Here is a 267,468-nt window from a genome sequence, read left to right on the forward strand (position 1 = left end):
ATCAGAATACTCATTGCTGGAGACCCGCAGTAACTTTTGACCACACAATACCTGTCATACCTTTCCTTAAACTCATTCATTGTCAGGGCAGTTACAACTAATTCTAGCAATCCATTCCACTCAATCACTGCTCTCCAAGCAAAAAAATCTAGTTTGCACCCACCCACCCTTACTACTCATTATTACCATATCTAATTTTAAAAATCTAAAATAACTCTCAATTATTATATTATTTTATCACTTTAGTTATCAAAACGCTATTTTGTTCTGAAAACTGTTATTATTATGTGACCCTCCAGGGAGTTCAAGTGCTCATCGTGGGAGAGCACATTACTCCACTACACACAACTCACCATATCCCCCTACTTAATCCTCTAACTACAACACTACTACTATCAACATGACAACATATATCACTCATCACTAACAACAGTATTTTTTGGCTGTTACAGCCAAAAAATACTGTTGCAAAAAATACACATGCAATACCAATATTGCATGTGTTCTCATGGCCAATTTGCCTGTATGCAAGATGATAAACCCGAGTTTCCAGGAGAGGGAAAACCTTACTTCCTCTGTATGAGACTGGCTAACTCACTTCAATTTCTTTGCCGACATAAAGATCCCTTTCACCACGATGAGAATTAAATCCAATTCTCTCCCAATCAAAGGACACAATGTAACATTTTTCTTCCAATTGCACTACAGAGGAGCTTATATGAAATAGCAAATTGTAAAAGAGATTAGAGCTTTTCTGATAAGATGTTTGAAGATTTATGAATCTGTACATAAATGTTAATTTCTTTTATTTTTAAGCATCCATTCATTTATTTTTTTATTCTCTCATTTGCTATTGTCACATTGCCACCACTCATATCCTAAAAAAATCTTGATAGGTAGATGTACCAAATGTACTGAAAAAAAAAGTGGTTTTCTTCATTTTCAAAAGGCTGTCTTTCTATCAAAAAAAAAAACATCAAGTACTTTCTAGGCCTGTGTTGCTCAGTGGAAGTGCTGCTTGCATCCTCTGTGCTAGGCTGCCTGAAGATAGACTTATAGTTCAAGTCTAGTCACTGACTAGAGAAACTTTTTCTATGCCTTTCTTCGACCGGTTCCCAATTTAGTCGATCTCTGACAAGGGCAGGTGAGTTTTTCTCCCAGAAACTCAACTCGGGTTTTTCGTCCCGTAAACTCAAGAAAATCAACTGTTGAACCAAGATTATTTCAGACATTAACACATTGTGTTAGGGTTGGGTACCAAGAGAGGGCAGCACTTGTTTGCCAGCCTCTTCATCGGTGGCCGCCTATAATTAGTGACAGGCATGGGCCAGCCATCTCTGATTGGCTACCAGTGGAGATTGGATTACCCACTCAGTCTCCAAAAGCTAGATAGGGTTAAAAGATCTTGCCCACTCCTTATAAGGGAATAATAGGCATTAGCTTATTATTATTATTATTAAGTAGGTTTTTTTTTTTTTTTACATGTAGATCTGATAAAGAGTGGAATGTAATGCTGGAGTGTGTGTCATGAACGTTAAGAGTTTGAGTGAGTTTAAGGATCAATGTGAGAGATACACTGTCAGTTGAGTGAGACCTCAAACAATGGCTTCGTGAACTCTATGGAGGTTTGTTCACCATAATTGTTTTTTGTAGGTTTGCAATTTATTTAAGTCTCAAGGAGAAAGAATTCCTCTACTTCTTCAGTATGCATTTTCAGTGAGACTACAGGCACAAATAAGTCACTTTTTCCAATTTCTCCTTGTCACTCAACTTGAAAATTTCTTTTCGCTCAAAAGTTTATCGTTTCATTAGTATTATAGCTACTCCTTTTATTAATCACTGTCTGAATAAATCATCTTATACTTCCTATTTAGAATTATTTCACCTGCTTTAGTAGATGTTTTATAACATCATTTGTGTCTACAGCAGAATTACACATGCTAATTCCATCTGTGACGTGTGGCTGGTGGTTGATTTAGCTGTATAAAGTTGTTTACGCGTTTTAGTGAAATATTTTTGTTGAGGAGTATTTCTTTTAAAATTATGATGTTTAGGTTGAGCACATTGCATATAGGTTTGTGTAAATTGTCTATTGGTTTTTAGTGAGTATACTTTATGAAACTGTAGTGGTAGAGAATGTGCAAGCAACTAAGCCTAATTTGAGTAGAAGCTTATTATAGTACTTTGTTGTATGCAATTGCTTAAGAATTTCTGTCACTAGTACTATACTATGCTGCTCAATTTAGTTAAGGAATCCTAATATAAGGGGAGGGTTAGCAAGGGCCAACCACCCCTCCTGTAAAAACCCTATTGGTTACGAAACAAACACCACAGAAGCCTCGGAATTTCGGACGCCTTTGCGACTATGATTATTAATCGTTTTGGGACCTGGAATATACGTAGTTTGGTGAAAGAAGGAGCTCTTTTTAATGTAACAAATGTCTTACGACAGTATAAAATTGGACTTTGTGCTGTATAAGAAGCGCATTGGCCAAGACAAGGCTTGACCTGCAATCAGGGGTACATGCTATACTATAGTGGTGATGACAGAGGACGAAGAGTCCTCGAAACTGCGTTTTTAGTTAGTGATAACTTTTTGTGTAATATTTTAAACCTGTGAACAATCGGCTGTGTACTATTAGAGTTAAGGGACGTTTTCAAAATGTGTCTATTGTGAACTGTTATGCGCCTACTGAAGAGAGCTCGGAGGAAGCTAAAGATTGTTTCTACGAAGTGCTTGAGCATACTTGTAATGATCTACCGTCCTATGATGTCAAGCTAGTGGTGGGAGATTTCAACGTAAAGCTGGGGAGTGAGCGTGTGTGGCACCCCTTTCGTGGGTAGTGAGAGCCTACATGAGGAGTGTAATGATAACGGGATCCGACTTGCGAGTTTTGCCGCCGCTACGGGATGCTTTGTAAAGAGCACTATGTTTGTGCATAAAGACATCCACAAACAAACCTGGAGATCGCCAGATGGTAGAACAGCTAACCAAATAGACCATGTACTAGTGTATCGACGTCACCACAGTTCCATCTAGGATGTGAGAAGTTTCAGAGGAGCAGATGGAGATAGTGACCACTATCAGGTAGCCTAAGATTTCAGGCATAGAATTGCAGTTCCGAAGCCTGCGTGTCCTACCATACGATCGGCATGGGACCTGGACAAGTTTAAAACAGCGGAGGGCAAGCGGGCTTTCCAGTTAGAGTTGCAGAATCGTTTTGGGGAGTTACAGGAGGAAGAGGATGATCCGGATGGGATGTGGGACACCATCAAAAATACGAGGAGAAAAGCATGGTTTAATAGACAGTGTGAAAAAGCTGTAGCGAAATGAAGGGAAGCACTATTGAACTACCTAGCGGATAGCAGGAAGAAAGCTGCATATGAGAGGGTGAGAAGAGTAGTGAATACATGTCTACGCAGGGAAAAGCGGAAATATCTTAATGAGAAAGTGGCTTGTATAGAGAGAAATAGGGTGACGAATAATGGACGGGAGATGTACCGGACGATCAAAGCCATTCGAGGTGCCCAGACACAAGCGGCAACCATAAGAGATGAGAGTGGAAATCTATTAACAAACTCAAAAGATGCTCTCGCTCGGTGGCATAGATATTTTGCGAACTTGCAAGAGTGGAAATCTATTAACAAACTCAAAAGATGCTCTCGCTCGGTGGCATAGATATTTTGCGAACTTGCTGAATGTCAATGCTGGAACGTCAATATCGGAGGATTATACTCCTTATGAAACTGTTGAACCATGTATTGAAGAGCCGACATTTAGTGAGATTACTCGTGCTATCCGCATGCTGAAAAATAATAAGGCTCCAGGAGTGGACTGCATACCGGTGGAGCTCCTGTAGAATGGTGGGGACGTCCTGCTGGAGCAGCTTCACCGGCTCATCTTGATGATCTGGCGAGAAGAACGGCTGCCAGATGAGTGGAAGGAGTCGCTGATCACCCCAGTATATAAGAAAGGAGATAAGACTCAATGCGGCAACAGGGGCATCTCACTGCTGTTGACTGGCTACAAGGTGCTGTCTAACATCATGCTAATGCGCCTCACACCATATGCAGAAGACTGCCTTAGTGACTACCAGACGGGCTTCAGGAGGAACCGTTCTACAATAGACCAACTCTTCACGCTACACCAAGTTTTTGAAAAGTGCTGGGAATATAACCGGGAAGTTCACAATATTTTCATAGACTTTTCTAAAGCCTATGACTTGATGATATGCCCAAAAATATGGCAGGTGTTAGAAGAGCTGGGAATTCCTCGAAAACTCCAAGAAATGGCGCAGGTGTGCGTAGCTGGTTCAAGAGCAAGAGTGAAAGTAGAAGATGACCTTTCGGACCCGTTTCAAGTACAGACTGGTGTGAAGCAGGGTGATGGGCTTTCTCCGATTCTCTTCAATCTAGTGTTGGAAAAAGTAATTAGAAACACACAGCAAGTGGCAGGTGGAGTCGACATGGGGGTGCAAGTTAGGATTCTTGGCTACGCTGATGACCTGAACGTTATGGCGCATCAACAGGACGATGTGGTGGCATTGGTTACTGCTATTGAAGAAGCTGCAGAAGAAGTTGGCCTGAAAATAAATGCCGAGAAGACAAAATACCTTTTTATGAGTCGCCATGCTGCTCAAGATCTAGAGGGAGCTGCACAGTTTGAGAGGGTGAAGGTATTTAGGTACTTGGGTTCTTGAGTGACTGAACACAACAAAGTTGAGGCTGATGTCCAGAGTCGGGTAAATGCTGCGAATGTGGCCTATTATCAGATGCATCCCCTTTTCGCCTTGTGCTTGCTGCCTTGGACTACAAAGGTGGGACTATACAAGACTTTGATCAGGCCTGTTCTCCTCTATGGTGCTGAAGCGTGGACTCTCATGGCAAGACAAGCCGATCACCTGAGAGTATTCGAGAACAAGATGCTACGACGTATCTATGGAGGGGTCATGGCAGACGGAGTCTGGAGGAGGTGGTCCAATGCTGCCATACACGCTTTATACAACTCGGCAGACGTCTTGATGGAGGTGCGAGCCCGGTGTCTTCAGTGGCTGGGGCACCTATACCGTATGGGCCCCGAAAGGACTGTGAGACAAGCGTGGGAGGCCCAACCCCGATCAGGGAGGCCACCAGGGAGACCGAGAAAGAGATGGGCAGATCAGGAGACCAGAACGTGGCGGACAGTCACAGAGGACTGTGCATAGTGGCGACATGTGTTGCTTGATGCCTGGCTAATGTAATGCAATATAATTCCATCTCATTTCCATTTTGCTTTCCATGATTAGGTTGTTGGGTTGCTTAGTAATTATAGCTGAAGCAACTAAAGTTGTGGGGCTAGTATATATTATGTCTGTTAATTGCAGCTCTTTATAAGCTTACCTTCTTTTTTTTTTTTTTTTTAACCCAGCCAGCATGGCATTTAATTACATATATTATACCTTTATAAGAGATGAATTGTGCCCTCTCAGGTTTGAGAATCAGAGGGGAAATGACACTAATGGCTTTGAGAATATATTTGTGTGAGGTAGAAGTGGACAGGACAAGATATTTAGTGGAATGTTTCCATAGGCCAGGGAATTGTTTAAGCAAATGATCATTATGAAGTCTGGGGCCTTAACTATACAGGGGAAGAAGCGGATAGAGTAATAAGCGAACTAAATTTTTGACTTCTTGACGGACAGCTGCCTTAGGCAGCATGTGGTGAAAGGAACATGAGAATTAAGAATTTTTATATAAGAGATCTTATATCTACTCTATATATATAAAAAGTTAAGCCGAAATTTGAAACGTTTTTATGTCACGTTTTTTGTCTTACCAGCCCGGAACTCGGGGGGGGGGACCATAGGTGGTCCCCCCTCTAGTATATATATATATATACATCATAAGCATATAAGAGTTCTATTATATTATATTACACATTCATAAGTATATAAGAGTTCTTATATAACATCAGAAGATCTGACAGTGATTGAGATGTCATTCTTGTCAACAGTGACCATGCAGAATGAAAAGGCATGCAGAAGTATTATCAAGATGGAAGGAAAAGAATTTGTGTGGAATTATAATGCAGGCAACTGTAATAGACTCAGAAACTATCTTAGAGCAGTACAATGGATTAAAGAATTTGAAAGAGGAGAGAGGTAAGTAATGATCATTAGCAAGTAGAAGATAGTTAAGAAAAAATTATTAACAGCAATAGCAAATTACATATCTGGAAGGAAGAGAATAAAGCAATATGAAGAGAAATGAATGACTAAGGAAATGAAACAGGAATTGCAGATGAAAAATGGACCTGCTGCATGGGAAATATAAGGTTCAGGCTAGGAATGTGACTGGTATAATAAGGAGAGCGAGATTGAAATATGAGCAGAGACTAGCACTACAATCCAAGGAGCTTTTCTATTAAGTGGTCAATATGAGATAAATAATTGTGGATGGATGGAGATGGTAATCGAGTGATCAAGACAGATGACATAGTTGAGCTATTTAATGATCTCTTTATTAGGGTGTTTCATCCTGGTTACGATATAATTGGCCCTGATCATCACACTTCAATTCTTCGTATTATGTGGATAAATACATTCATCACTCAGTTCATCTGCTTATCAATATATAATTAAACAAAATGGACACTAAACTTTTTGGCACTTCACTACCATATACCATCTGGAATGCCTCTCAAGCTAGTAAATCTACCACTCACTTCACCAACTACCTATCCACTGCCTCAGACTAAGAGTGAGCTCATTGGAGTACCTTAACCAAATGCCCTGAAAAATTCAAATGGACCATACTTTAACCATTTCATGAAAATAGATATATAAATATTAAGCTAAAACAATAGATTTAAACATTGAATCAGAAGCAGATGGCATAATCATAAAATAACGGAATTACACTTACATTAAGAAAAAATTATTTTATATTTGTAGAATTTTCAGCTAGGTTTCCTAGCCATTGTCAATAGAACTGAAAAGAGATGAACACAATAGGAACAATACTTAGATTGCAAATGCATGACAATAAATGCTATCAATCGAAGGAGGACAACTCCATCTAACAGCTGTAGATGGAGTTGTCCATGTTAAGACACCAACGCAACCCAACAAGAAATGACAAATAACAAATGACATCACACAATTCCATGCACGCACATGCGCCGGCCTGCAAAATTCAACTGTCGAATTGCGAAGCACCACTGTATATTGATTTAAAAATGTATCTATATAAATCTTCTTCTTCTTCTTCTCTCCCATAGTCCTAAATGGACCGTTGGGTCATTCATGGCTGGTAGATGATGTTCTTTGTTATCCTCCTCCAATCATCTCGGTCTCTTGTTCTTGATGTCAGTTGAGAAAGGGAGGAATTTGTACATTTTTTGATGTTGTCAGTCCATTTTAATTGAGGTCGGCCCCTAACCCTTGATCCCAGAATGATTCCTTCCAGTGTTTATTTGAAATGCCATTAGCCCTCTCCACATGTCTGAACCATTTCATCTGTCTTTCAGAATATTTTCCCTTTTTTCCCCCGTCTATTCAATTAATCAGTTTCCGAACATTTTCATTGGTTTCGTGAGCAGTATAGGGAATTCTCAAGAGTCTTCCGTAAGTTTTCATTTCAAAAGACAGGAGTCTCTTCTCATCTTCCCTCAATAAAGTCCAGGGTTGCCTTAGCAATTCAGTATTTAATGTCGCTTTTGGAGCGACCATCTTGACTCAACGTGCTTCCTAGATAAGTGAACTTGTCTAGGAAGTACATTACATTCTCATTTTGTATCTTTAAGGATTCAATGCCTGATTTTGAGGTTATCATTGTTTTTGTTTTTTGCAGGTTTATGTATAATCCATATTTTTTTAATGTTCCAAAAATGCGGTTGGTTATCTCTTGTAATTCTTCACTTTCTGCCAGAAGATCGATATCTGCAAAATGTAAGTTGTTTATTCTTAGTCTGCCAACTACTATTCCAGTGTCATATTACAGTAATTTTTTAATATATTTTAGTTGCTAGCCACAAGTAGTACAATCCTTCTCCTTTCTCATTTGGGCTTGGGATTGGCAATAGTGGAGAGCTGGTGTAAAAATAACTTAGTGATACCAAAACACAATCTTGTCTTATTTCATGTAAGAAAGCCCATAATTTACTCTCTCTCACTTCTGATAACTTTCCACTCACCAACCAAGATTAATTTTCTATTATTTCACTAGATGTGAAAGTTCTGACTTTCACATCTAGCCTATCCTGGCATAAACACATCACATCTATTGGTGCTTCAGATCCAAAAAAAGCTTGGTATTCTTTTCTGTTCTAAACATTACTTCTCTTCTTCTCAATTCCTGTAATATTTTATAAATTCCAAATCTGACAAGAATTTGAATACTGTTCTCACATATGGGATGGGCACACCAAAAACTTCCCTCAGAATGCTTGACCAGAAGAGAGCAATTTCCTTAATATATAACTACTCTGTTAGTGACTTACTCCAACTGCTTTCTCTAAAGCTCTGTTTCTACATTAAGTCTTTAATATAGGTATTCTCATGGATGCTGTTCTATGAACTAACTACTTTCCTCTATTCATGTATTCAACTGCTGGTCAACATCTATATATATCATTCAGCCTCCAAACTTATCAAATTAACTTCTCATCCTCCTCCTTCAATTTGTAGTATTGGATTGTTAATTCATGTGCACTATGAAAAACTGTCTAACCTTCAAAGATGCTGACCAGTAATCTAGTCAAATACTAACAGCCAAATATATGAATATCTTATTTACTTTGTTCTTTTGGTATTGTGATTATTACCACTAAACTTCCAACTAAAGACCATATCAGGTTCGAGGATATTTTGGGGAGAAAGTCGTTGATATGTAACACTACAGAAAGATAAGAAATTTTTTTAAAATTTTTGCTAATAATACTGAGTGAATTTATTGTTTTATAAGTGTGCGAGACAGACTGAGTTATTGAGGCATAAGTAAAATGTTATTCCTTAAATCTACTCTATAATATAAAATGATAACCCTTTTTTTGTAACGTTTTTGTGTCATGTTTTTTGTCAAGTTATTTGAAACATTTTGAAACTCAAGGCTAACCTGAGTGTCGAGTCTTCAAAATTCGAGACATCAGAATTCAAGGAGAACAGGCCTACCAGTCTGGACCTCAGGGGGTTGGGCAGGCACCATATGCACCAGTTTTCAGTCTTCAAAATTCGAGTCATATGAATTCAAAGAGAACCGGCCTACCATTCGGGAACTCGGGGGGGGACCCTTTTGAGTCTTCAGAATTCAAGGAGAACTGGCCTACCGGTCTTTGTAGGCGCCAGAGGAGCGGAATCCCACTCCCCTTTTGAGTTTTCAAAATTTGAGTCATCAGAATTCGAGGAGAACCGGCCTACCAGTCCGGAACTGGGGGGGGACACCCCCTCTCGAGTCTTCAAAATTCAAGGAGAACCTATCTACCCGTCCGGAACTCAAGGGGAGCCATAGGCGTCAGGGGGGGCAGAGACCCCCTAGTTAGATATATTGTTGGTATGGCACCTATGCATGGTGGAACAATAGTGGCTAAGATGTCTTCGTTGTGCAAGCTAAATTTGCTTGATTTTTCTGCAGTGTAAAATTTGTGAGATGTACTCGTGAAAGTAGAAAGATTTGTGGAAGGAGAGCAAAAGTGATGAAAGTGTGTGTGTGTAATAAATGCTTTGAAAACAGAGAGAACAAATGATGTAATAGTAGAGTAGAGAGAATTCATACATGACTGGAAAATATAAATATCGGTGATGAAAGTGCAGTGCCAGAAGTTCAGGAGAATGTAGAAGACCTGAATAAAGAAATTAAGCACTTGCTTGTTCTTCACAGGGCAAAGCACAAGATTGAAAATCTGCAGAAATGGCAAGAAATCAGCCAAACTGAAAACAGAAAAAAACAAGAGGTCCAAAGCCAAAAAGAAAATTATAAAAAGATGTTTTATTAACTTGCTTATATTTCACTGAATTTTGAATCAGCATCATCAGAGCACAACACAGCATGTATGTGTGACAGTGAGTAAGTGAAGCAATACAATTGTAATGGACAAAAGATCTAAAGTCCTATTTTGGGACCCTCTAATATTGTTAAAAAAAATAATAATTACAGCTATGTGGGAGTTGCTCTAAGATAAGTCTCCCAAATCTTTGGCAAATTAATGCAACCATATTTGTTCATTAATCTGTTTGTAGATTTTTCCTCCCTATGTAAAATAACTTGCATACATAGTGAATTAGAATAATTCAAATATTTCGGGGGGGGTATTAGATTTGATCAAATCAAGAGTGTCTATTAGTGGTACATTGATAAATAAAGAGGTTACATTAAAACTAATCATTATGTCTGAATAGTACTTACCACAGCTACATACAAGCCCCTAGTGTGGTTACGCTATGTTGATGATGTGTTTTCCATTTGGTCCCATGGACAAGACATTTTGGATGTGTTTGTCCCCTACCGAAACAGTCAACACTCCAAATCCACTTCCCAGTAGAAAAAAAATCTAATAACTGTTTACCTTCCTTGACACGTTAGTCGCCCACCTTTCAGATGGATTACTATTTTTTTCCATTTATAGAAAGACAACACACAAAGGAAGATATTTACATAAACAATCACATCTTCATCCAGTCCAACAGTATGATATTTTAAAAACACTTACACACAGAGCCAGAGCCATTTGTTCTAATGACACAGTTCTGACCACAAAACTCAAATATCTATGCCATACTTTCTTGGTGAATGGCTGCAATTCCTACAAAATGGATAAAATACTACATAGCCGCATTACTTCTCCTTCCTCTAATACACAGCAACATAACATTACCATTTCTATTCCCTATGTCAGAGGTACATCATAAAAGATAGCAAATGTTCCATCACCTCATTCATAAAGGAGGTGATAGAACTCAAGCATCAAATTATAGGCCTATTTGTGTGTCAGGTGTTGTAGTTAAGTTGTTGGAGAAGCTTGTGAGAACTAGGATCCAGAATTGGGTTGACAACAATGGTATTATCTTTGATGGACAGCATGGATTTGCTAAAGGGAGGTCATGTTTTAGTAATCTACTTACTTATTACAATAAGGTGACTGCTTCCATGGACAGAGGAGAAGGATACAAGTAATACTTAGATATATAAAAGCAAAGGCTTTTGATAGATTACTGCATGATAAGTTGATAGTCAAACTAGAGTGGATCGGGTTGGATATTAGATTGGATTGGAGACTGGCTATCTGATAGGTATCAACAAGTTGTGTATGGGGGAGCAATATCCAGGAAAAGTAAAGTTACTAGTGGTGTGCCTCAGGGATCTGTTTTAGGGCCATTGCTATTTAACTTGTATATGAATGATATCAGTGAAGATTTGGATGGAGATATTCAGTTGTTTGCAGATGATGCAAAGTTGGATGAACCATGAAGAGTACAGATGATGTTGTGGCCGTACAAGAAGACTTGAATAAATTGAGTGATTGGGCACAGGAATGGGGATGCAAATTCAATGCTGCAAAATGTAAGGGCTTAAAATTTGGGAAACAAAAATAGGATGCAGAATTTATGCTTGGTGAGGATATATTGTCGGAGGTAAAGGAAATAAGAGATCTGGGGGTGATAGTGGATAAGGATCTGAAATGTCGGGGACACGTAGCCAAAATTGTGAAGACAACACAAAGACTTCTGGGAATGATGCGGAGGACATTGACTTGTAGAAGTAGGGAGATTCTTGTTCCATTGTATAAGGCTTTGATTAGGCCACACATGGACTATTGTGCCCAGATTTGGTCATCTGGTTTTCAGAAGGATGAAGAGATGTTGGAAAGGGCCCAGAGGCGACTGACTAAGGTAGTTTCTAACCTCTGGAATGTCGAGTATGAGGAAAGATTGAGAAGATGCAACTTGCAGAGTCTGGTGGACAGGAGGAGGAAGGGAGATATGATAGAGACCTACAAGTTATTAAGGGGTTGTTATAGGATCAATGCTGGCGAGGTTCTACAGAAAATAGTGAGAGATCAGGGGAGAACCAGAGGTCATCCCTGAAAGCTGTATAAAGAGGGTGTGAGAAGCAGGTTTTTTCATGCAGAGTTGTGAATGATTGGAATGCCTTACCTGAGAGTGTGGTGTCTGCAGAGAATTTGAGTGTGTTTAAAGCATGGTATGATTTGACTCCCCATGGAGTCAAAGATATCTATCTTTGACTCCATGGGGGTCTTGGATAATAATAATAAAAGTACTAATGAAACATGGCCTTTTCACGACATTCAAATCTCATGTTAAATTAGCAACTCTGATCTGCTTGCCTAAAGATAAACTTCACCCTGGAGTGCATGAAGTTCCTTGTGACTTAACCTACTATGGGCAGACAGGAAGATCTGTTAACATCCACCTGGAAAAACAAAGAAAATACATTCGCTACCATTATTATGGCAAGTCAGAACTGGCAAACCACACAGATCCGAAAGATTATTTTTTGAGTCAGTCATGGCTATGAAGAATTCTCAGAACCTGAACAAATACGGTTGCATTAATTTGATAAAAATTTGGGAGACTGTTATCTTAAGAGCAACTCCTACATAGCTGTAAATTTTTTTTTTGCAACATTAGAGGCTGCCAAAATAGGATGTCTTTTGTCGGTTACAACTGATCATTTCACTTACTGTCGTATATATATGCTGTGTTGTACTCGGATGATGCAGATTTGAAATTCACCAAAATATAAGCAAGTTAAAAAAACATCTTTTTATAAAATATGTTTATTTGGTGTTTTTGATACCGTTAAAAATAAGTCGTGAATAACCACCAACACCTAAGCTTATCTGTTAGATAAAATTGTAAGAATAATCAAGAAAATGAGCATAAGTAAATAATTATTTACAGCAATTCTATAAGGGGAGTGCTTCAGGAAAGTGCTACAAAATTACCTGGTGCAAAATTTACTAATATCAGTAATGCTGTCAGAATGAAGAAAGGAAATGCGAAAGAATTAATTGTTTTGGCTAGAACCAATGATCTGAGAGGTGAGAAATATTGTATAAGGATGTCAAAGAGTTGTTGGAAGAAGCAAAAAAGAAGAACAACAAGGTGAACTGAAAAGGAGAGCAATGATAGATAATAAATCAATACATAGGTTGTGCAGAAAGAATGGCATAGAGTCTGTGGACCTATGGCCTGAGTTTGTTGGATGGAAAGCTAGTTGTAAAATGCTGATGGACTGCACTTAAATGGATTGGAGCTAGATGTCTGGAGAGAGCTTTATTCACTGAGAGCACAAAGTCAGGAAAACTAAAGTAATTAGAGCAGATGCAGATGAAGGTGTGTGTGTGTGAGAGAGAGAACAAAAAATGTGGAATGTAGTCTCTCAGGCAACAATATCAAATGGGGTAGTCAATACTAATGCTAGAAGTATCAAGAATAGGTTTTTGGCATTGGTTAGTGCAACCTCACCAAAAGCCATAGCCATTGGTGAGACTTGGCTAACAGCAGAGAATTATTATTATTATTACACAGGCATCTCCATGGAGTCAGTAGACTCATCGCAGGAGCCCCAAACTATCCACACAATATCTCTAGAATCACTAACACATGAAGTACTCACAACTGAGTCAGGCAATGCATTCCATTCATTCACCACTCTCCAAGCAAAAAATCTAGTCCTCACACCCTTGTTAACAACACTCTTACTTAATTTCCAAGGATGACCTCTTGTTCTTCCACCACTATTCCACTGCTAAAATATTCTCCCAGCATCAATCTTATAAAAACATTTTAGGAACTTAAATGTCTTCTTCCTTTTTCCCTCTTTTACCTTGCGGTATCGAGGGTTTTTCTATTCATTTAACTACAACCAAACACAAGGATAAGGTGATTAGCCCTATGAATCCTGGTGTATCCTATGTCTGTCAAGCGTTGAGTTCTGAAGGCTGGTTTGTCTGCTTGCGGGATGAAAAACCCCAGATAAACTGGAGAGAAAAACCTTGCAGTCCACACCCAAGACTGGCTAACTTGGCTATGTCTGAGAAAGATCCTAAGCTCCTCATGTCAGTGATGGGAATCGAACCCAGGGCACTCCTTTCCCTGGCATATGGTTGCGAAGCGCATAGTCACTCAGCTAACCGCACAGATTAACTTAAATGTTTCTATCACATATCATCTTTTCCGCCTATCAACCAACTTCTGTAATCCATAAACTGTTAATCTATCAATGTAGGAGCAGTCATTACATCACTCATCAACTTGGTAACTTGCCTCTGAATCTTTTCTACCACTTCATCTCCAAGGAATCCAGGTGACCAGACCTGAGCACAGTAATTTGGATGTGTATGTATAAACACCTTATAAAGAGGAATAATAACTTCTTTATCTCTACATGTTAGTCTGTTCTTCAGTAACCAAGTAATCTTATGAATCCCTAGCCTCATCAATCTCTTGGAGTACAGTTCCATCAATGTGTTACACAGCTTGTAATCTTTTAATCCCAAAATGCATAACTTTACACTTTTCTGCATTAGACTGATATCCATTATCTTTTGCCCATATTTAAACCAGCTTATTTAAATCATCCTGCAAGCTCTTTACATCAGCTTGATTAATTATTGCACTACCCAATTTTGCATCATCAGCAAACAACTGAATATCTTCCTTCAAGTCATTTCCTATGTCATTAATGTACAAATTAAACAATAATGGTCCAAACACAGAGCCTTGCTGCACACCACCGGTCACCTGCTTCATCATGAACTCTGCTCCTCCACACACACTATCTGTCCATGAGCCATTCTTATATCCATATTACCAGTTTAATATATATTCCCATTTGTTCTAATTAGTGTAACAGCATTCCACAGAGTATTATTTGTTATTATTTGACACCTACAGGGAGTCCAAAGACTCATTGAGGGAGGGTACATACTCTACAACTCTGTCTCCACCACTCATTCCACCAACTACAACTAACTGCAACAACAACAACACCATCTACTGCCCACCACCACTAGTATTTCCACAATCACAAACATACATGCCCACGGCAGGATTCAAATCCGCAGCCTTTTGGCTGGAGAGCAAATACGCTAACCACTCGGCCAGCCAGGATATCAGTATCCTGTCAAAAGCCTTAGCAAAATCCAAATATCACTGTGTAGCCATTTTCCCTTGTCCAAATGAGCTATCACTCTACTATAAAAAGTTAATAAATTACTAAGGCAAGACCACCCTTTAACAAAACTATGTTGCCCCCCCCCCCCATTGATTGATATTCTTATCCATCGATTTCTGGATTCTGTGTTTAACCAACTTTTCCAATACTTTTACCACCACTCCTGAGATAGTGACTGGTCTGTAATTTTTTACAGTCTTAAAGTCCCTATTTTACATTCCTTCTACTCTCTAGGGACCTTACCAGAGCTCAGACTTAAGTTAATGAGCCAAGTAAGAAGCCCTGGCAATTCCTTTGCACATTCATGTAATACCCGAGCTGATATCCCATCCAAACCTACAGCAGTATTTGCATTTAAATTCTGCAATATCCTAAATATCTGTTTCATTAACTTTAATTCTCATATCAGTTATTGCTACAAATACATCAGAAATATCTTCACTCAAGTGATAGACTTTTGAAATGTGGTCACTCAGTAACTCTAGTATTACATCTGACTCAGTGATCTCGCTACCGTCAGTGCCCACTAAATTATCCTTGAAAGTCATTTGTCCTTTTACTTGTCAAATAGTGAAAGAATTCTTTGGAATTTCCTTTGACCTGCTTGGCTAAGGTCTTCTCAAAATCTGATTTAGCCTTCCTTACTATAAGGGTAACCTTCCTAGCCTGAGCTTTGTACTACTTGTAAGTGTGCTGATCACCTTTCTCCTTGTAAATCCTCCATAACATTTTCTTTTTTTGCAGATTATGGCTAATGCTGCTACTCATGCTTCTAACATCTACCTTATTTATCATCCTGACCATTGGAATACATTCCAATATTGCTTCCTTATATTCCATGAACTGCTAACATCTTTCCACCTGCAATTTCTTATGCCATGGGATGGCTGCCTCCAAAGCTTGTTATAATTAACTAACCTGTAGTTCCATATATATATATATATACCCATTCTTAAGAGAAATCCAAAAATCCAAGTTCAATATTACATGATCACTCTCACCAATTGGAGGTAACATGATGACATAGTTACAGGGACAGCATGTGATGGATTTAGTATTTTCAAGGAGGGCAGAGTACTGCTGATGATAGATGTATTGCAGCCAACAAGATTAGGAGTTAGTCAATCAAATGGCATTTCTTTTGAGTCAATCTTGTGTGAGATCAAGGCTAACAGTACAAAATATAAAACTGTTGCTGCTATAAGCATCAGCAGATTAGTACAATGAGTGCAAACTGAGTAATTATTATAGAGAACTTCAACTTCAGAGACATAGATTGGAAAGAGGAAAAATCACATGGCAGAAAGGAAATGGAATTTATACACTTACTGAGAGATAACTACTTCAAGCAGAATGTGACAGAGGAGACTCAGAGTATGAGTGTTGGATCTTGTTATAGGGTCAGAAGACCTGTCTATTACTAAGGTGACTACCCTGCCTCCAATTGGGGGAAAGTGATCATGTGGACTTGGGAGGTAGCAAAACATGAGGAAACTCTAGTTATGAAGGGATATATATTGAACTATAAGGCAGGTGATTATGATACACTTAGGAGGTAGCTTGAAAAAGTACCATGGTATAAAGATCTGCAAGGGAAGGATGTTCACAATGCATGGGGGATAGTCAAGGGTATCTGGAGGAAGCAATATCATTGTCAGCAAGGTAAATTGGGTAGGAGTTAGATGGATGAGTAGTATCATTAAGCATGAGTTGCAAAAAAAGAAAATGTTGTGGAGGGTATATAAGGAGAAACATAACCAGCTAACTCATGAACAGTACAGGGATCAGGCAAGAAAGGTGATCAGCATGATAAGGAAGGCAAAATCAGATTGTGAAAAGAAATTAGCCGAAGAGGTGAAAGGAAATCCCAGAGTTTTCTTTTCATTATGTGGCAAGTAGGAAGAAGAATAACTATGGAAAGATAACTTCAATGAGTGCAGATAGCAGAGATTTAACAGAGGCACAAGAAACTGTTGAGCTATTGAGTGACCATTTTGCAAGGATATGTCATCCAAGTGAAGATACTATTATGGTAAAGGTGAAAGGGACTGATGTGAGAACAGAGTCTGATGAATTAGAAGTACTTAGGATATTGCAGAGTGGCCAATAAATGGAATGGGTTGCATGAGTCAGTTGCAAGTGTTCACAATCAAAAAAGTGTTCAGTCAGAGGCTGTCATCTGTTAATAGTTTCAAGGAAAGGTATGATAGATGATGTGCTGATACTTTGGGTCTCTCACAATAAGTCTTAGGACTCCATGGAGGTGCCCAAGCAATAATAATAATAATTGTCAACACCTTGTAGCAGACCACTATAAGTTCAATTGTAGTTGTCAATTAGAGGAACTTTTTTAAGCCCTTTCTTTGACCATTTCCCAAGTGGATCGATTTTGGCATGCACAAGGTATGGTTTTTCCTCCTGGAAACTTAGGGTTTTAATCCCACAACTCAAGAATATTGACCATAGATGTCACAGTATTTCAGACAATAATATACAGGGTTAGGATAGAGACCACAAGATGACAGCAGTTGTCTGCCATATTCTCCTCCCCATATGCCTATTAAAATCTTGGGTCAACCTTTTCATTTGGCCTATCAGCTAGTTTCCTTGTAATACAAGTTACTCTTCTTGCTTGTGCCTTATACTTATAGGTTTGCTGATCACCTTTCTCTTTACATACCTTCCACATCTTTTCTTTTTGTACAAATCCTGCTGTTCATTCATCTAACTCCTACTCTGGATATAGGCTGATACTGTTTTCTTTAAACATCCCTTGCTCATTTCCCATGTAATGTTAACATCTTTCACTTCCAAATTCTTATGCCATGGCATTGCTCTAAGCTGACTTCCCTAATCACAAAACTGCTCTCTGCAGTCAGAGGCAGTGTGGCTAACTCGGTTATAGCCAAGAAATATGCAAGTAGCTAATCTATAATAAGAATTTAAAATGCTAGAAAACTACGGTCATTGTATGCTTCTTCTATTAAAAAGATCCTGGTAAAAATTTTAGCATAATAACTTACTAACAGTGTTTTACTAAACATGGAAATTTTTCATTCGGAATCCAATAACGTGAATACATACTTACTCTAATTTGTTCCCGATTACTATAAGATGCATTGCGAAGAATTTTATTTTATTTTTCTTAAATCTAACAGATGTATGGCAACTAGCAGCCATCTGACAAACAATGTTTAACATGGGAATCTTATTATTAATATTAACTTATAAAGTAATGTATCTCTTCATACATACAACCCTTCACTTATATTCAATTATGTTCTTTTCATATGCATTTCAGGAAAATCATATCATCATCCTGTCCAGTAGTTAGGCCTAGTGATCTCTTATGGTCTCAAACCATCCAAGGGATGGTTTGAAACCATAATGTAGTCTGGCAGTCTACTTCCTCTAGGGATGTATTAAAGAACCTGTTCAGGTATCCTGATCTTTTTTATTAGTTTACATGATATAACCATTTTTGTTTATATTTCTCTATAGACAAAAATAGTTATATAGATATTTTTGTCTATCTGTACTGTATCATATTTAGTTTATTGATTATAGTTTTGTTTTTCATCTGGTCCAATAAAGCAAAGGTTAGTTGATTGGTAGAGCCTCTGCTACTAATGGCTCATGCAAAAAGTTAAGCAAGTTTGAGCGTGGTTAGTAGTTGGAAGGAATCAATTGTTCAATGCTGTTGGCACACTCTCCCTCGATGAGTCTTTGGACTCCTTGGAGGTGTCACATAATAATAATAATATATTATTATTATTATCCGTGACACCTCCGAGGAGACTCATCGCGGGAGGACACCCACTATACAACACTCCACCTTCACCACTAGACTGAACCGCCACTACCCATCACCCACATCAACTGCCCACAACCCCTACTACCACAGCTAGTTTTTTTTGTCTGTAAACTGCATGTGTTCTGAAGGGCCAATTAGTCTGTATGCAAGATGAAAAACCCCGAATTTCCGGGAGAAAAAAACCCTGCTACCTCCATATGAGATCGGCTAACTCACCTTCGATTGAAAAAGTCCATATAAAGATTCCTCCCATCATGAAGAGAATCGAACTTAGGCTTTTTCTAATCGAAGGGCGCAATGTACCGTCGTTCTTCCAATTGTGCTATGGAGGTGCTTATTAATATCCTGCAATTATTCTCATAAATTTCATTTCACCTGATGTAAGTTGTTGTTCATCTTGTTTTCTGATGGCCCAGGCTTCACTCCCATTGGTATTGGTCTTGCTAACATCTTGTATGCTTTGATTCTCATATGCATCTGTACTTTTAATGGATTAAAAAACTTGATTATTCTAGGCATTTAGCTGTGCTTTTGAATTTGATTATTAATGTCAATTTATTCTTTGTAAGTCAGATTACAGCCAAGATAGTTAAAGAAGCTTAACTATCCACAGTAATTATAATCTTCAGAAATGTATAGTTAATAGCAAACCTTTTCCCCCAGCCATTTATGACACCTGAGTACCACAGATTCAATAATAATTTGTTTTTAGATTATCATATTCTTCATAGGCTTAGGGCCTAGGATGTGAAAAAATACGAATCTGAATGAATGAACTTCTTAACATTTTCCCTTCTACCTTTGTCAAACTGACTGGTCTGAGATGGTGATTGCACAATTACCTGAGAAATAAAAGTAACAACTTAGTGATTTTTGGAATATACTTAGCACTAAGAGATCGTAAGTACTGGTCATCTGTATGCTAAACAATCTTATTCTATCGGGAGGATTATTTAGACAACATTATGAAAATTCGAATACACCAAATATAATAACTATCCGTTTGTTTAGAGTACTATGAATAGTAAAAGCACCGCTTTTTCGATTCCCGAATAACAGTATTGAGATATTCAGGAAATTTGCGCTAACGAAATAACTACAATTGAATCGCATGTCGATTTAATATTATTATTTTTAGATTTTGCATTAAAAAAATATCAATGAAGCAACCATTTGAATATCACGAATTTTTAAATGAAAATAACGACACCAAAAATCTCAAGATATGTGTTCACTTGAGCCCTCTGAAGGAACAAACACGTCTCTTAAAAGCTACGTTGAATGAAAGACACTTATGTCTGTTCATCCACTTAAAAACTACGTTGTAGGCATTCCTTCACAGAGATAATCGCGAACTTTCATCTAGTCAGTTCTTTTATAATGCCCGTATCGTTAAAGTTTCGTATTAATACTTTATCAAAAAAAGTTAATATCCCGTTTACCAGTTTCGAATCAGACCTACTCTTTAAAAACAGAATAGACATTTAACTTTGTTATACTGAAGTTTCTCATACACATTGTTAACTTCACGACGTCATAAATTCTTTAACATAAAAAATACTGTTTTCAGCTGCATATGCTGGTTACTTCAAGGTGATAAAAAAATGACTTTTTTTTTGTAAGCGTGTCATGGTTGAGTAATTCGCAACTACGTTTTCAGCCAATAAAACGCTAGGTGTTGCAACTAAATCCAAACGAAAGCTTGAAGACACCTTTTCAGAACGGAATAATTTTCCTTTTCACTCATCATCGTTTGTAACTATGGCTCCCTCTAGTAGCTTTTATGTAACTTAATAACTGGTTTGAGAGTACTGAACAGGAACTATGGGAAAGAGAGCCATATTTTTCCAACTCAAAAGTGAGACATTGTAGCAAGTTTTGTTGTGATGTAAGATTATATGGATTTGTTTATTTGTGATTTCGTAGTGCCAGATGGTTACGTTGGTTATTGTCCTATTAAAATAGCATCACATTCCTTCAACTATTTTATTTTAAGCAATGAAGTTTTACATTAAACGGCGTAAACTGATTGACCTTCCTCGTCTGAGGGTCACAGGTGTGATAGAGTCATTGGTTGGTTGAGTTATCCACCAACTACCCAAAGCCTTAGGTTATGGTTGTGGACAGCAGCGAAGCCATGGATATTCATGTTTATGTCCACCAACGAAGGATATTTCATCGTCATGTTTGCCTCTTGTAAGTAACATCTCTCGTATGCAGTGTACAGTGTTTGATGTTAAATATACACGATATATACACTACATATTGTAATATTTTATTTTTTATATTAAAATATAAATAAATTGAAGGTTGAGATGTCTATATAAATGCGTGTATATATAAATGTATGTATATGTAATTATGTATACATGCATGTTTAGATGGTACAGAAAAAGTAATCATTCGTGGCGGCTCATTTATGAACCATTTGGAATTTATTCTCAGAAATTGCATAGTATTTGCTTCTTTTATGGAGATATCAAAGATAAAACGTCAATCATATTTTAATATTTTTTTTAAAAAAAACTTTTTTTGAATATATTTTTCCCACTTAACTAGGAAATATCCAAAATGACTTATTTTGTAAACAAGAAATTTGCTTTTGAAATGCTAACATGATCTTTCAAAAGTAAGCTACGCTTGTTATGGATTATTACTTATTATTATTATGGACATTTTTATGATTAAAAATAAACTCACCTAGCAAAATACATTTCTTCGGTTGACTCGTATCCAACTTTGATTTTTTCGTATCCAACTTAGTGCTGATTATCAGTCTGTGCTCCGTGAAAAAGTTATCAGTGACCTTTAAAATTCAAAGTTTAAAACATGCATGGTTTATTATCAGAATCCAGAAAGGATGATATTTCAACAGAGCATGAGAAGGAAAATATTTCAGCAAGGATTTTTTTCCATACGGTATTAGAACTTGAGGTAGTCTGATAAATAGAATGAAATACAGCTATTTATAGCTTACCGAAACACATCGCGATTGGATATATAAATGTACAAGTTAGCAAAAACGGTTTGTTTCTTCATATAAATGTATAGTGAGAAGTTTGAAGTAATGGTTCTCTACTGAGCGTTTATTTATTTATTTTCTCTCTCTCTCCCCCAAGTTAGTTTCTTCAAGAACAGAAAACGAAACGAATTCAAATTTACTCAGTGAAATTTGAGAAATCCCCCTCCCTTTCTGTATGTCAGAATAAACAGGCAGTATAGGGTATGTTTAATTTAAAGCAGCATCTTTACTGATTCCTAAGAAAATGAGAAATAAAGGCGAACAATAGAACAACTACTGGTTTATAACACGTTTAGCAAACAACGCGTGAGAACAATTATATTTTGAATTTCTCACGTTTTAGTTTGACAGATGCACTATCATCCTGTTGAGATGATTATGTAGAGGAGCAGTGTTAAAGATGTTTAATTTTGTAACTGTACCCATGATGGTTATTTTTGTAATCCTCTACGATTATCATTTTTGTATATACTGTTTATTTGGCAAAATTCATATTTACAGTACTCTCATATAAAATGACATTAACTTAAATATATTATTTATGATTAAATGTATTTTTGATTTAGAAATATTCATGGTCATTCACTATGTGAATAAAAATTATTCAGTGTATCAATTGAAACTCATATAGTAAGTTTCAATTATAATTATAATTGAAATTGTAAATAATATTTATGAATTGTAATTATAATTACAATTCATAATATTCTTGATTTTATGAATTGTAATTATATTGCATGCTCGCATAAATAAGAAAATAATCACCAAGCATATGCAGTGTGTATTTTAGTAAATTAAACTATTATTCTCCTTGTTTTAATTAGGATGGATGCCAACTGATGATGAAACAAAATCAGATCTCAAATTTACGTTTGTGCAGTCAGCATGCCACAAATTAATGGTAGAAGAACCTCTAGCATATCACTGCCATGTGTATAAGGTGCAGGTGAGCATTGAAAGGGATTGATGTTTTCTTGAAGAGTTAGGAACAACCTTCAAGAGTTTTATTGAGTAAGGCTACAGATGTAGTTGGAATAAATGAGGAAAACAGGTTCAGTCTGTTTGCATTTGTACTGAACAGGGATTGGGTGTTGCTTTGCATGTTTTAACAGTCCCAACAGAAAGTGAAGGAATGATGGCTGCCAATTCCCCGAATCAGTGATTATTTAAAGTAGAAGACAGCTGTGTACATGAGATAGGGTTGAAGTGAGTGCAAGAGGGAAGGATCATCTATGAACTGAATTGCTCTCCTCTATACAACATCAAGACATTTTAGGTGCACTATTCCAGATGTGTGAACAGTATTCTAAGACTGGGCAAATTTGGAATTGGTAAAGTGGATGGGTGAAAAATAGATGTGTTTCATCCAGAATAGGCTGAAGATAACTGTCAGTCCACAAAGAGAGAGAGAAAGAGCTGATCCTGTATGATGGTTTGTGTATTGCAGACAGTAAGGGGAATGTAAGCTTTATCCCATGGTATTATTACACCAGATCATAGAGGTCAAATTCGTGTATTTTATACAGCACCCTTTCTGGGTTGTTATAAAGTTCACATTTAGAAATATTCATACAGTTTAGTAAATGCATTGGCGATGATTCCTAGATGTTATGAATTTTTCAGATGGGGAAGACTTTTATGCCATTGCTGAACTTGATCGGTCTTGAGACGAGAGATCATGGTAGTGGCACAGTTGTTAAACTTGGAGTTAATGGTAGCTTCTGGTTTTTCTGCTGAATACCAGTGGTGAGACATGTCCTGGAGAATCATTCTTTTTATGCTTTCTTTTTGAGTAGTTTTAAAAAGATCAAAATCTATGGTATCACTTGTTGGTGCAGCCATTTTTGCTACCCCTCTTGGTGCCCTCTGGATAATCTAACGACAGCAGCATTTCTTTTTTCCCCATCATGGAGACAAATCCTTGCACCATTGAAGGATGGTATAGGGATCACCGTTAAAAGTACTGGTTGTAGATGGTCTTGAAGCTTGGGGATGTTTGAGCATACATGGTTTGTTGAAAGAGTAGGATGAATAGAGGTGCACTTCATCAGCAAAGCTGTGGATGGGATAAGTGGCAGTTGAGAGTAGTTGTTTATATAGGGGAAAGAGTGCAGGCAATATAAGCCCTGAAACAGTCCTGCATTGGTGATGAAGCTTGAAAGATCCACCATGGCATGCAATGAATGACCAAAGAGAAAGCTGACTATCCAGTTACATAGGGTGGCAGGTAGACTAAATTGCCTAAAGGAATGTAATTTGTTTAGCATACTTCAGTGCCAAACACATTCAAAAGCCCTGGAAAGGTCAAAAGTGAATAGGATGTTTCTCTAAACCTTTTCAGGACATGTCCAATGGTGGATGATGTTGACTAAGAGGTCAGTCATGGATCCGGATTGGCAGAACCCATATTGGTGAACCTCTAGGTAGTGGAAAAGGTGATTTTCTCTGTTATTTTGGAGAGGATTGAAATGATATGATTGGTTATTAGTTGGATAGCTGACTTTTATTTCCCTTTTTTGGAAGAGGTTGGACATGTGCATGTTTCCATGTGTTGGGATAAGTGCTAGCTGAGTATAGATTTGTAAAAATGATAGAAGACAAGTGTTAGTCCTGGAGCACAACATTTGAGTAAAATTGGAAAGATGCCATTTGAACAGAAGACTTTAGTACCCAAGTTGTTTAGTAAGTTGTAATTGTTGTATTTATAATATATATGTAATAGAATAAATACAGTGAGCTGCACAATTGCTAAAGATAGTATGTTAAATGGTGGAATATATTTGGTAGTATAAGTATGTAAGGTGCATACCAAAGTAATATTCCAGCCTTCATTGCTTAAGAGGTTTTCAATGTGAATCCAAGTATAGCCTTTACGTAGTAGGGGATTTTCGTTGCTAGTAAAATGCTAGTGCTTATAGTCACTTGAAAAAAAAATGATATTTGGTTTCTAGAGTGGTGTTCCTGACTTTGCTGACAGTATTATTTGTTTATTATGCTTAAGGTTTTCCATTCATTTGTAGAGATGGGATGGCCATATTACAAGTAAGAATAAATAATGTACTTCAGAGAAAGCATTTCAGACTTCTTTCTGACTATTCTGAAATTTATTATAGTTATCAAATTTTAATATGTTTATGTATTTACTTTATATATTTTGACACTACAAGACTTTTCATTAGTTTTGTAAATGAGTGATGAACCATTTGATAATATTCTGAGGGATTCAGTAATCGATACAGTATCCGTATAATTAAGAAAATGATATTTCCATCAGCAACTGCTATTAAAAAATATAATACCAACAAGTTAGGCAGCTTGCACATAAAGAACAAAATCATATTTGGCAGTGGGGGGGGGGTTGCATGTGAGTACTGATCTTTTATCTAGCATATGTGAAACTGATTTCTATAATGATCTTAGATCCTTTGTTTAGTAAAATATTTCTGAATTTTAAATGAAATTTACATATTAATTTTCAAAAAATATTGATAATAATGCATCGTATTGCTTAGCCATACTTCTCCACTTTGTTCATCAGGGTGATGAACAAAGTGGAGAAGGTAAGAATATAAAGCATTGATGTGGGCTTCAGCAATCAACTTCAATTTTGTATTTTGAATGTAAATTTATTTTATTGAAATACATGAAGTATACACCGTACTGACATGTGGGCTATGTTTTGGCCCTGATCACATGTTCTGCACTTCTAGGCATGATATTTCTACGAGTAAGTCAAATATTTAGGATCATTCTTCCTTAGTATGACCACCAGTCCATTTACCATTGTAGAATACATTAAGTCTAGGTTGACATCCAAATCTCAATCTAAATACAACACATCCAAAATGTATCCTATAGGTTTTGTATTTAGGTTGAGATTGGAATTTTTTGCAGGTTAGTCAGATCTTTTTTTATTTTCCTCAAACTCTTGCTCACCTGCATTATGACATGGTGCATTAGCAAACCATGTTGGAAGAAACCCAGATCTTTTCTATAAATCTGTCTGCTTATCTGCCAGTGTTTATTATTATTTTTATATTGATCCATACACAAGACGAAGAATAAGCAAGTCATGTTAGTACCACGCGTGGAGTGCATGTGAGGAACACTCCAGGAAGAAGGCTGTTCTAGAGGATAGAGATAGATGGATAAAAGAGGGAGAAAAGTAGGTTCAATTTGTTTGCACTTAGACTGAAAAGGAATGTCAGATCCAAAATAGAAAGTGAAGGAACAGTGATTGCCAGTTCACTGGAGCAGTTATCTTGAAAGTACCTACAGAAATTACACAACTGAAACAGTTCATTCTGTGAGGTGGTAGTTCAAGTGGGTTGCTGATGGTAGGATCATCTATCAGCTGAATTGTTCTCCTGTGAACAATATCAAGAATTTTTAGAGATGTCCTAGGTGCACCAACCCCTCCAAACTGTGATATACTTCTAAGGATGGATGGATGGATGGATTTGGTTGAGAGATGCAGAGTTGGAGCAGAACCTCTAGAATGTCTAGTTTTTATAGACTCTGGAAGCTATTGATGGGTAAGCTGAGATCTCTTTTTTTTGGGGGGGGGGGGAAGCAAGATCTCATTTTGCTAGCCTTTAAATGTGACCAGGTGTTATCCTTATCCCCCAACATTTTTCTCCAAGTCAAATGCACAAATCATCTTACGAGCAGCAGTTGGATGGCCTGAGGTCAGTGATTTTTGGAAAAAAGTGTGTAATATACTTTTTTCTCCACGTGGAATTATATACATCATAATTCCACTTTCAAGTAATTTATTTAGCTACAATAACTTAAAAACTTCCTATGGATTTAAGTTTTTAATGTCATTATGATTGTCTTGCATTTGCACTGATCTTTGTAGCATAATGAAACTTAAACCTTTTAAAAAATCACACATTACTGATCTACTGCTGTGTTAATACTTTGTATTTGACATTTGAGAGACTGAGTATTGTGTGTGGCTGTGCATGTGTTACAGGGAAACATTGCTCATCTCATTGAAGTATGGTATGAAGATTAGCGTTTTTAAAATGCTGGTTGCAGACAGTCTTGCTTGGAATGTGAGCACTATGTGGTTTTTAGAATGAGTAGGATGAATGAAATTTATTATTAGCAAAGCTCTGAGGAAAGGATTATTGGCAATTGAGGGGTAGGTCATTTATGTATTGATGAGAGAAAGGGTAGTAAGCAAAGTCCTGAGGCACTCATGCATTGGCAGAGAAGATTGAAGATAGAGAGAGAGAGTGGGGTGAACAACTGGGGAGATATTTGGCTGTTCATCTACAGAGGGCAGAAAGTGAGTTGAAGGATGCCAATGTAATGAGTGGGCCTTCATGCCAGATATGAACTCATGGTCTGGAAATGTCAAGAGCAGCAGCAGCACATTTTTCCAAATCTCTGTGCACCATGTATTTGTTGGTGGGTGATATGGGATAAAAGATCAGCTGCAGGTCCACAGTGACAGTCTATACTGGTGGTCATTGACTGGAGGATGCCAATTTGCTGAGATTATTGTAGATTAACTAGTAGGCTTATAGGTAGTTGAAGAATTAACTTGATGACTTTCTCCACTATTTTAGAGATGCTTGATGTGATGGTGTTCAGTCAGTAGTTTGATAGCTGACTTATCCTCTTATTTTCTGTAATTGGTTGAATATATAATAGTTTACTTCTTTCTTCTTAATCACTTGTCTACACATGGCGCTATTACATTGTAGGTTGTGACCATTCATGTTCGGAGTTATTATTTTAAAAATGCTTGCTCGCATGCATTGGGTTACATGCCAGCTGAGTTTAAAACATTATACATATATCAGACAGGTGGTCATTCTGGAATACAGTCCATTTGGAGAGATGTGAGATGCCACTGGGACTGAAAGACTTTAGTGTCAAAGTTATTTAGTAATTCTCTGATGTCCACAGGAGGCATATGGTTCTCTATTTCTAGTATGGTTATTTACCTTGGTCATCTATGCAGTAGTTAGAATGAGGTTAGCTTTATCTTTAAGTGCTGTAACAGTAGTGCCCTCTGGATGAGAGAGAGAGGGGAGCACAAGCAAGTACACATTGCTTCTGATGGCCTTTTGCAAGCCAGAAGGCATGAATTTCATATGACAGGAAGTGAGTTTTTTTTTTTTTTTAGGTCTTTACAAAGTTGGATTTGCTGATTGGTGGCTTTTCATTTATTGCATTCTTCAGTGTAGTCTGAGTATGCAATTGGGGTTCTTGCATATGCTGAATAATTTTCGAGCCTTTCCATGGCTTGTAAAGTGGGTATTAATTTTTGGTAGAATGGTGAATGAAGGCCTTCATGCCAGTGAGGATAATTTATGTGACTCACCACCCAAAGTAAGTGTTTGGATCAGAAGAGTAGGAGCAGCAAGTAGCCTGAGAATGGAAAGTAAAAGTACAGGTTCTAGAGGTCATCCCACTTCATACCTTTTTGGTATCAAAGGACATGAGGTTGGGAGTGGTTAGGAGGAGGATGTTCTGTGAGAGGGGAAACTTGCACATGATTATGGTCTGAGTTGCTGAGAGGAGAGTTGGCTTCTGGTATATCTGGAAGGAGAACTGGATAGGAAAAGATCAAGGACACTGGGAGAGGGTTATTCTTCCATTCATTACAAGAGCCATATTCCATTCCAAGAAAAATAACTCTAATCCATTATTCATTTACACACACACACACAATCGTTCTAATGCATGAGAGGTTTGAGAATCTGTAGTATGTTGGTCCTGTTTATGGATAAGAGTTAAGGGAGAAGAAACCTACTGATTTTTTTCTTGAAAAGCTAGAGGTTGTAGTTGGGAACATTTTGAGGAAGGCTGCTCCAGAGAATAGAAGCAAATGAAAACAAGGAGGTTCAGTGGGGTTGAAGTTGGATTGTAAAAGGATGAATGGTTGTTGCTTGTTTTTAACAGGTTAAATCAAAAATGAAGGAAAGAAGAAATGATGGATGCCAGTTCAGTAGAGCAGTACACGTGGATATAAGGCCCTCCTCTGCATAGCATCAAGAATTTTTAGGAAGGTTCTGTTCACTGTCTAATTAAGAACAGTATCGTGGTTGGTGGATTTTGAGATTTGGATGAGTGAAATGTAGCATTTTGAGCAGAACATGTCAAGCTTTTTAGAGGCAATGTGATGTGTTGCAGGAAAGGTTCTGGCAGGTCTTCCATATTTGTACTTGCTCATCTAATTGGAAAAAGGTGTAGTGATAGTCATCATTCCATATAATGGGTTTCAAATGTTCAGTGCTCCAAAGTGCAAGTGTCCTTTACTTGTGTACAGAACACTTGCATTTCTTTATACCAGTAAAGAACATCACTGGTGCAGTTCATTGTACTTGTCAAGTTGATATTTGGCTTATGCTGCTGTCCTATAGAAACCGAGACTGTGTAGCTCTTCATGTAGTGTCCTCATACTGACTTGAATCCCTGTAGAGGGTCATTTCCTCTGTAATGTCAAAATTTTCATACTGTCCTTCTAAACACTATTCGATCCCTTGGTTAGTTTCCTGGTTCTTCTTGTGCATTTCTTCTGACAGTAATGACATTCCTACTTTCACATTTCCATTGGTAGATAATGTTGCCTACTTTTTGGATAACATAATCTTTTCCATTGTTAAACAGATAGGTTTCTAATATGGTATTCTATGATAATGCATACTATGAAAGTTAAAGTTCTCCATGTCACTCACAGTATTACAGGTTTACAGTTGGCTGAGGGTAGATATGTTGGCTTTATAGCTGTAGGTCACATTATGACAGGAATACATATCATTTCATTTTAAAATAAGTATCCTAATATTTAAAATCAGCAGTATCATTAATGGTACATTTATATATATATATATCTAAAACATCAGGGACATGATATATAATGATTTTCACTTTAATTAGACTAAATCCTAAAAGATTTTTGCCAACATGAAGTTTCACATTAACTGGCAGTTTAGTTACTTCTGCAGTGCAATCAGAAGGATGATGCAACATATACATTTTTACTTAGAAAAGGCATGGATTCCAATTTTGTCTTCAATCCATCCATTCCTTTAGCATTTTTTTCCTTTGGAAAGGTGGGCAGACTATTCTAAGAATACACATAAGTTATAAAAATCTGTTCAAGAAAAAGGAATGGAGCAGATATGAAGTCGTTTTGAATGAAGCTTAAGAATGGTTTTCCCCAAGCTTGTTATAGAAAGTCTAAGAATGACTTTCACAGTGAAACTTGAGACTTCTTGGAGATGTCAAATGATAATTTTTTTTTTAACTACTTTTAGTAATAGTTCTCGATGTACTCTTTTTTTTTTTTTTTTAGCACGGAGATAGTTGCAGTCTGACCTTCTAATATTGTATAGATCTAAATTAATTAGTTTTCTGCATCACTTAAAAATGAAAAGAACAGAACTTAGAAAACATTTTAATTTTTTCAATTCTGCTTCATTGATGCTAATTTTAAACACTTATTAAAATATTCAATTTTTAACATTTTGAGGTTGCTGCATATGCAAATAGCTTAGATCAAAAGAATTTTTATACAAAATGTTAAAGAACTGGAATCGTTAAATACAAACATCTATGTTGACATAGTGATAGTTTAATTTAAAAAAAAAATTACATGAGAGAAAAATATACAGATTAAATGGTGCAGGTTTTGCTACATGTTTTACACCATAAAACATGTAGCAAATATAATTATCATAAAATGTGTTGTTGGAGTATAGTTCTCTCTACCTTAATAAATTCATAAAGTTGTAATCTTTATAATGAAAAATCATTGACACAATAACATGCTATGCATGAATTTGATAGTCATTTTTGGCAGATTTCGTATTAAATTTTTTTAATTAGTTGATATCATCCTTGGACACGAATCCAAGCGGCTGAAATGAGGTTCCTTCAAGGGATTGCAGGGCTGACAAGACTCACCAGAGTCAGAAGCTCTGCAATTCGGGAAACCCTCAATACTCAACCGCTGCTTCTCCATGTTGAGAGATCACAGTTACGCTGGTACGGGCATCTGGTCAGAATGCCACGAGAGGCTTCCTCAGCAGGCCCTCTTTGCCAAGCCAGAGGGTGGAAGGCCAAGGACTTGCTGGATAGATTATATCCAAAACCTTGGGTGGACACATTTGGGAATCCCACCAGAACACCTGAGTTTGGTGGCAGAGGATCATGACCATTGGAAGTTCCTCTTGCAGCTGTTGCCCCCACAACCAAATTAGGAAAGGTGGGCCTTGAAGATGTATGTATGTATGATATCATCCTGATAACTAATAGCATGAAAAATTAATTGAATTTTTTAAGTTGACTTTTCTTGTGTGTTGTTCATTAACAATGTGCTTATCAGTTAATATCAACTAAGTTCAATGCAATGAAATATACCAAAAAGGTTAATAAATTGGTGCACATCTTTCATTTTGGTGTAGTCATCTTTCAACATATGGGTATAGACCCTTTAAGAAAGATAAGGTTTCAGATTCCATTGAATACATCACTGATAAATACTTGGAAGATTTGTCTTTTTGATAAGTAATTAAATTTATGCAGTTAGGACTTGAATATATTTTTAGACTGTGCCACTTAATATCATATACAGATAACTCATGTATATTCATTGTTGAGTCATGGTTTTCACTTCTGCTTTTTCAATTTGAAAGTCATACTGAAGATCCTGTAGACACTAGTTTGAAAATTCGATAATAAATAAAGTCTCATGTAAGTAATAAGTCTGTATTTAGTTATTTATTTTATTATGTCAACTTATGTACCAGTTCATCATGGTATATAATGAACTGGTACATAAGTTGACATATGTACCAGTTCATCACGTTATTGATCAGCAATTCTTCCTACACAGGTTAAGGGCTAGGATTACTAAATGTGATATACTGCTTACTTTTACCATAATTTAAAAAAACGGCATAAAGGTTTGGCAAGACCTCTGATCATAATTTTTCATGTTATGATAGATGTATTCCTTAAACAATAAGATCTAGACCTACCAAATATAGAATGCACTCTCTCTCTCTTAGTATAACTAAAACATTAACCTGATACATTTTGGTAGGGCTTTGTTTACATTCTGGAACCCCACTTGGCAGAGTTTCACATTGTTACGTATACTTTTAAACATAATACTTTTGTTGATAACATGGATGAAATAAGCTGCTGTTATTGAACTTGTTGCACTGATTTTGAAAATATTAGCCAGAATTTGAAATTTTCAGAGTTTAGTTATCTATATTTTATTTTTATTCAAAATGGATAAACTTGTATTACCTTGAAAGATGGATATAATTTAAATACGATCGTATTAAAGCATAAGCAGACATTATGGTCAGGAGACAGCTTGCAGGTATAACATGGAATGAGGAGTTAGCTGGAAAAGCGATAGAGATCAGTGCAGCTTGGGAAAGTAGAAGCAATGTCTAAATGTATTCCAAGGGTCAGAAGGTTAAATGAGGTAGGTGTGAAATGAATGAAGAGATTAAGTATGTGATACAGAGGGGGGGGGAAAGGCATTACGGAGGCAGCACAAGAGAAGTGGTAATAACCAATTCCATGAGGATTAGATTACAAAGACCAGGCATCATGTTGGAGGCTTAATGGATTTTTTACAACACTCAAAAAGAATTAAAATAGAATTTAATATTTCCTATATTTCGTCCTAGTCACTAGGACATCTACAGGTATTACAAAATCAGTTAATGTAACATACACACAAATAATAAACAATACTGAGCCCAACCACGTGGGTGACACTAAAGTCCTATCTAGCTGGAGTGCCCTCTAAGGGCAGTAGTAGGTGGCCTGGAATGTAAGGTGGAATCTCTGGTGATGAGTGTTTCCCAAATCTTCGGAAGCTTAATACAACCGTATTTATTCAGATTTGGTTGGTTTTTGAGAGCTGCTGCTTCCAAGAAAAGTCTCTCTTTCTTGAATTTGCTGTGGTGGAGCATGGTGGTTTTCTTCTAAGATACCCTGTGGGTGGTATCCAAAACAACTATGGCCATTCAGGCTTGGCTGACCATGTTTTGGATACCACCCACAGGGTATCTTGGAAGAAAACCACCATGCTCCACCACAGCAAATTCAAGAAAGAGAGACTTTTCTTGGAAGCAGCAGCAGCTCTCAAAAACCAACCAAATCTGAATAAATACGGTTGTATTAAGCTTCCGAAGATTTGGGAAACACTCATCACCAGAGATTCCACCTTACATTCCAGGCCACCTACTACTGCCCTTAGAGGGCACTCCAACTAGATAGGACTTTAGTGTCACCCACGTGGTTGGGCTCAGTATTGTTTATTATTTGTATGTTACATTAACTGTTTTTGTAATCCCCGTAGATGTCCTAGTGACTAGGACGAAATATAGGAAGTATTAAGTTCTATTTTAATTCTTTTTGAGTGTTGTCAAAAATCCATTAAGCCTCCATCATGATGTCCTCACAGCACTTAAGCCTCTACACACGAAAGACCAGGCACGGAGGGCAACTTGGTTGATAAGGGTAGCAAAAGTGAAGTATAAGCAGCAATTAGCTAATGAATGAAGATAATCATAATGAAGCCAAAAAGAATCATAGGGAATTCTTTCGATATGTAGCCGGCAAAAAAAAAAAAAAAAATGATTATGAAAAGATGACATTGATTGGAGAAAATGGTATAAGGACAACTACTGTGGAAGATATAGTGCAGATACTTAATGAGCATTTCATAAAGGTTTTTCATTCTTGTGAATGTGACATCATGGAGAGATTGAGAGCAATTGATGATGAGGAGGAGAGACTGACTGTAAGTGAGCAAGAGGTGTATGGGGAATTGAGCAAACTTGATGCTAATAAGGCTGTGGGACTTGATAATATATCACCACATATTTTGAAAGAATGTGCCAGGAAGTTGACATCTGCCTTGATATATTTTTTTAACACGAGTCTTGCACTGGGTTCAGTTACAAAGGAGTGGAAGGAGGACAAGATTGTGCCGCTTCATAAGGGAGGTGTTAGAACACAGGCATCAAATTATAGGCCGATCTGTGTGTGTCAGGTGTTGTGGTTAAGTTTTTGGAGAAGCTGGTGAGAACTAGGATCCAGAAGTGGGTTGACAACAATGGTATTATCTTTGATGGACAACATGGATTTGCTAAAGGGAGGTCATGTTTTAGTAATCTACTTATTACAATAAGGTGACGGCTTCCTTGGACAGAGGAGAGGGATGCACAGTAGCATATTTAGATTTTGCAAAGGCTTTTGATAGATTACCGCATGATAAGTTGATAGTCAAACTGGAGTGGATGGGGTTGGATATTAGATTAGTGCATTGGATTGGAGACTGGCTATCTGATAGGTATCAGTAGGTTGTGTATGGGAGAGCAACATCCAGGAAGAGGAAAGTCACTAGTGGTGTGCCTCAGGGGTCTATTTTTGTATCTCAGGGGATATTCAGTTGTTTGCAGATGATGCAAAGTTTGGATGAACTATGAAGAATAGAGAAGATGTGGTCTTACAAGAAGACTTGAATAAATTGGAGTGATTGGGCACAGGAATGGGGATGCAAATTCAATGCTGCAAAATGTAAGGGTTTAAAATTTGGGAAACAAAGATGGGATGTAGAAGTTATGCTTGGTGGGGATATATTGTTGGAGGTGGAGAAAATAAGAGATTTTGGGGTGATAGTGGATTTAGGGGACACATTGCCAAAATTGTGAAGACAATACAAAGACTTCTGGGAATGATGTGGAGAATACTAACTTGTAGAAGTAGGGAGATTCTTGTTCTGTTGTATAAGGCTTTGGTTAGGCTACACGTGGACTATTGTGCCCAGATTTGGTCACCTGGTTTTCAGAAGGATGAAGAGATGTTGGAAAGTGTCCAGAGGCGACTGACTAAGGTAGTTTCTGATGATATATCTATAACCTCTGGAATGTTGAATATGAGGAAAGATTGAGAAGATGCAATTTACAGAGTCTAGTGCATAAGAGGAAGAGGGTAGACATGATAAAGACCTACAAGTTATTAAGGGGTTGTTATAGGATTGATGTTGGAGAGATTTTACAGCAAATGGTGGGAGAACCAGAGAACATCCCTGAAAGCTGTATAAGGAGGGGGGAGAGCAGGAGAATGAGAAGCAGGTTTTTTGCATGCAGAATTGTGAATGATTCAAATGCCTTGCCTGAGAGTGTGGTGTCTGCAGAGAATTTGGGTGTGTTTAAGGTGTGGTATGTGTGTATGACAAAAGGACCACCTAGATGAGTCTTTGACTCCATGGGGTCTTGGGATAATAAGCAAGCCATTTTGACTTGAATTCTTTATTGTATTATTCCTCCCCATCCTTTATAATACATAATGTTATGTTCCTTTGCATAAGATGGCTGTAATTGCCACCTATCATTGAAGAATCGTGTTCTTTCCTAATAGCAAAAAAAAAAAAAAAGCAAATTCCTGTCATCAAACTGTCACCCTATATTACCACCCCTCCTCCTCATGCATATCAGTTACCTCAAACCATATCAAAAATATTTTTTGATGATAGCACTCTTCATTTTTCCTACTCAACAAATCTTGTGGTGCTCAAACATCCCGGACATCAACATCTATAACCAGTGCCTTGAACGCTGATCACCATACATTCTTCAGTGGGGTGATGCTTCCAAAAAAAAAAAAAAAAATTTTTTTTTTTTTTTTTTTGCCTTCACTCTCAAAAAGACCGTAATTCTTCTCCTTTTACCCTTGATAATGTTCAGCTTAACAGTCCAGACCAGATTTCTTTTCTTGAATTGACACTTACCTCTAACCCTTACTGGTGGAAACATCACTTTTATTACATCCCCGTTTGTTCATTTGCTTTCACCTGTCCCACTATTAAGTCTCTGCAAATCCCATTGGAATTTGCAGAAATCATTTGCATTGGAAATCAAATTGGAATACTCCTCACATTTTGGGTGGTTCACCAAGGGTCTCTCTAAAAATTTGTGATGCCATCCAAACAGAGCATTTTGGCTAATTAATGACCCCTTTCTCATATTGTATCCAGCTGCTGTCTTAAAGATGATCTGTTTCCATAATGTCTTTTCTATAGATACTTCCTTAGGTGCTATTCATCAGAACTGATGTCTGTTATTGCTCCCATTTCTGCTAAACATACAGTAACACAAGCAACAGTTGCCATTATCTTTACATTTAACAACTAAACCCATCGAACTACTCCTATCTTTCATTCCATCTGTCTGTTCTTGAACAGTTTTCTCTATGAAGTATTCTGTGGAGTACTTCATAGATGTTCAGCTGTTCAAAATGTATGTGAACAGATGTTCTCTTAACAGCATGACGTAGAATGGCTATGATGATAAAAGTAAATGTTTTATATTCTGATATCCACATGTTGGGCATCCAGCCATGTAAATATGAAACATTTTCATTATTGCTTCCACATTGAAAAACTACTGACCTTCAATAAATCTGTATGAAATTATCATACAATCTTGGAGACTCATAACTAGATTATGAGCCCAATATCCAATGGCATGGATGATACCTTCTTCATTGGCACATGATTACTGAATGGCTTCCTTTAGAACTAGAAACTGTTGCTTTCTGCCTCTCACCCTTTATTAGTAAGGGAAAAAAAAAAAACACAGATATATAGATATTGGAGGTAATTATTATATCATATTTTGTCATCACCATCCTAAAAAGACTTATGGATAGAAGGAAGATGACAAGGAACATTTGAGTCTTATAGATAGTGGGAATCTAGAAGTCCCAGAAGTCATTTGGCTATAGTGTGAAGTGCAGTGTTTTTTCTGTATGTGTTTTCACATATTTACTGCATCTTGAATTTTAAAAGTATCTACTGTAATAGCATGGATGTGATGGAGAACATAAATTTATATTAATTAGGCAGATGCAATTTGGCTTGAGAACTATGAATTGATATCTTACAAATAACATTGATACAAAACTTCTTTGACATCAGCCTCCTGCTTTAATTAATAATATTGCTTGAGATGTAAACTGTTTATATTTGCTTTTTTTTGTAGGTGCGTGTGATTAAGGGTTTTCATCTTGATGGCTGTCTCAAACTGTTGATTCTCATTTGAGATTAGGCAGGTACTGAATTTGATGTATAAATTAAAGTTTCAAGAGGCCTAAAAAGCATCTTTTGCTGGAAGTTTCTGTTTTTGTATTGACTACTTACAAAATGATTATAGTTTCGAAGGCAAATAATATTTGTCATTGTCTAAAATAATGAATAGCTGTTATCCACTCCTCCTCCTATCCTCATTCGTCTAGGACGAGTTGAGTCCCCTCCTAATGAGGGGTTTGCTGGCGTATTAATGCAGCCGGTTCGTCACTCCTCTGCTGCATCCCCTAGGGCGATATATATTTCTGACTGTATCCGTGTGTGGTCACGGGGCCAGTTTGCCTGCTTGCAGGATGAAAAACCCCAGATAAACTAGGGGAAAAAACCCTACTGTCCACGCCCAAGACTGGCTAACTTGGCTATGGCTGAGGAAAAATGTCCTAGGTTCGATTCCCGTCGGAGACGGGAATCGAACCTAGGACACTCCTTCCCCAGGCATATGGTTACAAAGCACATAACCACTAGGCTAACTGCGCGGATGTTATCCACTTTTTTAATCAAGTTTACTAGCAAAGTTCAAAGCCTTTTAGAATATTTCTTTTTGAACACTTCCATTAATTTGAAGACTGTACACAGATGTATGTTTTTTTTTCCTGTTAGTGTATGTTAGTGCATTATCGATAATAAATCATAATCTTTTTTTGAGTAATAAACTTCTAAAAAAGTGTAAACATGTATACAACACTGAATGATTATGATTGCATTTTATTCCACTTATGACTATTAAATTATTTAAGGAATTTACAAGGTATTCTGGAATATTAATTAAAAGAAACTTTAATAAATACCTCCTATATTTCGGCAATGTTACATTGCCATCTTCATGGGAACATACAACTATGACACGTGCATGCAGGCATGCACGTGTCAATGGGTGCCCCCTAGTGGGCTATATTGGGTTGTCTTGGCTGTTGGGCTGATGTTCTCATGATGCAAGCTTCCCAAATTTGTTGAGGTTTGGAAAGTTTTTTAGCGCCGAGGCTGATTCTATGAACAATCTTTCATATTTAAACTTGTTGCTGTGTATTATCGTGGCTTTCTTCCAACGTATTCTGTGGTGGGTATCCAGATCATGGTCTACAAGCCCAGAGTGGTTGTACCGGTGAAAATATTTAAAATTTATTCCACTTAAAAATAAAAACAGCCATACTCTCATTTTCAGAATCATATCTCCTAAGCTTGGTCAGAAAATAAATTATACTTTGCAAGAAATTGCTGCAACAATCTAACTTCATATCAGATTGCTGTAGTATTCCATGATGCACAGTACATTTCCTTTTGGATGTGTGTTATTATGCATTATGGGAAGCAACATGAGTGACCCAAAAAAGAGCATTCTGATATTTTTATACCTGGATCACTTTAGGATCTGGGTCTCTGGTTTAGCTATACCAGACTACATCATACTAAGCACCATATAGCTGCAGGTGAAAATCCACCACCAAATCCCTGCTCTATTGCAGCAACAGGAAAAAACCCATGACTGTTGAACCAAGCCCCTATTCACTGCCAGGCCAAGCTATCAATGTTGCAGGAGCTAAGTCTACCCAGCTCTTTGCATTTTGGGTAAGTGCTTGTAGAATGACCTTAAACTGTTGCATTATGAGAGCTACACACCATGAAATTGAGAAGTAAATCAGTTGATGCTTCATTTCTGTATACAAATATGAAAATGGGACAACACCTTGTTATCAGAATAGTAAGTTTTTACTTGGTTACAGATAAAATTATTTGGATTCTGAAACAAAGATTGGAAGCAGCACAGATGAAGTTTCTAAGACCTCTCCTGGGACTCACTAGATTAGATAAAAAGAAAAACAGAAATAAGAGAATGATTAGATACAAAAAACATCATACAAGAAAGAAGATTATCAGCAAAATTGGCTACACCACATAGAAAGGATGAATAATAATAGGATTCCTAAATTAGCACTAGAGTATAAACCTACAAGAAAAAGAGACCATGGATGTCCAAGATTAGGATGGAAAGATCAACTTCATCTGCAGAGCAGGAACAGGACATAAAAAGCTTCTACCTGAATTGCTCAGACGACAACAACAGATAAAATTAAACTTGATAAGAAATTACATTATTCGTATCCTCTTTCCAAGTATGAGAAAACAAATATGGAAATCCTTCTGCTATTGACCTCAAAGGATGAAACTGATCTGGTTAGTGATCCCTCCCATAATGCATAGCAATATACAAATCTCAAAATAAAAGTGCTATGCATTATAGGATACTAGGACAAGCTGATGTAAAATCATCTGTGTCTATATGCCAATAACTTACTTCACGTGTAAACTTTTGCATATGCTGCTTGCATAAAGGATAACATGAATATAATATAATTTAAAGAAATTCAGTTTTGGTTACAGTGGAACCTCGGTTGTTGAACACCTCTGTTCTCTAACAATTTGGTTCCCGAAAACGGGCAAATGGCAACTACGTGCTGAGCTGTAAGGTGGGAAGCGTCAGTTGCGCGCCAGCCTTCATTCAGTGCAGGCATGTGCTCGAATTTGCAGTGAGTTTTCTTGATTTTTCTTTTTTTTTTTTTTTTTCATAAATTATTATTAATTAAGCCACAGAAGAATGGTGATAGCAGCAAAGCAAAAAGAAAAGTTGTTAGAACCACGATACAGATGAAAAAAGAAATCATATCCAAACATGAAAATGGCGTTCGTGTCTCGGATCTTGCTATACAGTGCGGTATGGCAAAATCAACGATCTGTACAATACTCAAAAATAAAGAGGCGATCAATTTTCATCTGTATTTTATCTATTTATTGTGTTTATTCTTTTTATGTAAGATTTTATGCATTTTCATTATGTTTGTATACGATCTTATGCATGAAGTACTGTTGTAAAGGTTTAAATAAACAATCGTCTGGGGTTAGGGAATGGATTAATCCATTTTACGTTAATTATTATGGGAAAATGGTTTCAGTTTTCGAACAATTCGGTGAACAGCCATCGGGAACGAATTAAGTTCGACAACCGAGGTTCCACTGTATTTGATATTTGAAAGTGGGATTAAAAAAAGCATAGTTTCTTATCTTTGATGCTTATGTTTTACAATTACTGAAATACACAGCCTGTAAAAATGTGCAGCTGGTGTTCTTCTGGAACAGTCTTTGTTGTATTATTTTCTCCACAGACCACTACCTTCAGATAATCAAGAAACACATCAATTGGTTTCTGCTTTATCACTTGCTCTCATAATACTGATGTGCTATGAGTTTTGCAACCTCTTTTGTTGCGAGGTTAATATAAAATGTTACTGTGATATATGCCTAAGCTCTGAAATATGATTGGATGTTGTAGGAGAAATTGATGTTTGGTAGAAAGCCACTTTTCATATGAATGCAGCAGAAAAATTCCTCAGAAACCATCCTGATGCAGGGAAAAATCACACCATAGCTGACTTGTTGACTGAGTGGATAGTGTATCCATTTCTCCAAATGAATAGGCTGTAGATTCAATTCCACTAGATGTCTGTGAATTTTGGTAGGTGGGATGAATTTCATGATCCCAGTGTGACACTGTCACTCCTCTGCTTATTAGAGACCTAGTGTGTCTTGAAGTTCCATGTTTGGTCTCACAGAAAGAAGAGCAGGGAAAGAAAAATCCAGAAAGAGCATGGTTTATGAATTCTTCTTAGTCTGTCACTGTACTAATAAGGTATATCAGTATACAGAATACAATGGTGTTATTATTAAGCTAAGATTTTAAATACACCCAATTCTCCATTTGTACGGTAGATTGGTTCCAGAAAAAAACTGTGTAAATGAAAACCATGTAAAAAGAATACAGTACATATGAAAAAATAGAAGAATTGTTCCAGATGTGAAAACCCAATATGAACAATAAATTATTTTCAAACAAACCATGAAAATAATTGAATGAAACTATTTAATTTTAATGGAATATTTTTTATTTTGAATGCTTATTTAAAATATATACATATGTATCTTTCTTAAAGAAAATAATGTGTTACTAATAAAATAAATCCAAAAAGACCCAAATACATCCACGCATATGGTTATTAGTTAAATTTTATTCACCGTCACTTTCTGACAGTAGCCGTATTCTTTTGTGTGAGACCAGAATTAAATCACTTGAAACCCTTTGGCCGTCCTGTTCATCTGCAATGCCGAAACGTTTTCTTCAGTAAAATGAGCACTAATTCTAAAGGTTGATTTTTTTTAATACCACGAACTCTGTAATTAATCATTGAGATCCTGTTTTGACTAGATCCTTGTATAATTCTTCATATCACACCATACATGACTTCAGTTCACATTTAAACTGTTCATCTTGTTCAGTATTTAGATCATGTGTAAGAAAATGTCTTTGCAATTTACTAGCCATTTGAAGCCCTTCTTTAATTAATCCTTCAGTGAGTGGAATCTCTTCATCATCATCACCTTTTTTGCTTTTTCATCGAGATTTTCAAGGACAGCTTCTATTATTTCGTCATCGCTAACAGACTTGTCAACCATCAATTCTTCAATATCTGCAGACAAAAAAAAATCATCAAATCCTTCTCTGCCAACTGCATGTGCTAATCTGATGATATTGGGATATTCAGTTGTATGCAAAGATACAGGGTTTTTCTTTTTCACACATTCTGGCCAAGTAGCTTTCCAGCATGCATTTAAAGTTGACGGTTTCAATTCTGCTAATGCCAACTTAACAAATTTGATGCAATACAAAATAGAAAATTTTTTCTACACATCAATAACCATCAGTAAATTATCCTTATCTAGTTTATCCAAAATGTATTGGAATATACTTATCTACTAAGTTTTGATGGTAGCAATCACACCCTGGCCTAGTGGTTGTATTAAGGATGTTGTATTAGGTGACAGAAAACAAAATTCTACATTCAGGTGTTCTAAACCAGGATGGCCAGGCACATTGTTTATAATCAATAAAACTTTAAAGTCCAGAATTTTTTCCTCATCAGATAGCATTTAAACTTATAGAACAAAACATTGATTAAAAATTTCTTTTGTAACCCAACCTTTTTTGTTTTCCTTCCAGTGCACTGGTAACTTGTTAAAATCCACACCTTTCATTGCCCGTGGTCTTAGGGATCGATTAATGAGTAATGGTTTTAATATACAATCTCCTGAAGCATTGCTGCAAAATAATAGTCATATGATCCTTAGCTGCTTTAAAGCCACCAACACTGTTTTGTGATTTCGCTATATAAGTTCTACTTGGCATTTATTTCCAAAAAAAAAAAAAAAAAGGCCAGTCTCATCTGTGTTCCAAACTTGATCAGGAGTGTAGCCATCATTTTCAATAATTTTGGACAGTTTTGAAAGAAATTCCCTATCTGCCAGTTCATCTGCAGATGCAACTTCTCCTTTTATTTTTATATTATGAAGCATGTATCAAAAAAATTTAGTTTAAATAGTTTGAAGCATGTATCATTTGAGAAATTATGTAAGTCAACCTGTGCCTGCAGAAAATCACAATTGTTGTTTGATGTTGTTGTTGGCTCCTTTTTCCTGAATCTGTTTGTACAACTGTAATGCTTTCTGCTTCCAGGAACCAACGGCAAGTGAATATAATGGATCATCTGTTGGCTTAACTTCGGGAACCGTAATTACAAAAATTGATTTTTCTGTTGTCGCTACAATTGTCTACATTCTGTAGTGTAGAGTAATCCCTGATATTTAAAACATTCGGGTGGGGAGGTCACCAAATTTCAAGTTTAAGTATGTGCATATGTACTGTTCTAGGAAATGATAATTATAATGTAAATACCCTTTTTAACTGAACTGAATCCAAACAAATTTTAAAAATAAGCTCATAAATCAAAATATGCTGTATAAAAATAGAATTGCTTTTGTTTTCTAAACTGTGTTATTTCGAAATTGTGTGAAAAAAAAAGCTGTGTAAAAAGAGAATTAGCTGTAGTTTCCTATTTGACAATTTTTTTCCAAATTCTGTTAACTTCAACAGGCAGCATCCTAGAATCCTCACTATAAAAAAGAAGGCAATAATAGCCTGCCTTTTCTAGACACATCACATTTTCCCACTGGAAAATATTCTTTCTCAGTTTACAGAAAATCTACCTGCACAGCTAGATAAGTGTTTTAATAATAATTAAAACACTTGTCAACAGGGTATCCAACCAGATTTTCCTCATTGATGAACTCTCCTTTATTTGCTATACTCTTCTATCCAGGAGTTATAAATGCCAAAATAGTTGTTTTTCACATTCCTCTCAATATACAGATTACATCAATGTTATCACTATTCCCTATATTATTATTGCATAACACCTCCAGGGAGTCCAAAGACTCATCGAGAGAGGGCATCTACTCTACAACTCTCAGTCTCCACCAACTGCAACCACGTTCCATCATCTACACCAATGCCATCTACTGCCGACCACCACTAGTATTTTCACAGACGATCACAAACATCCATGCCACGGCGGGATTCGAACCCGTAGCCTTTTGACTGGAGAGCGGATACGCTAACCACCTGGCCAAACCAGGCTGGCAATATCTGTGGCACCTCAGAAAAAAAGTAACTAGAACTTTTAAGAAATATAATATTTACACTGTTTTAAACCATTTGAAGCTCTGTTTCAGGTGTTTAAAGAATTTCTTATTCTTGCAACTTATATTATGGCCAAATTGGGGAGATCTATAACATCCATCTTGAACACTTGAAATACTCATTATAGGGTTTAATGGAATAAATACAACATATAAATAATTAAACAATACATGTAATTACTGCTATATTTCATCTCAGTCACTGAGACCTCATCAGGGAAAGAATATTAAAATTGCAAAAACATACAAATTTGCACAGACACTCAGTGGAAAAGATTAGACTGAAAGCCTAAAGTCCTCTGCAGGGAGCATGCCCTCTGACTAGTCTTAGCTTTGTTGGGAGGCCTAAGAATTAGTTTTCTAAAACTTGGGAAGTTTAATACAACCATATCTATTAAGATTGGGTCAGTTTTTTAATTCTGTTTCCAATTCATAAAAAAAAGTCTTTCATATTGGTATTTTTTGTGGTGAAGCTTAGTAGTTTTTTTTTTATTTGATTCTGTGTAAATTATCCAAGGCATGGTCAGCAAGCCCTGACTAACCATACTTATGGTGATAGATGTATTTTTTATGTTCTTCTAGGCAGATCTCTCAATTTGACCATAATAATATATGTTGCAGGAACAAGGAACTTTGCAGTTGTTGGAAGTTTTTCCATTTGGTTATACTATAAATTAAAGATACCAAGAAATTACATTCTTGGTTTAATCCTTTATCCAAGTGTAATTACACCTGAACTATTTTCAAGACTGGGGCAACTCATATATAGAAGCTAATGACTTCACGTCACCTTCCTTAGTATCCCATAATGGGATCACATTATACATATCCTTACAGACATGTATAATGCTATGCATTAGAAGGGTCACTACCCATACCGGTTTCAACCTTTATTGAGGTCTCATCAGTGAGAGCCAGACCCAGAACACCTCTGGGTCTGGTTCCCACCAATGATACTACTCATCCATCCAATACCTACCCAGTTTACCCTCCCCACCTTGGGTATACATTGTGATATTGTTTTCTTCAAATATCCATTGACTATGCCCATGCACTGTGAACATCCTTCCCTTGCAGAACTTATCAAGATGCCTCCTAAATTAATCACCTGCCTTATAGTTCCACTTACACCTTTAACTGTAATTTCCACATGCTTTGCTACCTCTCAAGTCAAAACCACATGATTACATTCTCTAATTGGAGGCAATGTTGCCATTGTATTTATGAACTGGTATTCTGACCCTATAACAAGATTCAACACTCTCATACTCGGAGTCCACTCCATCACATTCTGCTTGAAGTAATTATATCTTAGTGAGTGTATAAATTCCATTTCTTTCCTACCATATAGTCTTTCCTTCTTCCAATTAATGTCTCCAAAATTGAAGTCCCTCATAATAATTACTCGACTTCCACTTACTGTACTAATATGTCATCATTCAGGAACAGAATGACAATATAAAACTTATACACACACACACACACTCATTCACTCTCTCTCACAGCACAAAGGAAGTGGAATTGGTCAGAGTTAACCTTTGGAAACATTTAAGGCCTCTGTCAAATAACCACGGCTACCTGAAATCTGATTAGGACTTTAGGTTCTGTCTGACTAGTTTTGCATTTTTTTTTTTTTTTTGTCTGCATGCCCATTAACCTTTATTACTAAATCATTAAACAGTTTAATTCCATTTCTTAGTGCTGTGTATTAATTCCACTGAATCTTGAGGATGAAACATAATATCACGGCAGCATGCAATCATTAAATATGGCCTAGCCAAACTGAGTCTACAACTTGAACTTTAATAGCATAGTTAGCCATCCTTGATAACATATTAGTCCATGTAGTTTAAATTAGAAGTGATCATGCATCTGCAGATTCTTATAGAAGCTTATCTGGTTTAAACTTAGATATATGATTGCTTTAGTCTTCAAGATTATCATGCTCAGTTCAGTCAGTTTATACATGTTACAGAAAAATGGGATTCGTGTTTGTTAATTCTGATAGATGCTTTTTTTTCCCCCCCCCCCAGTTTTTCTAAGTACAGACTATTACAACTGCAAGAGAACTAGTACACTCTATTTCTCAGTCAGTGATTGTTTTGATTTCAAGTTGCTGAAATGTTTAAGATGGGTATGAGAAATAGCCCTATGAGATTTAGTCTGCATATGTTCTTTGGCAATGCATTAACTTTAGTAGAAGGCAAAGCAGTTGGACCATTATAAGTAATCTTTGGATGAGACTTCTGAAGGAACCTGGAAATAGAAGGAACAAATTTGATTAGCACTGGACTCAGAGCTAACGAGATTTGTATTACATCCTGACTATAGACAATTTCTGTGCATGAAATGATGAAAATCGAAATGCAAGCACTCAGTATGAACAGTAGGTCTCCACTCTATTGTTTTTCTAGTCCATCTCCCATCACTGCATCTGGCAATATGGCTAGCCCATCTCCACTTAGCCTGTTTAATGTATTTGAACAGTATATACTCACTTCATATAATTTATGGAGTGAGTATGTAGAAAATTGGAGGCAGCAGTAAGTCCTTTTTTAATAGAAGTGCTTAGATTTCAGAGGGGAATCTGTTTAGATAAAGAAAAAAAAAAACATTTTACGATTTTTAAAAGATACCTGTGGTTCAGACAATCATAGTTTTTTAAAAAAATTCAAAACTTAAAAATATCTTCTTCATCCTAACATGGATTTTAAGCCAAGTGGCCTGTTCCGGCCATATGCCATCTCTTTCTTGGTCTTCCATTTCTTCTTTTTCCACTTATTTTGTATCTGTATAATATTTTTGGTAGTCTGCTGTTATCCATTTGATTTAAATGTTCTAGCCATTTTTGTTTATAATGTCTTATGTAGTAATTAATTGGTTTCATTCTTAGGGATTGTAAGATATCTCCAGCTGTTTTTCTGAGGAACTTCATTTCTGCTGTTTGAATTCATTTTTCATCTTTCCTTTTTATGGTCCATGATTCGCTTTCGTATAGTAGAGTTGATTTTGACAAGACATTATATAGTCTGATTCTAGTGTATTTTTGTACTAGGGATATATTATTTATTATGCCATTTACTTTAACAAAGTTTGATATTTTAGTGTCTGTCTTTTTCTTCTTTGTATGATATATCACATCCCAAGTATCTGAAAGTATTTATTTGTTCTAATATTTTATTATCTATCACTATTTTACTTCTTATTGGGTTTTCCTCTTTGAATGCCATTATTTTTATTTTTTCTTTAGATATTGTCATATTATATTGTTTTGAGATAGCATTCAATGATCTTTGTAAATCATCTTCTGATGTAGCTAATACTATTTGATCATCTGCAAATAGTAGTGTATCTATCTTCATTTGTGGGGTTATTTGTATACCAAATAGGTTATACTGTTTCCAGATTGTTATAATAATCTTTAGAGGTACCTGTGGCATAGTATATTTAATAATAAAACATGTAAAAACTACAGTAATAACTTTTAATTAATAAAGGTATACAGATATTTCATACTGAAATTAATAGTACATCTTCAGTGTCATACAAACAGTTAAAAGAATGGAATACAAAGTAAAGAACGGTCAGTGGATCACCAATTAACATAATTGCCGTGTGCTACGAGATTAATTACTAAATATTATTAAATAATCCTTTAAGGATAATTAATTTTTATTGATGGTTGCATAAAATAAAAGTCTCCCAGATTTTTGAGGGAGTGAGACAGTCATTTTGATTTAGATTTGGCCAATGTAAAATAGCTTCACAACTTTCTTTAAAAATACGTTCATATTTGAACCTGCATCTATGAAGGAGAAGAGCTTTATTCCACTGGATATTATGAGTAGTGTCAATGCTGTGTTGTGCTAGACCAGACTTATGAGGTTTCATGTATTCAGTATTATATTGATAATATTATATTGATATTATTATTATATCAATATATTGATATATATATTGAATATATGAATATTGATAATATTATATTGAATACATGAAACCTCATAAGTCTGGTCTAGCACAACACAGCATTGACACTGCTCATAATATCCAGTGGGATAAAGCTCTTCTTCTCCATAGATGAAGGTTCAAATATGAATGCCTTTTTAAAGAAAGTTGTGAAGCTATTTTACATCGGCCGAATCTAAATCGAAATGACTGTCTCACTCTCTCAAAAATCTGGGCGACTTTTATTTTATGCAACCATCAATAAAAATTAATTATCTTTAAAGGATTATTAATAATATTTAGTAATTAATCTCGTAGCACGCGGCAATTATGTTAATTGGTGATCCACCGACTGTTCTTTACTTTGTATTCCATTCTTTTAACTGTTTGTATGACACTGAAGATGTACTGTTAATTTCGGTATGAAATATTTGTACCTTTTATTAATTAAAAGTTATTACTGTGGTTTTTATGTGTTTCATTATTAGATTGTTATAATTTTATCTCTCTCTCTCTCTATATATATATATATTGAAAAGCAGAGGTGAGAGGGTACATCCTTGTCGTACTCCTCTTGATATATCTTTCCATTCTGAGATGTGTTCTAATTTAACTGCTATTTTATTTTCTGTATATATTTCTTGTATGGGCTGTAAAGTTGGTTTGGTATGTTTTAATAGGTTAATATTTTAAACAATTTTTGTCTACTAATTTTGTCAAAGGCTTTTTCATAATCAATAAATGCCACGTGTGTTTCTTTTTGAAATTCTCTTCTCTTTTCTATTAATAATTTTAAAGTAAAAATTGGATCTGTGCAGGATCGGCTTTTTCGGAAACTTAAATATATCAGAATGAATAACTCATCCTATTCTCAGTTATACAAAACCTTGACTAGCTAGTTTGAAACATAGTAACAATGTACAGTTGGCTAAATGTTTAGAGCAAGTGCTGCATACCAGAGATGATTTTAGTCTGCTTCAAATAGTAGACTGTCAGACTTATGACAGTCTGACAGTCTACTGTCAGACTAATGGCTTTTAAAACCACTAATCTGTTCAAGTTAGTGATGTAATAGGACTTCAGAACAAGATCAAAAGCAATTCAGTGTTTGGAGTCCAGTTTATCTATCCTTGGAAAACTATTTTTCAGAACATCTTGAAGACCAACTATTTTCAACTTCACAATTTCAGCCATTACTTTGGGTCTGCTATGTTATGTTGTTATCTGCCACATACAAATAAGGTTCTCTGCTGTGTAAGTAACCTCTCTTATTTTGGCTCAAGTGGCTGTCCCATTGAAAAAAGAATTAGTGAACACAAAGACTACAACTTGTGATCTTAGAGAATTGTAGGAAAGTAAAGCACTGTGTAAAATTAGCTAAACAAAAGTCATGGGAAGACTGGTAAGAACATAGAAAATAAATATCAGGAAGGTGGCAAAATATTCTGGTGGCTGTTTGAAGAAGCTTGGAAATGAAGGAAAAAATAGTTTAAAATAAATCAGATGACGATGAAACTAAAGATAGATATTCTAGATGTCTGGAGTAATTTATTTGAAAGATTGTTAAATGAAACAAGCAGTGACAGCACAGTGGTAGAAACCATTCAAGTGAATGTTGTTGTTGTCATGTTTGATTCTCCCAATTTTTCTCCTCCATCCCTTAGAACTGGCTCAGCCCTCCAACAAGGATTTTAAGTATGTATTTTTTTACTGTAGATCTGTATGTGTGTATGGGCCGGTTTCCTGTTCTGAGGGATGAAAAACCCTATTTTCCAGGTGACAAAACCCCTCTACCTCTGTTTCATACACTCTGTGTGTGTATCGGCCGGTTTCCTGTTCTGAGGGATGAAAAACTCTTTTCCGGGTGACAAAACCCCTTCTACCTCTGTTTCGACTAAAGGTGAGTTAGCCGGTTTTATACCGGCTAACTCACCTTTAGTCGAAAGAGACCAGAAAAAGGTTCCCTACGTCACGGATGGGAATCAAACCCGGGTTTTTCCGACCAAAGGGCTTCGTTTACACCGACTGAGTTACAGAGGCATATTCAGGTGGAATGGAATCAGGAATATATATCAGTACTTGAAGTAATGGTATACAAGACAGTGTTCAAACCAATTTTAACTTATGGATCTGAGAGCTGGGTTAGAAGTAAATCATTTGACCATTCTGGATGATTAGAGTAGATCTCTGGTAGTACCTATCTATAAAAAGGGAAATAAAATAATGTGAGAATTACAGTTGAATTTCTCTGCTGATTGTTCCTGGTCAAGTTTATGCAAGTATACTTGAGTAATCGTTAAGAAAAATTATAGAAGGAAAGTTTGGTGAAGAACAAGCTGGATTCGGTCCAAATGGAGGTTGTCAGGATCAGATTTTTCACTTTAAGAGAAATAGTTTTGTCATGTTGTACCATCATTTTGTAGATCAGATCTTCACTTTACGAGAAATAGTGGAGAAATCATGAGAATATAACAAAGATCTGTATTTAAGTTTTGTCGATCTGGAAAAGGCATATGACAAGGTGCCAAGAGAGAAGCTATTCAATACGCTACAGTTATATGGTGTCAATGGAGCATTATATCAAGCAATACTTAGTCTTTATTTGAGTTGTAAGTCAGCAGTTAGAATTGAAGGAAGTACAGGAAGATGGTTTAATGTTAAATCTGGTGTGAGACAAGGATGTACATTATCCCCTCTGTTATTCATTATCTATATGGATCACATTATGAAGGAAAGTGGTATTAAACATGATATCAAAATTGGAGATGTTAATGTCAGCTCTTTGCTTTATGCGGACGATGTTATGCTTCTAAATAAATCCACTACAAGTCTGCAAGATTCCCTGACTAAATTGAATGACTGTTGTAATAGATATGGTATTGAAGGTCAGCAATAAAAAGACAAAGACAATGAAAATAGGCAGAATCATTGAAAATATCAACTGCGTTGTGAACGGAGAACCTGTGGAACAAGTAAAACATTTCAGCTACTTGGGCATGATTTTTAGTGAAGATGGTAAATTAAATATGGAAATTGACAGCAAAATCAACAAAGCTGGTATGGTAGGAAGTCAATTGAATAAATTCATATGGAATAAGAGAGAAATTAGTCGGAACACTAAATTAGTTGTATACAAGACAGTGTTCAAACCAATTTTAACTTATGGATCTGAGAGCTGGGTTAGAAGTAAATCATTTGACCAAAAAGACTAGAGACCACAGATGTGAGAGTCCTGAGAAAGATTAGAGGCGTAAGCAGATGGCATCACTGGCAATATTATATAAAAACGAGGATATTAGGTAAGAACTTGACATTGTCAGCATCTAGGAATGCATTAGCAGAGCTAATCTCAGGTGGTATGGTCACTTAAACAGAATGGGTGAGGAAAGATTAGCAAAACAAGTGTTCTAGTGTTCTCTACCAGGTTGGCAGGAAAGTTGCCCAGAGGAAGACCAAGATATAAGTGGATTGATACGGTACAATGTGCCTTAGATGATAGAAATATAAGATCTGATAATGTCGAAGTCTTGACAAGTAACAGACTGATTTGGGGGAAAATTGTAGATAGGAAGTTGGTAATGATGTAAATTTTTCATGTAGTACTATCATATCCTGTACACCCCCTTGAAGGGTACAGGGCAGGAATTTGATGATGATGAGAAATAGTTGAGAAATCTTGGTGATATATCAAGGATTTATATTTGTTTTGTGGATCTGGAAAAGGCATATGACAAGGTGCCAAGAGAAAATATGAATTGAAGGAGGTACAGGAAGATGGTTTGATGTTAAATCAGGTGTGAGACAAAGATGTATATTATCTCGCTGTTATTCATCATCTTTATGGATCACATTATAAAGGGAAGTGGCATTAAACCTGATATCAAAATTGTAGTTGTTAATCTCAGCTGTTTACTTTATGTAGATGTGTTGTACTTCTGAATAAAACCAGTACAAGTATGCAGGATTTTCTGCCTTAATTCAATAACTGCTATGATAAATTTGGCATGAAAATCAGCAATACAAAGACAATGAAAATAGACATCAACTGCATTCTAAATGGAGAACCTTATAGAACAAGTAAAAACATTTTGGCTATTTAGAACAATTTTTAGTGAAGATGGCAAATTAAATATGGAAATAGACAACAAAATTAGCAAAAGCTGGTATGAGGAAGTCAACTTAATAAATTTATATGGAATAAGAAAGAAATTAGTCAAATCAGAAAACTAGCTGTTTTCTATACAAGACTGTTCAAACCAGTTTTAACTTATGGATATGAGAGTTGCGTTAGAAATAAAATACTTGATCAAAGACTAGTGACCACTGATATGAGAGTTCTGAGAAAGATTTGAGGAGTGTGACATTAATGAGAGTATCATATTAAAAATGAGGGCAGTAAGAAAGAACCTAAGATTGTTACTGTACATCCACAGATGCGAGGACCATTCGACACTTGTGCGCATGTCAGAAGGAGAATCCATCCCGGTAATAGGATAATCAATTTGTCTTGTGGGATGAGTTGTTTATTATTATATGTCGGAAAATTAACTTTTCTTTTATGAACATTGTGGTTTTTAAAGTGGTAACTATTTGCTTGTATAACAGTCAGAAAATTTTATGTGTAAAGCACGTCATTTTGCGTGTTGGTGGCCAATTCGTACAGCACTTATTTCTTTCTCCCCTTCAGCATGAATTGACTATTCTTGGCAATCTGCCAGACTGGGTTCTATGAAGTGTGGGCATACAATAGGAATATGTTAGCAGAGCTAATCTCAGGTGGTATGGACACTTAAACAGAATGGGAGAGACTTTAACGTTAGTAAAAACAAGTGTTCTTTTGCCAGGATGTCAGGAAAAATACCTAGAGGAAGACCAAGATGTAGGTGGATCGATACAGTAAAAATTGCCATAGAAGAGAGAGATATAAGATCTGATAATATTGGAATCTTGACAGATAACAAATTAATTTGGAGGAAAATTGTCAATAACAAGTTAGTAATAATGTATCTTTTTCATGTAGTGGTATGATATCCTCTACACCAGGGGTTCCCAACCCTATGTCCGCAGGCACCATGGCACCCGTCGACCAATTTGTGTGTGCCCGCCGCTGTTCAACCGTGTGCTGTATAGTTTGAAATAACCACGCAACAATTCATGGCATGCTATATGACGCATGCGTTAATGACACATGACGAGTATTAAGCGCATACAATGTAGTTCATTCTAGTTCAATATAGTTCATTCAAAGTTGTTCATTCTAGTTTAAAAACTGGAATATCATCAAATTCTCCTAATTATGAAGCACTGGCCAATGAAATGAAATGCCAAAGATCACACTAACTTACTTATATATATATTTAAATTTTTATATAATGTAAACTTTTAAGTAATAAAACATTTGATTATAATGTAAACTTTGTATGTATTCATTTAACAAAAGAATTCAAAAAAATTGCTTGAAAAAATAGATGGTGCTCATCGCCCTATCGGTATTTTAGAATGTGCTCTAGGAAACAAAAAGGTTGGGAACCCCTGCTCTACACTATGTGGGTACATTCAGGAATTTGATGATGATGTTACTTGTTCCTTATATCACACAAAAACGTATGAGTGCAAATTTTAAGAGGCCCGTGAAATTCTGATCAACCACCCTAATTTCAACAGTAATGATGGTCTAAAAATCTCAGAAGCATGGCATATTCAATCCACATAACTTTGTGTATTCTGATAGGTCATAATTGAGATTGTAAGAACTTTAGGATATTAGTCATAATTTGTTAATAACGAACCTTAGTCTGGTTTTAATTACTAATCAGACTTTCACTAATGCTGCATCATTAAAGGCTAATAAGAATTTGATTTCTAGCTATGTTAAACAAGACTGATGCTTTGATGTAGTATTTTCTTTTACCAGAAGTCAAGCCAGTAGAGTAGCAGTTGAATAAATACTGACATTTTGGCATAGTGTTTGAATTGTAATATAACTTGTTTCTCTGTATATGTGTGTGGGTGTGATGCTCTTGATATGAAGATGTGCCAAGAAATGATTAACATGGTGGTAGCTGTAGTCTCCATAATTTTATCAAAATGCATGCTTATCATTTCCACCATGTAACATTAAAAGAAGCAATTCTTACAATCCCCCCCCCCCCCTTGATAAAAACTTGTTAGAAAGGATGAGTATGCTGTTTTTGTTTAACTAAGATATTATTAAATGTCACGCATTTATAAAATTTGTCTGGCTTAAAATTGATCAGCACGTATTATGATACGCAACATAAAAATAATCACATTCTCATATGAATTTATTTTTTAATTCTATGATAATATGAAATAGCATTCACTAACTACTGGGATTGCTGATTTCGTGTAGTTTGAATCATTTGATTACTGAACTTGAAAAAAATTAGTTCATCTAAGTAGCCTAATCCAGTTAATCGCAGTAACATAAGAGCTTTAATTTATGTAATGGTATCTTGGAAAAAATATAAGAATATTCTAACCCATTACAATCTTAGGATTACTTTTGCAAAATTTCAGCCATCATGATGTCCAAGTATTTTGATGTTGATTGGTTGGCTTGGCATTGGTCAGTTCAACTTGGCCAAAAATTATAAGCATTAGTGAAATCTAGTTGATGGAGAAGGATGTAACTATGATGATAAAATGTATGGTTTGCTGGCCTAGTTGGCCAAGTGGTTTTGTACCTGTTTTCCAACCACTAGGTTGCATTTTCAAATCCCACCATGGGCATTGATGTTTGGGATTGTCCTTGGATGATAATGAATTTCATTGCCTGTTGTGAGATGACCATCCTGCTTACTTTGGAGGCCTGAAGTGTGCTTGAAAAAGGTCCATTTTTGTTTTTTGAGCTGGATTTCTGGATCAGGTGAAAAAAAAAAAAATTATGAAGAAATAGAAAAAATACTTAGCTCATTTATTGTACTAGTGTACTATAGTTCACAACTTTTTCTTGGGTTAGTCACAGAAAAATGTTACTATTAAAGAAAGCAGAGTAACTGGAATGATCATACAAAATCCATGCTTGGTTGGTTACAATTTGGTTGCTAATTTCTCAGAAAAATAGTTAACAGGATCATGGGTGGCAGTGCATTTGCAGCTATCCTGTATAAGAAACCAATAGTCATTTGCTGCTATTGGCCTCAAGACTCAGTGGAAGATATCAATTGGAAGACATTCATTAGATCTGGCCTTGAGGTATACTTGTCAAGCTCTTATCTTATGATTTGTCTGCCTTTCCTCTTTTCAACTGAGTTACCAATTTCCTGTCTGGTAGTCTACATGTTGTCATGGATTATTATTATTATTACATGACATCTCCGAAGAGTCCAAGGACACATCATGGGAGGGTGCTCTACACATCTTCCCTACTTAATCCTCCAGCCACTACCAAATACATATACATATACATATACACAACACCATCCACTGCCTACTGCCATCATGAACAGTATTTTTTTGTCTGTAAAGTGCTCATAGCCAATTTGCCTGTATACAGGATGAAAAACCCAAATTTCTGGGAGAAAATGCCCTTCTGCCTCTGTATGAGATCAGCTAATTCATCTTCAATTGAAAAAGCCCATAGTAAATGTTGATCTAATCTTGACGAGAATTGAACTTGGTTATTTTCTAGTTGATGGGCACAATGTCCCGACAGTCTTCTATTTGTGCTATGGAGGCACTAATGTTTGTTTCTTATAATGGGTGTTTTCTCTCTTCATATTTCCCTCCTTCATATAGAGATGATAGGGATTTTCCTCTAGAAATACAGTTTTTTTTTTTTTTTTTCATTCTGCAAAGAAATGTAAATGGGCCACAATTAATAGATAATAAATAATTCAGCATGATTCGAAACTAACAATCATTTCTCCACTATTGCTGGAGTACTCCAAGGCTCTGGTCTTTCATGGTATGCTCTTTCTTCTATACATTCATTAATATATAGGAGAAATAGCATATCTTAAATCTAACCTCAAATTTTGTCATAGTTTTCTAGATGACAATGCACTCCATTTTTCATTTGACAAACCTTACACTGCAGAAATGAAAAATCTCCAAAATAATAACAAATATCTTAAACACGAATCTCTTTGCCAGTGGTGTGAGATTACTCAGATCTCACACCAATCTCCTCAACTTCAAACCTCTATTCCATTTAAGACACTACTTGGGTGGTTTACCTATTTATAACTACAAATTTCAACCATCTCAGAATACTGTTCTCACTTTTGGAGAAGGTGGGGAATGCATCCAAAATCATCATCATCAGATTTCTCTGGGTCTTAGGGTGTACAGGATATCCTTTTTCTTGTCATTCTGGCAACATTCCTAACAATGTAGTTCTTTCCTGATATTCTTGTTTTCAGTATGATTCTGCCATTAATGCCATCTACTCACTCCTTTAATCTTTCTTAGAACTCTCATCTGTGGTTTTTGGTCTTTGATCAGGTGCCTTTTTATTTCTAACCCAGATGTCATCTTAAAATTGTTTGAACACTTCTATATGGCTAGTGTAGTGTTTGGACTAATTTCTTAGTCCACATAAATTTATTGAACTAGCTCCCAACCATACCATCTTAGCTTATTCTATTGTCCGTTTCCCTATTTAACTTGCTGTCCTCATTAAAAATCGGCCCTAAATACCCGAAATATTTCCCTTGTTTTATAAGTTCTTCATTTAGGATGCATTACGGCAGTTGTTCAGTTTAGTGAGGGATCCTGCAGACTTGTATTGGATTTATTTAGAAATATAACAATCTGCATAAAGTAAAGAGAATCACATCTACAACTTTGATATCAGGTTTAATGTCACTTTCATAATGTGATTAATGTATATGATAAATTATAGTTGAGATATGTGCACCCTTGTCTCACACAACTAATTTACCATCACACCATCTTTCTGTGTACTACTTTCATTTGTAACTGCTGACTTAAATCTCAAATATAGACTATGTATTGCTCTATTTGCCTCATTTGTACATCATATAATTGTAATGTTTTGAAAAGCTTTTTTTGCACCTTGTCGTATGCCTTTTTCAGATCTACAAAACTTAAATACAGATCCTTGTTATATTCCCATGATTTCTCGACTATATATTGTCATAATTTCACAAACAGTGCTCTCTGTATTCCCTGGCCTGTAACAACATCCTATTAGATATACTGTTCTGCTGATCTCAATTTCACACATACAATTATTTTCTATTTCCATTCTCTAAGGACACAATTCCTTTGCTTTCATTAACTGTAGTTCCCATTCTCTTCACCTTCTTGTCCTTTTAGAAAATTCTGTATCCTACCATAACTAGTCCTGACAGTATATCATCCTCAGTGAACCAAGTTTCACTTATATCAATTATCTTTGGGCATACTGACTCGATCAATGCTACAAACTCAGCCCCTTTATTTCTAATGCTTGTTACATTAGTATACAAACATAACAATTCCCCACTCTTTGAGGCCATCCCACCAACCATCACTCTGCACTCCCTCTGCTATAGTGCATCTCTCTCTCTCTCTCTGATCTGACCATGCTGGTTTTCCTGATCCTGACTCTGATTTTCATTCATATTCTTATCATTCCCACCTTTTTGCACTGTATCACTCTGCCCTGTTGTAATCACTTCCTCACCTTTGTATCTATCATCTTCCACAATCTGCTTCTCAACCCTGTCTCACTTCCCCCCCCAACCCTGTGCTATGCTAATTTCATAGGAACCATCTGTACTGTTAGCAAACAGCAGTTGCTGCAAATGTCCGACACCAATCCCATTCCAATACAATCTTTCAAAGTAATTACTTTATACATGTAGGAGGGAATAGTGATAAGCCCATGGCTGTGCCCTTTTTTATAAAAAAAAAAAATAATTTTATCACATGAAGTAATAACCATGCCCCTTTTTGCCCAGAAGCAATGTGGCAAAGAGGGCTTTTTTTTCCTTCTTTTTTTTTTTATGTCGCACCCATACACGAGAGGTTGGTTGATCAACCTATAGCACATTAGTACTGTATATGGGTAATGGGTTGGGAAAGGAATAACTTGTTTACATTTGATTTGAAAGACTGTATATTGTATTCTTTGAGAAACAATATACAGTTCCAACGAGCTAATGAGCTTAGTACTAGGTGGGAGAATCGATGTTATTTCAGATGAACATTTCCCATGGAAATATTTCTAGAATATACATATTGCAGAAACCAAACATCTGTGTGAAAGTGGGGGGGGGGGGGGACTTAAATGAGGTTGTGGTCTGAGTTACCAGGAGGAGAACCGAAAACCACAATATACCTGGAAAGGGAGCTTGTTAGGAAGAGGTCAAGTGTGTTGGCAAATTGGAGTGGGTTGTCAGGTATTCTGGTAGGAAGACTGATGATCTGAGATAGGTCATTGTTGATGGCTAGCAACATCCCTGCCTGCTTGATCAGTGAAACTGGAGAAAGGGAGCCAATATATGTTGTGGACATTGAAGTCACCAAGAAAGGTGACCTCACTATTTGGGATATTTTGATTGCAGATAGTCGAGCTTTAGAGAACGAGAGATAGTTGAAGAGGTCATAGTGGTTGACGGAGTTTAGAGATAATAGAGGAAGCATATAAAAAGAACAGGCTGATTTGGTAGAAAAATTTTGAGCCAAAGCAGATCAAACAGTGGTGTTCCAAGGGTTTGTGGTCTCTAGCATGGTGTGTCAGTTCTGGTGAATGCATAAGTACTGCCCTTTTGGCAGAAAGAGCTGTAATGTGTAGTTTGGGCTGTTGAGGCAGTTGGGGTTCTGGTAGGAATAGCAGTTCTGGTTTAGATAACTGCAGGTGGTGGTACACATAGTTTATATTGCTGTTTAGGCCATGGATGTGGCCTAAACAGCAATATTAGTGTTGGTGGGTTGTTTGGTTGGAATTTTGATGTTTTTATGGGTTTTTTTTAAATTATTTTTGTGAGAGAATTTTTGAGATCTACAGTAAAATCACATTTCTTTGGGTTGTGGTTCATTGTGTTTGGTGAGGAAGAGATAAAGAGGAAGCGAGGCTTGCAAGCATACCAGCCATACAGGGAACTCGGTCTCCTGTTGATTTGTGGCCTTGACAGTTCCACCTGCAGCCGCTATATTTCTTCTCCCTCCAGTCACTGGCAAAATATGTGGTTGCAGGATTTGATGCTAGCTGATCGGGAATCTTCAGATTCATTATTAACTGGTTCATTCCCATGTACTAACCAGTGGTCGGCCTGCAGAACCATTTTACTTCTGTACGATCACATTGGGCAGGCTTCGGGACCCCTACAATGAGGTTGGTATGGTATACATACATAATTCTTATACAAGTAAAATTGTTAAAAAAAATTTTTAATTGTTATTAACATCAAAGATGGAACGAATTATTCATTCTGAAACATCTCTTACAGTTGGTAATGAGCTAATTATTTTTTGTTTTATGTACACTCCTATACTGTTACTGTATGTAAGAGGAAGAAGGAAGCATAGAGGGACAGAAGTTGTTCCGATGGACAAATTACTGAAAGACATACTGCTGTTTGAACTAGGGGTAGTTATCTGTGTTTGCCCTTTCAATGTCAGATTTGGATTCATTAGTATTATGGGCTGATGAAGCTTTTTTGAATGCTGAAATTAATGCTTGAATGCACACTTGTTTGAAAGTCAAGACATGGATAGTGGAATGGGGATTAGAGAGGAATATGGGACTGTGAAAGCATGCATTTCTGTCAGAATTTCATTGATTTGGTTAGGACATACATGAAGTACCAGTGATTTTCATTTTTATTCATCAACCAAAAATTTTGATCAACTAAACTTTGTAAACTGAAGGAACTCGTGTTGTGAGAGTGTTGGACCTGGTCATTGGTTCAGAGGACATATGCATAAGTAAGGTGTCCTTGTTACCTCCAATTGGTGAGAGCAATCATGTAGTATTTATTGACTTGGGAGGTTGCAAAATTTGTGGATTTCTTTCTCTTTTTTTTTTTTTCTCTCTCTCGCTCTTAAGAAGAGGTATATACAGAACTATAGTTTAAGTCAGTGTTTCCCAACCTTTTTGATGTCGTGGTCCACCTGTAGCAAATGCTAATTTACTACGGCCCTCATAAAATCCAAAATGGAAATTTTTTATATTTTACATATCATAAAGATGAAGTAATAAATTACAATTTTACAACACTAAATGTGTCATTTATGACAATGCAATACTGTTATAAATGGAAATATTCAGAAGAATATGAACATATCAATTAGGCCAGGTGTGAGCAACATAATAAGATAAAGTTTAATGAAAATAAACTATCCTGTGGATCCCCTTTGAATTACTTGCTGACCCCCGGGGGTCTGCGGACCACAGTTTAGGAAACACTGGGTTAGGTAATTATAACAAGCTTCGGAGTGAGCTTACAGCCATCCCATGGCAGAACATATTTCAGGGGAAAGATGTTAGCAGTGCATGGGATAAAATCAGCGGGTATCTGAGGAAGCAATATCAGAATGTATTCCCATGGTCAGGAAGACAAACAAGGTAGGCATTAGATGGATGAGTAGTAGTGTTAAATTGTGAAGGAAATTATTTTGTATGTTTTAATTCTTCATTCACATTTAACATAATCCACCATGTTATAAGCAAGACTTGTAAATATCATTTGTTGTTAGTCTCTTACTTGTAAATTATTATTCATATAATTACTTTGAGTCTGTTTATTATTGTTTAATTAATTAATCTAAAATATGTATTGGTACTGATAGGACTCTATATTAAAATATCATTCAGTTTATTTTATTAATTCCTGTGTAAATGTTGTAAGAAACTGTGTGTAAGTAAATTTAAATGTATATTATATGAACTGTGATATTTTTTTTTTATTAACATTACTGAAAGAGAAAGTAATTTTATGTAATTCTTCTGAATGCATTTGATTGGCTGTTGTTGAGGAAATGGAGTTAATTTTAGATAGCACGTGCGTGGAGCGTGAGCTACGGTATTCGAAGGGAGAAGGAGTTGATATGAGCTGAACTGGCTAGAACCGGATTTTGGCAGGAAGAATGAAGGTATTTAATTGGAAAACGAAAGTAAACAAAGGGAGAAGCATTCAGGACAGCAAGGAGTAAAGTAACGGGTGGCAGCAAAGGGATTTGGATATGCTGTAAATAGATTAGGAAGGAACCAGGAAATTAATAGGAAATTAGGAATATTTATACGGAATTCTAAAATTACGACGAATTCCAATTGTTTTGAGGAAGAATAGTGCAAGGCTGAATTTATTGCATAGAAGAAAACAAGGAATAAGTAGATTACCTAAAATGATTGCGTCAAGACTTGTGAAGCTCTATGTTTAATATTTCAGTTATATAGTGAAGATTCCCTTTGAATAGTGTTACTTCAAAGTGATAGTTAACTTCAGTTTCAAGTGTGCCTATAGTGAATCCGATGTGCAAAGGATGTAACCCAGTAAGGGCAGTCCATTTTTTTTATATTTCAGCGTGAAGAAATAGGAGTTAGCTCTGCCTGATATATATTAACTGTGGCATTCTACCAAAATTAGCCGAAGTATGGAGCTTTAAAGTGTCCCCCCCCCCCCTTGAAGTGATAACTGCCTCATAATTGAATTAAGTGTTTGTTGACTAAGAGAGAATTAGAGAGTTCTACTATAAGAGTATTTACTGTAAGATTCTGTAACATTGAACAGTGTGAACCATTTTAATTATTTGGAAGAATGTAGAATTGACAGCTGGATGTCTGATGCCTAATGTTTTATGTTTGTTATGAATACCTGAACTAAGTTGATTTGCATTATCTTGTTTTCAAAGTTATACTTAATGTACATGTTATATAACCCTGCATTAAATGTTTTGTTTTATTGATTCTCTTTCATTGCACCGCTCATAAAGTTTATCGGACCTTGCAGAAGCCTCAAATGATAATATTAAACTCGGCCTGTAGAAAAGTGAGATTGCTGACGTTAGTTGATGATTGATTCCACTATATTATATAGACTAAACTGAATATAGAGTGACGCAGGATAATATAAATTTTCTCTATATTTGGATTAGTAATCAACCAACAATTAAGAAAAAAAACATAATTTAAATAAGAATAACGTTCCAACAAGATGGGGGATTCAAAGCCAGGATGTACGATCCAACAAAATGGCGCAGCTGATAGGATTCAAACCTATGTGGGGAAACCCCCAACATTTTGTTGGATCGTACATCCTGGCTTTGAATCCGCCATAAATATTCCTAATTGCCTATTAATTTCCCTGTTCCTTCCTAATCTATTTACAGCATATCCAAATCCCTTTGCTGCCACCCGTTACTTTACTCCCTGCTGTCCTGAATGCTTCTCCCTTTGTTTACTTTCGTTTTCCAATTAAATACCTTCATTCTTCCTGCCAAAATCCGGTTCTAGCCAGTTCAGCTCATATCAACTCCTTCTCCCTTCGAATACCGTAGCTCACACTCCATGCATGTGCTATCTAATATTAACTCCGTTTCCTCGACAACAGCCAATCAAATGCATTCAGAAGAATTACATAAAATTACTTTCTCTTTCAATAATGTTAATAAAAAAAAAAATATCACAGTTCATATAATATACATTTAAATTTACTTACACACAGTTTCTTACAACATTTACACAGGAATTAATAAAATAAACTAAATGATATTTTAATACAGAGTCCTATCAGTACCAATGCATATTTTAGATTAATTAATTAAACGATAATAAACAGACTCCAAGTAATTATATGAATAATAATTTACAAGTAAGAGACTTACAACAAATGATATTTACAAGTCTTGCTTATAACATGGTGGATTATATTAAATGTGAATTAAGAATGAAAACATATAAAATAATTTCATTCACAATTTAACAGTAGTATCAGGCTTGCTCTGCAAAAAAGAAAATATTATGGAGAATTTACAAGGAGAAATATGATCAGTACACCCATGAGCAGTACAAGGCTCAAGCTAGGAAGATTACCAGCATAGTAAGAAAAGCTAAATCAGATTATGAGAAGACCTTAGCCAAGGAGATCAAGGGTAATCCCAAAGAGTTCTTCCGCTATGTGGCAAGTAAAAGGAAGAATGACTTTGGAAGGATAACCTTAGTGGGTGCTGATGGTGTTGAGGTGACCAATTCAGATGTAATAGTAGAGTTACTGAGTGATCACTTTTCAAAAGTCTATCACCCAAGTGAGGATATCTCTTTACCTGTAGCAATAACTAATGTGAGAATTGAAGTTAATAAATCAGAGGTAATTATTATATTGCAGAATTTAAATGCAAACACTGCCATAGGTTTAGATGGAATATCAGCTTGGGTGTTACGTGAATGTGCAAAGGAATTGTCACTGCCTCTTACTTGGTTATTTAACTTAAGTTTGAACTCTGGTGTGGTCTCTAGGGAGTGGAAGGAAGACAAAGTAGTTCCTTTGCATAAAGGTGGCTCTAAGACTGCAGTACTTAATTACAGTCCAATCACCTTCTCAGGAGTGGTGGTAAAAGTATTGGAAAAGACAGAATTCAAAAATGGGTGGATCAGAATATGATACTCTATAGGGGCCAACATGGTTTTGTTAAAGGTCGATCCTGCCTTAGCATTTTATTAACTTTTTATAATAGAATGACACCTGAGTTGGGCAAAGGAAATGATTACACAGTTGTACTTCTGGATTTTGCTAAGGCTTTTGACAGGATACCCCATGGAATACTGTTGCACAAATTGGAGCAGATGGGGATTGATACTAAACTGGTGATATGGATAAGAGAATGGCTCAGGGAGAGATACCAGAAAGTGGTGTATGGAGGAACAGAGTCCAGGATGAAGCAGGTGTGCCTCAGGGTTGAGTGCTTGGGCCATTGTTTAATTTGTACATAATTGATATAGGAGATGGCTTGAAGGGAGATATTCAAGTGTTTGCTGATGATGCAAAGTTGGGTAGCACAATAAAAAATCAAGCTGATGTTGAGAGTTTGCAGGATGATTTAAATAAGCTGGCAAAATGGGCTAAAGGTAATGGATGTCAGTTCACTGTGAAAAAGTGGAAAGTTATGCGTTTTGGGATTAAAAGATTACCAGCTGTGTACTACATTGATGGAACGGTACTCCAAGAGATTGATGAGACTAGGGATTTGGGGGTGTTGGTGGATAGGGAGATGAAGTTCAGAGTACATTGCTAAGGTGTGCAAGATTGCACATAGGATTACTTGGGTTATTGAAGAACACACTAACATCCAGAGATAGAGATTATTATTCCCCTTTATAAGGCATTGATACTTCCACATTTGGATTACTGTGCTCAAGTCTGGTTACCTGGATTTCTTGGAGATGAGGAGGTTGTGGAGAGGGTTCAGAGAAGAGTGATTAAGTTGGCGAGTGATGTAAAAAATGCTCCCTTCATTGATAGATTGAGAGCTTGTGGATTGCAGAGGTTGCTTGATAGGTGGAGAAGAGGGGATATGATATAAACATTTAAATTACTAAAAGATTCTTATAAGATTGATTCAGGAGAAATATTTCAGCTGTGTGATAGTGATGGAAGAACAAGAGGTCATCCCTGGAAATTAAGGAAAAGTGTGGTTAACAAGCGTGTGAGAACTAGATTTTTTGCCTGGAGGGTGGTGAATGAGTGGAATGCATTGCCTGACTCAGTTGTGAGTTCTTCATCTGTAAATGAATTTAAGAAGAGATATGGTAGATATTGTTTTGATAGTTTGGGTCTACTGACTCCATGGAGATACACGTAATAATAATAATAAAACTTGGAACTAAAATTTCATTTTAGTTCATCAAATGAAAATTACAAAATACCTAAAAATGGGGAAATAAACTTAAACGTTTATAGTGATAGACTAGATTAAAAGATTACAATACACTGGTTAAATGCTTTATTTATTTATTCTTATGGTTCCCCCCCCCCCGTTCCTTAGGACTGGTTAAGCCCTCCTAGTGAGGGGTTAATAATTGGAATTGAACCTGAAAAGACTTGGGTTCAATTCCTGTCCATGATGTGAGGAACCTTTATTTTGTCTCTTTCGACTAAACATGAGACCAGATAAAGGTTCCTCACTTTATGGATGGGAATCGAACCCAGGTCTTTCGACCATTTTTTTTTTTCAATGGAATTGCAATCTAGATAATAAAAAATATACTAATAACACAGAAATGAAATTTTAAAAAAATGGCAAAATATATTTAATCATAAAAGAAATGAAGAAATAATGAAAGAATTAATTTAAGAACCAGTAGTAGTAGAGAAAATAAAGAAATATAAACAGATGTTACGTGCTAAAAGCATGCTAATAGAAAGATTGTCGATAACAAGTATTTCAGTATAAATAATTTAAGACCAGGTGAGAAAAGCCATAATAATACTAATATGCATGATAATGATTATACCACATATACCGAACTGAATTTGAACTTCTGGACACTGAACAAATGAAGATGGGCTGGCAATTTGGAACTTAGCCAACCAAATTGTACTCTCTATTGGGCTTAAACCACAAATGCATGTGATAGTATGACATGAGATTTTTATGCTGGCTGGGGCATTGCCTGGTTAAGCAAGGTCTTGCTATTTTTCAGGGATCCAGGACAAACAATGAAAAGTTAGCTACTGGAACAATCTCCAACTCAACATCTAGAAGAAGAAGAATAAAACCAACATCAGAAGAACTGAAGATAGGAACCATCAGTATAAGGAGTATTAATTGAAGTTTCATTTCTTTTATGTACAATTTGGACATAATTGGAATTGCCCACCTCCCATTTGTTTTTACCAGGGACTGGGGCAAATAGTTAAAATAAGCTATGGGAATAACCTCCAACTCAGCATCTAGAAGATGAATAAAACCAACATCACAAGAACCATTAATATAAGTAGTATTAATGGAAAGGAAATTTGACTTTTCAAAAGAACTGGAAAAATACCATGTGGACATAATTGACATTACTGAGATTAAGAAGACAAAAAATAGGTGAGATCTTACTAAATCATAAGTATAGGATGTTGTATTCAGGCAATAGCAAACAAGGAAAGGAAGGAATAGCGATCATTCAATACAAAATAAGGTAGTGTCTAGTAGAGTTATGTGGACCAACTTGAAAATGGACAATGAAACTTATTTTTGCTATGGTCCTACAGGAGGTTCTCCTTAAGAAGTGGAAGAATTTTTCTAGTCATTAGTGCAGGTGGCTGATCTAAAGAAAATGAGAAAAAGTGGTCCTTGTTGGAGATCTAAACAGCAGAGTAGGAAATGAATCCCACCAGTCGTATAGGAACATTTTGGGAAACTTTGAAGAAAAAGGCAAAGCTAATAAACCGTAGTGTCTGCTGGATTTCTGCTCTGGATATGGCCTGATCATCACTAACACCACATCCCAACATAAGATATGCACAAGTTCGTGGAGAAAAAATGCGAGAAATAAAAGCCTTGTTGACTATGTCATTGTTGATAGCAATATCTTCATGCTGGTTCAGGATACAAGAGTGTACAGATGATCTGAAATTGTAGGTGACCATCACTTAGTGCAAAGTAGGATAAAAACGAATATCACATTGAAAAGAACAACATGTAAGAAAGTTTTTAAAAGAATTAAAGTTAACCAGCTTTTACAGTTAAACTGTAGACTCAACTATGCAAACATTATCAAAGAAAATTTGAAGCAGTTTGAAAACGAAGAAACCTTGAAGTCTCAGTGGCAAACTCTGAAGAAGACATTGATTCAACTAGGAAGGTATGTAGTGAACTTGTCTGTAAGAAAAGAAAAATAAGAACCCCCATCATGGACACAGGAGGTTAAAGCAGTAGTTCTGGAAAAGAAGAAACCATATTAAAAGTTTGTAGCAAATAAGTCAGATACCCTAAAAGAATATAGAGAAAAATGTAAGAGCTAAAAAAAAATCATAGGAAGACTTGATAAGAATATAGAAAATAAATTTCAGGAAGGTAGCAGAATGTTCTGGAGGCTATTGAAAAAGCTTAGAAATGGAGGAAAGAGTACTGTAAAAGGAATCAGAAATGATAAAGGTGACATGAAAACTGAACATAAAGATATCATAGATGTCTGGAGTAATTACTTTGAAAAACTGTTAAACGACAGAACCATACCAGAAACTTTTCATGAGGAATGCAGAGAGGAGTACATTTCAATACTTGAGGTATAAAAAGCCATCAAAAACTTGAAATATGGAAAGGCATCTGGAGTAGATGATATTCTATCAGAAATGTTTAAGTATGGAGGCAGTGCCGACCGGTGAAAATTTTAAGTGAGGGTGCTGCCTATACAAAATAAAAAAATAAAATAAAATAAAAAAATCTTTTTTTCTAATCAGTAACCAATTTATTAATAAATAAATTTACATATTAAAAAATTGCTTTATTAAAAATATTTCATCCTCACCATGAACAAACACCAATAATAGAAGTTTCGTATCTCACAGAAATAACGCGTGCATGCAAACAATTTATCTGTAAGCGACACTGCCCAAACGAGCAGTGTCAGAATCACTTGTAACATGCAATGACAAGCGTAAACGAATATCGGCGAGTCTAGCTGCAATTGGAACGATAATTCTGACACTGCGTTAGATCGCAGGGCATTTGTTTCATGTAATGATAATTGAAAAAATATAATTTTTTTTTTCATATATTCAACAGTGACACTCGTCATAATTCAGCCTTGTATCTGTAATAAGTAAATAATTATGTTATTTTAACAAAATAAAATGAGATTTACAAAAAATAGTTCACCCTCACCACGAACACGCACCAATAATAAAAGTTTCATATCTCATAGAAATAACGCGCACAAGCATATGATACACTGCCCAAACGAGCAGTGTCAGAATCACTTGTAATGTGCAATGAGAAGCACAAACGAATATCGGCAAGATTAGCTGCCATTGGCTGAATGTGATAATTCCGACACTGCGTTAGATCGCAGTGCATTCGTGTCGTAATTTAAAGCGTTAATCGAACAATTCCAATTATTAACTATTCAATCAATGTCAAAACATAAGCTGTAACCTTTAACTTGTTGTATTGCATTTATATAATGTTGTAAGCATTGTTATTTATAAACACAATTTCATTTTTTAAATTTTTTCCTTGAGGGTGCTGCAGTGTCGCACTGCTTATGTACAGGCCGCCACTTTTATACCTCCATACATTGTGTAATTCAGAGGGCGAGAAGGTTGAATTCAAGATGATTGGAGTAGGGCTCTCATAATTCCCATCTACACAATCTTGACTTAAATACAGTTACAACTTCCACACACCTCACTCTGCCCACAGAACTGCATGAGCCTGGTTCCATTAGAGGCACTGTGTGTGCATGTGCAATCAGTATTAGTGTTTATCAGTAGAGAGAATTGTCTAGCAGTGGGGAGATAATAACCATATAGTTATAACACTTCACAAAGTTGGAATGCAGCCACCTGTTATTTCAACATGCTAAAAATACTCAAGATCAGTATGATGTTTGAGTATTGGACTATTAACTGCTATAAAAATACAGAATACTTATCTGACTGCCAAAGAACAAGGTCAACCATGCTGCATTAGGACGCAACAGTCTTCGAGGGCTGTGAAGGCTTGTCTCTGCTGTAATCCTGTGAGAATGCAGGAAGTGATGTCGTGAGAGATGAATGTTTCTCAGAGGATGATGTAATATGTACTAACTGATGACCTGGGGTGAGAGCCTATCATTGTTCTACTGGCCACTTCTTAACTCCACAACTTATGTGACAGAGGTGTGATAAAATCGAAGGCACTTCTCCAGCATAACATTTCTGCTCTGTTAAATACTCATTCTTCTGAGACTAAACTGCCCAAGAAAGAAAAAAAAGAAATGAACTGTAGTGACATGAAATTTTTTTTAATAAGCCAGGATCCGACAGGCAAATAATAGATAAGTTAAAAATGTATAAAATAGACATTTGCATGCATACAAGAGATCAAAAGGATTTTGAACTCTTGTTAATATCAAGGGAGTCACAATATTTTATATAGTTTTATATACAATTGGATCACAAATATTAGAAGCCATATAATGAGATTTGAACCTATAAATGAAAGACTGTGTACTTTTATTTGTACACACGCATCAAGAAGAAATGGAGGATGAAGGTAAAGATTTTGTTCTGAATATTATTATTATTTGTTATTCGTGACACCTCCGAGGAGCCCAAAGACTCATTGTGTGAGGACACTTACTGTACAACCCTCCGTCTCCAACACTACACGGACCGCTATTACCAATCATCTACATCAATGCCATCTATTGCCTACCATCACCACAACTAGTATTTTTTGTCTGTAAATTGCGTGTGTTTGTATGCAGAATGAAAAATCCAAGTTTCTAGCAGGAAAAATCCCTGCTATCTCCACATGAGATCGGCTAACTCACCTTCAATTGAAAAGTCCATATAAAGATTTCTCCTGTCGCGACGAGAATTGAATAGCTAGAATATGGAAATAACAAACAACTGCAATATATTGAAATTGTTTTAAGGGATTAGGAATGCAAAAGCAGATAGTGAAGTCATATTTACATCCACCATAGGGAAAATGACTCTTTATTAAAGCAGTAAAAATAGGGAACTTGATAATAGCCTCAAATCATCCCCAGAACAAACTAAATGATATATTATCCCAAAACCCCTCCCGCCCCATGGAGTCAGACTCATAGTGGGAAATCCCTTTATCATACATGCAACTCATCATACCATGCCTTAAATACATTCCAATTCTCTTTCCAATCATTCACAACTCTCCATGCAAAAAACCTACTTCTCATTCCCATGCTCACACCCTCCTTATAGAGCTTCCTGGGATTACTTCTTGTTTTCTCTCTCCCATCCCCCCACCATTTTATGAAAAGCTTCAACATTAATCCTATAACAACCCCTTACCAACTTGTATGTCTCTATCACATCCACCAGACTGAAGTTTGCATCTTGTCAACCTTTCTTCATACTCCGCATTACAGAGACAGGAAATTACCTTAGTCAATTGTCCCTGGACCCTTTCCGACATATCTTCATCCTTTTGAAAACCAGGTAACCAAATTTGTGCATGTAATTCATATGTGGTCTAATCAAGGCCTTGTACAAAGAAACCAGAATCTCCTTACTTCTACAAGTCAGTGTCCTCGGCATCATTTCCAGAATTTGTTGTGTTGTTCTCACAAGTTTGGCAATGTGTCCTCTAAAGTTTAGATCCCTATCCACCATCACCCCAACATCTGTGATTTCCTCCATCTCCAACAATATATCCCCACCAAGAGTAAATTCCACATCCCGTCTTTGTTTTCCTAATTTTATAACCTTACATTTCTCAACGTTGAACTAGCATCCTCACTCCCTTGTCCATTCACTCAGTCTATGTAAGGCCATGCCATCTGCTCTACTGCTCATAGTTTTCTCAACTTTGCATTATCTGCAAACAACTGAGTGAATATCCACATTCAAATCTTCCCCAATATTAACATACAGGTTAAACAGCAATGACCCTAAAACAGACTCCTGAGGCACACAACTAGTGACTTTTCTCTTCTGGGATATTGCTCTCCCATACACAACTTGCTGATACATATCAAATAGCCAATCCAATGCACTAGTCTAATATCCAACTCCATCTGTGTTCTAGTTGACTATTAACTTATCATATGGTTAATCTATCAAAAGCCTTTGCAATATCTAAGTATACCGCTGTGTATATTCATCTCCCTTGTCCAATGCAGCTGTCACTGTAATAAGTAGATTACTAAAACATGATCTCCCTTTAGCAAATCCGTGCTGTCCATCAAAAATAATACCACTGTTGTCAACCCAGTTCTAGATCCTGGTTCTTACTAGCTTCACATTTTAATTACAACACCTGACACAAAGATTGACCTATAATTTCATGCTTGGATGTTGTCACCTCCTTTATGAAGTGGTACACTCTTGTCTTTCTTCCATTGGAACTTGGTCCAATGTAAGACTCAATAAACAAATATGTTAAGGCAGATTTCTTCAAAATACACAGTAATATATCATTGCAATCGTATTGTTGCTGAGTGGGAAGAATATTGAGGGAAGCATGGAATCATTTAAAAATACTTACATGGTGCAGTATCAGAATATGGCCTGAGAGTTAGAAGAATAAATAGGGTAAGAATCAAATGGATGTGTAATCTTATCGAGCAAGAGATTCATAAGAAAAGAATGATGTCCTTTATGAAAATTATAAGCAGCAGGCCAGAAGAGTTGCAGGTGTTCTACAGAAAGCTGTCTGAATATGAAATAAAACTGGCTTTGCAAGCTAAACAATCTCAATCCTTTCTTTTAGTGTTACACAGTGATCAGCATTCATTTCAGAAATTATGAACTTTACAACCGTGTTATAAATAACTCTTTTAATATCCCGATGTTTCGATCTTCATATTAAGATCATCATCTGGAGCATATACAAATATACAGGACAAGCTAACCTACATTATGTACAGTAAGCTAGAGAAACAATGAATTTATCACAAGTTATTCTACTGGCATGACCTCTAGTGAAAAAAAAAATATAATAAAATAAATATCTATAAACTACATCAAGCTAAATTCTATTTTTGATAACAAGAATAAACATTCTTTCTTACAGATAATTTTCTTTCAGTAACAATGATGTCCTGCTTTAAGCATTACAATTGTTATTTTTGATTTAGGATCTTTGGATTTTCTACAGTCCTGTTTACAGTTGCTCTTAGAGAGGACGGTTCCGTGGGTTGAATATGCTTCCATATGTTTGAGATTTTAGACCATCATTATTGTTCAGATTGGGGTGGTTGGTAATAATCTCACAGGCTTCCTTTAATTTGCATTCATACCATGTTTTGGTGTGATGTAGACAACTAGTGCTTTTCCAGTCAATTCATAGAATTGACTGGAAATAGGGCATGATCCGAAAGGCCAGCTTAACCAATAATTATTATATTTGATATGTCGTTTATGTTCTTTTTGTCTGATAGGAATTATGCGTCCTGTTTCTCCTATATATATGGTATGTTACAAGTGCAATAAATACGGTATACTCCAGGGTGGGCCAGCAGAGGGAGTTGGGTCTTTGGATGAGTTGAGTAAGCTTTTTAATTTTGCAGGAGGTTTAAAGGTGGCTTTGAGGTTGTATTTTTGTAGTACTCTGTTTATTTTATCTGATGTTCCTTTAATATAAGGAATGGTTATAGTTTTATTGTAGTCTGGTTTGTCTTTGTTGTTTATTGAGGTCTTGTAGAGAATTTTGTTAATAGTGTTTTGGCTGTATCCATTTTTTTGAAAAGTATTGCTGATAACTTTAAATTCGTCTTTCAGTGCCTGTTCACTGGAGCAGATCTTCAGAGCCTTGTTTTTTAGGGTATTAATGACACCTAGTTTTTGTGTTGTGGTGGTAGGAGTTTATGTGTATATATTGGCCAGTATGTGTCAGTTTACGGTAAACAGTGAAGGAAAGATTGCCAGAAGGAAGACGTGTGACAAATGTATCTAGAAACGGAAGTGTCTTCTGATTTTCAATCTCAATTATGAACTGTATTTGTTTGTGTTGTTTGTTTAGGTGGCTAAGGAATGTGTCTAGTGTCTGGCGGCCATGGGACCAGATCACTAAAACATTGTCAACGTATCTAAGCCAGACTTTGGGTTTTAAAGGAGAGGAACCTAAAGCAAGTTGCTCAAAATGTTCCATATAAAAGTTAGCAATAGGAGTGATAATTGCAAGTCCATGGCTGTGCTTTCTTTTTGTAGGTAGAAAGTGATTTGCCATACAAAATAACCCAACCGCAATACATGTGCAAAGGGTGCCGTGATATCTGGAGGGAATTTGTTCTGTAAAAGGAGGATTGTGTCATTGATTGAGACATTCGTAAAGAGGGCAGAGATCAAAACAGACTAATGAATCATCTTTTTCTAATGTAATGTCTTGGATGAAGTTTATGAAGTGTTGTGTGTTTTTGATATAGGCGGGGGAATGACCTTCCAACTCATTGAGTGTTGCTGCTAATTTTTTGGCTAAGTGATGATTCTGGCTATTGATCTGACACAAACGCATACAGTTCACAACTGAGATTGAAAAACAGAACACACTTCCGTTTCTAGATTTCAAGTGTCTTCTAGAAGGAAGACACTTGTCACACGTCTTCCTTCTGGCAATCTTTCCTTTCCTGTTTACAGGAAACCAAAACATACTGGCCAATATATACACATAAACTCCTACCACCACGAACACAAAATCTAGGTGGCATTAATACCCTAAAACACAGGGCTCTGAAGATCTGCTCCAGTGAACAGGCACTGAAAGACGAATTTAAAGTTATCAGCAATACTTTTCAAAAAAATGGATACAGCCAAAGCACTATTAACAAAATTCTCTACAAGACCTCAATAAAAAAACAAAGACAAACCAGACTACAATAAAACTATAACCATTCCTTACATTAAAGGAACATCAGATAAAATAAACAGAATACTACAAAAATACAACCTCGAAGCCACCTTTAGACCTCCTGCAAAATTAAAAAGCTTACTCAACTCACCCAAAGACCCACTCCCTCTGCTGGCCCACCCTGGAGTATACCATATTTATTGCACTTGTAACATACCATATATAGGAGAAACAGGATGCACAATTCCTATCAGACAAAAAGAACATAAACGACACATCAAATATAATAATTATGATGAAGCTGGCCTTTCGGATCATGCCCTTGAACACCTTACATAGAATTGACTGAACAAGCACTAGTTGTCTACATCACACCATGGTATGAACGCAGATTCGAGGAAGCCTGTGAGATTATTACCAACCACCCCCAATCTGAACAATAATGATGGTCTAAAATCCCAAACATATGGAAGGCATATATTCAACCCACGGAACCTTCCTCTCTAAGAGCAACTGTAAACAAGACTGTAGAAAATCCAAGATCCCAAATCATAAATAATAACTGTAATGCTAAAAGCAGGACATCATTGTTACTGAAAGAAAATTATCTGTAAGAAAGAATGTTTATTCTTGTTATGAATTGATCACAAGAATAACTTGTGATCAATTCATTGTTTCTCTAGCTTACTGTATGTAATGTAACTTGGCTTGTCCTGTATATTTGTATATGCTCCAGATGATGATCTTAATATGAAGATCGAAACGTCGGGATATTAAAAGAATTATTTATAACACGGTTGTAAAGTCCATAATTTCTAAAATGTAAACAATCTCAAAGTGTTCTATAGATATGCTGCATGTAAAAGAAATAATGAAAGAGGTATCCCATAATGCAATGCACATATCCTTACTGATATGTATAATTTATAGTATAACCAAGTGAAAAACCTCTCAACATCTCTCTCTAATCCAGAGTATTTCAGTAATAAGGTGTGACACTTTTGAGTACTTGTATATGGAAATATGACTTCTGCATTACTTAAACCTTGATATCATTTCTGGGTCTGGCTCCCACTGATGAGACCTCATTAGAGGTTGAAACTGGTCTGGGTAGTGGCCCTTCAATGCAATGCATAATTCAAAGCAATTGATATGAAGTCATTAGCCTCTATATACAAGTTGTCCAGTCTTGAAATTACTTCAGGCATAAACTTTGCTTACACTTGGATAAAGGATTAAAGCAAGAATATAATTTCTTGGCATCTTTAATTTATAGTATAACCAAGTGAAAAAAACTTTCAACATGTATTCACATTGATATTTTTCAATACTGAGCACCTTCTGTTCATCTATCTCAATGCTCACATCAGTCTCTGTCATCTCAGTAACTGCAAAGCCTGGATTGTCTTTCCATGATCATTCTTTCTCTTACTTGCTATATAGCAAAAATCTGATTTAGCCTTCCTTACCATACTAGTCACCCTTCTTTGATTTTTGTGGTTATATATATCCTTGATTGGATTGTTTGCATTCTTTATGAATTAAACATCTGAACTAAGCACATCACTGGAGGAGGGTTTAGAAAACATTCATGCCTTATTCCACTTTATATTGTCTTCCCTAATTCTTGGGTCTCCAAGAAATGTGCTAAGGCTGCTCAAGATTCAGGCCAGTCACAACTGGCTTTCATTAAAATGTTATATTCATTTTCTCTATTATGCTTGAAATATTTGCATGCACATTATCATCATATCCAAAAAAACAGTTGAATCCATCATCATTCTCATTTATGCTCATAATTTTACTGTCATTTCCAGACAAGTGCCTAAATTTGAAATGGTGATGAATATTGAACATGGGATCAATGATCTAATTCCCATAACGACTAACAACTGCCATTTAGATGCAGCTAACATCCTTACAAAATTGAAATCCCAGTTGTAACATTCCATAGAAAGTAAGTTAAAAAATTATGCAACAAAATATAATCCAACACTGATAAGGATAATGCTATTGTCATCTCTCTCTCTCTCACACACACACAGTTCTTAAAGATTATAAACACAGTACTCATAAGATAACGTCTTAAATTATTGAAAACTTAGCCTATGCAGCAAAAATGGATAGCCTACTTGGGAAAGTGCTTATGTACCTCTAAGATCCAGTGAATTTGAAATTAAGTCATTATGGAGCACTAGATTCTGTAGTAGAAAGATTGGAAGGGAAGACTTTAGAATAATATGATCACATCAGAAAGATGCCAGATATGAAATAGCCAAAAAAAAAAAGGAAAAAAAAGATATTTCATTGTTCTCCTCTAGATAGAAGAAAACATGAGAAAGAGTAACTTAGAATAGTGCAAGGCAAGGTTGCCTTTTATTGGCACCAGGCAATTAAAAGCAGCTGCTGATAAATAGAGAAGCTGTAAAAGGATGAAGGGTGCCTTGGTCCAAAAAAATTAAAAAGCTGAAACCTTCATATTACTCCTAATTTAAGGCATAAAAATTTGCAAGCCTACCCCCCCCCCACACACACACATTATCAAATAGTTGATAGTATGGACAGTCTTAGAAACTTTCCTGCAGTTAGCAAAATGCCCCCCCCCCCCCCAATACAGGTGATTTTTAATGTGAATTCCACCCAAAAAATAGTACAGGATTATATATGTATAGTATATCAAATTAAACATATTTGGTCATTTGAAAGTTAAGCATAAAAAAACTTATTATAAAATTAGTTTAATCTTTTATCCAAGTGTGAGCAAACAAAGTTTGCGCCTGAAAGTATCTTCAGGACTGGGGTAAGGTGGTACAACACCAGGGCAACTCGTTGCAAAGGTGGAGAAAGCTACCAACACTCCTAACTCAGTATCTCCTATAATGCAAAACACATCTCCTTGCGGATATGTCTAATGTTATGCATTAAGGGAAGGGCCACTACCCAGACTAGTTTCGACCTTTATTGAGTTCTCTTCAGTCGGAGCCAGGCCCAAGTGGAGATACCAGGCAGAAGCATTAGCAGGTTATCTCTACCTATAGGAGTTGCCAAATGGTGTGCCACCCTTTTTTAATAAATTACTCTGGATTTAGAGAAAGATGTTGAAAGTTTATTTTTCACTTGGTTAGAGTATAATAAAATTAGTTTAATCCTTTATCCAAGTGTGAGCAAACAAAGTTTGTGCCTGAAAGTATCTTCAGGACTGGGATAAGGTGGTACAACACCAGGGCAACTCGTTGCAAAGGTGGAGCAACTACCAACACTCCTATCTCAGTATCTCCTATAATGCAAACCACATCTCCTTGCGGATATGTCTTATGTTATGCATTAAGGGAAGGGCCACTACCCAGACTTGGCAACTCCTATAGGTAGAGATGACCTGCTAATGCTTCTGCCTGGTATCTCCACTTGGGCCTGGCTCCCACTGAAGAGACCTCAATAAAGGTCGAAACTAGTCTGGGTAGTGGCCCTTCCCTTAATGCATACCATTAGACATATCCGCAAGGAGATGTGTTTTGCATTATAGGAGATACTGAGGTAGGAGTGTTGGTAGCTTGCTCCACCTTTGCAATGAGTTGTCCTGGTGTTGTACCACCTTACCCCAGTCCTGAAGATACTTTCAGGCACAAACTTTGTTTGCTCACACTTGGATAAAGGATTAAACTAATTTTATTATACTCTAACCAAGTGAAAAATAAACTTTCAATAAAAAAACTTATTGTTTAATACTGACCATATTTGTATATGGTCAGTATTAAACAATAAGTTTTTTATGTTTAGCCAAAGAATGTTAAAATATTTGTATATGGTCAGTATTAAACAATACGTTTTTTATGCTTAACATGTATAGGATATACTATGGAAAATCTTCCTTCTTTATAAAAAAAAAAAAATAATACTGTTCATTAAAAAAACTTCATCTTCAAAATTCAGGTATTGTGATTGGTTTTGATATTACATCTGTTTAATATTTTAACCGACAGTCCCTTAATTTTATTTAATGCCCTTTCCCTTCCCACCATGACCACCACACCTAACATTTCTATACAGAACACTAACAAAACACTCAACACAGCTACACTCAGTTGTAGTCTGGCTACTGTGCAGATATTGTATTTGTTGTTTGACTTCATGGCCTAGGCATTATTCTTTAATGCATTTAAACAGCTAATATCTTAAAATATACTTCATAAAACAAAATAAAATAATTGTCTGTCTTTCCTCTCTCTGGTGTTTCATTATCTCTGTTTATAGAAAGCAAGTGTGTGTGTGTGTGTGTATATAAATTACAATGTATTTACATGAGCATGTAGCCTCACAATCTGGTATCCTAAAAACACTAATGTATGAAGCCAGGGCTGTTTGTTTTAATGACTTGTTCTTGCCACAGAACTCAACTACCTTTATTGCACATTTTTAGTCAGTCGCTACAATCTCTGTATAAAATAGATAAAATACACGCACGCACACACACATATTGATACTCATGACCAAAACTAAACTATTCTCATCCTATATATGTAAGGAACAAATTGAAAAAAGATAGCCAGTATATTAAAGATAATCTCCAAACCACCTTTAAACCCCATCTGACAATCCTTGTTTATTCACCTAAAGATAAAATCCATTTTCTATCACACAAAAGAGAGTGCCCTGTCTGTAACTTGGCATTACCCCTAGGAACAATATTGATTGTTCCTAGGTAAAACAAATAAAAAATCTATCTAGCCATTGAATACAATTCTCACATTTGAAATGTTGCCCCTGAAAGTACTTGACTTATATAATGAATGACAAGAATGAAGAAGAAAAAGACCATCATCCTCTACATGGATGGTGATCTACTTTCCTTTGGGTTTCTGGCATTCAGACTATTTTCCTCTGACATAGAGTGATTTCAGAAAGATGGGAATTAGAGGATGGAGTACAATAAAACAAAGAATGATCTGCTATTAATAATGAAGCTCAACTTTTATATAGTGCCAAAGAGAGCAAGTAACCCCCCACACACACACACTCACTCTCTCTTTAAAATTGCAGAGTGGGCACGCGAGAAGAAAGTGACCTTCATTAGCACCAAGTCTAAAGTGCTCCACATCTCACGAAAAAAAATCAAAACAACCTGTAACAGTCTTCCTACATCGAGAAGTTCTCGAGGTAGCGAGTGAGCTAAAATACCTAGGAGTAACAATAGATGAAAAATTCACCTTCAATAAGCACATCTCATATGTTGCCGAAAAAAGCTTACAAATAGTAAACCTCCTAGCTAAGTCAGCAAGGATTAAGTGGGGATTAGCCTAACGAGTGCTGAAAACGATATATACCAATGCTATACTGCCACTGATATCTTATGCTGCACCTGCCTGGAAACATACACTAAAATCAAAGATAAATCGACAGAAACTAAATAGAGTTCGACGCCTTATAGCCATATGCATAATTAAAGGATACAGGACAATATCTTTCGAGGCAGCTTGCGTTATTGCAGCTCTAACACCGATCTGCCTGAAAATAGAAGCATTATCTGTTATATATGAAGTCACTTCCGGAAGATCTATCAAAAGTTACAACATCGATCCAAATAGCTAGGAACGTCCACTTCACTACAGTAAGTGGCCTCACCCAGCAAAGAAAACAGACATTAAGGAGAAGGAAAACTCTGAAAGTGACGAATTCGAAATATACACTGACGGAAGCAAAACCGAAAGGAACGTCAGTTGTTCTTTCACTGCTATGACAGACAGTCCATTATACAAGAACGCTGCTTTAGACTGCATCCTCTCTGTTCCAACAACCAAGCAGAACAACTTGCTATACTTCAGTCACTTACATATCTCCAGGAATTAGAGCTCAACACCTCTCATCAAAAGACAGCAACAATTTACAGTGATAGTAGAAGCACTATAGATGGCATAAAAAAACCAGAACAACCATATTGCATTAATAGAACAGACAAGAAATTTGGTTCGAAATCTCACTCTAGAGGGATGGGAAATCAAGTTCTGCTGGGTGAAAGCATATACTAGAATAGCAGGAAATGAGAGAGTGGATCAGTTGGCTAAAGAAGCAGCTAGAAACTTATCAGAAATTCCCAAAATCTGCTATAAAAACATTTACAGAAGAGAAAAGCCTAGACATGTGGGAAGAAGAATGGAAAACATCAAAAAATGGATCAGCAACAAAAGAATTCTTTCCTAGTATCAGCAGCAGACTCCGGTTGAAAAAACATGCCATTTCTCCAGGTTTAACCATGCTACTAACGGGACACGGAAAACTAAGACACTATCTACACAGATTCCATATCCTGGAATCGCCATCATGCATCTGCAGTCCACACCATCAACAAACTGTTGACCACATACTCTACGACTGTCAGCTATTGGACTCCATCCGGATGCCCCTAATGCAACACGTCCTCACTTCCGGAGACAAGTGGCCAGTGTCATAACAGAGACGTATCAAACAGTATTACATAGAATTAACTAAATTTGCTAATAAAATCAATTTCCAGTCCTTGTGATCTAACATAAACACTGATATTATGTGAATTATACTATATAGTGTTAATATATGTATATAAAAATATAAATGTAAATATGAAAATGATACAAAAATATAAATAGAAATATTATTCAGTACTTGTAAGCTACATGTAATATAAGCATTGTAATGCAATGGAGCATGTAGGAATAAATTACCTCCTGGTAGGGTTTACTATTGGGAGGAAAATGCAAAACACACACAAACAAAAGAATTTTTCAGTATTAGTGACAAACTTTATAGAACCAAATTGCGACAAATAAAGCTTATAGCCGTATCTTTTCAAAGGCAAAAATAAATAACATTACTGAAGCAAATGTTCAAAATGAATGCCTCATTCTTGAACCTAGGCACATGACCTTTTTACCGAATTGGAGGCAACTCTTTGAAGCATGGAATTACTGACTGCTCAGATTGCTTCAGCGATGTTTGTCTTTAGTTCATCAATTGCGTGAGGATTATTTTTATACACTTTACCTTTTAGGTAATCCCATAAGAAGAAATCTGGAGGTGACAAATCTGGCAACCTTGGGGGCCAAAGTCCTTTAGAAATCAGTGTTACCAAAAAACTTGTGAAAATTGCATTGTTTCATTCAATGTATGGCAGGTGGCACCATCCTGCTGAAAACAGCATTTGCATTATTCAATCTCAAACAGAGCCATGAACTGGGTGATTGTCTTGGTACAGTGCACTCTTCAATGTCATCTCAAAGAAAATTGGTTCACCAATGCGATGGCATTATACTGCACACCACACTCTGATTTTCAGAGGATGCAAGGGCATTTCATGGGAAAAAAGGAGGATTTTATGATGACCAAATTCTGTTATTTTGACTATTGACATATCCACTTAGGTGGAACCACACTCCATCACTGATGAAAACATTGTCCAACTCGTGAACTCAATTTTCTTCATCAAATGATTGAAACCACATATGGTACACAACTCATTTTTTCCTTATCCAGCAGCTTCAATTCCTGAACTAAGTGAACATGGTATGGACGAAGCTTTAATTGTTTGGTGGCTCTCCAATTACTACACATATGACATACATGTGCAGAGAGAATTTTCTAAGACTCTTTGAAGGTTCATGTTGCAATACATCATGCAGTGCAGTCAAAATAGAAGGTCTTCCATGCCACTATTTGTCTGCAACTAATCTAGTTTCCTGAAAACGTTTGATTTATCTTGTAATTGTTGAATTTGGAGGAACAACAGTTGGGATACTTCTGACAAAACTACTCCACAACATTACAACATTTGTGTAAGAGTGATAGCCCCAGAGCGCCATCTGTAGGGTAAAACAAATAATTAGAATTGAAACACTTTGATGCAGCTCAGCTGAAACTTTGATCTTGACTTTTGGATCACCCTGGGTGCGTGTGTGCTCTTGGCTTCTCCTTTGGGCATTGAACACACGTGCACAGAATGCTTCCATTTTCTAAAGAGAGCAGAGATGGTGACGGTTAGCCAGGAGATTTATGTGTAAACTGTGTGTGTCTAAAGGATGATCCGAAGGTTGAACTTATGGGACCTCTATAAGTTCAACCTTGAACACTTTTTTAAAAAAAAAATAAAAAATTCACACAAGTCAAAACAACTGTAATAATAGTTTCTTTTCACTCTGAATGAATATGGATATGATGGCTTGCAAAAATGTACTTCATAAGTATTAGTAGAAAATTAAAATGGGTAAGTATTAAGATTCTCGTGGAAAGGCTTAGATGTTGGTTGTGCATTTTTTACTAAATGATTTAAGGAAATTACAACGTCAACTAGGATATACATTAAAATAAATTTTAATATACTTCAATATTTCGGCAACGTCACGTTGCCATTTTCAAGAAACCTAAGAACAAGACATGTGCACGCAGGCACAACAAACAGTAAGTGAGGAAGAAGCAGGAAGCTATTATTTCTCCTAAAGTCCTAATGGTGCCCCCTAGCTGGCAATGTTGGTATTCTTGGGCGATTGGGCTGAAGGTCTTCTGATGTAGGTTTCCCAAATTTGAGGCAGTGTCATACAGCCAAATTTGTTGAGGTTTGGATTGTTTCTTAGGGCTGAAGCTGATTCCATGAAAAGCCTTTCATATTTGTATATTTACTACAGTGTATTATCGTGGCTTTCTTCCACCGTATTCTATGGCAGGCATCCAGCGCATGGTCAGCAAGACCAGAGTGGCTGTATTGGTGAAACCACTTTAGGAGAAATAATAGCTTCCTGCTTCTTCCTCACTTACTGTTTGTTGTGCCTGCGTGCACTTGTGTTGTTCTTAAGTTTCTTGAAAATGGCAATGTGACGTTGCCGAAATATTGAAGTATGTTAAAATTTATTTTAATGTATATCCTAGTTGACGTTGTAATTTCCTTAAATCATTCAGTAAAAAATATTAAATAAGAAACCCCATCTCCCAAAGATAGCAGTGTTGGTTTTAGTCAGTAATTAAACTTACTTTTTGCTATTAATAATGCAATTTTTGAATGTCTGATTTTTTTATTTTATAGATTTAAGAAGATAAAAGAGGCAACTCATTCATATCACTTGCAGTTGTGGGAGCAGAGATTCTCTTCGTAATCTTCTACATTAATGATGGATTAAATTTAATTGGAGAGCATGTGATTTATGCTTGGCTTCTTCTTTGGAGCAGTATGTGCTCATTCATGTGGGCATTGAACACCTGAGCACAGAATGCTTCCATTTTCTAAAGAGAGCAGAGATGGCGACTGTTAGCCAGGAGATTCAAAAAAACATTAATATCAGCTCAACATCTGAGGCTTCCTGTATATCAGAAAACTTGGCGCTGCAATTGTGTGATAAGGATATGAGTCCTGCAGAGGGGTTACTAAACTCTAGACTTTCTGTATGCAAAATGAAAGATAATTTGGAATTTCATGTTACTAACACAGGTGGAGAACTTTCTCTTCCAGTACTATCCTATCCCAGTGAACAAGGGAGGCAAACCAGTAGGGAGAATTGCTCACCTGGTGTTCATTCAACCGTTGATTCTTCGGGGCATCTTGAAAATAGCTTGTGCAACCAGGTTAATACAAATAATATCAGTTCAACAAGTGTTGACCAGCCAGACATTAATGAAAGACTTCGGAACAAGTTGAATACCAATATGTCTATTATGGATCAGCAGAGAGACCTGGAGGCAGCTATTATTAGGCATTCTGTTGCAACAAATACAACTTCTAGTGGAAATAGCTCTGTGACTGTTCCATTTGGTTGGAAGAGAATTATTTGTGATGGCAAAGTATATTACATCAGGTATGTCATCTGTATGTAAGTTATAAATGCCCTAAGAGTAACTTTGCACAGGAATAAACAAATCAGTGGTATCAAAACAAAACTAACGTTTGTTTTTGTACCATGTAAAATAGATTTAAAAAAAAATTACAACCTATCAAATTTTTAAGTTACTGTATTGATTGCTTTTGTATGTATAACCATTTTTCTCATTTGCTTCTAATGTTATCTTTATTCTAAATACCTACAATCTATTCCAACATTAGTTTGGTAAAATCTTAAAATTCTGGACATCTTTTCTTGCCTATTGTCTTTAAAAACAAATTGTAATTAGATGAGTGATGTTCAGTAGAAAAATGATAAAGCCAATTGGAAAATTTGATCATGTTCAAAAAGAGCATTAAAAAAGATTTATATGTACACAAGAAAATGCTTCCTTCTGTTTATGACAGTAAATAAAATCACATATATAGTTTATATGTATGCTTGTTTAAAATGTCTTAGTGTAATATTAATCTCTCCCATGAGAGATCATAAAACCCATAATATGTCAGTAGTAATATATGTAGGTTTGGAGTGAGAATGAAGGAGGAACAGATTGTAGTTCTGAGATGGCAGTGGAGAAGGAGGAAAGAAAAAGTAGTATAGTGGGTTTGGAGTTGGACGAAGTATGAGTGTTGATTGTCTTCCACTCTTTAGTTTGGAGGAGGAATTATGGATGTAGTTTCCATTGAACAGCTGCCATGGATACACCTATAGAAACATGCATATGGCAGAGAATGAAATGGGTCAGTAAGAGGTAGGTTGCAATTTAGCCGGATTGCTTCTGGTTAGAATCAAGAATTTTTTGAGCTAGTGAATTTGGCCTACTTGACAGAGTACTTAGCATACCTATTTTCCAACCAACAAGCTACATGTTTGAATCCTGTCAAGGGAATCACGAGATTGTCTTTAGGTGAGAGATGAATTTCATTGTCCAATGTGAGACCACTTCCCTGCTTATTGGAGGCTTTAAGTGGATTGAAAAGTTCAGTATTTGGTCTCTAGAGCAGGATTTCTGGACAATGCAAATATTAATGAAAAATATATAAAATTTCTTAGTCTACCCATGCTATTAATGTGTTATTAGGTTACAAACTTTCATGGGTGAGAATCATGTAAAAATAAATAAAACAACAGAATTTACACTGTTGATTCACTTACTCAGGAAAGAAGTAATGCTTAGAGCAAAAGGGCATGCTCAGCCTGAAAAGAGAGAGAGAGATTATTTTGCCTAAGAATCTAGATATTATCAGAGGTGAGAAATGAGCAGGGACCTTTGCAAGAAACATTCCTCCTGCAGAATATATTTTATTTGTATTGAAACTAAACATGTTGCCTTCTTCCCTTTGGGGAAGTCGCAAACATCTGCATTTAAGGCACCAGTTGTAGGAGATTTTGAAGTTTTGGTAGTTTGAGTAAAGTGACAGTAACATTTGTCAAATGAGGAGGAAGAATAGACACTACAGTCTCTATATTATGAGACTGTAGTGTCTATTCAACTAATTAATCAGCTTATGGGGAAGCTGATTATTTTTATTGCAACAGATAACAGAAAAATTATGATATGGTGCTGTTACTTGTATTTTTCTAAATAATTTTGTAACAAGTGTTTAGATCTGTTATATTATTTTTTGGAATTTATGCAATCAGAAGATTCATTACAGGCAGCGAAATTCTAACCACTTTAAGAGACTTGTGCCATGAGAGGTTTTTTTTTTTTAAAATAACACGAAAAAACGCAAGGAATAAGTAATACTATTTATTTAAGGCCATATATTACGGGCCATCATCAACGTTGACAGTAGTTAATTACAAAGTAGCACATGAACAATGGATTGATTTGAAAAGTAAGAGCTGTGTGATGTTATACATAAAACAGTGCAATGGTAATGCTTGAGAACATTCATCGTTGGAGCATTCACCATCCACTTTGGCAGTGCATTCTACTTATTCACAATTTTCCATTAAAAAAAAAAAAACATTTCCCTTCCTTGTTTAGATTGATTCTTGTACAGTTTTCTGTAAGGACCTCTCATTTTCCCACCAACTATTATTTTATATGGCATCTCTCCTATACCAATGGCCTCATCCAGGCTCTTGCGTGTGTGTGTTGCATTTCTCATATGTGTCATGGTGTATTTATTGAACCAAACGATGAGAATTTCATATATGGAATAAAAAGTTTTCATTCTAGCAAGAATTATTTTAATGATTCATTTAGAACAATTTGAATCAGTAAAATAACAGCGATATCTGCTCTTGAAAAGGATGGATAAAAATTGAAGATAAATTGACTGACTTGGGTCATTGTTGTAATTGTAAAGGATACTAAATTGAGACTCTGGAGGGGGGGGGGGGGTTCTGTTATTAGATATTAAATAAGAAAGCTGATAACAGAATAATTAAAAGTTATGTGTGGAAGAGGGCAACAAAATTCTGCTGAGCTGATCTATTAGGTATTGGTTAAAAAATATTTTTTTAACAATGTGCTCTTATTTTTCTAATCAAAAGTACCTTCCCCTTTTCACACACACCTTTAATAAAAAAAAATGTATCAGCTTATCCTTCTTCTGAACAAAAACAACAGTATAGCAGAAAAAAGAAGTCATCACACTGTTGCCATCATTAATGCATATTTAGGCTGAATAGTTAAACAGTGGTTTAATCATTCTGATATTTTGTCTGTCACAGAGTACAAGTACTTTTTCAGGAATACAATATTAATTAAAAGCGCACACAAATAATTGGAAGAAATTGGGCTGTTTTAAACCTCAAACCCTTAGAGGGGCATCCTTTATGGATGCTGTTGGGTGGGAGGCCTAAGAATTAATTTCCAAAATCTTGGGAAATTTATTTAGATAAGGCTGTTTTTTAGACTTTCCATGATTGAAGCCTATTAGTTTGCATCTCACCTGTGCAAAGTATCCAAGGCATGGTCAGGTTGACCTGACTGACCATAGTTGTGGTGGCAGATGTATTTCTTGTGTTCACCAAGCCATATGTTGGCAGCCAGTTTGACCAAAGAAAAATATAATCTCTGCATTGCTTTCAAGTTCCTTGTTGCCTTGGTGAACACAAGAAATACATCTGCTGCCACAGCTGTGGTCAGTAAGGTCTAGCTGACGTATTCCTTGGATACGTTGCACAAGATCAGATGCAACAAAACTATTATGCTTCATCATGGCAAATGCAAAACCTTGAAAGACTTTTTAGAATCAGCAGCAGATTTAAACAAACTAACCTAATCTAAATAAGTATGGTTGTGTTAGACTTCCCAAGATTTGAGGAAACTTGAATTCTTAGGCATCCTGCCCAACAGCTAAGGCTAGCCAACAGCACCCACAGAGGGTGCCCCCTCATAGGATTTTAGGCTGTTAGAAATTGGACTATTTTCTTAAAATAGTCTAATTTCTTCCACTTATTGTTGTTGCTGTATTATTGCAATTTTAACATTGTATTCCTGAAAATGTTTCTATGACAGAGGTGAACTATTGGAACAATTAAACCTGCTGTTTAATTATTTTTCTTTATGCTGTATTCATTCCATTAAATTTTATGAGTATCATCATCAATATACAGAGATAGCTGGTTATTAGGCCTGTGCATGACCACCTTCAAAGGTAACATTTTCAGGAGGTATTGTAATATTTGTTGCTGTCTGCGCCATTGTAATAATATCTCTGTCTGCTACATTATCTTATTATCTTTATCTTTACTCTCTTCTATCTTTATTCTATTCTTAATTCTTTATAGCTTTACTCTAATGCTCCTTTTCTCTCTTATCCTCTCTCATTTACTCTACTTGCGTACTATGATTATCCACCTTCCGTATTTACTAGTCGAATGCCTATGAATACTGGAAATTTATTTGTCAGACTGCGCCACCAATATATCATTTAATTGGCATAAGACTAAATAAAACTTCCGGTAGATTTCCCTCTCTCTCACAAGTGAAGTTTCTTTTATCAATGTTTACTTTAACAGTCGTGATTCGTAAGTAACTGAACTGCGTTTTTATTGCTTTAAATTATTGCCTGCTCACAATTCTGATTTATTTAAGAACAGTTCAGTTGTAAAATAAAAGATCAGGCAGCACTCTTTTAACAAATAAATAAAACACGTTTTTTACAAATTATACATGAATTAAACAATGGGGAGATTGCTTTCTCTAACCATTTATAAAATCTTTAGCATAAATTAGAACCTTTTTACTTTAACACTAATTAACTTCTTTAACTCACAATCTTATTTACTCTCCGCTTACAAATTCAACTTATTAAACTTCTAGTTTACTTGCCAAGAGGTTAACTAACTCTCTGTTACGTAATCTTTACAATTTTTATATCAACTTCTAATATGCCAATCTATTCTCTTAAAGATGCTTCTAATTACTGTTGAACAATCTCTTAAAAGTCCATCTACGACCTACTATGAGAGGGAATATACAAATACAAAAGATTTGTACTTACAAAAACTCTGCATCGCACATTCAGTCAAAAGTCTTTCACTACAGTCTTATGGTATTTCTTTCCCTCAGATCTCTAGTTTCCTTCAGGAATGTCTGGCATTCAGCAGTATCTCATCGTGAAAATAGTGGGCTGTGGACTGCTACTGGCAAAAGGTTGTTCTCCCACAGCGAAAAAGAAAATCTTTCGAACTAAGTTGCTTCAGATAATTGACATTGCTTTATTTCCTCTGCTCGAGCTCACCATAAGGCCTGGACGACTGGCTTTTCTATCTGCCGTTTCCAACAGCTCTAACTGCCGCCTCCAATGACCGTAATTGCCACTGACTCTCTTATGGACTCCTGAATCTGTTCCCTCTCTCTGTCTCTGGCGATGACTGGAAGTCTTTCCTTCTTCGGCAACGTCTGGAAGCCCTCTCTCTCTCTCTCTCTCTCTCTCTGGCTTGAACTGGAACTGGGAAGCTCCCTATGCTTGGCTCTGTACCTTTTTATTATGCCATCTCTGAGACCTCGCACGAAGTTTGTAACCCCCAAAGAACTCGGCATGACTCTTTCATCTTCTTTCAAGTTCGGCCCACTTTCTTTTGATTGTAAATTGCCGGCCATCGGAAAGTTGTTTGAACCTTTCTGACTGACTTCGGAGGTGTTTACATGCAGAGCTTGTAAGCCTTTCACATAACACACAAAATTTCATAAACAACCTTTCTTATGCCGTCATGAGCTATTACATAAAGCTCCGATGGCAAAGCATTGCCTTGTTTTTTAACACTCTGAAATATTCTTATTAAAGGAGTATGTACAGTTAACTTCCAAAGGGTTATTTACAAAAATATCTAGTACAAAATATACAGAGACAAACAAGTTATTTTTACAACAATCTCATGGGACCTGACCACCTCTTCATGAAAAATTTTTAAACCATGAAAAGGGATAAAAAATTTTAAATATCGTGTTTCTGTGTCGTGCCTTATTCTTTCTCTGGGTTGGACAATACTCAGTTTTGTCATCTAATTTTGAGCAGGGAACATAGTCAGCCTGACCTGTGGGCTCTTCTTGGGACTACTGACGCTGTGACTTATGTTTATTATTATCTCTCGGGCGTCTAATTCCCTTCCGACCGCTTGCTCTCTTTCTATTTCTCCCGTCGCTTGGACGGTGAATTTCCTTATTGCTTCTCTCTATAATGTTTACTTCTACTACCTTTTGATTACCTTCCCTTAATTGCTTTTTCTTTACGCTCTGATCATTAACTAATTTTACACTTGAGATGAGGTAAGTCTTAGATTGACTATTACTTTCGGATGTAGAAGCTATTGAAGGATCAGTATGATTATTTCGAGAAATTTCATTACCTCTTTTAGTCTGCCCGACATTTCTTTCATTCTGCTTTCTCTCTTCAGGGGATTTCTCGACTCTATTTTTAAATTTACGGTTCCCTTTACCAGACCGTTTTCTACTCATTAGGCATATTTCATTTCTAGAGAAGTCACATGTATTTCTCTAGAAAGTTAGTTCCTAGGATAATCTGTGCTCTTGTGTGAGGTGTCCTGGGAAGAACCAACAATTCTTGCCAAACAGACAAATTAAATTCTGACAAGTAAATTTTTACCCTAACTTTCTTGGTTACATGAAACACAGAAGATGAAAGTCCCAATAATCTGATTGGTCGCTTTAGCTTAGTAATGCCTCTCCCTATCTTGGATTTTATTCCTCGAAAAAAATCTTCAGTTATGATTGAGACATTGGAACCAGTATATCTAATAATACGTCACGATACGATCCTTGTGCCTTCCCCCTCTATGATCATTTTAGACTTCCATGGTTTGTTTGCATAATTATGATGAGCATGCCCAAAATTTGATTCGTATCTCATATTTCTGTTGGAAGGTCTTTTATTTTTAAAGCAGTTGCGAGCTATGTGCCCAATCCTATTGCAACTAAAACATCTGAGAGGTTCCCTCTTGTCTTTTATTCCATTAGTCCTCTCTGATTGAGGTATAGTTGATTCATAGGTCCCTTCTGTTACTGTTGTCAGCTGCCTCAGTACAGCTTCAAGACGGTCCGTAATAGGCCGTTGTAGCAGTTTAACTTCTTGTCTAATTAAAGTGCGTACTTCCTCCATATTAATACAATCAGTGATTTCTGTGACCTTATTTTCCTCCCTTCTGCTGGTCCTTACTTTTTTCTTTAGGATTGCCTGGATTTTTCTCTTTTTTAACCCCTCTCTTTTGATCTGACACTTCAGTAATGTTGTGTATCTGACTGGCACTACATTCGGGATGAAGATCACCTAGCCTTTCTTCTTTTTCTTTTATGGCCTGATAGCATTCTTCTAAAGCATTTATTTCCTTTTGTATGCTATCTCTTTATATTCTTCTCTAACTTGAACTGGTTGAAGACAGCCCAATCAAGGTGACTCTTTTCATCACTGGACACGCTCATGCTATTAGCTAAGGTGAGCAGCCTGTTGTAATAGTCAGTGATGGATTCTTTCTTCTCTTGTTTACATTTTTGGAGCCTCCACAGGTTCGGGCCCATGCTTTTAACTTTGGAAAAACTGAGATATTAGGGTATCCTTGAATTTATTGTATTCCAAAATGTCTCTCAGTATGGGAGAGAAATACAAAAAATTCTTGGCCCTTCCAATCAGTTTATTTCTAAGTATTATTAGAAGCTGAAAGTCCGACCAGTTTACGACATTCCTTAGCTCTTGTACAAACCTGAAGAAAGACAACAAATCATCGTGGTCCTCTCGACAATTGGGGGATGATGAGGTGAGGATTTACTGTCCTAAAGAATTCTACGTCCTCCATCGTGTTAGTACTACTGGCTTCCGAGTTACCGCTGTTTTCATTTATTGTATTTAAAAAAATTTCTTACACTATATATATATATATATATATATATATATATATATACACTTTCTGTATATTTGCCTGTTCTTTATTTCCAAAACTGTTCCAATCCGCTATTACTTATTTTAACTGTGGATTTTATCCTGTCGCTGCTGCACCATTGTAATCATATGCTGTTAATTTCTCTTTATTTTAAGTGTCTTTATTTTTACTATATTTTTTCTCTATACCTTATTCTTAAAATCTTTATCTTTATACTAGTGTGCTTTTCTCTCTTATCCTTTCTCACTTACTCTGCAACGTTCTATAATTATCTACCCTTCGCACTACTAGTCTTATGCCTAAGATACTAGAAAATTTATTTAATTTAGACTGTGTCACTAATATCATTTAATTAGCATAAAACTCAATAATACGGCCGGCAGATTTCTCTCTCTAACACAAATTCCTTCAATAAAACTTTACACAAACAGTCGTGGTTTATTCTTTTACTTAACTTTATGCTTTGGCTATCTCACTTAGTTTCCCGCTCACGTCCGATTTATTTAGGAACAGTGCAGTTGTGAAAATAAACAATCAGGCAGCACTCTTTTTAACAGATAGATAAAACACATTTATTTACAAATTATACATGAATTAAACAATAGGGAGATTGCTTTCTCTAACCATTTATAAAATCTTTAGCATAAATTAGAACCTTTTTACTTTAACACTAATTAACTTCTTTAACTCACAATCTTATTTACTCTCCGCTTACAAATTCACCTTATTAAACTTCTAGTTTATTTGCAAAGAGGTTAACTAACTCTCTGTTAAGTTATCTTCAATTTTTATATCAACTTCCAATATGCCAATCGATTCTCTTAAAGACACTGCTTATTTACTGTTGAACAATCTCTTAATCCATCTACAACCTACTATGAGAGGGAATATACAAATACAAAAGGTTTGTACTTACAAAAGACCCTGCATCGCACATTCAGTCAAAAGTCTTTCACTACAGTCTTATGGCATTTTTTTCATCTCAGATCTCGAGTTTCCTTCAGGAATGTCTAGCATTCAGAAGTATCTCATCGGGAAAATAGTGAGCTGTGGACTGCGACCAGCAAAAGGTTGTTCTTCCACGGCGAAAAAGAAAATCTTTCGAGCGAAGTTGCTTTGGGTAATTTGCATTGCCTTATTTCCTCTGCTGGACGACTGGCTTTTCTATCTGCTGTTTCCAACAGCTCTAATTGCTGCCTCCAATGACCGTAATTGCCACCAACTGACTCTCTTATGGACTCCCGAATCTGTTCCCTCTCTCTGGCGATGACTGGAAGCCTTTTCTTCTTCTGCAATGTCTGGAAGCATTTCTCTGGCCTGGACTGGAACCAGAAGTTTCCTATGCTTGGCTCTGTATACCTTTTTATTATTCCTTCTCTGAGACCTCGCATGAAGTTTGTAACCCTCAAAGAACTCTGCATGACTCTTTCATCTTCTTTCAAGTTCGACCCGCTTTCTTTTGATTGTAAATTGCCGGCCATCAGAAAGTTGTTTGAACCTTTCTGAGGTGTTTACATGCAGAGCTTGTAAGCCTTTCACATACACACAAAATTTCATAAACAACCTTTATGCCGTCATGTAGCGCTATTACATAAAGCTCCAGCAGCAAAACATTGTCTTGTTTTTTAACACTCTGAAATATTCTTATTAAAGGAGTATATACAGTTAACTTCCAAAGGGTTATTTACAGAAATATCTCTATATTTTGTTTGTTTCTGTATACAAAATATATAGAGACAAACAAGTTATTTTTACAACATTCTCATGGGACTTGACCTATGTAAAAAATTGATGCAATGTGCTTTAGAATATTTAAGCTACAATCGAGTTTTTACAGTATTGTTGGTCAAGAAGCATGTTCTGATGTGATCTTGATACTCTTTCCTGATTCTTTTCTTCTCAGTCTCTGTACTGCTGTCCTTTTCCGTTTCTCAGTTGTTTATGTCAGTGTTACTTTTTTTTTTTCATATTTGCCTTGAACTTATTCTTTAAAGGGTTTCTTTTCACATTTCATTTTTTTATGTTGGGCTCATACATGAGAGGTTGGTTGATCAACCTGTATTACATTAGTACCATATATGGGTAGTGGGTTGGGAAAGGAGAAAATTGTTTATATATTATTTAAAAGCCTGTATATTGTATTCCTTGGGAAACACATCAAGGGGAAGACTGTTCCACAGTATAACAGTAGCAGGGATGAAAGAGGAGGAGGAAAAACTTTGTTCTGTGGATTTCAAGGTGTACTGTGAAGGAATGTTGGATGCTATTTCAGATGAACATTTGCCATGGAAATATTTATAGAATACATAAGTTGCAGAAACCAAACATCTGTGCAAAAATGGGAGGGGCAGGGGAGGAGTGAGTTGTGAAGAGATAGGGTCATTTATCAGTCTAATTGCTCTCCTCTGTATTGAGTCAAGCATTTTGAGGGAGCTTTTAGGCCCCCCCCCCCATCATATGTGAGAGCAGTATTCAATATCTGGGCAGATTTGCATAATGTTAATAGTTGTTCAGGGGGTGAAGTATCTTGAGTGAAGGAGAAATCCTAGTTTTTTTTTAAGCTGGAGATGCAGTGGTTGTGATGTGTTTTTGCTAGGAGAGGCTTGATGTCATAGTAATTCCAAGAAGAGAGATCTCATCTTGTCTGGAAATTTGGATGTTGTCGAAAATAATACTGGGGAAAAAATGGTTCATTTTTTTAAATTATGAGAGATAAGACAGAACTGGGTTTTATTAGCATTGAAATTGATGAGGTTATCTGAATCCCATTGAAGGATGGCTTGGAGATCAGAATTGAGGGCAGTGGCAGTTGACGTTCTGTAGTTAACCTACAGAACGTCAGTTGTTGTGATGTTGTGACGTTGACAAATGAAAGGGAGGAGTGCAATGTGCTGTCATCTGCAAAACTGTGTATTGGGCTGGAGGTCAGCTGAAGTAGGTCATTTATATATAGCAGGAAGAGGGTTGGTGAGAGGACAGAACCTTATGGAACCCTGGCATTAGTTGAATCGTGAGAGGATAAGAAACTGTCTACCATCACATATAGAGTGCATCCAGACAGCTGGCAATCCAACTGCAGAAGTACCGAGACAGTCCAAATGATGGGGGTTTGCTTAGTAAGCCTTTATGCTTGAGATAATTCTCTTCATTGTAAATTCTATTTCCTTCCTGCCAAGTGATTTTTCCTCCTCTGGTCTATGTCCATAGTTGAATTCAACCATAATAATTATTTGACCTGCACCCATTGCACTAATTTGTTGATGCATGTCTTCCACATCATCCCTGCCCTATAGAAGCAAACAGCTGTATATTTTGTTCTATTGGCCTGTCTCACAGTAGATTGCCTCAAATGAACTGCCATCCATGTGCACACACACCACTCCTACTCTTTTGGGCTTCAACTAATCAGCTATCATTAGCAGTTTCTCGCAACATCGGTAAATCGGCTCAATGAGTGGAGAGCGTGTAATTATTATGGAGGATTTCAACTATGGGAATAGATTTGAAGGAGGAGAGGACACATGGTCGAAAGGAAATGGAATTTATACAGTTACTAAGGAATAATTACCTGAGACAGCATGTGATGGAATGTACCAGGGGTTTGAGAGTGCTCGATCTAGTAATTGCATCTGAGAATTTATCTATAACCAATATAACCACGTTCCCACCAATTGGTGACAGTGATTGTATGGTCTTGACCTAGGAGGTGGCTAAATGTCTGGAATTTTCAGTTAAGAGGGAGGGGGGGGGTATATGTGGAATTACAGTGCTTGTAAATATGACAAGCTTAGGAGATTGCTTGGATCAGTGCGATGGCATGTGAAACTGCAAGAGCTGAATGTTGATAGTGCATGGGGAGTGGTAAAGAAAAAGTGGGAGTTAAATGGATGAATATCATCATTAAACTGGAGCTCTAAAAAAAAAAATTATGGAGGGAATTCAAGGAGAAAGGTGACTAGCAGGCACCGGAGCAGTACAAAGCACAGGCCAGAAGGATAACAGGGTGGTAAGAAAGGCAAAAGCAGAGTATGCAAGGAAATTAGCAGTGAAGGCCCAAGATAATCCCAAACAGTTCTTTCGATATGCTGCAAGTAAAAGAAAGAATGTGTATGGTAGAATGATTTAAATGAAGTTTGATGGTAGAGAGGTAACTGAATCAGATGAACACTTTGCAAGAGTATATCTTCCAGGTGGAGACGTGATAACAAGGGAGGTAAAAGCTTATATGGGAACTGAGGTAAATGAAATGAAGGTGCATAGCATATTGCAGAACCTTAATGTGAATACAACTATGGGATTAGATAGTATTATTATTATTACAGGCAACTCCAACGAATCGATAGACTCATCGAGTGAGACCCTAACATCATGTCAATAACAGCTATTCGACATTCACACAGTATCTATCATACCTCGCCTTGAACTCATTCACAGTCATGGCACCCACAACAGGCTCTGGCAGCTTACTCTACTCATTCACCACTCTCCAAGTTAAAAACCTAGCTCTAACACCCTTACTAACCACACTCTTGCCCAGCTTCCATGTATGGCCCCTAGTCCTCCCACCACCAGTCCTATTCTCAAATATATCTTCTGAATTAATCTTATAGAAACCCTTTAGTAATTTGAATGTCTCAATCGTATCGCCCCTTTTCCGCCTATCAACCAATTTCTGCAACCCACAAATCTTCAACCTGTTCTCATAAGGTTCATTCCATAGACCTGCTATCATCTTAGTCACTCGTCTCTGGATCCTCTCCACCTCCTCCCTATGAAGGAACCCTGGTGCCCATATCTGGGCACAGTAGTCTAGATGGGGTCTTATCAAGGCTCGATACAGAGGAGCAATAACCTGTTTGTCTCTGCTTGTTAAAGTATTTTTCAGCAATCAAGTGATTTGATGAGCTGATTTAGCCACTTTTGCAATGTGCCCCCTAAACTTCAACTCCCTATCCATCAACACTCCCAAATCCCTGACCTCGTCAATCTCCTGGAGTACGGTTCCATCAATGTGATATACTGCTGCTAATCTTTTCACCCCAAAATGCATAACTTACACTTTGCCACATAAATTGACATCCGTTCTCCTTAGCCCAGTCCTCCAAACTATCCAAATCATCCTGCAAAATTTTGACATCTGTGCACTCACTATTGCCCTACCCAACTTTGCATCATCTGCAAACAAATGAACACTTCCTCTCAGATCTCCTATATTGTTAATGAACAAATTGAACAGTAGTGGTCTAAGAACAGAACTCTGTGGCACGCCACTAGTCACAGGCCGTCTTTTGGACTCTACTCCTGAATAAACCACTCTCTGATATCTCTCCATCAACCACCCTCCTATCCATCTCACCAACCCTATATCTGTCCCCATATGCTGCAGTTTACTGATTAGAATTCCATGTGATATCCTGTCAAAGGCCTTAGCAAGGTTTAGTAAAATCACTGTAAACCCATTACCCTTATCCAGTTCAGCCGTCACTGTGTTATAAAACGTGAGCAAGTTACTGAGGCATTATCTACCCTTCACAAAACTATGCTGTCCCCAAAAAAGTATCCGATTTTCATCTATCCAATCCTGTATATTTGACTATTTTCTCCAAGACCTTGACAACTATTCCTGATATGCTGATCGGTCGGTAATTTACAACAGCAGTCTTGGAACCTCCTTTATGCAGTGGAACTATTTTCCCCTCTTCTGCCCCCTCGGGACTAACCCAGACTCGAGACTCAAACAAAATGGACAAGGGCACTGACAGTTCTTTAGCCGCTTCACGTACGACACGAACTGGTATACCATCCAATCCCACAGATGTATTGACATTGAGGTTTTGTAATAGACTATTCACCTCCACTTCATTCACCACGATTCCTGTATTAGCTATTGGTTCATTAATTCCTGCAATGTCACCACCTGGATGATATACTCTTGTAAAGTGCTTGCTCAGTAATTCCACTATATCAACTGATTCGGTTACCTCCCTACCATTGGCATTCTTTAAAATCATTCTGCCATATACATTTTTTCTTTTACTTGCAACATATCGAAAAAACTGTTTGGGATTCTCTTTAGCCTGCATGGTTAATGTTCTTTCATAATCTGCTTTTGCTTTTCTTACCACACTCGTTACCCTTCTGGCCTGCACTTTATACCATTCATGTGCCTGCCAGTCACCTTTCTCCTTAAATTCCCTCCACAGTTGTTTCTTTCTTTGCAGCTCATATATACCATATACCAGCTGAAGTTTTACATGAGTTGTTAGGGAATTTTTAGTGCCCTTGACCACTTTGTATAATTTACGTCTCAGCTCTGGGTTAGTCTCAAGGGGGGGGGGGGAAAGGTGTAGAAAGAGGGGGAAAATAGTTCCATTGCATAAAGGAGGCTCCGTGTAGCAAATTACTGACCGATCAGCATGTAGTCAAGGCACTGGAGAAGTTGGTCAAGAACAAAATACAAGACTAGATAGATAGAAATAGGATGCTACATGGCAAGGCAACATGGTTTTTTGAAGGGTAGACCATGCCTAGGTAACTTGCTCACATTTTATAATACAGTGACAGCTGAGATGGATAAAGATAATGGGTTTTCAGTGATACTGCTGAACTTTGCAAAAGCCTTTGACAAGATAGCATGTAATTCTTGTAGAAAGGCTTAAACGTTGGTTATACATGCTTACTAAATAACTTAAGGAAATTACAACGTACAATAGAATATACATATTGGAAATATATTCAAGTTTAATTTAATGTATATTCTATTGTACGTTGTAATTGCCTTAAGTCATTTAGTAAGCAAGATAGCATGCAGAATTCTAATCAGTAAACTGCAGCACATGGGGATGGATATAGGATTGATGAGATGGAGAGATCAGACAGTAATTCATTCAGGAGTAGAGTTCAGAATAAGTTCTGTGAATAGTGCCACAGATCTGTTTTTAGGCCACTACTGTTTAATTTGAACAATAATGATATAGGAAAAGATCTGAGAGGTATTCAGTTGTTTGCTGATGATGCAAATTTGGGTAGAGCAATAGTTAATACAGATAATACTAAAATTTTGCAGGATGATTTGAATAACTGGCAGTCTGTGCAAAGGAGAATGGATGTCAGTTTAATGTGGCAAAGTATAAGGTTGTGCATTTTGGGGTGAAAAGATTACCAGCTGTAATTATTTTAAATAAACATGGACTTGAAGAATTGCTTTATCTGATTCCTTTCCTCATAGCAATTTTTTTGTGTATTTATGTGTTGTGATATCATATTATACATTGATTTTTTGTGTATATATATATCTTTGATTTTTTCGATAACTTGCAGTGGTATATTTCATGGGGCAAGTGCTTTCAGTACATCCTGTAATTTGATTCTCTTAAAAGCCAACTTCTTTAAGTCAGTAAAACACATAAATATTGGCTTGTTATATTGTATTGCTTTTTCTATTATTTGCTTTATAACAAATACACTGCTTGGAAAGAGGTGAACGAACATCCCCATCGGTAAGGTTTATTTTGCCATGTAATGAATCACGTGGTTGTAGCTGGTATAAATTGGAGGAATATGATGCTCCGAAGTCGGTGCAACTGTGTCTAGGTGAAATGGCTGCAAGAAGAGAATTGACGGAGGTTGAAAGAGGTATTATGATGGAATGCAATGATGCAGACCTATCTGTGCAGCAAGTTGTTGACAAATTGGGGCATCCCAGATCAACAGTCAGTGATATACACTGAGATGGAAGTGCAGGAAGTCAACTGCAAGTGCTACCTGCAGTGGATGATCCACCACACTCACCAAATGTGACCTAGCATGTTACGAAGGATATGTAAAAACTGCCATTGGTTGGCCGACATGTTGAATGCAGAGTTCCAGGCATCAACTGGAATACGATTCAAGGCTCACAATATCTGTTACCTTGGTATAGTGGGACATGGAAGCTTGGAAAGCTGTGTTATGGAGTGACAAATCAATCTATACCCTCTACCAAGCAGATGGATGGACCTGTGTGTGTGTGTGTGGCAGATGCCTGGTGAATGACTCTTAACCGAGTGTTATCCCCGACTATGAAATTCGGAGGTGACAGTGTGATTGTATGTCCCGTTTTTCCTGGTTTGGCCTTTGACCTCTCTTTGTGGTGCCACAAACATTGAACTCCAAGAAGTATCTGAACATTCCGGACAACAAAGTGCTTCTTACTTTGTGGCATTTCTATGTAACTGACCATTGTCTCTTTTAGCAAGACAACATAAGTTTGCTGCTGTAACTGTGTTGTGGGTCATGAACATCACCACACTTGACTGGCTTCACAGAGCCCTGGTCCCAACCCTCTTACATGCCTTCAAGAAGAATAGCCCAAAATTCACTTTGATTGTTATCGAACGCTTGTTGAACCTTAAAACTATTAAGGAATAAACATTGTACACTACCCTAAAAATATCTACAAAAATGATCAAAGAATTAGAATCAAGACTAAATTATAATGGATTATTGTAATAATACAAGGATTTTGTAAGGAGATGTCATGTAATGATGCTATACACTGTTTGTTCCTCACACAGTGGTGTCCATTGTCTTCTTTCTAAGCATTGTATAGCATCAGTACATGATGTTCCCTTACAAAATTCTTCTTATTCATTACAATTTAGTCTTGATTCTAATTCTTTGATAATTTTTGTAGATATTTTTAGGATAATTCTTGTAGAAAAGCTTATATGTTGGTAACACATGACTATTATTTAAGGAATTCACAAGGTATACTGGAATATTATTGTATATATAATAAATACTTCCTGTATTTCGGCAATATCACATTGCCATCTTCAGTGGGAACATACAACTATGACACGTGCATGCAGGCACTACAAAAAGCAAATGAGGCAGAAGAGAGAAACTACTGTTGTTCCTAGAGTCCCAATGGTGCCTCCCAATGGTGCCCTCTATATTGGGTTGTCTTGGCTGGTGTTCTCGTGATGCAAACTTCCCAAATTTGGGACAGTTTCATGCACCCAAATTTGATGAGGTTTGGAAAGTCTTTATTGTAAGTTCCTTTGAAGATGGCAACGTGACGTTGCTGAAATATTGGAAGTATATTAAAGTTTAATTTAACGTATATTCTATTGTATGTTGTAATTTCCTTAAATTATTTAGTAAGCTTCTACGAGAATTACTGGAATATTAATTAAAAGAAACTTTAATAAATACTTCCTGTATGTTGACAATGTCAAATTGCCATCTTTAATGGAACATACAACTATGACACGTGCATGCAGGCACTACAAAAAGCAAATGAGGCAGAAGAGAGAAACTACTGTTGTTCCTAGAGTCCTAATGGTGCCCTCTAGTGGGCTATATTGGGTTGTCTTGGCTGATGTTCTCGTGATGCAAGCTTCCCAAATTTGGGGCAATCTCATGCACAAAAATTTGTTGAGGTTTGGAATGTTTTTTAGAGCTGAGGCTGATTCTATGAATAATAATATTTCATATTTAAACTTGCTGTGGTATATTAACATGACTTTCTTCCAACATATTCTGTGGCAGCTATCTAGAGCATGATTTGCAAGCCCAGAGTGGCTGTACTCGTGAAACTGGATGTAGTCTTTATGTTCCGAAATCCTGACATTCGCTGTCCTGCCTGTTTGGCGAAAGTAGGACAGTTTACAGCTGCAAGGGACCTGATATACCCCGGTAGATCTAGTGGAAGTGGTTGGTCTTTGGTGGAGCGGATAAGGGATGCCAATTTTTTATATGGTTTGTAACAAGAAGTTAGATCATATTTTTTTAAAATTTTGGTTATTTTTTCCCGAGGTGCCCCGGATATATGGAATGGTGATGGATTTAGTGTAATCTTGGTTATGAAGGTGGGGAATGTGGGTTGTAGTTATCTGATTTTAATATTTTTTGGATTTTTTGGGGGTTGTAGACTAAGAAAGTATTAAGGATGTGGTTTAGTTCAGTGGTTAGGACATTATCATTATCATCTGAACAGATTAATTTTGCCCTGTTATATAGTGTTTTTATAACCCCATACTATTGTGGGGAGGGGGAATTGCTGGTGAATGTATCTGCTTGTATGGGTGGGTTTTCTGTAAACAGAGAATACCAAAGATCCATCAGGCTGGCGAGTGATTAGAGTGTCTAGGAAAGAGAGACTGTTGTTTTCCTCTTTTTTAAAGGTAAACTGGATTCTGGGGTGTTGGTTGTTTAAGTGTGTTAAGGAGTGGAGTGTATCTGAGCCATGTGGCCAAATAGCGAACACATAATCAACGTAGCAAAGCCAAACAGTGGGTTTTTGTGGGGCAGAGTTTAATGCTTTATCTTCAAAAGTCTTCATAAAGAAGTTGGGCAGGGGTGGGGAGAGTGGTGAACCCATGGCTGTCCCCTCTATCTGTTTGTAGAATTTTCCTTGCCAAACGAAATAGCCTGAGTTCATTGTGAACTGAAATAGGGCTGAGATATCAGGAGGAAAGGCTTGGATGAGCTCTTAAGGTTTCCATGAGTGAGACATTTGTAAATAGGGAGGAGACGTCAAAACTGACCATTATGTCAGTATGTTGGAGTTAGAGGTTTTCTATACTGGCTTTGAAGTGGGCTGAGTTTTTTGTGTGTGATGGTGTGTTGCCACTATAGTGTGTGAGCACTTTGGCTAATTTGTATGTGGGGGAATCATTGCCATCCACTATGGGACGTAATGGCATATTTTGTTTATGTATTTTTGGAAGTCCATATATTTGGGGGGAGGGGTCTAGAGTTAAAAAGTTTTAGTTTGTTGGTAACTTCTACAGGCCAAGAAATGACCTTCTTAAGGTGCCTTTGGAGTGCTTAAGTGAATGATTATTTGTTGTCTGTGTCTTCAAGGTCTGCAATCATTTGCTCATTTTCTTTAAGAAATGAAAATAGTTGCTGAAATTGGTCACAGCTGTTCTTTTTAATTGTTTTCCCAGGGATAAATTTTTTTTTTACCATGGCCTCTGTTTTCTTCTCAATCACAGAACACATCAATGTTGCCTCCTTGCAATGATAAGTTCAAATATTCATTTTTTTTCAAAAGTATCAGCTAAATATGCTAACTGTAGGAGCCTTTCTAAGTCTTGTAGTCTCAAAGAAAGTTGAAACTCGTGGTCCATGAAAAAAAAAAAAGCGTACTTGAGTTCAAATAAACGGCAAAGAACATTTCTTCGTGACAACCAACGTACTTCTATGTGAAGCAGCAATCTCTTATGGGCTACCCATTTCTTCACAGATAATTGAAAAAAAGTTGAGACTTCAGTTTGATGAAATTAACCATTTGTACACTTTCATCCAGACCTCTTTAAATCATCAGGGAGAAATTTAGCTATCAGTGCTTCACAGTGAACCTACATTCAGGTGCAACTTGTTTTATATGACCTGCTAGTCCTGTGATATAACCACTCATTGCTTTTGCTATGTCAGTACATATAGAAATACAATTTTTTCCATTCAAGGTTGTTTTCAGCAAAAAATGCATCAATCATATTTTTGCATCCTGGAATTTTCCATGCACAAAGACAAGTAATTGAGCTAGCCCAGCTACATATGTCAACTCATCCACTTGTATGGCAAACCATAGGCTATGTTGAATAGCCCGAACGAGTTAGTCCTTAATATTACAGGCCATATCTTTAATTCTCCTGAAAACTGTGTCATTTGACAAAGGAATGGTTATGACAAAGTTTGCCTCTTTTTGACCAAACATACAAGATGCTATTTCTTCTTCTGCTGCTGCTGGAAGAATGAGTGACTCGCTTATTGTGTGAGCCTATCCAGCTTTGGCAATATGAAGGTTTACTCTATAAGATGCTTTCAGTGCACTTTAATTTTCTTCTACACCAGAAAAATGCTTAATTACGGTTTTTCTACTACTCAAGTCTTCCAAAAGACGTTTAAAATAGCTTAAGGGCTTATTTTTTAAATGCTCATGTTTTGTTTCAAAGTGTCTCCGTAAAAGAGACGGTTTCATAGAATTTTGTGACAGGATTTCAGAGCAAACAAAGTACTGTGGATTTGGTTCTACTAAATTTCCTGTCCATGTAAAGCCAAATTGTAAATATGATTCACGATATTTATGTTTTTTTAATTTTATCACTTGATTGTTTAACATTTAATGTTCTTTTAGTTATTGCTGACTCCACCTCTTTACTCACAGATGATGACGTAGTCGTAGATGTAGAGGCAATCAGCTCTGGCTCCATGTTATTCTTCTTCTTAATTATTCATTTATTCATGTTTCAAGGCACTTTAGAAACACGTTCATTTAACTTCACAGTAAACTGAAGACTAAAAGTAACTTTAAGCACAGAAAGTGAAATAAATCACAACAAATACATAGAGCAGTAAGAAGGCACATTCACTCACTTAAAACGGATGTTTTGATGTTTTGACTGGTTGATCAGCTGTTTGGGTAGGCTTGGCCCTCAGGTAGGAAGGATTGTAACAAATGTGTTTAGACATGAACTACAAGTGACACATTTTGTAACTCAGTTCTCAGAAATTAATCAGTATCAATGTTACCAACTTAACGGCTTTGTTACTAGATCTAGCGACTTTTCAGCTCTCACGGCATATCCCCAAAAATTTTACCGTGTACACCACATTGAGAACCCCTGTAATAGAGCAACAGCTTAGTTGAATAAATGAAATGGCTACATGATGATTCTGCTGTATTTTGCAAAGCCATTTGACAGTATACTGTTATACATTGAACTCTGTTACACAAATTTAGAACAAATGGTGATGGATACAGCTCTGGTTATGTGGATAAGAAGGTGGCTGCTGGACAGATATCAAAAAGTGGTATATGGAGAAGAATGAAGGCGACAGTGACTAGTGGTGCGCTGCAAGGTTCGGTGCTGGGACCACTACTGCTTAATTTGTATAAAAATGATATAGGACTATTCAGTTGTATGCTGATTATGCAAAATTAGGTAGAGTAATAGTTAAGGCAATGTGGAGAGTATGCAGGACAATTTAAATAGGCTGTTAGTATGCAAAAGTTAATGGGTGTCAGTTTAATGTTGAGAAATGTAAAGTTATGCATTTTGGGATAAATATATTACAAGCATGTATCACATTGATGGCAGTGTACTCCTGGAAATAGATGAAGCTAGAGATTTAGGGATGGTGATAGACAGAAAGTTAAAGTTTAGAGGACATATTGCTATGGTTGCTAAGGTCATCCATAAGATTACTTATCTGTTGAAGACCATACTAACAAGTAGAGATAAGGAAGTTATTATTCCTCTTCATTAGGCCTTGATATGCCCACATCTGGATTACTGTGCTTATGTCTTGTCCTCTGAGTTTCTTGGAGATGAGGAAGTGGTGGAGAAGATTCAGATGTGAGTGACCAAGATGGTGAATAGTCTGTGGAATGTTCCCTATGAGGATAGATTGAGGGTGTGTGAATTTCAGAAGTTGGTTGAAAGAAGAAAAAGAGAGGATATGATAGAAATATTTACGTTGCTTAAAGGGTTTTATAGGATTGATGCATAGGAAATGTTTCATCACTTGGCTAGAGGGGCCAGAAGAAGAGGTCATCTCTTGAAGTTGAATAAAGCTGTGGTTAGTAGTGGTGTGAAGAATAGATTTTTTTGCTTGCAGAGTTGTGAATGAGTGGAATGGGTTGCCAGAGTCAGTTGTGAGTGCTTTGTCTGTTAATGGGTTTGTCTTGAAATTGCTCTTTTGGTTTATTTTGGTAAATTATTCTTGAATTATGACCTCTAAAACATCTCTCAAATTTGGAAGTGAAACAAGATTGGAAGCAACACAGACGAAGTAAGACCTCTACTGGGACTTACTAGATTAGATACAAAAAGCACCATACAAGAAATAGAATACCAGTTAAATTGGCTATACCACATAGAATGAATAACAATAGTATTCCTAAACTAGCACTAGAATATAAACCCATAGGAAGAAGAGACTGCAGACATTCAAGATTAAGATGGAAAGATCAACCTCATCTGCAGAGCAGGAACAGGACATAAAAAGCCTATACCTGAATTTGTTCAGATGATGATTCTTGAATTATCTTCTTGTAATAATTTCTTCCACCTTTAATTTATTTCCTTGTATTTTTTTTTATTTTGGTATTTCTCTGTTTTATATATTTTGTTGGAGTTGAAAATTTCCCATCAGTAATAGTTCATGATCGCTTCCAATGCCTGCAGATTGTAGAACTCTGATATCCAATATTCATCTAGTTTTACATTTCTGTTTGTTATGAAATCTGCGGTAGACATTTGTCCTTCGTTATTTCTCCATGTTATTTTGTGCTGACTTGTGATTAAAGCAAGTATTATTTATTCTAAATTTGTTATTTGTAAAAAAACAAGTAATCTTATTTCATTTGAGTTTCAGTTGTTTCATTAAATCTTTTACATATTCTTGGTTTTATATTGTTTCCAATCCTTGCATTTAAGTCTCCTGTTTGTGTAATGCCAGTATTATTAATTCGGCTGATATTTTTTCAACAGTTTTCTGTAGTGCTTCATAAAATTCTTCAATTTCTGTTTTAGGTTTTCCTTTTTCAAGGCTATAGGCACACTGATCATGTTTAAAGTTTTATTTTGCAATTTAATTTTTATTCTCAGTATTCTTTCAGATACATATTCACATTATTTTATGTATACATTACTTCGCCTCTCTCTTTTTATTTTCTGATATGCAAGCATTTTTTATATTTTGCTTATCCATTTCTTGTTTTTGATTTAAGGAACAAATGTCCGACCTTCCAATCATCAGTATGTTCCATTTTCTAGTGCTTTTTTCGTTGTTCTTTCTTGGTCAAATGCATGTAGACAAGTCCGGCTACGGTTTGTATTGTTGATTCTCCCCTGCTTTAGCTGGGCATGTTGGTTTGGCCTTCATACCTAGCATGGTCCTTCTGGTAATTTACATTATTGGCATATATCGCCCATTGCACCCTCTCTCACCACATTGAGATGGCATGTAGATTTGAGAGAAAAAAGAAAAACATACTTATTTATACTTATGTGTTAGTTATATATACATTAATAAAGAACTTTGATGGTTTATTAACAACACAGAAGTAAAAATGTTTTAATATTTTAATTCTTTATTTCACTTAACCTCCTTGAGACATTTTCAAGAATAAAGTGCTTTGAATAAGAACAGAAAATATCAAGAAATCAGCAAAATATTCTAATGCCTCTGGATGCAGTCAGTAGTCACAGTTTTTGTTGTTGATTTAAACATAGACTTAGTCTCCTAGATGTTTGGAAGTTTTTTACACCATACTCCTTTAGATAAGCAGTGTTCTGTAAGGCATTGTCAGATTCCAGAATAATCTGCAAATGGTCTGGTAATCCTCCTTTGAAATCTAAAGCAGAAAATCAGAGCCTTAACGTTGATTAACGTTAATTTTAAAACCGCTTTGTGCACTCAGCACCTTAATAGCAGTGTGCAGATAATTCAAACCCAGGGGTTTTTCCCTTGGATTGAAAAGAGCTGTGTTTGAATACCATTTAGCAAACCGTTATAATATCTTTTCATTTGAAGGCGAATTAACTAGACTCGTACAGAAATTATAGATTTTTGTACCCTGAAACTGTTTTTTTAACCTGTAATGATAATTTGATGTCTGCAACAAATTATCATTCCAGACACACAGACTAGAGAACTCATAATTAACAGATACAGTACTGACCTCAAGTCATATTGCTTTGGCAATAATTCCAGCTAAATCCACCTATCATTTTCCATGCAAAAAAAAAAAAACTAGTTTTCACTCCTTAAAAATTTTACATTTACCAAACTTTGCAGATTTCTTTAATCTGTCCTCATAACTAATGCTCCAAAGGCCTATCATTATCCTAGTTATTTGCCTTATACCCTTTGTAAAATTTTCCACACCCTTAAAATGTGACTACTGTGCATAGTAGTCACAGTGTTATCTAATCAAAACTATGTAATGGTTACCACTGTGTCCTTATCTCTGCTGATTTATTCCTTTGCATTCTCACCATTGCATTAGTCTACAACAGCATTTCCCAGATTTTTCCTACGACGGAATACTTCACAAATCCTGAAATTTTTACAGAACATCTTGGTTATTTTGTAAAGTATTAATTATTAATTAATAATACATTAACATATTAATTAATTATGGCATAATCATAAAGAGTATTAGTACACTTATGTATATTGTGTGACATGTTGACAAATATAAAATTACATTTAAATCAGTTATCAGTCACTGGACTAATGAAATCTTGTAGCATATTGAGTTTCCTCAGGCCAACATCATTAAATTAATTTGTGCTGATTTTCATTGACATATCTCATTCTGATCACAAAAAATTTATGATATTATTATAAGTACTTACGAATGAATGCAGACTTTTTCTCCTGTGTGCTGGTAGTTTTCCCCTCCTTTTGTACATCCTGAAGGTGGATGAATCACTCTGGAATTGCGAAGAAAGTATTCAGTATTACTAGATTTGAGAACTGGATACAGACTACCTTGATCTTCAATTTCAGTGGAAAAATTTTCTTTATACTTTTTTGCTGATTGGTCATTAATATTTGCAACACAGATGTTATTTCGTTCAGTTTTGAGAACAGAGTATATGCCGCCCAAAAATTGCCTGCAAGCCCAATCGGCTTGTGGGCAATTTTTATGACCAGTCATAAACAGCGGTATTCCCTTTCCTGAATGTTGAAAGATTTCGATGTGTGAAAATTAACGATAATTCATGAATATTTCCATGTTTAAAAATATGCAACTTGGTCACTGACGTTTGCAACACAGATGTTATTTTGTTCAGTTTTGAGAACAGAGGATACGCCATCCATTGTTGTAATTGGCTTGCAGGCAATTTTTATGACCATCATAAACAGCGGTATTCCCTTTCCCAAATTACTTCCATGTTTAAAAATACACGGCTTGGTCACTGACATCACGGAACATTTATTCACTTTCCGCGGAACACAATTTGGGAAACCCTGGTCTACAGAGTCATCTTCACCACCTGTATAACTCCTCATTTACAGCACTTCTGTAGTGTAGTCTCTTGCATCTTCCAGTATATTTCCCCAACAAGAGAATGCACAAGTATTATGTCTGAATTCTAAACTTTACACATAGACACATCAAACTGATAGTCCCCTCTCATTTGTAGACCATTCTGGCTTATCAAAATCCTCCGTAAGAGCCACTACATCAGCATCATTCATATTAATTCCTTTCTCTGCTTTAACATCATCTGCAAAAAACACCTGCAATAACTTTTATATTTGAGATAAATTATAATTTTTGGTAATTGCAATTTTAATTATAAAAGCTTTGTTTAATTGCATATCAAACAACAAAGAATTTAATTAAAAACATCATTAGTAAAATGACAGAAATCGTAATTTTTATTTGGAACTCATTCACTTTATACTTTTTTTACTTCTTTTTTTATGCAAGATTAGGTTGTAAATACAACTGTAGGATTAGATGGGGGTATTGGCTAGGGTTTTGTGAGAATATGCAAGGGAACTGGCACTGCCTTTGACTAGGCTCTTTAATTTAAGTCAGCGCTGGTAGAGTTCTAAGGGAGTGGAAAGAGGGCAAAATAATTCCTTTGCATAAGGGAGGTTTTAAGACTACAGTAGCAAATTATAGACCAATCAGTATCTCAGGTGTGGTGGTAAAAGTACTAGAAAAATTGGTAAAAAAGAGAATTCAAGAATGGGTAGATAAAAGTATGATACTGTATGAGGGTCAGCATGACTTTGTGAAGGGTCGGTCATGCCTTAGTAAGTTACTAACTTTTTATAATAGAGTAACATCTGATTTGGATAAAGGAAATGGCTACATGATGATTTTGCAAAGGCATTTGACCGAATACCACATGGAATTTTGTTATGCAAATTAGAACAAATGGGGATGGTTAAGTGGATAAGAGGGTGGCTGCTGGACAGATATCAAAAAGTGGTATATGAAGGAGCAGATCGAGGCAAAAACAGGTAACTAGTGGTGTGCTGCAAGGTTCAGTGCTGGGACCATTGCTGTTTTACTTTGTACATAAATGATATATCAAATAAGCTGAAAGGAAATATTCAGTTGTTTGCTGATGATGCAAAATTAGGTAGAGTAATAGTTGAAGGCAATGTGGAGAACTTGCAGGACGATTTAAATAGGCTGTCAGTATGGGCAAAAATTAATGGGTGTCAGTTTAATGTTGAGAAATGTAAAGTTATGCATTTTGGGATAAATATATTACAAGCCATGTATCACATTGATGGCAATGTACTCCTGGAAATAGATGAAGCTAGAGATTTAGGGATGGTAATAGACAGAAAGTTAAAGTTTAGAGGACATATTGCTATGGTTGCTAAGGTCATCCATAAGATTACTTATCTGTTGAAGACCATACTAACAAGTAGAGATAAGGAAGTTATTATTCCTCTTCATTAGGCCTTGATATGCCCACATCTGGATTACTGTGCTCAAGTCTGGTTCCCTGGATTTCTTGGGGATGAGGAAGCTGTGGAGAAGATTCAGAGGTGTGTGATCAAGATGGCAAGTGGCCTGTGGAAATGTTACCTATGAGGATAGATTGAAGGTGTGTGTGGATTGCAGAAGTTGGTTGATAGGAGAAAAAGAGGGGATATGATAAAAATATTTAAGTTGCTTAAAGGATGTTTTATAGGATAGATGCAGGAGAAATGTTCAGCAGTTGGCTAGATGAACCAGAACAAGTGGTCATCCCTGGAAGTTGAATAAAGGTGTAGTTAGTAGCGGGTGAGGACTAGATTTTTTGCTTGGAGAGTGGTGAATGAGCAGAATGGGTTGCCAGAGTCAATTGTGAGTGCTTTGTTTTTTAATGTGTTCAAGAAGAGGTATGATAAGATTGTGTGGATAGATTGGGTCTCGTGCAATGAGTCTTTTGGACTCCATGGAGGTGCTTGTATAATAATAATAAATTCAACAAACACTGTAAAACACTTAGAAATGAATAATCAAACTCGAAAATCTGGAGCTTATCAAGCTTGAAGTTTTGGTTACTCATTTATTCAAATCCTCAGATTAGTGTAAAATATTAGAAGAAAGTAAACTTTGAAAAAATTCCTATCACTTTCTAGTTCCCCTACATTGTTACATAATCCATTATTTTTATGCAGTGTATTTTAAATGCTTTCTTATTTTGCATATCTTGCTCTAGTGTTAGCATTAAATGAAGAAATAAAATATGTGAAATATATATATTTTTTAAATGATGCTCTCCAATACAGTAATTACCGTCTACACATTTGGTGTAGCAAGAAATCACCTAATGTCTTTAAGATTTTACATTCCTATAATATTGAAAATATACATATTTTCTCAGAAGTAAAAAAAAAAAAAAATCACATGAATGCAAAACTGTGCCCTTCAGTTCATTGTAATTGTAGTTTACAGTTCCAGCTGGGATTGCAGTATTCCCATGTCTGATCTGTTTAAAAAAATTCTACTCAAAAAAAAAAAACAACAACATCCTAACAGAAAGAATCTAATAAAGATAACAGTTGAAATAGCATTATTTTCTTAATGATCTAAACATATTCCTGACAGTGAGTGTGTCATAATCATTGACTTATTAAAACTACACCTATCAGAACATGATTAAAATATGCCAACCATGATAAAGGTTGTGCATAATTTTACTAAATTGGCAACTGAACAAAATAAAGTGTTATCCCATTCTTCAGCAAATCCAAGCAATGTAATAAATCTGATATTGCTCATATAAATAAGGTAGTGTAGTTCACTTGTTGAAACTCCTTTCTCACTTCCTTTTATCCTTTATGCAGTGTATTATAAATGCTTTCTTATTTTGTATATCTTGCTCATGCAATGAAATGAAACTGGCCAACACACTATCATGGAATCCCTAGATGGTTGGTTAACCTTTTTAGCTTTTGCAATTTGTTTTGTACTACACATCATGTTAACTTATGTATTACAATTTTAATTCATATTTTGACTAATTTCAATTCCATCCTTTTTTTGTTCTTTCATCACACTCTCTCTTTCTTTCATTTATGTATTAATTTTTATAGCTATACAGTTTAAATTAGAATTTAAATGAGTTGACTCTTCTTCTATCCACAGCCTAGTGGTTGGTGTAGCAATGCTACTTTACTGGAAATAATAATTAAGAACAAGGTGATTTCTAGATGGCTTCCATGACCAACAGTAAGTATTTGTCTGTAAATATGTGTTTTGTTGGGATTGATTTCCTGTTTGTGGGATGAGAAAATCAGAGAGTCAGGGTGAAAACAAATCCCTGTCACTGCCATTATAGATCACCTTTAGTTGAAAAGTTCTGATAAAGGTTCTTCACATCCTAGATACGATTTGAACCCAGGTCTTTTTTAACTGTAGATTTTAATCTATATCAACTGAGACTCCAAGATTTGACAATCACTACCAAAAAAACTCCTAATGCCCCATATGCATAATGTTTTAAAGAAAATTCACTATAACAGACTATTCCTGTGAGTTCCTATGAATTCTCTTTAGTGAGAGCATCATATTAAACTATACATTTTAGCTTCTTTTTCTTATCGAGTACATTAGACATTTGTCCGTTCAAGCTTCACTGGTCTTGCCATCTTGCAGCCAGTCCCTCCCCCCCTATCTTTCTCCCCCTTCCCTTTGGTCTGTATTTATCCACTTTTGGTAGCTGATATTTTTCCATCCTAAATAAATGCTCTTTCTCTATATATTCCTTGATCTTTTCATTCTTCTTCTTCCTACCGGCCTGTTACAGAGCTATCTTAAGCTCTTCTAATGTACCCGTCCTGAGGATAAGGTGACTGGCCCTATGCCTCCCCTGTATATTCTATGGCTATAACTGTGTGTGTTCACAGGGCTAGTTTGCCTGCTTGCAGGAGGAAAACCCTGCTGTCCACGCCCAAGACTGGCTAACTTGGCTATGTCTGAGAAAGATCCTTAAGCTCCTCCTGTGGATGATGGAAATCGAACCCAGGATACTCCTTTCCCAGGCATATTGTTGCAAAGCATGTAGCCACTAGGCTAACCGTGCTGACAGAGATATTTTCATTTATGTTGTAAATACCCAACTCTCTTTTATAATGCCTTCATTTTTTATATGGTCCAATTTTGTGCACCCTTTAATTGCTCTTAAAATCTAATTTCTGCTGTTTGTATTTTACTTTCATCTTTCTTTTTAACAGTTCATATTTCTGAACCATATAACAGAGTGGGAGTGGCCATGACTAAAATTTAAGTTGGGTTTCTCATCTTGTTTTTTATTCAGTGTCCTTTCAGTTATTCCACAGATATTCTGGAATGTCTTCTACATTTTAACTTAATTCAAAATAATACACTTCCATAATCTTACAATTAATGGTGCTGTTTTAATTAAAATATGGCATGATAATAGCATATAAAATAACCATATCTAAAAGGTATACACATTTTTTCTGACTTCTATTTTAAACTAGTTCAAGGATTTCAGGCAAATTATAGCACCATAATTTCAAACTTGCTGATCACATTCTAAGTGTAAGACTGGAACAACATGAACCTATGGGTTGGTTCAGAAAATCTCGTTAAAATATGCAACATGTTTCCAAGCCCAATGTGACAAAGGACAAATAGCTGCCATATTATAAAACATGCTCATCTATTTAGAAACTACTAGCATTACTTCATATTGCAAACTGCTAAAAAAGAATAAGAAGAAAAGTCTGCATATTTAAAAAATAAATGAAATAAAGTGCTGCTTTTATTTTTTCTCTCCTTGGATGTTTTATTTTTCAAAATATTTCTTGGAACAGCAGTAGAGACCTTTGCCCTAAAGAATGCCATTTGATTTTGTTTATAGTCTTGCAAGCATACAATGTTGTGCATGTAATGATTAAAGCAATTATTCATTACATGCACAGCATTGATTTCCACTTGCTGAGTGGAAATCTTCCAGCAGTTACAGTATGCATCTGGGCAGTTAATACCATTCAGTAAAGCATAGACCTCAATAAATCAACATAGGACAGCAGTATGGCTTTAAGAACTTTTGCTAACAGTGTGCTTAAAAGAATTGATTTATCAATACTGTTTCCTGTACATTCCGTAGAGTACTTTTTTAATATACCAGTTCCCACATGAGAGGTCTCAAGACCTATAACATGATGGGCCCCATGTGTGGGGAATAGTAGTGGCCAGCTCAGAAGAGAAACAGAATGTACAGGTGGAAGTGACTGGAGGAAATTAGTAAAAGAGGGATTATCTATTAAGTGAATAGCTCGCTTCAGAAGTTGCATTACATGGCTTTGGTGAAGGACAGGAGGCTCAACTTTCACTTGAGCAAGAGGTGCTTGGTGCAATTTGACCTTTACAAATTCTGCTTTGTATTTGTGGACTTTTTTTGAGTTGTTACAAGTTACAGGTAAGGTTGGTGAGAGGATGAAGTTTTTGACTCTTGAGCTTATTGGACATATACTGAATTTTTGGCTTTCACTGCTTTGGCACATTTGTTGGAGACTGAGGCTTGGTTGAGAGTTTAGAGTAGTGTGTGTGTGTGGAATAAAGACTCATCCTAAGGGAGTAATTTCAGTTATTAGATCAGCAAGTGGTAGGATCAGCAGAGCAGAAGTAATAATCAGACCATTGAAATGAGGTATAGAAGTTCCCAAGGTCATTCCATTTGGCATTGCTTTATTGCTATAGAATATAAAGCCAAGACTTGAGAAGAATAATCTGTAGAAAAGGAAATAAGTAAGGTTATGGTCAGACTTGTTAAAGGTGTTAGGAGAATGAAGACTCTCTGGAATTCTGGTGGGTTGGTGAACAATTCGTGTTAAATCATTACATACATACATAACTCATGGCAAAAATATGATGTTAAAAAAAGAGAAACATGATGTCATTATGTATTAACAAGGTTGAAGAGTTTAAAATATTTTAAGTTAAAACTTTAAAAGAAAACAGATCTAATCCAAGGAATTGAAAATAAAACAAACCCTAAAATCAAAGTCTTAAATATATTATAATAAAAAAAAAATATATAATGCTATAAATTCAGATCTAAATTTATAATCCAGGTCACAGCTTCAGGAGCTGCTTGTAAAAAGCCATTCCAGTCATTCTGATAAGCACATAAGGTGCATTCTTTTACAATATGTTGCATAGTCTGTCGTGGAGCACCACAGTCACATGTTGGAGATGATTGTCTATTCCATTTACAGGCCATGACTTGTCTGAATCCTATTTGGTATTGTCCAGGTTTTGTGAGGTAAATCCGATCCTGTTATGATTTGATCACCTTTAAAGATGTTATGCAAATGTTCATTCGTTTTTTCCTTCCATTTTGATAGAGGATTAAAATTATTTAGGACTAGTTCTACTGCACATAGTGATAGATGGCAAGATGTCAATCTATTGACATTAAGAGTTGGAAGTTCCTGATGAATATGTAGGTTTGGATTACCAGAAATCTTTTGAAATTCACAAACTAGAGAATTCAATCTGCGTAGTTCTGTAGGAATAATGCCTGCTAAAAGAGTTAACCAATAAGTTGGAGTCGATCTAATAGAGCTGGTAATTAATATTAAAGTGTTATTCATTTGAGAATCGATAATCCTTGTGTCAGAACTATTTAGCCACACAGGAGCACAGTATTCAGCACTTGAGAATACCTGAGCAAGGGCTGTTGTCTGAAGGGTAGAGGCTCTAGAACCTTGCCAGTAGGATATTATTATATGTCATTAGTTTGTATGCTAAGTTTGAAAGATGTCACCTAAAAGTAAGAGAACGGTCAAGTGTGACTCCCAAGTACTTAGGGAATTTATTATATGGAAGTATAGTGTTGTTCAATTCATTTTTTAGTTATTTGCCAAGTTATTATTTAGGTGAAAACAAGATATTACTGTTTTGCTCCTATTTAAACAGTCTCCATCTTTTAAAATAATCATCCAGTATAGTTAAGTCAGCTTTTAGAATTTCTTCTGTACGACTTATGCATTTATGCTGTACAGTTATTGTTATATCGTCAGCATAACAAAATTTCCTTGATGTAGTGAAGGGAAGATCAGATATATACAGATTGAATAATAAGGGAGATAAAACAGATCCCTGAGGCAATCCCTTATTTAACTTCCTTTTGCTGCTAGTTTCATTACCTATAGCCACTATAAATCTTCTATCTCTTAACATATTGTTAATGATATGGACTATTGTTTTACATGGGATAATTTTATATAATTTATATACAGATTGAATTATAAGGGAGATAAAACAGATCCCTGTGGCAATCCATTATTTAACTTACTTTTGCTGCTATTTTCATTACCTGTTGCCACTATAAATCTTCTATCTCTTAACATATTAATGATATGGACTATTGTTTTACATGGGATGATTTTATATAATTTATATAGAAGGCCTTGTCTCCAGATGGTGTCGAAGGCTGCTGATAAATCAATAAACGCTGCAGATGTTTTTAAGCATTTTTAAAAACCAGCTTCTATATGAGTTACTAAAGAGAGAACCTCGTCACAACACCCACGATTTGGTCTGAAGCCAGCTTGTTCTATTGGAACATGTTTAAAAATTGTAGAACTTATTCTATTATGAATAAGTCTCAAAGTTTATAACAACAACTGAGAAGAGTAATAGATTGGTAACTTTCCGGTTTATGATTAGGCTTACCAGGCTTTAAAATTGAAAGTGTTTTTGCTTTTTTAAAAGTAGAGGGAAGTTTACCAGTTGTAAGTATATCAGTATAGAACTTAGTTAACCAAGATCTTGCATTTCTTCCCAAATTAATGAAAAATTCTGGATGAATGTTATCAAAACCAGGAGTCCTACCAGGCTTTCATTCCTTTAAGGCTGCTTCAACTTCTTGTTGCACAAAAGGGCGTGCGAAGTTGGAAGCCATAGATGAAGACCTGTGAAATTCTTTTAGTTTTCTCTTAATATATCTTGTATGCTTTTTTGGTTGGGATATGTGATGTGTTAACAATATGTATGGCTAGTTGATCTGGGGAGATTCTTGGTTGTTCTTTAATCAATGGAACACTATCACCTCGTTTCCTGCTTTATGGCTGAAATGAGTAAAGTCTATTCCTTCAACTGTATTTATCCATTTTTTCCTTTGGGATATATCCAATTTTGCTAGAAGTTCGTCTGCTGTTTTTGGATCTTTGTTTATTTGATATTCCTTATAGAGCGATTTGCAATCTTTGCTCCAACCATGTATATAGTTATGCCTAACACCTCTAGGAATACTTTTCTTGGTAGCAAGCAGGACTACACCCATAAATCGATTAAAATTACTACTTATTGGAGATATCCAGCGAATACATTTGTCAAGTTCATTTGCATATTTGTTCCAGTCAGCCTTTTTAAAATTCCAGTGTGGAAAAGGCATTGATCTTATAAGTGTAATGAAAATACCAATGTCATTTAATACCGGTCTATATTGACTATGAGGAAAGTCAGTTAAGACCCTTCTTAAATTTTGCATAGGGTGACCTAAATTTTTTTGCTCACAAAACGTAAATCAGGATTATAGTCTCTTTTCCAGACTGCAGATCTTAAAGTGCCTTTGTCATCGAAGATTAAATGAAGATTATTTAGTTCGATCCAATCAGCAAGTTTTTCACCACATTCGTTGTTTCAGGCATAATTCCACTGTACATGGTGACTATTAATGACAGCGTACGGTTGAGCTTCTCTTTCAGCTTTGTCTGTGAAATTGGAGAAAGGAAGCCAGTCTGAATTATCAACTTTCAGATTTCCAGAGAAAATAATGTCACTGTTAAGGTAATTAGACAATGTAATTGACTTTTAAAGATAGTCAAATAAGTCCACAAAGTCATCAGAGTTAGGACAGTGATGTAAGGCAAGGAAATCTTGAGCCAAAGTAGATCAGGAGATTTTAGGTCTGATAACCTTTGGCATAAAATATTAGACTTGACAAATGCACATCTCCTGCCCTTGTAAAAAGCATCATGCATGATGAAATGTGTAAAGCTCCCATCACAGAGGATGATGAAGTCCAATTTTGAATAACACATCATGTTTGCATGTCTGTAAGTGGTAGTGGTGCATATCATTGATGTTAGAATTGAATCCCCCTGATGTTGGTAAAGTCAATATGGAATTTTTTTTTTGCATGGAAATTTGTCATTATTATTATTACTATTTGATATAATTTTGTTTTTTGCAGTTTGAGATTTTTTGATGATTTTTGTGGGAGATTTTTATAATGGCATCGACACTTTTTTGTTGTCTTTCATGATAATAAGCAGAATGTTAGGAAAATTTATAGGACAAGAATGAAAGTACTTATGGTGACAACTCACACACATAGTGTGCCCAGACTTCATTCCAAGTGTGGCCTTGACAGTGCTACCTCAGAATAAGCAGTAGCAGTGGTATTTACCAGCAGATTGGGAAATCTACTAAAGTGTTACCAATACTGGTGGCTGGCTCCCTAGTTAACATATTCCGTGCCTTGTCATTCAGGTGAATGGAAAGGCATGGTGAACTTTCCATTCAGGCCATTTACAATTTCCACTGTTAAAAGAAACATTATCCGTGTAATATTTCATAATATCGATTAATACACGATTTATATCTAGCACATTTATCATGTCATAGGTTGTATGTGACCCATGTGGCATAGTGATTTGTTTCCATTCAAGGCAGCACTTCTGTCGTTGGTGTTCAACTACTACACAGGGCTCTCACATTCATACTTTGCGTGTATGCCAAGCAATTTATCAATTTTTGTTACATTGAGGCATCAACCTACCAGACAGGTTTGGTGCACTAAATTATTTGTGGAAAGTGCCCTTGTAATAACAAATATGGCATTACCTGAAAATGTTTCTTGGTGATACATCTGATGAAATAGTTTTGCCACATAAAGTGAAATGTCATCAGGCCCTTACAGATTATATCATCTGAAGAAGAATTTGCAAGCAATACGTGAAGCAGAATACAGGTATCTCCTAAATGCTATTGAATTTTATCCAGTTCTGAGAGGGAAGATAACAGAGACAATAACAACGATATTGAATGGAAATATTAATTTTTTTTTTAAAAGTGGTCAGACCCAGTTGGAAAGCAACATTATCTAATACCAGTTGCAGGCACCCCAGGTTTCAAATTATTAGATGTTAACATACAGGATTGTAAGAAAATGGGAGATTTTTATTTGTTCTTGGTTTTGGAAGAAATATTTGAAATAATAGCAGACCAGACTAATTTGTATGCATTTCAAGTACCATCCAAAAGATCATCAACATGCTTGATTGAGTAGATCTCTGCCACAAAAGATGAGATCAAAAGATTTTTTGGCTTTGTTATATAGATGGGATTAGTAAAGCTTCCTGATTCTTTGCACATTTGCACAAACTATCTCTCACTCTCTCACTCGCACTCACTCACTCACTCACTCACTCACTCACTCACTCACTCACTCACTCACTCACTCACACACACACACACACACACACACACACACACACACACACACACACACACAAAATTTATCTCTTGAAATTGTTTTGAACTTATCTTGTGGTTGCTGCATTTTGCAAATGTATAAACAAGTTCAACTATGATCGTTTATATACATCAGAATTCTCATTGATTCATTGAATAAAAATTTCCAGAAGTATTATGGTCCAGCTGAAATTGTCTATCGTAAAAAGATACAAATATGAGATCAAGTTATTCAAATTGTGTTCTGCAAAGGACAACTCCTATAAACATATTGTTTTGTGAAAATGTATTAGGAAAAGAATACACACTATTGTTATTATATCCTACATGGAGTTGGCAGACTCATCATGAGAGGTTCATTGAATTGACAACATATTTATCGTACTGAATCTTAAAATCCTTATCACTCCCTGCATTAACAACATATTCTGGTAATGTGTTCCATTCACTCACAATTCTTCATATAAAAAATCTACTCTTCGCCACACTTTTACATAACTTCTAGGTATGGCCTCTAATTCTTCAACTCTTTTTATTATTCCCTCTGGATTAATTTGATAAAATCCCCTCACTAACTTAAACATCTCTATCATATCACCTTTTTTTCCTTCTATCCATCAAACTATACAGTCACATTCCTTCACCTCTCTCTCTCTCTCTCTCTCTCCATAGTCAACATCCCAGAGTCCTGATATTGTCTTAGTAACTCATCTCTGGACTCTGCAGTGTTTTTGCATCACAATGAAAACCAGTTGACCAAATCGGAGCACATTAGCCAAGTTTGGTCTGACCAGTGGCAGCACTATGATGTGCAGTCTTTGCAACACTTGCCATATGCCTGCTAAACTTCAGTCTATTTACTGTCAACAATTACTTCCCAATCACAAATCCCATCCACTTCCTGCAGTATAGTGCCATCAATATAATATAATAATACTTATTAAAACTACACTCCTACTCATTTGTCCAAGTAAAAAAGTCTATTCAAATCTTCCTGGTGGGAATTAATATCAGTAGTAATTTACCTTAACTTTGCATTATCAGCAAACAGCTAAAGACCCTCGGTCAGTCCACATGATATATCATTTACAAACAAGTTAAACAGCAGGGACTCAAGATCAGAACCATGAAGCATGTCACTAGCTCATGTTATGGAGCATGAGTTTCCCAAAAGAGCTCCATGGAGAACCATGGAGCTCTTTTGGGAAACTCCATTATACACAACTTGTTGATATCATTCAGAGAGCCAATCTCCAATTCATCTAACCAATATACTATCTGTTCCCATCCTCTGTAGCTTATATACCAACTTATCATATGGTAATCTATCAAATGCTTTTGTAAAGACCAAGAACATGATTTTCTCTTATCTATTACACTTATTACTTTATCATAATATGGAAGTAAATTACATAGCCTTTACAAATCCATGCTGACCATCTTTATTGATAATTAGTATAGGAGTAGGATTTGGCAAGGAAGTTAATTAGTGCAAATACTTGTCTAGTTGGGACATTTTGGGAACCATTTGTGAAATTTTGAAGTGGTTTCAAAAAAAAAAAAAAAAAAAAAAATGAAGTGAGGGGAACTGTTTGCACAAGAAGGTAAGAGGGGTATTATTATAGCTTTGAAATGGAAAGATAAGCACAATGTCCTCTCATTATCCACTAAGCATTCAATTGAAACAGTTACTGTTACCAAAAAAAAAAAAGAAGACAACTGTACCAGCTCAGAAATGATTGTTAATTATAACAAAGCTAAATGTTAGCTGATATGTCATAAAATGGCAACATGCAGGAATTCATTACTCAAATGCATCAAGTAGTACAGAAAACTGGCATTTGCACTTCTGCTGAATACATTTGTGATAAATGCATGGATAATGTTCAACAGTATAAATGATGATAATAATATCTTAATCATTGAATTCAGAAAAGCAGTTACGTGTTTAATGCAATGCCAAGATAAACTGTGAGGGATTGACTTATCCCCCAAAATTACAAAAACCAAAAGGCAAAGTGTTGAGTGTGAGGCACTATTTCTGGGTCTGTTATGGGGGGAGGTAAAAAATTTTTAGTTTTTGGTGCTTTTAAGTCTCAACTAATATGCACTAAATGCCGCATTTTTAAAACAGCGTTTTTTATTATAGATCTTGCCAGGCCTTAAAGTGCGAAGTCAGTATAATTGTGATTTTTTGTGTGTGGGTGCACTTGTGTTCACTAATTTTAAGATGTATTATAGTTAAATGCAAAGAGATGATATTTGGCATTTAAAAAAAAAAAAAGTAATTTTGCTAAATCATAACTTTTTTCCCAATTGTGTTTGATCTCTGCAGTGACTTAGACAAGGCATCAAGTAAGATTTTACTCTATTGGAAAATTTAAACAATCAAATTATTATAAAGAGAATATGTTAATTGCAGTCCATATAAAAATTCATTTTTATATCTTTATTTTTTCTAGTCCCAGTGAATGCCATCTTAACTCTCTTCAGGAAGTTGCAGCATATCTTCAGACTGATGGCACTTGTAAATGTGGATTAGAGTGTCCATTAATTATTGGTAAAGCTTTTAGTTTTGATCCAATGGTGCTATCTAGGCCATGGAATGTGGCAGACTTTTCATGGAATGATCCAACTAAACTCTGTAATCACAAAAGAAAAATTGTAGCCATGGCAACCTTTCAGAACAGTACTAATTTTCACTCAGCTCTGAAACCTGTGAAACCTGCCTCACCTTCAAATATACAAGCAGAGTCCTCATGTAAAAAAGGTAAGATTTGTTAATGGTTTAATTTATGTGCATCTTATGTATATTTTCACACCATAAGTGTATGTTGTAAACATATGCATGTTTACAACATACACTTAAAGGATAACCGTTTTTGTGTCTTGTTTAGTTCTGGCATTCCATTTTCATAGACTGCACCTATGCCATCCTTTCTTTTCCATTTTTTCACATTCCATAAAGAAGACATCTACTCTTCTGCACACTGTGTCAAAAGTTATCAAATGGTGCTACTTTGTGAATATGTCATGGGAAAAATCTCTTGGGAATAGAGATTTTTAATTATTGTTTCTTTTATTTATGGTTTTTGATATCATTCACACATGAAGTTGTAGATTAGGTGATGAAAGCTGTTTCAGAGATTACAGGTAGATAGAATGAAGGATGAAAATGAGAGGCTTGACGAGCTGCTACTTGCTTTTTCTTATAGACTTAGGGGAAAGTGGTGGAATAATGAATGCCACTTCAGTAGAGCAGACCTCATGGAGAGTACCTGTAGCAAAACCATAAAGAAGCAGGCTCTCTGTAAGAAAGAATTTGGAGTTTGTAAGATAAGTAATCAAACTTGTCTTCATCCAGACAGCATTAAGGATTTTGAGGAAGGAATTACTCCAAAGTTTGATTACAGTATATTAAGGTTATGTATATTTGACGCTTGTATTATTTTTAATACTATTGCTAGTGTCTTGACTTCAGGGCTGGGGGGGGGGGGGTGAAAAGGCTATAGATGTGGAGGGGGGGGGGGTGAGTGGTGAGTGTGTGTGCACTCGCGTGCCAAGAAATGCTAGGGATGATTGTCAACCTAAGAGAAAAACTCCAGTCTTGTTTGGGAATCTTAGTATTATCAAAATCTTCTTTATGAGAAAGAATTCAGATTGTTTTAGTAGCATTGAAGCCAAACTAAGTTGTTATGGTCCATTTGGAGATTGGTATGAAGATTTCTGTTTAAGGCATTGGTTGTGTGAAAAACTATGTAGCTTGGAATGGTTTGGCATTGTAATTTTTTTTTTATTTTTAAACTCTAAAGAGGAAGAGGAATGGAATGTGCTGTCATCAATCATGTGCTCTGGATTTGAGTAGTGAAAGAAGGACATTAATATATGAGGAATAACAAAAGAACACTCCCGGAGCATTCACACATTGGTAGAGAAATCTGATGAGAGGAAGATCCATATGTATTGAAACAAAACTGGCAACCATCTGCAAAGGGTAGAAAACAGACCATAAGGTAATATTTTCTGAATAATTAATTGGAATATGTATCTTAGCATATACAGGGATGGTGCTAGTGAAGCACAGAGCAAAAGCTGTGTGTTGCACACGTTCTACAGATAAGTCTTTTATGTTAGTGGATATTAGTAATTTTAGTAATTATTTTAGTTATGTCTTACTTTTAGACTGTAAAGTGTGTTTGTGAAATTTAATATGGGATATTGTTTGAGAAACCATTTTAATACATGGCACTGATGCATACAAGGAAAATGGTTGCCGAGTTTAGCATGAAGGATTTTGTACAATGTAGTATATGTTTTTTGTATGCATTGACAAGAGTTGAATGGGTTGATTGTGACCAGAGAGAGAATTTATCATAAATGTTTTATGTGCCAGTGCAAGAAATGTGAATCATGTAGAAAGTGTGAAAATGAATTGATGAATGTTAATAATGTAAGGAAAGATAGCGAAAGTTGTCTGGCGAATGTGTTTGGAATCAGAGTGTGAAAGAAATGGCTGATGAAGTGACAGTAAGAAGGGAAATAGTGAGTTTAAATTGCATCATATTGCGTCCTTCACAGGACAAAATGGGAACTAGAGCAACTGGGGAAATGATTGTGTGGTATGGCAGGTGGGAGAATGAAAGAAAATGTGGATTCAGAAAGTATGAAAGTGCAAGAAAATGCAAATAAGGATATGTTAATTTATGGAGATCCGATGATAAGAGGTTTACCAAATGGGCAAGTGACAAAACCCATGTTTCCCATGTGCGACAATCAAGGATGCTAGTGACACTGTTAGTTTGCAGAAGGGGAGAAGTGAAAGAGATGATTTATTGTAGGAACAAATTATTTGAATGGGGAGAAATATGCAATGAGAGAAGATATGAAAGAGTTGTTGCAAGAAGCAAAAATGAAGGAGTAAGGAAGTGAAAATTGTGAGTCTGCTGCCTCGGTATGACAGGGCAGAGTTGAGAAGAATGGTTGCGATTGCTAATGAGTCCATGAGAAGATTGTGCAGGACGAAAGGTGTGCAGTTTATTTATGAACGGAGTGAATTTGATAGATGTAAGGACATGTATGTATGTATGTATATTTGACTAATGCCAAAAACTCCTCTCCCTTATTCCTAACCACTCGGCCAACCAGGCTGGTTGGCCGAGTGGTTAGCATATCCGCTCTCCAGCCAAGAGGCTGCGGGTTCGAATCCCACGTAGGCATGGATGTTTATTTATGATTGTCCTCTCCCAATATAGACTTGGTCACCATGGGACTAGTAGACCCAAAACCTCCTGCAATGGAAGAGGCCTTCACCCTGCAGTGGGTAGAAAAATAGGCTGGAAAAAAAAAATGTGATGAACTACATTTAAACGGTTTTGGAATTAGATGTTTGGAGTTTAGTGAGAGTTTGGAAGTGCAAGACCAGGAAAACTAGAGATATTAGAGAGGATGCAATCAAGCAAGTGATTAATGATAAATGAGCATGTGTACAGAAATGACAGAAATCATTCAATGCTTAATTTTAGAGGTTTCCGATTCGATTGAGTTGGTAATGACATTATACAAGAGATACATGTGAGTGCAAGAAGATATTGAAATGCATGTATGTGAATGTTAGAAGTATCAGGAATAAGGGAGAGGAGTTTTTGGCATTAGTCAGTTCAACTTGGACGAACATTATAGGCATCAGTGAAATCTAGTTGACAGAAAACGATATAGTTACAAGGATAAAATGTAAAGGGTATTGTATTTGCCAGTAGGATGGAGGAAATAAGATAGGAGGTGGGGTATTGCTGATGATAGCTGAATACATCCAACAAAATTAGAAGTTAGAAGATATTAGGTTTTGAGGAGATGGTTCATTTGAGGCTGTCTGGCATGAGTTAGAGGCCAATAGGACAAAATATATTGTTGGTTGCTTCTATAGACCTGGGAGCCCATAGAAAGATGTAGATGTCATGGATTGGCAGATTAGTGCAATGAATGCAGGCCGAATAATCATTACATTAGACTTTAACTATGCAGACATAAATTGGAGGAAGGAAAGGGAGCATGGCAAGATGGAAGTGAAATTTATACAGTTGTTAAAGGATAATTACATGAAACAACATGTTATAGATAGGACAATGTGTGCGAGTGTATTGGATCTGATGATTGTATTCGAAAATATACAGCAATCCCTCGATTAATGCACCTAATGCATTCTTTAAAACTGGCGCATTAATCGAAAATGCACTAATCGAATATAGTAACCTATGAGAAAATGTATAATTCATTCCTCAGATTTCTTTTTTGACCCTTAATTTTTTTTAATAAAAGAATTAGGGTATGTCTCAGGGCCTAGTTAAAGGGAAACCATGAAGCTAAATGACAATAAAACATATTCAGAATATAAATTTATTATTCTGTTTCTTTTTTCATACAACTGACAGTATGGCCCTATTGCCTCTTCTGTAAATTTTACTGGTTCTCTCTTCACCAGGGTCAGTTTATTTCAAATCTCGTCTGTGATTAGAACATCTAAGCATTGCTGCTTAAAAACTTCGATTGTACGAAAACTATTTTCAAATTGTTTCTATGAAACAGCTTGTCAGTGATTAAATTTTCTTCATATTTTTCAGGATCTTCCTGCTGTGCATCTAAATTTAGTGGGTCGGAATCACTCAACTTCTCAGAATGAGATTTAATTAACTTAGATTCATTTGAAAAGCCTCTAAAATCATTTGCACAATGTGGAAGAATGTGCTTCCAAATGGCTCGCGTATTGCTAGCAGTAATTTCATTTGCCTTTGCGACTTTATAACCAGGCTGAGATTTCTCTGATTTGGCTAGAAAAGTCTTGGAAGGCATTCACTTCCAAAAAAAAAAAAAGGCTGGTTTCATTGACATTAAATATTTGTTGATCACAATAGTCTCCTTACACAATTTTCTTCAAAATCTCGTCTGTGATTAGAACATCATGCAGGTTATTTCTCTTTTTGAAACACTCAAATTACCCAGCACTGACATGGAATTCTTCTTTTCCATCATTGATAGCCCTTTCTTTCCAGGTTACAAAGAGATAATGCTTTTGATTTAATAAGGCCAGTGTTTAGCGGGATCCGTTTTTGGTTATAATCTTCGATCCATGTAAAACGAAGTCTCTAATTCAATCATTATAATACTTTGATTTCTAGTGCATGCGTGATGAACTTGAAGTAGCCTTACCTTTCTCTTTGTATTCAGCACTTGATTTACCCATCTTTGTGTTCTTGTCCTATTTTTGCTCTAGACTCGCCTTGTTTTTTTTTTTTCTTTATTATTTCAGGTTTTTCTTCCAATCAGATTACTTTTCGAATCATTTTAACACTTCTATTTTTTGCTCACTAATTCTTTACTGATGATTAAAGGTTAGGAAAATAATTTAAAATAAAAAAGCAAGGAAAATAATTGCATGAGATATGATTAGCAAAATGCTATGTAAAGCAGACGACATAAATTTTGGCAGTAAATTTGGAACACGGTGTATATGGAAATAGTGTAGTATGCCATTAAAAAATAACTTTGTAAAATGTTTCAAATCGGTAACTAAATTATTTCATCCTGGTGAGTAATTTTTTAAAATAGTTAGCCATAAGAAATGTATAGATTCGAAAATTTTTAAAATGTGTAACTTTTTTTTTAAGATGTATATAGGTGCACTAATCGAATTTGGGTTTAAAAAAAAATGACGCACAAATCGGGGGTGCATTAATGGAGTGATTGCTGTATCCATAACAAATATAGACACTTTGCCTCCAGTTGGGGAGAGTGACCATGTAGTCTTGTTCTGGGAAGTTGCTAAACGCGGAATTCTCTGTCAAGAATGGCTTTATGTTCAATTATAACGCTGGTAATTATGATAGGCTTGGGAGTCATCTTTGAGCAGTGCCATGGCTTGGGAAGCTACAAAGAAAGAATGTTAATAGTGCATGGGAAGTGGTCAGAGATTGTTTGAGAGATGCAGTATCAGATTATCAGACTGGTTATCCAAAGTCAGGAAGATAAACCAAATGGGAATTAAGTGGATGAGTAGAGATATAAAGTAAGAGATGCAAAAAAAAATAAAACATTGTGGAGGGAATATAAAGAAAAAGGTGATCAGCATGCTAATGCACATTACAAAGTGCAAGAAAGAAGGATGATTAGTTTGCTAAGACAGGCCAAATCAGATTATGAGAGAAAATTAACTAAGCAGGCCAAAGTAAACCCAGAAGAGTTTTGTCATTATGTAGCAAATAAGAGATAAAATGACTATCATGGGATGACTTTAGCATGTTCATTGACAATCACGCGATATCGCATGATGCAAGTTCTCGCCAGGTGGCCGATCACGCGTTATCGCGTGGACGTCGATATCGAGTAAAAAAAATTCGGCCACCACACGAAATTCCAATTTTCAGCTTGGCAATGAACGTGTTAACCAGTGCTGATAGTAAGAAGGTGACAGAGGCAAAAGAAATAGTTGAGTTATTGAATGATCATTTTACAAAAGCATATCATCCAGGTGGAGATTTTGCAGTTGCTGATGTGACAGTGATACATATGAAAATTGAGGTAAATGAAGATATGTTCAGCATATTGAAAAATATGAATGTGAACACAGCAGTGGGAATGGATGGCATGTCAGTCCGTGTACTGTGTGAATGTGCAAGAGAATTGGCATTGCCTCTGAAGTTCATTCTGAGTCTCAGCTCTGGCAGGGTTCGAGGGAAGTGGAAAGAGGGTAAGATAGTCCCATTGCATAAAGGTGGCTCCAAGACAGAGATAGCAAACTACAAACCAATTAATATATTAGGAGTGGTTGTTAAAGTATTGAAAAATTGGTTAAAGGTGAAATCCAACAGTTGGTGGATAGAGATGTAATACTCTATAGTGGGCGGCACGGTTTTGTAAAAGGTGGATTCATTTTTACTTAGTAATTTATTCGCACTTTAATAAAGTGACAGCAAAATTAGATAAATACCTATACCATGATATTGCTGGACTTTGCAAAGACATTTGACAGAATACCACATGGAAAACTGTAACAAAAGTTAGAGCAAATGGGGAACTGATGTGAAGATAGTAGCATGGATGGATGGGGGAGGTGCTAACAGACAGCACTAGAGAGTTGTATGTGGAGCAGAATCCAGGAGAATGATGGCGACTAGGGTAGTACCTCGGGATTCTTTACTATGGCCACTACTCCTTAATTTGTCATTTGTATATCAATGATGTAAGGAAAGATTTAAGAGGGGATATTCAGTTGTTTGCTGATGATGCAAAACTCTCTGGGGAGAGCAATAGATGATAAAGATTATGTATATATCCTGCAAGATGATTTAAATAAATTGGCATTGTGTGCAAAGGATAATTATTGTGAATTTAATGTTGCAAAATGTACAAAGATATTAAAGAGGATTTAAAAAATTGGTGCAAAGAAAATTTTTCAATATGTGACAAACAGAACTTGAGGTATCTTTGGAAATTTTTTAAGAGTGTGGTTAGTAGGAGTTTGCTGATCAGATTTTCTGCATGGAGAGTGGAATGGATTGCCAGAATTAGTTGAGAGTTCTCTGACAGTGAATGAGTTTAAGGAGAGGTATGATAGGTTTTATCTGTATAATAGTTTGGATCTCCTGCGATGAGTTTCTGGACTACATGTAAATACAGTGTAATAATGTAGCATGTATTTACCTCAGTGATTGTGCTGATCCATTTAATTTATTTGCAACATAACAAACTCAGCAGAACTGTTCAAATTAAATGTAATGGCTAATTATATGAAGAGCCAAAGGCTTCAATTTGGCGATGTGAAATTATTTAAGTTAAGGGATGCAACTCTTTGAGTTTCTTATTCAGCTATGAAATAATATGGGATGTTATATCCCTTAACTTAAATAAATGTAATGGTGTTATTCCATTCATTGCTTCTACCTCCTGAATCTATAGCTCCCCCCCCCCTCTTTAATTTAGTTCTGACTCAGTATTAATCCAGCTATCCTAATATAGTATATTGTTGTGACAGTGAATTGACTCATATATTCTAGATTCTGTGAGCAGTTATTTTCTATGGAAGACAACATGCAGAATATTTTATTGTCAGAAAAATTCTGGACCAAGTCTTGGTCATTTTCTGTAATAGCAAAAAAAAAAAAAAAGAAGAAGAAAATTTAGAAGCATAGACATGGAATAAGTTATTCATATAACTGATATAATGTGCATAAAGTTGAAGGTGAGCTTAGTCTTATCTGGTGTTAGTTCTGTAGGTTTAATTTAAAAAAAGATAATCAAATTTCCTTGGGGAGGGTTAACAATGATGAGGTGAGTTAAACAAAACTACTCAGAATTGAAAAAACCTTAGTTGTTTCTATTCAGATTTGGTTTAAAAGAGATGTGCTTTATATATCTTTCTTCATAATCTTTCCAGCAGACTCTGTAGCTGGATGTAAAAATTATGGCAAAAACCATACTGGTTTGATTTTTGGTAATGAATATAATATAGTCTTGGTGTTATTGTAGATAGACACTGTGTAGTCTTCTATTTGGGAAGACTGCACAGTGTCTGGGCCAGAATATGAGAGACTGTGTGAACACATGCCACTTTAAAGGCTCCTGCATGAGAAGTCTTCAAAGTGGAATGTGTTTAGAAAGAAAGCAATCTTTTGTATTGAACAAAATATGATGTTTAATCTTATGGAGTGTAGGAGTCTGGTTGTCTTTCTAGTAACATTGAAACAAAGCAATGAACTCCGTAAATACAATCAGAAACTGAGGAGGAGATAGAATTAGCTTTTCCTCAGGCCTTTGCTGTTTATTATTAGATGCATTTCACAAAAATTATAATTATTAGATTTGTTTTATCCATACCCATATGTGGGTTTATCTGAAACTCTGGTTGAATGGATTTTATTGATATTTGGTATTCTTACAAAAATTTGCCAAGCCATCTCAGTTATTGTTTCAATTCCAACCAGCCAACATAGATAGCTGAGTAGTAATTAACATACTCACTCTCTAAGCAACAGATTGCAGGTTCAAATCCTACTGTACATATGAATCCTACTACGGATTCATATTTATGAATTTAGGGACACAAAACACACGTGTTGAAAAGATTATTTTACTGATTAATAATAAAATAATAACTTGACGTTTTGACCCCTGTATTGAGGTCATCATCATCAGGATACATGCGTATAAGAACCAATATTTTAAATATTTTAAAATATTTTAAATTCTTCAATTCTGTTAATATATAATGACATCATGATTCTCTTTTTTAACATCATGTTTTTGCCATGAGCTATGTATGTACATCTATATTGTTAACTAATCTTTTTTCTTAGCCTGCCCTCTAGTGATTTAAAAAAAATCACCAATAAAAACTACAATAAACTCTGCTAAAGTCCTCACGTACTAGGATTCTTCTGGAATTATACAGTTCATATTGTTATATTACAATTATCTTCTGGATTTGTCCAGTACAGGTTGCTATTGAATGTTCAGGAAAAAAAAAAAACACTTCACCGAGTCTTCTTGTATTAAGATTTTTCTTTGTGGTTGCTATGAAGGTTGCAGATAGGTCCTCCACATTCTTGGAATGGTTAGACCATCATTTTTATTCAGATCGGATCATGTTTGAGCATTTCACATGCTTCCTTGAATTTCCACTCGAACCAGGTTTTGGCGCGGTGTAGGGACTTGGTACCTTTCCAATCAATTCTGTGGTATGTTTGGAGTGAGTGGTCAGAAAGGCCGGTTTTTCCAAAATGGAGGTATTTTATGTGTCATTTGTGTTCATCCTTCCTGATTGGGATGGTTCGCCCTGTTTCCCTTATGTATGGTATGTTACATGTGCAATGTATTTTGTAAACCCCTGGGTGCTCTAGGTGTGGCAGAGGATCCTTGGAAGAACTGAGTAGGTGTCTTAATTTTGTTGGGGGTTTAAAGGTGGTTTTGATGTTGTATTTGTGTAGTGTTCTATTTTTTCTGAAATGCCACTAACATATGGTATAGCAATAGCATTCTTGAAATCTTTTTTGTTATTAGTGGTATCTTTGTGGAGGATCTTTTGAATGGTTTTTATACTGTATCCATTTTTTATAAAGGTATGTTTGATGGTCTCATATTCATGGTTAAGAGGTTGTTCATTTGAACAAATAGTTTGAGTTCTGTGTTTAAGGGCGCTTATGACCCCTAGCTTTTTGTGTTGGGTGGTGATAAGAAGTTTTGTGTATGTACTGGTCTGTGTGTGTAGGTTTGCGGTAAACTGAGAAGGAGAGACAGCCTGAAGGAAGACGTGTGTCTAGGAATGAAAGAGAGTTGTTTTTTTCTATTTCAATGGTGAATTGGATGCATTTGTGTTGTTTGTTCAGGTGGCTCAGGAATGTATTTAGTGCTTCGCGACTGTGGGGCCAAATGGCAAAAATATCGTTGACGTATCTGAGCCAAATTTTGGGCTTTAGGCACCAACTCTAGAGCTCATTGCTCAAAGTCTTCCGTATAAAAGTTCGCTATTGGGGTGGAAAGTGGTGAGCCCATGGCTGTACCCTCTTTTTGAAAGTAAAAATTGTTTTGCCACACGAAATATCCAGAGCGGAGTACGTGGGCAAAGAGGGCCGTGATGTCGTGTGGAAATATGTTCTGTAAGAGTAAGATAGTATCATTGATTGGGACATTGGTGAAAAGGGAAATTATGTCAAAGCTGACTAATAGATCTTGGTCGTTGAGTGTAATGTTTTTAATTTTGTTTATGAAATATTGTGCATTTTTTATGTAGGAAGGGGAATGACCAACCAATTCCTTGAGTGTGGCTGCTAATTTTTTGGCTAAGTGGTAATTCGGGCTGTTGATTCCTTTGACAGTTGGACATAATGGCGTGTCTGTTTTGTGTACTTTTGGCAGGCCATGAATTCTGGGTGCGCAGACATACTGCGGTATTAATTTTTTAATTGTTTCTTCCGGCCACATGTTAACTGATTTAAGTAGTGCAGTAGTTTTCTTTTTGTTGCATTGCGTGGGGTTGTAATTTACCATTTGGTAGCTGTTGTGGTCTGATACCAAATGGTTCATTTTTTCTATGTAGATTGTCCGATTTAAAACAACAGTGGCATTCCCTTTATCTGCTTTTGTGATAATAATGTCACGGTTATTTTTTAGGGATTTGAGAGCCAGTTTTTCCGCTTTGCTTAGGTTGCTGCTTAATTTTTTGGTTGACTTTAGTAAACAGGCAGTTTCCATCTGTATTTTGTCAGCTAAATTGCCTGGGAGAGATCTTAAACCTCTCTCGATATGATAGATTATATCTAGTTTATTTACTTACTTACTGCTCCCCGCCAATTTAGCTGACAAAATACGGATGGAAACTGCCATTATTATCACAAAAGAAGATAAAGGGAATGCCTCTTTACAGCGGTCGAAACATCAAGTTATTATTTTATTATTAATCAGTAAAATAATCTTTTCAACATGTGTGTTTTGTGTCTCTAAATTCATAAATATGAATGCTGATCACCGTGTAACCTTAAAAGAAAGAGCTACTGTACATTGGATGTTTGATTGTTTTTAGGTGGACAGGAATTGCATTGCTTTGTGTGAGACCATTGCCCTGCTCATTGGAGGCCTGAAGTTACTTGAAAAAGCTCTGTTTGGTCTCTAGAGCAGTTTCCATACTATGCAAAAAAAAAAAATAAAATAAAATAAATTCCTTGGTCACCTTGATCCTTAGCTCACTGTTTAATTATAGGTTTACAATCTTTCATGGATTGGAGACAATTGGACCATTTACAGAAACAAAATCTGTTGAAATTCCACATCACAGTAACTCAGCACTGACAAGATGGAATATGATAAAATTTGCTATTTATAATGAACACATCAAGATAGCCTTAGTCATTCAATTTTACTTTCCCTTTAATCATGTTTACTGGCAGAACAAGAACTAACGTTAATTATAGTAATGCAACATTGAGATAGAATTTAATGATATTTGCTATTTAGGATTTCTGTTAAAATTTATTGTCTCAGTTGGCAAAATTATGACAAAAATTATATAGCTACAAGGGGGGGGGGGTGCTTCTTAAACATGATATAACTTTCTTTTAACATAGGCCAAATTTTTTCAAGCACCACAACTATTCATAGAGCTCATTGAATAACATGAACTTGATATTTTCACAAGAATTATTCCAGTGTTTATAAAAATATTGACAATTCAGATGCACTGCAGTCAGTTTTGGTGATGAACTAATGCTTATTTGCAGGACTAACAGACATACTTATGTTGATGTGCCTATCTTCAGGTTTGCTGTGGATGAATTTGGTGGCTTTTCACTGTTCCCTGGTGAAAAGAGCAGATCCTTCTTTAACTGGGAAGTGTCACAACCAGCATCACATTTTGTTGTTTGACCATCATATTTATCTGTTTTAAACTAATACAGAATAATTTTGTTGGCTAAGTCCCACATTTCAGCCAATCCACATAGTGTGCTGCAAGAAAGTGAGGATTGTGCATTGGCTTGAAAGCCCTGATTCTCTGCTCTCCTCTCAATTCTTTTTGTAGAAATTTGATTATATAAAGAAACCTGTGGAGAATTCATGACTAAATAAACACATGTAAAACCACAGTAATAGGTTTTTTTAATACGTAAATATTTTGACCTAAGTGTCTTAGGACATCGTCAGTACAGTTGAGAACAATACTAGGAATAACATACAGATAGGGATTAGAAATATTTACGTATTAAAAAAACCTATTACTGTAGTTTTACGTGTGTTTATTTAATCATGAATTCTCCACAGGTTTCTTTATATAATCAAGTCTTATTCCTTCACCGGGAAACAGACAACACAGAAGACGGACTTACTAGGCAAAGTTCAACTGAAACAGGATAAGCTACATGCCCGAATCTCTTTTTTAAAAAAGTGCAGAGGCGATAAACTCATTCCAACATTCGCTAAACTAAAGGAAGTTATTAAATCACCAGGTGCTCAAAAAAATCTATCAGAAAGCAAGCCATTCTGCCTTAATCAGCTACGAGTTTCTAAACACGAATTGGCAACAAATAATTTAAAATTATACAATTAGAAGCAGAATTGTCAAACATGTTTAAATCAGGAGTTGCTACAAGTGATTATTAGTGTTTCAAAAAATTCGGTGACCAAAGTTTTTGATAAAAGTAACACTGACCTACATAAAAAAATACCTCAATTTGTCAAAGCGATCTAAGAAAAATACCAACAAATTACCATCCGAAAAATGGGTGGTCAATTTATCTAACCGTCCTCTAACAGAAGATGAATTAAATGTTCTAACAAGAGGTCATAAGTTTGCCATTCCTCCAAAATGCTTTCCATATCTAGATTTTATACACATCGAAAGAACATTGGCTCTCCAGTGTTATTATTATTATTATTTCGGGCGACTCCAGGGAGTCCTTAGACTCATCGAGGGAGGCCCTAAACATCATGTCCACACAACTATACAACATTCTCACAGTATCTATCATATCTTGCCTTGAACTCACTCACCGTCATAGCACCCACAACAGACTCTGGCAGCTTATTCCACTCATTTACAACTCTAAAAGTAAAGAACCCAGCTCTAACACCCCCTGCTAACTACACTCTTGCCCAACTTCCATAGGTGACCCCCTAGTTCTCCCACCACCAGTCCTGATCTCAAAAATATCCTCTGAATTAATCCTACAGAATCCCTTTAGCAATTAGAATGTCTCAATCATATCTCCCCTTTTCCACCTATCAACTAGTTTCTGCAACCCACAAATCTTCAACCTGTTCTCATATGGTTCATTCCATAAACCTGCTATCATAAACCTACCATAAACCTGCCAACACCAACTTCCATAGGTGTCCCCCTAGTTCTCCCACCACCAGTCCTGATCTCAAAAATATCCTCTGAATTAATCCTACAGAATCCCTTTAGCAATTTGAATGTCTCAATCATATCTCCCCTTTTCCGCCTATCAACTAGTTTCTGCAACCCACAAATCTTCAACCTGTTCTCATATGGTTCATTCCATAAACCTGCTATCATCTTAGTCACTCGCCTCTGGATCCTCTCCACCTCCTCCCCATCAAGAAGGAACTGAGGTGACCAAATATGGGCACAGTAGTCGAGATGAGGTCTTATCAAGGCTCGGTACAGAGGTACAATAACTTGCTTGTCTCTGCTCGTTTCAACAACCAAGTGAGTTGATGAGCTGATTTAGCTATTTTTGCAATGTGCCCCCTAAACTTCATCTCCTTATCCACCAACACTCCCAAGTCCCTGGCCTCATCAATCTCCTGGAGTACAGTTCCACCACTGTGGTATACTGCTGCTAATCTTTTTGCCCCAAAATGCATAACCGTACATTTTGTCACATTAAATTGACATCCATTCTCCTTAGCCCAGAACTCCAATCAACATATTGAAACCAACAAACTTCGTTTTGAAATAGCAAAAATAATTTTTGATGCCAAACCTTCAGACTTAAATATTCCACCATCAGAATTGAAAGCTCTTACTGCCTTAAAACATAATAAAAACATAATCATCACCAGAGCCGACAAGGGAAATGCCACTGTAATTCTTGATACTCAGTCATATGACTGGAAAATGAATTTACTGCTCCGAGATCGAAATACTTGTATAAAACTTGATTATGATCCCACAAAAAGACAGCTCAAGAAACTGAACAAGCTACTTGATGAAACAACTTCTTTAGATGAAGAAACTGTAAAAAAACTCAAGACATACCATGCTAGACCTCCTAGAATATACGGTTTACCCAAACTTCACAAGAACAACGCCCCACTCAGACCCGTTGTTGATTCTATTAGCAGCCCGACTTACAAGTTAGCAAAATTCTTATCTTACCTTCTCCATCCCCACATTGGCCAATCAGCCTCATCAATTAAAAATTCCACAGTTTCATGCTAAAATAAAAGACACCACTGTTGGAAACTGACATGCTAATTAGCTTCGACATTGTTTCCCTCTTCACTAATAACCCCCCATAAGGAAACAGTGGACCTGTTAACTCAAAAATTTCCGTCTGATATTGTTGAACTATTCAAATTTACAATTACTTCCGGTTACTTCACTTGGAAAGAAAAAATCTACAAGCAAGAGGAGGGAACAGCTATGGGGGGCCCCCCCTTATCACCTAACTTGGCAGACCTGTTTATAGAAGATCTTGAGGAAAAAATGTTCGTGTTTCAACCCAAACCAAAAATCTGGCTACTTTATGTCGATGACGTCTTTGCAGTCTGGGGTCATTCCAAACAAGAGCTACATCTGTTTCTAGATAAAATAAACCTTCTTTACCCCCGCATCAAATTTATGTTAGAAAAAGAATCTCCACAGGGTATCTTTTTCCTGGATTTACACATCCAAAGAAAAGAAGACTGTTCTATCTCCACTTCTGTCTATCAAAAGCCGACCTTTTCAGGTCACTACATCGACAACTCTTCTGCTCATCATCCTTCTCAAAAATTTGGCATCATCAAATCACTGGTAATCAGAGCACACAGATTTTGCTCCTCTGAGGAATCTCTAAAACAAGAATTGGAAATAATCAAAAACACAGCCATTTTAAATGGATACAATCCTAAAACTACTAAAAAAAAATCATCAGCCACTTCTTTACACATCAACCTAGACAAGAACAAGCCCATAGGATTCCCCATACTTTATGTCAAAGGCATCTCAGAGCAACTTTCAAAAATTATGAAAAAATACAATCTTGCTGCGACCTACAAACCCATCAACCAGATCTACAACTTGTTACCTTCACATAAATACAAACTCCCACCTCTGTTACTATCTGGCGTTTATAAGGTACCATGCTCCTGTAAACTGTCGTACTTTGGGCAGACAGGCAGATCTGTTCTTAAACGCATCTCTGAACATCAAGATCACATCCGTCTCATCAAGCTACAGAAATACAGCTTCTCCCCAACACTGAGTTGAAAACCCAAACCATAGGATCCACTGGGAAAAGACCAAACTTCTACACAGATATTCATACAAACATGAGCGTTTCATATAAAGAAAGTGCCGAAGCCCTACTTCACAGACCCAATCTAAACCGCAGTGATGTGCTTGCCATTCCTAAAGTATGGGAAATTGTCATACAAAATTGTGTAAAATAATTCAATTTTAATTTAATCTAAATAATCTAATGTATTTTATTATTATTATTATTTTTTTTTTTTTAAAGCGCTTCTGCACACATTTGGATTCCATTGTATTCATGTGCCCTATGTGTATGTTCCTAGTATTGTTCTCAACTGTACTGAAGATGTCCTAAGACACTTAGGTCGAAATGTTTACGTATTAAAAAAAACCTATTAGATGTAGAAAGCTTTTTTTTCCCCCCCACCTTGGGTATACTATGTTGATACCAAGAAATTATATACTTGATTTTAATCCTTTTTCCAAGGAAGCAAAAAATGTTTTACTCTGAAATATATTCATGCCAGAACTACTTGTATATAGAGACTAATGACTTCATATCACTTGTCTTAGTATCCAGAGAGTTTTATTAATAAGGTCAAGCACCTTTTAGCTACTTGTATATGAGATATATATATATATATATGACTTCTGCATTACTTCAACCTTGGTATCTTTCCCGGATCTGGCTCCAACTGATGAGACCTCATTAAAGGTTGAAACCGGACTGGGTAGTGGATCCTTTCCATTATGCATAGCATTATACATGTCTGAGGGGGGGGGGTGCTTTGCATTATGGGATACATATTTAGGCAAGTGATATGAAGTCATTAGTCTCTATATACAAGTAGCTCAGGCATGAATATATTTCATGCGCAAAACATTGTTTTGCTTCCTTGGAAAAAGGATTTAAACCAAGTATATAATTTCTTTCTATATAAAATCTGAAAACACACCTCAACTCAACATCATCAGAGTTAAAGATCGGTACTATCAACATAAGAAGCTTGAATGGCAAAGAAATGGAGCTAGCGGAGGAATTAGATAAGTACCAGATCGACATAATAGGGGTGACTGAAACAAAAAAGACAAAAAACCGGTGAGATCTTTCTGAGCAATAAATACAAAATGTTATATTCAGGCAATGACAATCAAGGAAAAGAATGAGTAGCCATAGTATTCAACAGAAAATGCATTCAAGAAGATGAGTGGCAGGCAGTGTCAAGTAGAGTGATTTGGGCAAATATCAGAATCGGGAACAGGACAATGAGACATTTGTGCCTATGGTCCCACAGAATGTTCTACTAAGGTAGAACTGGAGGAAGTTTTTGAGGCTTTAGAGAAATCACCCAACATAATGAAAAAGGAAAAGTTCATCCTTGTTGGGGATCTAAATAGCAGAGTAGGAAGTGATTGTCAGACAAAATGTTTTGGGAAAATTTGGAGAAAAGAGTAAAGCTAATGATAATGGCAAATACTTGTTGGATTTCTGCTCAGGACATGGACTGGTTATTACTAACACCATGTTCCAACATAAAAATGTGCACAAATTCACATGGAGAGAAGAGGCAAGGAATAAGAAAAGGCTCATTGACTATGTTATTGTTGATAGTGATGTTTTCTCCCTGGTGCAGGACACCAGAGTGTACAGAGGATTTGAAATTGGAAGCGATCACTATTTAGTGAGCAGGATAAAATTGAATTTCATATTGAAAAGAATAACGTAAGAAAGTTTTAAAGCGAATAAAAGTTGAGCAGCTCTCAGATGTGAACTGTAGACTAAAATACACAAAGATTATTGAAGGAAAAATGAAAGAGTTTGAGAACAGGAACCAAACATTGGAGATTCAGTGGCAAGCCTTGAAGAAAACCATGATTGATTCAACTAGAGAGGCATGTGGTGAGGTTGTCTGCAAGGATAGAAAAATTAGAACTCCATGGTGGACAAAGGCAGTTAAAGAGGCAGTGAAGGAAAAGAAGAAAGCATATCAAAAGTTCCTGGCAAATAAGTCAGCTTGTGCTCTCATAGAATACAGAGACAAATGTAAGAAAGCCAAACAGTGTGTTTAAAACTAGCTAAACAAAAGTCATGGGAAGACTTTGGCAAGAACATAGAAAATAAATATGAAGAAGGTGGCAAAATATTCTGGATGTTGTTGAAGAAACTTAGAAATGGAGGAAAGAGTGCTGTAAAAGGAGTTAGAGATGATAAAGGTGACATGAAAATGGAGAAAAAGATATCCTTGACGTATGGAGTAATTACTTTGAAAATTTGCTAAATGAAACAAGCAGTGATGACAGCACAGTGATAAGAAACACTGACCAGGCATGCAGTCAGGAATACATATCCATACTTGAAGTAAAAAAAGCCATCAAAGGCTTGAAATGTGGAAAGGCAACAGGGGTAGATGATATTCGACCAGAAATGCTGAAGTATGGTGGTATAAAAATCTTACAGTGGCTGCACTGCATAGTTCAGAAGGCCTGGACAGAGGGACGAATTCCAGACGATTGGAGTAGAGCTCTCATAGTACCCATATATAAAAGGGAAATAAAACCAAATGTGAGAATTACAAAGGTATATCCCTACTGAGTGTTCCTGGTAAGATATATGCAAGTATACTTGAGAAACGGTTGAGAAGAATTGTGGAAGAAAAGCTTGGTGAGGAACAAGCTGGATTCAGTTCAAATAGAGGCTGTCAGGATCAGATCTTCACTTTACAACAAATAGTCGAGAAAGCATGGGAATATAACAAAGATCTGTATTTAAGTTTTGTTGATTTGGAAAATGCATATGACAAGGTGCCAAGAGAGAACCTATTCAATATGCTACAGTTATATGGTGTAAGTGGGGCATTATATCAAGCAATACTTAGTCTTTATTTGAGTTGTAAGTCAGCAGTTAGAATTGAAGGAAGTACAGGAAGATGGTTTAATGTTAAATCTGGTGTCAGACAACGATGTACATTATCCCCACTGTTATTCATTATGTATATAGATCACATTATGAAGGATAGTGGTATTAAACATGATATCAAAATTGGAGATGTTAATGTCAGCGCTTTGCTTTATGCAGACGATGTTATACTTCTAAATAAATCTGCTACGAGTCATCAAGATTCTCTGACTAAATTGAATAACTGTTGTAATAGATATAGTATGAAGGTCAGCAATAAAAAGACAAAGACAATGAAAATAGGCAGAATCATTGAAAATATCAACTGTGTTGTGAATGGAGAACCTGTGGAACAAGTAAAACATTTCAGCTACTTAGGCACGATTTTTAGTGAAGATGGTAAATTAAATATGGAAATAGACAACAGAATCAACAAAACTGGTATGGTAGGAAGTCAGTTGAATAAATTCATATGGAATAAGAGAGAAATTAGTCGGAACACTAAATTAGCTGTATACAAGACAGTGTTCAAACCAGTTTTAACTTCTGGATTTGAGAGCAGGGTCAGAAGTAAAACACTTGACCAAAGACTAGAGACTGCAGATATGATAGTCCTGAGAACGTGTATGTACAGATGGCATCAATGGCAATATCATATTAAAAACGATTATATTAGGAAAGAACTTGACATTATCAGCATCCAAGAATGCGTTAGCAGAGCTAATCTCAGGTGGTATGGTCATTTAAACAGAATTGGCAAAGAAAGATTAGCAAAACAAGTGTTCTCTGCCAGGTTGGCAGCAAAACGATCCAGAGGAAGACCAAGATATAGGTGGATTGATATGGTACAAAGTGCCTTAGACGATAGAAGATCTGGTAATGTTGGGGTCTTGACAAGTAACAGACTGATTTGGAAGAAAATTGTAGATAGGAAGTTAGTAATGATGTAAATTTTTCATGTAGTACTATCATATCCTGAACACCCCTTGAGGGTACATGGCAGGAATTTGATGATGATATAATTTCTTTGTATCTTTAACTCTCAATTCTTTAGTTTTGATCCTTGTGTAATTCTTCCCACATGAAATTTGGTATTTAGGATCATTATTAAAATTTGTTTCAGTTGGACCATTTTCATTGCAGAATTAGGAAAAACATATACCAACATGTGCTACTTTTATGAAGAATGGTGTTGCTGTTATGAAATGTATCTTTTTTTTTTTTTGTGTATAACTTGCAAAATGCATGAACACCTATTAGATTAATTTGTCCATCCATCTGTGCATGTACTGTTCTTTGACTCTGGCTGGGTGGATTTTATTGAAATTTCATGTTTTGAATCCTTATGGGAACTCATTTAGATTCATTTCTCATCGAGTCTTTGCTCCATTTAGATCATTTGTAGTAGAAGGAACAAAACGTACAAAATTGTATATTGTAATAATTCTACTCTGCCTGGATAGAATTTAATTAATTTTGATATTTTGGATATGCATCAAAGATATCCGTTGCATTTTAGTTTTTATTTAAAACAGATTATTTTTATTCACAAAATTTGGCATAATGATTTGATCTGTTATTAATAATTTTACACTGGCCAGATAGATTTGAGGAAATTAAAATTTGTCAGATCGCTTCGGTTTTGGCTTCAGTTTCAATTAGAACCATTTGCAATAACAAACTTAGACATATCAGAATCCTCTAGTAAGGCAGTGATTGAACTTTCATAAGCATTCTATAATGTTAGACACACCTAACACATTTTTACAAGAGTTCTTTTACTGATGTAAATTAATAGTTCTTGAAAATGGAAATGTTTATATTGTAAACAAGTTCCATTGTTTTGTGGAATCTCAGGAATATATGTATATATGTAGTCGTATTGGCATGCTGCATGCATTATTTGTTGCTAAACAGCACTAAAATGGTGAAGGATTCTTTTAGCTGCTGTTATAATCTTCTTTTTACTTAGCCAAATCATTTGAAATGGTGATGAATTTTTGTTGCTTTGTTAGAATGATTTTTATTGGGTAAACATTTTGAAGTGTGATTTTCATTTTAATGACAAAAATTGGCAAAACAAAATTATTTTCTATATATGCCAAAAAATAGGCCTCTGTAGCTCAGTGGAGGTGGTGCTTGCATCCTCTGCGCTTGGCCATACGAAAAGTTTGAGTCTAATCGCTGACTGGAGGAACTTTTTCTAAGCCTTTCTTCAACGGTTCCTGAGTTAGTTGATCTATGGCACGAGCGAGCTGGTTTTTTCTCTGGGAAACTCGGGTTTTTCATCTCATAAACTCAAGGAAATCAACTTTAGAACCCACATTATTTCAGACAGTAACATATCCTGTTAGGTACCAAGAGATGGCAGCACTTGTTGCTGGTCTCTTCATCGGTGTGCCTATAATTAGTGATAGACATTGGCCATCTATCTCTGATTGGCTACTGGTAGAGATTAACTGCCCACTCAGTCCTCAAAAGCTAGATAGGGTTTAAAGGCCTTGCCTGCTCCCTATAAGGGAATAAAAAGGCATTAGCTTTTTATTTTTTTATATGCCAAAAAAATAGCTGGAGCTAATTCTGATATGTTTATACAAAATAACTTTTGGATCATTTGGTGAATAATTCTTTTTGTAATAAGCTATCAACAAAACATAATTTATGTGTTTTGTAGACCAAATTTTTGCTTTTGCCTGACTTTTTTGAGAGAATCGATGATGCTATCATTCACTTGTTTGACTAGTTTGTTTTGCATGTAAAGTATTAGTATTTGATAGTAAATTCAAATATTATTTGAATATCTAATAAGGTCTTCTTCTTCAGTAATTTGAACATAGCAAATAAAGGAATGTCAGTCAAGAAGTAAACTGTATCCATGTATAATTTATGTAGCAAAGTGAAGGTCTGAATTTTTTTTTTTTTTTTTTTTTTTTTTCGATGGTAAGTTGAACAGTTGATGTAAGAGATAAGGATATCCATTTTAATAACTAGTCATTCAGATTGTATGTGCTATCTCAAAGTCTGAGTGGAGTATTAGTTTTATGAGTTTTTTGTAGTTATATGGTCTTAGAGATTCAGCATAGTTCAGCATTTTTTTTCTTTAACTCATTGTTCCAAGAAGTTGTCATCCTAGATTTTTTTTTATGTGACACCTATGAAGGGCTATAGACTAGTACACTAGCATTGCGAGTGAGCTAAGGCTATTAAATATATTTTTTACATAATCTGGAGACCCTGATTTAGAGACGAAACATAGAACTTTAAGCCACTTCTTGGTTCTATAAGCAAAACATTGGTCTCAATATAGATGTTGAAATTCGTTCCCACCTAAAGATATTCACAAGCATTTATGCAAACTAGACCGGCTAAATCTTAGAATACAGTTTACCTTGAAAGGTGATCTAATAATTGCCTTCATTTCTCAGACCTTCTTATATACAATAATAATCAACCAGATAATCTTCACTTTACAGTCTACAGCAAGAAAACCAACATAATGCATGTTCTCGTCATCATTATATCTCAGATAAGTCAGGCACAATCATTCACTGAGTATGCACACATAGTCTGTTCCACTGATGGCTTTTTAAAAAAAGAATTTGTTTATTATGCAACCAACTCTTCTTTTTAATAGTTACAGCATTTGCCATAAACAAAACAAATAACTTGTTCAACATTCAGTGTTCTCTGATGATACTCACAGGGTTTTATTCCTTTTCTTTAAGGCAAGTCTGGTCTTACAAAGCACATAATTTCACCCAGTCATTGGATCAACATAAAGCTTCTCCGTAGAAAATTTCTTACTAGCAAGGCTCTATAAAAACATTGTGATGCACTTCTCTTTAAAGTGAATTTAAACAGAAATAATTACGTGTTTCCCCAGTTCTGTGAATTGTTTTGTCAAACTCACTGTAAAATATTTTTGTTTCTTTATATTTATACTTATCTATCTTTTATCTGTCTACTTCCTTACTTAAATTTTTTCTTGCCTGCCCCCTTTTTCTGCTGTTAGGTAGACTTCATGTAATCAGTCTATTTAACGTAACAGTCCCTGAGCAATCGCACAATATTAATTAAGAAATTTATTTGATCTTAACGACTGCACCATTTAATTGATCCTTTTAAGTTTGAAAGTCAGGGCGAGAAGACAACAAAAAATAAGTTAATATTTCTATACAATATCTTTATATGCAAGTCTTGGCTCGTAACTTTTCTCTATTCCTGCAGGCTCGTTAATATTTTCAGGATAGTGCATTGGCTAAGGAATGAGAACCAGGTAATTACAAAACAAAAACATGTTTATTATCAAACTAAAAGATTATGATTAAGGGCATATAAAAGTTGATTAAAGATTAACTTAATCAAAGGCACTTTAACGCACAAAATTGCTTTCTATCTGAGCAACAGAAACTATAGTGCTTTCACTATCAGAAAAACCTATTATGCCTTGATATGAAGGTATCTTCTATGACACAACTTGGCTTACAAGCATGCATTAATATTCCAGGAGGGATTACATTAACTTTCTTCCAACACATCCAATACTTAATTGATACTAATTCAGACATTATCACAAGCAACTTATGAATTAGACATACTTAACAATACAAGTTCTTCCCTTATTCAAAATTCAATATAACTGCCAGTTAACAAGTAACCTCTCTCGATCCTTTAAGATTTCGAGTTACAATCATATAACATACTGCAAACAAAATAATGGCTTACTTGCTAACAAATTCGAGAGGAAACTCCGATTTATTCCGTATCACACATAGAGACTTCCGTCCTGTCAATCCTTGAGTGTTTTCCTTCGTCGGACACAGTGGGGTTCTACTGTAGCTACCGGGAGCCTAGAGCGAGCTGGCGGTGGAGAAACATCAGGCAGCAGGAAGAATGATCATCCTGAAACTAGGAAAGGAGTCCCCGTAGACCTCGTAGGTGAAGAGCCAAGCAAGAGACCAAGGACCAAAAAGCCAAAAGCCATGTGCTGCATTGCTTTTAATTCCATTTTCCTTCCTTTGTTCTTAAGTAAGAGTATTCCTGGATTATCCAGAAGTAATGAAAGAATTGACATCATCGCTGGTCGCTTGACGTTACGATTTTGGTGGTATTCTGCGCTGATCCGGCTTAACTTCTATTAAGGTTTTACAAACAAGTCTAAAGTGCAGGTGCATTCTAACAGTAATTTATTCTTTTATATTTCTACATCTTACTAAGCACATTTTTTTCTTATCATTTTAGACAAAAAAATTGGAAAATCCTTTGCAAAAATTCTCTTAAAAATAATTTCTCATGAGATTTTACACTCACCATGTCACTATCATTATTTTTATTATTACTTGTCAATTTAATTATCCATTACTAGCTTAAAACATTGGATTCTGTTGAATAGTAAAAATCAGACAGCTCACCTGCATATTTATGCATGTTACATCATGTTTGCAAATTTAACCTGCAATTCCATTCTGTGTCATCATAATACTTGACTGATAATAAAATCTTTCGTATGTTGCCTTTCATTACATATCTTAGCTTTAATCATAAATGCAAGTAATCTAGGTTTGTCAGTGGTTAATTATACATTATGCTGATAAAGTGTTGGAACTGCATTATATTTTCATAGAAACCTAAATTGCACACCTGAATATGTGGATTCTCCTTTGGCTCAGATCATGCTTTCCATCCCATATCCTCCACTAATTCGATAATATGAATCAGATATTCTGGATGACTCTTTTATTGATATTGACTGCCAGTATATGTACTGCTTTACTCACTACTCTGGCTGTTATACCTTTCATTCTAGTAGTATTCCATGTTACAAAGCAATAATTGTGAACACTTGGTTCAGAGATAATGACATTAGAATGTTGCAGAAGCCAGCACTGTGTCACAACTTAAACCAATTGAGCATGCTGATATTCTTAGTTTCACGTGTAATGAAAGAGAATGTTGAAGTAGGGCTTGGCCTATTGTAGGGATTAGGAAGGAGATGGGACAATAAAGTATTAACATCTCGTGGAAAGGCTTAGACGTTGGTTATGCATTTTTTACTAAATAATTTAAGGAAATTACAACGTCAACTTGTTATAGACCATATAAAAAATTGGCATCCCTTATCCGCTCTACTAAAGACCAACCTCCCCCCTCCTAGACCTACCTGGTGTATACCAGCTCCCTTGCAGCTGTAAGCTGTCCTACTTTAGCCAAACAGGCAGGACAGCCAATATCAGAATCTCAGAACACAAGGACTGCATCTGGTTTCACCAATACAGCCACTCTGGTCTTGCTGACCATGCGCTGGATACCTGCCATCGAATACGGTGGAAGAAAGCCATGATAATACACCGTAGTAAATACAAATATGAAAGGCTTTTCATCGAATCAGCTTCAGTCCTAAGAAACAATCCAAACCTCAAAAATTTGGCTGCATGAGACTGCCCCAAATTTGGGAAACCTACATCAGAAGACCTTCAGCCCAATCGCCCAAGAATACCAACATTGCCTGCTAGGGGGCACTAGGAGAAATAATAGCTTCCTGCTTCTTCCTTACTTACTGTTTGTTGTGCCTGCGTGCACGTGTCTTGTTCTCAAGTTTCTTGAAAATGGCAACGTGACGTTGCCGAAATATTGAAGTATATTAAAATTTATTTTAATGTATATCCTAGTTGACGTTGTAATTTCCTTAAATTATTTAATAAAAAAAGTATTAACATCTGTCAGTAGTGACATAGTTATATCCTGCAGTACTATCCTTGATTGATGGTACTAAAAAAAAATTCTTAAAATATTGTAAAGTACTTTAAAATATCCTTTAATTTTACAACTGGTTTCTCATCAGCAGCTTTCTTCCAAACTGGTCTGTTAATTATCTTTTTGCTGGTTTGATCACCTCTTACAGTTCAGTCTTCAAAAGCTGCAGACTATATCAATCCAACTCAGGCCTTCACTTTCCGTGATTTTCTCCATACTATTCTGTCATCAAACACCTGTTTTGCTATTAAACCCATTCTGTTTAAATGATCATACCACCTTAAATCAGCTCTACTTATATGTTTTTGAATGCTAATTATGTCCAGTTCCTTTTTCAATGGATCATATTCATATGTACATATGAGGATGGTTCCATAAGTTTCTGGCCTGACTAGCTTTTCGAGGTTATAGAAAGAAAATAGCTGTGTCACTTTTCAACATAATCTTCCTTTACTTCAACACACTTTTCACATCTTTGAATTAACATTTCTATGCCCTTGAAAAAATAGTTCATACTTTTGTCTGCAAAATGGCTTAAAACTGAATCTTTCACCTCATTGTCATCTACAAATTTTCTTCCTCAAAGGTCTTTCTTCAGTTTTGAGAAGAGGTAGTCACTGGGTACTAAATCTGGGCTATAGGATGGGTATTCAATCTCCTGGAAGCCACAGTCCTTCACTACAGCTTTTGCAATAATAGATGTATGGATTGGAGCATTGTTGTGAAGCAGGCAAACTCCATGACTCAACATTCCTGGTCTCTTCTTCTTTATGGCGTCGCACAGTTTGTGCAGGAGTGAAGCATAATATTCTGCATTCACGGTGGTATTCCTTTCCTTGAAGTCAATGAAGAGAAATCTCCAGCAATCTCAAAAAGATTGTTGCCATGATCTTCTAGATGGACTGAGTGACCTTGACTTTTTTTTTTTTGCCTGGTTTGCACCACTCAGTGGATTCCCTTTTGTAAAGAGGATCATAATAAAGCACAATGGTTTCATCCCCAGTGACAATGGATTCCAGCACTTCTCTCAGATTCTTTTGAATATAGAATGGAATGATGTGAGATTGGTCAATTATCCAAATCCAACTTACCTAGATGTTACACTGGATATGACCCCAAATTATAAGCGACACATAGAGAAGACAGCAGCTAAAACTCAAACACGTAATAATATGCTGTGCCGATTAACATCATCTCAGTGGGGTGCAAATCCACAAGTACTGCACACCTTTGCACTGCACTCTGCTTTTCGACAGCCGAGTATGCTAGCCCTGTTTGAGAAAGATCATCACATTTCAAAATTATTGATAAGGTTCTTAAGTGGAACCATTGGTTGATTCCATAAAAGCTACAAGGCTAATAATGTGGCAAGAACAATCTCCATAGGCTCTGAACTTAAACGAATCTCTTCCTTCTGGCTTACGTCTTGACTGGCAAAGATGGAAGACATTGAATAGACTTCATTCCGGAATGGGCAGATCAAAGCAGAATATGGCTAGAATGGGGCTACGCAGACAATGACAGCTGCTCATGTGGTGAAACACAAACCATGGATCATCTTCTGCAATGCTGCTTAATAGACATTAATAATATATGTACCCGAGAAGATTTAATGCAGTGTAACGAAACAGCTTTAAAGTATATTAGTCATTAGATGAGTGAAATTTGACATTTTATGTTTTTACTTAATATTTCATGCAAGTGGCATTTTTGTCTTTTAATGTATGCTTTTAATCCCAATTCTTTTAATGTCTATTTCTTTAAATGTATGCGTTTAATCATTTATATGTATACTCTTACATTTTCTGTAGTTCGCACACGAAATAAATAAAATAACTACTCAGTCTCCTGAGGATGTAATATAGAGTCCAGTACTCATACCTGGATGTTGCTGCTTCCAGATCAGCTGCAACACACTATTACAGTAGGCTTCATATTCTGCCATCATCTTCTCCTTTTTTTCAGTTGTCAGAACTAAACAAGTCAAAACATGTCATCTTCTGTTCGAAGTTGACTTGTTTGACTTGTTTCCATTTATCCACCAGATCCAGGCACTCATCCAAAATCCATGGTTTTGTTTGACGGAGGATAGGTGGACATGGGGGAACACTTTAAGATAGATGCTGATAACTAACTGCTTCTCTTCTGCATATGCATCATCCAATAGCTTCAATACTTCAAATCTGTTCGATAAGGTAATTTGAATTTCCTGCCTGAGCACTGAATCCTTAAGTCATGCCTAGTTTTGTTTGGCTAGTAGGGGGGGAGGGGGTTTTGTGCTTTGCCTGCTGTAGCAGCAGTGGTACTTTGGCATGAACGAGATAGTGGTCAGAACCGCAGTCAGTTCTCCCCATTGCTTGAACATCCTTGAGCGACGATTGGAATTGAGAACTGATCAAGATGTAGTCTAGGATGGCTGAATCCTCACCAGCAGGGTCGTGCCATGTAAATTGGTATTTGTGACGTTGTTGAAAATGGATGTTGCCTAAACCAGGTTATTTGATGTGACGAAGGACAACTTGCGCAATCGATTGTCATTGATCTCACCGTGACCAAATCTGCCTAGTGTTCCTTTCCATCCAGTCCTGTCTACACCAATGATCCTGCAGACTGAGCTGACCATTCTGGCAAGAGATTTCAATGCCTAGTGTGCTGTAGCTGGTTCGATATCCTGCCCACCTATGCCCCAACTGAGACCAGCGCAGATGTAGCAAAGGATGAGTTTTAATTGTGCATCTTCGTCTTCTCTTTGTTCAGTTGTCGGAACTAAACAAGTCAAAACATGTCATCTTCTGATCGAAGTTGACTTGCTTATTTCCATTTATCCACCAGATCTAGGCACTCATCCAAAATCCATGGTTTTGTTTGACGGAGGATAGGTAGACATGGGGGGGGGGGGAATCCTGTCTACACCAGTGCAGGCATTGAAATCTCCTGCCAGAATGGTCAGCTCAGTCTGCAGGATCATATCTAGTGTGCTGTAGCTGGTTCGATATCCTGCCCACCTATGCCCCAACTGAGACCAGCCCAGATGTAGCAAAGGATGAGTTTTAATTGTGCTGTCAATGGTAAGAATGGCCAACTGATCCAAAACTGGCTGGACGGCAATTATGCTCCCAGCAGCCTATCTGTACACTATAAAGCCGATGCCAGCTTCCTGTTTTTCACCACCAGAGTGGAACAGTGTCGTTGTTCAGTCAGTCTCTGGCATCTGGATGGTCAGTGTCCCAAATCTTGTGAGACACAATTCAGATACTGCAGCAATTGAAATTTTGCATTTTGATATTTCCATGCCAATGATTTCCTTACGTCCAACATGGTGTCTAGTTCTCACATTCCATGTAGCAATGCGAATTTCCGATTTTGGTGATAGCTTAGTTCTTTGGTCAGTAGTCCACTTCTCACTAGCACCCTGTGTTCCCAACAATGGTGCATCAGCTGTCCCGGATGCAGTACCATAAGCAAATGTGTTTGATTGTGCTTCTGTGCAGTTTCGTACAGAAGCACAATCTTGTGATGTCCTTTAATAAATCAACGATCTATTGAATACTTTTATGTTTGGAATGATAGGAGAAAAATGAGATTCTCAATCCAAGGATCAGAAGAAAAGTAAGAGTAGGAGATTATTTTTAATATGTAATGATGTAATAGAACCATCAGAATATAAAAGAGTTGGAAACTAGGCTGGATAAAAGTTACACCCACCATCTTTGGCAGTTTACCTGAAAATGTGTTTCTCTTAGTTTCCTGTTTAGTTTTGTATGCGTTGATAATTTTCTTGCAGATGTTTCAAGTTAGGTGTAGGAAGAAAGAGCCTCCATAGCTTATTTATTGATGATGGGGCCCTTTGGTTAGGAAGAACCTATGCAGAGTGAAACACAGGAGAAAGTGGGACCTACAACGAATGCAGAAACATCTGGCCAGTGAGTCAGCTGCTATGAGAAAGAAAGAACTGCGAGAAAAGAAAAATGATTGCTTGACTAAAAGAGAAGGAAAAAATCAAGGAGTGGATCTTGTACAACGATTCCATCATAAGAGGTGTGATTGGGAAGAGATTGACAAAATCGTGCTTCCCAGTTGGAAAAATTAATGATGTCAGTGAGGCTGTTAGAGTGCATAAAAGTTAAGCGAAAGAGTTGATCATTTTGGCTGGAATGAATGACTTGAAAGGAATAAAATTATAGCATGAGGGATGACATTAAAGAATTACTGGAATTAGCAAAAGAAAAGCAGTTAAGAAAAAGATAGTGAGTCTGTTGCTGTGGTATGATAGAATAGAGCTGCAGGAGAACCCTAATAGCAAATGACTCTATGCAGAAGGAGAAATGTAGAGTTTGTGAATGTGTGGAGAGAGTTTGACAAGCAAAAGGACCTACACAAGAAGGATGGTTTGCATCTGAATGGATTTGGTGTTCAGAGTCTGGAAAAAGTGTTGTTGAATGAAGTGAAAATAGATATGTAAAATCATGGAAACTAGAGCTTTTAGGAGGGCAGCTGTTGAGTGGATATGCAGATATCAGTGAGGCAGTTCAATGTAAGAATGTGAATAAAATGCCTAAATTAGTACCACTGGTGACAAACCAGAATGGGGTTAGTATAAAGCATCAGGATAGCAGTGGACATAAGGGACTTTGTGTACTAATGCGAGGAGCATTCAAAACAAGGCAAAAGTTTTTTAGCATTGGTTAGTTCATCTTGGCCAAAGGTTATTAGCATTAGTGAGACATGACTGGCAGAAGATGATTATAGTTAATGGGATAGAATGTAAAGGATATAGTGTGTTCAGGGAGGATAGAGAGAAAAAAATGGGGAGAGGAGTGTTATTGATGATAGCTGATGAACTACGACCAAAGAGAGTAGAAGTTCAACTGCAGGCCAGTGAAAATAGCACATTTGAGGCTATTTGATGTGACGTCTAAATGTCACTTTTAGCTTATATTTTTTTTGAAAGACTGCAGCAGTATTCTCTCGTACTTGACTTTCCATGCGCCGTAATGTTATAACATTGTCTGCTCAATGAACTGAGATATGAGTGAAGTAGGAATTCTTGGTATCATTTTATTCATTCTGCAGGGGAGTATGTTTTTAAATATATTGTGTGTTGGTCTCTGAAAGGAATAGATCTCTTGAATGACTGAGTGATCTGCTTTAGTTTCCTTATATGTAACTTCTGGCTCTTTTTGGATGATTTTTATCACATATATAATGTTCAGTATTTGACATGCATTAAAGCTAGACCTGTCACTCTCATAATTAGGTTTAATGGAAAATACAGCACAGAAAAATAATTAAACACGTTTAATAGTTCCTATATTTTGTCTCTCACAGAGACATTATCGGGGATACAATATTAAAATTGTAATAACACTTACACAAAAATTCAAAATAAGTGCTTCGAAGAAGTTAGACTAGAAGCCTAAAATCCTGTGAGGGGTACCCTCTATGGGAGCTGTTTGCTAGCCTTAGCTGTTGGGAAGGAAGCCTAAGAATTAGTTTCCCAAATCTTGGGAGGTTTAACATAACCATATGTGTTTAGGTTAAGTTGGTTTTTTAAATCTTGCTGTGGTGAAGCCATTAAACTAGCATTTCATTATATATCTCTGCTGTAGTCATTCCATTAAAACTAATTATGAGTGTAAACTAGCACCTAAGCCTCAATGCTCATTTGTTAACCTACCAATTTTTTTGATGAGCATGTCTAGAAAGGGTCTTCATTCTCCTTCAGATCTATTAATAAAATTATCTATGCTATATCTCCAAACTTCCAGATCACCAGCATATGTAAACCAATGTGTTTTTAGGAATGTCATCCAAATAGCTGTCTGTTTGAACAATTCCATGAGTGAATAGTGAAGGGGAAGCAGTGGCATTGTCGTATTAAGAACCTGCATACAGAGCTTCTCTCCATCTGAATGCAATAATGTTATGTAACATTGAAAGAATCTGACTAAATCTGATAGAAGCATCTGTGTTTCAGGCTTACCAATATGTCATGATTTAAGATAAAAGTTTAAAATAAAGATTTAAAATAAGTTTTTTCAGGTTTGGAATGGACAGTTTTTTTAAATATAAAGTAAGAATTCTAACTGAGGAGGTATAGTGATTTTGCTAGTTATTTAATAGGTTTATATGTTGGATTATCTATTACATTAGGTTCTGGGCAAAGGAGAATGGATGCAAGTTTAATGTCATAAAGTGTAAGGTTATGCATTTTGGGGCGAAAAGATCAGCTCTGTACCACATTGATGGAACTGTACTCCAGAAAATTGACAAAGCTAGGGATTTGTGGATGTCAGTGGATAGGGAGTTAAAGTTTAGAAAACATTGCAAAAATGGCTAAAATAGCTTATTGAATTACTTGGTTACTGAAGAATACCTTGACAAGCAGGTTATTATATACCTCTTTGTCGAGCCTTGATAAGACCCCATCATGACTATTGTGTGCAGAACTAGTCACCTGGGAGGAGGTGAAGAGGATCCAGAGGTGAGTAACCAAGAATGTAGCAGGTCTATGGAATGAACCTTTTGATGACAGGTTGAAGATTTGTTGTTTACAGAAATTGGTTGACAGGTGGAAAAAGGGTGATATGATTGAGACATGCAAATTACTGAAGAAATTTTACAAGATTAATTTTTCAGAACAGGTCTGGTTGTAGGAGAACTAGGGGCCATCCTTGGAAACTGAGCAAGAGTGTGTTAGCAAGGTACTAGAACTAGATTTTTTGCTTGGAGAGTGGTGAATGAGTGGAATAGGTTGCCACAGTCTTTTGTGGGTTCCATGACTGTGAATGAGTTCAAAGTAAAGTTAACACTTTACTAGATACTTTGCAAATGTTGGATAGTGCTTGGCATGATGTTTAGGATATCTCTCGATGAGTCTGAGGGCTCCATGGAATAATCTGTAATAGCAGAAAAATGTGAAGTGTATTGGCTAAGCCATGCTTTGTGTAATTCAGATAGAGCAGACTGATTTCTATCATGAAATCACATGTTGCATTGATATTTTTATTAAATTATTTGAATTCTTTTTTCAGTGGTATTAAATCAGAATTCATGTTATACATCTCAGATGTCCATTAGTGTAATGGTTACTGAGGTTTTAAGGTGTAATGGTTTGTATACTATTATTAGCCCTTATATCACATGGTGCAAAGACAGAGGAGTGGATTAGAAAAGGGGATATTGGGTTCTTAAAGGCATTGGCAGTTGTTGGTCTCTGGTATCCAACTATTAATCAATATAAAAATCAATATAAAACAAGATAAATTAATCCATTCGCATCTTTCTAACCAGAAGATGCAATAATTTTGACTTTGTCCTCTTGTTGGAATTATTATTTATTAGTATGATAGGGCTGGCTGAAAGCTTATCCACATGTGGAAGACAAAAAAAAAATTTTAAAAAAAATTGTTTTAATTAATTAATTTTTACAAATTATTATTACACAACCATCTCTATAAAGTACAATAACTTATCATGGGAGTTAGTGCATTTCACACTGATATCAGTGACGATCACCTCCTGCAGACTGGTCTACTCATATACTACTCTCTATGCAAAAAATCTAGTCCTCATGTCATTGCTAATCACAGCCTTACATAACCTTCAAATGTAATTCCTGTTTAATCATAGAGAGAATATTTTCTTTAGAGTCTACTCTATAAAATTTTTAGAAATTTAATGTTTTTTTTATCATTCCCTTTCTTTTTTTGCATATATCAGCTTCTAACCCACAAACCTTCAGTCTGTTTTCATAGAAGCACTTGTCACCATTTTGGTTACTCACTTCTGAATCTTCTCCATCACTTTGGAATCCTTAAGAAACCCAGTAAATCTGTGCACAGTAGTCCAGATGTGATCATATAAGTCTTAACATCGAAGAGATCCTTTGAGCTATTATGCCTACCTTTTTTTTATGTCATCTGAACTTCAACTCCCTGCCCACCATTCCAAATTCCAAACTACATCAGTTTCCTGCAGTGCAGTCCCATGGATATGCTAAACACCGATGGATAGCATATTTGCTCTCCAACAAACAAGCTGCAGATTTGAATCCTGCTGTGCGCATGGATGTGATGTTTGTGAATGTCTTTAAGTGGCAGTTGAACTTCATCATCATCCAGTGTGAGATTCCTACCCTGATTATTGGGGGCTAAAATAGCTTGAAAAAGTTCATTTGGTCTCTAGAGCAGGGCTTCCAGACTGGGAAAAAAAAAAAAAATTAATTAAAAACATACAAAATATATACATATAATTCAGAGCCTGTGTAGCTCAGAATTATATGTATATTTTCATCCACTGATGTGGCGTTTGCATGCCACGGCGCTTAACCGCACGAAGGAAGACTTCTTGGTTTCGAATCTAGTCAGCGACTAGAAGAAATTTTTCTAAACCTTTTTTCGACCGTTTCCGAGTTAGTTGATCTCTGGCATGGGCAAGCGGGTTTTTCTCCCGGAAACTCAAGAAAATCGACCGTAGAACCCACATTATTTCAGACATTAAATACGAGTGTTAGGGACCATGAGATGGTGGCACTTGTTGAGCCGTCTCTCTCTCTTCACTGTGTGCCGCTTAATTAGTGATAGCCTTGGGCCAGCTATCTCTGATGGGGTACCAGTGGAGATTAAACTGCCCACTCGGTCTCCAAAAGCTAAATAGGGCTAAAAAATGGCCTCGCCTACTTCCTATATATGGGAATAAAAAGGCATTAGCTGATTTTTTTTTTCTTTTTTCTTTTTTTTTTTTTTTCTTTTTTTTTTTTTTCCCTGATATGTATGTATAAAATTGATTCATTTAATCTACACTAATATTTTGCTGGTTTTCTAGCCAGCATCTTCAGAACACCAATTACAACTTTTTTTTTTCCCACTATATTATTTCAGGAAATTACAACATACTAGGATATACATTAAAATAAATTTTAATATATTTCTATATTTTGGCAACGTCACGCTGCCATTTTCAAGAACTTAGGTACAAGATACGTGCACGCAGGCACAGCAAAAACAATAAATGAGTAAGAAGAATGAAGCTATTATTTCTCCTAAAGTCCTGATGGTGCCCTCTAGCGGGCGATGTTGGTATTCTTGGGAGATTGGGCTGGAGGTCTTCTGATGTAGGTTTCCCAAATTTGAGGAAGTCTCATGCAGCCAAATTTGTTCAGGTTTGGCTCGTTTCTTAGGGCTGAAGCTGATTCTATGAAAAGCCTTTCATATCTGTATTTTCTACGGTGTATTATCCTGGCTTTTTTCCACCGTATTCTATGGCAGGTATCCAGAACATGGTCAGCAAGATCAGAGTGGCTGTATTGGTGAAACCGGATGTAGTCCTTGTGTTCTGAAATTCTGATATTTGCTGTCCTGCCTGTTTGGCCGAAGTAGGACAGCTTACAGCTGCAAGGGACCTGGTACACCCCAGGTAGGTCTAGGTGGGGGGAGGTTGGTCTTTTGTTGAGCGGATAAGGGATGCCAATTTTTTATATGGTTTGTAACAAGAAGTTAAGTTATGTTTTTTTAGGATTTTTGTGATTTTTTCTGAGCTGCTTCGGATGTAAGGTATGGTGATGGATTTAGAGTAATCCTTGTAAGGGGAGGGGGGAGGTTGTGGTTTACTGGTTTTAATATTTTTTGGATTTTTTGGGGGGAGTAGCCATTGGCTGAGAACGTGTTGAGGATGTGGTTTCGTTCTGTGGTTAGGGCATTGTCATTCGAGCAGATAAGTTTAGCCCTGTTGTGTAGTGTCTTAATGACTCCATATTGTTGTGAGGGGGGGGGGGTGAGATTGTTGGTGAATGTATCTGCCTGTATGGGTGGATTTTCTATATACTGAGAAAACCAAGGTTCGATCAGGCTGACGGGTGACTAGTGTGTCTAAGAACGGAATGCAGTTGTTTTTTTTCCTCTTCCAGGGTGAATTTGATTCTGGGGTGTTGGTTGTTTAAGTGTGTTAAGAAGGAGAGGAGTGCATCGGAGTCATGTGGCCAAATAGCGAATACATCATCTACATAGCGAAGCCAAATGGCTTCGCTATGTAGATTCCCAACAATCTCCCCCCCCCCCCCCCCACAACAATATGGAGTCATTAAGACACTACACAACAGGGCTAAACTTATCTGCTCGAATGACAATGCCCTAACCACAGAACGAAACCACATCCTCAACACGTTCTCAGCCAATGGCTACTCCCCCAAAAAAATCCAAAAAATATTAAAACCAGTAAACCACCCCCCCTCCCCCTTACAAGGATTACTCTAAATCCATCACCATACCTTACATCCGAAGCACCTCAGAAAAAATCACAAAAATCCTAAAAAAACATAACTTAACTTCTTGTTACAAACCATATAAAAAATTGGCATCCCTTATCCGCTCAACAAAAGACCAACCCCCCCCCCCCCAGACCTACCTGGGGTGTACCAGGTCCCTTGCAGCTGTAAGCTGTCCTACTTCGGCCATACAGGCAGGACAGCAAATATCAGAATTTCAGAACACAAGGACTACATCCGGTTTCACCAATACAGCTACTCTGGTCTTGCTGACCATGCTCTGGATACCTGCCATAGAATACGGTGGAAAAAAGCCAGGATAATACACCGTAGAAAATACAGATATGAAAGGCTTTTCATAGAATCAGCTTCAGCCCTAAGAAACGAGCCAAACCTGAACAAATTTGGCTGCATGAGACTTCCTCAAATTTGGGAAACCTACATCAGAAGACCTCCAGCCCAATCTCCCAAGAATACCAACATCGCCCGCTAGAGGGCACCATCAGGACTTTAGGAGAAATAATAGCTTCATTCTTCTTACTCATTTATTGTTTTTGCTGTGCCTGCGTGCACGTATCTTGTACCTAAGTTCTTGAAAATGGCAGCGTGACGTTGCCGAAATATAGAAATATATTAAAATTTATTTTAATGTATATCCTAGTATGTTGTAATTTCCTGAAATAATATAGTGAAAATGCATAACCAATGTCTAAGCCTTTCCACGAGAATAACAAATTACAACTGTGACAAGCAAAGGCATTCAACTAAATCACTGTAAAAGCATTTTGAATTGCTACTGAAAAAAAAAAAAACTAATGCCCGTTTATTTGTTTGTTTGTTTGGAGAAGTTAGACTGTTTGTTCTCAGAATGACTGTCTTCCATATATTTCACAAATTATTGCAGCCATATTTACTAAGATTGGGTGGAGTTCTTCATAGCCAGTGCTGATTTTTTTAAAAAAATATACAAGGGGATCCAGAGCATGGTCTGCCAGTCCTGACACCATATAGATGATTGCAGATCTAGTTTTTGTGTCCTTCACAGTTGATGTAAAAAATACCACTGTTAAAAGTGAGCTGCTAAACTGCAGGTACACGGAACTTTATACATTCCACAATATTCAAGAGGATGAAGTTGATCCTTAGGACAATGGATCAAGGGAACTAGCTGAATGAGAGGTTTGAAAGTTTATTTGCAGTGAACTTTATTTTTTCTGATGTACCTTGAATATATGGAATAAGAATGGTTTGTTATGATCTTGTGTGCTGGTTGCAGGAGGAATGGGGGGTTGCATGCATTATTTTATCTATTTTGTAAGGGTTATAGCAATTGGCATAAACAAGTGTTGCAAAGGTACCTAATCTCTGTTTCAAAGACTTTCATTTGAACAAATAGCCCTGGCTCTGTCTGTGTTTTGAGGATGCCATACTGTTGGATGGTATTGGTGTTATTGTTTATGTAAATAAGCAGTCACACACACCACTTATGTGAACTTGCTATTAAAAAAATAAATAAGTTACATCTTGACATAAAGAAATTTCCAAAAAGTTAAAACTATTTCAAACTACCCTGGATATATTATTATTATTCAGGCCTCCATGGAGTCAAAAGACTCGTGGGTGGTCCTTCCTAGGAAACATTGGATATATGGTGTCCCCAAAAGTTACAAACTTAATACCCCCCCCCTTTCATTGAATGGTTGACAGTATAGATAGTCCATGTATAAACTGGCCAAATATTTATTTAAAGCATCTCATCCTCCTCTCACAAGTATCTCTCTCTCGTATATTAAAAATTCTGTTTACTTTAAAACATTTAATAAAAAATGTAATCCTAAAATATTCTGATATTATGGTAAGCTTTGACATTACTTCATTGTTTGTCAGTGTACTTTTACAACGACCCTTGACCTCATTAAACCATGTTTCTCCTGTTATGAATAACAAAACCCAATGGATGAAGGCTCTGTTGAACCTAAGCCATTCTATGTGAAGATATCTGTATAGTGGAGTGCATCATGTTGAAGGATGTTTGAATTCCCACCATGCTCTACCCTATTTTTAATGTATAGCCTTTAGTGATTATAATAATGCTTTTATTGTCTTCCAAAGAGGGGAGAGATATGAATTCATATTCATAAAGTAATTTGAAGTTAAACTACAGTGAAACCCATGTTAATGCTGCTGCTGTAATGGTCAACATTCAACAGCAGCAGCCTTTACTGTATGCCAGATATTGTTAATAAAGATCATTTCTGTTTTTCAAAAAATTGGCTCAATTGAAGAAGCCAGTATTTGAAGGTATGCTTGTCATCATACTTTTACTAAATTCATACTGTAGTGACGAGACTTGAATTTTATTGAAAATCTTTGTTTAACAAATCAATTTTCCACTTTTAGCAAAGGGAGTTTATATAACTAGTATGAGAATGTGAGGACTGGACATGTGGATGAAGTCCCAGTTGGTTTTCTGAATACTGGATTTCCTTGGCTATATAGACATACTCCAGTTATCTTTTTTGATCCTTAAGATACTCCAGAAATTGACATAATGTTGCAACACTGCTAAAACTCCAGCTGATATGTATATCTATTTATAAGAATACTTACCATAATATCTAAAAATCTCATGCTTCTAGAATTATCCCCCTTATTGTTCTCTCTCTTTCATGAAACATCCATTTAGCAGTGAAGTGAGCTGCACTTAATCATTAGACCACCTGATACTTTGCCTTCAGGTTCACAATGCTGCCACTAGTGGTATGGTTTCTGAATTATAGCAAGAAAACTAGTGTAATGTGAGATGTCAGTGCAAATTTAACACATATTTATAGTTTATAATTGTAGCAAACATTCTACTAATTGCCATTAATCAGCAAATTATTAATAACAATTATTAATGGTAATTATTCATGATATCCAGTTTGCAATACAGACCTCTACTTTCTGGGACATGGTGTAGTTGTTCAGAGTTACTAATGCTGCCACACCTCCCCAAATCCTCCAGAACTTCACAAACAATATGTGGTAGTAGTTCTGACCTTAGTGTTATTCCATCCCATCACCAAAACCATGGCTACTTTTTCCTAAAGAAGCTCCACTTTCAGCCACTACTCATTTCTGTTTTCTCAGTTGCATAGTTGGTTGGCCTGTAGAAAATCAGTATTTAAAGGAAAAGAAATCAGTCTAATCTAGTCTTTTCTTTCATATGGAGCAGTACTAACAGCCATTATAAGAATGCCAAGTGGAATGATCTTTGTGATCCAGCTACATTTTGATGTATGTTTTCACACATATGATGCAGACATTTGTACTGAACCATCATTGAAATAATTTTGATAGGCAGGGATCCAGAAATCCACTTGCCACTAGTGAGTTATCAGAGACAAGTGGCAACTGAATTTTCAGCATCCTTCTTAAATTTATTCAAAATATATTATTCTTTGCATAAATTACACTTTATTTTTTTCATTTTTAAAACATCTCATTCATTGTAAAGTTATTTGATTACAAGCATCTGCCACTGAATTTATTAAAGAAGCTTTATTTAAAACCAGATATAGCATGTTTATTTTATTAATAAAACAGTCATTAAAATCTCAACCTGCCATACTACTTCTTTCCCTATCAAAAGTTATCAATTGTTGTAACACAGCAATTGATAACTTTTAAGCATTTTTCTTTCTATATGGAAGTCTTTGTAATATTCACTATCTAGTTCCAAAAATCCCCTAATTTCTCTTCCAGCCATACTAAGTTATTCGGCGATCTACTCTCTTATATAGATCACGTTCCCCCAACCTGATATCTGATTACTCACAACTAATGCAGTTAAATGCACCCACTCTCCCAGCCCTAAAAACTTTAAAGAAACTAAAAAATTTATTTATCACTTTTAATTATTTTAATACAACAAATAAAACAAATATATTGGAATAAAATATTTATTTCTCTATTTTGGAAAACCAAAGTTAGAAATAACAACAGATTAATTACAAACTCACAAGTTACAGGAAATGCTGGTTGATTAAAAAAAAAAAAAAAAAAAAAAAAAAAAAAAAAGTTGATGTGAAATTTGGCATTGTTTGGACCCTGCAATATTTTCATAGTCAGGTTGATATGAGGAAGTGGCCAATTGCAGACAATCATCCAAATGATCATTTGTAATTTGGTTTCTTAATTGATTTTTTCTGACGTTCATATTTGAAAAAGCGGATTCTGACAAGTATGTCGATTCGAAACACGACAGAATTTTTCGCGCAATATCAGTTAATATTGGAAATTTTTCTTCATGTGTATTATTTGAATCACTAATTTTATTTGAAATTTCTGTGATGTTCACGTTTTCTTGAAATGGATTATTGATAAAAGATACAATCATTTCAGTTTTATTAAAATCCTTAAATCTTGAATTTATTTCTTCCTCAACTAATTCTATTTCATGAATAAGTTCTTTTAAATCACAGCTTAGTTTATTGAACTTAACATGTCAATTAAATTTTTATCTTTACCTTGTAACTCTAAATTTAAATTGCTTAATTTTGTACAGAAATCTACTAAAAATGATAAGTGTAACAACCATCTTTTATCACTCAATTGTGGATAAATATCTCCTTTTTCATCAAGAAAATTTTTTATATCGTTAATTAATACAAGAAATCTTTTTAAAAATTTACTTCTGCTGAGCCAGCGAACATTATTGTACAACAGAAGTTCCCTATCATCATCATCTGCCTGTAATTTAAATAACCGCCATTGCAGGGCTTTTCCTCGAAGAATTTACAATTTTAAATGTAATATCCAAAATATCTTTTGTTTAATCTTTTACTACGCAGTATTTGTTGGTGGATAATACAGTGGTACGTTAAAAAATCTGGATATTTGGCATCGTTTTTATATAATGAAATGAAGCCTGATTTATTGCCTATCATTGCAGGAGAACCATCAGTAGTAATAGACAAGAGTTTAAAAAGCAGAAGTTTGTGTTGTTTCACAAATTCATCAAATGCCAAAAAAATGTCTTCTCCCCTAGTCCTTCCCAATAATGGTACAATTTTCAAAAGTTCTTCTTTACTTGAATAATCTTGAAATACCATGCGAATAAACACCATTAACTGAGCAGTATCAATGAAGTCGTTTGATTCATCAAATTGTAATGAAAACGCAACACACTGGTGAATATCTGACATTAACTGAGTATTCAGATCGGCACTTAAAATTTCAACTCTTCTCATAACCGTTGTTCTGGAAAGTTGTAAATCTTTAATATTTTAAATGATTTCATTTTTATTTTTAAAATCAGAAAATAAAGATTCTGCTGCTGCAAGAAACGATTATTTTATTAACTCTCCATCAGTAAAAGGCTTTTTTTGCTTTTGCTAATAAATGACACACTTTCAAAGATGCAATAGTGGCTGATATTGGTTTATTTATTACTTTCGAAATCATATTTTGTTGTCCGAAAGTCCTGCCTTTAAATTTATAATTTTTGATTCGTGTATTTCGGAATTTTGGGGAAAATCTTCATCATATTTTGCATGTAGCAATCGAAAATGTCTCTCAATATTACTTTTTTTTTTGGAATTGCTACAGATGAATTACAAATCAAACAACAACACTTTCCATTTACCATTGTAAAGAAATAATCCATTTCCCATTCCTTGTGAAAATGATACATCTTCGATTTCTTTGATACACTCATGATTATCCTCAAATTAAAAAAAAAATGTTTGCAACTTATTAATTAGCAAACAAAATAATGGTAAATCCAATGATAAATTTAGAGCAACTGAAATTCTAACAGTGGGAAGTGTGTGATGTAGTTACGAGTAAACACAATTATAAACGAAATGCAAACGATGTGCTTTGCTTATAATCATATTCACTTGGCTCGCTGTTTGACTTCCACTGATCCAAATTAATTCATTTATTTGAAAATTACTGATTTGACAATTTTAACGAAAAATAAATAAACAATAGCAATACACTTAAAGAGAATTAAAAAATAATACAAAATAATGATAAATAAAATATTATGTTTTCAGTTTTAATTAAATTTGTAAGTAAGGAGGAATAAACAAGAGATCAACCAAAAATCATTCTGCGATCAACCTGTCGATCACGATTGACGGGTTGAACCACTGTCATATAGTGTTCTTTTCACCACATGCATGCTTGTGAAATGCAATTATTTCACAAAGAAGTCAGACCCAGTCATGTGACTGAGTGCATCATGAAAAGTGAATAGTTCCACAGTGACTGCTTCAGTCTTGTTATTTTTGTGAATTTTATTGTTTGTCTTTCCTATTATATTATTGTTTATGGATAATTTATATAAATTCACTCTTCATTATGAACAATAAACGAATGAAAACAAACTACACTTAAGCTTTTGTGAAAGGATGCAAAGCTGAAGGCAAATTGCAGGGCTCAGAAAGTGTTTAAAACACTGGAGGGAAGAGTTCTGTTGTATCATCAAAAAAAGGCAATCAAGTGAGACATGCTTCCCAAGACATAACTCAAGAAATTCATCTGGTTGTTCTACAAAGACAAAGTTGCATTTTGCAATAACTGTAAAAAATATCCTGGGGGATACTGAAACTCTATAACTCTAGATAGCTATAGGGCTTTCGAGGACCTTTCAAAGTGAAGACATTTAGGTTTCATGAAGCATCCAATTCTCGCAAAAAATGCTGGCCATAAATCCCTCAGAACACCTAGCTGCTTGCCAAAGGAAAATGGATTCTAAATTATTTAAAGACCTTAAGTGCCTTTTTAAATACAACCTAATATATAGCTAAATTCAGTAAACCATTTACTGATCTCAAAAACTTGACAGCCTTGCTAAATAAGCATGCTGTAGATACAGGTCCAGTAGAGCAGTACCAAAATGACATGAAATGTAAGAATTTGTCAGTTATGCTTGATTAGTTGAGGAAATCAAAGACCTTAGAAGAGTGGTCTTTTAGATGCTTCCACAGATATTTCAAATTAGGACGAACTCGTTCTTTATACGAGATACATAGATAAAAATCAGAAACTGAAAGAGGCATTTATTTCCATAATTCCTCTTCAAAATTCAACAGCTCCCTGATACTTTGATATATTAAAGAGTGAAATGAATAAATTATTCTTGGCATGGAAGGCTGGTAATTGGTTAGTTGGCATTGGAACAGATGGAGCAGGAAACATGCTAGGGGGAAAACAAACAAACAAAAAAAAAACAGTGGGCTTGAATATGGCTATTGTAAATTCTATTAAAGATGTTCCCTTTCTTTCTGACATTGAAAAACAATAGTAACAATAATTCTGGTGAACAATTTATCTTTTACCAGAATTTACCAAAAAGCCTGAAAGAATTGCGAAAAATATCAGCCATGTTACAAACAAAAATCCTGAAGTATGCGCATTTGGCGACATTCTAACAGAGTGGGAGCACTGAGCATTTGGAGGAAATAGGCAACAAAAAAAAAGGGGGGGGTGATTCTGCAGTATCAAAAATCCTGTTGAATTTATACAATGCAGATGTTTTGCATCCATTTTCTCTTAGATTTTTAATCTTTATTCAAACAATTGTCAATGATTTTTCACAAAGGGAAAATTTATTAATACACAAACATAATACCATGTGCACAGTACCTTGAATGAACTGAAAGAAATGAGAGAAGCTGTACAACCTTTTTAGAGGAAATTTTTAAATTACATAAATAGTGTGGATGTATATAATGCTATTCAGAAATTAAGATTTGGGGTAAACATTTCAGAAAATATTTTGATGATAACGAAGAAATGGTTTCAACAAATCTGGTAAAAGAGTGGTATGAGTTCAAAGTTTTAGGGAAGCATTTAAACATACAAGACCTTTGAAAGAATAATGAATAATAAGGACAGGTTTCCATTTCTCTCAAAATTGCTTGAAATTATAGCCATTATACCAGCAAGTGTGTCATTATGTGAATGAGGTTTTAGTCAAATGAATCTAATAAAAGGCAAGTTGAGATCATCACTAAATCCCTCCACCTTGAATTACTTATTAATGATGCATATGAACGGCCTTTCTTTGCAGGATTTTGTTTCAGATAAATCAGTTGATAAAGTGATATGCTTTATGTCCCTTGCAAAATCTGTTGGCTATAACTTTTATCCAACTCTGCTTCCTTTCTTTTGCACTCAGATGGTTCTGTTCTGTTGTTATTACCTCCAGAAAATGCCCATCTTCTGGCATTTTTTGCATAGATGAACTTGGTAGATATCATTCTGTAATTTCAAACCTTGGAATAATTAGCGATTCTTTAATATCTGCCAGAAAAAAATCACTACAATCTTGTCCATAATGGATACTACATTATGGAATTTACTGTGGAATTTATATTTTTTAAAACTGATATACAGTGAACATAAAACCAAGCAAGTACATTAGATTTATAATACTATGTTGTGTGTGTGTGTGTGAGGGGGGGGGGGATTAGGTTGACTTAACAAAATTTCTCAAAGGGTCTGGTGAGAGCTTGAGGCTGGAGCAAGTCGTTATACCATTGAAGTATAGTGCATAGCTGCATACTGGTTATTCCTATATAATTAATTTTTAATGCAAAAGAAGATTATACTTGAAATTTTTTTTGTCTTTAAACCTTATTTTAAATGCCTTTTGAGTATATGATATCTAATTAATACAAAATATTTTTTTTTTTTTACTTTCAGATATATGTTTATCAACAAAAAAGAAACGTCTTAAGAATAAGAGTCGTAGTCCATTTGATGGTGTATTGGTCTCCCAGTTATTAGCCCAAAGGGATAAATTAGGTTTAAGAAAAGAGAAGAAAAAGGACAATGCATCTCCACAGCCAGGTAGTACTGCGGAATTACTAAATCAGCCTTGTAATTCTCAGGGAGTGGAAAGAACTGAAAAAGATAATACAAACTTGCTCCGTGATGAAAGTGCATTTCATTTGCCTGATCCACCAGGCTTATTGCTTAAACCGCCTCCATGCACAACGTCTTCAGGTGACCAAACCCAAGTGTTACTTTCAAGAGTAAGTGAAAGTATTGATGTTTCACATTCAAATTTGATATACTCTAATGGGGTTTCTACTACCACTGTTTCAGAAAAAGAAGCACAAAATGCTGTTCCTAGCATTGGTGATTCTAATAGTGGATCTTCACCATTGCAGAGATTCTTACCTCCTGCAATTACTGTAACTGTGCCTGACCAGTCAACAATTAGAAATCCTAATAACACACTTATGTGCACTAGAACTACACCTTCTGTAGGAACTAATATTAAATCTTGCTCTCAGACTCAGATTTTCACATCACCTCAATCGCTTATTCACAGTTTTGGTGCTGTAACAAATAATAGTACTGGTGGACTTTTCAGCCAGCCTATCCCTGATCATGTCTCAAATCTGCAGCTTCCCAGTAATTCATGTGTATTAGTAGACAGCCACCAAACTCCTGGTAATATGGTTTCTGTACTCCCTCAGCAAAATGCATCAGCAACTCTTCTGTTTAGAACAGAAACTTCAAAACCAGTTCCTTCCAGCACACTCATGCCAATATCTGTTGCAAGTTCTTGCAATCCACATATTAATAATGTAGCATATACATCAGCAACTATGTTTTCTACATGTCCTCCTTGTCCAAAAACTGTACAGGTTGGAGATTCTGATTCTTTTGGTTTCTTATCACGACAGAAGTCAAAAAAATTGGGAAAATCTAAGAGCAACAAATTGAACTGTGTTCTAGATCGTGGGTCCCCTTGTCCTAATATTGATGTTAGACAAATTCCTCCTGAACATCACCGTCCCCCACCTGAGGCGCTTGCAGCCATTGTTGGTCAAAATAATAATAATATGACAACTTTAATGCAAACTGGAACATCTCCACTTATGCATCAGCCTATTCAAACAGGAAATATTGTACAATCTGCCACTTTTTCTGAAGAAGTTCTTCCACAGCCTTTCACAGGCACAGTGGGTAATTCAGTTCAGAGTCTAGGACCACAAGGTATGCCATGTAGAACTTATATTCAGAATGGTAGCTTTTTTAATACTGTTAAGACATCTATGGAAATTCCTTCTTCATCTTATATTCAGAATACAAATATGACTCACTCTGTTAAAGGTATTGCAAATACTTCTTTTTTACCTTATCAAGAAATTGTTCCCTGTAACCCACTGTCTAAAGGTTGCTTACCTTCTGTAACTCTTTCTGATGGTACTGTTTTCAGGACTAATCTGTGCACTTTTGAAAATAATTTAGATATAGCAACAAATTTACCACCTGCTGCCCCTCCTCCACCATCTAATAATTTAAATTCACCACAGAGTGTATCAGCCTATTTCAGAGTTAAGCCTGCCTGTTCTTTAAGTCATGAAAGTTCAAATACTACTGTAAAAATGTGTACTTTATCACCAAGAAATCCAGATGAAGTCAGTAGCGTATCTAATTGCAGAGTTGCAGTAAAATCTCTTACACCAGAAAGTGGAAAAGGCTGCTTGCCACCTTCTGTTCAACTTGCAAATATGACTGCTGTTCCTGCACAACTGCCTTCTGTACCTCCTGTTGTTATACCTGTTTCAAGCAATAATATATCTTCTGTTCACTTACAACAGAACACAGGCTGTCAAACAGCTGTGAATTCTGTTTTGAATACAAATGTGATAAATACCCCACAAGCAAATAGTAACTTTACTACTAATATCCGTTCTCCTCATGGACTTCCATGTTCTCCACAGATGCGACCAGGAATAGCCGTAACTCATCAACCACTTATTTATAATGCTGCTCCATTTTCGTCAGGTAACAACCAACAAGGAAACTGTGCAACTGCTAATATACTTATGCCTGGTTCTAATGTACCTGCGATAGACGGTTTAACAGGAACTCTTCGTCCTCCTGTAGTACCTCATGATACTTCTGGAATTTTAGTCCAGCAAGTTCTCAGTCAGAAAGTAACATCAGAATATCCATCTGGTAATGTGCTTTCTTCAACAGCAAGGACACAAGTTGTGCAGCAAGTAAATGGGATGGTACTTCCACAAACACCACCAGCTCAACCAAATCCACAAGTACTTCTTGCCCCTACACAAGTTCGTATGTCGGGACCTAGTGGTATGATTACAATGCTTCCAACTGGAATGACTGGAACACAGGTTTTGGCAGCTCCTGCACAACAATTGGGACCACAAATGGTTATTTCTGAAAATGTACGACCAAGTGTTGTTAGCCCTTCTCAGCAGCTAATCCAAAACAATTGTTTCATTATGGGACCTTCTCATCCTACTTTTGTTGCAAAGCCTCATCAGACAGCACTCGTTACTGGAGTACCTGTTACTTGTCATACTAGTGTTCCTCTGTCTCTTCCAGGTGGCACCTCTGCTGGAATCTCTTATACTTCATCCCCAGATAATAGTGTTGGAAATTCATCCTTAGTTACAGGAACTATTTTTCACAAATCCCAGGAAACAGGTGAAGTAATCTTGCAGAGAGTAAATGTAAGAGAATCGTGTGTAAATGATTGTAAAGAACAACACACAAGTGGCGATTTTCCATCTTTGCAGTCTCCATCTCAAAGATTTTGTGGGCAAAAGCCCGAAACTAATGAGCCAGAAGGATGGCCAGTACACCAAGAAAATTCAAAAAGTGTTTCAAATGGATTCGATAGTCATGTAACAAGAACTGTTCTTGGTGGCGTTCCCAATGCTTTAAAATCAGGTTCAGTGCCTTCAAATATTTCTGGTCACACAGTGTTATCTAGTTGTGGTCCAGTCTTTATTAGTGACTATAGTGGGCAGCCACAGGCTGTAACCATGTCTAACATGGCAAACATGACCGGTGTTATTCCATTATTGGGAGGACAGTGTGCCATGAATTCTCCAATGCCTCCATTATCTGTTCCAAATGTTACTACGGTCACAACAACAATGACTCAGGTGATTCCAGCTGTCGGAATAGCTCCACAAATCCTAGGTCAACCTGTGCAACCAGTGGTACAGGTTATCAATACTGTTCCCTTCAATTCTATGCAAAATGCTGTTCTTGTTTCTGGAGGTCCTAATATGCTGTCTCAGACAGTCCGTCTTGATACATTGCAGACTGCTTCTGTTGTTGGTGCTCCAGCTTCAAATGTTTTTAATGGTGTAATTCTTCCTCCTAGTACAATGGCTTGTGTTCAGGCTTCATCTATAGCTACTTCTGTTTCTGTTAACTCTCAATCTTCAAATATATCAACACCCAATCCTGGTGATGAATTGAGAAATAATCTAGAAATAGGAACAGAAACAAGAGCAACTCCAGGTTCTAGCTCTTCTTGCAGTACCCCTGTATCAAATTCCAGCTCTACTCCAGTCCCTCCAAGTGACATCCAGAATGCTGTGATGAGGGCAATATCTCCTGCCATCAGAAAAAGGAGCCGTGATGGAAAGCGTAAAGCAAATAGTCAGACAGTAGCTTCTATGCTACAGATAGGAAATCAGACATCATCAGTTATGATTCCTGGTATGGCTGGATCAGTAACTCAGCAACATCATCAACAACAACAGCAGCAGCAGCATCAACAACAGCAGCAGCAACAACAGCATCAGCAGCAATTTTTGCAACCACCTATGTTGCAGACTGTAACCGTCCTACCTCCTCAACATAGGCCTCTAATTCATCAACCGGTAGTTAATTATAACAGTATTACACCTGTTGGAAGCCACCCTCTTCTTACAACTAACTTATCAACACCCTTAGGAATTGTGCAACCCCTAAGCATGTTAGGGGTTACTCCTGCAGGTACCACTGTGATTCAGAATATCCCAGTGCAGCATGTTGTGCCTAATCCATCATTTCAATCTGTTACAGTATTGCAGAGTCCACATGCTGTAAATTCTCTTCCTCCTGAACAACATGTCGTGGTAAATGATTCTTCAACTCTTGGGGTCCATCCATCTCACCTCCATAGTGCCTTTGCAGGTGGTTCTATTGTTCCTAATGTTGTGACTGCCAATTCAGTGATAGGTACCCCAGTTGGAGGAGCTGAGGTACTTGTTAATACCACCATGGCAACTCTGCCTAGGACCCCAACTCTTCCCCAGCAGTTTTCATCTGTGTTGCCTCATCTCACGCCTCCTGTGGCACAAACATTATCACCATCTGGAAACCCAGGAAATGTAAAACTCACAAAGGTAACTGTTGCAACTACATCTTGTACTACTACAAAGGCTACTATTAACATTGCCAGTAGTGAAGCAGCAGCAGTTACAAGTAATAAAAGTAACAATATCACTAGCAGAGAGGAGGCGATAAAAGTGCCACTAGAAGCTAAAACTGCTGAAATGTCTTCTGTTGTGTCACAGACTGCACGAAGTATTGGCGTTCAGAGTGGAGATATGGAACATAATGCAGCTGTACAGACAACAGGATCAACTGATGTTTCAACAAACCCGGTGAATCTGCCTTCTCAGCTGACTTGTGTTAATTCAGAAGACAGTCAATCAACAAAACAAAGTTTGCCTGAAGCAGCAACTTATGAGGTTAGGCAGAAAAGTGATGGAGAAAACAGCAATACTTTACTTTCTTCAGAAGGTGAAACCTGTAAAACCACTTGGCTTGACCCGGTTAACCTTTCTGCAGCTGTTAGAGCTGTTGTACAGGAACAAAGTGAAAACATCGAGGAGGTAGCATCCTTAAATCCTAGTAACATTAGTAGTTCTAATGAAGTTTTTAATGAAAAAATTGGAGATTCTGGACAGAATATTATGAAATGTAGTACTCCGATACAGAATGAAACATCTCATACTCTACAAAGTATTTATCCAGAAAATACTGAAGGTGGCAGTGAAAGTAATTCGGTTCTTGATTTGCGCACAGCAGGATCATCAGTGCAGTATAACGAAGAAAACTTGGTGCTCTCTCAAGAAAATGGTTCTATAATTAATGCCTATAATGAAGTACTGAATGAAGTAGTTGGTGAATCTGGCATTAATTTAGATGTCTGGAATGAACCACAGTTACCTTCCTTGCAGCCTGAAGCTGGAGATAATGTTGCTGAGAATGCATCTACAACATCATCTGATACTTCAGAACAGGCATGTAGTGATGGTCATGTAACTAGTGATTCTGGTGTGGAATCAAGTCAAGAACCAATGAATTTAGCATGCATTAGGGAAGACAGAATTGAAGACATAGAAATGGATAGTTCTGTGTGTGAACCTACAAATGGGGAAGAAATGTCTCTTTTTCTTTCCTTTGATAATGCTGCAGATAATCAGGATGAGCATGACGAAGAACAAAGAATGCCAAGGAGAAGAGGAATTAAACGCCATAGAAGGGAGATGGTTTTATCGCATGATGGACACAAAAGTCAAGAATCTGAAGGTAAATTATTTCATTCTTTTAAAATTATTTGCGAGTAATTTTGCTCATAAAAATGAGTGAAATAATTGAATTCATTTTTAATCCAAGCTATTTTTATTGCTAATCTGCCAGTATATGGATTACTATAATAATGTAAGAATTTGTATATTGATTTATTGTTTATCATAATAATTAATTGTTCTGTATACTAAATTTAAAGATCTTGTTTTTAAATCGGAAATAAGTGTAAATTATTTATAATTAATGTTTAAGAGGGTTACTTTGCTTTTCAGTTTGGTACGAGTGGCCAAAATCATGTAATTCTGTGTGTTCTTTAGTAGTACAGCAATCCCTCGATTAGTGTGTCTAATGCGTTCTTTAAAACAGGCACATTAATCGAAAATGCACTAATCGAATATAATAACCTATGGGAAAAAGTATAATTCTTTCCTCAAATTTCTTTTTTGAACCTTAATTTTTTTATAAAAGAATTATGGTATGTCTCAGGGCCTAATTAAAGGAAAACCATGAAGATGAAAGACAATAAAACATATTCAGAATATAAATTTTATTATTCTACTTAACAAAGAATTGAACTAACGTAGTTTGGCGGGCATTTTGTTTCTTTTTTTCATACCACCGATGGTCAGGGTCAGCCTCTAAGCATTACTGCTTAAAAACTTCGATAGTACGAAAAATATTTTCAAATTGTTTCTGTGAAAATATTTCTGTGTTTCTGTGGCTGACTATCAGTGGTTAAATTTTCTTCATATTCTTCGGGATCTTCCTGCTGTGCATCTAAATTTAGCAGGTTGGAATCACTCAATTCTTCAGAATGAGATTTAATTAACTCTTGGATGTTATCATTGAAGGGGAGAAAGAAATGAAGGACGTACGAATTGGTAGCCAACATGCGAAATCCGTAATTTATAGATAAAATTTCCCAACTGTTATACAAGCAAAATAGTTAACACTTTAAAAACTACGATGATCATAAAAGAGAAGTTAATTTTCCGACGTGTAATAATAAACAACTTATCCCAGAAGACAGATTGATTACCCTATTATCGGAATGGATTCTCCTTTTTGTGACATGCGCAGAAGTGTCGAAGGGTCTCGAATCTGTAGACGTACTATAGCAGACGACATAAATTTTGGCTGTAAAAATTTGGAACATAGTGTACATGGAAGTAGTGTAGTATGCCATTAAAAATAACTCTGTAAAATATTTTAAATCGGTAACTAAATTATTTCAGTCTGTGAGTGATTTTTTAAAATAGTTAGCCATAAAAATGCACAGATAGAAAATTTTTAAAATCTATTAACATTTATTTTTACGATGTATATAGGCACACTAATCGAATTTTAGAGGTGCACTAATCAAATTTGGGTATCGAAAAAAAATGACACTAATCGGGGGTGCACATTGTACATTAATCGAGGGATTACTGTACAATTACTTCTAGGAAGCCTCGCTTGTTAAAAAATCCTTTCTCCTAAAGAGTCATCCATCTACCATCAGTACTAGGAGCTTAGGATTCCTTGCCAGTGTTAACTTGCCTACTGAAGACAATTTGACAGACTTGCATCTGAGCAAAGAGAAGATAAATAGCTCTCCAAACGTATGAGAAAATAATTGTATGAGCAAACGATAGAAATGTTACCATTTAGTCTTCATACTATAAAAAAATTGGTAACCCTTCTAAGAGACCCAGACTACATATCATTAATGATATGTAGTCTAGGTCTCTTAAATACAAAGATGCAAAAATCCTACTGCTTTCAGATTCCAAATCCATTAAATAATGCCACATTACCATCTTCAGGGAACATAAAAATTAATGAAATGTGCACACAGGCACTAACACTGAGCAAAAAATGGCTGAAGAAAACAACTGAAGTCAGTCCTAAAGGGTGCCACCTGGTGGGCCAAATTGGGTATTAATCTTGGCTGCTTAGACTGATGTTCTAAGAATGCAAGCCTCCCATATTTGGGGTAGTCTCATGCATCCAAATTTATTGAGGTTTGGGGAGTTTTTTAAGGCTGAGACTGATTCTAAGTGGAAACGGATATAATTCTTATGTTCAGATATCCTGATATTAGCAGTCCTGCCCGTTTGGCCATAGTAAGACAGTTACAACTACAAGGGACCTGGTAAATCTGAACTGATAGCTGAACATAAGAATTATATCCGTTTCCACCGTTATAGCCACTCGGGACTTGCTGACCATGCCTTGGACACCTGCCATAAAATATGTTGGAAGAAAGCTTCCTTACTACACTGCAGCAAGTTTAAATATGAGAGATTATTCTTAGAATCAATCTCAGCCTTAAAAAAACTCCCCAAACCTCAATAAATTTGGATGCATGAGACTACCCCAAATATGGGAGGCTTGCATTCTTAAAACATCAGCCCAAACAGCCAAGTTTAATACCCAATTTGGCCCACTTTAGGACTGTGGCACCCTTTAGGACTCTAGGACTGATTTCAGTTGTTTTCTTCAGCCATTTTTTGCTCAGTGTAAGTGCCTGCGTGCACATTTCATTAATTTTTATGTTCTCTGAAGATGGTAATGTAACATTACCGAAATATTGGAAGTATTAATTAAAGTTATTTATTAATATAATAATATACGTTGTTCTTTCCTTAAAATTAACAGTTATGTATCACCAACGTATAAGCTTATCTACAAGAATAAGTATAATCCACAGAGATTCCTTCGCACGCAAGGCTCGTCAATACGGCAAGTTAAAACTGAAGATCGCTAGAGAACTGAATCGATTAGCCTTTCTAAAACGCTGCTGAGATAATAATGTGATCCCTAATTGTGAAAATTGAAGCACCGATTCACTTCTCCTAAAGCTCTCCGCATATATAGACGTACTAGCTTCGCTTTATTACATGAGCAAATTACCGCTACTCACTTCCTCTTGGCCAACACTAACGAGGCTATTCGTATGCTAGAAGAAGAGCTTACCGCTACGCTAAATGATGATTTTTGGACGATCCTCTTCGACGTCTCTAATTATTCAGCAAATAAGGAATTCCAAAAAGAACGTTGTCGGCAGATCAAAAAATTCGAAAGTTTGAAAAAGAACTCAATTAGCAAACCTCAATTGCCTCTGAACACAGTAATAAACCTGTCATCCCTAACCTTGAAGCCTGAAGCTATCAGCGCGCTCTCCCTAGGCCACAACTTCACTATAACGCCGAAAAAAATCCCTTCTGAAAAAATAATGATTCAATTGGAACGTAATATTCGCAACCTTCCCAACCATATTGCCAACAATATCAGACTAGATGCAGCCAGTGTTTTCACTAAAGTTAGACCTCCAAAATGCAACCTTTCTAAAGAAGAATTCAAAGCTTTACAGGAATTAAAAAATAACAGTAAATAATAATTACTAAAGCGGATAAGGGAAATGCCACTGTAGTTCTAAACAAATCTGACTACATAGGTAAGCCTTCCTCCTTGCTGTTAGATAGGTCTACTTACCTCCCTGTAGAATATGATCCTACTAGCTCCCAAATCAGAACACTCCATAGGCTCCTTAAGAAGGTTACTTCTTGGCCTGTGGAAATTACTAATAAACTAAAACCTTTTAACTCTAGACCCACCCACCCCAGAATATATGGACTTCCAAAAATCCATAAACAGAATGTGCCATTACGTCCCATTGTGGACGGCATCGATTTCCCCACATACAAACTAGCCAAACATTTAGTCAAAGTGCTTACACAATATACTGGCAACACACCTTCACACATCAAAAATTCAGCCCACTTTAAAGCCAGTATAGAAAACCCCTCACTCCAACACACTGACATAATGGTCAGTTTTGATGTTTGCTCCTTATTCACCAATGTCCCATTCAAAGATACTTTAGACCTCATCCGAGGCAAATTTCCTCCCAATATCTCAGCCCTATTTCAGTTCACCATGAACTCAGGTTATTTCGTTTGGCAAGGAAAATTCTACAAACAAATAGAAGGGACTGCCATGGGGTCTCCACTCTCCCCACTTCTGGCCAACTTGTTTATGGAGACCTTCGAAGAAAAAGCTTTAAACTCAGTCCCACTTAACCTATTGTTTGGCTACGCTATGTAGATGATGTCTTTGTTATTTGGCCGCATGGCCTAGACACACTTGAAAACTTCCTTTCACACCTAAACAATCAACATCCTAGGATACAGTTTACCTTAGAAAAAGAGAACAATAACAAGCTCCCTTTCCTAGATACTCTGATTACACGCCAGCCTAATGATCCCTGGCTTTCTCAGTTTACAGAAAACCTACATATACAGGTAGATATATTCACCAGTGTTCACACCATCCCCCCCTCCCAACAGTATGGGATTATAAAAACCCTATAAAATAGGACAAAATTAATCAGTTCAGATAACAGTGCCCTTACTACTGAACTTATTCATATTCTTAACACCCTTTGTAGACAATGGATACAACCCCCATAAAATCCAAAAAATATTAAAACCAGTTAACCCCAACCCCCCTCCCTCCCTCCACAACAAGGACTACTCTAAATCTATCACTATTCCTTATATTCGTGGTACTTCTGAAAAGTTAACAAAAATCTTAAAAAAAATATGATTAACAACTTGTTACAAACCATATCAAAAATTGGCATCTCTTATCCGCTCTCCCAAGGATCAGCCACTTCCTCTAGACCTACCTGGAGTTTACCAGGTCCCTTGTAGTTGTAAACTATGGCCAAACAGGCAGGACTGCTAATATCAGGATATCTGAACATAAGAATTATATCCGTTTCCACCGTTATAGCCACTCGGGACTTGCTGACCATGCCTTGGACACTTGCCATAAAATACGTTGGAAGAAAGCTTCCTTTCTACACCGCAGCAAGTTTAAATATGGATTATTCTTAGAATCAGTTTCAGCCTTAAAAAAACTCCCCAAACCTCAATAAATATCGATGCATGAGACTACCCCAAATATGGGCAGCTTGCATTCTTAGAACATTAGCCCAAACAGCCAAGATTAATACCCAGTTTGGCCCACTTTAGTACTGTGGCACCCTTTAGGACTCTAGGACTGACTTCACTTGTTTTCTTCAGCCATTTTTTGCTCAGTGTTAGTGCCTCTGTGCACATTTCATTAATTTTTGTTCCCTGAAGATGGTAATGTAACATTACCGAAATATTGGAAGTATTAATTAAAGTTATTTAGTTAATATAATAATATACGTTGTTCTTTCCTTAAAATTAACAGTTATGTAGCACCAACGTATAAGCTTATCTACAAGATTAAATAATGCTACTCCCACCATTGTTGTTACAGATAGCCATATGTTTAATTTAGCACAAACATTGACACAACATATAACACATAATTCATTGCATTATAAAATCAGTGCATTTCAAATCATTAACTGAAAAATGAAAATAATTTAGTCCTCCTGGTGGTGGAGCTCTTTAACATCATGTCACTAATATTAATAATAATGATTCACAAACATTACTTTAAAAGAAACCTTAACCTAATTAAGAAAAATTCCTGCCTCGTGACACCATTCTGTTTAAATTAGTAATGCAATCCAGGTTATTTTGTATAGCATTAAAAATCAACCACCAAAATGAAGGGCTCTGCTTGCACTCTTTCTTGCTAACCCCTTTCATGGAGACCGTTTATGAAAAGGCACAGCTCTCTACAACTCTAATAAATTTAGTTTAATCCTTTATCCAAGTGTGAGCAAACAAAGTTTGCACCTGAAAATATCTTCAGGACTTTGGTAAGGTTGTACAACACCAGGCAACTCGTAGCAAAGGTGGACCAAGCTGCTATCACTCCTATCTCAGTATCTCTCATAATGCAAAAACACATCTCCTTGCAGATATGTATAATGTTATGCATTAAGGGAAGGGCCATTACCTAGACTAATTTTGACCTTTATTGAGGTCTCTTCAGTGGGTGCCAGGCCCAGAAGTGGAGATACCAGGTAGAAGCAATAGCGAGGTCATCTTTACCTATAGGAGTTGCTAAAAAGGTGTGCCACCTTTCTATTAAATTACTCTGGATTTAGAGAAAGATATTGAAAGTTTATTTTTCACTTGGTTAGACTATAATAAATTTAGTTTAATCCTTTATCCAAGTGTGAGCAAACAAAGTTTGCGCCGGAAAATATCTTCAGGACTGGGGTAAGGTAGTACAATACTGGGCAACTCGTAGTAAAGGTGGACCAAGCTACTATCACTCCTATCTCAGTATCTCCCATGATGCAAAACACATAGGAGTGATAGTAGCTTGGTCCACCTTTGCTACGAGTTGCCTGGTGTTGTACTACCTTACCAAAGTCCTGAAGATTTTTTAGGTGCAAACTTTGTTTGTTCACACTTGGATAAAGGATTAAACTAAATTTATTATAGTCTAACCAAGTGAAAAATAAACTTTAGACAGCTTTCTCTAAATCCAGAGTAATTTAATAAAAAGGTGGCACACCTTTTGGCAACTCCTATAGGTAAAGATGACCTCGCTATTGCTTCTGCCTGGTGCTGCCCCGAAGAGCTGTCGTACATCTTGCCACCATAATCAATGCCATGTTCCGATTTAACTATTTCCCCAGCTATTGGAAAGTCGCAGATGTGGTCCCAGTGCATAAACCAAGTTAAGATCCACACCTGCCTGAAAGCTATCGACCCATCAGCCTAATCTCAAACTTAGGCAAAATTGCCAAAACAACATCCTCTCCAAACTCCAAGCCTCAGTAAACGAGTTAAATATCCTTCCAAAGGAACAATTTGGCTTTCGACAACATCACAGTACATCACCACCAGCTACAATTGGCACCAGCACACTGGAGCAGTTTTCTTCGACATAGCAAAAGCTTTTGATAAGATATGGCACTTTGGATTACTACACAAACTCATCTCAGCAGGCATAGCATCAAGAATCGTCCACCTAATTAAATCTTACCTCCAGGACAGACACATACAAGTCAAAATAAACGGAACAGTTTCAAGTCAGCGACGGATCTCTGCTGGAGTTCCCCAAGGTTCCCTGCTGGCACCGATCTTATTCTTGATATATATGGCAGACATCTTACACAACCCAATGTCATCCATCTTAGCACTCTATGCGGATGACACAGCAGTACTTGCCAGATCTCTACAACCACATCTCATTACTAAAAAACTGCAAGAAACCTACTAAAACTAGAACAATGGTTCTCCAAATGGAGATTACAAGTGAATCCCCAAAAGAGTATAGTGATGCTTTTCACCAGAAGATTGGCAACTCCCAAGGGGGACCTTTATCTATTCAACACCAAAATCCCCTGGCAAACAGAAACCAAGTATTGTGGGGTAATTCTAGACAAAAGATTAACGTTCAACCCACACATCAAAGCCTTATGCGCGAAAGCATCTAAAACCATCGCACAACTTTACCCTCTAATAAATAGAAAAAGCAAGCTAAATGCCAGAATCAAAGTACTCCTCTACCTGCTGACGACCCGCCCTATAATAACATATGCATCTCCAGCCTGGAGCCACACATCCAACACCAACATCCTCAGACTGCAGAATAAGTGTTTGCGCATGATCATGGATGCACTGTGGTTTGTGAGAAACGTCCAACTGCATAGAGATAGAAACATCCCTTACATCTACTCCTTCCTACAAACTACAGCGGAAAAATCAAATACAAGAGGCCAAAAGCCATCCTAAATACTAGCAACAAAATCTGTTCACAGTTATCTGTGGCCTGATCAGTGTCTTGTACAATGGAATCAAAACATCCTTACTTTTGCATGTCATTCCCATAATCACTGTACTGTCCTCACAATTTTAGCAAAATATCCACGAAATTTCAAGTCTCTATCCACTACAACCCTCAAATTTTTCATCTCCTCCACCTCCTCCAAAATATCCCCACCAATCCTTGCATTCCATCTTTGCATCCCAAATTTTCTAAGACTCATGTGGAAAATGTATGTTAAACGTGTTAACTACCTGGAACATTCCTTCAATACATGCAGCAATATACAATCAAGTCCCATGGACTTGTTGACATTAAGTTTACTCACTTCCTCATATACCTCCTACTCACTCACCATCAGTGGTTCCTCCCCTTACACTTTGTAACATTAAACTGACATCTCCACACACTGCCCAGTCAGACAGTCTGTTTAGGTCCTCTTGCAAAGCTACAACATCTGCTGTACTTCTCATAACTTTCCCCAACTTTGCATCATCTGCAAACAACTGTATATTACCATTTAAGCCCTTTCCAGTATCATTTATATACAACAATGGTGCCCCAAAACAGACCCCTGGGGCATGCCACTAGTGACTTTCCTCGTCTGGGATATCACTCCCCCCATACACAACCTGTTGTTACCTATCAGAGAGCCACTGTTCAGTCCAAGGCACTAATCTACTATCCAACCCCATCTGTTCCAATTTAACTACTAGGTTGTCATGTGGTAATCTATCAAGCCTTTGCAAAATCTAAATATACTACTGTATATGTATCCCCTTGTCCCCAGTGTATCACCTAGTTATAATAATTAAGCAGATTGTTAAAACACAATTTCCTTTAGCAGACCCATGGCTGTCCCTTAATGAGAATTCCACTGCTGGCCACCCAGTTCTGAATCCTTGTTCTCACTAGCTTCTCTAGCACCTTGCCCATAACTCCAGACAAGCAGATTGGCCTATAATTCAAAGCCTTAGTCTTATCACCTCCTTTATGAAGCTGAACAATTTTGCTATTTTTCTATTCCTTTTGAGCCCTGGGCTAATCTAAGACTCATGTGGAAAATCTATGTTAAAGGAGTTAACTACCTGGATCATTTCCTCAATACATGCAGCGATATACCATCAAGTCCCATGGACTTGTTGACATCAAGTTTACTCACTTCCTCATATACCTCCTGCTCACTCACCATCAGTGATTCCTCCCCCGTTCCCACTGTTCTCAAGTTCTGCGTTATGTTGCAATCACAAGGATGGAATACTTTAATGAACTACTCATTTAACACCTCTGCAATATCCTCCTTAGTGTTTATCATTCTCCCATCATCACTGACCAACATCATCCTTCCATAATCATTCTTCCTTCTCCTGGCCACATCAAAAAATTCTCTAGGTTTTCTTTTAGTTTCATTTGCTAACTGCTGCTCATACTGCACTTTTGCTACCCTAACTAACTGAGTCATCTTCCTTGCTTGCTCTTTGTGCCACCCCCATAATGCCTTTTTCTTCCAGATTGCATTTTTCACTTCAGTCATCTATTTTACACCTACCTTATTTAATCTCCTGACCTTTGGAATACTCTCAGTCATTGTCTCTGCCAGATAATTCCTGAGTAGAGACCAAGCAGCATTGATTTTCTTCCCTTCCCCTGCAGACTCATTCCATGATATTGCTGCAAGCTGACTCCTGAGTTTACCATAATCACCTGCCTTATAGTTCTTTGGTTACTTTCACCAAGGAACTATAAGGCACTGGAGGATGATGTGACATTTCATTTACATCTTCTGATGAGATAATCAAATCCAAGGCTCTTGATCCATGTGTGGCCTCTGTTACATACTACTTAAGGTAGTTATCCCTTAAAAACTCAAGAAATTCACTCTCTTTGGTTCCTGATGCACTCTCTTCATTCCAGTCTGCCATAATTAACATAATTATTACCATAATTGAAATCATCCGTAGTGATCACCATTTTCTTATTTTAGTGAGATGAATTTGTCTAACAAGATGAACCCAGAAAGACTATCAAACATATTATTAAATGGTAGAATTGAAGAGCAGCCCAGCAGAGGAAGACCAGAAAGAAATGGATTGACAACATTAAAGAAAGCACAAACTTAAACTCCATAATAGAACTTCATAAAAAGACAGCAGACAAAGAAATGGCAAAAATTCGCCTTTGAGGAACTCAACCCGCCATGAGCAGAAGAGAAGAAGAATTTGTTTAAACATTTCCTTTTCGCTGCCTTCCATATTACCAGGTCTATAGCAACATCCTACCAAATATTTCATCCTGTCCACCTCACTTCACACCATACTGCTTCAAAACCACTGTCAGCATTTATTGATATATTTATCATCAGTTGGATTACACATGAATTAGCCTCATATATTTCATTCTATAAAACAGCTTGTTTTTATTAAATTTTCACCTACTGATTAGAATGAGATGATATGCAAAACTTTTGAGTAGGTCCATATAAATCCCACATGTGAAAAGTTTCAGAGCTTGTAACATAATGGTTTGTGTGTAGGCATGAGTAAGGGAGAAGGAACTTTTTTTTTTTTTTTTAGGGCTGGAAGTTGTAGTTGGTAGGAAACCCTACTAACTACAAGAGAGGCAGCTTAAATAAAAGAGGAACAGGTTGATCGAAGTTGGACTGTAAAAGGGCAACTGCTACTTGTATTTTAATAGGCTTAGCAGATATGGTAGCAAAAGAATGGTAGACACCAGTTCAATGGCACAATGCCCATAAAAGCACTTATAAAAAAGACATTTCACATGACTACCTGTGAAACAGCATTTGAAGTGTCATTGATTGGATGAACTCTCCTCCTCTGCACATCAAAAATTTTTAAGAAAATTCTTGCTGCACTACCCCAATGTGAAAAAGGTTTGGTTCAGTTTGAGATTACTGTAGAGTTAGTAGATGAAAAGGAGCATCATGAGTGGAAAGGATGTCAAGTTAATTTAGAGGCCGAGAAGTAATTGATGCGAAGCTTTTTGTGCAGGAAGGACTAATGATAAATATGTCAGAAAAGAGAGAGAGAGATGTGAGGATGTCTGGTGGTATATATGTATTATAAAGGTAAGGGGAAAAGAATCAAAATCCTCTGTTAAAGGTGCTAATTGTAGAAATTCTTTAAGCTCAGGATGTTTGGGCACTGTGAGGTTGTGTGAAATGGGTAGGAGGAATTGGAAATGGGATGCACAATCATCAGCAGGACAATGGATGGAGTTATTGGTCAGTGAGATGTCATTTATGTATACGAGAAAGAAGGTAGATGACAGAACAGAGCCTTGGGCGAATTCCTACATTCATGAGTAAGTCTGAAGAGTGAAAGTTATCCACGGTGATCAAAAAGACAACTGGCTATCCAATAGTAGAAGGTAAACCAAAAGAATGATAGTTTGCTCATTGGCAGGTCTCAATACCAGTTCTGATTGAATGCTCTGGAAATGTCAAGAGCAAACCATACAAGTTTCTCTAAATAAACCTTTTCATGATATGTTTTTGGAGGATAATGGAAGCTTTGGAGGTCTTAGAGTGGCAAAATCCATACTGGTAGGTAGGTCTCCAGGTAGTGAAAAAGTTGACTGTTGATTACTTTTCCATTATTTCAGAGAGGACTAGGGTGATATTGCCACATAATTGGTCAGATGGTTAGTATCTGTACTTTCCAGCCTTCAGGTTTTGGATTCGAATCTCATGGCGGTATGAGTGTTTGTGAATGCCTTTAGGTGATAGATGACTTTTTCACTTAGTATGAGACCACCACCCTGCTTATTTAGAGACTTGAATTGGTTTGAAAAAGTTCATGTTTGGTCTCTAGAACAAACATCAATTGGGAAATTCCCGTATCAGGATTCCCACGTGACTCCTAATGCACAGGTGTAGTTTTAGCAGATGTGCATCATATGAGTTCTAGCTATTTGGAATTCCATTGTCACATGATTTATTTCTAACAGTTACCTTAATGGTAACCTATACTGTGGTGTCCTTAACACTTTCCAATCAGTGCTCAATTCCTTAGCCAGTTTTGAAGAAATCAGAACCAGGATGGTGAGGTTTTTCAAATCCATTGACTGGATTATCTTAAGGTATTGAAACTATATGAAGAGATACAGATGGATTAAAAACTATAGAACATAATTTCTTATAATTGAAAAATATTTTTCAGCTTTAATTTTTGGGTCACCTTTTTAGCATAAACCCCATTGCTTCTAAATTGCCAGATTGCTACTCCTCACAACAGATTGATATCATCTATTGACATGGATAAAATTCTTTTTGTTAGCTTGCAATTTTTACTCCACTTAATCTTAAATAAAATTAACCCCATCTCTTGTATTTAGGTAGTGGCAGTCATCCGCAAGATAAACATTTAGTCCCAACTACCAAGAAGAATATAGGGCTTTTAACCCCTTCCAATTTTTCACATTTATGAAAAATTGTTTCCTGAGTAATCTAGTGACCAGAATATTTTTTGTCTTAATGATATTTGTCATCTGTATTGTTTCCAAAGTGTTTTGTGGGTTACTTTTACACATACATGACTTTACATTTTCTCCATAATTCTTGGGGACATATTAGGAATTTTCTGTATTCCTTCATTGTTCTTATTCCTTATTCTATGTTTTACATGTTCCTCATGCACACATTCTTAACTTAGCCTTTTCCTTTTCTTCATGGTTACATGGTGATCAGAATTCATCATAAAAATTATGGGAATAACTACCATGTTAGAGTAAAACTTCTTGAACATGTTGCTCTCTAGCTTAATTTTATTTTTGTAACCAAATAGATGATAATAATAACAGGACTCTAGCATTGATGTGGTAAGGTTTTTTTTTTTTCACCAGAGGTCAGGCCAATAGTTTTAATGCTTGATCTTTAGCATACTATGTAAATTGTAGTTCAGCTTGTTTCTTTGTATCTATGTGTATACTCCAGATGATGACCTTAATGTGAAGGTCGAAACTTCAAGTTTTTATTTTGGTTTATATTAAACTGAAGTTTTACTCTAAAACAGTTTTTTTCTATAATTTTTATGATGAAGACTTAACTTAGTCTGTTTTATAATCTTTTTTACATGATGGTAAGAAGTGATAGTCATCCACAGATAGTAATTGCCTCTTGATTTTAATTGATTAATATAGTAATCCTTGAATTATCCAGCCACATTAGGAAATAAGTTAAAGATGCCAAGAAATTATATTCTTGGTTTAATCTTTTATCCAAGTATCTTCACTACTGGGCTACTTGTATATAGAGGCTAATGACTTCACATCATTTGCCTTAGTATTCCATAAGCACACACCCTTCGAGATGTGTATAATGCTATACATTATGGGAAGGGCCACTACCCAAACTCTCCAAAAATTCTGGGTGATCTATAAGATCACTCTAAATCTCACTGAGTGACCCTAAACCTGGAACAGCAGAACTACAAATCAAAATGTTAGAAACCACAAAGACTTTGCTGCTACCAGCAACGTGGTAATCATAGTACCTCCAGAACCCATATACTACAACGTGGCAGGACTTCCTGATGTTCTTGACATAGCAATACTACAGTATATCACACATCAATACCAAATAAGTACAGTGGATGTTCTCAGCTCTGACCACAACCTACTTTTACTCCAGCTGTTTTTACATTTACTTACAACATGAAAATATCCCAGATCAGGTCCCTACTGTGAAATGAACAAATGACTGCTCTATAGGAATCTATAGGCTCAATTTCTGTCATTGACTCAAAGAAAAAAGCAGATAACTGCATTAACAGCTGCCACTGCGAGTGTGTTGTGCACAAACTCCGACCAACTTCCAGATGAGATTAAAAACCTGATCCGTGAAGAGAACAGAGCCAAGCTTCAGACCACCAAACACCAACTCTAGAACACCTACAAGTGCTTAATAGGGCTACAAAAGAATTCCAATATGTGCTTAAAAAACTATCGAAATCAGCAGTAGGAGACAATTGGATTTCTTAGACACAGAGGACTGGGTGCTCTAGAAAATGACCAAAGGTCTATGCACAGACTGTAAATCTCTCCCACTAATCCATGGTGAAATGTGGTCTGGTTTACCATGACATAGACAAAGCTGAAGTTTTTGCCGACAGCCTAGAGAAGCAGTGTAGTGCAGGGAGCACTGCAGCATTCTGCAGGGCTCCGTGCTATCACCTCTACTCCTTGCAACCTGTGTGGCTGACATCCTATGCGATGTTGTCACTACAGTGGTTCTATATGTAGATGATACTACAATAATGTAGAAAATGAAATGCTTGTATTGTGGTCTTGTGGATGCTTTGTTAGAAGAGGGAGATCCCAGTACGAGATAAGTCAAGAAGCAGTGTTTTAGGGATGTCCATTTCTTTACCATTAAACAAAAAAGGCAAATTCAAGTCAACACATTTCTTTTTTTATCCCAATAATATTGAGATTATTGAATCTGCAGTTTCACGTCTGAAAAGTGTTAGGCTTTTAATTCTTCTTAAAGGTTTAGCCGATGAGTCGCATAACAGTACTTCACCAAAACTCCAAGCTAATATTTTGGTGAGGTCACATTAACCAGCATCCAAGCATGAATGAGAACATATAAACAACTGAATATATTATCTTATATCATCCATTAAACCTCCAGATCATATTTGAAAACCTGAAAGCATTGATTCTTTTTAAAATTTTCTTTAATATATTTCGTTTTAGTGTGATACTTATTTTCACCCTTGTAAGAAATAGATGATAATCATTTCCTATTTGAAATATACCACAATCTTTTATTCTGAGTCAACTTCAACATGCCATTCTTGACAATAATGTAATTGATAAGGCGTTTTTGTATTTTCTTCACTTATATCTGTTGAAAGTTTTTCCACTTAATTATATTATAAATTAAAGATGCCAAGAAATTATATTCATGGTTTCATCCTTTATCCAAATGTAAGCAAACAAAGTTTGTGCACGAAGTAACTTCATGACTGGGCAACTTGTATATAGAGGCTAACTACTTCACATCAGTTGCCTTAGCATCCCATAATACAATGCATATATCCTTACAGATATATATAATGCTAGGTATTATGGGAAGAGCCACTACCCAGACCAATTTCAACCTTTATTAAGGTCTCATCAGTGGGAGCTAGACCCAGAAGTGATTCCAAGGTTAAAGTAATGTAGACTGAAGTAAACTTTGCTTACACTTGGATAAAGAATGAAACCATGAATGTAATTTCTTGGCATCTTTAATTTATTATTGTGCATATATCTTTATGCTAGAATGTGTGTTAATAATGACAAGGCAAAATCCCTGTTTAGAGTCAAAATCCAGCAGGTTTTACCATTATGCTTATTGCTGCATCCTGTTCTTCATATTTTCTCAAAATATTTCTATTGTTTACTTTTTCAATAATAGTAACCAGTTTCTCTTTTTTTACCATGTTCATTGAGATTACAGACATAAATGACTATCTATTTTTTCACTCTGAAACAGACATGTTCTTCATACTGACTCAAGAAATTTATACATGTGTGTTAGAAATGTTTTATTGGTTATTAATAAACAACTGTTAGAGGGAGGTGAAGGAATAATAGCTAGTCTTCATGGTTTTAGTGCTAAAATAACCATTTGAAACAGTTACAGTTTGAAATTATACTCGGCTATCACTATATCAAACCTTATAAAAACAAAACTATAACAAACTACTGAAAACTTCTGAATGAAGTTCCATAGACATAATGCTGTTATAAAGAATATTCACTATAGCCAACTCTCTGCTATAACAAACCATTGTTTTGGTTCTTATCCATTAGTTATAGTGTGAATTGTCTTGTGATAGTTTTGTTTCTAAAAACTTATTTACTGTCAATATTTCACTCCATTGTCTAGGCATGTGTAATATTACAGTTTGAATAGAACATTAACCAGTTTCCAACCTACTTTGTGCTGCATGGTTCTGAAGTACTCATTGAGAGAGAATCACTTAACCCACCCACTGTACTACCTGTACTGTAGGTTTACAATGTATAGTTTGTGAGACTCAATAATAATAATAAAATCCTAGTCAAAAAAGTGTAATCAAGACTAGTACATAAAATACATTCTTTATATTCTACAAATGAATGCTTTTACAACAAAGACTGGATACTATAATTTATACTATATTGCTAATACTGGATATAATATTAAACTTGTTCAGTAAGCAATTGACATCACTAAATTTCTCACCTTTTAGTGAAAAGGTCATAAGTACTTCCACTTTTGTCATTTTCATTTTGTAAGAAGAATATCAGAGAGAATAATAAAGATCTTTAAACAGTCAAGCTATATCTGAATTAACCTTACTTAATTATATGGTTTCATTTTGGACTTCTGTCAAAAATGAACTAGGTTTCCTTAGTGTTCAGGCTTACTTTCATATTTGCATTCATATATGAAGAAATTAACATCAAAAACCCTTTACTACCTTGAACTAGAAAAATAAAGCTCACTAGTCATTGTCATGCAAGTTACTATATTAAAAATAATTTTTAGTTTTAAAGATTGTTTAAAGAACATAAAGCCTTAATCCACAAGTCAAAACTAAATGGAAATTATTTGCCTAAAATTATCTCAATTCTGGTATATCCTTATCTCATACAAAATACTATCAATTCTTTAGCCTATGCAACACAAAATGATAACAGCTTAATGTTAAACGGACTTATGCTTTTAATGTAATGTTACTTTCAAACTAATATAAGATGAAAACCATCTGGTACTGTGTGAAAGCTGTGGACTGATATTTGTTTCATTGAGTGAAAATTTTAGTTTCTTTTTCTGTGTATTAATTTCTAATCAAAACTATTAACTTAGCAATCTTATATAATATTAATTTCCTATTTTTGAAACCACTCGCTTTCCATCTTTCATACTGATTCTTGAATATACACACTGGAATGAGAATTATAATTAATATTAATTATAATAAACATCAAATGTATTATGATAGTACTACATGATTAGGTTTACGTTTTTACTAGATGTTTGTCAATAATTGAATACAGAGATATTCAATTATTGACAAACATTGTTTATATTTTAATGGGCAGACTGGTGTATAATACACTGATGAAATAAATTCTATCTTAAAATACACATGAGAATAAAGCATTTGTGCGGTTAATCAATCCTGAAGCAGTGAAAATATTTTAGATCATCAGTGCATAGAAATTATAGTCTCAAAAAGTTAAATTTGAATGTTCAGATTCAAATATGAATCTGAACATTCTGGAACACCTTGAGAATGGTACATAATATAAATTGTAGATTATAAACAAACAATTATCAAATCCATATGATGTTGATTGGATTTTAACGGTATAGATGCGAACACAGATTGATAAGAAAACTATTTATTGACTTAATTGCTATTTCACTGGTATTCAGCATCTTCAGAGTACACAAACAAAGTTTGTTACAGTAGTGAGACAACCACAATTCGCTGTTTTAAGGATACTTGTGACATAAGACTGAATGATATATGCATGTAAACACAAGAAAGTTATTTAATTAACCAAATATTTCGGTCTGAGGATGGTCTGCTATTTCCAGACCGAAATATTTGGTTAATTAAATATCTTTCTTGTGTTTACGTGCATATATCATTCAACCACAATTCGGTATAACAATGGGACTAGTATGAGCAATTGTAGCGTGCAATACAAAGACTTAAAGTCTGTACTGTGAATTTAAATAGCTGAAATATATCAGGGGAAAATTGTGGAAATTGGAAATCAGCTATTTAAATTCACAGTACAGGCAGGTTATTTTACATGGAAAGGGAAAATATACAAACAATTAGATGGGACAGCAATGGGATTCCCCCCCTCTTTCTCTCCCCCTTAACCAACTTCTACATAGAACATCTAGAAAAGCTAGTTATCAGTACAGCCACTCTCAAACCTAGTCTTTGACTATGCTATGTTGATGATGTGTTTGCTATTGGGCCACATGGCCCAGATACATTGAATACATTTTTAATGCATTTAAATAGCCAGCACCCAAAAATCCACTTTACAATGGAACCAGAAGCCAATAACTGTCTGCCCTTCCTGGACATACTAATCACACAAAAGCCTTTCCACATGTTCAAATCCATATGACCATCATAGAACAGCAGAATCGTGTGTGGGGATGGGTTTTTTTTAAGTGAGTGCATGTTTGCATATATAAAGATGATGAGCCAGATGATATATGTGGCTATAGGAGCAAATTATTTGGTTGGGCAGAAGGAAATTTAATTTTGCATGTGAGTAAGTGTTTGTCTTTTCATTATCGAAAGTCTAAATTTTGCTAATTTTTATTTTAAAGATTTAATTTGGCCCAGTGTAGAAAAAAAAGCACCAAAGAAAAGCAATTCTTTGGAAATGAAAATTGTAATTTTAGATCGCTTAGCAAAAGGAGAGGGATCTGCGGCGATTGGTAAACATTTCAATTTAGGCAAATCTACTAGAAGAGCAATTAAAAAGAAGTCACAATAAGAAAATCTGTCATTTCTGGCACAAAATTAAGTGCCAAATTATCATTGTACTCAAGAAATGCTTTATTAGAAAAAAGAGAACGAGTACTCGTAATTTGGATTGAAGAATTAACTCAAAGAAGAATTCCTATAAGTGGTTATTTAATTAAACAACAACTATTCGGTTTTATGAACAGATGAAACAATTGATGAAACTACTTCCACTTCCCAGGCTGATAAAAAAAATTTTTTGGCTAGCAAAGGATGGTTAACCAGGTTTTAAAAAGGAATGCACTTCATAACATGAAGATTACAGGCGAGGTTGCAGCAGCAGATGAAGAAGCAGCCAAAAATTTTCAAGAAAAGTTAGCCAAAATTATTGAAGATGGTGGATATTGTCCCGATCAAGTGTTTAACACTGACGAAACAGGATTGTTTTGGAAGAAAATGCCTAGTCGAACTTACATTGCAAAGTTTGAGAAAAAAGCAAGTGGGTTTAAAGCAAGCAAAGATAAAGTAACGTTGTTATTTTGTAGCAATGCATCAGGAGATCGAATGTTGAAAACCCCCTCCTAGTAAATCGATCTCTAAGGCCATGTGCTCTAAAAAGCAAAGATCTAAAATAGCTGCCAGTACGTTGGATGGCTAATACAAAGGCCTGGGTAACAACCTGTATTTACTGAATGGTTCAATAATTGCTTTGTACCAGAAGTGGAAACATACGAAGCAAAAAGCTCTCGATTTTAGTTTTATTAATTGTTGACAATGCACCGAGTCATCCTCATTTAGAACATACAAATGTGCAGGTAGTGTTTTTCCAACCAAAACGACAAGCATTATTCAGCCATTAGATCGAGGCATAATTGCTACTTTTAAAAAATATTACGTTAAGCACACTTTTCAATTTATATTGGATAAATTAGAAAATGAATCATTAACAGTAACTGACGTTTGGAGAAAATTTTCTATTTTGGACTGCTTAAATCATGTTGCATCTGCTATCGCTGAAATAAAACCACAAACTTGAAATGCTTGCTGGAAAGCAGCTTGTCCTGGATGTGTTGCAAACAGTGCAACAATGCAAACATCTACATTATCAGCCGAAATCACTACTTTGGCAAAGGAAATTGGTGGAGATGGTTTTGATGCATTTAACCAGAATGATGTAGACGAATCGCTTGTGGATAATGTCTTAAGTGATGATGATATTATTGGATATCGATTAACTTTCAGTATCATCGGAGACCCAGAAAATGATAGTGAAGCGGAAGAAAAACCTGTCCACCCCTCACTGCAAATATAATTCGAGAAGGTCTTGAAGTGTGCAATTAATTGGAAAATCATTTTCTTGTTAATGACAAAAATTCTGAAAGAGCCTTTAAATTCCAAAGTGAGCTGAAGAACTGTATGTCTCGATATAACGAGCTGTATAAAAAATTAGTAAAATCATCACAAAGTTTAATTACTGATTACAGTGTCAGAAGAAAAAAAAAAATCAGCACAGAACGGGGGGCGAAGCAAATTCAGTTTGTGAAGAAATAATTGCCTTTACCATTCAGATCTGATGCTCTATCTCTTCTGGTGATGAAAGTGATTTTGTACCAGTTCGCAAATGTTGTCGAATATTGTCTAATAGCGACGATAATTCTGATGACAAAATGTAAAAAAAAAAAAAAATTGTTACTTTTCAATAAAATTAAATGAATAAAGCTTTAAAACAAACTTAGGCATTCTTATTTTCCTGAATTTTTATAAACTTTTTAATGTGATTTTAGGTTTATTTTAATTATTGTTTCAGTTTTATGGGGTTTTAGAAAATTATGGAACGTATCCCTAATTTTTCAACGTATGTTAGGTCTTTTTTATGCGATTTTTTTATGTGCGGTTTTCTGTGTAACGTATCTACCACATAAAAAGAGATCCGACTGTATATGTTTATGAATTTTAATATTTCTTATACTTTTTACATCTGTTTTATACTAATCTTTTACATTTGTTTTCCATTCTGACTGTCATCTTACTTATTTGTTAAATAGTATATTTTTAAGAAATGTTTCATCTATGATTTTTGTTATTATTTTGATTTTTATATATGGTTTTTAGACTTATATAAGCCACTTATTTATTACACATGTTTTTGACATAGCATGACCTTAGTTGTCCTTGTCCCATTAAATCTAAAAACAAACAAATAAGCTGCAGATGCAGTGGCCATCATCTTCCTATCTCTTGCACCAATTAAAGGCAGATTATAAGACAAAAATTATCATCCCAACACAATCATCATGGAATTGAGAGACTAACAGAGTTTCAGATTAAGTCAAATTACATTATGGCCATATAGTCTACCAGGAACCCTTTAAAGTTCTTGTTTTGGCTCTGCATAGATCATAGTCATCTTACACACTCCTTCCTATTGATGGTTGATGACTATGTTTGAGTATATAGTTCTGCTGTAACCATCATACATATTTTAATTGACTACCCTCATGTCATTGTTGAATACCATCATTTTTCATCACGTTTAGCAAGTTGTTTCTGTCTGAACTTTATACAAACTCCAATTTTATCTGATTACTCTAATACATTGTTTTTAAATTTATACAAAATATTAACATTTACAGGTGTACACACACACACACACACACACACACGCACACATTGTAAAGAAAAACTGTCTTAATAATTTTGTGTTATACCCAATGGTTATTATATTTAACCATAAACTTGGTGCTGCCTACTTAACACAATAGAAATGTTCTGAAAACCATTTTTTGAAAGTCCTCCTCACCCCAATGACAACCCTATAGTGATGTATTTCATGTTTAAATATGCTTTGTGTGAGACATCTCTTTAATTTTAGTTAAATCACAAGTGGAATATCATGCAGCTTCTTAAGTGCTGCATACTGCTTAAGAGAACAAGAAGCATTGAGATCATCAATTCCAATTCAGGTTTTGCTAGCAGATTTGTTAAATAATAATAATAATGTTCCTCTTTTTTCTAAAGGCCATGTTAGTTATGACTTCATTAAAGATTTTTAAATCATAACCCACCACATCACATAATTCAAGAACTATAATAAAATTAGTTTAATCCTTTATCCAAGTGTGAGCAAACAAAGTTTGCGCCTGAAAGTGTAATTTATTAAAAAAAGAGTGGCACACCATTTGGCAACTCCTATAGGTAGAGATGACCTGCTAATGCTTCTGCCTGGTATCTCCACTTGGGCCTGGCTCCCACTGAAGAGACCTCAATAAAGGTCGAAACTAGTCTGGGTAGTGGCCCTTCCATTAATGTATAACATTAGACATATCCGCAAGGAGATGTGTTTTGCATTATAGGAGATACTTAGATAGGAGTGTTGGTATCTTGCTCCACCTTTGCAACGAGTTGCCCTGGTGTTGTACCACCTTACCCCAGTCCTGAAGATACTTTCAGGCGCAAACTTTGTTTGCTCACACTTGGATAAAGGATTAAACTAATTTTATTATACTCTAACCAAGTGAAAAATAAAATTCAAGAACTGTTTTTCATTCAATCTAGCTTTATCAAAGATTGCCAGTAAGGAATGCCTGTGGCAGTTTTTTCATAGTCAATCAATGTGCAAGTAGCTGAGGCTAATCACCAGTCTCAGATTCCTTTATCAGTGTTCATCCTCTTTGTTATATTTCATATCTCTTTGTTGTAGGTGCCTTTTCCATGTCACCTCCCCCCCCCCCCTCATTAAACCACCCATGTAATAACTGAGGTATTCATTTTTCTCACTGGACACTTCACTGAATTTGAAATCCATGAAAATATTCATACTACTCCTTTTTTTTTTGCTGCTTGAGTGCATAAGTTTTTTTAAAACATTGAAATGTTTGGATTCACTGAATGATAGGGCAGTCTTAAGAACTGCCTTCTGCTAGCAGTGTCAAATGAATGGTTCATCATTACTTTTGATTTGATGAGACATGAAGAACACATCTCTATATATATTTAGCTTTCCCTCTTCTTGTACATTAGCATTGTGAAATACTGCTTATACTGTATAATAATAATGTAGACTTTCTTAAGGAACTTTTTAATTTTTGCCTCAGATGACAGGACAAATTCCCCTCCACTACCTCCTCAGCCACGCACATTTAATATTGGAGACCTGGTATGGGGACAGATCAGGGGCTTCCCCTCCTGGCCAGGGAAACTTGTAAGAGAAGAGGAAGTAAAAGGAAACCATGTAAAGTCAGAAGAAGGAAAGGTGTGGTATATTTTCATATCTCTTTGTTGATTAGTTATACACTTAGTATTATTATTATTCAAACACCTGCATTGAAAAGTGCCAGACTGTGATGGTGTTCAATGGTGGATAAGCTGACCAAATGAGCAAGTGCTATCCACTACCAAGTAAAAATAAATGAATGAATTTTTATGATATTTGTTATTTGACACTGAATTTTTTTTTTTTTTTACAGTTGATATATATATATCCTGATTTTTTTTTTTTTTTTTTTTTACCACCTTCTCTTTACTAGCTGAATTGTAAAGATTAGACACCAAGAGACAAAACCTTATCTTTATAACTCAGTAGTTTATATATTTAATGTCCTCGTGATATACAATAGAACAGTGATGAGCAACCTTTGTTCTTCAGTGGGCCACAATTGAAAACCTAATGTTCCACAAGCTGCAATGACATAATATTAAATACTTTAATATATTAATCAAAAAATTTTAATTTATGGAGTGGAATTTGTTATTTTCAACATAGATTTAAAATGAAAAGTTTATTTTAATTTGATTTACTTTTTATTAGTAATAATTTCACTATATACACAGGTATAGGTACATAATTTTTTAATCAAAATAAATTAAATAGCTGCTGAAATTTAATTAATGAGATATTTGGCTCTGTTTCTCATCAACAAGCTTTTCAATATTGGAAGGTATGTTTGAAATTGTGACTCTAATACAATTTTTTAGTCATTTGTCATCAAGGCGACTATGATTTTTTACAATTTTCATTTTTGAAAAGAGTTGTTCACACCAATAAGTACTACCAAATAAACTTATTATTTGCCTGGAATGGCAAGCCAGCAATGGAAATTTATTAGTTGGAAAGTAACTCTTATAATAAAAGTCAATAAGACTACTGTGCAACCTCAGATGTGTGAACAGTGATGTTGCTCATCACTGTTGATCATCAGGAACCCTTTCAATATCTATATTAATGGGTGATGAGAAAATATCAAAATTAGTTTCATTTTTGCATAAGTTTCTGAACCGTGAACTGAATTCTTGTAGTCTGCATTTTCTCTGCATATTTTTTCGTTTCAGGTGGATTTTCTTTTCTCAAAATTGGAAAATAAGCAAATTATTAGATTCCAGTTGCCGATTCCAAATTTGTAGTTTATTTTCAAAAGCTTTTTTTTTATTTTATCGAACATTTCATTAATAAGTTTGTTCTGTCCTTGAAGATTTACATTTAATTCATTCAAATGTTGAGTAATGTCAACACAAAATGTAAAGTTGCACATGCAATCCTTGTCATTAAATTCTGGAAACAGGTTGTCTTTAATCTCCAAGAATAACTGAAGTTCACTCTTCAAATCATACACACGCTTAAGCATTGTGCCACAACTTAACTATCGAACCTCAGTGTTAAAAAAGATATTGCCATATTGGCTTTCCATATCTCTCAAAAATTCCTTAAATTTCTGATGATTCATTCCTCAAGATCTAATAAAATTTACAATTTTAATGATTGGTGGAATAACATTGGACATCTTCAAAACTTATGCACTCAAATTTTCTTGGTGCAAAGTGCAGTGAGAAATAATTATTTCATGTCCTGTTAATCTTTTTATGTTTCTGGATAATCCCAACAGTCCAACATTCGTCCTAGATATAGTTCAAGCTCCATCTGTTGTTATACCGATGATTTTTTCTATTAGGATATTTAATTGATTAAGAACAGTTTTCAGTTCCCTGTATAATATTTTTCTGGTAGTAGTTTCTTTCAATGGAACTAAAGATGCAAATTCTTCGGTGATGTTAAAACTAGAATCTGTCCCTCTCACAAAGACAGCATGTTGTGCCATATCACTAATATCACAACTTTCATCCAAAGCCAAAGAACTCCATTCTAACTTAGAAACATGTCCCTGCAAAATATCATCAATCCTTCTTGCGATTGTAAATCGCAACAAGCGCTGATTTTTGAAATTTTATCTTTTTTATCAGGGAAAGCGGCATCTGCTACCACTAGTAAGCATTCTTTTACTATTTCTCCATCAGAGAAGGATTTCATTCTTTTTGCCAAAATTTGACTAACAATGTAGCCTGCACGAACTGCAGTATCTGCAGTTAATGAAGCAGCTCTGATTCTTTTGCAGTTGATTCACTTTGTCTTTACACAACTGTCAAATTTTGAAGAATGTTTAGTTTTATAATACCTCTTGATTTTATATTCCTTGAAAACAGATATCTTTTCACAACATATCAAGCAAACAGCATTGTCTTTTATGTAAGTAAAAAAATAGTTGCATATCCATCTTTCGTTAAACTGACGATTTTTGTCCTCAACTTTGCGTTTTCTAGATTTTGAACTCATTGATTAAACACGAGTTAATAGTTGGAGGGTCACATGCAGACCATGAGTTTTTCATCACTGCAATAGAAAACTGATGTAAAAAAAAAAAAATAAGAAAAGAAAGGAAAAAATTTTGTAAAGAAGCAATTTTTTAAAAGAAAAAATTATATTACCGTTATAAATTTATAATTTGCTTATGTTTTGAAGGAACTTGTATCAATAAGTTTATTCAAGAATAATGCAACTACTTTCATATATATATATCATTAAAGTATGATTCCTCATGGCATGACTGAAAATGCAAAGGTGAATGACACAATTATGGGAACTATTGTCGCAAGCAAATATTTTTCACGTGACCGCTTAATGTGTGTGCTTCATATTGATAACACGTTGTGCCTTTTGCTAAAATTTTTTTTAGCAAAAGTGTTTCAGCAGGCTGCAGGTTAATAGTTGGAGGGCCACATGCAGACCACGAGTTTTTCATCACTGCAATAGAAAACTAGAGAACAGCTACCTTAAGACATGCTGAAAGTTGAATTTTTTTACAGTTGTGAACAATATACAGAATGAAGGATAGTTCATATGAGTTAACTAAGTATAAATTATTATTATTCAGCTTCATGAACCCTTAAGGTTCTTAGCTGCAAGCACCACAGTTTTCCATATTTTCCTATCTTTAGCCAACTCCTTCCAGTTTTGCAGCTTCAGGTCTTTTATGTTCGTTTCAATGTTATCCATCCATCTTCTGCAGGGTCTTCCTCAAGGACGTCTTCCATTTGGGTGATGTAGAAAGGTTCTCCTCACTAACCTGTTATCCTCCATTCTTTCCAGGTGACCTAACTATCTCATGCGACTAGCTCTGATTTCATTTATTATTAGTGGCTTCTTATAAAGTTCACAGCATTCTTTATTCGTTCACCTTCTCCATTCATCTGTCACAGGATCTTTCACCGACCAAATATTTTTCTTAAGATTTTGTTTTCGAGGTGTTGTAATTGAACTTCATCAGCTTTTGTTATATTCCATGTCTCTGCGCCATATAATACAACCGGTATTATAACATTCTGTAGGTATTTATTTTAGATTCATATGACAGATTTTTAGATGAGAGGAGGTGCTGAAGTGAGAAATATGATTTATTACCTGCTTTATTACTATTATTACCTCATCTTTATTTCTGTTTGGATCTTATTATCTTTAGTTATTATAGAGCCTAAATATTTAAATTGTATTGAGTTTTTCAATATCATGTCAGCAAATTGAATATTTCTGTTTGGATCTTATTATATTTAGTTATTATAGAGCCTTAATATTTAAATTGTATCGAGTTTTTCAGTATCACGTCAGCAAATTGAATAGTTGATGGCTTATTGAGATTATTGTCTAGATACTTTTAAATATTCTGTTTTATTTTGGTTAATATTAAGACCTATTTTTTTGGAAGAGGTTTTAAGGTTTATAAAAGTTTCAGTTATATCATCTGCACGTTCTGCTATAATATCAATATCGTCTGCATACCCCAGGAATGATACAGAGCATGACACAGTACTTTTCATTGTTTCTCGAATTACTTTTTCTAAGGCTATGTTGAATAGTATAGGTCAGTGGTGGCGAAAAGTTTACAAATAGAGTTGCTGATGTGCCGGCGAGTGCCAAAAATTTAGAAATCAAGTTGATGACATGTCAGGCAGTTTTTAATAGGGAAAAAATTAATAGAAAATATATTAAGTAATTTATAATAATATATAATATTTTATTTATTTTTAATAATATTTATTTATATATAAATTTATAATATTCAGTGTACAATTGATTATGTATTATTAAATTGATTTTAATGTTGGTTTGAAAAAAAAAACAGTAGTTAGAAAAATAGTTATGCGTTGTAACTCACCATAGAAGTCAGCTGAGCAGGGAAAGCTCAACTTGTCGGTGAAATCCTTACCATATTTACTCGAATATAACTTGCTCTCGTGTATAACTTACACCACTAATTTTACTTTAACAAAAAATACATAAAAAAGTTTTGCATGTTACCTCGCACACAAAAAATGTTTAAAGATGTTCACATCGTGGCAATAGTAACTCGTTCTCCCCTCGGTTAAAAATCTGCCCTCCCCAAAGCCATTATACTACAAATGCAAGAAAAACAAGTAGTTTCATTCTATCCCTGAATAGTCTTTTGCAGTCTGTGTAATATATTTCTCAACAAATAATGTGATTCATTAGTTAGAGCCGTTTTTATTCCAGCTGTCTCTAATTGCACTATTATTGTCCCCTCCCACAGAAACTATGCTGTACAGACTCAAGTCAACAACTGTGTTTAAGTGCAACCATATGTTGCACTGAAACATAGTATCTAACTAAAAACTATTGTCCAATTTTTCAATTACAGGAAATAAGTGTTTGTTTTATTGCATTTGAAATTCTGTCATTATGACAGATCACAAAGACTAACTTCAAATAAAATTCTACCACGAATTGAAACATGCCATATAATTAGTGACCATATGTCCTTTATTTAAGAGGACAGTCCTTTATTTCACTGCTCTGACCTTTAGATTTTTTTTTCTAAAATGGCCATTTTGTCCTTTATTTTGTGAATTGAATAGTAAATCGAATATTAATGCCAACATATTTAAAGATGTAATTCATAAATTATTTAAATAACTGGGACTGCTGTTTCGTGGAAATGGAAGTATTTGAATGGGTTCTACTACGAGAAATCCCTCTGCCGGAGAAGATCGAGGAAAGTGTTTTGTTCATTTCCAGTCATTGGAACTTAAATATAAATGACGGATTATTTGATGAAGTTTCGTGTATTAAAAGTTATGTCACCAGTGAAAGGATCGAAGAATGGTGACAAAATGACGTAGTAGGGTTGAATATTTTAAATATTTCTCAGATAAACATGTATCTTTTAAAAACATTTTAAAAATCGTTGAATTTTGCTTATGTCTTCCTGGATCTAATGCCCCACGGAACAAATATTTTCATTAGTGAAAAATATGTGGACCAGTGAAAAACACCCAATTTAAAAATCAAAACATTGAAAGCATGCATTTATAGCAAATGGAACTTTGACATGAACTGAATACAGTTTTGTGAATTTTTAAAACACTAACCTGATTTATTAAAAAAAAGTTCATTCTTGTGTGAAGTATCAAAATTAAATTTTTTAAGTAATAATATGATTGTTTAAAATGCTATATATATGCTTATATTTTACAATAAACATTATAAAGCTTTTTAGTTTTAGTGAAATAAATAAACGCAACCTGTTTTTATTTATTTATTTATTATGAAACAATTTCTGATTTGTCTATTTTCTCCAAAAAAATATGGTCACTATACATATAATGCATGTGTGAGTTTGCCTGCCAGCTCAACCCAAACAAGCAGGAATAAAATTCAACCAAGGGTTGAAACTTTGTGCGAGTTGACCCCACTGGTAATGAGAAGTTCCATTGGAACGATAAACGACACCCCGTCGTGAATGTGTTAAAACTAGGAAATATATAGTGAACGTTGTTATGACAGTTTCAGTTGTTATGGAATTTGGTTGAAGAGAGTTAGCATTTCAACTCAACACTTGTCAGTTGCTTATGTCTTTGGGTCGCTTTGATTTTGATCTTTTGTTAATACTGCACCAATCATATGCATGTCTTCATAGCTGCTCTCTTGTGTAAAACAAAATTTAATTTGTACGTATTGTAATAATTTAAAAAAAGTTGAATAATTTATAAGCGTATAAAAGGATATCACCTGTAAATCGTTGACGCGCCAGCAAAATTCTCGGACGTGCCACCTCTGGCACATGTGCTATAGGTTCGCCATCTATGGTATAGGTGATATTGCATCTCCTTGTTTTAAACCTGTGGAGACATTGAATGGCTCTGACAATATGTTGTTAGCGAGGACTCTACATTGATTTTCCTGTACACACATTTTGATCAATCTGATTAGTTTTTCTGTTATTTTATTCCAAATTCCTTTAAGATATTCCATAGACTTTCTCGATGTATACTATCATATGCTTTTGGGAAGTCAATGAAGATATTATGACTTTCTTTTTTGTATTCCCAATTTTTCTCTAGAATTTGTCTCGAGGTAAAAAGGTGATCAATGGTTGATCGATTTCTTCTGAATCCTGTCTGATATTCTCCAAGAATCTCCTCTGTATATGGTATAATTCTTTTTAGGATAATATCCGACAGCATTTTGTAACTAGCATTTTAAAGTGAGATGCCTCTATAGTTTTCACATTTCCTTTTATCGCCTTTTTTTTTTTTTTTTTTTTTTTTGTGTGTGTGGATGGGAATTATTATTGATTCTTTCCAGTCTTCTGGCAGTTTTTCATATTTCCATATGAGGTTAATTAGTGTGAACAGTTTGTTAGTTAATTCTTTTCCTCCATATTTAATTTGTTCAGATGTGACTTTATAAAATCCTGCAGCTTTATTATTTTTAAGAGTTTTAATGCTTGTTTCTACTTCACTAAATGATAGCTCATTGATTTCTGGTAGAGTAAATTCTGTCTAGAAATGTTGCTTTGGGATTTTGGCAGTTTAGCAGCTGTTTGAAATATTCCCTCCATCTTTCAGCCATCTGTTTGTCATTTGCAATAATCTCTCCTTTATTATCATTAATTATTGCAGTTCTTGACTGATAGCCTGTCTTTAGTTTATTTATACCTTGAAAAAAGTTCCTTGCATTTTTATATCTATTCTCTTTAGCAGTTTTATCAATTAATTCTTTTAGATATCATGTTTTTTCTTGCCTAATAATTTTGTTTGATTCTCTGCCAGCAGATCTATAGTTTTGATAGTTATTGTTGTCCTGTTGGTTTTGAAACCATTTAAGCTTAGCTTCTTTTTTCATTTCTATTGCTTCTTTGCATCTGTTAGTAAACCATAACATTAAACCTAAAATTTTTTTCAGATGCTCTGTTTATACAACACTTAATTTCATTCCATAGCGTATCAATATTTTCAGTTTCTTCAATATTATTAAGCTCTGCTTTTATTTCACTAGAGTAGTTTGATCTTATGTTATTGTTTTTCAGATTATCAATATTGAGTTTAGGATGTTTTTTATTTTTATTGAAATAGTTTTTGTTAAGTTTTACTTTCATTACTGATCCTACCAAATAATGATCTGAATCACAATCAGCACCTCTATAGCTTCTAACAGTTTGAATACTGCTTCTAAATATTTTTTCTATTAAAATATGTTCAATTTGGTTGTGGGTTAATCCATCAGGTGATGTCCATGTTTGCTTATGGATGTCATTTCTTATAAATGTTGTGCTACTTATTATCAAATTCTTGGATATTGCTAAATTTATTAACCTTATCCCATTATCGTTTGAGATTTCATGTAGGCTATTATTTCCCATTGTTTGTCTGTAGATTTCTTCTTTTTCTATTTTTTTGCATTAAGGTCTTCTAAAAGTATAATAATGTCATTATTTGTATAGCAAAGCAGAAAGCTTGGGAATCCTTTGGAGAAAGATTAGACTCATCCTATGCAAATACAAAGTATTCTGGCAGACCATCTGCCACCTTTGAGGGAGGAAATCGTGCACAGCAAGGGCAATTAAGGCCTCTGATGGTGCACTTTTAACACCCGAGAAGGATATCCTCCACAGATTCTTATGCATTTATTCGTTTACTAACAAGCGAGAGCGGTGAGCGCTCAGATTCCAATCTGCGCACCGCTTTGAATAATAGGATATATCTTCAGGAATTTTTCGAATTTCTTGATAAAAAGTTAGGAACAGATTTTTAAAAGTACATACTTTCAGAAAATAATATTAAAAAATCAATTTTTTTTGATCCTCTAAATAGTACTGCCTCCTTAAAAATATCAAAAACTTACAAATTAGCATAAAGAAAATGCCATAGAGGAAAAACCTGACGTGATAGACGAGAAAAATGGGTTTGATATTTGAAATCAGCGCACCCAAATTAGTAAAAAACAAGTCTCATATAAAAGTCAGCAAAAATTGTGTTGGACTGTGTTATTCCTTCCAGAGTATCATAGAATTCATCCTGGGTATACTGATCAGTTTCCTCTGTGGGTGCATTAATTAAGGTTATTTTGAACTTTTTTGTTAGCTGTCTTTCATTGATGGCCTCAAAACTTATGAGTGACTCCCATAGCCTTCTTTGTATCATAAATCCTGTTCCTAGTTCATGTCTTCCTGTGATATTTCCACCATATAATAACAAATAATCTCCTAATTTATGTTCACCACTATCAATCCATCTAGTTTCCTGAATTGCCACTATATCCATTTTATATTCTTTGAGTTCATCACTTAAAATTTGCAGTGCACATGCTCTATATAAGCTTCTGACATTCCACGTTCCAAATCATAATCCTTTATTTCCAAGCAACAGGCTGAGTTCCATCTTTGCAGTCTGATATTGAGGCTTATTTGGTGCTTAGTTCCTAACTAGTAAGATTTTTACAAGATGAGGTTGTCGGCCTCATGCTTAACCCCCAACCTGGAGGACCAGGGGTGTCTCTCTTAGTCTGGACCCTCACCTTTGGGTGGACCCTCAGGACTATAAATTATTAATTAAGAAAAATAGAAAAGCAGTTTTTTAACTAATAAAAAAGCAGAGTCATTGGATTATCTTCCTCTTAACTGGCACCTGCTAGATAAATGCTGTTGACAGGTTTACAACCTTTCATGGGTGGGACTGTCACTAAAAAAAAAGAGATAAATATTTTGCAAAATCATTACAACCAATGAAGATTTAAGAGTGCGCATCACATGCCAACACACAAGACAGACTCTCAGTCATCATCAAAGGCAACAGCAGCTGAGAGGAACTGACAATAGCTAATGTTAAATTACTTTTTAACAATGTATAATTTACAATTATATTTTCAGTTGAATAAAAATATCTACCTTCTCAGGTTTTTTTTTAATAATTTTGGGAGCTTATTAATGTCAGGTATGTTGTACAGTTTTTTTTTTTTTTTTTTGAGAATTGCTGCTCTTACTCTATGGTTGCCTAAGCCAACCCATTTGCTGCTCAGACATCATGACTTGCACATTTGCTTTCTGAGCTTAGAAAGATAGAGAGAGAGAATGTTGATTACAGCTAGATGTTATTGTAAATTTATGATACTTAACTTTTGAAATAATAGGTTGTGCGATTTCATTCAAGGTTGAACTTAGCTCTGCTTATGCTCATAGACTTTTCTTAAGATATAAAGCAAAATAATATTTGTATTTATTTTATTAGTTAAGTAAAACTAATTACCTGGCATTATTGTAGTTGTATATTTACCTATGTGCATTAGATTTACAGGTCAAACTCAAAATATTATTATTAATGAAGTTCATATAGAATAAGAACATGGTCTCACGGAATTCTGTTTTTCTGATTTTTTTTTCATTCTCAGTTTTTTCTGATTTTTTTTTTCATACGTGTTTGTGGGCTAATAAGCAGCGTGTATGTGTGTGTGTAAGTTATAGCTGAAACTTGTGCAAAACAAATACACATACACACACATGACCAGGCCACATTTATTATCAGTTATTTACAAACAGTGATATTGAAATCGTTTCATTATGTCGTTTTTCTGATTTATTAGAATTTAATTTAAGATAAACTCAGATGAAAAAAAACTCACAGTACAGATATGGTAATGAGCACATTTATTTATTCACTTTCATCTTCACAAATAAACCAAAACACAAAACAACAACATGATGAAATTTCATGCCTCATTAAACAACTGTTTTCAACAGGTAATAACTAGGGCAAACAGTGAAAAATGAGCTACTGGATTTAACTCTCAACAACCGCCTAGCATCATTAGGATCCAATGCCTTGCCACGACATTTATTGTGTGATGCAACTGGTGAATATCTGAAAAGAGAGATCTTGGTAGTCCAACACTCATTAGCCTGCTTCAAAGATGGGCAGTCCTGGATGACTTAGCCAGAATCATTCGGCTAGCGGACTTTCCTGCGAGGTTATCTTGCATTAAGTCTTCTACACAGTGGTCAGGGGGACATGGCCCTGTTTTCTGTATGTGCCATTATGGCATCTGGGGTATCTTGGAATTCCACTCCCAAACAGTTATTGCTTGCTGGAGAGTGGACATTCATGTGTAGATTCAAAGTGGGTGGGGAGCTCTGGTGCTAAATCAAATTTCCCTTGAGAGTGAATAATTTTTTATCCTCAAGTTTATCAGTGCCTGTAACATGTCCCAATCATGTCCAGAAAACATTGCAACATCAATTAAAAACAAAATTAAGACACAATCATCAGAAGCAGCAACAAACATACTAGCTTTTGTAATATTACACTCGACTAAAGAACGTCAACTGGGGAAAATGTCACCCTTCATCATACAGAAAGAGTTTCGAAGAGTTGGCAGAATTTTCCAAGTCATTGAACAAATTCCATTCGGGAGACATTCTTGCATAAACAGCAACTTAGACTGACAGCATTTCCTACATGCAGCATCCCCTTCCATATCAGGCACATGTTCATGGTGGAGGAGATCTCCCAGTGATGATAGCCCTTTTCATTCTTATTCAAGTGTGAGCAAACAAAGTTTGCGCCTGAAGTATCTTCAGGACTAGGGTGAAGTGATACAACACCAGGGCAACTCGTTGCAAAGGTGGAGAAAGCTACCAACACTCCTAACTCAGTATCTCCTATAATGCAAAACACATCTCCTTGCAGATATGTCTAATGTTATGCATTAAAGGAAGGGCCACTACCCAGACTAGTTTCGACCTTTATTGAGGTCTCTTCAGTGGGAGTCAGGCCCAAGTGGAGATACCAGGCAGAAGCATTAGCAGGTCATCTCTACCTATAGGAGTTGCCAAATGGTGTGCCACCCTTTTTTAATAAATTACTCTGGATTTAGAGAAAGATGTTGAAAGTTTATTTTTCACTTGGTTAGAGTATAATAAAATTAGTTTAATCCTTTATCCAAGTGTGAGCAAACAAAGTTTGTGCCTGAAAGTATCTTCAGGACTGGGATAAGGTGGTACAACACCAGGACAACTCGTTGCAAAGGTGGAACAACTACCAACACTCCTATCTCAGTATCTCCTATAATGCAAACCACATCTCCTTTTCCAGGCCACCATTACTGGATCCAACACTTTTTATGTTGGGCCCACACACAGGCGGTTGGTTAGTCAACCTATAGTACATTAGTACTGTATATGGGTGGTGGGTTGGGAAAGGAGGAATTTGTTTACATTTGATTTGAATGACTTTAAATTGTATTCGTTGGGAAACACAGCAGGTTGGAGACTTTTCCATGGTGCAGCAGTTGCAGGGATGAAGGAAGAGGAAAAGAAATTTGTTCTGTTTGTTTCTAAGTGTACTGTGAAGGGATGTTGTGCAGCAGCTGCACGTGTTCCAATGAGCTTAGTACTGAGCGGGGGAATTATTGATGTTATTTCAGATGAGCATTTCCCATGGAAATATTTGTAGAATACACTTCCTGCAGAGACCAAACGTCTGTGTGAAAGTGTGTGTGTGTGTGGGGGGGGGGGTAAGGGATGGATCATTGATAAGTCTAATTGCCCTCCTCTGTATTGAGTTGAGCATTTTGAGAGAGCTTTTAGGGGCCCCACCCCATATGTGGGAGGAGTATTCAATAGTTGGGTGGATTTGTGACTTGTATAATGTTAGCAGCTGCTCAGGGGTGAAGTAACATCTTGAGCGGAAGAGAAATCCTATTTTTTTTTTTGAGGCTGAGGATGCAATGTTTGCGATATGTTTGTGCCAAGAGAGGTTTGATGTGAGGGTGATTCCAAGGAGCGAGATCTCAAGCTGTCTGGAAATTTGGGTATCGTCGAAAAGGATACTGGGAAAAAGTTGTTCTTTTTTATGGGAAATAGTACAGAACTGGGTTTTGTTGGGATTGAAATTTATGAGGTTAACAGAACCCCATTGTAGGATGTCTTGGAGATCACAGTTGAGGGTGGTGGTGGTGGTTGATGTTCTGTAGGATGAGGTGAGTTGTGTAGGGTAAGGCTTATCAAATGCAAGCAAGGAGTGTTCTGTGCTGTCATCTGCAAAACTGTGTATTGGGTTGGAGGTCAATTGCAGTAGGTCGTTGATGTATAGCAGGAACAGAGTTGGTGAGAGGACAGAACCTTGTGGGATCCCAGCATTAATTGAGTGGTGCGAGGATAGGGAGTCATCCACCATCACACACACACACACACACACACACACACACACACACACACACACACACACACACACACACACACACACACACACAGTGTGCGTCCAGATAGAAAACTGGCGATCCACCTACAGAAGTCCTGGGTAAGACCGAATGATGGTAGTTTGCCTAGTAGGCCTTTGTGCCAGACCCGGTAAAAGGCTTTGGAGATATCTAGTGCAACCACTTGAGATTCGCAGATTCGCCAAGCCTTTTCATAGCATTTGTCCAGAGATGGGTGATGTATGTGATTAGATCTCCTGTTGATCGGCAGTGGCAGAATCCATACTGGCGGTCATTTATTTAGTGAGTGTCTTCAAAATAACGTAGGAGGTGGGAATTGATGATTTTTTCCCTTACCTTTGACAGGACTGAGGTAAGCGAGATAGGGTGGTAATTGGATGGCAGTGACTTGTCACCCTTCTTGGGAATGGGCTTAATATGGGCCAATTTCCAGTTTGTGGGATAGATTCCAGTGAAGTAGGAGAGTGTATATAGGTGACATAGGATAGGGGTCAATTCTGGAGCACAATTTTTCAGAACAATTGGGGGAATACCATCGGGGCCAGGAGACTTTTTTGTGTCTAATTGGGACAGTATTTTTCTGATTTCATTCTGGCAAAAGGATATAGGGGTATTGTATGTTGGGTGTCTGGAATGGTTGGGGGACATTTACCATCGTCAGTTATGCATGCATTTGAAGCAAAGTATGAGGCCAGAAGATTGGCTTTTTCTGTGGGTGATGAGGCAGTAGAGCCATTGGGGTGGGAATAGTGTTGGACAGAATTTACGGCCAGTTGCTTTGGCAAGAGACCAAAAGGCTTGGCTGCCATTTAAACAGGCTGCTAGTTTCCTGCTTTTTGCTCTTTTGAACTCTGTTTTGGAAGCATTGATTGTTTTGTTGCATCTATTACAGGCTTCGGTGTAAGCTTTGAAGGAGGATGAGGTTCTTGATTTCAGCCAGTTGTGGTATGTCTAGTGTTTCATCTCTACAGCCTTGGCACATCTTTTGGAGAACCAGGGTTTCATTAGGGAATGGCAGTTCAGAGTGTTGTGTGGAATGTACGTATTCATGCCGGTGAGGATTACTTTGGTAATAAGCTTGGTGCATATGTTTGGGTTGGAAGGCCGGAAGTAATAGTCCAACCATGGGAATGTGGCATAGAAGTTGCGGAGGCTGTCCCACTTGGCACTATTATAGTGCCGAACTACTCTTGTATGGGAGTGTCTGTGTAAACGTTGTTGCACAGGAGAGGAGATGAGCACTAGGTTGTGGTTAGAATTTCCCAGGGGGCTCGCTACTTTCACTGTATTTGGAGGGGTCATTGGTGAGGAAGAGATCTAGGGTGTATGGGGAGTGGTTTGGGTTGTCTGGTATTCTGGTTGGCATCTGGACAAGTTGTGTAAGGCGTTGGTGATGGCAAATGTTTCTGCATCTCTGCCTGCAAGATCTGTACAACTGGAGGAGGAAAGCCATCTAGTGTTGTGGATGTTAAAATCTCCTAGAAGGATGATTTTGCTGTTGGAAAGTGGGATTGGAGAAAGTCAACTTTTAGGGAGAGGAAATTAAAGAGCTCAGGGTAGTTGGTTGGATTTGGGGGATAGCGATAGAGGCAGCAGATGAATTGCTGAGTGGGAAAGGGATATTTTCATCCAAAGAAGGTCAAAGTTGGGTGATTCTAGGTTAGGTGCTCTCTGGCAAGGTATGTCTGAGCAGATGTATGTGCAGACACCACCCTTGGGTGAAAGTTGTTGAAGAGCGAGTAGTTTGGGAGGTTGAGATAAGTGGTGCTGGGGGGAGGTGAGATTTGGGTTTCTGCCAGGAAGAGTGGGTGGAGTTTGGTAGACTGTAGGTGGTGGTGGTGGACACTATTCAGGTTGGAGTTTAGGCCACGGATGTTGGTGAAGTGGATGTGTAGGGTTTTGTGGGACGTTTGTTGGACCGCATGGATCTTGCACATTTCCTATGCAGTGCCTACCTGCCTGCTGGTCTCCATAGTGGCTGCTAGTAGCATCACTTAGTTTTTTTCACCAGTTTATCTTGTCTGTAGTTGATGGTCCAACTGTTGTCACCATTTTGAGTTGTCTTTCTTCTAAGCTGACATCTTCATTCTCTTTGTGTAAATGATGCCTGGTTGTGTACGTATGCACGATTGGGGGAAGGAGTCTTTGAATTTATTGTTGATCGCTGTTATTATTTTTGATGTGCTTGTTGGCATGTTGCAAGTCACTTTTATTAGGTGCAGAAAGTTCATACCATCCTTCCTTTTATTTATAGGCCCAAAACGATATTCGTTTTGGGCCTATAAATAAAACACCTGACGATATTCTCGGATTCGATGTTGCATTCTTCGGCTAGTTTCTTGATGTCCTCTTGTAGTGGTTTTCCGTCGGGAAGTTCAGAATGATGGCATTGAGTTTTTTGTGTTCAGCCTCCATCAAGTCGTTTTCCGTTGATGCGATTAGATTGCAAAGTTCTTTCACTGGCAGAGTGGAGCTTGTGTTGTGCTGGTTTTCGATTTGATCTAGCCTTGCTTCGACTGCACGTATTTTGTCGGTAAAAGTTTCCTTTAAAGCATTGATGTGCTGTTCGAGATTTTCAACACGTTTGCCTATGTTCAGAAGTTGTTTTACCGAATGAAGACACAGCAAACAGAAGAATGGCTGGTTAAGTTCGATAAGTAGCTTATGTGTAGCTTCGTCAATTTTCGTGCAGGAAGCATGCAGCCAGTGGCAACAGAACTCGCAGAATATGCCTTTTTTTTTGTGTGTGACACTGGTTTTGCAGCTGCGGCACGTAATAGGATTGTCTGTGGCGGTCGATGGCACTGAGCCAGCAAGACACGTGGTGCTCATTCGCCGTTGGCTTTTAGTGCCGCTATCTTTGCTGCATATGGTAGGCATCATGAGCGCTTACACGTGGCTGATTTTGAATTGTAAGGATAGTTGTTTTAATACTCTAAAAGTACTTACAGTTTGTACTGAAGTATTCCGCTGCTCGGCACCCTCTGTTAGTTTTCTGTTTGATGGTTAATTCCAATGGAATAACACTCGCAATAATGGTAAATTAGGGAGCACAATCTTATAGTAGCTTATTCACTGACCAACTTTGCACCATATTTGTTGTGTGGTGCAACCTGTAGTCCAGAAAAAATAATCCTGGTAGTCTTGCACCACTTTGACCTCTGCTTCGGCAAGCAGGCAGTCCTGGATGGCCTGGCCAGGATCATTCAGCTAGTGGGCCTGCCTGCAAAGCATTTCAGTAAGTCTCCTTCCCTATGGTCTTGGGGACAGAGCTTAAGACTTGCTGTGGTACCCTGAATGAACACTTCATCCTCTTATTTATCAGGGACATCAACATAACCCTTGGTTATGTCATGAAACAATAGAAACACTGATAGAAAATCAGAATAAGAAGCTGAAGACATCAGAAGATGCATTTAATATACCCCTTTCTTGATACTACATTCAACAGGATAAATCCTCTTGGAAAAACGTCACTCTTTTTCATATAGAAAAGTTTGGAAGGATTTTCAGGATCTTCAAAGTGTAAAGAAGCTTCATTACTGGAGATATATTTATGGAAGCATCAACTAAAACACAAACAGAAAAATTACTTTGTGCAGCTGGAGTAACCATAATTGGTAAATATCCCAATTGTGGACACCCCCCCCCCAAAAAAAAAGAAAAAAAAGTTTAACTTTTTCAGAGGTGAATATTGGAGTGGGTTCTTCTCATTGTACCACCTGATGAGGTGATCTGCTAAAAGTGGAAGATCAGGAAGTGACAGACATGAGAATACTCATATGTAGTGATGGTCACTTGGTTCTCAACAGGGAAGTCATCCTTAAATTCAGCACATTAATATCACCACTGTCTTACAAAGCCAGCTGTCTTTACTGGACAATTGAGAACATGAAATAAACATTACAAGGCAAAACACAAAAATGCCCTAATTGTGCAGGAGACAATCCAACTTATTCCTAAGCATAGCAAAGGTGAAAGAGCAAGAAGGAGATTAAAAAAAAAATAGAGCATTGCATCACTTATCTGGAAGCGAAGAGGCAGTATATCACAAAAGTGGCAACAATATCTGATAAGCCCGCTTACACCAAGTAGTTGTAAAAAAAAAAAAAAAAAAAGTGTCAATAGATATTGAAACCCATAAGTTGGTTCCCACATTCTCCCATTTATAAGATCCCTGAACAATATCACTTACTTGCCATCTCCTTGGAGCAAACGAAGGGTCCAGTCAGTATGGACTGACTCCTGAGGATATGCCAAAGATGGTCCCACTGCAGGAAAATCTCCACTAATTAAAAAAAAGTGATGGAACATGCACCATAGGGGTCAAATATATGCTTCAAGACCTTCTATAAAAACTATCTTCAAATGGCATGGATATTTTCATCCCTGTGCCCTTGAAGAAGATAAAATAATTCATGTACCTAGTGCCCTACAAGGAGTACATTATGAATTCTTGAATATTTTTCCTAATATAGAGGAAATGATGGATACTGTCGATCCTCATTTTTCTAAAAAAAAAAAAAATATCCAAGGCTAATGTTAGCAAAACTATTCAACATTAGGTACTGAGATAATACCACCAAAAAAGAAATTATAAAACCATTCCTGCAATGGAATTGTAGTGTACCTTCAAATATTGATATATCAAGGCTCTCTTGCAGAAGTATACATCAGTATGCTTCTGCCTGCAGGAAACATATAAAACCAAGACATGATCCAGCATTACAAAATATTACTATCATTCATAGGGACAGGGCAGCAGATGGGCCTGCCCATCGAGGAGGAGCCATCCTCGTAGGCAATCACACCCCTTTCCAGCAAGTCTCAGTATGAATATAGAACCAGTTGCAGTCTGACTCTCATTCAGAACTCTATTAACAGTATGCAGTATCTACATTCCTCTTGCCTCATATCTCTCAAGATGACCATATTGCAATTACCATTCCCTTTACTTTTAATGGAAGATTTAAATGGACAACACTTTGTGATGTAGTGCTTGAACAAACATCAGAAGAGCTGTTGAGCTTATGTCCAACAACAATCTCTCCTCCTTCTAAATGCAGGAAGCAATACCTTCCATATGCCTACCTGAATCTTCATGTAGAAACTCAAGAATTTATTTGGGAATGATTACTTTCCCATGATAGCCACATTCCTGAATGGGAATGTGGCTATCATGGGAATTCCTGCAACTGTTTACTCCATCACTGACATCACAATGGAAAATTGAGCAAGCTGACTGGCTTGCCTTCTGTCAGTTATACTATAAGCAGAAACTTTTATAGTTTTTGTATTCGGCTTTGAAATTATGTTGGATTTAATATCCACTTAATTTATATAATTTTGCATCGCCAAAATGAAGCCTTTGGCTCTTTATTTAAGTAAATGCAGTAAAACATTAATTTGCTATTGTCAGTGTTATACAGCAGATACATCCATGCACAATTTGTTCTTCTGAGTCTCTTTTATTAGAAGAATTAAATAAAATAAAACTTACTCTATTACTTAATAGATACAGTGAGACCTGTATAGAAAATATTTGATAATTGCAATCTGATGTTAAAAGGATCAGCATATCCTACCTTAAAGGAACATCTGAACAAATAGTGAGCCCTGTTTGCTGATTTAATTTGTACACCACCTTCAAACCAGCCCAGAAGTTGTCAATTTTTTTTACCACTATCAAAGATACATTATCACCTTTATACTTGTCTGGTGTTTATCAAACACCATGTTCTTGCCATCTTTGTTACTTTAGACAGACTAGCTGTTCAGCTACTATTAGAATCGAAGAATAACAAGATTATATACGATTTTTGGATTCTGAAGGTTCAGACCTTGTTTCTCATTATTATTATTATTAACACTAAACAGAGTTCACTGGAACCATGTCAAGATGCTACATTACAGTTGGTTCAAATTTGATCTAATTTTTGAATCATGTGTAACCCTGTGCCACTGTCCCAATCTTGATTGGACAGATTTCTTAGTTTTGAGAAGTGATTACTGTTAATTTTTTCTAATTTTTTATATTTTATTTATTTATTATTTTTAAATTGATTAATTAATTATACATCTATTCCCATGTCTTTTGAATTCTAAATAGTGTTTCCTCCTAGTGGACAGCTTCAGCTGAGACATGATATTATATGCCTGCTGTATGGCTTTTTCTTGTATTCAGAATGTAAATGTTACCAATTTTTCTGCCTTCTCCTTGAAAGATGCTCATGACATATTGAGCGAAATATATAGAATTAATAAATTATATTTAGTTTTCTCTTACATGTATCATGCCATCATTCAAAAAATATAGCATATCCAACATGCATGTCCTCTATTAAACAACTACAGACAGCTGTCACCAGTGTTTCTGTTATTTTCCGAAACAATTTGAATTCTATACACAGTTTTCTAGAGTTGCGGGGTTTAAAATCCAAGTTTCCAGAAGGGAACTCAGTGCCTGGGATCAACTAACTCAGGAACTGGTTGAAAAAAGGGGGCCCAAAAAAGAGTTCCTCCAGTCAGTGAAGAATCGAACTTATTCTTTCTTCTGGTCTAGCACCTACAGAAGTAAATGCTGTTTATACAGTACTATATTGGCATTTGACCTCTTATCTTTAAAATCAGTGCAAAAAACACAGAATTGTTAAATTTGTGCATATTTTTATGTGTTTCTTCCAATTTGCATATTATGCTTTTTTAATTCGCCAACTGACATGTGAAATAAATACTACATATTCTCTTGGAATGTTAACATCAACTAAGGCATAAATTTCATTCTTTTCATTCAGTGATGCTATTTGATTGAAAGACCTAGGTTGAAATCCTGTCTAGAACACAAAGAATCTAAATTTATGAACTTTTTAGTTTATGGTAAGTTAGCCATTCTGATATAGAAATAGCATGGCTTTTCCTTGCCGTTTCTATATCAGAAATCTCGTAAAACAAGCAAACAGGCCAGAAGAACATACACAATTAATAGGCATAATATGCTGGAGTCGTTGCTTTAATTGCTTTGGCCATAATCAAACAACATTCCATTACCATGTGTTTAAAATTAAGATTGTGTCTATTACAGTTTTGAAAAATTTTATGACATTTTATTACATTTCATTATGAATTGAAATAATAATAAGAAGCAGAGAAATAACGTGTTCATTTTCAAGCTAGATACTTTTAGCTGTGCATGATTTTAATAATTTTTACCATATTTGACAATTTCTTTTCATTAAGAACTAAAAAGCAATTTACCTTTCAAAATGTGAAGATAAAATAAGCAATTTATGACCAGTCATTGTATATTCTATTTATAAAGCTTTTTAAGGTTCTCAGATTAATAAAATTGTTATACATGACCTTGTATTTGTCATTGTTACATAAAAGTAAAGAGTGATATGGATGCGCAACCTTATTAAGAAAGAGATTCTTATTATTGTACAGACACCTCCATGGAGTCCAAAGACTCGTTGATAGAGACCCAAACTATCCACACAATCTATCAGATCTCTCTTTTAATCCATTAATAAAAGACAAAGCACTAACGATTGACTCTGGCAGCCCATTGCATTCATTCATAACTCTCCAAGTGAAAAATCTAGTCCTTGTACCACACTTTTACTCAACATCCAGGAATGACTTCTTGTTTTGCCCACTCTATCTAAGCTGAAACATATCCCCTGCATCACTTCTATAAAACCCTTTAACTAACTTAAATGTTTCTATTACATCCCCTCTTTTTCTCCCATCAACCAACTTCTGCAATCCACACACCTTCAATCTATCCTCATAGGGAACATTCCACAGGCTGTTCATCTTGATCACTTGCCTCTGAATCTTCTCCACCACTTCCTCATCCCCCAAGAAACCCAGGAGACCAGACCTGAGCACAGTAATCCAGAAGTGGACATATCAGGACCTTATAAGCAACTTCCTTATCTCTGCTTGTTAATGTGTTATTCGGTAGCCAAGTAATCTTATGAGCTACCTTAGCAATATGTCCTCTAATCTTCAACTCTCTGTCTACCACCACCCCTAAATCCCTAATTTCATCTATTTCCTGGAGTACAGTTTCTGTTATCTGTTTATCCCAAAACGCATAACTTACATTTTCAACATTAGACTGACATCCACTATCTTTTGCCCATATATATAATATAACCAAATATTTCCTTTCAGGTTACCATAGCCCCCCCCCCCCCCCCATCTGCGGGTTCACTATCCATGGTTTCAGTTAACTGCGATCAATCCTGGTCTGAAAATATTAAATGGAAAATTCCATAAATAAATAATGTATAATTACATCAGCAAAGTGGATACTAGATCCAACATTATTTCAAAGCTGAATGTTTGTAGAAACTATGACAGTTTCGTAAGTTGACCTGAGAGCTTACAAGAATACTAGGATTGTATTCTCATAAGCTCTCAGGTCAACTTACAAAACTTTCATAGTTGCTACATACATTTGACTTTGAAATAATGTTGGATCTAATATCCACTTTGCCTGTGTAATTTTATATCGCCGAAATGAAGCTGTATAGCTCTTTCTTTTAGTAATAGACAACTCATAGTTTTAAATTACCTGCCACTTTGAGTAGTTCTCAGTTATCAGATCAGCTGTCATGGCATCGCAGTGCTTGTGTTCAAGTAACCCTTATTTTACTTAATAATGGCCCCAAAGCACAAGAGTAGTGATGCTGGCAATTTGGATATGCCAAAGATTAGCCATAAAGTGCTTCCTTTTGAGTGAAAAAAGGTGAAAGTTCTTGACTTCATAAAATAATAAATAAATAATAATAATAATATAAAAAAACATATACTGAGGTTGCTAAGATTCCGTTCACATTCAGATAACTTTTATTACAGTATGTTATTATAATTGTTCTATTTTATTATTAGTTATTGTTGTTAATCTCTTGCTGTGCCTAATTTATAAATTAAACTTTATCATAGGTATGTATGTATATATAGGAAATAACCATAGTATATATTATATAGGGTTTGGTACCATCTGCAGTTTCAGATATCTGCAGGGTCTCTTGGAACATATTCCCTGCGGATAAGGAGGGATTACTGTACTTCCTACAACATTTATGTATAAATTAAACACTAGTGGTCCTGGCACTGAACCTTGTGGTACACTACTAGTCACCTGCTTTTTCCTGGACTCTGCTCCTCCACATACCACTTTTTGATATCTGTCCAGCAGCCATTCTCTTATCTGCATAACCAGTGTCTTTTCTATCCCCTGCTAATCTCTTGTCGCTTCTGTAACTTTTCGATTTCACTCTTTGTCCGGCGAAGAATAACATGCAATTGCACTACTTCCTTATTTAGGTCTATCATGTCTTTCCGCCGTCATATGTTCAATAATTCCAACATTAACATTTGCTTCATTCTCACCATTTAACTGGCGAAACACTTAATACACACTCGTTCACCAGTTTCATTCTCCTTCCATAAATCCTTTAATTTTTGCAATCAATACATATCACTCACTCATTCACACACACTGTACAAAATCACATAACTTGAAATCACCCAACAATGATGTCTTTGCTGCCATTGTTCTACCATGCATTGGCCCTTTCCCGACAATATTGTATTTAAACAGAAAATACAAAGTTTACTTACAAACAAATAACTCAATCACGCATCTCTATAAAACAAAAACTACGATGAAGTAATCTAATATTATTAACTAAAACATGAAAAAATGACTTGTCTTTCAGCAGCACTAATAACACAACACACACAATGCATTCTCTCGCTGTGTTAATCAAAAAAAAAAAAAAAAAAGCAGAAAAAGATGATAATGTGGATGGAATATCGTGAGAATAAGGATAAGAGGGATATTCAAATATATAAAGCACAGGTTAGAAAAGTTATATTGTATGGAAAGCTTAGTCAGAATTGAATATGAAAAGAAATTGGCAAGGTAGGCTAAAACAACCCAAAAAATGTTATAGTTGTGTTAGTAAAAGAATGAATGAATGTTGAGGAATAACTTCATTGAATGCTGACTTTGTTAGAAGCAGATGTGATTGTTCAAATAATGAGTGCTTACTTCACTAAAATCTATCAATTTGGTGTGCAACATTATACACAATGGATGAAGAGATAGAGGCTGGATTTTCTAGATTTGTTATATAACGTCAATAAGAATTCAGCAGTAGGGACAGGTAAAGTATTAGCATATGCTAAAGAAATGTTCAGCTGAACTAGTTAGGCTTCTGGCATATCTGTATCATTTGAGTCTCAGCTCAGAAAAGATCCTACAGGAATGGAAAGAATACATGATAGTCACATTTTACAAGGGTGTTAGTGCTATCTCTGAAGTGATGAAGATTTTAGACACATTCAGAACTCACTTGCAGAAATTGGTGATAGATAAGCTATTCTTTGCAAGAAATGGCATGGATTTACAAACAGGATGTAACATCTGAGCAGTTTGCTCATATTTATAATGTTTTGGCTGAGTTGTATAAAATCAATGGATACACTATGATACTGTTGGACTTTTCTAAGGTATTTAATAGGATACTACATGAATGGCTGTTGAATAAATTGGAGGATATATGGGATTTGAATATAAACTATTGATGCGGATAAGTGATTGATTTGGTGGACAGGTATTAGAAAGTGGTTATGGCTGTCAATCCAATGTTAGTAAGTGTAAGGTAATGCACTTTGGCATGATGAATTTTCCAACAGCATATTATATAGGTGGGATTTTGCTTTGAGAAATTGATGAGGCTAGGGATCTTGGAGTTATGGTGGATAGTAGTTGAAGTTCAAAGGTCACATAATGAAAATTGCTAATACAACTTGGAGGATTAGTGCAATCCTGAATCAAACAGTGACATGTAAGGATAAGGAAGTCATTTTGCCTCTTTACACAAGACCTTGATACCACTACATCTGGATTGTTGTGTGTAGATTTGGTCTTTTTGGGTTACAGGGGGATAAACTGCGGAAAGAAAGATGAGTTACAAAGATATCAAGATTATGGAATGTAGATTATGGGAACAGGTTAAGAGTATAAGGACTGCAGAGACACTAGTAAATAAACAGGAGAAAGAGGAGTGATATCGATAGTCCTGTGAACTTCTGAGAGGGTGCTGTAGAATATCAATTGAAATTTTTTGTTATATAGGATGTGTGGAGAGGACAAGTGGGCATCTGTGGAAGGTGAGTTTGAATGCAGCTAAGAAAGGGATGAAAGCTAGATTTTTCTCTCATACGTGAGAAATGTAGTTTTTAGTAGCAGTGAGTGAATGAGTGGAACAGTTTGCCTGTTAAAGTGGTGCAGGCATCTAGTGCGAATGAGTTTGAGATGGTATAATAACTGGTGTGGCTAATGTACAGCCTTTCTTGAAGAGTTCTTAATACCTGTAGTCTGTAATAATGATAAGTTCATTGTAATATTATGTAATGTTTTTGTGCTAATATTAACATCTGATTGTTTTAGTTGTGGGTAAAGTGGTTTGGAGATCACACATATACACAAGTTGAACCTGAAAAACTGAAGACACTTTCAGAAGGACTAGAAGCGCATCACAGAGCAAGAAAGAAACACAGGAGGTAAATATAAATTACTGATATTACAGTTGAACTGTACTTTATAACATAGGTATTTAAAATTCTTTATTTTATTTTATTTTTATTTATTGTTTTTTGCTTGATTACAAAGTAAATTATACTTGACAAGAAATGATCATTCTGGTTTACTCCTTTACCCAAATGTAAGTAAACAATATTACTAGTAAAATTTCTATCACATAATACACAAATACACTTTCTTTTGAACATGTATGTTATGCATTATGGTATGGGTCATTGCCCAAAGCAGTTTTCATGGAGTTCTTCCCTAATAAGACCTCAATAAAGATTGAAACTGGTCTCAGTAATCATCCTTTTATAATGCATAGCAGTACACACACATCCAAAAAGGAGTGTGCTGTACATTATTGTTGGCAAATTAATATGAAGTCAACAGCCCTACATGGAAGTAGCCTAATTGTGAAGATAATTCACATATAAACTTTACACTTGGTAAAGTTTTCAGGTGAAGAATGTAATTATTAAAAGTGTATCATTTCTTCTCAAGTATAATTTATTTATTTTTATTATTATTAATATTTTTGGAGGGGTGGGGTGGATAAACACAATCAAAAAGTGCTCATTTTGTTTGATCAACACAAAAAAAAATTTTTTCTTGTCATACCTTTTTTTTATACTGCAGACAGTTGAAGATGTTCCTAGCTGTTAAAAATAACCAATGCTTCTGCTTCATTTCAGTAAAATTTTTCAACATTTCTGGTCAGTTGAAAGTTTTCTGGTTTCATTATTCTTGATCAGTTTTATTTTGTTATTGTGGGTGGAATTTGCTATAGTGGTTTTTTGCTGCAGTTTTTATGCCAAGCAAATTCACTATAGTGAGAGTCAATTATATTATTATTTGTATTTGTTTCCTGTCATCATATAGCTATGAAACTTAGGAGAGCTTGGAAGATGGATGGTCTCTTCATTGTAGCTAGTGCTGCAAAATTTGCATGTTGCATAGTCATCTGACGTGTTCCTATTTACCCCTGGAACTGATCTGTTATTCCAACATCCTACTAGAATAATGTGGGACTGTTGTCTGTCTGTATGTATCTGCTTACAGTAGCCATTTTGTTGAGTTCCTTAGCTATTATAATATTGAAATATGTCTGTCTTTTTCTTCTTATTGCCTCAGACAATAAGAAGAAAAATCAATCATTAGCCTTAAATCAATTTATGGCTAATGTGGTGAAAAGCATGATTCAAGACCATAAAAGAAGCTGGATTCTTAGTATTCAAAGTGATCAAACTAAATAAAGTTCTTGTCTAGAATGATATTAAAATCCAGTAGTTCACTTATTATTGTGTAAATATTATCAACTTGACTTGTGTAAAAAAAGCATTATCTGAAATATTGAAGTACAAGAAATAATTTTTTAAGATACTGCCTTGTGTGCAGGCTGCCAGCATTTCCTTTAAATTCACAATTTCTAATAGAGAAAAGGTTAGATAAGTCAAGAACTCTGCTTCTGGAGACATTTCTTTCATTGCTCGTGGACAATACTAATTCAAATGAAAATTCACTTCAATGCTATTAGCTCATCAGAAAATTTTAAAAATGTGTCTATCCTATGATAAATTCAAATATACATTCTGTCAGTGATAATGTGAAAGCTTTATCCACTCATGTCACCAAGCCTACTAAAAGAAAAAAAACAAAGTTTGCGCCTGAAGTATTTTAGGGCAACTCGTGGTAAAGGTGGTATAAGTTCTCATCACTTGCCTTAGTATCTCCTATAATACAAAGCACATCTCCTTGCGAACATGTATAATGCTGTGCATTAAGGGAAGGGCCACTACCCAGACCGGTTTCAACCTTTATTGAAGTCCCATTAGTGGGAGCTTTGACCTTTCCCTTAATGCATGGCATTATACATGTCCGCAAGGAGATGTGATTTGCAGTATGGGAGATACTAAGGCAAGTGATGAGAACTTATACCACCTTTACCACGAGTTGCCTCAGTCCTGAAAATATTTCAGGTGCAAACTTTGTTTGCTTTTTAGAACATAAGGCACATTTATAAGGACTTTTCACCTGAAACAGTATTAACTGGTCTTATATGAGAATAGCAAGGTTTTTCTTCCCAGAAATATTTTAAATTTTTTAAATAATTAAAAAATTTATGGCACTTCAGGGAGTTAGGTTTTTACCCCTTAAAAAGTTTCTGGGAAGAAAAATCTTGCTATTCTCATATAAGACCAGTTAATATTGTTTCAGCTGAAAAGTTCTTGTGTGCCTCATGCTCTAAAACATGAATCCAGAATCTTTCCAGGCTGTAAAAAAAAAAGTCAGGCTCTTAAGTCTGTTTTACAGAGGTGAATCAGTTGCTAGTGTTTCATATTAGATATAAAAATATACATCAATACAATAATACTGACAATACAATATATTGACAAGCAGTCAACTAGTAAATAATTTCACAACTATATTTTTCTCTAAATTTTTCAAAACTTTTTTTTTTTACTTCTATAATTTTGTAAATCATCGTGATATTCTTTAAACCAGTTGTATCAAATCCACAGGCATCTAGAACAGATAAATAACTTAAACTATGTTATTATGTTAGTTCTTAACTTGCTGTGAATTTATATTTTTGAAAATGTTATTTATGATCAGTGATTTCATACAAAATGAAATTCTGTATTACGGTAATAACAACATAAATGTAATTTATTTGCAGAGGAAGAAAAATGAATACCCACTTAGAAAATGCTATTCAGGAAGCTATGCTGGAACTTGACAGACAAACAGTGACAAATGAAGAAAGTGAACTAGCAAAGGTATCAGCCCAACTCTGTACCATTTCCACCACTAGTGGGACAGGCAGAACTAGGGGACCCAAACATCGACGGAGTAGATAACAGACACTATTGTATACTTGTGTTTAGTGACAACTGCTTGTTACACATTGTTGAAATAATGTTTACGGTACGATTTTTGTGTGCCTCACTTTTTCATTAGATTAATGAATGGCATGTGGTTATTATTAACCAACAAAGCACGTCTCAGTTATGCACTTAGAGTTGTGTTTTGTTTATTTGGGATATTTTAAGAATATCTGTTGCCGTTGACGCTTGTAGTTTATAAGCCAATCATATGTAAAAAAGTCCCTCATTTTTTCTGTATACTATCACGAACACCAAAGAAAATCGCTATTGGTGTTTAACCTGTATACTTCTGCCATGGGGTCTTCTGAAGACCACGTTACAACAGTTTCATGGAAATCATGTTTTCAAATGGTTTGAGTAAACAAATCTGTTATAAGTACAGCCTGTGGTTTTTTTATTTCTTTTGTCAGAAATCAGGAGTGTAAAAGTTGAAGTTTTGTGGAGAGCCGTTGTTTCTGTTTTATATGCCTCAGATATAGGGTAATGCGTCCATGCTCAATGTAGTCTGTTTCTCTTTATGGATTTGGTTGTTACAGCATGATGTTGTGTGTGGATGTGCTTTGTGCACCCATTTTTAGCAAGATGCTCTTTCAGAGATTAAAATCTTATGCACATAAAGATTGTTTGAAGTGTTGTTTATTTAATACCATTAAAAATACAGACAAAAAAAAACAAGCTGAAAGAAATAATACTCCAAACAGTTTTGTTGTTGAAAGTTCATTAAAAATAAGCAATCAATCACTGATGCAATAATGATTCTAAGCTGATAATATTAAAATTTTTATTAAAAGTGGTTAACATCTTTCAGCAGAAGCTATTAAAACAAAATACTTGAAACTTTGCAAGCCATATTACATTGCTGAAAATACATCACAGCTCTCAAGACAAACAATTCACAATGCTATTCCGGACTTTTTTAAGAAAATAAAAGTATAAATGCATTAGAAAATGTTACATTACAAATTGTTATCTGAATGAATTTATGGGTTGTTGACATCCATATTCTTTCTTAGCTATGCATCTCTGGTGTATCAGGATAAATCTGAGATCTTATTACACCTCAAGCACTTCAGTTGATTACATGATGATGGTGTAAACAATATAGTACGTGACTAGGATCATCTTCAAGTATTGAATGAATTTGAAATTTTTAAATGCATTTTAGCCATGATTCCCAACATCCAAAATGATAATAGTAAACTATGTGTTGCATTGCATATTCTGATTGTTTTTGATCATTGTAATTATTATTATTTAATAAACTGCTTGATCAGCAAAGTAAAATGAATACAGACAATCATAAAAAAACGTGGAAAGTGAACTTTTTTTTGATTGTCTCTGATTAAAATTATTAATGACATTTGTTAAGTGGCATCATTCATTGTTATAAACCTAGAGCTCTTTGGCATATGTATTGTAAAATATTACTGACAAACCTAAGTAGAGAGTTCATTAAATTTCACGAAGCCAAGGCAGAATTTTAATCAGGGTGAGTGGGAGTGATTTTATTAAGCGTTCTTGAACCTAGAATTTGGTTTAGTAGAATCAGGACTTTAACATGCAATCATCTGAATTTTTTTTTTTTTTAAAGTTGACATTTCCATTGTTTTCACACACTATTATAATGTCTGAACAGAATTATTTTATTCAAAGTACTCTATGTAGCGGTGACCTTTCCAAAAAATTGTGTGTCAAATGTTATGTTAGACGCTATAACCCTTTTTTTTGGCTTATTATAAATGTTTGGCCTAATTTTGTCACTAGAAATGTTCTAATTAAAACCAAAATTGAAATGAAACCAAATTTTAATACATACCGAATACAATTTTCATTACATTCCACCCAGCCAATGTGAATTATTAATATCAGTAAGAATAATTTGTTCCCTCCCCTAAATATTATATATATAATATTGTGTGTGCATGCATGTGCGCATCCTAAATACTAGAATTATTAATTCAGTCTAGTCAGAATAGACTTGCTTTGTCCCTTTGTGTCTCTGCAAATTGACAAAATTGGGAATTAGCTAGACAGATTTTGGCTTGGCAATGGTTATTTTAAGTTTCATTTTTTTTTTTTTTTTTTTTAAACATATTTAAACCTAAGAAAGCATTCAATATCTCCCCATTTTATAGTATTAGACCATCCCAAACTGAATTGTTATTGATTTCGTGTTCTAAATGTAAATCTGTTTGTTTAGAAACATATAGTCTCTATACTGGATATTAAATGAAGATTTGCTAAACCGAAAAAACTAAATATTTATGTTCATGAAATTTCATTAATTGATTTCACAGATTTGAATCATTTTTGCATTATTTACTTTTTTATTTTCTTTATATATTTCGAAAAATTAAGTTGTACTTTAGTTGGGAAAAGGGAGAATTTCTCTACAAAATAGAGAAATTCTCCCTTTTGTCAAATGAAATATGGAGATATTTCATTTGACAGTTTTAGCAATGTAGGAAGGTCTCAATATTCAACTAGGATGTGTTCCTTGAAAGGTTGATTATTAAGGCTGGTTTTACCAAAGAGTTAAGTGTTCTGATTTGGAGATGAGTTCTCATCCAATGAGAAATATATTCACTTTCTGTTAAATAATCAAAAGATGACTTTAGTGTTAATGTACATTAACACTGTATTATTACTGACAATAGCATCATCAAATTCCTGGTGTGCATGCTCAAGGGATATACAGGATTTCTACTACTACTAATATCTTATCAACAGTTTTCCTCCAAATTAGTCTGATTTGTCATGCCTCCAATATTCTCAGATCCTATATTTTGATCTTCTAAAACACTGTACTGCTGTAACCTTTAATATAACACAGTGTGACCTTTCCTGTCCTTGCACCAAGAAACCATAAATCAACCAATCAATCTAAGGCACTACTAACTTCATCACTCCACTTAGATCTTGGTCTTTTGCTGAATCTTTTCCTGTCATATTGGCATCAAATGCATGTTTTTTTTAACTTTTCCTCTCCCATTCTGGTTAAGTGACCTTACCACCTGAGATAAAGCTCTGCTCACACATTACTGAATATTAACAATGTCAGGTTCCTTCCTTCCTAATATCTTCATTGTTCATATGACACTGCCATCTGTTCTCCACTAATTTTTTCCTCAGAATTCTCATATTTGTGGTCTTTCACCTTATATTCTCCATTCAGGATGTGGTTGATGTTTTCAATGTTGCTGCCTATTTTCATAGTTGTCTTTTTATTGTTGATCTTTATACCACATTTGTTATAGCTGTTATTCAGTTTAGTTAAGCAATCAATGCAGGTTTGTCCTGGGTTTATTTAAGAGTATAACATCATCTGCATAAGTAGAGCTGAGATTAACATGCCCAATTTTGATATCGGATTTAATGCCACTTTCCTTCATAATATTGATTCATATAGATGATGAATATCAGTGGAGATTGGGTATATCCTTTCCTGCCTGTTTCTAATTTTACATGAAACCAACTTCTTATACTTCCTTCAGTTCTGACTGCTAATTACAACTCAAATATAGACTATGTATTGCCAGATATAATGTCCTGTTTACACTATATAACTGTAACATTCTGAATTGCTTTTCTCTTGTATATTATACTTGACAAGAAATGATATTCTTGTTTTAATCCTTATTCAAGTGTAAGCAGACAAAGTTTGCATGCAAAGCATTTATTATTACAGGCAGTCCCCGAGTTACGAACGAGATATGTTCCTGAGAACATCTTTGAGTCGGATTTGTACGTAACTCAGATCCCTGATGAACAGCACATATACGGCAATAATAATAATACCCCTGTGCTAGCCGCTAGCATAAAGATGCTACACCAATGAACCACTTATACCATGCATGTTTGTTTACATGTGTGGAAGAAACTAGTTCTCAAATTATTTATTTAATTGTTAATTATCCTTATGGGGAGCTTTGGGAACCAGTTCATAAGTACAGAACACCATTAGTCGGGTCGTCCGTAACCTGGTGACCGCCTGTATTTTCACTGAATCTGCTTGTGCAAGGGGGGTACCCAAAAATAACCAGAATTATTTTTTTAAAAAAATTTTATTAAAGTTTGCATTATTTATATTACCACATTCTAGTCCCCTTCGAAGCGCTTTCCATGTGAGTCATGCAGTTATCCCAATGTTCTTTTCCACTACTGAAAACAGTTCTGGAACTGTTCAACTGGAATACTGTTTATGGGGCTCCAGTGATTTTTCTTTCACTTTGTCCACATCAATGAATCGCTGCCCTTTCATGGTTTTCTTTATATGTGGGAATAAAATAAAAATAAAAAAAAAGTCACATGGAGAGAGATCAGGTGAGTAGGGAGGATGGGGAACAACTGCACATTTCTGGCTGTTTTTCGTCACACTATCATGCAGTCTTCTCAAAATGTTGAGATTAAAAATGTTGGTTCACTATTTGTCCAGGAAGAACAAATTCTTTATGTACAATTCCATTCACATCAAAAAAACAAATCGACATTGTCTTGGCATTTGATCGAACTTGACGCGTGCCTTCCAGTTCGGTGAATTTGCATGTTTCCATTGGCTTGATGCTTATTTTGTTTCTGGATCATAACTGTAGCACCAAGACTCATCTCTGGTCACAACTTTTGAAAGAAAACTCTGGTCATTAAGAGCTTGCTCCCTCATTTTTTTTTATCCTCTGTGAGCAAATTAAGCACAAATTTAATGGACATATTTTATTTGCAAATCTTCTGTTAAAATTCGCTGGCACAAACTCCATGACAAATTCGTCTCTTCAGAAACTTGCTTAGTGGTCTTTCAACAATCTTCGTTGATTGCCTGGCAAACCTTTTTGATGTTTTCATCATTCCTGCTTGTGAAAGGTCAGCCAGATCATGGTTGGTCTTCAACTGACATGCCTCCATTTTTGAAACAGGAAAACTGCTTGTAGACCTGCATTTTACCTAAAGTGTCATCCTTAAAGCATAGCAGTAGTAGTTTCAAAATTTCATGCACATTCTCTGTTCCTTGTTATCAGCCATCACAAAATCGCCACACTTGCTTGTAAGTACTAACAAATAAAGCAGCCTGAACAGTTCTCACAACAGGATGACACCACTTGCCAGACTGGTGCAGAAAAGTGCACACTCACTGTGTCTAGCAGCAGCATCAGTAACTAGAAAATGTGCATGTGCCAAGTTCAGATTCCAGTTATTTTTGGGTATCCCCTCGTATAGTCAAGCTCTTGACTTGACATCAGTTGCCTTTGTATCTCATACATGTATATTGCTATGCATTATGGGAATGTTCACTACCTAAGTTTTGACCTTTATTGAAGTTTCATCATTGGGAGCCAAACTGGAAAATAATATGCAAATCAATGAAAAATCATACATGTTCCATATACAATTAGTGAAATAGTGTATCACCATATTATTAAAATACTGTGGATTAGAGGAAGTTGTAAGATTTTTTCCCGCTTGGTTATAAAGTATATTTTACTTGACAAGAAATTCTTGTTTTAATCTTTATCCATGTGCAAGTATATAGTCAACATGTGAAGTATCTTCAGAAAAATTGTCTACTTGTATATAGAAGCTGTTGACTTGCCTTTGCCCACTTACACTTGGGTAAGATTAAAACAAGTTTATAATTTCTTGTAAAATATAATATACTTTATAACCAAGTTTAAAAAAAAAAAAAAAAAAAAAAAAACTTCCTATAGTTCTCTCCAATTCAGAGTATTTTACTAGTATGGTGATACACAATTTTACTACTTGTATATGAAAAACACATGATTTTTTATATTGATTCAACCTTGGTGTTTTCTTACTGGGTCTGAATAGTGACCTTCCCCATAATGCATAGCGGTATATATTTCCAAAAGAAAGCATACCTTGTATTAAAGGATACTAAAGCAATGCAAACTTGGTTTAGACAACAGTAACAAGTAAAACAAATTCTTGTGAAGTATAATATACTTTATAACCAATGAAAAAAAAACTTCCTACAGCTTTACTCTTGACATGTGCCTTTTCATCTACAAAATGAACACAGGCCATTGAAGCGAAGTTGTCAAAGTGAAAATCTGACAACCTCTATTTCTTATGAATGTTCCTTACTTGAACCATCATAAGAAAATTCCTCTGTAATTCTCACATTCAGTTTTATTTCCTTTTTCTGGAAGGATACTATGAGAGCTCTATGCAAATCATCTGGAATTTGACATTCTGAATTATGCAGGCCACTGTAAAACTTTTATATTTACATATTTGAGCATTGATTTTCTTCTCACCAGCTTTTCTCTTTTTTCTTTTCACGTTTCAGGTTTTTGATGGATTTTTCTAGCTCAAGTATTAATATGTACTCCTGATTGCATTCCTCATGAATATTTTATACCACCATTCTCTCATTTTGTTTCCTTTAGCAATCACTCCATACATGCAGAATATCTTCAATTTTCATTTCACCTTTATCATTTTTTATTCCTTTTGCAGCACTCATTCTGTTTATAAGTTTTTTCAATGACCTCTGGAATATTGTGTCCTTCCTAATATTTATTCCATGATTTTGTTTAGTCTTTGCTTTTACTCTTTACTTTGGTTTCCTACAATTTTCTCTGTATTCTCTCTTCTTTTCAGGACTTTCTCTTTGACTTCTTATGTCCATTATAGAGTTCTGATTTTTATCCTTTCAGAAATCTTCACCACATGCTTCTCTAACTGAATCATGTAATGTTTTCTTTAGTCTGCCACTACAGGTTTGGTTCTTGTTTTCAGGCTCATTTTTTAAATTGAACAATGTATATTTGAGTCCATACTACACCTCTGAAGTCTGGCTACTCAACTTGGATTCTTTTTTTAAAACTTACATATTTTTCTTTCCATTATGAAATTCATTTTTATCTTGCTCAGAACTAGATGGTGATCACTTTCTCTTTCAAATTCCCTATATACCCCAGTATGAAGATATTGCTATCTACAGTAACATAATCAATGCAACTAATATTATTTCGCATGTCTTCTCTCCATGTGAATTTGTGCACATCTTTGTTCGAACATGATGTTAGTAATCACTGGAATACCTGAACAGAAACCAAGCAGGTACTTGCCATTATTGTTAACTTTGTTCTTTTCTCTAAATTTTCCATCCCATTTCTATATGTCTGGCATTCATTGTTATGCTGATGAAGGAATAAATATGGTATTCATTAAAATCATTGCATTTATTATCACAGTTAAAGACTAATTATTATTACTATTATGGACCTCCATGGAATTCTTAGACTCATCGTGCTAGGTCCTAAACATCATGCCAAGAGCTATCCAACATTCACAGCATCCACAACAGATTCTGGTAACCTATTCTGCACATTTACCACTCTCCAAGCAAAAAATCTAGTCCTGACACCCCTTGCTAACTACAATTTTGGTCAATTTCCAGAGATGGCTCCTAGTTTTCCCACTGCCAGACCTGTTCTGAAAAATTTCCTCTGTATTAATTTTGTAAAAAGCCTTCAGTAATTTGTATATCTCAATCATATCACCCCTTTTCTTCCTGTAAAACAATTTCTTTTTATCCACAAATCTTCAACCTGTCTTCATAAGATTCATTCTATAGATTTTGCCATTTTGGTCACTCACCTCTGGATCCTCTCCAACTCTTCCTCAAGAAACCCAAGTGATCAGATCTGCATGCAGTAGTCAAGACATGGTTTTACCAAGGCTCGATAAAGAGGTATAATAACCTGCTTGTCCTGGTATTCTTCAGTGGTCAAGTAATCCAATGAGTTGCTTTAGCCACTTTTGCAATATGCCCTCCAAAATTAACTCCCTCTCTACTAACACTCCCAAATCGACAATTGACTGGAGTGCAGTTCCATCAATGTGATACACAGTTGGTAATCTTTTTGCAACATTAAACATCCATTCTCCTTTGTCCAGATTGCCAGTCTATCCAAATCATCCTGCAAAATTTTAACATCTGTATTCTATTCAATTTTGCATAATCGGCAAACAAATGAATAGTTCCTCTCAGATCCTTTCCTATATCATTAATGTACAAATTAAACAGTAGCAGCCCAAGAACAGAGCCCTATGGCATACTGCTAGTTACTGCCCTTCTACTGGACTCTACTCCTGAATAAACTGCTCTCTGATATCTCACCATCAACCACCCTGCCCACTTTACATCCATCCCCATTTGTTGCAATTTGTTGATTAGAATTCCATGCAGTATCCTGTCAAAAGCTTTTGCAAAGTCCAGCAGTATCACTATAATGCCATTACCTTTATCCAACTTGGCTGTCACTGTATTATAAAACATAAGCAAGTTAATGATGCACAACCTCCCCTTCACAAAACCACGTCCTACTATTTAGTATCCCATTTGTGTCTATCCATTCCTGTATTTTGCTCTTGACCAACTTATCCAGTGCCTCGACTACAACTCTTGATATGCTGATTGGTCAATAATTTTTCTACATCATTCTTGGAGTCTCCTTTATGCAATGGAACTATTTTCCCTCTTTCCACCTCCTTGGGCACTGCCATTCCCCAGTACCTTCTCATAAAACTCTAGCTGGTGTACCATCCAATCCCATAGCTGTATTCACATCAAGGTTCTGTAATAATATGGTTTGTACCTCCAGTTCATTTACCTCAGTTTCCACAGAAGCCTTTACCTCTCTTGTTATCGCAATGTGTCCACTTGGATGATTATACTCTTGCAAAGTGTTTGCCTGATTCAGTTACCTCCCTACCATCAGCATTCATTAAAATCATTCTGCCATAAACAATTCTTCCTTGTACGTGCAATATAACGAAAGAACTCTTTTGGATTATCTTTGACTTGCGCTGCTAATTTCCTTTCATACTGTACTTTTGCCTTTCTTACCACACTGTTACCCTTCTGGCCTGCTTCATACTGCTTATGTGTCTGCTGGTCACCTTTTTCCTCCTTGAATTCCCTTCACAAATTTTTCTTTTTTTTGTAGCTCCAGTTTAATGATGGCATTCATTAAACTGGAGTTTAATGAATACCATCATCGAATTACAGATAACATAAAACGCAATCTGCTATTACTTCCCTCAAGCACTCCTTTACCACTTCCTATGCACTATTAACACTCAGCCCTTGCAGAATCACATGCCATGTCACTGATCCAAGCAATCTCCTAAGCTTGTCATACTTACCAGCCTTGTATTCCACATGTACCCCTTATAACTGTGTGAAAATTCCACACATTTAGCCACCTCTCAGGTCAAGGCCACATGATCACTCTCACCAATTTGTGGCAATGTGGTCGTGGTTATAAACAAATTCTCTGATGTAATTATTAAATCTAGCACTCTCAAACCCCTAGTATATTCCATCAAATGCTGCCTCAGGTAATTGTTCTGTTAAAAAGTTGTTTCTATATAATTTATGCTTAATTAGTTGTTTACTTATATCTATCCTGAAACCTTATACAATCAAAATCCTACCGGCTGCTCTATTGTTAAATATTTATCTTTTGTGATTTATTCTCTTTATTCACTTACTTTAATCTTATTCTTATATCTAGGATTGTTTCCTCTTCGGCTACTGGCAAATTTATATTTTGCTGCGCCAGCCAGTATCCTATAGCAGAAAAGATCCTTGCTCAGGAGACAATACTAGAGTCTGAAGATTACTTACACAATATCTTACTTAAACTGCCGTATAGATTTAGATTGTTGCAGTCGTGACCTAAATCTATTATTATATTCACTCTCTAAATCCTTCCTGCCAAATAGGTTCTATTTTTATAAGTGGTAAGTTGGAATCGTAATCAGGCATGACTCAGGTTCAGGTAAATATGACATGTTTATTGGAATATCTAAAACACAATACAAATTTCATACACTCAATTATGCTCAATACTAAATAAAACTCGAATTAAGAGGTTAACACTTTCTAAATTAAATAGCAAATGATATGAAGTTAAGCTAAATACCTTTCAGTAGTATTACTCGCCAGAGAAAACTAACAAACATTCTAATGTTACTGAGATACTAAATTCTACTATTCGCATCAAGTTAATCCTATCACATACAAAATTACAAAAGATCTCTTCCAAACAATTCTTCTTACTTTCAAAGGAGGTTAACTTTCTAAATAGAGACTGTCCACAGAGTTCTTTAGAATACAGTTCTTAATTTCACATTCGTAAACAATCTTCTCTCTTCTAATGAACTTTCACACAAAATTAGAGTAATTGCACCTTACCGAACTTTTTCTGCGTCGTTCTGCACCACGTGTATGTCTGGATACTTCTCATCTATTGGCTGTCCATACGCCAACGTAAGGGGTTACGCTATCTTCATTCCTTCTGCTGAAAATGGACCCAAATCTTTGCGTTTCAGGAACAACTCGATGGGACTTTTCAGCGACGGCTTGATTCTGCTAGGACTGGAATTTTTACCTTCAGCTTTGCATAGAATCCTACTTCATTTTAAGAACACTCGCAGTCCAACATCTTATCACACACTTCACCCCCTTACGCGAAACTGCCCGCTAACTTCCGAACCACCAAAACAGGAAAACGTTACGACCAGAGAGAGTCCTCTGATATGGGCTCAACCCCTTATATTCTTCTATAAAGCGCCCTCTTTTCTCAGTCCCCTTTTTGCACACGGCCTTCATCTTTTCACCCTTTTGGGTTCATCCTTTGTCTTTAAGACGCTGTTATACTTGGATTCACAGAATACATGGCAATGTAATTTTCCGAGTAAGCTATAGCCGCTAGCATTACGCTGTACACGTGTAGCTTTATGCCTTCCAGGCATTATTACTTAGCAACTTTTTAGATGACTCACAGTAAATTTTACATAGCTTAAGTGAGGCTTAAATTTAAATCAGATTATCTCTCTTTTCAGACATACTTTAAAATGAAATCTTAATATAATCACCACAGCTTTAAATATAAGGTACTTAAAATAAAGAATACAAATTTTACATAAAGTGAAGAAGTTTCACTTTTAATTACAACTGATGTGCAGGTATTTCTCTTTGCCAGCAAATTTTATATGTTAGGTTCTAAATGAATGATTTCTTTCCAAGATTCCTTCATTTAGGATCTAACAGTTCGTTATTAACTGCATAAATTCCATTTCCTTCCTGCCATGTGTCCTCTCCTCCTTCCAATCTGTTTTCTCATAGTTGAAGTCTCCCATAATAATTACCCACCCTCCACTCATTGAGCTTATTTGCTGATGTACACTATCCCCCATTATCCTTTACATAAATACCAAATTCCCTGATTTATAGAAGCATCCAACTGTATATTTTGTTCTGTTGGCCACTATCTCACACCAGATGCCCTCCAGTGTGCAATTTTCACTATCCTGCAGTTGAATGTCTACTTTCTTTGGTTGCAGTTGATCGGCTATCATTAGTAATACTCCTCCATCCATTCTTTTCTCTGTATTCCTCTCTGAACACATTATACCCTTCATATTCCACCCCACTGACTATATCATCTGTCAGCCACATCTCACTAATTCCAATAACCTTTGGCCAGGATGTACTAATCAATGTCAAAAATTTCTCCCTCTTATTCTGAATGCTCTTCTCATTAGTGTACATAAAGTGCAAAAGCCTATTAGACCCACCACTGTCCCAGCACTTGATACTAACTATCCCATATTTTATGCACATTCTTACACTCATCTGTGTACCTGCTCAGCAGCTTCTCTCCTAAAATTAGCTTATATTATGGAATAAATATTGTAAACAATTTTGAGTGTGGAATATTGTAGTGGTAAATTTAAAAATCAAAGAGTGAAGGTACATGCAGTATGAAATCCTTCCTTGTATTCAGTCATGAGATAGCCAGGTAAAAAAATAATACTATTAGGATCAAATGACATGTGTGCACGTGAGTGAAGATGAAAAAATGTTAATTATATAATTTAAATTAAGGGATATTACATCCCATATTGTTTCTTAGCCAAATAAGAAACTCAGAGTTTCATGCCAAATGTAGAAACTATATAAAGTTCGGTGATTCCAAGCGTAAGCAAATACCTGGATAGTGCAGCATCTGACCCATTTGGTAGTGCAAACTGAGGCAACTCATAGTAAGGGTGGAGCAAGCTCCGATCACTATTCTTGGTATTTACCCATAATGTGAACTTAGCTCCTAGGAACTATATTACTGTTCTACATTATGAGAGAAGATCACTACCCAGACTGGTTTCAACCTTTATTGAGGTCTCATCAGTTTGGAATCACCGAACTTTATATAGTTTCTATATTTGGCATGAAACTCTGAGTTTCTTATTCGGCTAAGAAACAATATGGGATGTAATATCCCTTTACTTAAATACGCTCATGTCGCCGAATTGAAGCCTTTGGCTCTTCATATAATTAGTAATTGTTAATTATATAATATTAAGAGGTATAATTTTTGATAATTTCCCAGAGTTTTGGCATGGAGAGTCCTTCATTAAGGTAATGTAGATGAACTTTGGTACCTTCTTTAAAAAGACGTTGGTATTTATGGGATCATCTGTAATAATTTAGTATCATCCTAGAGGATCCTGTAGCTAGCATTAGTAATCCCGTGTTCTGGTAGACCAGATTTATTATCATTCTTAGAGGCAATGTAGGATTGTTATTCAGAGATGCATTTAGAAATAGATTGACCTGTTTGTTCTATTCTATCTTGGTCAATCTATTTCTAAATAGATTGACCAAGATAGAATAAAAAACAATTGCATGGAACTGAATATGGATTCCCTCTGATTTCAATATATGAATGATGTTTTTGCTATTTGGAATAAATAATATTAACAACTAAAAGTATTCTTATAAAAAGTTAATAACCTTCATCCCAGAAAGAAATTCACTATGGACTTGAATCAAAAATGGGACTATCTCCTTATAAAAATTGAATTAGGTGATTCCTTATTAACATCTATCTATCGCAAAACTTCCTTCTCGGGTCAGTATATCCATCACACTTCCTCACCATCCTTCACAGAAAAATGGAATCATTAAATGCCTACTTTCATAGCTCATTATCATCTGTTCCTCATCTGAACTACTTCAGAAAGAAATTTCTCCTATCAAAGAAACAGCTATTCTCACTGTTTTTTCTTTGACCTCTATTAAAAGAGATGACTCACATAGAATCTCAATCCCTTTAAAGGTATTTCAGACTGTATCTCTTATAACTTAAAGAAGTTCAGTATCTCTACCACATTCTAGCCTATTATAATTAGTTCTGTGATACTAACTCCAAAATATAAAATTCAACCTCTTTTGCTACATGGAGTGCAATCCATCCTTTGTAATTGCAGGTTATTCCATTTTGGACAAACAGGCCAACTGTTTCTAAATGCATCTCTGAACATCGAAAGATAATAAATCTGGTCTAGCAGAACATGGGATTACTGATGCTAGTTACTTTTTGACCACAGATGCAGGACCTTTGATTGGCAATGTGCCAAGAAGTCAATTCATGTTGAACGGGAGAAAGGAATAAGGTGATGTACGAATTGGTTACCAACATGCGAAATCATGTGCTTTATATGTACAATTTTCCAACTGTTGTATAAGCAAAGTAGTTACCACTTTAAAAACTAGAATTTTCATAAAAGAAAAGCTAATTTTCCGATGTATAATAATAAACACTCATCCCACAAAACTCGCAAAATGGCTGTGAATAAAACTGTTTCTATACATGCATTTTTGGTAAGAACCAGTTTTCTGCCCCTATCATATTTACAAATTGAAATCAAAAAACTACCCTAATGATGCCACTTTACAGTTCATATCATTAAGAGAGTTCCTGGTCCCAGCTTCCTATTTTAATTATCTATAAGCTGACTATTATCATATCAACAGTTTTCTTTGGATTGTGATAATCTGATAACGTTAAATTAAACAAAACTTGCTATTGATCCCTTCCAGTCCAAAAAGCTGTAGTAGATCAGTTCCAGGTTTTGTGTCTGGTGTTGAAAAGTTAGCCACTATCATTCTATGCAAAATTTGAGTTCTAAATTTCAGAAAATTTGCTTGCATTTTGGTTCTTCATTATTATAAAAGGTCCTATCAGCAACTTCAAATTAAAGCCGGTATCATGGACTCAAAAATTAAATATATTGGATAATGTACGGAGGGGGGGTTCAAAGAATACAAGATCAGATCTCTTTCTCCACTTACCATTTAGTTTTCATTAGTTCAAAGTTTATAAAAACACAACCACTCTGGAAAAAGTTTCTTTATCTGGTTTGTTATATTTTAACTTCAAATACTTAAAGCTTTTCAAAAGTTGATGTCAGACATAATTTTTAACATACCAAACTTGATTTGTTTGGTAAACCTCATTACAGCCAAAAAAAGATTAGCAGTACAGGCAGTCCTCGGTTTATGCCGGTTCAATTTACACCGATTCACAATAACGCCGGTTGCCTGCGCGTGCTTTCTTACTGTAGTGTGGTTGACTGAGAAACAACGCTAGCAGGCACTCTAGTGTTTGAGTGTTTACCGAGCTACTATGACGTATATGTATCAAACCTAGTTTTAATGTTGAATCTACCTAATTGTTCTATTTAATTTTTTTTACGTACATACGTATTTAAATTGATAAAGTACGTAATTACATACCATGTTTGATAATAGAAGTGCAGAAAAATTAGCAGAACTTGGTGTTAAGAAGGTGCGGAAAAGAAGATGGAGGGGATTCAAAGAAATGAAGATGGGCAGACATGTACTAATGTCTGCAGAAGTATGAACTTACCTCCATCAACTGTTACTACAATTATGAAAAATGCAGATAAAATAAAACAGTCTGCGCAACAATCTACGGCAGCACTAAATGCAAAACGTATGTTATAGGCAGGGGTAAACTTCATGAAAAAAATAGAAAAATTATCGTTATGGGTGGATGACTTGAATCAGAAAAACATTCCTCTGATGCAGGCTGTTATAACTGAGAAAGCAAAAACAATTTTTGAGGATCTTAAAAAGACAGATGGAGGCGAAGAAACATTTTTAGGAAGCAAAGGTTGGTTCATGAGATTTAAGTCTTGAAGTAAGTGGCAAATTATGTGGTGAGGCAGCAAGTGCAGATGTTGTGACAGCGGCTGCTTTTCCTAAAGAATTTTAAGACTGTGTAGAATAAGGAAGTTATCCTCCTGATCTCATTTTTAATGTTGATGAGACTGGGCTCTACTGGAAAAAATTGCCATCACGCACCTTCATTTCCTGTGAAGAACGTTCCGCTCCAGGTTTTAAAGCTGCAAAAGATAGACTTACGCTTTCTTTTGTTGGGTGCAAATGTCTCCAGAACTTTGAAGCTTAAATCAGTGTTGGTGTACCATTCACAGACACCACGTATCTTCAAGGGTCTAAAAGCCATGCTGCCAGTCTATTGGAAATGGAACAAGAACGTTTGGATTACACAAGACGTTTTTATAGATTGGTACACAAATTATTTTTGTCTTACCGTGCTTCGCTTCTGTAAAGAAAATGATTTGCCAGCCAAGGCATTACTTCTCTTGGATAATGCCCCTGGACATTCTCAAAACCTTTCTGAAGTAAGAACACCATTAGATGTCAAGGTTGTTTACATGCCCCCAAACACAACATTGCTTTTGCAACCGATCGATCAGGGGATTATATCAATCTTCAAAGCCTATTACCTCCGTATAACATTTATGGAAATGGTAAGAGTCTTGGACACTTCAGGAAAAACTATTAAAGACTACTGGTGGTCATTCGATATTTTGAAGGGCATTAACAACATCGAGGCAGTGTGGAACGACGTGTCAGCAAAGTGTTTAAAAGGAGCATGGCGAAAACTTCCAGCATTTATGCACAACTTTGAGAAATTAGAGCAAGAGGAGAATGTTATTGAAGATGTTACCAAGCTTGCGCGAGAGGTGGGATTGTACGCTATTACTGCTGAAGATGTGACAGAAGTCTTAGAGAGCCACGATAAACTGCTTTCCAATGAAGATTTAAAAGAATTAGCCCGAACAATTAAGTCAACATCCAAAGGAGGAGAAAGAAAACGAAGAAGGTCCTCTGAGAGAAAAACTGCCGATTTATATCGTATCCTTGCAAGCTTAGAGACATTGACTGATGAATTCTGCGAAATGGACCATGATTGGGAATGGAGTGCGAACGTAAAAAGGAGTGTAATCACATCTATTCGACCTTACACTGAACTCCTTAAAGAAAGAAAAAGAAAATCTAGGCAGTTAACACTGGATATTTTTTTTTTTTTAAAAATGCAAGTGATCCGAAACCAGGAACTTCAACATAGAAATATGTAATATCTTTTTGAAGTTTCATAATTTTTGTATATAATTTTGTTTTGTTTTCGCTATTAATAATTTTATTTTAAGAAATATATATGTATGTATTATCAAAGCTTTAAATATAGTAATGTTACACACACTTCATGTGCATATTTTTTGACTGCTCAGAACATAACTTCATACCTTACCTCCAATTAAAATTGGGTTTGGTTTACACCCGTTTTTTCAGGAACGGAACTGAGGAGTAAACCGAGGGCTGCCTGTATTCGTAAACTAGTTAGATATTTTGAGTTTGGCAGATGAAAACAGTATTTTAAAATTTTTTTGCAGCAAAGAATTGAAATACTTGCATTAAGTGTAGGTGGATATACTTTCAACCAGTATTTTCATTATTCAAGATATCTTTCCCTCAACCTTTTTGGCTTAAATAGCTTGTTGATCATATTTTAAATTAACATTAATTTTACCCCTCTCCAATAGATACACTTTGCTGTTTAGATAGAATTTTTAGAGAGGCCAGATCACCTACATGCAGTGGTTCCCCAAGTTGTAGACCTTGCATCCTCCCCCCTTAAAAATTTTATGAATTTCATACCCACTCCTTCCAGGTAAATGCAAATGTGCAGATTTTACATGAAAATTAGTTATGAGTAGACATATTTTTTGCAATATAAAGTATTGCTGCAAAGAGTCAGCTTCTTATAATAATACATTGGAGTGTTTATAAAAACTTGCATCGCTGTTTACTTTTTAAAACCACCAAGACCCTGTAAGTTGAATTCTACAGTATTGTATAATAACTAAAGCTCAACTAAGTAAAGGTTTTATAAAAGTTTCTCCTTGTTCATTAAAAAAAAGTGTCGCAAATGCGCCCTCCACACATACAAACTTTTGGAGCCTGTCCTACAGGTTATTTGTGCATCCATGTTACAGTTACAAATACAGTTGAAAGCCAGTAAAACTTGCAATGAGGAAGTCAAAAAATCAAATCCAATTTCTGCTGATAACATTGCTGTATCTTAGTTATTTAAAAGAATGAAATAAGAGATATTTTAAGCCATAAATGTAGGTATTATTATTATTATTAAGACAGACCTCCAGGGAGTCAGACTCATTGAGGGAGGCCACATACTGCACACACACACACACACACACCAGCTATCATACTTATTCTTGAATTCATTCACACTGCTTGCACTCACAACATCCAATGGCAATCCATTCCAATCGTGCACCATCCTCTGAGAGAAAAATCTAGCCCTCACCCCCTTCTTAGCGGCCTTCATTCTCAGCTTCCAAGGATGCCCTCTTGTCCTTTCCCCACCCTCCATAAATTGAAATCCTGTATGACCCTTTCAGAAGTTTGAAAGTCTCAATCATATCACCTCTCTTTCTCCTGTTTGCTAGTGTCTGCAGTCTACAAATTCTCAATCTGTCTTCATAATCAGTAGTACACAATCCTGATATCATTTTTCATATCATGTCGCTTGTCAAATCTTTCCCAATATCATTAATGTACAGATTGAATAACAGTGGACCAAGCACTGATCCTTGTGGTACACCACTTGTTACCTTAAATCTTGCAGGCTCACATCCCCCCTTATACCACTTTTTGATATCTGTCAGTCAGCTAATATTGTATAACCCAAACCCATTTTCTTCAATTTATGCAACAGTCTACCATGCTGTATTCTGTCAACAGCCTTAGCAAAATCCAAAAGTATCATGGTGTATCCATTCCCCTTGTCTAGTTCAATGGTAACATTGTTATAGAATGTGAGCAAGTTGCTAAAACATGACCTTCCCTTAGTAAACCCATGTTGTTCATTGCAAAGTAGAGGTTCACTATCAACCCATTTCTGAATACAAGCCCTAACCAATTTTTCCAAAATCTTCACCACCACCACTCCTGAGATACTAATTGGTCGATAGTTGGATACATCAGTCTTTGCACCCTTGTGCAATGGAATTACCATACATTCCTGCAGAATCTTCCCTTTTCTGAGACTCATATTAAACAGCCTGGTCAAAGGAATGGCCAGTTCAGCTGAATACTCTTTTAGCACATGTGCTAATATCCAATCAGTCTCTATTGTTGAATTCTTATTCAATTTGTGCAACAGCTCTAATACCTCGTCCTCATACACCTGCGTTTCTTCATCTAGTGAAGAGGTAACAGTGAGCTTAATGTTGTGTACACCAGGTTGATAGCTTTTAATAAAACGGGCACTCATTAACTGAACAACCTCTTCTGCATCCGTAACCTTCATGCTGTCAGAATTTAGAAGAATTATTCTTTCATATTCATTCTTTCTTTTACTTGCAGCATATCGATGGAATTCTTGTGGGTTGTCTTTAACACGCAGAACCAGTTTATTTTCATACTCAGACTTTGATTTCCATACAACAGTTGTGACTATTCTAGCCTTCTGCTTATAACGTTCATAACGGATGTCATCATTATGCACATGGTATTCTTTCCACATCTTCCTTTTCTACAAATCTCTTGCTTAATAAGATTACACATCCATTTGACTCCTACTCTATTTATTCTTCAAACTCTAGGGACTCATTCTGATATCGCATCATTTGAGTATCATTTAAATGCTTCCCATGCACTGTATATATTCTTCCCATCCAGCAACTGATCCCATTCCACTGAACTCTGGATATTCCTCAGTTGGTCATAATTTCCTGCTTTGTAGTTCAGCATGTAATCTTTTCTATAGTTCGCCCACCGATTTGAGGTCCCTCGACACTTCTGCGCATCTCAGAAAAAGAAGTATCCATTCCGATAATAGGGTAATCAGTCCGTATAGTGGGATGAGTTGTTTATTATTACCGGTCGGAAAATTAACTTCTCTTTTATGATTATTGTAGTTAACTATGTTGCTTGTATAACAGTTGGAAAATTTTACCTATAAAGCACGTGATTTCGCGTGTTGGCGACCAATTCGGACGTCCTTCATTTTTTTCTCCCCTTCAGCATGAATCGACTATTCTTGGAAAGATGCGAAGCAGGGACCTGGAAACGGTGGGCGAACTATAAATGGAACATTCATAAACTTAGTCACTTCCTCCCAAGTGAGTACTGCATGGTCACTGTCACTAACCGGAGGCAGTATAGTTATGTCTTTAACTGAAACGCCCTCTGACACTATCAAATTAACACTTTTTTGACCTTGAGTTCCTTCTGTCACATGCTGCTTGAGGAAGTTGTCATGCAACAGCTCAAGAAATGCATTTTCATTTTTCTCACAAGATTCTACTGCTACCAATCAATATTTGGATAATTAAAGTCTCCCATTATGATTACTCTTTTCACACTCATCTTTTCTATTTGGTGATGCATTTCTTCATCACTAGAAACTGATCTACCAGATCTGTAACAACACCCTCACTATGTAATTGATCTTGTTAGATTCCAACTCGCACCAGATGGCTTCAACCTCACTGCCACATGAAATATTGTTAGTAGTAGTAGTACTACAATTTCAACTCTAACTGGATTCGAGTCATCCAATATCATTAGCAGCACTCCCCCTCCTCTCCTATCCTTCCTAAAAATACTGTACCCTTGACATTCAATACCAGTTAGTAGGTCTGATTCTGATAGCCAGGTCTCACTAATACCTACAATCTGAGGTTGCAACATATTGACTAAGGCAGCAAACTCTATCCCTTTGTTTCTGATACTCTAGCATTCGTGTACAGACACAATAATCTACCTGTTTGTTCTTTTGTATTGTCTTGTCTGCAGTCTGCCTGACACAGTTGGATAACTTGCAGATCTGTATTCGTCTCTAATGCCTTACACATGTAGGCATCGTTTCACACATTTAATGGGTCTGAACCGGATGAACACAAACCTGAAATCATTCTCTCCTCATCAAATTTTTGCTTTTTATATATATATATATATATATATATATATATATATATTTATAATTTTGAAAATTTATTGAAAAAATTAATCGACATTTTGGTAACTATTATAGAAATATTATTAGTTACATCTAGTATATCAGTATGTAAGTAACAAGTTATAACTATTATAACTTGTTATAATAGATAACAAGTTTCTCATTATATGTAAAAGAATGGTTATGGATGTGAAATAGTCATAAATTCTATTCATCTTTACTTTTACCTCTTTCACATTGAAACATATCTCGTGTAATATTTTTATTAAAAGATGATTTCTTCGCAGTTTTCTTTCCTACAGTATCTGTCTTGAATCTGGGCAGGTCTCCTTTGAAAACTAAACAATCCTACTAATTCTTTCTTCTAAACTGTGTTCATTTTCATGAAAGTGAAGACTAAGCAGTTGAAATTCCAGAAATCCATTAGTGTTTGATTTGTGCTTTTTATCAGAGTTGATTACAAATACTGTCTGATCTCTCTTTCTCCTTTTTTGCTTTCAGACTTTTACCACAACACTCCCTAAAGACAGTATCCATTATTCATCTGAATTAGCATATGAAGCCACCACTGTTAAATTTGAATGACACCGAGGAAAAACTTATTTTATACATATTATTTCTATTATATTTCTCTCAAAGAGAGAAAATTTTTGATTTAAAAAATGCTATTAGTATTTAAAATTATAATCTGCATTTTTTTAAATAAAAATTAGTTTTCTCTTTTCATCCTTCTGTCCATAGTACAGTACTATAAATTTTACAACTTTTCCTGTATGTGTGTATTAAATTTATTATTTAGATGAACTTCAATTTAAGTTTTGTCAATAATATTAGTTTTCATTCTCATACCTCCACTTGTAGTCTGTAGAGAAGAATTAAATACACAGAGGGTAGGCTACTCATATCAAATAATTGTTTAATAACTAAATAATCCTTCTTAATATCATTCTTAGAATGAAATAATGGCCATTCAACTTTAGGACAGTTAGGACTGTTACAAAGCAGAATAACATTTCAAAACAGTTGAAGGTTATTGCTTCTCATAGTTTAAATAATTCAGGAAGCCACTCTGATTAAGTATGAGATGGTTTCTTAATTCAAAACTTTCTTTCTGGCTTGAGTCTCTGTGAAGAAATTTATTTTCCTTATTGATTTTTTTTTTTTATGTTACTCCTGTCTGTGAAGGATTGTGAATCTGTAGCATATTTAGTACTATGGATGTTGGAGTAATAGTAGTCTAATATTAGATACTGAAAACCATCTAAATACTTTCACAGAGATCAAGCCAAATTAGAATTTGAACCCTATTGACTGGAGAGTGGCCACTCAGCCACCTAAGCAGCAAAGGTCTGCAAAAATATTTGGATCTCTTCAGATCTCACACTTGACTTTTGTAATGATAATAGCTTAATGGAATTTAATAATTAATGTGAAGGTGCTATAATGTAAAAAACTAACACTTGAACAGAAGGGAGAATTGTTAATAGTGTTTTTAATGTTTAATGAAAGTGGTCTGAAAATTAAATTTCCTGAGAACCTTTATGGTTCTTTCTGATATAAAGCTTAGCTAATCTTTTAACCTCTGAAATGGTAGCTGAATAGAGAATAGCCATCACTAATATATTAAATTATGAAAATATATAAAATGGAGGTACTTATTGATTTCAGGTGAAATCAGTTAAGCAGGAATCTCTGTGTGTACTGTCCAGTGAGAACCAATTTCCTAGACAGAGAAGCTTGTTTTGTTCTCTTTTATTAAAGCAGGGGGGAAAAGGGGAGGGAGGGAGTTGGCCATATAAATTGCGGAGAAAATTTCTCAAGATGTTCCATAAGATAATTTGCTAGTTGTGTAAACAGCAGAAATCCGCATGCTTTGCCCTCAGTCTTGCTGCAAAAATTCCCTCATAATATATCCTGAGTGAATCACTGAGTCAAAAAGTTTCACGACATTCTCTAGTAAGTCTTAAACTATTGCATTCCATGAACATTGCAAATAGTGATATCACATCAAAGCTGTTTGGATGGATGGATGTGGTACTACTATTTTAGTATAGGATTGCTTAGAACTTCACTCCTTGTGTTTGAAGATTGTCATTAAAAAAAAAAGTCATTGTGCTTCTGAATCAGATATGATATTATTTATATTTATTTAAAAGGATACAGTATCATGACTGATAATTCTTAAAATCAAGGTTATTTCTAAGCAGAATTTTTGATCAGTATAATGAACATCATATTAATTTGTGAATTAAGATACACAAAATGCGAAGTTTGTGTGTGTTAACCAGTTACATATTGTGACTATGGGTGTTTGAAATGTTCAGGGTTTAATAAACATATGCCACATAGTTTATTACTTTTCAGTTTTGGTTTTCTGTTGCATCATCAGCACACTTTTTCAAACAGAATTTTCTTTAATGAAATTTAAATAAATAAAACTAGAAATAGATGCAGATAGATGACAGTTGTCAGGTTGAATTTTTGCTTCATTTACACTTTTCAGTTTAACTGAATGCATTGGTGTTTTCTTATCATCTAGGCATTGCACCAGAACCTATTGCTGCTGGTTTATTATTAAGTTAAACCAGTATTATAAACTTAAAACATTAAACTTCAAAATTCACTTTTTACTTTAGTGAAATGCAGATCATTAGTTGACAGCTAATAATCGTTTAACAACTAAAATTATTTAAAACATTTATAGAATTAACAAAATAAAGCAGTAACTTTAAATGTATCTGAGCATTAAATGTTGTTTAATATATTAATCAGTTATTGCACTGCTTCCTTTTAGGTGCAGATGGTGATTCAGATTTTGTAATGTTGACATTATAAGCAAAACTATACTTAAAACTTATATTTCAACAGGAGTGATTAGAGGAGTAATACTCACTGTAAAATAGAAATATATGGATCTCTGGACACTTCAGAATTAACTGTTGGTCGCTATTGGGTTTGAATGAAAAACATGTTGATTTTTCTTCACTTAATAGGCATAATTGGACAATTTTAAGTCATAATTTGAGAGGTTGGGGGGGGGGGGGGGCAAAGAAGGGAGAATTGTTAATAGTGTTTTTAATGTTTAATGAAAATGGTTTGAAAATTAAATTTCCTGAGAACCTTGATGGTTCTTTCTGATGTAAAGCTTAGCTAATCTTTTAACCTCTGATCATCATCATCATCTATGGGCAGGTGATTGGTCTCACATATAGCTGACAGTACCTTCACTACAAAGCAGACACCTGGAGAACACATTTATTAGGCATAATACACTCCTCCCATGATGGATGACATGAACTTAGTTGCCTCACTCTGATCATAAACAACAACCAGATGGTTGTATACCTATTTAAATTGATTAATGAAACCATTTTATAATGTTTTTAGTTAAAACTTTAATATCACATGTATAAAAATGATATAAATTTTTTGTTCATTACTTAATAATTCAAAATTAGGAAGTGGTTTGGAAAATTGTCACTTTTGGTTGGTAACTTATTTCAGTTAAATTTCAGTGTGCTTGGATATTGACCAGTTTTAGGAATGAAAAAATGAGCCAAATATTTGAGCATGAAATGCGCAAATTTTTTTTTTAGTTTTAGGAATGCTAAAATCAGAATGGAAGATGAAAAAATGAGCCAAATATTTGATCATGAAATATGCGAATTTTTTTTTGTTTTAATTCAAAATTCCATTCATATTTATAAAAATAATTCTTATATCTCATTAACAATTCGATTGTTTAGAATGCTATTTTAATGAACACTGAAATTAGTATTTATGTTAACATATCCCAAACAACATTATAGCCTCTATTTCTCTTTTGCAGTTGTACTATTAACTTGCCTACTTGATTGATCTTTTTATCTTTACGCTATTATAAGAGATGAAAAGTTTTTTTTCTAGCTGACCTTGTGATTCCTGTTTTGTATTGACACATCCTTGTAATATGGATATTATTCATGCATTTGTTTGAAATCTGACTAACAGAATTGTACCTGATTGTAAACTTGTATATAAAGTACTTGTGACATTTACATGAGGACGCCATAATACATTAATGAAGACTCATTTCTATGAAATATAAAATCTTTAGATTATAATTATTGAGGATATAAAGTATGCAATGTAATTATGTAAGTGTACTAAGAAAAAATTAAAATAAAGAATTAACTACAGTGGACTTCTCTGTGTTCCATACAGTTTGTTCCAAGGTTTTACATTTTAAATTTTCATCTCTTCTGAAAGAATAAATTTCTTTTCTCCTTTTGAATACTTGTTTATTAGAGTGAGTGAATGTGATTGATTTAAGTGGTATTTTTACTTATGTTTTCTTGTTAGGAAACTTAGTTTCTTAATAGAGTAAAAAAAAAAAATAAGCACTTAAATCAATTATGAGAAAGTACAGAGAATCATCTTCATATATGTTTAAGGTTTTCTTTTATAATATACTTGATTTGGTTCTGCCTCAGATAGTTTAAGCAAATACTGCTGAAATCTTTTATTTTCCCTCTTTCCATTAGAAAAAATGCATTCTCATTTTTGTATAAGGTAATCTGCATATTTTGTATCTTATCAGCATTAGTCTGATGATAGACCAGACTAAGTGAAAAGTGTAGGCTTCAGCTTTTGTCATCTTTGGTCTCCAGTGAAATTCAAATACTATCTATGAGCAGTTTCAGTTGTAACAGAAAACTGTAAGTTGTAACAGACTCCATAAGTGTTAAATTTATGAATTTCATAAAAATAAATAAATCTGCTAATGCCTTTTATTTCCCTATAGGGAGTAGGGAATGCTGTTTTAGCCCTATCTAACTTTTTCGAAACTGAGGGGACAGTTCAATCTTCACTGGAAACCAATCGATGATAGCTAGCCCAAGACCATCATGAATTATAAAAGGCATTCCATGAAGATGTTGACAAGTGCCACTATGTTGTGGTTCCTAATCTTAACACTGTATTATTTGAAATAGTGTGGGTTCTACGGTCGATTTTCTTGAGTTTATGGAACGAAAAACCTGCATTTTTGGAACTTAGAAAAACCTGCTTACATGTGCCAGGGATCAACTAACTCGGGAACTGGTCAAAGAAAGGGTTAGAATAAGTTCCTCTAGTCAGTGACTAGAATCGAATCTAGGTCATTCTCTAGCCTAGCACTCTGTAGTGCAAACACCACTTCCATTGAGCTACATCGGCATTGCTTAATATTTCACTAGGTCAGAAACATTCTATTCTGCAAATGTGCAGTGACTAATCCGTGACAACTTTCTGTACATGATATTACATTATTCAAAAGATTTACTTGTAAAATTTAGTGATACTGAATCCAAATATAACAGGTAATAGACACACATCGGGCAGATATTTAAATGTCAGATTTGGGCATGGTTCTGAACTTATATATTTTGTTAAGGAAAAGGTAAATAAATAAATATTCATTTATATGACCAGGTAAGCAAGCAAAGGTTGTCTTCTGAAACTTTAAAAGTTTCTAAAAGGTAAACTGCATAGTGTCCGTTATAGAGCATATAACCTTATTTCCATAAATTAAAGATGCCAAGAAATTACGTTCTTGGTTTAATCCTTTATCCCAGTGTAAGCAAACAGTTTGCACATTAAGTATCTTCATGACCAGGGGTGTGTGCCTGTGTGCAAAACTTTAGTTGGCACCTCTATCCCCCCCCTCCTCCAATAAAAAAATCACTTTTAAAAAAAGTTTTTTTTTAAGTATTTCCTCCTCTTTGGCGCCTTTACTATCCTGGCACCTGTGTGCATTGCACATATGGCCAGCACGCCCCTGTTCATGACCAGGCTACTTGTATCTAGAGGCTAATGACTTCACATCAATTGCCTTGGTATCCCATCTCAATAGAAGTCTGGGTGGTGGCCCTTCCCATAATATATAGCATTATGCACATCCAGAAGAATGTGTACTTTGCATTATGGGACACTAAAGCAATTGATGTTAGCCTCTATATACAAGTAGCCCAGTCGGGAAGATACTTCATGAGCAAATGTGATTTGCTTACACTTGGATAAAGGATTAAACCAAGAATATAATTTCTTGGCATCTTTAATTTACAGTAAAACCAAGTGAAAAAACTTTAACAACCTTACTTGTGAAGGAGAGGTGGGGGAGGATCCTAATCTATCTACGTAACTATGCTCAACTCGCAGATGATTTTAATTTTTGACTCATAAAAATTAATTGGTTTAAAAACATAACAGTTAAGATAATCATTTGATATATATTACTACCAATCTATTTTAGATTTGTTCATTGAAATTGAACAAATTGTTTCATTCAAGAAAACATTTGCTTTAAAAAAACATTTAAGACGGTATATATGTGATAACCAGTTGCATACATATTGTGGCCATGGGTGTTTGAAATGTTCAGGGTTAATAAATATATGCCACATTGTTTACTACTTTTTTTTCAAGCAGATTTTTTAATGAAATTTGAACAAAAACTAGAAATAGATGCAGATGGATGACACGCCACCTTTTTTTATTATGAATTGGTGCATCATCTTTGGAACCAGTTTTGAAAGGAAAATTGTTCTGGATATAAAACCCATATATACTCTCAATATTTAAGTATAAGTATTATATACATGTTTTATTATTATGATGATGATTATTTTTTTTTTTTACAGTAGTAATTACTATAGAATTCTGTTATGACATCTATCAATAAAACGTTTTTAATGAATATATAAATTATATAAGTCAAGTAGATATTAGATCCAACATTATTTCAAAGATAAATGTAGAAACTATGACAGTTTTGTAAGGTAAGTTGACCAGAGAGCTTACAGGAATACATCCCCCTAGCATTCACGAGTTGCCTTAGCATGGGCCATATAGAAGACATAGGTGCTGCCAAAGCATCTGTATATTTGCCTTTTATTAGTCCATTTTGATAAGGTTTCACTGACCTAACAGCTGTTTTGAACTGGTTAGTACTCCTCAGAGATTTTAGTATATAAATGTTATTTTATTTCCTGTAGTTGTACACAGTTTATTGCTTGTTTTATTTGGATACATTATACTTCAAGTTTTGGATATGGATAACATAGTCCCCAATGATGATTATTAACAACACCCGACCTCCATGGAGTCAGAGATTCGTCGTGGGAGGTACTCACTATTGCATACAATGCTTATCCAACCTTGTCTTAAACTGATTCAATGTGTCCACATTCACAACACACTCAGGCAATGCATTCCACTCACCAACCACCCTCCATGCAAAGATCCTGCTTCTCACTCCTTTGCTCACATTCTCCTTATGCAGTTTCCAGCAATGGCCTCTTGTTCTACTTCCCTCTCCAATTCTATGAAAAATCTCTTCCATATCTACTTGATAACAATCCTTGACTAGTTTATATGTCTCAATCATATCCCCCCCCCTCTTCCTCCTATTCACGAGGCTCTGCAACTTACATTCCCTCAATCTGTCCTCGTACTCCACATTCCAAAGACCACTGACTACCTTTGTGAATCTTCTCTGTACCCTTTCCAACATATCCTCATCACCATGAAAACCCGGCGACCAAATCCGTGCACAATAATCCATATGAGGCCTGATCAAGGCCTTATACAATGGAATCATAACCTCTCTATTTCTTCATATCAGGGTTCTCCGCATCATTGCCATTATTTGATGTGATGTCTTGTGCAATGTGGCCCCTGAATTTCAGGTCCTTGTCCACCATGACACCTAGATCTCTCATCTCCTCTACTTCTGTTAAAGTTTCCCCACCAAGTGTATACTTGGCATCCCATCGTTGCTTACCAAATCTCAAAACCTTACACCTGGCAACATTGAACTGACTTCCACTTACCTGCCCATTCATACAATCTATTCAAGTCCTGTTGTAAGGCATTAACATCAGCCTGATTGTGCATTGCTCTCCCCAGTTTTGCATCATCTGCAAACAGCTGGATATCACTAGTTAAACCCAACCTAATATCATTAACATACAAATTGAACAACAATGGCCCCCAAAACTAACCCCTCTGGCACACCACTGGTGACCTTTCTCTTTCGAGATACTGCACCCCCCCCCATATACAACTTTCTGATACCTATCTGACAGCCAGTCACTGATCCAACACAGAAGTCTGTTATCCAACCCCATCTCTTTCAATTTAATTAAGAGCTTGTCATGTGGCAGTCTATCAAAAGCCTTTGCAAAATCCAAGTACACCACTGTATATGCATCTCCGCTGGCCAAAGTATTTGTCACCTTGTTATAGTACATAAGTTAGTGAAACATGATCTCCCCTTAACAAACCCATGCTGATAACCACAGAGAATACTGTTGTTATCAACCCATTTCTGTATCCTACTTCTCACCAATCTCTCCAGGACCTTCACAACTCCAGATATACAGATCAGTCTATAATTTGAAGCTACAGCCTTATCACCACCTTTATGCAGTGGAACAGTTTTATCCTCCTTCCACTCCCTTGGAACCTGTGCTGTTGCAAAAACTCTTGTTAAAAGGCATGTCAATGCTACTGCCAGTTCCTTGGAACATTCTCTTAAGATGCGTGGTGATATTTCATCAAATCCTATCGTCTTATTAACATCAAGGTTATTTATTTCCTCAAATACCTCCTGCTCACTCACAATTAAGCTATCCTCTCCTATGTCCTCTACACTTAAGTTCCTCATGATTCCACCCTAATCAGAATGAAACACACTTATAAATTGATCACCGAATACCTCAACAATGTCTTCTGCAGCAGTTACTATTCTGCCACTTTCATTCCTTAACTTTATCTCTTCATGATCATTCTTCCTTCTACTTGCCACATATCTAAAAAACCGTTTAGGGTTTTTCTTAGCCTGATTTGCCAATTTCTGCTCATACTCTACTTTTGTTTTCCTTACTAACTGAGTCACTCTCCTGGCTTGCTCTTTATATTCTTCATGTGACTGATTACCATTATTCATCTTGTACTTCCTCCAAAGGACTTTCTTTTTCCAGATTTCATGCTTAAGCTCCACATTCATCCATTTTACACCAACCTTATTCAGCCTTTGGCATATATTCGTACATTGATGCTATTATATATTTCTTTGTAAGTTCCCATGCAGCATTTATTTCCTTACCAATCAACTCCTCATTCCATGTTATAGCTCAAAGTTGTCTCCTAAGCTTGTCATAATCACCAGCCTTATAATTCCACATATATCCTTTCCTCGCAAAAGCCTGCATATGATTAGCCACAACACAGGTGGTTACTTCATGATCACTTTCACCAACTGGAGGAAAATGTGAAACCTCTCTAACAATTACATCCTCTGATGAAATTATGAGCTCTAGAACTCTTGATCCTCGTGTGCTTTTCTTTACATGCTGCCTGAGATAATTATCTCTCAAGAACTCGAGAAATTCACTTTCCTTATTCCCAAATGCTATCTCTTCATTCCAATCTATACTGCCATAGTTAAAATTACCCTTCCTTTGTTCACTAGTCCAAGTTGTTTATACATTTCTTCATCACCACCTTGCACATTCCCAGGCCTATAGCAACATCCAACTAAATATGTCTTCCTCTCAACCTCCATACTGCCTCATAACCAATGCCACTATTTTCCTCTTTCATGTCTACCTTATGTGGACTTAATTCCCCAGCTATCATCAGCAGAACTCCCCCCCCCCCCCTTCCTGCCCTTTCTATCCTCATGAAAAATACTTGACCCTTCTATTCCTGTTACGATATCATCTTCATTCAACCATGTTTCACTTATTCCAATGATTTGGGAGTGAATAAACTCAATCTCTGAAACCATTTCATCCCCTTTATTTCTGATACTTCTGGCATTTGTAAACAAACACAACAGTTCATTTTTAGGTCTATAGCCAGTCCTATCCAAGCCATATGCTGGTTGTGATTTCCCTGCTAATGCCAAAAATTCCTCCCTCTTATTTCGTATGCTTCTTGAATTAGTGTACAAAAACTGCAGATCCCCTTTACTTCTTATACCAGCTTTAGAACTGATATTCATTCTACTAATTTTAGTATTCACAATAGTCCCATGCTGATTTTTATCCACTCTATTTATTAGCCCACTCTCTATACTGTTAATTTTCTGCGAACAATTAATCCCAAATTCACAGCAATTAATGACTTTAGTACTATTTACAGCTGATTCTATCACCTGCCTCCTTAGCAAATCCCATTTCCCTGTTTTTGATCATTTACTCTATCCTTTATCAATAAATGTTCTAAATGCCAAGCGCCCAATCCATGCAAACCATCTCTCTTAAAATACTCCTTCCTTTTATCAAACTCATCCCAGACATTCATAAAATGAATATTCAGTTTCATTTCTTTGCAGAAGCTTTTACATGATCTTGACATCATTCCATTTACTATAATTGCTCTTCTGTTTAATTCATCACTATCAAATCTTGGTAGCACACTCATGATCTTTCCACTCTTGCTCTTTGCATTCATTGCTGTCATTAAATTTTTCAAAGCTTGTCTCACAGAAAATCTTTCGCTACCTAGATCATTTGTCCCTATAACTGCAATAATTTCACTCGCTCTATCTTTCTGCAATTTCACAGCCTCAGTTATATCCTTAATATTTGACCCTGGATAACACTCTTTAATTACTCTACCATCCTTCACACCCTTAATTATAGAATCTCCATACAGCACAATATCTTTTCTGCTCCTTTTTGACTTGACAACCTTTACTCCCACTGATGCTTGTTTTTGTCTCCGATCTTCTAGATTAAATCTCTCTTTGGATATTTAAGATTTTTTCATTGTCAAAAAAAAAAAAAAGTTAGACATCATTGTCCTAAGTTAGCAGTAAAGTATGTCTGTGTATAGATATGCCAGAAGGTCTTGTTAATTAGGATGTTCAGAAATGGTAAGGAATTGTTTTGCTTCAATGTCACATAAATTTAATGCAAGGTGTTATATATTTTTTTTTCAAATTTTTAAACTCATTTAGCAATGCTAGTGTAATTAACCATTAATTGCTATAAAATTAATTTTATATTTTCTCATCTCACACTAAGATCACATTTTAAGAAGGCAAGATACAACATTGTTTATCCTTTGTACACTACCCAATGCAAAATAATGTATTCTTGAAAATAAAGTAAATATAGGGATTGAAACATCAAGGCTACAAACAACAGCTTAGTTATTTTAGTCCTGTTGCATGGTTATAATTGGTTCTGCAATATAAGATATATGCTAAACAGTATCCCTTATACAAAGAGTATTCAGGTGAAGTTTAGCACTTGCAGATTATCTGTTAATTGCATTATGCTACTTTCCAGATTTTTTTTTAAGCTTTCCTCTGTGAAAAGCTATTACAACTACTAACCAAATATGAATGCATTCATAATACACTTGCAAGCACATTGTAGTGCCCTTCAGTTGGAAAGACCTGGGTTTGAATTCTAAGGTAAGGACTTTTCTCTCTTGAAAAGTGATGGATTTTTTTAGGCTTTGAACAACATGCAGTTTGTCAGCATGGGTGGCAAAGTGGATAGCACATCTGTTTCTTCAACTAAAAAGTGTCCAATGTGAAAAAGTACCCTATTTATTTGGAGTCCCAAAGTTTCATGTGAGCATGGTTTCTGGATTATGTAACTTCTAGCTTGCACTAATAACTGATGTACTATAGGTTAACCTTTCTTGTTTGGGATTCATATAATGAATTGACCGTACACTAGCTCTCGCAACTTCAGTTTCTTCAGGTAAAGACAGACATGTGACACTGGTAATTCCCCCTTCCTCATGAACACATCCCCCACCACCACCAAAAAGCATATGTTATTTAATACCTTGTTTTTATAAATTAAATATGTAATAATGTAGATCAGTTATTATTAAATTATGATGGTAATTTTATAATATAAAAATATATGTACTAAAAGAAAAGATAATAAATATCCATTATTGTTTATAACCAAATGGCATGTTTGCCACCTGCCAAAGAGATATTTAATATCCTTTCCTTTTAATCATTTTTGATGTTATGATAACACCTTGTAGGCTGATTTCTTTGTATTTGTAATACTTGCAGTACTAATTAGATATTAGTATAATAATTCCTATTATCTGAAGTGCATTATATGTTATTATGTTCACAGAACATTGTCATCCTGTGAATATCATATATTTGAAGGTGCATACTGTTCATATAATCATAGATCATGAAAGCTCCAAATTCATCCATTACAAATATGGGATTTACAATGGCTAATGCTTGTTGAATGCAATTGAAAGCTCTCTGCAGAATATTTGAGCAAAAAAATGTACTTGTATATCTGTCATTTTGAATTTTTGATCTTGCTAGTAACATCAGATTTAACACAATGACATTACATGCTTTGTTAGACATGCAGTAATAAATGTTGAAGACGATAATAGTAATGTCTAGTTAAGTACATATTCAGTATAATTAGAAAATATTGATATGTTTTAGTTTCTCTGATAATGGGAAGTATTACAGAAATTATGCTGTCAGCTACCAACAGTTTTATATTAAAATGTATCACTAGAAAGAATCTGGTGGCAATAACCAAATTGATCAACCAAGTAAAGAAAAAAGAAACAGCATGGAACAACTAAACTTTGGGAAGATTCATTTGCTGTGATGATTATGAAGTTTGTAACAGCACTACTAAATGTATAAAACTTGCTGAAAGAGATAAGTGATTACATGCATATTTATTAACGAAAAACATAAAATATGAGGGTCTCGTGAATGATTCAAAAGATGGTCATTAAAGAAAGCCCCAACCTTGCAGAAATTTCTTTCAGCTTCAGGTAGGTATCTGTTATTGAGCCATTCCTCCTCAACAGGAGAGACATTTTCCTCAGTCATCACTTCCACAGGCTGATCATCTTTGATGCTCTCTTCCTAGGCAAAACTGTTTAACCCATTCCTTTATGGTGGAATATGAAGGAGAAGTTTCCTCATAAGCACCATCCAATTGCTGTTTAATAGCACTTGGAGAAAAACTTATCACAGTGCAGTACTCAATTTTTAACATTATCACTTAGCATGCCACATGTTAGTCAAATGAGTGCCTCCAACTGAATGATGCAGTAGAGAGTTGAAACTGGTACACTAAACTCCCCCATAGATCGTGCTATCTGTGCTATAAATGGAGGAAAATTGACACAAATTTTGTATGTCAGGCTAGAAACTTCTGTAACCTACCTCATATAGTAGTAATTTGGAAGCACAGGAAATATTGACAAACCAAGTGAGGTGGCTAAAAATTGCAATTTAAAACCTAGTTTTTTTGCATTTATTTTGATGTGAGAAAAAATGAAGCTAGTAACCTATATATAGGTAGTAACCACCGTAGAGATTTTGGTAAATGAGGTGAACTTGGGAAAAAAAATTGCAAGTGTGAAACTAAATAAGGCTCTAGAGGTTGGTGCAATATCTCATGTAATGTGAAGCAAGGAAAAGACATAACTTTAATAATGAAGACTTTGTTGAATTTATGGGAAGTTGCAGTGGCACAGGTCAAAAAGTGAAATGGAGAATTATTGGCCAGTAAGTTTAACATCTATATAAAGAACTGCAACATGGTTTTTATTAAGGGTAATAAGTCCTGTTTATTGAATTTACTTATGATACTGTTGCTGAGGGATTAGATACAATAGTTTTGACATGATGTTTGGATGCAGATACATCTTAAAATTCCAAATTTGGGAAATATGGCATTGAAGTGGTTAGACAGATGATTAAGGAAGAAGAGGGAGTATTACTGAATGGTTATTCCTTCCATCAGGCTTTGGTATTAATGGAAGGGAAGGTACCAGAGAGAATCACTATTTGATCCATTGTTCTTAATTTTTATAACAGAATTAAAAGTTTAATGTTTAAATTTGCATTACTTCCGCAAGCACCTACAATATACCTATACTTGGATATCATACATTGATAGTCAAGGCAGTGGATCGATTACATCCTGGTATTGCAACAAGAACAGTGGAAAACAAGCATATCTGATGTGCATTATTGTCCAAGAACAACTATGACATATCCAACAAAAACATTTTTATTTAATTCATGTAAGTTAAGAAAACAAACTATGAGGCAAACACGTAGTATAAAATTATTAAATGTACATAAATTTCATTGCACATAATGCATAAATGTTTTAGACAAAATAAAGCGCATATTTTAATCGTCATCACTGTCTTCAGAAATAACATTTCGTAGATGTTCTTTAAGTGGCCGGAGGTCGTCACCACTTGAAATCTCTTGGACATCATTTGTATAATTCTCATTGCATACTTCGGCTGGTTTAGTCAGTAATAAGACTTTGCTTTCCATTATGCTGCAATTTTTTATTAAGTTCATAATATGGCGCTAAACAAATATCCAATTGTCTCGTGAATTTTCCCTAGCGCTCCATTGAGGAATCATTATCCGTAAAAATAACTTCCTTTCTTGCCAAGTCCAATCCTTCTGCTAATTTCTTTAACGGATTCGTCAGAACTTCGCCGCCATCTATTAATTGTACCAGTTGCTCATTTAAATCTGTCTCTCCATCAATTTTTCACTAATTTCGTTTTCAACCATATCGCAAAAACCCCCTCCACCAAAAATGTGTTCGACCTTTATTATACGACGTAACTCGGCATCCACTGAAGGTACGAAATTTTGTTCCAGCAAGCATTCAGCATAGAGGATTGTAATTCCTTAGTGGACAGAGAAATAATGTTCACACAATTCAATATTGAAAACTTTCCACGCTTGAGGCAGTGTCATGTTTGGATTAGATTCCATTTTTTCCAAAATTAATTGGTATGTTCGCCGAATATAATATGACGTAAATGTTGATATTATTCCTTGGTCGAGTGGTTGAATAAATGTAGTAGTATTAGGCGGCAAAAAGGTTATTTTAATATTCGGATGGCTTAAATTTGTTGGGTGGCCTAGTGCGTTATCTAAAATTAGTAGAATTTTGAAGTCCATATTCTTTTTCTTTGTGTAACTTTCTATCGGGTATAAAACACTTGAAAAACCAATTTTCAAACATGCTAGCTGTAACCCATGCCTTTTTTGTTGGCCCGCCAATTTTAAGATTGTACAAAGAAAACTGCTTTTTCAAGTTTTCAAACCAACCCTTACTGGCACAAAATCCATGCTGAAGAATCTTCAAGTTCTTTTAAATGTTTATAAACTTTTAGAGCTTTTTGCTTAATAAGGTGTCCATTCAAAGGAATTTTCTTTTGAGTGCAATCTTCTATCCAAATCATTAGAGATTTCTCCATTTTTTCTATTAGAATATCGCGAACACGAGCAACGCGCTTTGCACTTACCGTTGACCAGCAATAACACTTAATCGGATTTTATGTTCGAATTGTTGATTCATTTAAATTCAAAGTCCTTGCAACAACTCCTGGTTTTTCTCCAATTTTCAACCGATCCAAGATTTTCAGTTTTTTTTCGAGAGAAATGAATTTAATGTAGGTTTTTTCCCTTTCGTTGCAGTTTTAGTGACCATTGCAATAAAATTAACTTTTGCAAAAAAAAAAAAAAAAGCATTACATATGTAGCTCAGCTTCAGAATAACACTTATGATTTTTAATGCGCTTTCCTGGCAGAAAACGAAGACAATTTTCAACAATAAACACTTTATACCAGTTCACAAACTTTTCATGTTGGTGACACACTTTTTGGACAAACATAATTTCGCGGCACAGTAATTCAGTCTGATGTGCCTCTCATAGGTCACGTGGTCCATATTAATGCAGACCGTTCAAGAGTTGATTCTTGTGTAGTTTCCTCTATAGTCGATACATTTTGTTCATCACAAACGTTACCTTCAGCTTTTCTTTTATTGATTAGAAACATCCATTTTACGGGTAATTCAACACCAATTTGATAAATAAAACTGTGCGAATTTATTGTAAAGCTTTAACAGTAACTAAACAAAATACAAGCACCAGCTCTAGTTTATTCACGTTGCAGTTAGAATAAACATCAATAGTAACATTTGTATGAATAAGTGGTGTGCTTTATTTTTATTGGTCGAAAAGAACCGAACGACTACTGCGTGATAAAACCACAGGGATGAATTCGGCTGTTAACTGTTAACTTCTGTGGCTTGATGGATGTCAATCCCGTGGATTCTGATCCCGTCATCGGTATGAAAAAGACTTATTTTAAAGGTTAGCGAGCACTCGGCTCACCCTGATTAGGGCATTGCGGAAGCGCGTGAGCCGAAAGGTAGTGCAGCTTTCGGGCGCTTAGAAAACTCCTGAATGAGTTGCTCGGTATGAGAAGCTGCTTAGGTGAAAAAGTAGCGGTAGTGTTACGAAGCAATGTGGAAATATCTGGGATATCAGCATCGAGATGCAGGAGCATATCATTGGGTGATCATGGAGAAGATGACTTGAGCATTCCTGAGGAATTTCTTAGTGTCGGCTTGGCTGGGGTTCATCTTGCTAAAGGCTATTAGCATCTCCCCTAGTGAGGCAGCAAGAATCTGTGCAGAATTTTCATTGTAATCTGTCGAGGCTACGGGTAAAATCCGGGGAGAGACCGCAGAAGCGTATGTTTTATCGGCGGGAACACTCCGCACTGTGACTTCCGGCGAAGGTTTCGTGTCTTGAATCTCAGTGGGCGGAGCCAACGCCGCTCTAGTCTTCCGTTGGTTAGATGGGTGAATTGAGCAGCCTTTAAAATTTGCTGGATGGGGGCCGCCACAATTCGCACATTTAGCAGGTGTAGACGATGATTTTGTGCAAGTGTGCGAGGGATGGTTGTCACCACACTTTACACACTTGTAATCTGCTTTACATAACTTTTGTGCATGCCCAAATTTTTGGCAGCGGTGGCATTGACCGGCGGATGCCTTTCTTCTGAGTGGTTCGGTTTTGATGACTAAGTTGCAGACTATAGTAAGGTCGTAAATTGCTCTGTGGTCTTTACTGATCTCCACTAAGACCAGAGGCATGGGGCGCTTGTCTGCGCGGTACATGCGCGAGATCTTAATTGGTTCAAGACCTTGTGATCTGAGGTCCGTAGCTATTTCATCAGTAGTTATGGTTTCTGCCAGACCTCTGATGACTACTTTAAGGTTTTTTTCGCTTTTTAGTTGGTAGGTGTGATATGGGACTTTCTGTTCATCCATAAGTCTGGTGAGCTGGCGGTAGTCCGTTTCTCCTTCGGGCTGTATTCGGACTCCATCGTCGGTGTTTTTAGCTGATGAGAACTTGATGTTATTGTTCTTCATCGTCTCAGCAAGTGACGACCAGTTTTCTTTAGCTCTCAAGATTACTGGCGGAATCCTCTCTTTGGGCTGTGTCAATGTCCCTGTTCTTTCATCAGCTAGCGCTGATGTATCCATTGGAGCTGTAGTTTCCGACGTCTGAGGTATTATTTCAGGATGTGTCGCAGGGGATTTTTTCTTTCTCTTCTTCCGTTTAACTTCCTGAAAGCTACTGGAGTTTGAAGGAGAGATGTCTTCAGTAGTTATTGCTGGCTCGCAGGAGTTGTCATGTGAAGGGTGAGGAAGTTTAGAGGGATGGGTATCCTCTGTCTCCGCTTCAAGGATCTGGTGTGCTCCGATTTTATCTGGCCATTTTTTGTGTAGCAAGTTGCCTAAATCCCTGAAAAGCGTCAAAAGTTCCTGAAAATTGAGATCGTCGAAGGACTTATCCATGGCTAGGCTTATGAAAATAAGCTAGAACTAAAAGTAGAACTAAAAGTCTTACCTGCGCTGTTTATCGAGCACGAACCTACGGTACAGTAGTAAACTCCGATTGAACTGCTAATCTGCTGCGTGAAGGACACCAGATCTAATGCCTCAGATCAATCATGAATTCGGCTGCATTTATTCTCCATTATTTATCGAAATATTCTTAAAGGTTAAAAATAATTAAAACATAGTTTGTATATATAATTTTGACGGCGCTAACTAAAAGTCGTACCGGTACTTTGTGAAATGATGGAAATTTTCAGTGATTATTCTGTTTAACGCTTTATGTGCGCGCGACACACCTTCACACTGTAGCCGATACAGTTTGGGAAGCTCTGTTTTATACAGTAAACTACTTGCGCGATACGGGCAGACGCAAATTTAACGAAGATAAAATTTGATTTTTAAGTGCCGCGGCGAAAAATATATGAAAAAAAAAAAGGGATACTAGAAATTGTAGACCGAGTTGTATAAGTACCGCGTTATAGGAGGGTTACCTGTATAATGCTTATATTTCATTTCAAGGTCTGTAGGGGGGGGGGGATATTAATTAATTTCAATGTATTTTTACAAAAAAAAAAAAAAAACATTGTAAAAATACATGATATGTATACATTAAAGCGAAAATATATCGGTCGTATAAATGTACTGTTACGCAAATTAGAACAAATGGATATGATACTGGTTAAGTGGATAAGAGGGTGGCTGCTGGACAGATATCAAAAAGTAATATATACGGAGGATCAGAATCGAGGCGAAAACAGGTGACTAGTGATGTGCTGCAAGGTTCGGTCGTGGGACCATTGCTGTTTAACTTGTACATAAATGATATAAGAAATAACCTGAAATGAAATATTCATTTGTTTGCTGATGATGTGAAATTAGGTAGAATAGAATTAGTCGGCAAAGGTTGATTGGTAGAGCATTTGCTACTAATGGCTCAGTTAAGTAAGTTTGAGCGCGGGTAGTAGTTGGAAGGGGAGGATCGTTCGATGTTGTTGGCACACTCTCCCTCGATGTGTCAAATAATAATAGGCGATGTGGAGAGCTTGCAGGGCAGTTTAAATAGGCTATCAGTATGTGCAAAAGTTAATAGGTGTCAGCTTCAGTGGCGCAGGGGAGACAGAGCCCGGGGTCCCCGAAAAAGGAAAAAAATACGAAAGGTTTTTTCCTAATTAAAATGATTTTTTTTAATGTTGTGTCGTGTCTTCTATTTCTATACTACTTATGAAGTAGCGGTCACATAAGATGGGAATACCCTATAGCTCTCGGGAATCACGACCGCAAGGCGAACGAGGTAGTGGTCGGGCTGACCGAGCATTATCGAAGAACACCAACATGTAGAGATGAGGAAGTTGTTATTCCTCTTTATAAGACCTTGATATGTCCACATCTAGATTACTGTGCTTACGTCTGGTCCCCTGGGTTTCTTGGGGGATGAGGAAGCAGTGGAGAGGGTTGAGAGGCAAGTGGCCTGTGGAATGTTCCCTATGAGGATAGATTGAAGAAGTTGGCTGATAAGAGAAAAAGAGGGGGGGGGGGGTATGATAGAAACATTTAAGCTGTTTAAAGGGTTTTACCGGATAGATGCAGGGGAAATGTTTCAGGACTTGGCTAGAGGGACCAGAATCCCTGCAATTTGAATAAAGGTGTTGTTAGTAGGGGGTGAGAGGAACAGTTTTTTTTTTTTTTTTTTTTTTTTTTTTTTTTTTTTGCCTGGAGAGTTGTGAATGAATGGAATGGGTTGCGAGTGCTTTGTTAATGGATTTAAGGAGAGGTATGATATGATAGATTGCGTCTTTGGATTCCATGTAGGTGCCTATATAATAATTTTTTTTGAAGAAGGAACTAGAAAGGACATGTTTAATTAATATAATTAATTAGAATGTGTTATTTTCGAATTCATTTCGCAATCTCTGTATTAAAGTAATTTATTTAAAAAACGCGTTAAAAATTAACGACTGACGAAAAAAAAAATTAATTCAACTTACAAACGTTTAGGGGAGCATGTGTACGTGACATTTTGAGATATAATATACGGCTCACATGTAGAAAAAATATAGAATTTTAATAAAAATAAAAAAAAAACTCCGATATATATGATGCGATGCAACATGGGCATCGCATCAAATTCCGGCAACTACATTCAAAACATGAGTCGCGTAGCAGGTGCTTACTAACTCGTACCTCGTTCATAGCTTGAGACTATTAAAGTCTAAAGGAACAATTGTAAGTTTGTGTAGATTAACCTAAAAGAATAATGAACAGTTATAGTAGCGAACAAATTAATCCGAACACTCACATTTTAAAGAAAAATTTTAATTTCGCAGGTAAATAAGTACAAACATTAACTGAACTTTACCTAATAATTTATGTGTGCTCCTCTGTTCCCAATAAGTTCACTAATTCGCTTAGGCATGGATCTACCAACGTAGACTCGTTTTTCTCATTTTTGCATCTCAAAACCATACTGGATTGTATTAAGTTATCCTTTGCATCACAATTTAATTTTTCAAATCTCTTTTTCACTGTGGTCCACAAATTTTCTATTGGGTAATGTCAAGAAAGTTACCTGGCCACCGGAGCAATTAGACCATATGATTTTTGAGGAACTCATTTTTTTTTTTTTGAAACGTGACGAGTAAGGTCTTGTTGGAAGATGATTTCTCCGTCTTTCTGGATCTGTGGAACTAATCTTTTCTCCAGTGGTTTTATGTATTTGTCACTTTTCATCATACTGTCATCTGGAACAACTGATCTTGGACCCAGTGGCGTAGCTAGAGTGGGGGGAGGTCCTCCCGGGGCGGCACTTTGACATTTTTGAAATTTTAGTTAATTCTAAAATAGTCTCGAGAACTCGGTTCCAAATATTGTAATACTGCTGCAAGTGTTGCTAGTTGTGAGAGGAGTTTTCCTAAATAAAACTGATTAAGACTTACTTACATTACTATAAAATAGACTTCGCCAATGTCATCGATGATTCTGCTAATAGAAAAATAACATTTTAGTTAAGTATAATAAGCTTCATTTCGGCAATGAAAACATTACTTAAATTAAGGGGATATTAAATCCCACATAGTTTTAAAACCGAATAAGAAACTCAAAGATTAAAATCAGAGAGTTTCAATTTCAATCTTTGAGTTTCTTATTCGGTTTTAAAACTATGTGGGATTTAATATCCCCTTAATTTAAGTAACATTTTAGTATGTTGAAATTAAAGTTTTACTTCAAAAATAAACAGCGTTTTAATTTATTTCCCTATATGTCGTTTTGACTTTTTGTAGTATTTTTGGTGTGTATCGAGAGGGGCGCAAACTCAGGGATCGTCTCGGGGGAGGGGAGCTCTAGCTACACCACTGCCTGGACCGTCATGTGTAAAACCTCAGAACAGATTTTCAGCTGGATGTTTAGGAGCTTCCTGAAGGTAGGTGGGAGAAGTCTTAGCCACTGATTTGCAAACATAGGCTACTGGCTCTCATCTGAGAATATGACCTTATTCCACTTCTCAACAGCAGTCCAATCTTTGTATACTTTCGCCCACTGGAGCCCGTTTTCTGCATAGTCGACAACAGTTGTTTCTTTTTGGTCTGTGAGCAGTCATCCCTGCCTCCAACAATCTTCAACAGACTATTCCACTAGCTGTTAAGTCTATTTAAGTCTACAGCAGACAACCTTGGGTTCATTGTTTTTCCTTACTAGTAAACGATTTTGAGTAAGTGAAGTTTCCTTTTTCTGTCAGAAGAAAATGTGCCTGTCTCCATAAACCTCTTTACAATCACATTAGCAGTGCCCAACCAACACCACTCATTGGCAATTCGTCTTCGAGTCATGGATGTGTGTGCTGAGAAAGAGTGCATAATTTTGAACGATTTCTTGGAAATGTATATGTATACATTTTGCATATGAATACGAATTTACACTACTAAAAATTCACAACACTGTTACTAAACATCGTAGAGACAGTTAAAACACGCAGTACCCAAACAAAATAGTGAACTAAAACCGAAAATAGTAAACCAAAAGTATTGCGAACTGAAACAAAATCCAAAAACGTGACGCAAATTCGGCTTAATTTGTTTGCTACTGTAATAGTAATCACTTCCAGAAAATGGGAGATTGGCATGCAGTCAGCGTTTAAGGTTCGGACGACTTCGTAGTGTTTCGCATGTTTACAAAAAAAAAGACCAAATATGAACCTGCTGGAATGAAGGAACTTTTGTATGGTTGCAAAGAACTCTGTGCCTAGTGTCAATAACATGAGAAGCAAAGTTCAGACTTGTCGGAGTCCAAAACTGCGATATAATTTTCATGTTCTTAGATTCTAATCAAAGCAAAGCGGTCAGTCTGCCCAAAGTAGCAAAGATGACGTGAGCATGACACGTGATACAGTTTCCAAACTGGTTTGAAGGAAATATATAGATTGAATTTGCAAAGAATCCATGCTATTTGTTATACGGTTCCTTTAAGTTAAGGTATTGAAATTCTTTTCGCATCGGACTGTAGTCTGATCGACGGACCATAAAAAATAACTTCAATTTCCTTTTAAAAAAAATAGCACTATTCAAAATCTGTCATCGGTTTCGAAAATTTTTAGACCAAAGTCTAAAATATTTGAATTTTTTACACTTCGATTTTGAATATTTTCAATAGCGTCAAAAAGTCTGTAATGGAAGGGTTGGCGTGAGATAGTCCCTTTTTTTTTTTTTGTTCTTCCGATGATTCCGTGTAAGTTCGGCAGTTCATTTACAACTTCAATAGATTTATAGTCAATATGTTTGCTATCTTAATTACTATCCTTTCGCCTGTTACATTTCAAAATTTTCGGGCTTTACTTAAATCTGTGGACAGCCCCCCACCCCCCTCTCTGCTTTTCCATTCTTTAAGATGGTGTTTATCACAGAATGAGAAAACAAAATTGGAGGCAAGTTTCATTACGACAGTTCGCTTCTACACGCTGTAGACTAATTCCACTCTACACCTGCAAAGCGGTATTGTTTCATCTTACTTTTACGTGTTATAGGCAATGGAGTGAAGTGTATAGATCTTGTTACACGTCCAAGAAGGAAGATAACCATACTGACCGACAATCGTGGGGTCTCCTTTACACAAAAGGGGACGGGATAAATAAAACACACGCGGTGCTATAGCTTTTGCCGTCCCCTTCTCAATACACACCAAAAATACTACAAAAAGTCAAAACGACATATAGGGAAATAAATTAAAACGCTATGTTTATTTTTGAAGTAAAACTTTAATTCCAATATTCTAAAATGTTATTTTTCTTGCTTTTCCGTTAGCAAAATCGTCGATGACATTGTCGAAGTCTATCTCGTCACTCAGTTGTTCTATAGACCAGCGCTTCCCAAACTGTGGGCCGCGGCCCCTTGGGGGCCGTAAAATATGAAAACAAATTTAAAATATTTTAAGACTAAGTAGATTTTTTTAATCTTAAAAGAAACTTATTTAAATTTTTTTTATTATTTCTTTTTTGTTCTTTTTTTATATTTTAATGGAAAATATCACACATTGGTTCGCAAATTTTGCTTCCTGCGTATTTCGGCGCTTAACGAATATTAATAAATATATGCTGATTCATATAAGTTTCATTTCAAAGGTATTGATAAGAAACACAAAAAATATTACAAATGCAAAATCTTGAATATAAATACAATAAATATTATAATAATATGTCTATATTACGATTTTTTTTTTTTTTTCGATGGGGGCCGTGAAATATTTGAATTTTTCCAAAGGGGGCCTTGGCATCCATAAATTTGGGAAGCACTGCTATGGCAAGATTTCTTAAGCGCAGTGCCGTCCCTGCACACATGGCCCTATTCCAGTCCACCAAATTTTGTGTTTTCCATTATGGTTTGATCATTTCACGAAATCTCAGTGTGAGAGCTGTTCCTGGGATTTTTTTTAGTTCTTTTAATGTCTGAATAGCATTTTTAACTTCAGTCAGAAACGGTTCCTCATTCGCGGGTTCTTCCGCATTTCCTTCTAAACATTATACCTCAGGAGTAAGATCTATATAATAATCTGTGAAAATATTTAAATTCGTTGACATTTTTTCTAGCTGATTAAACCTCGATAGTTCATTATGTCGGTTTGTGATCATCTTTCAATACTTCACTTGGATTTATTTTCTTCAATTGATTTTTTTTTTCTCTACCATTCATTTATCCGAACGTAGTATTTTTACTAGTTAAAATTTCTATAACGCCCTCGGTATTCTCTAGAGAAGAACCCTATAACATGTAAAAAACTTCCAGTATTGAGACGTTTTTAGAACTACAAGTTTAATAAAATAAACAAATATAACCCTACAAGTTTCGTAAATCGTCAGAATTACATCGTCAGGGGGTACTAGCAAAAGTTATATACACACAAAGTAGAAAACAATTAATTAGACTATTAAATGTTATCAGAACCTCGCAATTGGTACATGCAAATAAGTAATCAGAATAAAAAAAAATAGTAAATTAATTAATGACAACAGTGTAGATTTCCAGAGACAAACACTAGGAAAAACCTCTAAACAAATAAATGCAAGGGAATTGAAGCATATTACCGAGAGAACAAGTGATCTGTTTAGAAAGATAAATGATGTTACAGGAAAGTTTATCCCTAGATTAGGAGTTGTAAAAAGTAATTGAGGAAAATGTCTGATGGCAGCAAAAAAAAAAAAAAAAAAAAAAAAAAAAAATGGAAAGGGTATGCAGATTTGTACAAGAAAGATAATAATATTGAAGGAGAATTTGTTGAAGAATCCATGATAATGAAAAGTGAAGTGATATCAGCAATGGAAAGGCTGCCAAAATGAAAAGCTCCTAGAGCTGATAATGTCAGTGGAAATTATGGAGAGCAGCTGGAGATGAAGTAGTGAGTATATTGACAAATTTGTCAACAGGTTTGGAAGAAAACATACTGGCCTAGAGATTGGAAAACATCAGTATTAACCCAATTCAACTAAAAGCTCTGGTTCTATAATTCTCACAAATCTTCTCTGGGATTCTTTTTTTCACGCAAGTAATCCAACAAAGGCTGGAGCCAAATGTGAATAGAAAAAATGCCAAGAGAACAGACAGGCTTTAGGAGAGGTAAAGGAACTAAAGTCCAGATAGCAAACATGAGATGGATTATGGAAAGAAGAGAATTTCAGAAGGAAGTATTCATCTGTTTTGCTGATTATAAACCTTTTGACTGCATGGATCATAATAGACTGTGGATTGTAATGAAACCAATGGGAATACCTGTGTGTGATTTTCCTGTTCAGATAATCTTTAAAGTCACATATTGTTCCTGACTAAACAACGAAAATATCATCATTCGAAAATTTCCTTGCAGAGGATGGTTTATGTCCAGCCCTGGCCCAATATAGTATTTTGTCTGTTAATTGCATGTACTTTGTGGAGGATTTTCATCTGGTGAAAAAAGATTATACCCGAGTTTTTCGCATATAAAAGCCATGCTACCTGCGTATGGGATAATATAACTCGCCTACAATTAAAAGCCCAGATAATCATTCCTCTCGTATCAAACTCGGGTCTTTTTCAATGGAGAAGCAGAACGTCCTGTCGTTTTTCCAAGTGCACTATGGAGGCATCGATAGTGTACTATTATTTGCAATTATTTAATATAGTTTATTTATTTAATGCCATTTTTAAAATTCAATAACATAAAATTAGCTAAAAATTGAATCTGAATACATCAATAATTATCATTAGACCAGCCACTAAATTAGAAACTTTTAGTCTTATTTCTGGAAAATTTCCCATGTTACTTGGGGGAAACAGGAAAAAGTGTGCTGGGGCTAAGTGCAGATGAATAGGGTGAATGGGGCACAACAGATGTCTGTTGTTTTGCTACACACACACCAGACATGGATGTTCCATAGTGGAACATCCGAGTCTGGTTTTTCCACAAGTAAATATGATATTTTTATGGCTATTTAGCCTATTTTTTGTTTGGGAGTGCCCCTTTTTTTATAATGTCATTGGCTTTTTACTCAATTTTTAAAGCATTACTGATGTTTTAAAGACAGATATCTGAAGAATATATAGGAATAATAATTCAGACATACCTTTGTAGGATGTTGCTGGTTGTCTTCTTATTCAGCGGCATATGGCATATATTTTTCTGCTGTTGAAGTATGACTGAAAGGACAGTTGGGGGGGGGGGTGAAAATATGGGGACAGAGAGATGTGGATGAATTATCAGTGAGGCAAGAGGTAGGTGAATTTTAAAACCCAGGTTTTTTAAGGGTGGGCGGAGAATTCTTTGGAAGGGGAGGTGAAGATAGAAATTTTTGGGGAAGAAGAAAGATATGATCAGGGGTGCGAGCCGTTACTCCCATCCCATTATTCAAACTATCATTTGCCTTATTCTGCTATGAGCATTAGTCGAGTTACATCCGCTGAAGTGTGCATGTGCACAAGCTGTTCATCGGATTAGTGACAATGAAAGAGCTTGAACAACGTGTGTAAAATTTTGCTGCAAACTAGGTAAAAATTTTACAAACATTTCAATTGCTTATCCAAGCATACTGAGAGGACTGTATGAGCCAAACAGTGTTTTGAGTGTTGATGGACGAATTGGTCAAAGATCATTGCGATGTTGGTTGTGTTTTTTGATTGGAAAAGCACTGTCCATTATGAATTTGTACCACGTGATCAGATGGTAAACAAAGAGTTGCACCAGGAAGTTTTAGCACATTTGAGGAATGCTGTGCACAGGAAGCAGCCTGAACTGTAAAAAAACTAGACTTGGATGTTCCACCACAACAATGTATCTGATGTTTTGCCACAACATATAGCAAATCTCATCAGATATCTGTTGTGCCCCATCCACCCTATTCTCTGGACTTAGCCCTAGCACACTTTTTCCTGTTTCTATAACTTAAAACCACTTTGAAAGGATGTCGTTTCCAAACCATAGAGGAGACTCAGGAAAATGCAATAAGAGAACTGTGCACCATCACAGAACGTGCATTCCAACAATGGAAAAAACCTTGGGAATGGTGTAGCACCAGTAAAGAGAATATTTTGAAGGGGACAGTGCTTAAAATGAGCAATAAAGTTTTTTTAGCAAAAAATCTGTTTTTAACATGTCTTGTGTGTGTGTAGACACACACACATTGCTCGGAAAGAAGTCTGTAATGGATATCCGTTAATGGCAAGGGGTGCATTGTACCATATAACAACTCGTGCGCTGGTAGGTGGAGGAATATGATGTTCCCAGGTGAAATGGCTGCAAGGGAACTGATAGTTTGAAAGAGGCATTGCGATAGGATGCCATGTTGCAGGCCTATATGTTTGATAAATTTTTGACAAATTGGGCCATCTCAGGTCAATAATCAGTGATACCATACTGAGATGGAAGCACAGTCGACTGCAAGTGCTACCTGTCACACTCACCAAACATAACTGTTAGGGTGCTACGAAGGATAATATGTAAAACTGCCATTCGTCAGCTGACATATTGAATGTGAATTTCCAGGCATTGACTGGACCTTGAATCTGCACAAAAACATTCAGAATCAAGGCTCACAACATGGGTTTCCATGGTAGGACTACAATATGTAAGCCCCACATTACCCAAACCACCATCTTTAGTGGTGTAAAGAGTGTGTACAGTGGAAGCTTGGAAAGCTGTGTTATGGAACAACGAATCACGCTACACCCACCTGTCCATCTACCAAGCAGATGGACAGGTGTGGGTGTGACAGATACCTGGTGAATGTCTCTTACCAGAGTGAGTAATTCAACTATGAAATTCTGAGGTGGCAGTGTGATGGTATGGTCCTGTATTTCCTAGGACCTCTGTTTGTGGTCAACAAAATATTTTATTTCAACATGATTATTCAGTTAAAGTCAGATTAAAGAATTGTTTTGCTCTAATTCGGTGTAAAGGAATCTATTGCTGAAATGGTTTGTAACGAAGATATACATTTTGAATCTCCAATATGCAGAATAATTATATAATAT

The 267,468-nt window shown here is 35.8% G+C and overlaps 1 protein-coding gene across 1 annotated transcript; it reads left to right on the plus strand.

The window, feature by feature from the left end:
- The first annotated feature begins 20,832 nt into the window (after nucleotides 1–20,832).
- Nucleotides 20,833–220,185, plus strand: LOC150098833 (uncharacterized). The gene is made up of 7 exons (XM_090404561.1): nucleotides 20,833–21,184; nucleotides 82,166–82,931; nucleotides 120,261–120,568; nucleotides 164,371–170,031; nucleotides 192,335–192,492; nucleotides 216,545–216,657; nucleotides 219,360–220,185. Exons 2-7 carry the CDS (start codon nucleotides 82,378–82,380, stop codon nucleotides 219,538–219,540), a joined length of 6,975 nt encoding a protein of 2,324 aa, XP_090260687.1. The 5' UTR covers nucleotides 20,833–21,184; nucleotides 82,166–82,377; the 3' UTR covers nucleotides 219,541–220,185.
- Nucleotides 220,186–267,468: the final 47,283 nt, after the last annotated feature.

This window comes from Typopeltis vanoorti, chromosome 15, assembly GCF_054136105.1.
Source record: "Typopeltis vanoorti isolate ZY-2024b chromosome 15, IOZ_Tvanoo_1.0, whole genome shotgun sequence".
NCBI lineage: Eukaryota > Metazoa > Arthropoda > Arachnida > Uropygi > Thelyphonidae > Typopeltis > Typopeltis vanoorti.

What these genes read in the sequence shown, in the direction of transcription:
- LOC150098833 (XM_090404561.1), top strand. Translation starts at nt 82,378, where the DNA reads ATGGCGACTGTTAGCCAGGAGATTCAAAAAAACATTAATATCAGCTCA. An exon ending in GGCAAAGTATATTACATCAG is followed by an intron (nt 82,932 to 120,260) that starts GTATGTCATCTG and finishes TATTTTTTCTAG; the next exon opens with TCCCAGTGAATGCCATCTTA. An exon ending in TAAAGTCAGAAGAAGGAAAG is followed by an intron (nt 192,493 to 216,544) that starts GTGTGGTATATT and finishes TGATTGTTTTAG; the next exon opens with TTGTGGGTAAAGTGGTTTGG.